The 283,349-nt window shown below is 50.7% G+C and overlaps 5 protein-coding genes, 2 long non-coding RNA genes and 1 other non-coding gene across 15 annotated transcripts in view; 6 read left to right on the top strand and 2 right to left on the bottom strand.

The window, feature by feature from the left end:
* Nucleotides 1–8,665, top strand: part of NME4 (NME/NM23 nucleoside diphosphate kinase 4) — a 10,297-nt gene extending 1,632 nt beyond the window's left edge. The window contains exons 2-5 of the mRNA XM_029049250.2: nt 6,875–7,008; nt 7,747–7,848; nt 8,017–8,129; nt 8,317–8,665. Coding sequence (XP_028905083.1) covers nt 6,875–7,008; nt 7,747–7,848; nt 8,017–8,129; nt 8,317–8,437 — 470 coding nt within the window. The 3' untranslated portion in view covers nt 8,438–8,665. The remainder of the gene's footprint in view (nt 1–6,874; nt 7,009–7,746; nt 7,849–8,016; nt 8,130–8,316) is intronic.
* A 10,502-nt stretch (nt 8,666–19,167) lies between these two features.
* Nucleotides 19,168–31,687, top strand: LOC114806031. 2 transcript variants are annotated; one of them, XR_003754155.2, is made up of 5 exons: nt 19,168–19,514; nt 26,327–26,548; nt 27,206–27,310; nt 27,806–28,004; nt 29,082–31,687. It is a non-coding gene; the product is annotated as an uncharacterized LOC114806031 (long non-coding RNA). The 2 variants fall into 2 exon arrangements; XR_003754156.2 differs by having other exon boundaries at nt 27,762–28,004.
* Nucleotides 31,688–56,355: 24,668 nt separating this feature from the next.
* LOC100078216 (protein mago nashi homolog) lies at nt 56,356–65,585 on the bottom strand. The gene is made up of 5 exons (XM_029049215.2): nt 65,478–65,585; nt 63,533–63,591; nt 62,531–62,641; nt 60,292–60,374; nt 56,356–58,444 (listed from the first exon to the last, which is right to left on the bottom strand). The coding sequence occupies exons 1-5, from the start codon at nt 65,563–65,565 to the stop codon at nt 58,345–58,347; spliced, it is 441 nt and encodes a 146-aa protein (XP_028905048.1). The 5' UTR covers nt 65,566–65,585; the 3' UTR covers nt 56,356–58,344.
* Nucleotides 65,586–65,747: 162 nt separating this feature from the next.
* Nucleotides 65,748–68,926, top strand: LOC114806024. The gene is made up of 3 exons (XR_003754151.2): nt 65,748–65,869; nt 66,770–66,821; nt 68,432–68,926. It is a non-coding gene; the product is annotated as an uncharacterized LOC114806024 (long non-coding RNA).
* A 3,228-nt stretch (nt 68,927–72,154) lies between these two features.
* On the top strand, nt 72,155–79,594 carry DECR2 (2,4-dienoyl-CoA reductase 2). The gene is made up of 8 exons (XM_007663658.3): nt 72,155–72,365; nt 74,505–74,573; nt 74,746–74,797; nt 76,061–76,196; nt 78,067–78,191; nt 78,281–78,374; nt 78,715–78,819; nt 79,110–79,594. The coding sequence occupies exons 1-8, from the start codon at nt 72,277–72,279 to the stop codon at nt 79,325–79,327; spliced, it is 888 nt and encodes a 295-aa protein (XP_007661848.1). The 5' UTR covers nt 72,155–72,276; the 3' UTR covers nt 79,328–79,594.
* A 20,390-nt stretch (nt 79,595–99,984) lies between these two features.
* RAB11FIP3 (RAB11 family interacting protein 3) lies at nt 99,985–219,384 on the top strand. 5 transcript variants are annotated; one of them, XM_029048936.2, is made up of 15 exons: nt 99,985–100,126; nt 142,022–142,115; nt 159,432–159,523; nt 182,411–182,622; nt 189,901–190,077; nt 197,499–197,633; nt 203,388–203,423; nt 206,139–206,232; nt 210,286–210,389; nt 212,187–212,327; nt 213,573–213,654; nt 214,898–215,035; nt 215,255–215,410; nt 216,268–216,408; nt 216,754–219,384. In XM_029048936.2, the coding sequence occupies exons 1-15, from the start codon at nt 100,082–100,084 to the stop codon at nt 216,865–216,867; spliced, it is 1,761 nt and encodes a 586-aa protein (XP_028904769.2). In that variant the 5' UTR covers nt 99,985–100,081; the 3' UTR covers nt 216,868–219,384. The 5 variants fall into 5 exon arrangements, with proteins under 5 accessions (XP_028904769.2, XP_028904768.2, XP_028904771.2 ...); XM_029048935.2 differs by having other exon boundaries at nt 159,429–159,523; XM_029048938.2 differs by lacking the exon at nt 197,499–197,633 and having other exon boundaries at nt 99,988–100,126.
* Nucleotides 219,385–225,769: 6,385 nt separating this feature from the next.
* CAPN15 (calpain 15) lies at nt 225,770–270,158 on the top strand. Of its 3 annotated transcripts, none has more exons than XM_029049301.1 (12): nt 225,770–225,844; nt 256,604–258,098; nt 260,101–260,309; nt 260,974–261,157; nt 261,255–261,478; nt 263,527–263,652; nt 263,777–263,929; nt 264,641–264,802; nt 265,267–265,496; nt 265,691–265,857; nt 266,255–266,433; nt 268,139–270,158. In XM_029049301.1, the coding sequence occupies exons 2-12, from the start codon at nt 256,626–256,628 to the stop codon at nt 268,314–268,316; spliced, it is 3,285 nt and encodes a 1,094-aa protein (XP_028905134.1). In that variant the 5' UTR covers nt 225,770–225,844; nt 256,604–256,625; the 3' UTR covers nt 268,317–270,158. The 3 variants fall into 3 exon arrangements, with proteins under 3 accessions (XP_028905134.1, XP_028905132.2, XP_028905131.2); XM_029049299.2 differs by lacking the exon at nt 225,770–225,844 and adding an exon at nt 239,550–239,747 and having other exon boundaries at nt 266,354–266,433; XM_029049298.2 differs by lacking the exon at nt 225,770–225,844 and adding an exon at nt 239,552–239,747.
* A 10,277-nt stretch (nt 270,159–280,435) lies between these two features.
* TRNAV-AAC lies at nt 280,436–280,508 on the bottom strand. The gene has a single exon. It is a non-coding gene; the product is annotated as a tRNA-Val (tRNA).
* Nucleotides 280,509–283,349: the final 2,841 nt, after the last annotated feature.

Here is a 283,349-nt window from a genome sequence, read left to right as displayed (position 1 = left end):
ATGTAATCAGATCTGATACAGCCCCTGGGGGCTCACAGTCTAAGTAGGAGGGAGAACAGATGAGGAAACTGAAGCCCAGAGAAATTAAGTAACTTGTCCAAAGTCAAACAGCAGGTCTGTGGTGGAGCTGAGATTAGAACCCAGGTCTTCTGACTCCCAGACCTGTGTTCTTTCCAATAGGACACACCACTCAGAAGCAGCGTGGAAAATAATAAGCTCATGGAAGAGTAATGATAGAAATTTCGGATCCCTGTCCTGAAGGTGCTAGCAATCTAGTGGGAGAGTCAGACAGATGCTAATTATTTACAAGTAATGATATAGGGGGAAAAAGAAGGGCATGACAGATGGAAGGAGGAATATGGAAGTTATAATAGTAAGTGCTTAACCAACCGCACAATTATTCTTATTTTGGTCTCCACATCCATTTGGTGTTCAGTGAATTATTTGGAAGACAGTGATGAGGGGGCTGGGAGCAGACTTATAGGGAAAAGAGGATGGGAGCTAAAGGCTGGGGTTGGTAGGCAGGGAGACAGGGGGGCTGGAAATTAGGGGTGGGAGCAGGGGGCTGAGGGCAGCCACCTTCTAAAAGCTCAGTAACGTGTTTATAATGCTTGATGGGTACACTTGCTTCTGTAACGCAGAGTTACATGATTGAAGAAACCACATGTGAAGGAGAACTTAGGGTATAGGCACCTCCTCACCACTGTCCTTTCCTACCCCCACCTCGTATCCCGGGGCAGATATGCGTTTCCAGAAGAGCGTGTCCTCTCTCTCCAAACAGCATTTTCTATCCAGATAGGGATGGGGGCTGCGTATACCTAAGTGCTAAGGGTGACTGTTGATCTGTCAATCAGTGGTATTTTTGAGCACCTACTGTGTGCAGAACACTATCCTAAGCACTTGATATAATAATCATAATAATGATGGAATTTGTTAAGCGCTTACTATATGCCAAGTAATAATGTTGGCATTTGTTAAGCACTTACTATGTGCAGAGCACTGTTCTAAGCGCTAGGGTAGATACAAGGTTATCAGGTTGTCCCACGTGGAACTCACCATCTTAATCCCTACTTTACAGATGAGGTAACTGAAGCACCGAGAAGTTAGAGTCACACAGTTAAGTGGCGGAGCCGAGATTAGAACGCACGACTTCTGACTCCGCATGACTTCTGACTCCGCACGACTTCTGACTCCCAAGCCCAGACTCTTGCCTCTAAGCTACAGTTCTTTGTGTGCTTCTTCAATAATGTGACTAGGGGTGTTGGGGCTTAATCAGGGAAGGCTTTGTGGAGGAACTGGGATTTTAGGCCACCCTCCCCGCTCAATAAAAATAACAATGGTATTTATTGTGTGCTCAGGGCAGGGGTAGGTACAAAATGACCAGGTCAGACACAGTCCCTCTGTCCCATATGGGGTTTGCAGCCTAAGAGGGAGGAAGAGCTGGGAGCCCTTTCAGGGCTCTCCTGGGTGACCCCTTGGTCTCGGACTTGTATATCAGAGGGGCCCTCAGCTCCCAGGCAGAACTGGACATGACTGCTCAGAGATGAGTGGGCAGGTGGTCCCAGGCTCTTCTGCGTTATCTCCCTGGCCGCCTGCCGCGGGGGCCTAGGGGTCCGGGCCTGCCTGGTTGAGATCGGGCCTTCCCAGTCCCTGTTTAGCTTATCTCTAGGGCCAGGACGGGGGGCTAGAGTAAGGGGACCAACACCTGTGCCTCCTCGCCTGAGAGGAGGGATGACACAGAAGGGCATCCCAATCCCACCCTCCCAGTACGTCCAGTCCATCCCAGGGCTCCGTGGCAGCAGATGCCCAGGGCGCCATGTTCAACTCGTTGCTGCCTCGCGGACCACAATACCCACCCCTCCCACCCAGTGCCAGCTGCTCAACAGAGCTAATCCCCAGCCACCCCGGAATCGAGTGCCATCCCAGCCCGTGCTTCTGAGAGCTGGCTTGGGGTAGGGCACAACTCCTTTGGCAGTGCCCCCTGGTCTTCCCCCAGTGCCCGGGGCCTTGTTTCTGCGGGCTGGGTCAGAGAAGGGCAAGGAGGGGTCTCGACTACCACGCAGTCTCTCCGGGACGTGGTGGGGCTGCGGGATTCCCACTGACCCTCAGTTCCCACTGGAAATTGCTCCTCAAAACCCCCTGTCCCCTGTGGCCCCCCACCCTGGGCCTGAGCGTCATCTCCTGAGCCTCCTGGCTGCTCATTCATTCATTCATTCATTCATTCATATTTATTGAGATCTTACTGTGTGCAGAGCACTGTTCTAAGCACTTGAAAAGTTCAATTTGGCAACAAATAAAGACAATTCCTACCCAACGGGCCCACAGTCTAGAATGGGGGAGACAGCTCAGCTGCCTCCTCTCAGACATGGAGCTGTCCGTTTCTCCAGATGCAAACCATTGGTCTCACACACTTACAACATCTACATAGTAATAATAATTCTGGTGTTTGTTAAACATTTACTATGTGCCAAGCACTGTAATAAGCGCTGGGTGGATACAAACAAATTGGGTTGGACACAGTCCTTGTCCCACGTGGAATTCAGTCTTGATCCCCATTTTACAGATGAGGTACCTGAGGCCTAGAGAAGTGATTTGCCCAAGGTCCCATAGCAGAGAAGTGGCGGAGCCGGAACTAGAACCCATGACCTTCTGACTCCCTGGCCCATGCTCTATCCACTAGGCCATGTTACTTCTCTGCACATACGACCATTCCCATACATAGTAATAATAATGATGGTATTTGTTAAGTGCTTACTAGGTGCAAAACACTGTTCTAAGCACTACATCCACATACATTCTCATGCATGCACCCACCCACCTTCACACACACTCCCAATCCAGACTGCCCATCTACTCTTGTACATGTGTACACTTACATGCACACCCATCCCATCAATCAGTGGTATTTATTGAGCGCTTAACTTGTGCAGAGTACTGTACAATAGCCATGATCCCTCAAGGAGCTGGCAATCTAGTGGGAGAGACAGACACTAAAATAAAATTACAGTTTGGAGAAAGCGGTAGAGTACGAGAACATGGATATCAGAGCTACCAGGGGCTGTGAGTATATTTATGTTGTATAGAAATGCTGAAGTGGAGGCTGTGGGAGATATGAGCAGGAGAAATATTAGAAATATGGCCTAGTGGAAAGAGCCCAGGCCTGGAAGTCAGAAAGTCTGGGTTCTAGTCCTGCCTCTGCCAATTGCTTGCTGCGTGAACTCGAGCAAGGTACTTAACTTCTATGTGCCTCAGTTACGTCATGTATAAAATGGGAATTAAATCCTCCTCCCTCCAATTTAGACTTTGAGCCCCATGTGGGACAGGGACTGTGTCCAACCTGTATCTAATCCCAGCAGTTAGAACATTGATTGACACACAGTAAGCACTTAACAAATATCATAAAACATTTAACAGTTCCGGCAGGAGGGAGAGAAGGAACAGTGAGGAATGAAGAGTTTGAGCTGAGGCTACGTGGGAGAAGAGAGTGGATAAGTAGTAGGGAGAGGATTGAGTGTCTTAAAGCCAGTAATCAGGAGGTTTTGTGTGAGTTGGAGAGGGAACCACTAGACGTTTTTGAAGGCCAGAGAGACATGGGCAAAACGACATTTTAAAGAAGTAGCGTAGCCAGTGGATCGAGCGCGAGCCTGGGAGTCAGAAGGACCTGGGTTTTAATCCCAGCTCTGCCACTTGTCTGCTGGGTGACCTTGGGCAAGTCACTTCACTTCTCTGTGCCTCAATTACCTCATCTGTAAAATGGAGATTGACTGAACTATATCCAACCTAACATCTTGTATTTACCCCAGTGCCTAGTACAGTGCCTGGCACATAGTAAATACTTAACATATACCACATTAAAAAAATAAAGGGTTAGGGCCAGAGGTGCAGGTGGAGGAGGAAGATTTTGAAAGTAGGCAGGAAATTCCTTGAGAGACACAGGAAAGATGAGTGTTCGTTATGAGTGGGGAATATGCCTACCAACTGTTATATTATGCTCTCCTAAGTGCTTAGTACAGTGCTCTGCACACAGTAAGTGCTCAGTAAATACAATTGGCTGACCATTGATTGGTTGATTGATTGAGAGCGTGAATGTACGTGTGGGAAGGAGCAAGGGAGGTGTGGCGACCATGCTGGGAAGTTCAAGCCTCATGATTTTAACTGAGACAAGTGCTCCGCATCCAGTAAGCACTCAGTAAATATGATGGATTGATATGATTGATTTATAATTGAGGGAGGGTATGGATCTGGGCAGTTAATCAGTGGTGTTTATTGAGTGTTTACTGTGTGCAGAGCACTAATAAGCACTTGGGAGAGTGCAGTAGAGTTAGAAGACATGTTCCCTGCACATAAGGAGGTCGTACATACGCACGCACGCACGCGCGCACACACACACACACACACACACACACTTCTTAAGTCTGAGACCCAGCCTCATCCCCCATCCCAGCCCCATCCTGTTTCCACCCACTTCCCTGGACACTGCAGGCACACCATCTCCTCCCCAGGGACTGGGTTAGGGCTTAGTTGAGCCATCGCCTCCATTCCGGGGATCCCCTGCCCATCCTATGGCAGCAGCCGTCGCTCAGCCCTGCCCACCCCCCAGCCCAGATCTGTGCCGGGCTCGTTTGGCCCCTTGGGAGAGAGAGTGCGGCCCTGCACCGGAAGTCCATCTGCGGGGCTGAGGGGCTCCAGCTGGCCTCCCCGCCCCCAGTGCCCCCACACTCTTCCCTGTGCTCGGAGGACCATCTCCCTGCTGAACCCCCTGCCCTGCCCGACCCCTTCGAGCAATTAGACTGGGGTGGGGAGTGGGTGGGGGGCATCCTCCAGCCCCCCACTTTCTCAGACTGGCTCCTCAGGGATGTGAGGGTCTAGGCTCCTTCCCCCCCTTCCTCCCTTGTCCCTGCGGACATGCTCCCAGGGAACCTTCCTCCTTCCCGGCAGGCCGGTCCCCGAGCTGGGCTGCCCGCGTCATCGGCGGATATTTTTAGGACTGGTGGTGGCAGCGTCTGTTAACGTAGCTCTGCACAACCGGGAGGGGTCTGCGGGAGACAGACAGCCCCCTCCCATAAATGGGGGAGCTGCAGGTGAAGTTGGGGGGTTGGGGGTGGGATGGGGAGGGTGGGGGTCTCTCTCCCTGATCCCAGGCCCCTGCAGCAGAGAAATTGGGGATCTCCAGCCTAGGGCAGTGTGAGAGTAGCAGTGTTCCTCAGGGATAGTGTGTAGGGAAGAAGTGTGGCCTAATGGTTACAGCCCGGGCCTGGGAGTCAGAAGGACCTGGCTTCTAATCCTGGCTCCACCACTTGTCCACTGCTGGGTGACCTTGAGCAAGATACTTTACTTCTCTGTGCTTCAGTTCCCTCATTTAAAGTGGGGATTACGACTGTGAGGCCCCTGTGGGACATGGACTGTGTCCAACCTGATTAGTCAGTAATAATAATAATAATAATTGTGGTATCTGTTAAGCACTTACTATGTGACGGGCAATGTTCTAAGTGCTGCAGTAGATACAAGGTAATCAGGTTGTCCCATGTGGGGTCCACAGCCTCCATCCCCATTTTAAAGATGAGGTAACTGAGGCCCAGAGAAAGTAAGTGACTTGCCCAAGGTCACACAGCAGGCAAGTAGCAGATCCAGGATTATAACCCATGTTCACTGATTCCCAAGCCCTTGCTCTTTCCACTAGGTCACGCTGCTTCCCTACCCCAGGGTATCTACCCCCATGCTTAGTACGGTGCCTGGCACATAGTAGGTGCTTACAAATACCTTTTTTTTTTAAGAGGCCTGGAATGACTGACCATTCTTCCCCCAGGCTCATCACAGGATTGATTGAGTGTCCACTCTAGGCAGAGCACTGTGCTGGGTGCCTATTGTGTAGTGCCTATTGTGTGAAGAGCACTGTGCTGGGTGCCTACTGAATGCAGAACACTGTACTAGGTACCCAGTGTTTGTGGGGCACTGTACTGGGTCCCCAATATGTGCAGGATGCTGTACTGGACCCATACTGTACTGACGACTGTGTTGAATGCCCACTATGTGCAAAGCACTGTACTAAGTGCTCAGTGTTTGCAGGGCGCTGTACTGGCTGTCCAGTATGTGCAGGAAACTGTACCGGGCATGCACTGTGCTGAGCACTGCGTTGAGTGCCTTCAGTGTGGGGGATGTTTAACAGAACACCCACTGTGTCCTGAGCAGTTTTGGACACCCACTTTGTACAGAGCATGTATTGGGTGCTCAGGGAACATATATGCACAAAACCAAACTCCTGCCCAGTCCAATGAGGAAGACAGTGACACAAACTGTGGTGGGTTTTTTTTGTTTTAAGTGGTATTGATTAAGCACTTACTCTATGTTGAACACTGTTCTAAGCGCTGGGGTAAGTGCTCGTTGTGGGCAGAGAACGTGGCTGCCAACTCTGCTAAGTTGGACTCTCCCAAGTGCTTAGTACAGTTCTCTGAACATATTTAGCGCTTAATAAATACCACTGATGATGATGTCTACCAGCTGTTATATTGTAGTCTCCCAAGTGGTTAGTACAGTGCTCTGCACAGTAAGACCTCAATAAATACCATCAATGATGATGATGATGAGCAATCCTCGAAGTGATATTGGTTATGAATTGGACAAATCCCTGGGGGACTCCTGGCCCCCAAAGCCCCTGTGGCCTCCTTCCAGACTCTTCCCCCTCAGCAGGAGACTGGATCTCTGCACTGGGCTCTGCTCAGCCCCTTCTCATCTACCAGGGAGCAGTGTGGCTCAGACTACAGCCCTCAGCTCCCTGTAGCCCTGGGCACCCCCAAACCCTGGCTCCCCTCCCCTTGGCCATTGCGAGCTGGTTTGTCAGGGCCCTAGGTGAGGTCAACAGTTTCTTGTCTGGCAGGGGGGGCGCTGAGGGCCCAGGAGCGGACACTGGTGGCCGTGAAACCAGACGGGGTGCAGCGGAGGCTGGTGGGGGACGTCATTAGACGCTTTGAGAAACGGGGCTTCAAGCTGGTGGGAATGAAGCTGCTGCAGGTACTCAATGCCCTGTCACCCTCCCCCCTCCCCGGGGTCAGTGGGGGGCCGAGGGTCATCCCAGGGGCTGAGGGGGAGCCTTGCCCCAGTCCAGAATGCCAAGTGCCCTAGGGCACCTGTGCCAAAGCCCTGTCTAGTCCCGAAGTCCCTAGGGGCATCCAGTCCCTCCCTGCTATATTTTTGTTACTGTCCACCCTTCCTCAAACTCTCCTAGCCTGACCTGGCCGTCCTCAGAATCTCCGAGCCTGGCCCAGTCTCCCCTGACCCTCAGGCTCCCCGAGACTGGCCCATTCCACCTCTCCCTAAGGCTCCCCCAGCCTGTTTTAGCCCTCCCCATCAGCAAGCTCTCCCAGTTCGGTCCACGCCCCTCCTCAGGCTCCCCCAGCCTGACCTGGATCTCCGCCTCAGAACCTCCCAGCCTGGCCCAGTCGCCTTCCACCCTCAGGCTCCCCCATCCTGGCCTACTCCATCCCCACCTTCAGGCTCCCCCAGACCGGCCCAGTCCACTCCCATCCTCAGGCTCCCCGAGCCTGACCCGGCCCTCCTCCTCACAACGTCCCCCAGCCTGGTCCAGAGTTTCTGCAGGAGATGCCCCTCCCCTGAGGCTGGGGGCTACAGGGTCCTGCCCCCCCACCTGCCAACCCCTCACAGTCCTGCCCCGCATAATCAGAAGGTTCCCTGGGAATGGCCATGACCTCCTATCCCTGTGGCATGCCCCTCTTAATGATGTATTTTCAGGCCCCAGAGAGAATCCTGGCAGAGCATTACCACGACCTGCGGAGGAAACCCTTCTACCCGGCCCTGATCAACTACATGAGCTCCGGGCCTGTGGTGGCCATGGTCAGGAGGGGGGCTGGCCTGGGAGGAGGCCGCGGGGAAAGGACAGTGGGGAAGGGGGCGAGATCTTCCAGAGGATTGGTGGGGGATGGTGGTGAGGGGGTGGAGCGGACCCCCGGCTCAGGCCCGTTGGTCAGACTCGATGGGACCGGGTGGGGCATCCGTCCACAGGTCTGGGAAGGCTACAACGTTGTCCGGACGTCCAGGGCTATGGTGGGGGACACCGACTCAGCTGAGGCCGCACCTGGGACCATCCGCGGGGACTTCAGCCTCCACATCAGCAGGTGCGGGGAGCGGGGCCGTCAGGGGGCTGGAGGGGTCCCGAGGGAGTTGGCCGATGACCGCCGTGGGGCCTGGCCCAGCTCCGAGGGGCCGGGAGTCCCGGGCAACCTTGGGTGGAGGGGAGGGACCGGGTTCCCTGTCCCCCATAGGGGACACGTGTCCACCATGTCCTCTCTCTCCTGGTCCCAGGAATGTGATCCATGCCAGCGACTCCGTGGAAGGTGCCAAACGAGAGATAGGCTTGTGGTTCCACAGCAGCGAGCTGGTAGATTGGCGCTGCTGCCAGCAGGGTCATACCTACCAGGGCTGAGGGCCTCATGCTGGCCAGCGCCAGCCACGGTCAGCATGTCCCCCACGCCCTACCCCTCCCCGACTTGTGGGCCCCTTCCCCTTCCCACCCACCAATGTGCCTTCCTGCCCACCGCCCCCACAAAGCGAGGATTGGGTAGAACTCTCTCCTTGCCGTGTCATCCGCCTTTGGGGGTGCCACCTAATGAAGAAGGGGGTGGGCACATTAAAGGTCAGTTTTTTAATGCAATTTGGGGGCTTCTTCTGTGCTTCTCTGATTTAGAGAGAAAGAGTGTGGGGGTGGGCAGAGGAGGCAGATTCAGCCTGAGGGGAAGGTGGTTGTGGTGAAAAATCAGTCAATCCTTCAGGCAGTATATACTGAGCACCTACAGTGTGCACGGCACTTTACCAAGCCTGTGGGAGAGTATAACGGAGTTTGTAGACATGTTTCCCCCCTTTTTTTAAAAAAAAATGGTACTTGTTAAGCACTTACTACATGTTAGGCACTGTAGTAAGCACTGGGGTAGATACAAGATAACAGGTTTGGACACAGTCCCTGTCTCACATGGGGCTCACAGTCTTAATCCCCATTTGCCAGTTGAGGTAACTGAGGCACAGAGGAGAGAAGTGACTTGCCCAAGGTTGCACAGCAAACAAGTGGTAGAACTGGGATTAGAACCCAGATCCTTCTGACTCCCAGGCTCGGGCTTTTTCCTTTAGGCCACGCTGCTTCCCACAGTTCCCTGTCCATAAAGAGATTGTAGTAATAGTAGTACTGTTTATTAGTGCTTACTGTGTGCAGAGCACTGTACTAAGCACTGAGAAAGAGTATACAGGTGGGAATTAGACGTGACAGTCTAGCAACAGTAATAATTTTGGGATTTGTTAAGTGTTTACTCTGTGCCAAGCATTCGATTCGATAGAAGATAATCAGGTTGGACATAATCTATGATGGAGGGAGAACAGATGTCCTCTATAGAGGCGGAAACAGGTCCAGAGCTGTGACTTATCCAAGGATACAGAGGCCAGTGGCAGAGCCGGGATTAGAATCCAGGTCTCCTGACTCCTAGATCCGGACTCTTTCCCCTTGTCTATTCCCTTATCTTGTCTGCTGTGTGACCTTGGGCAAGTTGCTTTGCTTCTTTGGGCCTCATTTACCTCATCTGGAAAATGGGGATTAAGACTGTGAGCCCCAGTTGGGACATGGACAGTGTTCAACCCTAATTATCTTGTATCTTCCCCAGGGCTTAGTATAGTGCCTGCCACATAGTAAGTACTTACCAAATACCATAAAAAAGTAAATCAATGAATGGTATTTATTGAGCACTTATTGTGTGCAGAGTACTTGGGAGAGTACAGCATAACAGAGTTGGTAGACATGTTCCTAGTAGATAGAGCATGGGCTTGGGAGTCAGAAGGTCCTGGGTTCTAATCCCAATTTTGCCACTTGTCTGCGGTGTGACCTTGGGCAAGTCACTTAACTTCTCTGGGCCTCAGTTACCTCATCCTTAAAATGAGGATGAAGACTGTGAGTCCCATGGACAGAGATTGTGTCCAACCCAATTACCTCCTACCTACCCCAGTGCTTAGCACAGTGCCTGGCACATAGTAAGTGCTTTACAAATACCACAATTACTATTATTTTTATTCGTTCATTCATTCAGTCGTATTTATTGAGCGCTTACAGTGTGCAAAGCACTGTACTTAGTGCTTGGAAGAGTACAATATAACAACAAACGGACACATTCCTGCCTATAGTGAGCTCATATCCTTGAGGGGGAGGCAGACATAGATAAAGAAATAAATAGATAAATTACAGATATATACATATGAGCTGTGGGGATAGGAGGGAGGATGAATGAAGGAGCAAGTAAGAGCGGTACAGAAGGGAGTGGGAGAAGAGGAGAGGGGGCTTAGTCAGAGAAGTCTTAGTCTAGAAGTGGAGACAGACATTAATAAAAATAAATAAATTACAGATACGTACTTAGTGCTGTGGGGCTGGTAGCAGGGGTGGTGAATAAAGGGAGTAAGTCATGGTGACGCCGAAGGGAGTAGGAAAAGAGGAAACGAGGGCTTAGTCAAGACCTCTTGGAGATGTGCCTTCAGTAAGGCCTTGAAGTGGGGAGAAACCATGTCTTGTATCGACTCCAGTGTTTAGCACAGTGCTTGCCCCCTAGCAAGCACTGAACAAATACCTCTATTATTATAACTGAAGAAAGTCCTCAGCCCACCTCCAGCCCCTAAAGCATTTTGGGTATCTGTCCAGTTCCAATGTGCCTTGTGGTCAGCTACTGGAATCAATCAATCAATCAAGTGGTATTTATTGAGCACATACTGTGTTTTCCGGAGGGAACAACCTTGACTTTATGTTCTTTCCGATGTCCATTCCGGCAATCCCGGAAATTAGCCGACTCCCTGGAGACACACTTTAGCCTAGTGGAAAGACCACGGTGCTGGGAATTTGGTGACTCAGTTCCTCAGCCCAGCTCTACTATTAGCCTGCTGGGTGACCTTGGCCAAGTCACTTAACCTCTCGAGGGCCTCAGTTTCCTCCTCTAGAAAATAGTGATGACTCCCACTCTCTCTATAATTCTCAGACGATGCAACATGATCATTAACAATATTATTATATTTGTTAAGTGCTTACTATGTGTCCAGCACTGTTCTGGACAAGTGTATCAGGTTAGACTCAGTCCCTGCCCCACATGGGGCTCATAGTTCAGTAGGTGGGAGAACAGGCATCTCCAATTCACAGATGAGGAAACTGAGGCTCAGAGAAGTGAAGTTACTTCCCCCAGGTCACACCCTTCAGGCAAGAGGCAGAACTGGGATTAGGACCCACATCTTCTGACTCTCAGGTCTCAGCTCTTTCCAGTGTAGGGCAGGGACTATTCTGAATATCTTATATCGACTCCAACACTTAAATAACAATAATAATAATGATGATGATTATTATGGTATTTGTTAAGCACTTACTATGTGCTGAGCACTGTTCTAAGTGCTGGGGTAGATACAGGGTAATCAGGTTGTCTCACATGGGGCTCACAGATTTAATCCCCATTTTCCAGTAAGCACTTTATTGTTATTATTAACAATATCAATCAATCAATCGGTAGTATTTATTGAGCACTCTACTAATTGCTTGGTAGAGTATAGTACAACAGAATTAGTGGAAAAAAGTAAACACTTAACAAATGCCATTTCTAATATTATAATTATTATAATAAGCCCATAACGAGGGGGAGACAGACATTATGACAAATAAATAATTAATTTATAATATATAATTTAAGGATATGTACCTAAGTGCTGTGGGGTTGGGATGGGGAGAATATCAAATGTATAAAGGCCACAGATCCAAGGGCATAGGTGACACAGAAGGGAGAGGGGGCAGGGGGGGAAAGAAGGCTCAATTGGAGAAGGCCTCTTGGAGTAAATGTGACTTTAATGATGCTGTGAAGGTGGAGAGCATGGTGGTCTGGAGGATGCGGATGGGGAGAGAGTTAAAGGTTGGGGGAGGGCACGGGAAAGGTGTCGGCAGCAAGATAGATGAAATTGGGGCACAGTGAGTAAGCTGGTGCTGGAGGAGTGAAGTATATTCATTCATTCATTCAGTCGTATTTATTAAGCACTTACTAAGCGCTTGGGAAAGTACAATACAACAAAAAACACTGACATTCCCTGCCCACAACGAGCTCAAGGTCTAGAGGGGGAAGGAAGATATCAATACAAATAAATAAAATTACAGATACTTACATAAGAGCTGTAGGGCTGGGAGGTGGCGGAAGAGCAAAGGGAACAAGTCAGGGCTACACTGAAGGGAGTGGGAGATGAGGAAAAGTGGAGCTTAGTCAGGGAGGGCATTTTCGAGGAGATATGCCTTCAATAAGGCTTTGAAGGGGCAGGGGAGTAAATGTATGTGTATGTAAGTGGGCTGTAGAAGGAGATCACTGAGGTGAGGTAGATGGGGTGAGTTCATTGAGGGCTTTAAAGTAATGGAAAAGTAATGGTAAGGACTTTATATTCGATGCAGAATTGCCCCATCCCTGTCAAACTGTCCCAGTGCTATCCCTCGTCCCCCTCCCCCATGTGGGCCCCCGTCAACTCACTCCCATCCAACCCGTCCCCACCCCTCGTGCCATCCCCTCCCCCAGAATACCCCGACAGCTTCAGCCAAGTGCAGCCTGTGGAACCAAGGGGAAGCTTTTCTTCATCCTTGACCTGCTCCTGCCCTGCTCTTGACCCAGTCACTGCTCCTCCTCAACATCAGTGAGGCTCTCCTCAGACAACAAGTCCACCGAACTCCTGCCCCGCCTCACCTCACCTGCTCACCAACTGGGACACACACTCGTTCTCATCATCTCTAGCCACTGTACAATCTCTACCTTCACCAACTCTGAAATCTCTCTATCAGACCACAACTTCCTCAACTGCCTTCTCTCCCACACACCTCCTCCCTGCAAATCTGTGCTGTTCCCCTACAGAAACTTCCAATCTCTTGACCCCATCTGATTTTCTGAAGGCATCAGGCCCCACTTAGCCTTCATACCGAAACCACCTTCCCTTGATTACCAAATTGATGCTCTCAACACCTCTCCACTAAACTCAACTCACTTCCCTATCCTTTCGTCGATCTCGTACCAGTAACCCACAGCCCTGGATCACTTCCACAGTCTGCCTCCATCACTCTTGTCCACAAGCCACAGAGCACTGCTGGCGGAAATCTAAATGTCAGGCCGACCACATCCACTTCAAGTTTATCCTTGTGTACTTTAACTCGGCTTGGCAAAATGATTTCTCCATCCTTGACACTCCTGCCCACTGCCCTCCCAATTTGTTCCAGACATTTAACTCTCTCCTCAAAGTCCTTATCTCCCTGCCCCCCCATCCCTTGTCCCTATTGACTTGGTCACCTACTTTATTGAGAGAATTGAAACTATCAGGTAAGCTCTCCCTAAAATCTCCCCTGCCTCTCCCCAGTCCCTCCCCGCTCCTACCCCTTCTTCAACTTTCCCATCTTTCCCAGCAGTATCTGTAGATGACATCTCCTGACTTCTCTCAAAATCCACCCCCTCCATTTGTGCCTCTGATCTCATTTCTTCTCACCCTAGCCAAACACTTGCTTCTTCCCTTCTTCCCTCCCTAGTGACCATCTTCAACTGTTCCCTCTCAAATAGCTTCTTCCCCACTGCTTTCAAACATACCCATGTCTCCCCATTCTAAAAAAACCCTCCCTTGACTCCACAGCCCCAACACCCCCCACCATTCCTCTCCAATTCCTTGAGCAAGTTGTCTACACCCACTCTCTCAAGTTCCGCTCCTCCAATTCTCTCCTTGACCCCCTCCAATCTGGCTTCCATCCCCTTTACTCCACAGAAACTGCCCTCTCTAAGGTCAACAATGATCTCCCTCTTGCCAAATCCAATGGCCTCTTCTCCAACCTAATTCTCCTTGACATCTTAGCTGCCTTTGACATGTTGACCATCCGCTTCTCCTGGAAACATCATCCAACGTGGGCTTCATGGAACTGTCTTCTCCTAGTTCTCCTCAACTCTCTGGCCATTCATTCATTCTCAGTCTCTTTCGTGGGCTCCTCCTCTGCCTCCCACCCCCTAACTCTGGGTGCCCCTCAAGGTTCAGTTCTGGGCCCCCTTCTATTCTCAATCTACATCTACTCTCTTGCAGAACTCTATGGATACCGCACCAGAACGACTGCAGAAGGAGGTGGGGCGTTCCGGGATAGATGTGTCCATGGCGTTGCTATGGGGCGGAGATGACTCGATGGCATAATACAAAGTTTAGAGAGATGTCTTGATTTCCTCTAACAGTGTCTGGCAGCTTTGGACACAGGAGAGGAGGAAGCGAACTGTGGAGGTGATCCAGGGTTGCTACAAATTAGTGGTACAAGACTGGCAGAGGGAAAGGAAAGGAAGGGAGATGAGTTCAGTGGAGAGAGTGGTGTCAAGTGCATCTGGATGGGATAATTTGGCTATGGAGACCAACTGGGGTAAAATGGCTGAAGAATGTTGGAAGGGATCAAAAGAACGGAGTTCTCTGTGGGGGAAATGGCCAGAATTGTGGGGCTTCTATGTATGGGAAACAGAGGAGGTGAGGAAGTTATGATTTGGTAGAGGATTTTCAGAACTGGTGAGGGTTAGAGATTGTACTCCCCTCCCAGGGTTGCACCTGAAGAGTTTCCAGGACTCTACCAGAGAAGCAGTGTGGTTTAGAGGAAAGAGGATGGACTTGGGAGTTAGAGGATGTGGGTTCTAATCCCGGCTCCACCACTTGTCTGCTGCGACCTCGGGCAAGTCACTTAACTTCTCTGAGTCTCAGTTACCTCATCTGTAAAATGGGGATTAAGAGTGAGAGCCCCATGTGCAACTTGATTACCTTGTATCTACCCTAGCACTTAAAACAGTGCTTGGCACACAGTAAGTGCTTAACAAATACCATAATTATTATTATTACCAGTCTCAACTATGGGAGGGAGAGTCAAGCAGAGGCATACCCCTTCCATTCTTAGCTTGGGCAGTGGCTAGCAAGTAGAAGGCAATCCACTACAAGTCAAAACTCACCTGTCCTGGGCAGCAGTGGCATGAGACAGAGTCGAGGGTGGAGAGTCAAGTTTACTGCACACAAGGAGGTAACGGTGAACCACTTTTGTATTCTGACGGAAGGTCAAGGGCTCCAATCCTGGCTCCGTTGCTTGTCTCCTGTGTGACCTTGGGCCACTTCATTTCACTTGGGCACTTCACTTTTCTGAGCCTCAGTTACCTCATCTGTAAAATGGGGATTGAGACTATGAGCCCCACATGGGTCAGGGACTATGTCCAACCCGATTTACTTGTACCCATCCCAGTGCTTAGTACAGTGCCTGGCACACAGTAAGTGCTTAATAAATACCATTCTTATATTAAGATAAGAGATTGTACAGATTTTATAATCTGAAATTATAAAGATCAAGTGTGGACTCAACTTGGTGAGTGTGTGAGGTGGAGTGGAGCAGGAGGTACTTGGAGTAGAGTGAGAGGGATTTCTCCCACCTTCAAAACTTATAGTGGATAAAGCACGAGCCTGGGAGTCGGAAGGCCATGGGTTCTAATTTGGCTCCACCATTTATCTGCTATGTGATCTTGGGCAAGTCACTTAACTTCTCTGTGCTTCAATTACCTCATCTGTAAAAAATGGGGAATAAGAGTGTGAGCCCAATCTGGGACAGGGACTGTGTCCAATCTGATTAACTTGTATCTATCTTAGTGCTTAGAGCAGTGCTTGGCACATAGTAAGTGCTTAACAAGTACCATAATTATTATTCTCTACTAGATGTCCTGCCATCACCTCACTCAACGTGTCCCAATCTGAATTTCCTTCCTTCCCAAACTCTCTTCTCCTGATTTTCACATCCCCGTAGATACCACCACCATCCTTCCTGTCTCACAAACCAACAACACTGGCATTATTCTTGATTCATTTCTCTTCTTCTACCCCCATATTTAGTTGCTCACCAAATCCCATCAGTTCTATCTCCACAATGTCTCTAGATGGAGCTCCTCCCTCCATCTAAAATGGCTACCACACTAGTCCAAGCGCTTGTCAAACCCTGTGGTGACTACAGTCCACGTCCTTTGCTCTTGTGCTCGAGCCACAGAGCACTGCTGGCAGAAATCTAAATATCAGGCTGACTTTGTCCACTTCAGGTTTATCCTTGCATGCTTTAACTCTGTCCAGAAAAACTTTCTCTACTCTTATTGACCCCCATGCCCATCACCCTTTCCAGTTGTTCCAGACATTTAACTCCCTTCTCAGGCCTCCTGTCTCCCCGCCTCCCCTCTCAATTGCCCCAGTGACCTGGTCACCTACTTTAGAAAATGACAGCATCCGGAAAATGACACCATGAGGTGCGAGCTTCCTAAATCACCCCTACCCCTCCTCAGTCCATCCTCCTTCCGGCCCCCTCTTTAACTCTCCCATCCTTCCAGCAGTCTCTCAAGAGATCGCCTGCCGCCTCTCAAAATTCACCCCCTCCACATGCACATCAGACTCCATTCCCTCGCATCTTATCAAAACTCTTGTCCCCTCCCTTCTTTCTTTCCCAACAGCCATCTTTAACCATTTGCTCTCTAAAGGCTTCTTCCCCACTGCTTTCAAACATGCCCATGTCTCCCCTATCATAAAAAAACCCTCCATTGAGCCCTGGGGTCATCTCTCTCCTACCCCATTCCTCTCCAAACTCCTAGAGCGAGTTGTCTACACCCACTGTCTTAAATTCTGCTCCTCCAATTCTCTCCTTGACCCACTCCAATCTGGCTTCTGTCCTCTTCACTCCACAGAAACCGCCCTCTCCAAGGTCACCAATAGTCTCCTTTTTGCCAAATCCAACGGCCTCTACTCCATTCTAATTCTCCTCAATGTCTCACCTGCCTTTGACACTGTGGACCACCCCCTGCTCCTGGAAACGTTATCCAACCTTGGCTTCACTAACTCTGTCCTCTCCTGGTTCCCCTCATCTCTCTGACTGTTCATCCCTAGTCTCTTTCTTAGGCTCCTCCTCTGCCTCCCAACCCCTAACTGTGGGAGTCCCTCCATGTTCAGTTCTGGGTCCCCTTCTAGTCTCCATTTATACCTACTCCTTTGGAGAACTCATTCACTCTATGGTTTCAACTACCACTTCTATGCAGATGACACCTGAATCTACATGTCCAACCCTGATCTCTCTCCCTCTCTCCAGTCTCTCATTTCTTCCTGCCTTCAAGACATCTCTACTTGGGTTTCTTCCCCTCTCCTCAAGCTTAACATGTCCAAAACAGAATCCCTTATCTCCAGTCTTGCAAGTCCTTCTGCCTTCAAGACATCTCTACTTGGATATTCTCCTGTCACCTTAAACTTAACATGTCCAAAACTGAATTCCTTGTCTTCCCACCCAAACCTTGTCCTCTCCCTGATTTTCCCATCACCGTAGTCGGTACCACCATCCTTCCTGAGAAGCAGCGTGGCTCAGTGGAAAGAACATGGGCTTTGGAGTCAGGGCTCATGAGTTCGAATCCCAGCTCTGCCACTTGTCGGCTGTGTGACTGTGGGCAAGTCACTTAACTTCTCTGTGCCTCAGTTCCCTCATCTGTAAAATGGGGATTAAGACTGTGAGCCCCACGTGGGACAACCTGATTCCCCTATGTCTACCCCAGCGCTTAGAACAGTGCTCGGCACATAGTAAGCGCTTAACAAATACCAACATTATTATTATTATTATTATTCCTGTCCCACAAGCCCGTAACCCTGGTGCTTCCTTGACTCCTCTCTCTCATTCAACCCACATATTCAATCCATCACCAAATCCTATCAGACCCACCTTCAATCATGGCTAAAATCCACTCTTTCCTCTCCATCCATATTGCTACCATGATAATAAAATCACCCATCCTATCCTGCCTGGATTACTGAATCAGCCTCCTTGATGACCTCCCACTCTTCTGTCTCTCTACGCTCCAGTCCATACTTCACTCTGCTGCCTGGATCATTTTTCTTCAGAAACGTTCTGGATATGTCACTCCTCAAAAAACTGCAGTGGTTTCCCATTCACCTCCATATCAAAAAAATACTCCTCTCCATTGGAATTAAAGCTCTCCATCACCTCACCTCACTTCTCTCCTTCTACAACCCAGCCCACACACTCTGCTCCTCTAGGGCCAGCCTTTTCACTGTGCTTTGATCTGTTTTGCCTCCCACCCCCCAGCGCAAGTCCTGCCTCTGGCCCGTAACACCCTCCCTCCTCAAATCCGATGGCCAACCACTCTCCCCTCCTTCAAAGCTTTACGGAAGGCCCATCTCCTTCAAGAGGCCTTCCCAGAGTAAGCCCTGCTTTTCCTCCTCTCCCACTCCCTTCTGCATTGTCTTCACTTGTTCCCTTTGCTCTTCTTGCCCCCAGCCCCAAGGCACTTATGTACAGCAGCTTGGCTTAGTGGAAAGAGCCTGGGCTTGGGAGTCATGGTCATGGGTTCTAATTCCGGCTCTGCCACTTGTCAGCTGTGTGCCTTTGGGCAAGTCCCTAAACTTCTCTGTGCCTGTTACCTCATCTGTAAAATGGGAATTAAGACTGTGAGCCTGTGGGACAACCTCCTCCCTTTGCATCTACCCCAGTGCTTAGAACAGTGTTTGCCACATAGTGTGCACTTAAGAAATACCATTATTATTATTCTATCTGTAATTGTATTTATTTGCATTGACGTCTGCCTCCCCCACTCGAGCCTGTGAGCTCGTTGTGGGCAGGGAATATCACTGTTGATTGTTGTACTTTCCCAAGGGCTTAGTTCGGTGCTCTGCACATAGTAAGCACTCAATAAATACGAATGAATGAACAGAGAAGTGATTAACACGCTATATCATTGATTGGAACGAGGAGGGGGGACGTCAGCTCCTCGCATTCCCACATCAGCAGGGGAGTGTCCAATTCCAACGCCCGCATCAAAGCGAGGCTCGTGCTACCCTGTGGAGGCGCAGGGCCGCGCGCCTTTTTTCCTCACGAGGAACCGCCCGTTGGGCCTGGAAGAGTCGCGCGCCAAACGGTCCCCGGGTTCGGCTCTGCCCCGCGCCTGCGCGCTTCAACGCGGCGCCTCCCTGCGCCTGCGCCCTTCAACGCGGCGCCCGCTTCCCAGCCAGGGCCCCGCCCCCCCCGGGGACTACAATGCCCGTCAGCCCCCGCGCCGAGCGGCGCGCGCTTCCTTCTGGGAGCGGTTTTACTTCAGGTTCAGTGCGCCTGGAGGCTTCGAGGGAGGTGGACGGTATGGCGGTCTCCGGCGGCGTCCCGTCTCCCTCTAGCCCAGGAGCCTCGGGGTGTCAGAGGCCGACTCCCCCCGAGCCCCCGGGGGTCGCTAGTCTTGCCCTGGCCGCAAAGATGGAGGTTTCGCCCCCCTCAGCCCCGCCGCCGACGGTCGGGCAGGGGGGAGGCCGGGCCGGGCCGGGCCTTCCCAGAGGCCTTTGCTTCCTCCGCCCGCCCAGAAGAGGTGGCCATTCAGTCATTCATTCATCCATCCATTCATTCAGTCAATCGTACTGGCCCAACCGTCGCCCCCTGACACGGCCCCCGACGACCGTCCCCACAGGTGAGTCCTCCACGTTCCTTTCTCGCGTTTTGTTGCTTTTTGAGTCTTAAACAGTAATAATAATATTCGTAGTTGTGAAGCAGCGTGGCTCAGTGGAAAGAGCTTGGGAGTCAGAGGTCCTGGGTTCGACTCCCGGCTCTACCCTTTGTCAGCCGTGTGACTGTGGGCAAGTCACTTCACTTCTCTGGGCCTCAGTTCCCTCATCTGTCAAATGGGGATGAAGACTGAGCCTCACGTGGGACAACCTGATTGCCCTGTATCTCCCCCAGCGCTTAGAACACTGCTCGGCACGTAGTAAGCGCTTAACAAATACCAACATTATTATTATTAAGCGCTTACTATGTGCAGAGCACTGTCCTAAGCGCTGGGGGAGATACAGAGTCAGGAGGTCGTCCCACGTGAGGCTCCCAGTTCATCCCCATTTTACAGAGGAGGGAACTGAGGCCCAGAGCAGTGAAGGGACTTGCCCACAGTACCGGTGAAGGGCTTACCCTGTGCCCCACACTGTCCCAAGCGCTGGGCTGGGTCTCTGTGGGGAGGGGCTGCTGCATTGGACCCCTCCCAGGCGCGTGGTACAGTCCCCCGCACGGGGGAGGCGGCCGTTAAACACCGTTGACGCTCCCTACCACCGCCCTGCCCGGCGCCCAGCGCTCGTTAAATACCGTTGAGGCCTAATGGCAGCGCTTACTCCAGTGCCTGACACATAGTAAGCGCTAAGCAAACACCGTCATTTTTACTAATGGTACAGTGGTGTGCGCACAGCGCTCGTTAAATACCGTTGAGGCCTAATGGCAGCGCCTACTCCAGTGCCTGCCATATAGTAAGCGCTTTGCAGACACCGTCATTTTTTACTAATGGTAGAGTGGTCTGCACACAGCGCTCGTTAAATACCGTTGAGGCCTAATGGCAGCGCCTACTCCAGTGCCTGCCATATAGTAAGCGCTTTGCAGACACCGTCATTTTTTACTAATGGTAGAGTGGTCTGCACACAGCGCTCGTTAAATACCGTTGAGGCCTAATGGCAGCGCTTAGTACAGTGCCTGCCACATAGTAAGCGCTTCACAGACACCGGCATTTTTACTGATGGTAGAGTGGTCTGCACACAGCGCTCGTTAAATACTGTTGAGGCCTAATGGCAGCGCCTACTACAGTGCCTGCCACATAGTAAGCGCTTTGCAGACACCGTCATTTTTTACTAATGGTAGAGTGGTCTGCACACAGCGCTCGTTAAATACCGTTGAGGCCTAATGGCAGCGCTTAGTACAGTGCCTGCCACATAGTAAGCGCTTCACAGACACCGGCATTTTTACTGATGGTAGAGTGGTCTGCACACAGCGCTCGTTAAATACTGTTGAGGCCTAATGGCAGCGCCTACTACAGTGCCTGCCACATAGTAAGCGCTTCACAGACACCGTCATTTTTACTAATGGTGCAGTGGTCTGCGCACAGCGCTCGTTAAATACCGTTGAGGTCTAATGGCAGCGCTTAGTACAGTGCTTGGCACATGGTAAGGCCTTCACAGACAACGTCATTATTATTATTAATGGTACAGTGGTTTGCACACAGTGCTCGTTAAATACTGTTATCTAATGTCAGCGCTTAGTACAGTGCCTGGCACGTAGTAAGCGCCTCACAGACACGGTCATTATTATTAATAGTAGAGAGGTCTGTGCACAGTGCTCTGCATATAGTAAGCGCTCAATAAATACTATTGAGTGAATGGTGTGCACACAGCAGTCCTTAAATATCTTTGTCAAATGTCAGCGCTTAGTACAGTGCCTGGCACATAGTAAGCGTTTCACAGACACCATCATTATTATTATTAATAGTACAGTGGTCTGCACAGTGCTCCTTAAATACCGTTGTTTTCTAATGTCAGTGCGTAGTACAGTGCCTGGCATATAATAAATGCTTCACAGACCATCATTATTATTAATAGTATAGTGGTCTGTGCACAGCACCCATTAAATACCGTTGTTGTCTAATGTGAGCGCTTGGTACAGTGCCTGGCACATAGTAAGCACTTCACAGACACTGTCATTATTAATAGTAGAGCAGTCTGCGCACGGTGCTCTGCACATAGTAAAGCTCAATAAATACTATTGAATGGTCTGCGCACGGTGCTCCTAAAATACCATTGTTGTCTAATGTCAGCGCGTAGTACAGTGCCTGGCACATAGTAAGTTCTTCACAGACACCGTCATTATTATTATTAATAATACAGTGGTTTGCACTCAGCGCTTAGTACAGTGCCTGGCACGTAATAAACGCTTACCAGACACCATCCTTGTTATTAATAGTACAGTGGTCTGCGCACGGCACCCGTTAAATACTGTTGTTGCCTAATGTCAGCGCTTAGTACAGGGCCTGGCACGTAGTAAACGCTTACCAAACACCATCGATGTTATTAATAGTTCAGTGGTCTGCGCATAGCGCCTGTTAAATACTGTTGTTGCCTAATATCAACGCTTAGTACAGTGCCTGCCACATAGCGCTTCACAGACACCGTCATTTTTATTAATAGTACAGTGGTCTGCGCACAGCGCTCGTTAAATACTGTTGTTGTCTAATGTCAGCACTTAAAAGAGTGCTTGGCATGTAGTAAACGCTTACCAGACACATGGTTGTTATTAATAGCATAGTGGTCTGCGCGCAGTGCCCGTTAAATACCGTTGTTGCCTAATGTCAGCACTTAGTACAGGGCCTGGCACGTAGTAAGCGCTTACCAGACACCACCATCATTATTATTAATAGTACAGTGGTCTGCGCACAGTAATCTGCACATAGTAAGTGCTCAATAAATACTACTGAATGAATGGTCTGCGCACAGCACTCCTTAAATACCGTTGTTGTCTAATGTCAGCGCTTAGTACGGTGCCTGGCACATAGTAAGCGCTTCACAGATCCTCATTATTATTATCAATCGTAAAATAGTTTGCACAGCGCTCCTTAAATGCCATTGTTGCTTAATGTCAGCACTTAGTACAGTCTTGGCACATAGTAAACACTTCCCAGACACCATCATTGTTATTAATAATACAGTGGTCTGCGCACAGCACCCGTTAAATACCGTTGTTGCCTAATGTCAGCGCTTAGTACAGGGCCTGGCACATAGTAAGTGCTTACCAGACACCATTATTGTTAGAGTACAGTGATCTACGCACAGCGCTCATTAAATACAATTGGTGCCTAATAGTGCTTAGTACAGTGCCTGGAATGTAGTAAGTGCTTACCAGAAACCATCATTACTATTAATAGTACAGTGGTCTGCACACAGTGGTCGTCAGATACCACTGATGATTGGTAATGATAATGGTATTTGTTAAGCGCCTGTTACGTGCCAGGCACTGTACTAAATGCTGGTCAGGACACAAGCAAATTGGGTCGGAAACTGTCCCTGTCCCTCTGGGGGCTCACAGTCTTCATCCCCATTTTACAGATGAGGGAACTGAGGCAGAGAGAAGTAAAGTGACTTGCCCAAGGTCGTAGCAGGCAAGTGGTGGAGTCGGGATTAGAACCCATGACCTTCCGACTCCCAGGCCCGTGCCCCGTTCTGCCTACCAGATGATACGTTGTAGTCTTCCAAGCGCTTAGTACACTGTTCTGCATGCAGTAAGCGCTCTTTTAATACCAGTGATGATGATGTTTACCGGCTGTTGTATTTATAGTTTCCTGAGCGCTTAGTACTGTGGTCTGCACAAAGCGTCCATTAAATACGACTGATTGAGCCCATGAAATGGCGCTTACAGTATCACCCAACCCGGGGTTCGGGAGAGGCTGCAAAATTTAAATTACTAAGTCGTCGGAGTTCGTTGTGAGCAGGGATCGGGTCTACCTCCTCTGTTGCGTGGTACTCTCAAACCCTTAGTACAGTGCCCTGCATACAATAAACGCTCAGGAAATACCATTGATCAATTTCCGAGCAGGGGGAGGCGGGATTTTGAGCTGAAAGACCCGTGATGCGGCCCAGACCGTCCCAGTTCCCGGGCACACTGTCTCCACTCTGCCTTAGCACTATTGGAGGCCAGGCGGGGCTTGCAAGGGAGAGTTTGCAGGGCAGGGTTTGCAAGGCAGGGCTTGCAGGGGAGAGTTTGCAGGGGAGACTTGGGTGGGTTTGCCGGGCGGGGCTTGCAAGGCAGGGCTTGCAGGATTCTGGTGTTAATGAGGCGGCCGGAATCTTGGAGGAAGGATTTCACTCTGGAGACAAAATGGAGGTGGAGAAATGGAAAGAGGGGACAGGCTGGCCGAGGAGAGGAGTTTCAAATGGTCTTAAATGATGCTCTTCCATTGTAAAGTTAAGTGCAGTCGAGTCATTTCCTATTCATAGCGACTCTATGGATGTATTTTCTCCAGAATGTCCTGTTTTATGCTGTAATCCATAATCTTCAGATAAAAGTTCTTCCGTTATCGTTTTTATGGTTTTTATCCGTATAGTTGCTGGCCTGCCTCTTCCACGTTTTCCCAGGACTTTTTCTAGCAATAATGTCTTCTCCTGAGAATTAGTCGTCCTATTGTGTGTCCAAATACATGCTAATCTTCGAGTCTTTTAGCCTTCCAAAGACCCCTTTGGCTTAATTTTTTTCAAAATCCATTTTTCTTTCGGGCACTCCATGTTACTTGCAAAAGCCTTCTCCAACACCACATTTCAAAAGAATTGTTGCTCTTTCTATCCTGCATCGTTGTCCAGCTTTCTCATCCATACGTTGTCACTGGAAACACCAAAGAATTAACCTGTATTTTTGTGACAATTGTTCCATTCATGGCTTTCCAGGCATTTCATAGCAAATCTGCCTAACATTAATCTTGGACATATTTCTTGACTACTAGTTCTTTTATTATTAATTACTGATCCCAAAGGGGGAAAAAATTGTCAACTTTTTCCAATCTTGGAAATTAATATGAAGCCACCTGGTTTGGAATATCTCGTCTCTTTCTGAAGCATGAGTCGGTCATCAATTTGTGCTGAATAATGTCCTGGGCACTGGAGAAATTGGCTACAAATTGTAATATGCTACTTAATAAGAATTTAAATAGTTGATTTTCAGATCTGTTAATTATTCTGACCATCCATTAATGCATCAGATCTCGATTTGTATTTTAAGCCCACTCTGGCTTCTACAAATAGAATTGTTCCCTTTAAGCACTCCCCTCCCAATGCACACACACCCCTCTCTTGGAATTGCGTATGCCAGCCCTTCTCCCAGGGGCAAAAGAGCACCAGGAGAGGGAGAAGATGCAGGTAGAAACAAAGCTCTCCTTGTATAAGGAACAGAGTGTAGTAATAATAGTAATAACAGTATTTGTTAAGCAGTAAATAGAACACAGGCGTAGCAGTCAGAAGATGATGGGCTATAATCCCCGCTCTGCCACTTGTCTGCTGTGTGACCTTGGGCAAGTCACTTGACTTCTCTGGGCCTCAGTTCCCTCATTTGTAAAATTAAAAATGGTATTAAGCGCTGGGGGATACAAGGTGATCAGGTTGTCCTACATGGGGCTCATAGTTTTAATCCTCATTTTATAGATGAGGTAACTGAGGCCCAAAGAAGTTAAGTGACTTGCCCAAAGTAATACAGCTGACAAGTGGCAGAGCTGGGGTTTGAACTCATGACCTCTGACTCCCAAGCCCATGCTCTTTCCACTGACCCACGCTGCTTCTCTAAAATAGGGATTAAGACTGTGAGCCCCATGTGCGACAGGGCCTGTGTCCGACCTGATTAACTTGTATCTACCCCAGTGCTTAGAACAGTGTTTGTCACGTAGTAAGTGCTTAACATATGCCACAGTTGTTACTGTACAAGAAATGTAGATAAAGTAATTTACACTTTGAAGAGATTATCAGGTGGGTGGGGTCTTTGATTTTACAGGGTGCTCAGTGAGCCAGAAGAAAGGGGTGCTGCCTTGGATAAACCTTCATGAACCACCCTGGTAAGGGCCCGGCCCGATCCTGGGTGGAGGGCCGTGAGAGGTTTGAAGATGGCCTCACTCATCCATTCATTTATATTTATTGAGTGCTTACTGTGTGCCAAGCACTGAACTAAGTGCTTGGAAAGTACAATTCGGCACTCCCAACCCCCACTGAACATCTGTACCACCCTTAATAATGGTATTTGTCAGCTCTTTACTATATACCAGGCACTGCACCAGGCGTTAGGTTATTTACGAGATAATCGAATTAGACACAGACCCTATCTCCATTTTACAAAATGAGGGAACCGAGGCACAGAGAAGTGAGGTGACTTGCCCAAAGTCACCCAGCAGACAGGTGGAGGAGTCTGGACTAAAACGCACGTTCTCTGACTCCCAAGCCTTTGCTCTTACCACTAGGCCATGCTGCTTCTCATGGTCTTCCGGAGTTCACTGGCAACAGCCAGAGGGGTGGAAGAATCATTTAGAGCACTGTACTAATCAGTCAGTGGTATTTATTGAGCGCTATCTATGCTTTGTATAGCACTATAGATAGGGTTTCCAGGAGAAAGGGGTGGTCTACGGTGTCTTCCAACTCTCCCAGTGCCTAGTACAATACCCTGCATAAAGTGGTCTGGCGTACTTGAAAGAACACGGGCTTGGGAGTCAGAGGACCTGGATTCTAATCCCTACATTGTCACCTGTCTGCTGTGTGACCCTGGGCAAGTCATTTAACTTCTCCTTGCCTCAGAATGGGGAGCCCTGTAGTTGTCAGGGACTGTGTCCAACCCGATTATCTTGTATCTACCTCAGCGCTTAGAACAGTGCCTGCACATAGTAAGCACTTAACAAATACCAGGTAAAAGGAATCACTCCATAAATTCCATTGATTGATGGATTGTCCACAGGAGCAAGATGGCCTTCGTCACTGGAGATGGCCTGAGGATCGGCTTCCGCATTGCTGAGATTTTTCAAGAGGTCTCGGGAGCCTGCTTTGTTCTCCACTTGGTCTCGCCCCGCCCCCAGAGGTGGGGCTGGATGTCTGGCGGTTAGCATCCTTGCTCCTTGGGCCCCCCAGACATGGCTGTCACGCCGCCATCTCCAGCAGGAGCCTGCTGGGAGTGTTTGAGGTGAGTGGGGTCCCCTGGGCAGACTGGTGTGGCCGGGGGATGGAGGGGTGGGTGGGGGCGGGTTCAGTTCTGATCTCCCAGTTTTTGTGGGCATGGCTCCAAGGGGAGCGACAAGGTACGTGGTGTTGCCCACGTTCACACTGCCCCCGGGGGAATCGCGGGCTGGCGCACCGTGACCCGGCCTGCAGTGGTGTTGGGAGCCTCCTGAGTCAGTCGGCTCTTTACCGGACACCCATTGGGCCAGACCTCCTATGGGAAATCTCCACCATCCCTAGGGCGGCCCCAGCAGACGGAGCTGTGTGCATGGGCACCCAGCAATCTGCTGACAGGCTTGGGACTAGGACTGAGACTATGACTATGTTGCCGAATTGTACATTCCATGCACTTAGTACGGTGCTCTGCACACAGTAAGCGTTCAATAAATACGATTGAGTAAATGAATAAATGAAGTGTTCCTGGTCAGTGGGGTGGTCCCACCTCCCTCACCAGTTCCAATGAGCCGAGAGTTGCATTGGCACCGCCTGCCTGGATTCCTTGTATCTCCTGTTACGGCTCCCTGCCTGGCGCTCTCTCATCTCTGCCCCGGCTGCCCTCTAGAGCCTCCCTGAGTGACTCTCTGAGACCGATTGTTTTCCTTTCTTTTCCTCCTTGTTGCAGACGCCATGACCTGACACCTGGCTGTGGAGTGGAGCCCCTAAAACATCCGGGTCAACAGCCTGGCCCCCCGGCCCATCAGTGGAACCGAGGGCATGTGGCATCTTGGTAAGGCATCCCCAGGGGAGGGCCAACCGGAATCAAGGTGGGGAGGCAACTCGGGGCCTGGCCTTCTCCTGGGTGTCCCCCCTGCACCCCTCAGGCTTGTTAGGTCGATGCTTAGCCTTTCCGTTGGGTGAGGGGCCTGGGTGCCCACTCCATGGGCTGTTGCGGGCTCCTTCTGCTAGGCTACACTGCCCCCTCCCCTCTTTCTTCCCCCTGAAGCTGTTCACCTCCCCTGATGGGGAGCGGTGCTGAGCATCACACTGCAGAAGCCTGGGTGACATCATGGGACCAGCCATGCCCCATGGCCACTTTGAGCTGGTTCTGTATGGTCCCATCTACCTCACCTGGTGTCCCCAGCGATTTCCTCTCCCTGATGCCCTTGTTGCCAGGTGGCGGGGGGGAGACTCCTTGAGAGAGGGAATGGCTCCATCTGACAGCATCTCACTTGGTCCAGACTCTGCCTCCAGCAGCCGCTCAGTCTGGGCTGTTTGGTTCCAGGAAGTTTCCAGAGCTGTCCTGGAGATTACCCCTCCAAGGCTGTGGAGCAAGACGAAGATCGCCCATGACGCCCTGCATCTGGCCAGCCCCCGGCATCCTATGTCAGTGGGTGCCACCCTGATGGTGGACGGCGGCAGCTGGCTGACGTCCCCAGTGGCTCCTTGGCTCGGCAGCTGCGGGATTCTCGGCTAAACTCTAGGTGAGGAGGTCATGGTCTCTTCGGGGGCCCTGCCGGCTATCCTGGGTCTCCTGGGGATGGGCATGCCTCGGACGTGCGTGTCCACTTACTTCCATCCATCTTCAGCATCTCTGTGTCTCCCTCTATCTATTCAGTGTATTTCTCTGCCTACCTCACCTGTCAGTTTGGAAATTCCTTGTGGGCAGGAAACGTCATGCTTCTGCTGACCCTTCCAAGTGCTTAGAACAGCGCATGTCACTCGATATAGGCTCAATAAATATGGTTACCCCTCTTCTCCCTCCTCCCACATCTTACCCTTTGGAGGGCCTCGGGAAATGCCACAGTAAGTCTTGGGAACAGCCGGGGGACTTATGGTGCGGATCACAAATTGTAGGTTGCCACTCGGAGTGATATCAGTAGTTCATTGAGTGCTAAGCATTGTATTGAAAGCTTGGGAGAGTACACCAGTAGCTCAGTGCACATTGCCTGCTCTCTGTCAGCTGGTAGATGGGGGATATTGGAATGCTCTTCAGTGTTCGGAACCCTCTACTAAATGTTTGGCAGAGTAGAATGAGTAGGCATGAATGTTACTCTTCAAGAGCTTACACTCTAATCAGTTGTGCTTACTATGTGCCAGGCACTGTACCAAGTGCTGGGGAATATACAAGATAATCAGGTTGGGGACAGTCTCTCCCATGTGGGGCTCACAGTCTTAATCCCCATGAGGGAACTGAGGTATGGAGAAGTTGTGAAGTGACAAAGGTCAAAGAGCAGACGTGTAGTGGAATCAGGATTAGAACGCAGGTCCGCATAACTCCCAGGCTCCATTTTCTGTCCACTAGGCCACTTGGGAAAGTACAACAGTAGCAGCACACGCAGTTCCCCCTGTCCAGGAATTTATGCTCAAGTGGGTACACTTCCCCCGAGACTTATTCCAGTCATGCTGTTTCCCTTCTCGCCACACTGCTTCGGAAGTAAAGCACCTAAAAAGTGCCATATTCCCTGCCCACAGGGGGCTGCCACTCCCCTCTATGTCCCATCCCCATCCCCTATTGCTGAACTCTGCCTGACGTCAGGATCCGTGGCTGTTTTGCACAGGCAGTTGGACGGCCAATGGGAAAGAATGGTGATGCTGGGAGCCCCCCAGTTCTCTGACTCTCGACCTCTCGACCTCTCATCCTGAGCCAACGCTGCCCCTGCTCCATCCAGTTCTCCGTCCAGGGGGCCGACGGGTGTGATCTTCCAGCGCCGAGGAGAAAACCAAATCTCTGCTCTTCTCTGGCCGTGAGCCGAATACCTTTTCTCCCCGGCTGCTGGTTGCGAGGTCCCTCCTGGCTGTTTGGGGGAGGTGGGGATCAGGGGCGTGGGACAAGCAGCCTTGCAGTTAAGCACCGGCTTGGGCTAATCTCAGGAACAAAGTTTTGGGGATGGGAGGGCTTTGACATTCCAGGAAGTGGGGGCTGTTGATGGGATGGGGAAGTTTGGATGTATTTTCAGAAAGGGGACCGGATGGCGCCGCTAGCCCCGGTCTCTGGCTCTGTGTGCCAGGGTGTCAGACCCAGTCTTCAGTCTGTCAGTCAATCAGTGGCATTTATTAAGGAGCCAACAGAGTGCCAAGCCTGGAACTAGGTGCTGCTGTCTGGTTCTTAAAAAGCATCGAGTTGTAGCAGCACAGCACAAGGGGTTTGTTTTTGCAGTAGTGATATGGTTTTGTATAAGTGAGGACAGAGTCTCTTGCCCTAAAAGTGAGCTGAGCCTCATCACCAAAAGTTGGGAGAGGTAGTTATGGTCTGCGGTGGGTGTGTTCTTCCCTCACTCTATCAACAGGGTCCAGTCAACTGTTGGTGCTTTTAATTGTATGGTCCATGGGTCCAATCAATTGTGGCTGTGGTTCTCCTTAACTGGAGATGGGGTTGGGACCTGATGCGAGACTTGGGAAAAGACAAGCTAGATTAAGTACAAAATAGAGTCTGAAAACAAAATGAGGTTGGACTGGTTAAGAGTGGGTTTCCACATTCCCCCTTTTGATGCCTCACTGGCATCACAACAGAGAGTCCTGTTCACAATTCCTTTCCAGCCATAAGGTGCCTTGGCTTACACAGCTTTTACCTCTTCATCATCTCAACCTTACCCTATGCTTACAGCCACAGAGTATCTAAGTGGAAAGGTCCTTTGGTTTGATCATGATGCAGGCTTGAGGGCTGTATTTGCATGAGTCTTAGGATCTCTTTCTCCTCTGGCTGTTTCCTTTTTTTTCTTGAGGGCTGTAGAAACGATCCCTTCCAGTCCACTCGAGTTAGCTATATCTCGCAAACAATTAAAGCGGTTTTACAGGACAGAACTGATGTGATCGGGATTACAAATGTTCCAAGCATTGTAAGATGTACTATACCCTTAAACCATCTGCCTACTTTGGGAAACCAAGAGGTGACTAAAGACCACAGATTCAACTCTGTCATTATTTGCCTCATGGGACAAATGTTCCTGCTTTAATCTTTCTGCCTTTTGGGATAATTTATATGGTATTGCAGTGAGTTTTTTGGTTTTTTTTAATTGTCGGGTTGTATTGGAATAATTCAGTAAGGACTATGTTCCATCTTTCCCAGTTCACAGGAGGGGACATAGTGGCACAAGGGTCTTCTCTTCAGAATTTCATATGGGCTTAAACTCATCTTTCAGCTTTCAGTGTGTTCTGTGAGCCGAAGAGAGCCAAGGGAAGGGCATTCTGGCCGTTTCATCCTGTTTCAGAGCATAGTTTTGCTAATTAGTTTTTTAAATGTTCCTTTGCTTTAACCCATCAGGTCTCAGACTGCGGGTGATAGGGGCGAAGGGAATTTTATTACCTAGTCTTTTTGCAGATATCTCTATTTGGTAAAATGAGTTCCTTGGTCACCAAAAATAGTGAGTTCTCCTGAGAGTAATTTTGCTGTCTCCTTGCCTATAAGGAAAGCTTTCCACCCATTTTGAGGTGGTCAACCAGTACTAATACGTGAGAGAAAACCATTGTGTGCAGCATCTATATAAAGTCAATCTGTTTATTAACAAGCAGTCTGCAGGATGCGTTCCCCAGGGTACTCTAGTACTAGTTAGTACTCTAACTCCACTGTTAGTTTGCTGGCACACTCAGCATCTTTCAACTTATTGACTTACCAATTATCCAATTTTGGGGTGCAAACCAGAGATTCGAGGTAGAGGCGACTGCCCCCTTTTTGTCCACACGTGTATGGCAATGCACCAGCCAGCCAAGAAACAGAAATACAGTGAGGAGAGCAACTGGGAGGTCATTAGGGACAACTCAGAGTCCAAATGGGGTTTGGTGGCATTTTAAAGTTAGCCAAGATTTTATGTCTTCCAGAGGGGGGAAAAGGTGGTAACTGGGCTGGGAACTACTGGAAATGGCTCCGAGGTCCTGTACAAATCTGTTTTGTCAAAGTCAGCAGTTGTTTTTTTCCCTCCTTCCCCTCCTGACAGGGAGAATAGGGGTATTACATGGACTTCCTAGTAGGAATGATTACACCCTGCTGTAAGAGAGGTTCTACAACTGGGCCAATGCCCAGTTCTTGCTTGGGCAAAAGAGGGTACTGGGACTTTAGAGGAGGGGGTTTGTTGGGGTCTAAAGTTGTCTGCACAGTGGGGCCTGGTGAGGGCAGAGCCTAGAGAAGCAGCGTGGCTCAGTGGAAAGAGCACGGGCTTGGGAGTCAGAGTTCATGGGTTCGAATCCCGGCTCTGCCATTTGTCAGCTGTGTTACTGTGGGCAAGTCACTTAACATCTCTGTGCCTCAGTTACCTCATCTGTAAAATGGGGATTAAGACTGTGAGCCTCATGTGGGACAACCTCATTACCCTGTATCTACCCCAGCGTTTAGAACAGTGCTCTGCACATAGTAAGCACTTAACAAATACCAACATTACTATTACTTCACTAGTATGGCTTGACTGCGCTGTTGAGCTGACGGGATATAGTGATGGATTAAATGTATGGGTTGAATGAAAGAGTGGTCAAGGAAAATGCCATAATTACAGGCTCATGAGACAGGAAGGATGGTGGTGCCATCTAGAGTGATGGGAAAGTGAGGAAGGACAGGGTTTGGGTGGGAAGGTAAGGAGGTCATGTTAAGCTAGAGGTGACAGGACGCAATTAATAATCATGGTATTTGTTAAGCACTTAGTATGTACCTTGCCCTCATGCCCCTTTGTAGGGAAAAGGAAAGGGTGGATTTTAGTAATGGTGTGAAGATGGGACAGACAGAATTTAGTGATTGGATTGAATATATGGGTTGAACAAGAGAGCGGAGTCAAGGGTAATGCCAAGGTTATGGGGTTGTGAGGCAGAAAGGATGGTGGTGTCATCAGCAGTGAGTGGGAGTACAGGGTTAGGTGGAAAGATAAGGAGTTCTGTTGTGGACATGTGAAGCTTGAGGTGAGGGGAGGACATCCAAGTAGAGATGTCATGTAGGCACAATGACATGCGAAATTGCCAAGTTGGGGAGAGATTGGGGTTGGAGATGTAGATTTGGGTATCATCCACCTAGAAGTGGTAGTTGAAGTCATGGGAGCGAATGAGTTCTCCAAGGGAGCGAGTGCAGATGGAGAATAGAAGGGGACTCAGAACTGAACCTTGAGGGACACCCACAGTTAGGAAGTGGCAGGAAGAGGAGGAGCCTGCGAAAGGGACTGAGGATGAGTGGCCAGAGAGAAGAGGAGAAGCAGGAGACGACAGTTAGTGAAGCCAAGGTTGGATGACATTTCCGGGAGAAGGGGTTGGTTGACAGTGCTGAAGGCAGCTGCGAGATGGAAGAGGATTAGGATGAAGTAGAGGCCATTGGATTTAGCAAGAAGGCAATCATTGGTGACCTTTGAGAGGGTGGTTTTTGTGGCATTGAGGGGATGGAAGCCAGATTGTAGAGGGTCAAGGAGAGACTTGGAGGAGAGGAATTTGAGGCAGCAGGTTTGGACAACTTGCTCAAAGAGTTTGTGGAGGAATGGTTCAACAGAGTGATGGGGGCAAGGGAAGGTTTTTGGGTTTTTTGTTTTTTGTTTTTTTAAGAGTAGGTAGGATGAATGGAGAGGGACAAGAGGAGAGGAGGGCTTCTTAGAGAATATCTGAGGAGGGGGGAAGCAGGTTTATAACACTTTTGAAGGAAAATGATCCAGGCAAAAGAATGGAGTGTGGACTGGAGTGGGGAGAGACAGGAGGCAGGGAGTTCAGCTAGGAGGCTGTTAAAATAAGATGAGGATAGGATAAGCTCTTGCATTAATGTGGCAGCAATTTGGATGGAGAGGACAGGGCAGCTTTTGGCAGTGTTGTTAGGTAGAACTGTCAGGATTTAGTGATGGTTTGAATGTTTGGGTTGAATGGGAGAGGGGAGTCAAGGTTAATGCCAACTTACGGGCTTGAGGAAGGAAGAATAATCGTGCCTTCAACACTTATGTTCCCCCTGTGGGAGAACAGGATTAGGGTGGAAAGATAAGAAGTTTTAGCCATATTAATTTTATTAACTTAACCATATTAAGTTTAAGGTGACAGGAGAATATCCAAGTAGAAATCCAAGTAGAGCTATCTTGAAGGCAGGAGATAATGCGAGTTGCATTACATGTTACGAAGGTCTCCCCCGCTGATCAAGATATCATCAATATAATGATAGCTTTTGCCTGGGAGTTCCCCTAACCAAAGGACCTCTTTAATTTTCTCTGCCATAATACTGTGACAGAACATAGGGCTATTCACATATCCCTGTGGCAGCTGAGTGAAAGTGTTACTGGGTACCTGGCCAGGTGAAGGCAAACTGTTGCTGGGAGATGGGATAAATCTGAATGCTAAAGAGGGCATTGGCAATATCCATGACTCCCATGTATGGGTGTCCTGCCAGTTCTACTTGAGAGGTCAGGTCACCCAATAAGGGAACTGATCCCGTTACCTTTGGGGCCACAGTGTTTAGGATCTGGCAATTGATGGTGAGCCTCCATTTTCCATCGCGTTTCCTTACCGGCCATACAAGACTGTTGAATGGGGAGGTGGTGCTGTATTCATTCATTCATTCATTCAATAGAATTTATTGAGCGCTTACTATGTGCAGAGCACTGTACTAAGCGCTTGGAATGAACAAGTCGGCAACAGACAGAGACAGTCCCTGCCGTTTGACGGGCTTACGGTCGTCAGGATAGGATGAGTGATTGTATTAAAGTGGTAGCTGTCTGGATGGAGAGGAAAGGATGGATTTTAGCAGTTATGAAGTTGGAACCCACAGGATTTAGTGATGGATTGAATATGTGGGTTGAAGGAGAGAGAGGAGTCAAGGATAACGCCAAGTTGGCCTGTGAAAGAGGAAGTATGGTGGTGCCATCTTTAGTGAAGGTAAAGTCAGTGGGAAGACAAGGTTTGGGTAGGAAGATAAGGAGTTCTGTTTTGGACATGGTAAGCTCCAGATGGTGGGAGGACATCCAAGTAGAGATGTCATGAAGGCAGGAGGAAATGTTAGACTACAGAGGGGGAAAGAGATTAGGACTGGAAATGTAAATTTGGGAATCATCCACATAGTGGTGGTCATTGAAGTCATGGGACCGATTGAGTCCTTCAAGGGAGCGGGTACAGATGGAGAATAGAAGGGGATGCAGAACTGAACCTTGAGGGACCCCCACAGTTAGGGGGTGGGAGGCTGAGGAGGACCCTGCGAAAGAAACTGAGGATGAGCGGCCAGAGATGAAGAGAACCAGGAGAGGACAGTATCGAGGTGGGATAAAGTTTCTGGGAGAAGGGGATGGTCGACAGCATTGAAGGCAGCTGAGCAGTCGAGGAGAATTAGGATGCAGTAGAGGCCATTGGATTTGGTGTGAAGGAGATTCAGTCAGTTGTATGTATTAATGCTTATCATGCGCAGAACACTGTACTAAACCTTTAGGAGAGTACAGTACAGCAGTAAACACACATTCCCTGCCCACAAAAAACTTGCAATCTAGAGCTCAGTTGTTGGCCTTTGATAGGGCAGTTTCTGTGGAGTGAAGGGGGATTGAAGCCAGGTTGGAGAGGGTCAAGGAGAGAATTGGAGGAGAGGAACTTGGGACAGCAGCTGTAGACAAGTCACTCAAGGAATTTGGAGAGGAATGGTAGGAAGGAGATGAGGTGGTAACTGGAGGGAACTTTGCGGTCAAGGTAGAGTTTTGGTGGTTTTTTTTTAGGCTAGGGGAGGCAGACATGAGAATGTTTGAAAGCAATGGGAAAGAAGCCATTGGAGAGCAAACATTTGAAGATGGCAGTTTGGGAAGGAAAAAGAGAGTGCACAAGTGTTTTGATAAGGTGTGAAGGAATGAGTTTGGATGCGCAGACCTTACAGACTAGAGGAGAAGACAGACCTTCATATAAGTAAATAAAATTACAGATATTTATATAGGTGCTCGGTGACAGGGAAGTGGGTAAAGGGAGCAAGTCAGGAGCAATTGTGGGATTACTCGGGGATCAGCCTGGGTCTCACCCCAGAATAATACTACCTTGAGATTCTATGGATCTCTACCGGAGAAGGTCATTTGTGGACCTCTTTCCATGGAGGGGTCAGCCAGGGACTCTCCAGGCTGATACTGTCTTAAGAGTCTATGGCTCTTTACCAGAGAAATTAATCTGTCATATTAAGTGTTCATTGTGTACAGTGGACCGGACCAAGCCCCTTGGTAGAGAACAGTGTCACAGACACAGTCCTTGCCCACAAGGAGCTTACAGTCTAGAAGAGAAGACTGAAGCTGTGGGGCTGGGAGGGGGAATGAATAAAAGGGGGCTAGGTGGGGTAATGCAGAAGGGAGTTGAAAGGGAAAAGGGGTCGGGGTCTGGGAAGGCCTCCTGTAGGAGACTTGGTTTTGATAAGACTTTCAATAGCGGGAGAGATTGTTACATATGAAGAGAGAGAATGCTTCAAGCCAGAGGCAAGATGTGGATAAAAAGTCAGCAGTGAGATAGACGAGATTGAGGTACAGTGAGTGGTACTACCACTTCTGGTGAGGGGTAGGGTAGAGAACCCAGAGACCAGAGCTCACTCCAAGTCAGGACCTTTAATTTCACCCCTTCCCAGGAGGGCTTAGCATGTGTACGCATATCCAGGCAGGGTGAGTAGTGCGCGGACTGAGTATGGGGCTGGTTAGATGGGCGGGGCTGTAACAAATCCTTTCATGTGCATAAGGCCCTCCCACCCCCCACCCCTCTGAAACAGTGCTCCTTGGCCCACCTGAAGATGCTTTCATTCATTGTCATATTTATAGAGCACTTACTGTGTGCCGAGCACTGTACTAAGCACTTGGGGGGAGTACAGTACAACAGCAGACACATTCTTTGCCCACAAATGAGCTCACAGTCACAGTACAAGTAAATTACAGATATGTACATATGTGCTGTGGCGATGGGAGGGAGAATGAATGAAGGGAGCAAGCCAGGGTGACACATAAGAGATTGGGAGAAGAGGAGAGGAGGGTTTAGGGAAGGATTCTTGGAGGAGTTGTGACTTGAATAAGGCTTTGAAGTCTGGAAGAGCAATTATCTGTCTGATATGAGGAGGGAGGGCATTCCAGGTCAGAGGTAGGATGTGGGCCAGAGGTCGGTGGTGAGATAAAGAAGGTCAGCATTAGAGGAATGAAGTTTGCAGCCTGGGTGATAGAGAGTAGCAAAGTGAAGTAGAAGGGGTCAAGGTGATTGAGTGCTTTAAAGCCAATGGTGAGGAGTTTCTGTTTGATATATGGGTGCCCCACCAATTCCACTTGAGCGGTCAGGTCACCCAGTAAGGGAATTGACCCTGTTACCTTTGAGGCTACAGTGTTTTATTATTATTATTGTGCTGTCGAGTCGTCTCTGATTCAGAGCGACTCCATGGATGTACTTTCTCCAGATAGTCCTGTCCTCTGCCATAATCCACAACCTTTCTAATGGTTCTTCCGTTATCGTTGTTATGGTCTCTATCCATCTAGCTGCTGGTCTGCCTCTTCCACGTTTTCCTTACACATTTCCTATCATTAGTGTCTTCTCCAGAGGAATGATTCCTCCTGATTATGTGTCCAAAATGTGCTAATTTGTCGAGTCATTTGGCCTTCCAAAGACCTCTTTAGTTTAATCTGCTCCAAAATCCATATGTTTGTTTTTTGGGCAGTCCATGGTATATGGAAAAGCCTTCTCCAGCACCACGTTTCAAAAGAATTGATGTTCTTTCTGTCCTGTTTTTTCAATGCCCAGCTTTCGGATCCATATACTCTCACTGGAAACACCATAGAGTTGATAATTTGTGTTTTTGTGGCAGATGGTTACATCTACACATTTTGTGACTTTCTCCAGGCTCTTCATAGCAAGTCTTCCTAATATTAATCTTTGGCGTGTTTCTTGGCTACTAGTTCTTTTATTATTGATTAACGATCCCAGGAGAGAGAAATTTTCAACTATTTCAGTCTTCTCTCTGTCCACTACAAATGTGTTTAAAACTTCCAATCATCATAATCTTAATTTCTTTACATTCAAATATATGCCCGTCTTTTAGCTGTGTTCCATAACTTTTAGTAATAAACCCTTCAAGTCATCTTCACTTTCTGCTAGTAGGGTTGTATCTTCAGCATAACAAAGTTTGTTCACATTCCTTCCTCCAGTCTTTACTCTCCAGTCGTCTTCATCCAATCTGGCTTCTCTCAGTCTGTTTCTCCATATTCCGTTCTTATTGTAGCCTCTTGTTTGTCATACAAGTTTCATATTAATGCAGTTCAATGGCCCGGTATGCCCATTTTCTTAATGTGCTCCAGCGTTTCTTGTGATCCACGCAGTCAAAGGCCTTACTATAATCAATAAAGTGCATGCTGGCTTCCTTTTGATAGTGTCTTGTCCTTTTCGCTATCTAGCGGACATCAGAAATAGTATCTCGTGTCCTTCTTCCTTTCCAGAATCCTTCTTGAACATCAGGCAATTTGCGTTCCATGTACGCTTCCATTCGAAGCTGTATAACTTTTAGCAGTACCTTGCTGGCATGTGAGATCAAGGAAACCGTTCAGTGTTTTGGTTCTGGTAATCGATGTTGACCCTCCATTTGCAATCGGGTTTCTTTACCAGCCATACAAGGCTATTGAACAGGGAGGGTGTGCCAATCCCAGACAGGATAGGATGAGTGACTGTATTAATGTGGTAGCCATCTGGATGGAGAGGAAAGGGCAGATTTTAGCGATGTTGTGAAGGTGGGACCGACAGGATTTAGTGATGGATTGAATATGTGGGTTAAACAAGAGAGAGCAGTCAAGGATTGTGAGACAGGAAGGATGGTGATGCCATCTATAGTGAAGTGGGAATATAGGGTTTGGGTGGGAAGATAAGGAGTTCTGTTTTGGACATGTTTGGACCTGTTCGGGTGATGGGAGGACATCCAAGTAGAGATGTCTTGAAGGCAGGAAGAAATGAGAGACTGGAGAGAGGGAGGGGAGATAAGGGTTGGAGATGAAGATTTGGGTATCATCCACCTAGTAATGGTGGTGGTTGAAGCCATGGGAGCGAATGAGTTCTCTAAGGGAGCGGGTACAAATGGAGAATAGAAGGGAACTCAGAACTGAACCTTGAGGGACACCCACAGTTAGGGTGTGGGAGGCTGAGGAGGACCCTGCGAAAGAGACTGAGGATGAGCGGCCAGAGAAGAAGAGAACCAGGAGAGGGCGGTTTCGAGATTGGATAAAGTTTCTGGGAGAAGTGGATGATTGACAGCCTTGAAGGCAGCTGAGAGGTTGAGGAGAATTAGGATGCAATAGAGGCCATTGGATTTGGTGACAAGGAAATTCAGTCATTCGTATATATTAAGTGCTCATCATGTGCAGACTACTATACTGACCCTTTGAGAAAATACAATACAGCAGGAAACACACACTTCCTGCCCACAACAAGCTTACAGTGTAGAGGCCTCATTGGTGACTGTTGAGAGAGTGGTTTCTTTAGAATGAAGGGGATAGAAGCCAGATTGGAGAGGGTCAAGGAGAGAATTGGAGGAAAGGAACTTGAGACAGCAGCTGTAGACAAGTCACTCAAGGAATTTGGAGAGAAATGGTAGGAGGGAGATGAGGCGGTAACTGGAGGGAACCTTGCAGTCAAGGTAGAGTTTTGATGGTTTTTTTTTAGGCTAGGGGAGGCAGACATGAGAATGTTTGAAAGCAATGGGGAAGAAGCCATTGGAGAGCAAACATTTGAAGATGGCAGTTTGGGAAGGAAAAAGAGTGCACAAATGTTTTGATAAGGTGTGAAGGAATGGGGTTGGATGCGCAGACCTTACAGACTAGTGGGAAAGACAGACCTTTATATAGGTAAATAAAATTACAGATATTTATTTAACTGCTCGGTGACGGGAGTGAGTAAAGGGAGCAAGTCAGGAGCAATTGTGGGATTACTCGGGGATCAGCCTGGATCTCGCCCCAGGATAATACTATCTTGAGATTCTATGGATCTCTACCGGAGAAGGTCATTTATGGACCTCTTTCCATGGAGGGGTCAGCCAGGGACTCTCCAAGCTGATGTCATCTAAAGAGTCTATGGCTCTTTACCGGCGAAATTAATCTGTCATATTAAGTGCTCATTGTGTACAGTGGACCGTACTAAGGCCCCTTGGTAGAGAACAGTGTCACGGACACAGTCCTTGCCCACAAGGAGCTTACAGTCTAGAAGAGAAGACAGACATTAATATAAGCAAGTAAAATTCAAATATGCATATAAGTGCTGTGGGGCTGGGAGGGGGAATGAATAAAAGGGGGCTAGTTGGGATAATGCAGCAGGGAGTTGAAAGGGAAAAGAGATTGGGGACAGGGAAGGCCTCCTGCATGAGACTTGGTTATGAGAAGACTTTCAATAGCGGGAGATAGAAATTGTCAAGTTAGAGATTTTTATTTTTTTTTAGGATGGGGCAGACAAGACATGAGAATGTTTGAAAGCAATGAGGGAAGAAGGCATTGGAGAGCAAACATTTGAAGATGGCAGTTTGGGAAGGAAAAAGAGGGGACAAATGTTTTGATAAGGTGTGAAGGCTTGGGGTTGGATGCGAAGACCTTACAGACTAGAGGGGAAGACAGACCTTTATATAAGTAAATAAAATTACAGATATTTATATAGGTGCTCGGTGACAGGGAAGTGGGTAAAGGGAGCAAGTCAGGAGCAATTGTGGGATTACTCGGGGATCAGCCTGGGTCTCGCCCCAGAATAATACTACCTTGAGATTTTATGGATCTCTACCGGAGAAGGTCATTTGTGGACCTCTTTCCATGGAGGGGTCAGCCAGGAAATCTCCAGGCTGATACTGTCTTAAGAGTCTATGGCTCTTTACCAGAGAAATTAATCTGTCATATTAAGTGCTCATTGTGTACAGTGGACTGTACAAAGCCCTTTGGTAGAGAACAGTGTCACGGACGTGTTCCTTGCCCACAACAAGCTTATAGTCTAGAAGAGAAGACAGACATTAAGCAAGTAAAATTCAAATATGCACATAAGTGCTGTGGGGCTGGGAGGGGGAATGAATAAAAGGGGGCTAGTTGGGATAATGCAGCAGGGAGTTGAAAGGGAAAAGAGATTGGGGTCAGGGAAGGCCTCCTGCATGAGACTTGGTTATGAGGAGACTTTCAATAGCGGGAGATAGAAATTGTCAAGTTAGAGATTTTTATTTTTTTTTTAGGATGGGGCAGACAAGACATGAGAATGTTTGAAAGCAATGGGGGAAGAAGGCATTGGAGAGCAAACATTTGAAGACGGCAGTTTGGGAAGGAAAAAGAGGGGACAAATGTTTTGATAAGGTGTGAAGGATTGGGGTTGGATGCGCAGACCTTACAGACTAGAGGGGAAGACAGACCTTTATATAAGTAAATAAAATTACAGATATTTATATAGGTGCTCGGTGACAGGGAAGTGGGTAAAGGGAGCAAGTCAGGAGCAATTGTGGGATTACTCGGGGATCAGCCTGGGTCTCACCCCAGAATAATACTACCTTGAGATTTTATGGATCTCTACCGGAGAAGGTCATTTGTGGACCTCTTTCCATGGAGGGGTCAGCCAGGAAATCTCCAGGCTGATACTGTCTTAAGAGTCTATGGCTCTTTACCAGAGAAATTAATCTGTCATATTAAGTGCTCATTGTGTACAGTGGACTGTACAAAGCCCTTTGGTAGAGAACAGTGTCACGGACGTGTTCCTTGCCCACAACAAGCTTATAGTCTAGAAGAGAAGACAGACATTAAGCAAGTAAAATTCAAATATGCACATAAGTGCTGTGGGGCTGGGAGGGGGAATGAATAAAAGGGGGCTAGTTGGGATAATGCAGCAGGGAGTTGAAAGGGAAAAGAGATTGGGGACAGGGAAGGCCTCCTGCATGAGACTTGGTTATGAGGAGACTTTCAATAGCGGGAGATAGAAATTGTCAAGTTAGAGATTTTTATTTTTTTTTAGGATATGGCAGACAAGACATGAGAATGTTTGAAAGCAATGGGGGAAGAAGGCATTGGAGAGCAAACATTTGAAGACGGCAGTTTGGGAAGGAAAAAGAGGGGACAAATGTTTTGATAAGGTGTGAAGGATTGGGGTTGGATGCGCAGACCTTACAGACTAGAGGGGAAGACAGACCTTTATATAAGTAAATAAAATTACAGATATTTATATAGGTGCTCGGTGACAGGGAAGTGGGTAAAGGGAGCAAGTCAGGAGCAATTGTGGGATTACTCGGGGATCAGCCTGGGTCTCACCCCAGAATAATACTACCTTGAGATTTTATGGATCTCTACCGGAGAAGGTCATTTGTGGACCTCTTTCCATGGAGGGGTCAGCCAGGAAATCTCCAGGCTGATACTGTCTTAAGAGTCTATGGCTCTTTACCAGAGAAATTAATCTGTCATATTAAGTGCTCATTGTGTACAGTGGACTGTACAAAGCCCTTTGGTAGAGAACAGTGTCACGGACGTGTTCCTTGCCCACAACAAGCTTATAGTCTAGAAGAGAAGACAGACATTAAGCAAGTAAAATTCAAATATGCACATAAGTGCTGTGGGGCTGGGAGGGGGAATGAATAAAAGGGGGCTAGTTGGGATAATGCAGCAGGGAGTTGAAAGGGAAAAGAGATTGGGGACAGGGAAGGCCTCCTGCATGAGACTTGGTTATGAGGAGACTTTCAATAGCGGGAGATAGAAATTGTCAAGTTAGAGATTTTTATTTTTTTTTTAGGATATGGCAGACAAGACATGAGAATGTTTGAAAGCAATGGGGGAAGAAGGCATTGGAGAGCAAACATTTGAAGACGGCAGTTTGGGAAGGAAAAAGAGGGGACAAATGTTTTGATAAGGTGTGAAGGATTGGGGTTGGATGCGCAGACCTTACAGACTAGAGGGGAAGACAGACCTTTATATAAGTAAATAAAATTACAGATATTTATATAGGTGCTCGGTGACAGGGAAGTGGGTAAAGGGAGCAAGTCAGGAGCAATTGTGGGATTACTCGGGGATCAGCCTGGGTCTCACCCCAGAATAATACTACCTTGAGATTTTATGGATCTCTACCGGAGAAGGTCATTTGTGGACCTCTTTCCATGGAGGGGTCAGCCAGGAAATCTCCAGGCTGATACTGTCTTAAGAGTCTATGGCTCTTTACCAGAGAAATTAATCTGTCATATTAAGTGCTCATTGTGTACAGTGGACTGTACAAAGCCCTTTGGTAGAGAACAGTGTCACGGACGTGTTCCTTGCCCACAACAAGCTTATAGTCTAGAAGAGAAGACAGACATTAAGCAAGTAAAATTCAAATATGCACATAAGTGCTGTGGGGCTGGGAGGGGGAATGAATAAAAGGGGGCTAGTTGGGATAATGCAGCAGGGAGTTGAAAGGGAAAAGAGATTGGGGACAGGGAAGGCCTCCTGCATGAGACTTGGTTATGAGGAGACTTTCAATAGCGGGAGATAGAAATTGTCAAGTTAGAGATTTTTATTTTTTTTTAGGATGGGGCAGACAAGACATGAGAATGTTTGAAAGCAATGGGGGAAGAAGGCATTGGAGAGCAAACATTTGAAGACGGCAGTTTGGGAAGGAAAAAGAGGGGACAAATGTTTTGATAAGGTGTGAAGGCTTGGGGTTGGATGCGCAGACCTTACAGACTAGAGGGGAAGACAGACCTTTATATAAGTAAATAAAATTACAGATATTTGTATAACTGCTCAGTGACGGGGGAATGAGTAAAGGGAGCAGGTCAGGAGCAATTGTGGGATTACTTGGGGATCAGCCTGGGTTTCGCCCCAGAATAATACTACCTTGAGATTTTATGGATATCTACCGGAGAAGGTCATTTGTAGATGTGTCTCCCTGGTGAGGTCAGCAAGGAACTCTCCAGGATGATAGCGTTCTGAGATTCTATGGCCCTTTACCGGGGAAGTTAATCTGTCATATTAAGTGCTTAGGTATCCTGAGGACTGTACTAAACCCTTGGTGTAGAGTATAATGTAACGGATACATGCCTTGTCCACAGAGAGCTTATAATCTGGAGGGGAAGAGAGATATTAATATAAGCAAGTAAAATTGCAGATTTGTGTTCACAGATTTGTGCACAGATTGCAGTGCTGTGGGGCTGGGATGGGGAGAAACGGGAGCTAGTTTGGGTGACGCAGAAGGGAGTTGAATAGGAAAAGGGGTCTTTAGTCAGGGAAGGCCTCTCAGAGGAGGCGTGGTTTCAATTAGACTTTCAGTGGCGGGAGAGAAATTGTCTATTACATATAAAGAAGAGGTTCCAGGCCAGAGGCAAAATGTGGGTGAAAGGTCAGCAGTGAGATAGACGAGATTGAGGTACAGTTAGTTGGATGGTGTTGCCACTCCTGGTGAGGTGTAGCGTGGGGAACACAGAGACCAGAGCTCACTCCAAGCCGGGACCTTTAATCCCACTCCCGGAGGGCTCAGAACATGACCGCTGATCCGTACCGAAGAGTCCATGGACTGAGCCTGGGCCACTTAAACACAGGCGGGGCTTTAACTCATCCCCTCCCCCAGCTGACACAGCTCTCCTTGGCCCAACCGAAGATGCCTTCATTCATTGTCTTATTTACTAAGCACAATACTAAGCTCTTGGCAGAGGACAGTACAATAACAGACACATTCTCTGCCCACAGTGAGCTCACAGTCTGGAGGGGGAGACAAACATTAATATACCTAAATAAATAAATTACTGATATATACTTAAGTGCTGTGAGGATGGGAAGGAGGATGAATGAAGGGAGCAAGTCAGGGCAGCGCAGAAGGGAGTGGGAGAAGAGGAGAAGAGTGCTTAGTCAAGGAAAGCTTCTTGGAGATGTGCCTTCAGTTAGGCTTTGAAGTGGGGGAGAGCAATTATGTGTCTGATAGGAGGGAGGGCATTCCACACCAGTGGTAGGATGTGGGCCAGAGGTCGGTGGTGAGATGGAAGAAAAAGATTAGCATTAGAAGAATGAACTGTGCGGGCTGGGTGATGGGAGAGTAGTGAAGTCAGGTAGGAGGGGGTCAAGGTGATCAGAAGCCAATGGCGGGAAGAGTTGTCCTGAATAACTGGCAGGGATGCTGGGTATGGGTGTCAGAGTCTCTTGGTTGATGTGGGGGCTGAGGGCACATCCCCGGGACCATCTTTGGGGTTTATTCAGGATATGGCCCTCTCTTGATGGGGCTTGGATCGGTAGAGTCAGAAGTTTTGTTCCTAACTGTTCCTCCTTTTGTTCCTGGTTGGTGGTGCAGGGTTCGACCACCTCCTCTTGAGGGATCAGGTCACCCAGTAAGGGAACTGACCCATTACCTTTGGGGCTACAGTGTTTAGGCTCTGTTAATCGATGGTGAGCTTCCATTTGCCATCGGGTTTCTTTACTGGCCATACAAGGCTGTTGAATGGGAAGTGAGTGCTTTATACCACCCCTTGTTTTACCAGGTCATTAATGACGTCTTGGATCCCTATAGCGGCCTCCGGCGATGTTCTTCTATATTGCTGGGTGAGGTCAGGCTGCTGGGCCGGGGGCGGGGGGGTGGTGGTGGTGGCAGGGGCCAGCAAATACAGTGGGTTATATTTAAGAAGGAAAGGGATTAGGATAAGAAATCCATTCATTCAATAGTATTTATTGAGTGCTTACTGTGTGCAGAGCACTGTACTAAGCACTTGGAATGTACAAATTGGTAACAGATAGAGACAGTCCCTGCCCTTTGACGGGCTTACAGTCGAATCGGGGGAGACGGACAGACAAGAACAATAGCCATAAATAGAATCAAGGGGATGAACATCTCATTAAAACAATAGCAAATAAATAGAATCAAGGGGATGTACATCTCATTAGCGAAATAAATAGGGTAAAGAAAATATATACAGTTGAGTGGACGAGTACAGTGCTGAGGAGAGGGGAAGGGAGAGGGGGAGGAGCGGAGGGAAAGGGGAAAAGAGGGCTTAGCTGAGGAGAGGTGAAGGGAGAGGATAGAGGGGGAGCAGAGGGAAAAGGGGAGCTCAGTCTGGGAAGGCCTCTTGGAGGAGGTGAGCTCTATGTAGGGTTTTGAAGAGGGGAAGAGAATGAGTTTGGCGGAGGTGAGGAGGGAGGGCATTCCAGGACCGCGGGAGGACGTGGCCAGGGGTCGACGGCGGGATAGGCGAGAACGGGGGATGGTGAGGAGGTGGGCAGCAGAGGAGCGGAGCGTGCGGGGTGGGCAGTGGATAGAAGGGAGCAGAGGTAGGAGGGGGCAAGGTGATGGAGAGCCTTGAAGCCTAGAGTGAGAAGTATTTGTTCTGTGCGGAGGTTGATAGGCAACTACTGGAGGTTTTTAAGAAGGGGAGTGACATGCCTAGAGTGTTCCTGCAGGAAGATGAGCCGGGCAGCGGAGTGAAGAATAGACTGGAGCGGGGAGAGAGAGGAGGAAGGGAGATGAGAGAGAAGGCTGACACAGTAATCTACCGGGATATTACGAGAGCCTGTACCAGTAAGTTAGCCATTTGGGTGGAGAGGAAAGGACGGATCTTGGCGATATTATAAAGGTGAGACTGGCAGGTTTTGGTGACGGATTGGATGTGTGGGGTGAACGAGAGAGCCGAGTCAAAGATGACACTGAGGTTGCGGGCCCGAGAGACGGGAAGGTTGGTTGTACCATCCACAGTGCTAGGGAAGTCAGGAAGAGGACAGGGCTTGGGAGGGAAGATGAGGAGCTCAGTTTTGGTCATGTTGAGTTTTAGGTGGCGGGCACACAGACAGGTAGAGACGTCTTGGAGGCGGGAGGAGATACGAGCCTGAAGGGAGGGGGAGAGGACAGGGGCAGAGATGTAGATCTGTGTGTCATCTGCATAGAGATGATAGATGAAGCCGTGAGAAATATAGATATGGGTATCATCCACCTAGAGGTGGTGGTTGAAGCTGTGGGAGCAAATTTCTCAAGTGAGCTGGTGTAGATGGAGAAGAGAAGGGGACTCAGAACTGAACCTTGAGGGACCCCTACACTTAGGGGCTGGGTGACTGAGGAGGACCCTGTGACAGAGACTCAGGATGAACGGCCAGAGAAGAAGAGAACCAGGAGAGGACAGTGTCAAAGTTGGATAAAGTTTCCAATAGAAGGGGATGGTCATCAGTGTTGAAGACAGCTGAGAGGTCGAGGAGAATTAGGATGGAGTAAAGGCCATTGGATTTGGCAAGGAGATTCATTCAGTTGAATGTATGAAGTGCTTACCTTGTGCAGAACACTGTACTAACCCTTTGGGAGAGAACATTATAGTAATAAACACCCACACCCTGCCCACAACAAATTTACAGTCTAGAGGCTCATTGGTGATTGTTGAGAGGGCGGTTTCTCTGGAGTAAAGGGGGAGGGAAGCCAGATTGGAGAGGGTCAAGGAGAGAATCGGAGGAAAGGAACTTGAGACAGCAGCCGCAGACAACTCACTCAAGGTATTTGGGGAGGAATGAAAGGAGGGAGATGAGGCAACAACTGGAAGTAACTGCAGTTAAGGGTGACTTTTTTTTAGGATGGGGAGACAGACATGGGCATGTTTGAAAGCAATGGGGGAAGAAGCCAATTGGAGGCAAACATTTGAAGATGGCAGTTTGGGAAGGAAACAGAGAGTGGGCGAGTGTTTTGATAAAGTGTGAAGGAATGGGATCAGATGTGCAGAGCTTACAGTCTGGAGGGAAAGGCCTTTATATAAGTAAATAAAATTACAGATATTTACATAAGTGATCGGTGACGGGGGAGTGAAGTAAAGGGAGCCGGTCAGGAGCAATTGTGGAATTACTTGGGGATCAGCCTGGGTCTCGCCCCAGAATAATACTACCTTGAGATTTTATGGATCTTTACCGGAGAAGGTCACTCGTGGATGTCTCCCCATGTTGGGGTCAGCCAGGGACTCTCCAGGATGAGAGCGTTCTGAGAGTCTGTGGCCCTTTACCAGGGAAATCAGTCCGTCATATTAAGTACTTAAGGTATGCAGAGATCTGTACTAAGACCTCGGTAGAGTACAATATAACGGACACATTCCTTGACCACAAGGAGCGTAGAGTCTAGAGGACAAGGCAGACATTAATGTAATCATATAAAATTACAGATATGTACATAAGTTCTGTGGGGCTGGAAGTGGGGAATGAAGAAAGGGAACTAGTTGGCTTTACCACATCCTTTCTTTTGTGTAAGCCCCTCTTCCCCGCCAGCTGACACAGTACCCCTTGACCCACCTGAAGATGCTTTCATCCATATGAAAGCACTTGATGTGTGAAAAGCTTTGTACTAAGCTCTTGGGAGAGAAGAATACAACCTCAGACACATTCTCTGCCCACAATGAGCTCACAGTCTAGAGGGGGAGACATACATTATTGTACCTAAATTACAGATATAGACATACGTGCTTTGGAGATGGGAGAGAGAATGAATGAAGGTAGCAAGTCGGTGACATATAAGGGAGTGGGAGAAGAGAAGAGGAGGGCTTTCGGAAGGCTTCATGGAGGAGATGTGCCTTCAATAAGGTTTTGAAGTGGGAGAGAGCAATTATTTGATAGGAGGAGGGAGGGCATTCCATGCCAGAGGTAGGATGTGGACGAGAGGTCGGCGGCGAGGTGGGTCAAGAAGATTAGCATTAGAGGAATGAAGTATGTGGGATGGGTTATAGTAGGAGAGTAGAGAGGTAAAAGAGGAGGGGGCAAGGTGATCAGGTGCTCTAAAGCCAATGGTGAGGAGTTTGTGTTTGATGTATGGATGTCCCGCCAATTCCATTTGAGAGCTCAGGTTACCCAGTAAGGGAACTGATCCTGTTACCTTTGGGGCTACAGTATTTAGGCTCCGGTAATCTATGGTTTGCCTCCATTTGCCTTTGGGTTTCTTTTCTGGCCATACAGGGCTGTTGAAAGGGGAGTGGGTGCTATGTCCCAGGCAGGATAGGATGAGTGATTGTATTAACGTGGTAACCGTCTGGATGGAGAGGAAAGAGCGGATTTTAGCGATGTCGTGAAGGTGAGAACGACAGGATTAGTGATGGATTGAATATGTAGGATGAACGAGAGAAAAGAGTCAAAGTATAGTGCCAAGGTGATGGGCCTGTGAGAGAGGAAGGATGGTGGTGCTGTCTATACCACACATAGCTGTCCTTTAGACACAAATATGCTACTGATGACAACTTTGTCATTATTATTATATTTCCTATGGGCTTACTATGTGTCTAGCATTGTTCATTCAATTGTATTAATTTATGTGCACAGCACTTGTACTAAGTGCTTGAGAAGTACAATTCAGCAACAAAGGCAATTCCTGCCCACAATGGGCTCACAGTCTAGAAGGTGGGAGACAGACATCAAAAGAAGTAAACGGGCATCAGTAGCATCATTATAAATAAATAGAATTATAGATATATATTAACAAAAATAAGTAGAACTATACTTATAAATATGTACATATATCCACAAGCGCTGTGGAGAGGGGAGTAGAGCAAAGGGAGTGAGTCAAGTCGATGCGGAGGTGAGGGGGAGCTGAGGAAAAGCGTGGCTTATTCTGGAAAGGCCTCCTGGAGGAGGTGCGCCTTCAGTAGGGGTTTGAAGAGGGGAAATGTGTTAGTTTGGTAGATTTGAAGAGGGAGGGCATTCTAGGCCAGAGGTAGGATGTTGCCAGGGTTCGATGGGACAGGCGAGAAGGAGGCCCAGTGAGAAGGCTAGTGGCACCAGAGGAGCCGAGTGTGTGGGCTGGGATGGGGAAGGAGAGAAGGGAGGTGAGGTAAGAAGGAGCAAGGGGATGGACAGCTTTGAAGCCAATAGCAAGGAGTTTTTGCTTGATATGGAGGTTGATAGGCAACCACTGGAGATTTTTGAGGACGGGAGTGACATGCCCAGAACGTTTCTGAAGAAAGATAATCTGGGCAGCAGAGTGAAGTATAGACTGTAATGGGGAGGGACAGGAGGTTGGGAGATCAGAAAGGAGTCTGGTGCAGTTAACCAGCCGGGATAGGGTGAGTGACTGTCTTAATGTGATAGTTTGAATGGAGAAGAAAGGGCAGATTTTAGTGAAGTTGTGAAGGGGGGCCCACAGGATTTGATGACGGATTAAATATGTGGGTTGAAATAGAGGAGGAGTCAAGGATAATGCAAAGGTTACGAGCCTGTGAGAGAGGAAGGATGGTAGTGCTGTCTACAGTGAAAGGAAAGTCAAGGAGAGGACAGGGTTTAGGAGGAAAGATAAGGTGTTCAGTCTTGGACATGTTGAGCTTTAGGTGGTGGGCGGACAGCCAGGTGGAGATGTCTTGAAGGCAGGGGGACATGCAAGCCTGGAGGGTAGGGGAGAGAGCAGGGGAGGAGTTGTAGCTTTGGATGTCATGTGCATAGAGATAAGTTGAAGCAGTGGGAGCGAATGAGTTCACCAAGGGAGTGAGAATAGATAGAGAACAGAAGGGGACCAAGAACTGACCACTGAGGAACCTGACGGTTTAGAGGATGGGACGGGGAGGAGGAACCCACAAAGGAGACTGAGAATGAATGGCCAGAGGGATAAGTTGAGAACCAGGAGAGAACGGAGTCAGTGAAGCCACGGTTGGATAATGTGTTGAGGAGAAGGGGATGGTCCACAGTGTCAAACGACGGAAGCCAGATTGGAGGGGGTCCTGGAGAGAATTGGAAGAGAGGAATTTGAGGCAGTTTAGATGACTCGTTCTGGGAGTTTGGAAAGGACAGGTAGGAGGGAGATGGGGGATGGGGTGAAACTGGAGGGGGCTGTGGGGTCAAGGGAGGGTTTTTTAGGATGGGGGAGAAGTAGGCATGTTTGAAGGCAGAGGGGAAGAAGCCACTGGAGAATGAGTGGTTGAAGATGGAAGTTGAGGGCAAGAGGGAGGGAGTGAGAGTTATTATAAGATGGGAGGGAATGGGCTCTGGAGGGGGTGCCACTTGAGAGGAGGGAGGCGATCTCTTCTAAAGATACTGCTGGGAAGGGTGGGAAGGTAGAAAAGGGGGTTGAGAAGAGAGGGGATTTGGGGGAGCTCAGACCTGATGGTGTTAATTTTCCTAATGAAATAGGTGGCCAGATCGCTGAGGGTGAGGGATGGGGGAGCGGGAGGCACAGGGGGCCTGAGGAGGGAATTAAATGTTCAGAATAACTGAGGAGGGTGATGGACATGGGTGCCAGTAAGGGGAAAAAAAGTTTTGCCTGGCAGAGAGGGCAGAGTTAAGGCAAGTAAAGATAAACTTCAAGTGGACAAGTCTGGGACTAGGTAGATACGAGTTTATTAGACTGGGCACAGTCTATGTCCCTCATGGGGCTCACAGTCCCATTAGGGAGAATGGGTATTTTATCCCCATTTTCCAGGTGAGGAAGCTGAAATCCAGGGGAAACGAAGTGACTTGACTAAGGTCACACAGCAGGGAAGTGGCAGAGTCAGAACTCAAATCCAGGTCCTCTGACTCTCAGACCCGAGCTCTTTCCAGTAGGCCGCGCTGCTCCTCATCATCTCCTCCTAGGGGGCGGCCCCTAAATAACCATCTCCTGTCCCACTCTTTCACCTGCCTCTCAATCTCATCCTTCCTCTTGCGCCACCCGCCCCTCGGCCGCACTCCATCTTATTCCCTTGGTCTCTCCCAATCTCATCTTGTCGCTGGTCCTCATTCTTGTTTCTCCCATCTCCATCTCCTGGTGAGAAACTTTCCCCCTGCTAGAGCTCCCTCCCACATCAAATCACCAAACTTCAGTTCTCCCCTCCTCCACCACCCTTCTGCAATCCAACTTCTTCCAAGAAGGTCTTCCCAAATTCATTTTTCTCCTCCCTTGGTCACACACCCTCTCAACTCAACTCTTATCTAAGCCCTTCAGAAGCACCACTAAAATAACAATAGTAATAATATTAATTGGTATTTTGTTAAATGCTTACTATGTGACAACCACTGCACTAAACACTGGGGTAGATACGAGATCATCAGGTCCATACGGGGCTCGCATTCTTAATCCCCATTTTGCAGATGAGGAAACCGAGACACAGAGAAGTTAATTGGTGGACCAGGAATGTGTCTACCAACTCTGTTATACTATACTCTCCCACAGGCTTAGTAGGGCTCTGCACGCAGTAAGCCATCAATACATACAGATGTTTAAGCAACTTGCCCAAAGTCACACAGCAGACTAGTGGCAGAGCTTGGATTAGATACCAGGTCCTTCTGACTTCCAGGCTCCGTGCTTTATTCATTAGGCCACACTCTTCCTCCCTCAAGAGCATTTATTAAAGTAGTCAACTGATAAGAGATGACTAATCCTTTCTCTTTGTAGTTGACCAATTCCCCAACAGTATTTATGAGCACTTAACTGTGAGCAGAGCACTGTCCTAAGTGCTTGGAAAAGTACAATACAACAAACAGTGACATTCCCTGCCCTCAATGAGATCACAGTCTAGAGGAGACAGACATAAATACAAACAGATAAAATTACAGATGTATTACATAAGTGCTGTGGGGCTGGGAGAGGGGGAAGAGCAAAGGGAACAAGTCAGGGCGATGCAGAAGGGAGTGGGCAATGAGGAAAAGTGGGGCTTAGTCAGGTAAGGCCTCTTGGAGGAGATGGGCCTTCAATAAGGCTTTGAAGAGGAGGAGAGTAATTATGTGTGGGATTTGAGGAGGGAGAGTGTTCCAGGCCAGAGGCAGGGCGTGGGGCAGGGTTCGGCGGCGAGACAGGCAAGATCCAGGCACAGTGAGAAGGTTAATGCTAGAGGAGCAAAGTATGTGGGCTGGGTTGTAGAATTTGAGGTAGGAGGGGGCAAGGCAATGAAGTGCTTTAAAGCTAAAAGTGAGGAGTTTTATTTGGATAGGGAGGTGGATGGACAACCACTAGAGATTTTTGAGGATGGGGATGACGTCCTGAACGTTTTTGTACAAGGATGAATCTTGCAACAGAGTGAGGTATAGACTGGAGTGGGGAGAAGTAGGATGTTGGGAGGTCAGCAAGGAGGCCGATGTAGTAATCCTGGAGGGATAGGATGAGTGATTGTATTAATATGGTAGCAGTTTGAATGGAACGGAAAGGGCAGATTTTAGTGACGATATGGAGACGGGACCCACAGGATTTGGTGGTGGATTGAATATGTGGGGTGAATGAGAAGAGGAGTCAAGGATAATGCCAACGTTACAGGCTTGTGAGACGGGAAGGATGGTAGTGCCATCCACAGTGAAAGGAAAGTCAAGGAGAGTACAGGGCTTGGGAGGGAAGATAAGGAGCTCAGTCTTGGACATGTTGAGTTTTAGGTGGTGGGCGGACATCTGGGTGGAAATGTCCTGAAGGCAGGAGGAGATGCAAGCCTGGAGGGAGGGGGAGAGAGCAGGGGAGGAGATTCAGATTTGGGTGTCACGTGCGTATAGATGATAGTTGAAGCGGTGGGAGCGAATGAGTTCACCAAGGGAGTGAGTGTAGATGGAGAACAGAAGGGGACCAAGAAATGACCCCTGGGGAACCCCGACAGTTTAGGGGATGGGAGGGGGAGGAGGAGCCCGCGAAGGAGACTGAGCATGAAAGGCCAGAGAGATAAGAGGAGAACCGGGAGAGGACAGAGTCAGTGAAGCCAAGGTTGGATAATGTGTTGAGGAGAAGGGGATGGTCCACAGAGCTGAGGAAGATTAGGATGGAGTAGGAGCTGTTGGATATGGCGAGAAGGACGTCTTTGGTGACCATGGAGAGGGTGGTTTCAGAGGAGTGGAGGGGGCAGAAGCCTGATTGGAGGGGGTCCTGGAGAGAGTTGGAGAAGAGGAATTGGAGGTAGCGAATGTAGACAGGCAGCAAGTGTAGACGACTCGCTCCAGGAGTTTGGGAAGGGTAGGAGGGAGATGAGGTGATAACTGGAGGGGGCAGTGGGTTCAAGGGAGGGTTTTTTCAGGATGGGGGAGACGTGGGCATGTTTGAAGGGGGAGAGGGGAGAGCAGAGGGGAAGAAGCTGTTGGAGAGTGAGGGGTTGAAGATGGAAGTTGAGGAGGGAAGAGGGGGAGAGTTTTTAAAAGATGAGCCGGAATGGGGTTCGAAGCCCAGGTGGAGGGCGTGGCACTTGAGGGAGGAGAATCTCCTTTCATTCATTCATTCAATAGTATTTATTGAGTGCTATGTGCAGAGCACTGTACTAAGCGCTTGGGATGAACAAGTTGGCAACAGAGACAGTCCCTGCCGTTTGACGGGCTTAAAGTCTAATCGGGGGAGATGGACAGACAAGAACAATGGCAATAAATAGTGTCAAGGGGAAGAACATCTCGTAAAAACAGTGGCAACTAAATAGAATCAAGGCGATGTACAATTCATTAACAAAATAAATAGAGCAATGGAAATATATACAGTTCAGAGCAGTATCTCCTCTGAAGATACTGCTGGGAAGGATGGGAAGGTAGAGGGGGCTGAGAGGAGGGGGGATTTGGGGGACCTCAGACCTGATGGTGTTAATTTTGCCATACAAAGTAGGTAGCCAGATCGTTGGGGTTGAGGGATGGGGGAGGAGGAGGAACGGGGGCCTTGAAGAGGGAGTTAAACGTTCAGAATAATAATAATAACAATGTTGGTATTTAAGCACTTACTATGTGCAGAGCACTGTTCTAAGCGCTGGGGTAGATACAGGGTAATCAGATTGTCCCACATGAGGCTCACAGTCTTCATCCCCATATTACAGATGAGGTAACTGAGGCACAGAGAAGTTAAGGGACTTGCCCACAGTCATAGAGCTGACAAGTGGCAGAGCCGGGATTTGAACCCATGACCTCTGACTCCCAAGCCCGTGCTCTTTCCACTGAGCCACACTGAATAACTGAGGAGGGTGATGGGCATGGGTGTCAATAAGGGAAGAGAAATCATTTTACCGGGCAGAGTTAAGGCAAGAAGGGACAAGATTAAAGTGGGCAAGGGTCATCCTGGTGTTCAAGTTTCCACCAGCAGTGTTCAGCGCCTCAAGTATAAAAGCGATGGAGATGGACAGTGGAGGTGATCCAAAGCTGTGGGTTATTGGAACGAGAGTGACGAAGGGAAAAGGGAACAAATGAGTTCAGTCGAGTAGAGAGAGTGGAGTTGAGAGCATCTATTTGGTCATCAAGAGTGGGTAGAATGGGTAGGGAGGCTAGTTGTGGGGTATGATGATCTGAGACAGATGGATGTGGTCGAGAGAGGTCTCTGAGGGGGAATAGTAGATTTATGGGGAGGGGGAGTGCGAGAAGGTTTGGTCAGAGAGAGGGATTTCAGAGTTGCTTAGGATGGAGATTGTGCAGCAGTAAGAGATGATGAGATCGAGGGGGTGACCAAGTTGTTGAGTGGGCGAGGTGGGGTGGAGCAGGAGGTTGGCACAGTTGAGTGATAGAAGGCGGGCAGCAGAGGAATCACATCTTATGTGAATGTTGAAGTCTCCAAGGATCAAAGTGGGCATGGAAAAAGGAAGGTGAGAAAGGGGTCAAAATGGTTAAAGTTGGAGGTGGGGCCAGGGGGGTGGTAGATGATGGCTACAAGAATCTGGAGGGGGTGGTAGAGGGCTTCAAAGGAGGGGAAAGAAAGGGAAGGGGGAGGAGGGATGGTAGTTAAGTGACCGGCCTCCATCCCAGTTCGCTGAACTGCCAGTTGCCCGGGCGTTTAGCCGCCCTGGTTGGGAAAGGCTCGGGGTCCCGGAGGACAACTTGGAGCGCTGCTAGGAAGGACACCCACCAAGGCTTGTGGGAAGGGAGAGTGATCTCGGGATGAGTGGCCATGTGGCAGAAACTAAAGGAGCTGGGTTTTCCTACGGAGGAGCTGGATGTAATGCCCACCCATATCCTGAGGGTGCTGACCCCTGGGGCCAGATCAAAAGCTCTGCCCTCCACAGAGTAGGGAGGCTAGAAGGGGGATCTGGTGGGCCTCACCAACGGACACATGGCCACAGCCCTCTCACAGTCTTGGTGCTCCCCGCATATGGCCTAGTGAATGAACCTCAGGAAATCTTCAGGAAATCTTTCCTCTGGAAATGAGGAAAGGTTATAAAGATGGAAAAGAGTGAAAGGCTCAAAAGAAGCTGAGTGGAAGTCCCCAAGGGTTATCTCTAAAGTGGTAATGGGGGAGTGAATGTAAAGGAGAAGGAATCCCTGTCTTTAGGTGTTTGTCTTGGGGGTTGGAAATTGACGTCTCATTTGATGGGGGGATTGGCTGTACCCCTGTGTCTGTGTGACTGTGAGGGATGTTAGGGTTGAGCGAATTGGCTAGTGTTGTGGAAATGCGTGTTATACAATGTGATGAGAAAACTGAATTTGTGTAGCTCCACAGGTTGTCATTTTATTGGTCTCATGTTTTTTTATCCTATACCCGTCGCTCATCTATTCTCGGAAGTCACCCAGTCAGTTGCAGAAAACTGCATCTGAGGCATTAGGGTAGGAAATCTAGCCAACTTTCCTCAGGCCCTTATTGGAATAAGAACATCCTAAGGGGCCGGAGCTGTCAGTTTAGACTAGACGATTCAAAAGGAATTTGAGGAAAGGCCTCCAGCAAAGGGTTGCTCAAGGAAATGGTTGCCTTCTTCAAACAAAAGGCGCCTCCCTCAATCAAATAGTTGTATGAAATTGCAAAGGAGGCTGTTGGGTGAGAATTTGAAATTGCTTTCCTGGCTAGAAATGCCTTTAGGGTTGGTGACAATCACTTTTTCTGAAATTCTACTGCATGAGATTTTGCTAAATTGGTAAAAGAGGTAGATACATGTCGAGTGAAAACTGTTATCTTGATATATCTAGCTGGTATAAACATGATAGCTTGAAGGAAACCTGTCTTGATATGTTCATTAGGGAATTAACCACGTATGTGGTAAAAATGTATGGAAGATGTGTTCACTTGTGTAATTTTTGATAAACTGGAATGTTAAAATGTAGTATAAAGGAATATTGTTGGGATAAAGGTTGGATTGGATGGCGTTTGAGGGGACAGTTGCACACGAAGTAGGTTTAATTGTTGAGTATGACAAACTTTTAAAAAAGGGGTTTATTTGTTCATCCTTGCTTGTTACATTGGTCTTTTGTTCTGCATGTTGTCTCTACTAAAGCTTGGCTAAAGGGACTAGAAACATGAATGTTTCTATGTATCATACATATATAAAAGGAAAGGGCCTGGATGACTACTTTGTCTTTGCAGTTGTTTCCTTTTAAGGGACTGAGAAGCTTTAGGTATCAGAACCCAAGGATTTGGAAAGCAACAGAAGGATGATAATGGGAAATAATTGTTAAATTGTTATAATTTCTAAGAATAAAAAATTCTTAATTATTGGGAAAAGGGTGTTATATCAAACTTCATCATTTGTGTTGATGCTGCTGATCACTTCCTCACAATTCTGGGGTTAGGATTGTATGTTCCTAGGTTCTCGTCCATTTGGGACACATTGATTTCCAGAAGGGTCCAGCAAAAGGGATCATGGCTGAACTGCCTCCTGGAGAGCCTGTCTTCAGTCTTAACCAAGATGTGACATCAGGGAGGGGGACCTCTTTCCACAGGACCACTTGGTTCACCGTGACCGGTGCCTCTTGCCACCCTTTGGCACCTTCATCCGGGCAATTCTGGAGACGTGGACATGACCGCTTCTGACAACGTACCATGCGGTTTAGATGAGAAGCCCACGCTGCAGGAGGAGCTTGGGACTGGTTTTGAGGCCTTTGAGAACTGGGGAAGCTCCCCATTCTGCGGGTTGCAAAGACTTTTGCTTTTAGCCCGAGGGAGGGGGTGGGGGGGATTTGGTCTGTGTACAGATGTTGCACAGCTCCGTCTGCAAGCAGCAGGCACTTCAGCTACCCCCGCCCTATACCTCAGTGCACAGTGCCTCAAAACCATAGTGGTCCATCGACCACTCTCCCCTGCCTCGATACCTCATGCTCGCACGATTTAAGAGTGCCTCCTCCTGTTGCCCCTGGCCATGGGCTAGGGCCCATCCTCTGCCCCGACCCATGGACCTGCTTTCCTGGTTCCTTGGCGCCTGGGAAGAACATAGGACCGTGTGGTCAGGGGAGGGACAGCACCACAAGGCCGGGCTTCCGGTGCGGCTCTGCCACCATGGAACTTGTGTGTGTGGGCGGAGGGTTGTCAGGAGGGCCCGGATGGCATGTCCCAAGGTGAATGGGGTACTCACCATCTCAGAGTCAAATGTTATCTCGTGACTGCCCGAGCCAGCGAGGCGAAATGGGGAAGGTGGGGGTGGGAGACTGCCCCCCGGCCCTTTACCAAAACTGCTAGATTGACAGCCCAAGCCAGGAATACAGAGAACACTGAAGGGGTCCCTCGCCCTTGGGCCAATTAAATTAGGTATGAGGCGTTTGGACTGGGGGAGGTGCACAGGGTGGAGATTGGATAAACTGAGGTTGGAAGGGCCTAAGAGGACAGGTAACAAATACCTGTGGCCTCTGACCTTCTGCGTAGCAGATGGAGACTTGGAGCAGCTGGCCTCATGTCACCTCTTGCCCAGAGCGTGGGGTGCCTGCTCTGCCTACACAGAGGGAAGAGGCGTGGGATGGGTGAGTGTCCTGCTTGAACCCTCGTGGGGCTGGAAGGGCACTGGATTCTTCCCAGGTGGGAAGTGCTTATGTATGATATCTATATCTGCCTTGCCACAGGCGAGAAACACATAAGTATATTCCTCCCAAAAGGGAAGTTCAATTCACTGCATTGCAAATAATTAAATAATTCAGTTTACCTCGAGGAATAAAATTTGTATGAAAACTCAGACTTTCTGTCCCCATTCTCTCTCTCGCTGCACCAATTCCCAAAAGAACCCACCCCCAGATGACAGGTGGCAGATGCAAGCTTGGAGAGAAGTCGGAGGAGGAGATGTAGATATGGGTATCATCTGCAGAGAGATGGTAGTTGACGCCATGGGAGCAAATGAGTTCAAGTACAGAGTGTTAAAAAAAAAAAAAAAGTTCTTGATAAACATAAAAGCCTCCCACACCCAGCTTCGAAGCCAACAATCTAAATGGGCTTGATCTTGAAGTGTAATCCAATGAGACTGAACACCAAACACTTGAGGTCCTGAACCAGGTAGTAGAATACCCGTAAGCCTTCGGGATCCCTAGAGCAGGAGAGCACAACAATTAATGTTCGGTTCCTGTAACAAAAAGGGATCAAAACAATTCCACAAGAAGAAAAAACTCAAGCTTCCCTAAGCTTACAAAACAGAAATAAAAGCTGAGTTTTACAACAGGAACACACACCATTTCTCCTCCCACCACCCCAAAATGAAAACATTCTCAGACTTCTGCAGGAATAAAGGTTGAATGATTCTTCAAAATCTGGACAAATCTCACCTCTAACTCATTTCTGCCTTAAAATGTCTAATTTTTCTCCATCATAATTGATCTCACTACAGTATGAATTATGCACAGCACAATGGTTTACCTCTGAGTTTTACTAAATTTTTTTCACTGTGTGGTAAGGTGTTCAGAAGCAATGTTTTTAATCCCTATTTGACTTTTATGAATAAGAGCTTCCAAAATAATCAGTAATATTCTCCAACTAGACCCTTGTCATTTTCTTTGGATTCAGAAGTGTGCCAAATCTTTCACATTTCCAGCACCCAGCGTGGCTCAGTGGAAAGAGCTCAGGCTTGGGAGTCAGAGGTCATGGGTTTGAATCCCGGCTCTGCCATTTGTCAACTGTGTGACTGTGGGCAAGTCACTTGACTTCTCTGTGCCTCAGTTCCCTCATCTGTAAAATGAGGATTAAAACTATGAGTCCCACGTGGGACAATCTGATTACCCTGTATCTATCCCAGTGCTTAGAACAGTGCTCTGCACATAGTAAGCGCTTAAATACCAACATCATTATTATTATTATTGTTATATATATTCCTGGGGACACCTCTATTAAAATTTGCCTCACAAAATCTCCTCTATAAACCCCAGACTTCATAGAGATAATAATGATAATAATGTGGGTATTTGTTAAGCACGTACTATGTGCAGGGCATTGTTTTAAGCGCTGGGGGAGATACAGGGTAATCAGGTTGTCCCATGCGAGGCTCACAGTTAATCTCCATTTTACAGATGAGGTAACTGAGACGCAGAGAAGTTAAGTGACTTGCCCAGAGTCACACAGCTGACAAGTGGCAGAGTCAGAATTCAAACCCATGACCTCTGACTCCCAAACCCCCACTCTTCCCAATGAGCCACGCTGATCTAACTGGCAGGTGAGTACCTGGGCAAAAATGAGGATTTTAAAAATTCCACTCTAAGATTCCTGGCATACATTTGCAGATGAGCTATATTTTTTTAGCTGAATAGAATAGAGAAGCAGTGTGGGTCGGTGGAAAGAGCACAGGCTTGGGAGTCAGAGGTCATGGGTTCGAATCCCTGCTCTGCCACTTGTCAGCTGTGTGACTGTGGGCAAGTCCCTTAACTTCTCTCTGCCTCAGTTACCTCATTTGTAAAATGGGGATTAAGACTGTGAGCCTCACGAGGGACAACCTGATTAGCCTGTATCTCCCCCAGCGCTTAGAACAGTGCTCTGCACATAGTAAGTGCTTAACAAATACCAACCTTAGTCCTGAAAGCTGGGGAAAGGGACTTGTTGCTGGCCTGGCACCCCGCTGGCTTGTGACTGTCACCGCCTCTTGACTTCTTTCCCAAAGCAACAGCAAGGTCTCCTTGAGGTAATGGGATCCATCAGCCATTTGTCTCCCTAGTTAAGCATTTCCCCCTGACCTCCCCTTTGTCCCACTAACCCCCTCTCTCTTCCCCGAAATTGGTGGGGCTCCCGCTGAGTCTATCCCCTCACCTGGTGATCTACCTGGAGATGTCAATGCCCTTCCTCTAAATGCAAAGTACATGCCCTGTGTGGCCTGGGCAGACTGTCCCTGAGTCATCCCGCAAACGCCTCACACAAAACAATACCCACGTGAGCAAGGCTCCAAATACTCACTTGGACTGATTCACGTCAATAAGGGAGCCGATTTTAGACGTGGTGAAGGAAATGTGTTCGTCGCCAATGACGATCTCCAGTTCCTAGGAATGTTTTAGAAATGATCGAAAGAAAACATGAATTAGTCTAATGGGTCGACTTGCTGACCCCGCCTCATTTCCTTCCCTGAGGGCATCGGAACCAGAGACCCTCTCTTGCTTCTTCCCATGGGCGCCACTCAACCCTACCCAGCTGCTGGTGGCCTACGGCGCAGATAGACAAAAAGAACGACTCAAACGACTACCTAATAGTCTATTCCAAACTGCTTTCAAAAATACATTTTACCATTATGATGGTAAGAAAAAAACCTGCTTACATAATCAGTGACTTGTCTCCAAGTGGGAATAGAAGCCTGCAGTGGCAAGGAGCAGCTCAGCCACGTTGCGGGAAAGTTTTACAATTTAGAGAAAGTCCCTGGGAGTAGCTGGCATAAAATGAGAAGCAGCATGGCCTACTGGAAAGAGCCCGGGTCTGGGAACCAGGGGACCTGGGTTCTAATCCCAGCTCTGCCAATTGCTTGTTGAGTGACCCTGGGCAAATCAGTTAACTTCTCTGTGCCTCAGTTCTCCCTCCTACTTAAACTGTGAGCCTCCATGTGGGACAGGGACTATGTCCAACTTAACTAACTTGTATCTAACCTCAGTGCTTAATAGAGTGTTTGACACACAGTAAGTGCTTAACAAATACCATAAAAAATTTTTCTACAAAAATGGAAACCTCAGGGAGCCTGCCGACTGTTGCGCTGTACTCTCGCAACACCTTGGTACAGTGCTCTGCACGCAGTAAGCGCCCAATAAATACCACTGAATAGTTTGATTGGGAAGACTGCAGGGGTACAGATTCTGGAGTTCTCCCTCAGGGTTTGAGGGGGAGGCCGGGGAGAAAAATCCAGAAAGAAGGAAGTGGAGTCCAAGGCCTCTTGCCCCCGTTGTTCCTGGAGTGAGAGCAGATGCTAATGAGTTTGGGACAGTGGGGGAAACTGCAGGGCCAAGCCCCATCTGGCCCGAGCATCCCATAGAGCCAGCCTGCCAATTCAGTCAACCCTGGTTTCACACCCTGTCCTACAAAAACGAAACACGAAATAATCTCATCACTCTGTGTGAAGACGCTCACGTCAAGTTTATCACTGTATCAGTATGGAATATCTGTAGGGGAACCAAGCCCTCTTTACACAACAAATGCCTAACACTTTTACCGGTCGGTATTATGGCCACCAAATCTTCACATGTGGCGGCCTGGCGGCCCTTCCTCAAACTTGTCCGGCGACCCTCCAGTCTAAAGAATGTCCCATTCCTGCCTTCGGACAAATTCCGTCGCTAAATGCTATCGGTTCCAACTTCAAACCATCCCTTAAAATCTGCCCCTTCCTCAGCTACGGCGTTAATCCTATCACTTATCCTACCCCACCTGGATTATTCAGGCAGCCTCCTGTCTCTTCCCCACTTCTGTCCACACTCCACTCTGTTGCCCGGATCATTTTTCTACAAAAACATTCAGACCCATGTTTTCCCCCTCCTCAAGAAACTCCAGTAGTTGCCCATCCACTTCCGCATTAAACAAAAACTCACCATCAAAGCAAAGCTCTCCATCACATTCCCCCACTCCTCCCCTCACTACTCTCTTGCAACCCAGCCCCCACATTTTGCTCCTCTAATGCTCACTTTCCTGCTGTTCCTCGATCTCTCTGTCTCACCGCCGACCCCTCAGACAGTGACTCTCCCGCTGCTTCAAAGCCTTACTCAAGGCCCATCTCCTCCAAGAGGCCTTCCCTGTCTAAGCCCTTCTATCTTCTTCTCCCACTCCCTTCCGCGTCACCCTGACTTGCTCCCTTTATACATCCCCCCTCCCAGGTCCACAGCACTTATGTACTTACCTGTCATTTATTTTTATTAATGTCTGTCTTCCCCTCCAGACTGTAAGCTTGTTGTGGGCAAGGAATGTGTTGTGTACAACACAACAATAAACAGACACCTTCCCTACTGCTGCACTGTACTCTCCCCAGCGTTTAATAAGTGCTCAATAAATATGAATGAATGTTGGGGGCAGGGCTGAATGCCACAGTACCAATGGAGAAGGAAAAACAAGGAAGGGTCAAGACTTTAGTTACTTTACATTTTAGATTAAAGCAAAGCCAAGACATATTTCAGGATCGCCTGACTCGTCAGATGCCTCTCGCTTAGAAAAGTTACTTGATACAAACCTGCCGGCCGACTCTGTCTGGGGGAGGCCACAGGGCATCGTCTTCTTTTGTGATCTCACTGTCATCAATTATTCTTTTCAGTTCCTCCATCACACTCTTGTGTACATAAGCCTGCAAGCCAATGAAAATTACAGATTTCCGGTAGACATTTCAGAGGCAAACACTAAGTACTAAGCGCTTGGGAAAGTACAATACTACAATAAGCAATGACATTCCCTGTCCAGAACGAGCTCACAGTCTAGAGTGAGGGGAGACAGATATCAATGCAAATAGATAAAATGACAAATATGTACATAAGTGCTGTGGGGCTGGTTGGGGGGGGGGGGGGGCAGCGGTCGGTCAGGGGTAGACGCTCCCTGGCTGCTGAAGTCACCCACTCCAATTCATTCATTAATTCAATCATAGTTATTGAGCGCTTACTGAGTGCAGAGCACTGTACTAAGCGGTTGGAAAGTACCATACAGCAATGAAGAGAAATAATCCCCGCCCCAAATGGGCTTACAGTCTAGGGTGTGTGTGGCAGGGGTCGTCTTCCACCCCAAATGCTGTACCAGGTTGGGAGCCGAGAGGGGTGGGATCCACAGATTCTCCATTCTGATGTCCCAAAGGCTAGGTGACGGGCAGGGGCTGCAGTCTTTCTGAACCTGACTTCAAAGTCAGCCATCCAATACCAAGACGATGCGCTCTCCCAGCCTAAAGATGCTAACGCGTACTCACTGGAGACGGGGCCCTCGAATACTGCACCTCAACAAGGAGCGTTTCGACACATTTTAACGCCACCCAAAATGAGAATCTGTTTTCTGAGAAGCCATCTTCATTCCGCCAACCACCGTCACTTGTTTCTCCAAGTGATGTTAACAACGGAACTCTGAGCACAACGGACTGATCCAGTGGTAGCATCGTTACGGCCTCGTGTCCTTGTAAATTACTTCGCTAGGTGATAATGATGGAAACAGGCTAAATGCCAGAATACGAAAAGCCGGATTCTCTAAAATGTCATACCTCTTTTCTGATCATGACATCGTTTTTGTAATTACTGTTGTTGGCGTATCTCAACTTCCCTGTTGGAGGAAAAATAAAACATTTTACAATGGTTAAAATTATGATTCTGGTATTTTTTCAGAGCATACTATGTGCCAAGCACTGTACTAAGTGCTGGGGGAAGCATAAGGTAGTTTGTAAAGCGTGAGCACTTATTCAGCCCTCACCTTGCCTCACAACATTTCCATACATTTCCATCTGTAATTTTATTTTAATGTCAATCTTCCCCTCCAGTGTGTAGGCTCTTTGTGGGCAGGGGATGTCTATTTACTCTTTTGTCTGGTACTCTCCCAAGAGCTCAGTCCAGGGCTCTGCACAGTGAAACATTTAATAAATACCATTGCTGCGATTGACTGGATGGACTTAGCCTATGTGGAAGACTGGAGTCTCCAGAAGTCTCCTAGCTAGGCATCTTTATTGAGCTTGGGAGAGTCCCCAAGAGCCCTTAGAGGGGACAACTGACCTTAGGCACCTGCAAAAAGAAATACTCCCACACTGAGCTGGTCTGACTCGGGCAACTATAAAATGTTCGTGTTGCATCGGTGCTGACTAGTGATTGATGGACTGCTTGCTGACAATCAATCAATGGTATTATTACTCTAATCATCCCCTCTGCATCGTCTCTCCGTTGGATCTCTGATCTTCAGATATTCTACAACGAAGCACTCATTCATTCAATCGTATTTATTAAGTGTTTACTGTGTGCAGAGCACTGTACTAGGTGCTTAGGAGGGTACCGTATAACTATAATCAGATACATTCCCTGCCCACAAAGAGTCATTCATTCATCAATCGTATTTACTGCATGCTTACTGTGTGCAAAGCGCTGCACTAAGCGCTTGAGAGAGTACGGTATAACAATAAGAAGACGCTTTCCCTGCCTACAACGAATCATTCAATCGTATTTATTGAGTGCTTACTGTGTGCAAAACACTGTGCTAAGCGCTTGAAAGAATACGTGATTAGAATTGGAAACACATTAGAGATATAGAGTTTAGAGACATTAAAATCAGAGACACATAGACACGTTCTCTGCACACGTCATTCATTCATTCAATCGTACTTATTGGGCGCTTACTGTGCGCAAAGCACTGTACTAAGCGCTTGAGTACGGTATAACAATAAGCACTTTCCCTACGCACGAGTCATTCATTCATTGAATCGTATTTACTGGGCGCAAAGCACTGTACTAAGCGCTGGAGAAAGTATGGTAATAAAAATAAACAGACACATTCCCTGCGCACGAGTCGTTCATTCAATTGTATTTACTGGGCGCAAAGCACTGTAGTAAGCGCTTGAGCGAGTACGGTATAACAACACGCAGACACCTTCCCTGCGCACAACGCGTCATTTATTCATTCGATCGTACTTACTGGGCGCTTAGTGTGTGCAGAGAACTGTACTAAGCGCTTGGGAGAGGGCAGTATACCAATAAGCACCTTCCCTGCGCACAACGAGTCGTCCATTCAATTGTATTTACTGGGCGCTTACTGGGTGCAGAGCACTGTACTAAGCGCTTGGGCGAGTATGGTATAACAACACGCACTTTGCCGGCGCACGAGTCATTCATTCATTCATTCATTCAATCGTATTTACTGGGCGCTTAGCGTGTGCAGAGGACTGTACTAAGCGCTTGGGAGAGAGAGGTATAACAATAAGCACTTTCCCTGCGCACCACGAGTCGTTCATCCAACTGTATTTACTGGGCGCTTAGTGGGCGCAGAGCACTGTACTAAGCGCTTGAGCGAGTGCGGCCTAAGACTAAGCAGACGCTTTCCCCGCGCAACACGCGTCATTCATTCATGCGATCGCCCTGCGTGGGCGCTTAGGGTGCGCAGAGCACTGCCCTAAGCGCTTGGGACAGTCCCCGGGGGACGAGCCCCCGGCCCCCTGCGGCCCCGCTCACCGTCCGGCCGGAACTCGAACTCCAGGAACTCGTGGCCAAACTTGCCCTTGTGGCCCACGTAGTAGCGCAGGTAGAAGTCGCTGGCCATGCCGCCTCCCTCCCCCGCCCGCCCGCCTGCCTCGCTCGCCCGCCCGCCGCACGTCACGGGCCCCGCGACGGCGCCCGCCGTGACGTCACATGCGCGACGGCCTCCTCCCCCCTCGGCCGCGGGGGAGAAGGGAGGAAGGCGGCGCGCGCCTCTTCTCTCCTCTGCCCGCGCGCGCGCGCGCGCGCCGGCGGCGGGAGGCCGTAGTGCGCAGGCGCCGGCGCCTGTAGGCCTCGCTCCTTGAGCGCGGGTCGGGCGTCGCCCAGCCGGGGCGTCGACCCCGATGCGGCCCAACATGCTGCACACGGTAAGCGCTCCAGCAATGACATGAACCATAAACCGCCTCCTCACCGTCCCTCGGTCTCGCCTATCCCGCCGTCGACCCCTGGCCACGTCCTCCCGCGGTCCTGGAACGCCCTCCCTCCTCACCTCCGCCGAGCTCATTCTCTTCCCCTCTTCAAAACCCTACTTAGCGCTCACCTCCTCCAAGAGGCCTTCCCAGACTGAGCCCCCCCTTCACCCTCTGCTCCCCCTCTATCCTCCCCCTTCACCTCTCCTCAGCTAAACCCTCTTTTCCCCCCTTTCCCTCTGCTCCTCCCCCTCTCCCTTCCCCTCTCCCCCCCCCCAGCACTGTACTCGTCCACTCAACTGTATATATTTTCTTTACCCTATTTATTTTGCTAATGAGATGTCCATCCCCTTGATTCTATTTATTTTGCTATTGTTTTCATGAGATGTTCGTCCCCTTGATCCTATTTATTGCTATTGTTCTTGTCCGTCCGTCTCCCCCGATTCGACTGTAAGCCCGTCAAAAGGCAGGGACCGTCTCTATCTGTTACCGATTTGTCCATTCCAAGCGCTTAGTACAGTGCTCTGCACATAGAAGCAGCGTGGCTCAGTGGAAAGAGCCCGGGCTTGGGAGTCAGAGGTCATGAGTTCGAATTCCGCTCTGCCACTTGTCAGCTGTGTGACTGTGGGCAAGTCGCTTCACTTCTCTGTGCCTCAGTTACCTCATCTGTAAAATGGGGATTAACTGTGAGCCTCACGAGGGACAACCTGATGACCTGTATCTCCCCCAGCGCTTAGAACAGTGCTCGGCACATAGTAAGCGCTTAACAAATACCAACATTATTATTATTATCATTAAATACTATTGAATGAATGAATAAATACCGGGATAAAAACGTGCTTTTTTTATCCCTAAAAGGCCAAGTTATTAAACAGCGTCATCTCTGTTGCCGAATTGTACTTCCCAAGCGGTGAGTACAGTGCTCTGCACTCTGTAAGCGCTCTATAAATACGACTGAATGAACGCATGAAGGTTTAAAATGATTATCGTTGCCGCTTTGTTAGCGTTAAGGATTTGGGGATTTTTTTTTTCCAGGCGCAGAGCGCCGGGTCGGAGAGACAGGGTGTCGTGATGGCCCAGGGGGCAAGAATAATAATAATAATAGTGTTGGTATTTGTTAAGCACTTACTATGTGCCCAGCACTGTTCTAAGCTATGGGGTAGATACAGGGGAATGAGGTTGTCCCACGTGAGGCTCACAGTCTTCATCCCCATTTTACAGATGAGGGAACTGAGGCACAGAGAAGTTAAGTGACTTGCCCACAGTCACACAGCTGACAAGTGGCAGAGCTGGGATTTGAACTCATGACCTCTGACTCCAAAGCCCGGGCTCTTTCCTTAGTCCTCAGGAAAATGGAAAGGGGACGATGTCTCGCCGTACGGGACTCCGGCTTGTTTGATGTCAATTCATAACAGACCCAAAATGCCCAAGTTCTTAGATAAATGGAATTTTAATACGCAGGATAACCCTCCTAAACAGTTACCCAGAAGGAACCTTTGATTTAGATAGATGTTGGTTTACTCTTGCGAAAATTAGAGTCTAAAGAAATAAAGATTGATCAGGGTTGGTGGGATTTAGAAAACTGTTCTGGTCATATTTGTACTTTCCTTCTTGTGTCCTTCTGATTAGAAAGTCACCTCGGGCACCCTAGCATCCGTTTTGGATGGCTATTTGCAGGACCCTACTGCAAACTGAAAAACAAAATCGAGCGGTGCGTTCTGTTCGCACATCTGACTCTGCCATCTGTCTCTGTCTTCAACTCCCTCGTTCCTACTATAAGTCTTCCTAAAAGAAACTCAGAAAGAAAGGAACTCAGTGAAACTCTCAGCAAATAACAACCAAACTCACTGGAGAACCTTCTTTTGTATTTATTCTGCCTGGACGCCTGTCCTCCCAGAGTCGAAGTAGTGGAAGCTGTAAAATGGGATTCCAACCGCGACTCTCCTGGGATTGAAGTACATGTTTAAACAGCACTAACCAAGTTACCCAGTTTAAACTGCAGGCACCAAAACCAGCCTCAAGAGAAAAATTAGTGCCTGAGAAAGACCAAACATGCTGTATTTCCAATACTTGTGTCCCTAAAAGAGTGCTAAAGGCTTTTTAATAATAATAATAATAATATTGGCATTTATTAAGCACTTACTATATGCCAGGCACTGTACTAAGCGCTGGGGTGGATACAAGCAAATTGGGTTGGGCGCAGATCCCGTTCCAATCCCCATTTAGGACATGAGGTAACTGAGGCCCAGGGAACTGAAGTGACTTGCCCAAGGCCTCAAAGCAGACAAGTGGCGGAGCTGGGATTAGAACCCGTGACCTTCCGACTTGTAGGCCCATGCTCTACAATTCCATGCTGCTTCCTCCCATGATCTATCCGCTGTTTCTTTAGCCTCAGCTAGAAGAAGGAAAGTTCTTGATGATGATCTGAGAACTTTTTTATTCTTATTTTATATTTTTAGAAATTATAACAATTTAACAATTATTTCCCATTATTATCCTTCTGTTTTTGTGACAATTCAGATCTCAGTCTCTTTGTAGATGGGTCTTGCCTCAAGGATAGCAAAGCATCCCTCGTTGCAGGATATGCCATCTGCTCTTTACACAAAGTTCTTGAAAGTAGATCTTTTATTGCATAGAAGGAGGCAATGGTAAACCACTTCCAGATTTTTACCAAGAAAACTCTCTGGATCCACTACCAGAATGATTGCAGATGGAAAACATGGAGTCCTGGGAGAGATGTGTCCATGGCATCGCTATGGGTCAGAGACGACTCAACAGCAAAAAAGAAGACAATTCACACTGAGCAGGCTGTGGACGTTGAGGAGAAGATATCAAATTGTCCTGGAGAGCAGGGGCCACATTCCCATCAGGGATGGGCGGGGGGAAGGCGGGTGGCCAGGGAACAGCAGGGTGTTGTACACAGTTCCTGATCTGGGAATGGAGGAAGTGCAGAGAACACTGCTTGCAGAATAAAGTCTTATTCCTGTGGCTGCTTAATAAACATTTTACTCCTACCCTCTCATTTGTGGTTTTTGTTCATCCCGCTCCCTCTTTCCCTCTTCTCTTATTTTCTCACACGTTATCCCCATTTTTCAGAAGAGGAAACTGAGACCCCAAGAAGTGAAGTGACCTCCCTGGGTCACACCGGCCAGGGGCAGGGCCGGGTTTGGAACCCGGGCCATTTCCGGGCTCCTGGTCATGTGCACTTTCCATGAGGCGAGCAGTACCTGCCCTGGGAATTAGAAGGTCACTAATATTATTATTAAGCCACACATGTTGATTGCCTGGGCTAAGAATGAGCTGTCTTACTCCCGACGCCTTCATTTCCTCTCCTCTAACTCACTTCTAGACCTCTGCACTTTGGCTTCTATTCCCTCCATGGTAACTGCTCTCTCCCCAAAATCACCAATGACCTCCTCCTTACCAAATCCACTGGACTTGACTAATAATAATTATGGTATTTGTTAAGCACTTATTGTGCCAGGCACCATACTAAACGCTGGGGTAGATGCAGGCAAATCCCGTGGGGCACTGGTACCTGTCCCACCTGGGGCTCTCAGTCTCTATCCCCATTTGACAGATAAGGTAACAGGCAAAGAGAAGTGAAGTGACTCCTTGTGGTGGAGCTGGGATTAGAAGCCATGACCTTCTGACTCCCAGGCCCATTGTTTTGCTGTCTGTCTCCTCCTTTTAAGACTATAAACCTTTTGTTGGGCAGGGATTATCTCTTTCTGTTGCCGAACTCTGTATTCCAAGCACTTAGTACGGTGCTCTGCACACAGTACACAGTACGGGCTCAATAGGTACAATCGAATGAATATCCACTAAGCCATGCTGCTTCTCAGCTTCTCTATCCTAATTCTCCTTGACCTCTCATCTGTCTTTGCCACTGTGGACCTTCTCCTTCTCCTGCATACACTATCAAACTTTGGTGTGACAAATACCGACCTCTCCTGGACCTGCAACCCTTCTGGCTGCTCCTCAGTCCCTTTCTCCGGTTTCTATTCTCCATCTACATCCACTCCTTTGGGGAGCTCATACGCTCCCGGGCTGCCAACTCTACCTGGAAGATTCCCGTATCTACCTCTCCAGCCTGCAATCTTGCATTTCCTCCTGCCTTTAGGACTTCCCAATCAGGCAAATGGCATCAATCAGTGATATCTGTCAAGCACTTGTTGTGTGCAAAGCACTGTAATAAGAGCTTTGGAGACTACAGTACAACAGAGGTGGCAGTTGTGATCTCTGGCCACAAGGAGACTACAGACTACAGGGGGGCAGAGACATTAAGAGAGATAAGGGGGAGAGTAAGGATATGATGTGTGGTATTTACGCACCTACTATGTGGTTGAGGACCCACTATGTAATAGGTATCCATGTATCCACCGAGTCGCCATGAATCAGAAATGGTTCCACGGCATTTGATGATCATACTATATGTTAAAGCCCCGTACTAAGTGACATCACAACCCACGTGAGGCTCACGGTCTTAAGTAGAAGAGAGGACAAGCACCGAATCCCCATTTTACAGACGAGGGAAGTGAGGAACAGAAAGGTGAAGTGACTTCCCCAAGGTCACATAGGAAAAAGTGGTAGAAGTAGAACCTTAGGTGATCGGATTCCCAGGCCTGGGCTGCTGCTTCATGTGTACGTGAATGCTGTGGGGAGGGGCTGAGTATCAAAGTAGTTACGGGATGCGCAGCCAGGCACAGGGGAGTGTGGGTGGGGGGAATTACGGTTTAGCAAAGCCTCTTGGAGGTGTGGTTTCGGGAGGGTTTTGAAAGTGGTGGTCTGTCGCATATGAAGGGAGAACTAAAGTCAGGGAGAGGGCAGGGTTTGAGTGGAAAGGTAAGGTGTTGTGTTTGGGATATGTTACGTTTGAAATGTTGGCAGAACATACAAGTAGAGATGTCCTGAAGGCAGAAGGAAATATGAGACTGCAGGGGGAGAGAGGTCAGAACTGTAGAGCTAGATTTGGGAGTTATCCCCGAAGTTGTATGAACTCCCCATTTTACAGATGAGGCCACAAGAGAAAAGTTCAGTGATTTACTCATCACTCAGCAGGTCAGACTTCACTGGTACAAGGACTTCTCATATCCTGTATTGACTCCCTGCATCAGCCTCCTCAGTGACCTTTTTCAGTTTCACACCAATCCAGACCTCACTTTGTTGCCAGATCAATCTTACAAGAACGTTCAGTACAGTCTATCAAAAAATTACATGGTACTTATTGAGCACTTACCGTGCACAGAGCACTGTCCTAAACACGAGCGTCAGTATAACATAGTTGATAGTCATGTTCCTCAAGGGGCTTGGAGTCTAGGGGGGAGACAGACCTTAAATTACGATGTGCACTTAAGTGCCAAGGGTGAAGTGAATATCAAGGTATTAAAGTGCTTGAAAAACTCACAATGGCTGCCCATCCAACTCTCCATCAAAAGGAAACTTTAAGGCAGCGTTGTGTAGTCATCATCATTGTGAATGGTATGTGCCGAGCACTTCCTATGTGCAGAGCACTGCTCTAAGCTCTTGGGAGAGTAATAATAATAATAATGTTGGTATTTGTTAAGTGCTTACTATTTGCAGAGCACTGTTCTAAGCGCTGGGGTAGATACAGGGTAATCAGGTCGTCCCACGTGAAGCTCACAGTTAATCCCCATTTTACAGATGAGGGAGCTGAGGCCCAGATTAGTGAAGTGACTTGCCCACAGTCACACAGCTGATAAGTGGCAGAGCAGGGATTCGAACCCATGACCACTGACTCCAAAGCCCAGGCTCTTTCCATTGAGCCATGCTGAGTATAATACAATAGATTGGCAGAAACGTTCCCTGACCACAAGGAACTTACAGCCTAGTTGAAAGAGCAGGAGGCTAGTGGAAAGAACATGGCCCTGGCTTCTAATTCTATCTCTGACACTTGTCTACTGTGTGACCTTTGGCAAGTCACTTGACTCTCTCTGCCTCAGTTTCCTAAAACGCAAAACGGAGATTCTGTTCTCCCTCCTGGACTGGAAGGATTATCTCTGTTGCCGAATTGTCCATTCCAAGCGCTTAGGACAGTGCTCTGCACACAGTAAACGCTCACTAAATACGATCGAATGAATGAATGAATGAATGAACGAATGAATGAATGAATGAAGAGTTGCGCGCCAAGCGGTCTTCGGGTTGGGCGCCGCATCGCGCCTGCGCCCCTGGCGATGGTGTCAGTCGAGACTACAATTCCCGTCAGGCCCCGCGGCCGGCCCGAGCCGAGCCGAGCTGAGCCGAATCGAGCCGAGCCGAATCGAACCGAGTCGAGCCGAGGACAGGACCGGCCGAGGTTTCGCTGCCCCGTCAGTGCCCAAGGGAGGCTGGCCGGATCACTCACGATGGCTGGCTCCTCTCCGCCGCCGCCGGACGTGGCCACCGATGACTGCCTGCAGGAATATTCGTGCCTCTTCAGCCCGGACATCCTCCGGTGAGACCGGAACGGGTCCCCCCCTCCCTCCCCTGCCCTCCGACCCACTTAATACTAATCATGCTACTTGTTAGGCGCTTCCTAGGCGCCGGGCACTGTACCAGGCGCTGGGGTGGGTATAAGAGAAGCAGCCTGGCTCAGTGAAAAGAGCCCGGGCCTGGGGGTCAGAGGTCGTGGGTGCTAATCCCCGCCCCGCCACTTGTCTGCTGTGAGACTTTGGGAAAGCCAGTTCACTTCTTTGGGCCTCAGTTCCCTCACCTGTAAAATGGGGATTAAGACTGTGAGCCCCACGGGGGACAGCCTGATCACCTTGTATCCCCCCCAGTGCTTAGAACAGTGTTTGGCACATAGTAAACGAGATTAGCAAATACCGGCATTATTACTATTACCTCATCTGTAAAATGGGGATTAAGACCCTGAGCCCCACGTGGGACAACCTGATTAGCCTGTATTTACGTCAGCGCTTAGAATAGTGCTTGGCACATAGCGCTTAACAAATATTATTATTACAAACACATCGGGTTGGACACAGGCTCGGTGCCGCATAGGACTCATGGCCTTAATCCCCATTTTACAGACGAGGTAACAGAGGCACAGAGAAGTTAAGTGACTTCCCCAAGGCTCCGGCCCTTCCTGGCCCAACCTCGCCCTTGATTCCCCCTCCCGGAATGGGACTTCGGGTGTTCAATAAATCAATCGTATCGGTTGAGCGTTTACTGTGTAAAGAGTGCTGTGCGAAGCGTTAGGGAGAGTACAACAGAGTTAGTAGACGTCTCCTGCTCACAACCAGCCGCCCGGTATAACGCTTTGCACACAGAAGGCGCTCAGAAGTACTCAGCACTTAACCATGTGCTAAGTCCTGGGGTAGATATAAGATCAAGATCATCAGACAGGACCCAGACCTTGCTGCCCATGGGACTTACAATCTGCTTATCTCCATTTTTCAAATGAAGAACCTGAAATGCAGAGAGGTGAGGTGACATAATAATAATTGCACTGGAATCCCTTCAACCCTTACTAGGTGTAAGCACTCTACTAAGCGCTGGGATTAATACAAGATAATCAGGTGGGACACACACGGGGCTCCCAATCCAAATGAGGAAACTGAGGCATGGAGAAATACAGTGACTAGCTCAAGGTCAGGGGAGGGATTGTGTCTACCAACTGTCTTGTTTTGTACTTTCTCAAGCGTTTAGTGCAGTCCTCTGAACACCGGAACCGCTCAATAAATACAACTGATGAAGTGCTTGACCCTGAAAAACCTTCTCTGGACTCCACGGCACGCTCCACCTATCAGCCCTTCATCTTCCTATCATTCCTGTCCAGCTCCTCAAACCATTCATTCAGTCGTATTTCTTGAGCACTTACTGGGTGCAGAGCACTGTACTGAATGCTTGGAAAGTACAATTCTGCAACAGAGACAATCCTTGCCCACAATGGGCTCACAGTCTAGAAGGGGGGAGACAGGCATCAAAACAAGTAAACAGGCATCAGTAGCATCAATATAAATAAATAGGATTATAGACCAGTTTTTTGCACCCGCTGCCTCCATTTCCTCTCCTTTAAGTCCTTCCTTTACCTGCTACCATCCAACTTCTGCCCCCTGAACTTCACAAAAACTGCCCTCTTGTCCTCACCAAGTCTCAGCTCTGTCACAATCCTGTTTGACCTATCAGCTGCTTTCGACACTGTGAACCGCCCTCTTTTCCTGGAAACGCTCTCTCACCTTGGTTTTGCTGACAGTCCTTTTTTTGTTTTTTTGTGGGGGGAGGTTTATTGGTATTTGTTAAAATGCTCTCCCCTCCTTTAAAACCTTATTAAAAGCACATCTCTTCCAAGAGGCCTTTCCAACTAAACCTTCATCTCCTGTACCCGCACTTGGATCTGGCCCATTTAACTCTTGGTAGCCACTCCTCCCTCAGCTTCCCAGCACTTATGTTCATGTCCGTAATTTATTTTCAGGTCTGTCTCCCCGTCTAGGCCGTAAGCTCCTTGTGAGTAGGGAAGGGGTCTACAAACTCTGTAGTATCGGACTCTCCCAAGCACTTAGTGCAATTATCTGCATACGGTATGCGCTCAGTAAATATCACTGGTTGTTTGATGGATTGATTGATTGACTGACTGATTGTCTGTCCACAGGGGCAAGGTGGCCTTCATCACCGGAGGAGGCTCAGGAATCGGCTTTCGCATTGCTGAGATTTTCATGAGGTAACGGGTCAGCCCAGGGGAGCCTGTCGTTTTCCACTTTTGCCCTCCCCTGCCCGATCTTGGGGATGCGGGCCCGAGGGTAGCCCTGCCCGGGCGGCGGGGAAGGTGGCTGTCTGGTCTGCGTCCTTGCTCCGCAGTGCCCTGAAATGTGGCATTGGGCCCCCTCCCCCAGACATGGCTGCCGCACCGTCATCGCCAGCAGGAGCCTGCAGAGAGTCTCTGAGGTGAGCGGGGTCCCCTGGGCAAACCACTGTGGCTAGGGGACTCTGATCTTGTCGTCGTGGTGACCTCCACCTTTCTGGACTGGCAGATCCCGTGGCCCAGCTGGGCGTTCTGAGCCACAGAGACTTGCTCGGGTGCGTGCTGCCCCCAGGGGAATCCTGGGCCGAAGCACAGTGACCCGGCCGGCGGTGTTGTCGGGAGTCACCCGGGTCAGCTGGCTCTTTTCCGGATTCCCGCTGGGCTTGACCTCCTCAAGGGAAACCTCCACTTCCCCCAGGGGCGGCCCCAGCGGGCAGAGCCGAGGATACACCCAGGGTCTCCTGGGCCCTGGAACCAGGCTCCTGGAACTCAGATCTTAGCCTGGCCGAGAGCACGATGGTTGCTCCGGGGTCCCTCTAACCTTGATTGTGTGGGGTTCCTGGAACCTGGCTGTGGGTCATGGTATCCGCCGCTGTGATCTACCACATGTGCCCGCAGCATTGCTTTCTCCACCTTCCTTCCCCTGGTTCCTCTCCCTCCTCCCCGGCCCCCATTCCTCTTCACCCTCCTCCTTGGCTGGTGCAGAGCTGACCAGGAAGTACACAGAGTCCTGCTGTACCGGGGCCTGAACTCGACCCAGGCCCCGGGTTGTGGTGGAAGAGCCGGGGTTCAGTACTGGCTGGTCCAGGGTCTGGGGCTTACTCAGTTTGCTGTAGGGTGGCGCTGAACTTGCCTTGAACTTTGCACTTCTACACCTGTAATTTTTGCTCGCTTCCCCCTTTGGAATGTAAATTCCCTGAGGGCAGGGAACTGGGTGAGGGTTGGGCAGCCGCTCTAAGTCTCTTGGAGCTGGGGCTCCACCAGCCAGGGGACTAGGGGGCCTCACAGCCCCAGGTAGGAGCAAGCTCACCCATCCAGGATGGGAGTGGCACCCGTCTGTCCCGAGGAGTTCTTGGCCAGACTCCCCGTTTGGGATCCCTGGGTGGTGCGCTAAGGGTTTCTCCCCAGAAGGCAGGAGGAGGACTGGAGGAGGAAGGCTGAATCTAATCTCTCTTCTCCTTTCGCGGCTTTCCCCCCATTCTTCCCTCTGCTCTTTCCCTGAGTCTTCATTTGTTCACTTCAATGGTCTTCTCTCCACTTCTGCCTCTCATCTCCCCCTGCCTTTCATCTCATCTCTCGCTGCTCCTCTCTTCCCGCCTGCCCATTCTCATCTCTCCTTGCTTTTTGTCTCTCTCTGCCTCTGCTCGCTCTCTCTCTCTCTCCACCACTCCTTCCTCCCGTTCCAGGCTGCTGAGAAACTGAGTGTGGCCACAGGCCAGCGTTGCCTGCCTTTGTCTCTGGACGTGCGGCAGCCCCAGACGATCGCCGTGGCAGTCGACACAGCCCTGAAGGAGTTGGGCCGGGTGGACATTCTCATCAATGGTGAGGTCCCTCGGCGGGACCTGGCATCAGGCCAGTCGCCCCGAGTCCCACAATCAGGGGCCTTCTATGGCCACGTGGAGGCTGCCAGTGGCCAGCCCGAACCACACAAGGGCAGGTCTGCCTTTGGCCCAATTCCCATCCTCCCAACCCACCTCTCCAACTTCCTCCTCCGTAGCCAAAGCAACCCAGCCCTGTCAGACACACTGGGCCTCAGCTCTGGCGAGTTCTCAATTTTCCAGTGTCTTACCAGTTCCTCCTCTCCTAAACTTGGCTGGGGGGTGGAGTCTTTCCCACCTAATAATTACCCCATTTATTCAGCACCTACTATGTGTTGAGTGCTGGGGTAGATAGAAGACAATCAGATCTCGTGGTGGGCAGGGAACATGTCTACCAACTCTGTTACGTTGCACTCTCCCAAGCACTTAGTGCGATGCTATCCACACAACAAACTCTCAGTAAATACTTTTGATGATCGGGCATAGCTCCTGTCCTACAAGGGGCTCACTGCCTAAGAAGGAGGGCGAGTGGGGAGTTTCTCTCCATTTTACCAAGGAAGAAACTGAGGTCCAGGGAGGGGTTGAGTGATTAGCACATGGTCACACAGCAGGCTGGTGGCAGGGACTCAGTCTCCTGGCCCTTAGATCCAGGCTCTTTCCCCTAAACCAGGCCACCTCCCTCCTTGTCTCCTGAGGAGGCCTCGCCCGGCCCGGGGTGAAAGACAGGACCACCCCAAGTCACAGCAACACTGACTCCGGCCTGTGGCCTCTAGCGAGAGTTGTTGGCTGGGGACTCAGTGAGTCAGCTTGGTCATAGGCCCCAGGGGCCGGGCTCCTGGGCCTGTGTCCTTTGGTGTGGGAGGGAGAGGGACTGTTTGAAACCCAAAATGTGCCCCCTTCCCCAAAGCTGCCCATGGCACTGTATTCTGGGATGCCCCCATCCAACTGGGGAGGATCCATAGAGGCAAGGTGGGCCTACTTTTTCCTGTGTCCAGCTGCCCGGTGCCCCTCAGAGGGGGAGTATGGATGCCGGGACACCAGTCACACCCACATGGCGAATGCTCCCGGGGCCTGCAGCAGCAGAATACCGAGACTGGCACATTGAGGTCCCGGTAGCCTGAGGGTTCACCCTGGGCGGCCCGAGGGAGCCTGGGAAATGGAAATCTGGTCTGCCTGCGTGGAGTCTGGGAAACAGGAACCCCGTCTGGCCCATTCTCAGGGTATCTGGGAAATAATAATGTTGGTATTTGCTAAGTGCTTACTATGTGCAGAGCACTGTTCTAAGCGCTGGGGTAGATACAGGGTAATCAGGTTGTCCCATGCGAGGCTCACTCCCCATTTTACAGATGAGATAACTGAGGCACAGAGAAGTGAAGTGACTTGCCCACAGTCAGCTGACAAGTGGCAGAGTTGGGATTCGAACCCATGACCTCCGACTCCCAAGCCCGGGCTCTTTCCACTGAGCCACGCTGCTTAAACGGAACCCTGTCAGGTCCAGCTCATCCCCCAGCCATTGCTGGCCCTGAGGATCTTGGGAAAATCAGCCTTTAGGATTTGGGTCTGGGTCCTATCCAAGCAGATCCTGGTCAGCTCCCGACTGAGTCGGCCTAGTGTCAAAAGCTAGGGCTGGCAGTGGCCAGGGGTTATGGGTGGGTTGCCCTCAGTCATGGGCCACGTCAGAGGGGGAAGCAGTAGAAACGGTGGGATACTGGCTGATCCTTGCCCTGCCACTCGCCTGCCTTGGCTTTCAGGCAGAACGGGGCTATGGCTCCCGATCCCGCCCGGGGGGCAGATGGGTCCATGCCCGCTCTGTGGACGGCTCCGCCCCCGCAGAGCCTCCCATCCCTTCACTCTCTGTCCTCTCTCCCCCTCAGGTGCGGCAGGTAACTTCCTGTGCCCAGCCAAGGCTCTGTCTTTCAACGCCTACAAGACGGTGATTGACATAGACACCATCGGCACCTTCAACGCCTCCAAAGTGCTCTTTGAGAAATGGTTCCAGGTAGGCGGGGCTGGAGCCGGCCTCCTGCACTCCACCACTCCCCCGATCCTCCCGCCTGACCCCATCCCCGCTCTTTTTGTCTGCTCCAGGACCACGGAGGAGTGATCATTAACATCACGGCCACGCTGAGTTTCAAAGGGCAGGCTTTGCAGGTGCATGCCGGCACGGCCAAGGCTGCAGTAGGTAGGTTCCCGGTTTCCGGCTCCCGGCTCACAGGGGCCTTATTTCTGCTTTCTTGGGTTGGACTCTCTTCATGGTCCCTGGTCCCAGTTTGGATGAACCCAGTGCCCGGATGTGCCTGGTCAGTGGGATGGTCCCATCTCCTCGAGGTCAGCAGAGCCTCCCTCTCCCGCTCTAATGAACCGTGGAGCTGCTTTGGCACCGCCTGCCCAGATTCCTCGCTTTTGCTGTCATGGTTCTCTTCCCGATTCTCCCTCATCTCTGCCCCTGGTTGTCCCCCTCCGCCCACCCCCAGTGACTCTCTGACACCAGTTATTTTCCTTTCTTTTGCTTCCCGGTGCAGATGCCATGACCCGGCACCTGGCCGTGGAGTGGGGCCCCTATAATGTCCGGGTCAACAGCCTGGCCCCCGGGCCCATCAGCGGCACTGAGGGCATGCGGCGTCTCGGTAAGGCATATACGGGGCGGGTCCGGCTGGGGCCACGGAGAGAGGCATCTGGGTCGACTCTCGTCCTTTCTCTCGGGGAAGATGGGGGTGGGTGGTGCTTTCAGCTGGTTTTGTCCAGCCTTAGGTGACCCCACCTCATGCCCCCAATGGTTTCCTCTCCCTGGTACCCTTCTCACTGGGTGGCGGGAGCAGATTCCTGGAGGGTGGGGATGGCTCCATCGGACTGCGTCGCGCTCGGTCCAGGCTCCGCCCCCAATGGCCGCTCATTCGGGGCTGTTGATTGGTTCCAGGGGGTTCCCAGACCCACTTGAGCAGAGCTATCCTGGGGATCCCCCTCCAGAGGCTGGGGAACAAGACAGAGATCGCCCACAGCGCCCTGTACCTGGCCAGTCCCTTGGCATCCTATGTCACGGGGGCCTCCCTGGTGGTGGATGGCGGCAGCTGGCTGACATCCCCCAACGGCTCCTTGGGTCGGTCGGCGTCCGCGTCCTTCTCTGCTAAACTCTAAGTGATGAGCTCTCCTCCTCAGGGGCCTTTGCGGGCTTCCAGGGTCTCCTAGGATGGGTGCCCCTTGGCCTTAGACTTCTCTTCACTTGCTTCTATCCATCTTCAGCACCTGTATGTTTCCCTCTCTCTGTTCAATGTATTTCTCTGCCTACTTCACCTGTTAGACTGGATGTTCCTTGTGGGCAGGGAACATCTCAGACTTCTGCTCTCCCTTCCAAGTGCTTAGAACAGCACTCAGTATACACTCAATAAATACTGTTACCCCTCCTCCCCCTCTTCCCACATCTCATCTGTTGGAGGGGCCTGGAGCACCCCGCAGAAAGCCTGAGAGCAGCCAATGGGTTATGGGACATATGAATTATTATTAGTTGAGTGCTAGGCACTTTACTGAGCACTTGGGAGAATACAACAGTACCCTGACCTCGATCAATCAGTCCATCGGTGCTATTTAGCACTTTCTTTGCAGAGAACACTTTATTACGCGCTTGGGTGAGTATAATAGAAGCAGTAGATAGGAACCCTGACCTCAAGACAATTACACTCTAATGTTGCAGTGCAGTGTATTAAATGCTTGGGAGAGTATAATAGAATGAGTAGATAAGAACCCTGCCTCCAAGTAGCTTATGCTCTTAACAGGTGTAGTGCAGTGGACTAAATGCCTGGGACTGTATAACAGAATTGGTAGATGTGAGCCCTTCCCTCAAGGAATTTTTGGTCTAATGGTGCTATGCAGTGTGCTAAACACTTGGGAGAGAATAAACAAACATGAACTGTGGCCTCAAGGAGCTCTATACTCCAGTGGGTGCGATGCAGCGTACTAAGCCTTTAAGCTTGTTGTGGGCAGGAATATGTTGTTAGATTATACTCTCCCCAATGCTTAGTACAGTGCTTTGCACACAGTAAGCGCTCAATAAATACGATTGAATAAATGAATAAGTCCTTGGGAGAGAGTAAGTACACTGAAACGGTTGTGGGCGGGGATGTGTCCATTGTTTGTTATATTGTACTCTCCTAAGTGCTTAGGACAGTGCTCTGCACATAGTAAACACTCAATAAATAGGATTGATGAACCCTGCCCTCAAGGAGCTTACCCTCCAATGGGTGCAGCGTGGTGTAGCAAATGCTTGCGAGAGAATAAGTAGATATGAACTCTGCCTTCAAGGAACTTTTATGCTCATGGATGCGATGTATCGTTAAGCACTGGGGAAAGCACAAGAGAAGCAGAACACATGGTCTCTGCCATTCAGGAATTTACACTCAAGTGGGTGTGCTCCCCAGACCCCCGCGATCAAAGCCCTGCAGAGCTGTGGACCCACCCCCCTGGTGGTTCTGGTTGCTGAAGTAGTAGAGTATATACGTCGATATGTTGGAAAAATAGTCTTTGGAAGTACAGCACACAGAAAGGGCCACAGTCCCTGCCCACTGGGGCTGCCACTCCCCTCTGGGTCTTGGCCCCATTCTCGGTCACTGAGCCTCACGTCAGGATCTGTGGCTGTTTGGCACAGGCAGCTGGATGGCCGATGGGAAGGAAGTGGGATGCCGGGAGAGCCCCAGGTCTCTAACGAATGTGCTTGTTATGTTGTACTCTCCCAAGCGCTTAGTACGGTGCTCTGATCACAGTAAGCACTCAATAAATACGACCGGCTGACTCTGACCCTTGATCTCTCATCCCGAGCTAAAGCTCCCTCCGGAGACTCCTCCCTGCCTCCTTTCCTTTGCCCCGGCTCCGGACGGTTCTCCGTCCAGGGAGCTGAGGGGCGTGATCTTTCAACGCCGAGGTGGGAACCAACCTCTGCTCCTCTCTGGCTGTGAGCCGGATGCCTACCAGGGTCCCGGGTCCTGTTTGGGTCGAAAAAGGAGTGTTTGGGATCTAATAATAGTAATAATTATGGTATTTGATAAGTGCTTACTATATGCCAGGCAGTGTACTAAGCGCTGGGGTGGATAGAAGCAAATTGGGTTGGACACAGGCCCTTGTCCTACATGGGGCTAAATCCTCATTTTACAGATGAGGTAACTGAGGCACAGAGAAGTGAAGTGATTTGCCCAAGGTCAAACAGCAGACAAGTGGCAGAGCTAGGAATTAGAACCCATGACCTTCTGACTCCCAGGCCTGTGCTCTATCCACTATGTCAAGGGGTCTTTATGTTCTTGCCACCAATTTTTATCTAACAAAAAATGTCTGCCTTCCCCAAACCTGTACTCGACGGCCCCTTAAAAGAGCGTGGCTGGGGGCTCTCTCTGCCACTTTCCTCTCACCTCAGTGAGCTGATAATTATTATTATTATTATGCTATTTATTCAGGGCTTACTGTGTGCAAAGCACACATTTCAATAGAGTTGGTAGATGTGATCCCTGCCCACAGTGAGTTTACAGTTTTGGGGGGGGATGTTCCCTGGGTGGCTGTTTGGGTCTCACTGCTTCACAGAATGTACAAAGACCTGATATTAATTCTGTGACAAGCAAGATGTGTGGGTTGAATGAAGTCCTTCCCACATTTATCTTGCCTTGCTGTCTGTCTCCCCCGTTTAGACTGTGAGCCCGTCATTGGGCAGGGATTGTCTCTATCTGTTGCCGAATTGTACATTCCAAGGCTTAGAACAGTGTTCTGCAAATAGTAAGTGCTCAATAAATATGATTGAATGAATGAATTCATTACATTTCCCAGATTTTTTTCCCCAAGGTAATACTGCTTGAAGTTCTATGGGTCTTTATCAGAGAATAATAATAATGATGGTATTTGTTAAGCGTTTACTATGTGCCTAGCACTGTTCTAAGCGGTGGGGTAGATGCAAGGTAATGAGGTTGTCCCATGTGGGGCTCACAGTCTTAATCCCCATTTTACAGATGAGATAACTGAGGCACAGAAAAGTTATGTGATTTGCCCGAAGTCACACAGCTGATAAGTGGCAGAGCCGGGATTAGAATCCACGACCTCTGACTCCAAGCCTGTGCTCTTTCTGCTAAACCACTCTGCTTCTCTAAAGGTCAAGTGTGGACTTCCTCTCCATGTAGGTGTCAGCCAGGGACTGACTCTCTCCAGGATAATACCATCTTGAGGTTCTGTGGGTCTTTCCCAGAGAAGGTCAATGGTGGATGTACTCTCCACGCAGAGTTCAGCCGGGATCACTCCATTCTCATCTTCCTGAAGAGCCAAGCCCCATGGGTCTTTTCCTTCCACTGGCAGATTGTCTCAGGTTTCATATTTGGAAATCCTGCCGCCGAGGTCAGTTATTTGTAATTTTTCAACATCCTGACCTGGACATGCCGGGCTGAGCAGTGTCCAGGTGGTCCCACCATTTCCGGGAAAGGTCACAGCCTCATTCTTCATGGCCCCAGTCCCTCAGTACAGGCTTGCTGACGTTGAGATGCCATGGCTCTCCCCTTCAGGACAGGTGGGGTCTTGTAGAGCGGGTGTAGCTTTGGGGAAGGGAATGACAGGAGGAGGAACAAGTGAATCCTGTGCTGCTCTCAGGGATACTGACTCCTTCACGAGCACTTGCCTTCAGGGGGTCACAACCATGATCCGTTGTCCTAGTGCAGTCCTCTCGGGAAATCTTTCACCAGGCTCACTGCGTCCTCTCCGCTCTAGTCGACATAGCCGCATCCAAGACCCACTGATTCGGGTGGAGATTGTGCCAGCAGCTCTGGATTCTCCTTCCTCTTCTTCTCCAGATTCAAGCAATAACGGCTGAGCTCCCAGCGTTGGTTCAAGAGCCTCAGGGGGTACAAGGTAGCAAAATGATCCGGAGAGAGGTCGGAAGATCTCCCCATGTGCTTGGTGGCTGGATCTAATCTCCCAGGACCATTCCTAGGTGGTTTCTAATGAATGCCACCCCCCACTCCTGCTTCTTGAGTTCTTGGACTTTGGGATCCAGAGCTGCTTTATTCTAATAATAATGTCTACATTCCCACTCCCATTCTCACTCCTTTCTGTGCCAGACTTAATAATAATAATGGCATTTGATAAGTACTTACTATGTGCCAGGCATTGAACCAAGCACTTGGGTGGATAAAAGCAAATCGGGTTGGACACACTTCCTGTCCCCTAAGGGGCTCACAATCTCAATTCCCATTTTACAGATCAGGTAACTGAGGCCCAGAGACGTGAAATGACTTTTCCAAGGTCACACAGCAGACAAGGGGCAGAGCTGGGATTAGAACTCACAACCTTTTGACTTCCTGTGCTCTAGCTACTACACCCTGCTGCTTGTCCCCTTGATTCCCCCACCCTCAGTCCCACAGCACTTATGTTGAAACCTGTCATCTATTTTACCGTCTTTCACTTTTTCAATAGTATTTATTGAGCGCTTACTATGTGCAGAGCACTGTACTAAGCGCTTGGGATGAACAAGTCGGCAACAGATAGAGACAGTCCCTGCCGTTTGACGGGCTTACAGTCTAATCGGGGGAGACGGACAGACGAGAACAATGGCACTAAACAGCGTCAAGGGGAAGAACATCTCGTAAAAACAATGGCAACTAAATAGAATCGAGGCGATGTACAATTCATTAACAAAATAAATAGGGTAACGAAAATATATACAGTTGAGCGGACGGGTACAGTGCTGTGGGGATGGGAAGGGAGAGGTGGAGGAGCAGAGGGAAAAGGGGAAAATGAGGCTTTAGCTGCGGAGAGGTAAAGGGGGGATGGCAGAGGGAGTAGAGGGGGAAGAGGAGCTCAGTCTGGGAAGGCCTCATGGAGGAGGTGATTTTTAAGTAAGGTTTTGAAGAGGGAAAGAGAATCAGTTTGGCGGAGGTGAGGAGGGAGGGCGTTCCAGGACCAAGGGGGGACGTGACCCAGGGGTCGACGGCGGGATAGGCGAGACCGAGGGACGGCGAGGAGGTGGGCGGCAGAGGAGCGGAGCGTGCGGGGTGGGCGGTAGAAAGAGAGAAGGGAGGAGAGGTAGGAAGGGGCAAGGTGATGGAGAGCCTCGAAGCCTAGAGTGAGGAGTTTTTGTTTGGAGCGGAGGTCGATAGGCAACCACTGGAGTTGTTTAAGAAGGGGAGTGACATGCCCAGATCGTTTCTGCAGGAAGATGAGCCGGGCAGCGGAGTGAAGAATAGACCGGAGCGGGGCGAGAGAGGAGGAAGGGAGGTCAGAGAGAAGGCTGACACAGTAGTCTAGCCGGGATATAACGAGAGCCCGTAATAGTAAGGTAGCCGTTTGGGTGGAGAGGAAAGGGCGGATCTTGGCGATATTGTAGAGGTGAAACCGGCAGGTCTTGGTAACGGATAGGATGTGTGGGGTGAACGAGAGGGACGAGTCAAGGATGACACCGAGATTGCGGGCCTGCGGGACGGGAAGGATGGTCGTGCCATCCACGGTGACGGAGAAGTCTGGGAGCGGACCGGGCTTGGGAGGGAAGATGAGGAGCTCAGTCTCGCTCATGTTGAGTTTTAGGTGGCGGGCCGACATCCAGGTGGAGACGTCCCGGAGGCAGGAGGAGACGCGAGCCTGAAGGGAGGGGGAGAGGACAGGGGCGGAGATGTAGATCTGCGTGTCATCTGCGTAGAGATGGTCTGTCTCCCTCTCTAGACTGTAAGCTCCTTGTGGGCAAGGAACATGTCTATTCTGTTATACTGTACTTTCTCAAGCGCTTAGTACAGTGGTCGGCACACAATAAGCGCTCAATAAATACGATGAATTATTAATTCCATCCTACCTGCTTCCTACTGAACGGGTGTAACGCATATCTCCGACTCTAGGTGGCAGCACAGACCAGGGCGAAACAAATTTCTGCCAGCGGCTGCAATTACGCTGTTTCGTTAGTCCATTAACACAGATATTTCCTCTGCTTTTTTGCTGGAATAGAAATAAGCAGTGATGCTTTGTGGAAAGAGTATAAGCCTGGGAGTCAGTCTGCCGTGTGACCTTAAGCAAATCACTTCACTTTTTCTGTGCCTCAGTTCCCTTACCTGTAAAACGGGGATTGAGAGTGGGAGCCCCACGTGGAACATCAATTGGGTCCAACCTGATTGTCTTGTATCTACTCCAGCGCTTAGTTCGCTGCCTGACACATAGTAATTGCTTAGTAAATATTTTTTAAAAAGTAGAATATGACTTAGCAAATACTATTTGTATATAGTCATTGTTTGTTGTTGTTGTCTTACGCTGTCGAGTCTTGTCGGTTCCATAGAGACGCCACAGACGCATCCCTTCTAGAAAGCCCCGCTTCCATCTGCAGTCGTTCTGGTAGCGTAGCCATAGTTTTCTTGGTAAAAACCACTGCCTCCTTCTGTGCAGTAAAAGAGTCTCTGCCCTCAACTCTCTCCTATGCCACTGCTGCCCAGCACAAGTGAGTTTGGACTTGTAGCCAATTGCCTTCCACTCGCTAGCCACTGCCCGAGCTAGGAATGGAATGGGTAGGCCTCTGCTTGACTCTCCCTACTGGAAACTCTCCAGGTGTGACCTTGAGAGGATATAGTCATTGTACCTAGGTCTCAATACCTCTTGTCAGCATCCTCTCTCTGGCCTGGAACACCGTCCCCTTTATATTTGACAGACCACCACTCTCCTTACCTTCAAAACCATCCTAAAATCACATCTCCTCCAGGAAGCCTTCCTCGACTAAGCCATCATGTCCCCTATCTGCCCTCCCTCCCTTCTGTGTTGTCTATGCTCTTGTCTGGCTGCATCCCTTAAAGCCCTCTGATACTCAACCTCAACCCCACAGCACTTAGGTACAAATCCTTATACTCTACAATTCCCCTATCTGTAATTCCTTTTAATGTGTGTCCCTCATCTCTCCAAATAGGGATTAAGACTGGGAGTCCCATGTGGAACATGGACTGTATGCAACCTGATTAGTGTGAATCCACTCCAGTGCTTAACAGTGCCTGGCGCATGGTAAGTGCTTAACAAATACCATGAAAAAAAACCCAAAATCCAACAATCCAGCAGTTCTTCATGCTTTCAACTAACGTCATTCTCATCGTAATGGCCTGGGAATCAGTCGATTATTCAATCAATCGTATTTATTCAGCACTTACTGTACACAGAACACTGGCCCAAGTGTTCGGGAGAGTACAATATAATAGAGTTGGTAGACACATTCCCTGCCCGCAGTGAGTTTACAGTTTAGAGGGGAAGATGGACATTAGTGTAATTAAATACATTTTGTATATTTCAGTAAGTGTTATGGGACTGAAGGAGAGGTGGATAAAGGGTGCAAATTCTACTGCAAGGGTGACTCAGAAGGGAGTAAGAGAGAGGAAATCAGGGATTAGTTAGGGAAGGCCTCTTGGAGGAGATGTGCTTTTAATAAGGTTTTGAAAGTTGGGAGAGTGAATGTCTGTCAGATTCGAAGAGGGAGGGAGGTCCAGGCCCGAGGCAGGACGTGGGCAAAGGGTCCGTGGCGAGATAGACAAAATTGAGGGACAGTGAGAAGGTTGTCATTAGAGGAGTGAAGTGTGAGGCCCGGGATGTAGGAGAGTAGCGAGGTGAGGAAAGAGAGGCAAGGTGATTAAGAACTTTAAAGCCTACGGTGACAAGTTTCTGTTTGATGAGGAGGTGGATGGATGACCACCGGAGGTTCTTGAGGAGTGGGGTGACATGTCATGAAGGTTTTTTATAGAAAAATGATTCAGGTAGCAGAGTGAAGTATGGACTGGAGTGGGGAGAGGCAGGAGCCAGGGAGGTCAGCCAGGAGGCTGATGCAGTAGTCAAGGTGGGAAAAGATAAGTGGTTGGATCAGCATGGTAGCAGTTTGGATGGAGAGGAAGGACTGGATTTCAGCAATGCTGTTGAGTTTGAAATGACAGCGTCTGGTGACAGATTGAATCATCCACGTGAAGATGGTAGTCGAAGCCAAGAGAGCAAATTAGCCAAGAGACCGTTTAGACTGTGAACCTGGCACTGGGCAGGGATTGTCTCTATCTGTTGCCGAATTGTACATTCCAAGTGCTTAGTTCAGTGCTCTGCACATAGTAAACGCTCAATAAATATTATTGAATGAATGAATGAATGAATGAATGAGTTCTTCAAGGGAGCGGATAATGTAGACAGAGAATAGAAGGGACACCCAGAAATGAGCCTGGAGGGTCTCCCAGTGTTTGAGGGAGTCAATAGTGTTTATTGAGCACTTACTCTGTGCAGAGCACTGCACTAAGTGCTTGGGAGAGTACAATATAACAGAGTTGGCAGATATATTCCCTGTTCACAACAAGCTTACAGTCTAGAGGGGGAGACAGATATTAATATAAACACTGGGAAGATCTGGGAGGTTGGTACTTCCTGCCGGCATAATCTGGAATGATCCACTGCATAACAGCTCAGATCTGGGAACTGATTTGAGGTTGAGTAATAATGGTATTTGCTAAGCACTTATTATGAGCCTAGTGCTGTACTAAGCAAAGAGCACTGTCCTAAGTGCTGAATTTAAATTAAATGCAGAGACAATGTTTGATTCCCTTTTTTTAAATGTATCTGTTAAATGCTTTGTGCCAGGCACTGTACTAAGTGCTGGGGTAAAAATAAGCTAATCAGGTGGACACAGTCCCTGTCCCATAGGGGGCTCACAGTCTTAAACCCCATTTTACAAATGAAGTAACCGAGTCCCAGAGAAATGATGTGACTTGACCAAGGTCACTCAACAGGAAAATGCTGGACTGGGGTTAGAACCCAGGTCCTTTCACTCCCAAGCTTGTACTCTTTCCACTAGAACATGCTATTCCCTGACCCTAGAGAGCTTATCCTTTAATGAGGGAGGACAGCCATAAGAATATTCACCAAGAGAATAATCAGAATAAATAACTGACTGTACAATTGAATTTTATTTCCATTTTGAAGAATCTATTCAAGGTGGGGATAAATCACTAAGTAGGAAAATGCTCGAGATGGTTTTACTGGCAGCAGAATAGGGTGGGCCAATTCTCGGAGACTCTGAACAACCTCTCAGATGTCTGGAGATTTCTCTCCATCAAGGCTTTGAGTGACTGTCAGGGAAGAGAGAGATGGATGGATGGGTAGGTGGGGAAAAGAAAGCTGCGGTCTCAGACTCTTCCTCCCCCATGCCTTGAGTCTGCAGTTCCATCCAGATGTCTCCTTTGGGCCCCCCAGTCCCACTCACAGAGCTCAAGGGAGTCAGAAACATTAAGCCTCAGCCGTCTGGCAGCCGCCTCTCCTCCTCTTCCTCCTCCTCTTTCTCTTCCTCCTCTACCCCATCCCCCACCCCACTCACTGATATCTGTTTCCAAAAGGAGTGTGGGAGCAGCAGGCCTTGAGCAGGAGAGTGCAGTCTGTTGGGTGAGTGGATTTTTTTACTTAGGCCTGAAGCCAAAATCACCTCTATTTATCTCTCTGAGCATTTTTTCCCTGGGTTTGGCCAACAGGATCCAATATGTTGGATTTACCCAGGACTCGCTGTCAGTTTTCTCTTTTTGGGTCTAGATAAAACACTCTGATGTTAGTGCGGTCACTGGAACCAAGAGCCAGATACATGCTGGGAAGGCTGAGCTGACTAAAGAGCATCCTGGGTCACTGACCTTGGTGAACAGGAAAGGCCCTAACCCAGGAGCAGGGCATGAAGCCCAGGGAAAGCTTTGGGTTGTTGCCTACTATCAGCCAAGAGGGTGTTCCTCTGCCCAGGGTTACAGTGGACAGTTTGGTTTTCAGCTGACCTGCCCACTGTCCGGGACATGGTCATTGAGAAGCAGCCTGGCCATCCCTGCCCACAAGGAGTGGGACAGTCTACAGAGGGAGATAGGCATTAAACTAGATTAGGAAGCATTATAGCCTAGTGGAAAGAGCATGGACCTGGAAGTCAGAGGAACTGGGTTCTAAGCCCAGCTCTCTGCCACTTAGCCTTTTCTTTTTTTAAGGTATTTGTTAAGCTCATACTATGTACCAGGCACTGTACTAAGCACTGGGGTAGATACAAGATAATCAGGTTGGACACAGTCCATGTCCCACAAGGCACTCATAGTCTTAATCCCCATTTTACAGATGAGGGAACTGAGGCACAGAGAAGTGAAGTGACATCACCAAGGTCACACAGCAGACAAGTGGCAGAGCTAGACAAAAGAAAAATGTGGCGAGATAGACAAAATTGAGGGACAGTGAGAAGGTTGTCATTAGAGAAGTGAAGTGTGAGGCCCGGGATGTAGGAGAGCAGCAAGGTGAGGAAAGAGAGGCAAGGTGATTAAGAACTTTAAAGCTTCTGACTCCCAGGCCCAGGCTCTTCCCACTAGGCCCCACTGATCCTCTGTGCCATTTTCCCTGCTTGGAATCTGCACCCCCCCCCCCCAACTCAGAAAGACTCACTGCTATTTTAAGGAGCGCGTTGTTGTCATGGAGACCAGCATGTGGGCGCATGGAGGATGTACGCAGGGCTGGGAAACCGTGCTCTTGTGACTGTGACGTCGTCGCTGGGAGAAGATGGCTCGAGGAGAGCATCACCTCCTCATGCAAGGGGCGGAGGGAAGGGTGGCAAGGGAGCCGCGAAGAGGTCACCAGAACAGTGGAAAAATCCTCCCTCCCTCCCCATAAAATGGGGATTAAATCCAATTCCCTCTTACTTAGACTGTGAGCCCCTTGTGGGACATGGACTGTGTCTAACATGCTTATCTTGTTCTCCCCCAGTGCTTAGAATGGTGCTCAGAACACACATAGTAAGGGCTTAGCACGTAACGTAAAAAAAAGAGAGCCAACTGGCCTAGGTGTTTTTGGCATTAATGATACCTTAGATTGGCCAGTTGCTTAACAGTGTATGCCAATGGTATCACCCCAAAGAGCCATGGAGCAATCGATAATAATAATAATGATAATGGGATTTGTTAGGCGCTTACTATGTGCCAAGTACTGTTCTAAGAGCTGGGGTAGATACAAGGAGGTAATCAGGTTGTCCCACATGGGGCTCACAGTCTTCATCCCCATTTTACAAATGAGGTGACTGAGGCCCAGAGAAGTTAAGTGTCTTGTCCAAGGTCACACAGCAGCCAAGTGGAAAAGCCGGAATTAGAATCCATGACTTTCTGACTCCCAGGCCCATCCTCTATCCACTAGGCCACGCTGCTTCTTTCTCAGCACGGGGGAGGGAGCTGCCAGCACACCCGAAAGCCCCAGAAGAAGAGGGTGACATACAGACTGGGGCCTCGCGGGGGGACTCAAACGGGAGAGAGGCGAGCCGCGAACACCAGGGCCATGCCGAGCCCGACCGCCAGCTGTGCCTCACCCACGGCCTCTGTCACCCCGTCCCGCCTCGTTTGGGACTCTCTCTCCTTCTGGAGCCGGCTCCAGCCCGCTACCACGGCTGACTGGACTCACGCCCCCTCATAGCAATCTACCCTTGCGGCCTACCCGAAACGGGAAGTGAAAAGACGCATTCTAGGGAAATGACGGGGTATTTTTTAAATGAAGGCAAACTCGATACACGAAGCTGATAAAAATAATGATGATGATGGTGTCCGTTAAGCACTTACTATGTGTCAAGCACTGTTCTAAGCGCTGAGGTAGATTTAAGCTAATCAGGTTGGACACAGTCCCTGTCCAGTTGGGGCCCACAGTCTTCATCCCCATTTTATAGGTGAGGTAACTGAGGTACAGAGGAGGTACAAAGAAGTGAAATGACTGGCCCGAAGTCACCCAGAAGACAAGTAGCAGAGCTGGGATTAGCAGCCAGGTCCTTCTGACTCCCAAGCCCATATTCTATCCACTATGCCACGCTGCTTCTCTATAGATAGGTGATACCCCCTTGAGGGACACGGTCTGTGTCTAATTCCCATTGGTGCACCCTTTCCTACTGCTTAGTGCAGTGCTCTGCACACAGTAAGTGGTTTCGGTTAGGCTCTACGTGCCAAGGACTGTACTAAGTGCTGAGGTAGATACAGGATAATCTAGACTGTAAACTCGGTGTGGGCAGGAAATGTCTGCCAACTCTGTTGTGCTGTACTCTCCCAAGCGCTCAGTAGGCTGTTTGGCACACAGTATGGGCTCAATAACTACTACTGACAATAACGTCACTGCTGATGAATCAGGTCCCACCTGGGGCTCACAGTCTAAGTAAGAAGGAGAACAGTCTTGAATCCTCATTTTGCAGATGAGGGAACCGAGGCATAGAGAAGTGAAGTGATTTGCCCAAGGTCACACCGCACACCTGCGATTAGAACCCAGGTTCTCTGACTCCCGGGCCCATGTTCTTTCCACTAGGCCATGCTGCTTTGTTCACTGTATTGTACTTTCCAAGCGCTTAGGACAGTGTTCTGTCAATACAATTGCTCAATAAATACGATTACAGTCTGGAGGGGATTGTACAGGAGACTATTATGCTCCAGCCATAGGATTCGTGCCTTGTTGACGGCAAGTGAGTAGTAAAACTGTAAGCTTCTTGCAAGTAGGGATAATTTCTCCTACCTCTAGTATACTCTCCCAAGCACCAAGATGTAGTGTTCTGCACACAACTACGATCTCTACATGGATGATTCCCAAATCTACCTCTCCAGTCCTGCCCTCTCTCCTTCTCTGCAGTCACGTTTCTCTCCTCTTGCCTTCAGGACATCTCTATTTGGATGCCCTGCCAACAGCTCAAACTTAACACATCCAAAACAGAACTCCTCCTCTTCCCACACAAACCCTGTCCTCTCCCTGATTTTCCCATCACTGTAGACAGCACCACTATCCTTCCTATTTCACAAACCCGTTACCTTGGCATTATCCTGGACTCATCTCTCTCATTCAACCCACACAGTCTATCTGTCACCAAATCCTGTTGGTTCAACCTTCAAGGCATCACTAAAATCTGCCCTTTCCTTCCAAACTGCTTCCATGGTAATCAACCAATTATTCACTCAATCCATCAGCTGTATTTATTGAGTGCTTACTGTGTGCAGGGCACTGTTCTGTGCTTGGAGAGTACAACACAATATGTGAGACACATTCCCTACCCACAGTGAGCTTACAGTCTGGAGTGGGAGACAGACAATATACAGCAATAAATTGTGGAAAAGTACATACGTCCTGTAGGGCTGGGGGCCGGGGTGATAAATAAAACCAACAAGTCAGGGCAATGTGGAAGGGAGTGGGAAAAGAGGAAATGAGGGCTTAGAGAAGGCCTCTTGGAAGCGATGTGCCTTCAATAAAACTTTTAAAATGAGAAGAATAGTCTGTCAGATGTAAAAAGGGAGGGCATCCCAGGCCAAAGGCAGGATGTGGGCAAGAGGTCGGTGGTGAGATACACGAGGTCAAGGTACAGTGAGTAGGTTGGCATTAGAGGAATGAAGTGTGTGGGCTGGGTTGGAGTAAGAGAGCAGCGAAGTGAGATAGGAAAGGGAGCCAATGGAGAGGAGTTTCTGTTTGATGCAGAGGTGGATGGGTAATCACTGGTGGACTGAACATTGTGGTAAAAAATGACCTGGGCAGCAGAGTAACATATGGATTGGAGAGGGAAGGGACAGGAGGCAGGAAGGTCAGCAAGGAGGCTGATACAGTAATCAAAATGGGATAGGATAAGTGCTTGGATTAACTTGGTAGCAGTTTGGATGGACAGGAAAGGATGGATTTTAGCAATCTCGTGCAGGTTGAATCGATAGGATTTAGTGTAGATTGAATATGTGGGATGAATGAGAGAGATGAATCGAGGATAACACCAAGGTTACATGCTTGTGACAAAGGAAGGATGGTGGTGCTAACTACAGTTGTGGGAAAGTCATGAGGAGGGAGCGATTACTGTGTGCAGAGCACTGTACTAAGCACTTGGGAGTACAGTATAACAATGTAACAGACACATTCCCTGCCTTCAACAGACTTAGAGTCTAGAGGGAGAGACAGACATTAATATAAATAAATTACAAATATGGACATAAGTGCTGTGGGGCTGGGAGGGAGGATGAATAAAGGGAGCAAGTTAGGGCGATGCGGAAGGGAGTGGAAGAAAAAGGAAAGAGGGTTTAGTCAGGGAAAGCCTCTTGGAGGAGATGTGACTTCAATAAGGCTTTGAAGTGGGGGAGAGTCATTGTCTGTTGGATATGATGAGAAAGGGTGTCCTGGGTCAGAGGCAGGACGAGGGCGAGAGGTCGCCGGCATTATAGATGAGAACAAGGTACAGTGAGTAGGTTGGCATTAGAGGAGCTAAGTGTGCGAGTTGGGTTGTAATAGGAGAGTAGTGAGGTGAGGTAGGGGGGAGCAAGGCGATTGACTGCTTTCAAGCCAATGGTGAAGAGTTTTTGTTTAATGCAGAGATGGATGGGCAGCCACTGGAGATTCTTGAAGAGTGGGGAAACATGGATTGAACGTTTTTCTAGGAAAATCATCCAGGCAACAGAGTGACAAATGGACTGGAGTGGGGAGGCAAGGAGGTCAGTAAGGAGGTGACGGCAGGACAGCCAAGTGGAGATGTCTTGAAGGCAGGAAGAAATACGAGACTGCAGAGGAGGAGAGAGATCAGGACTGGTGATGAAGATTTGGGAATCATCCACATAGAGGTTGTAGTTGAAGCCATAGGAGTGAATGAGTTTTCCAAGGGAGTGGGTGTAGATGGAGAATAGAAAGGGACCCAGAATTGAATCCTGAGCGACCCCCACAGTTAGAGGGTGAGAGGCAAAGGAGGAGCTCGTGAAAGAGACTTAGAATGAGTATCTAGGCCACGCTTCCTCTCAGAACTTCTCCCTTCCTCCTAGATTGGGAGTCCTCGTGTGGGATAGGAACAGTGTCCAATCTCAGAAACTTGCATCTACCCCAGTGCTTAGTACACAGTAAGCGCTTCATAAATTAAGTAACTGTTATATAAACTTGACGTGGTTACAGCCTGCAACCTAACTTATTAACTTTTCAGCTTGGCATTCCACCATTTTTTCTGTATTTCCCATAACCTGATTTGCCAGCTCTGGAATCCATAGGTTCCTGGAATCCCGCGTTTTCCCTCTTATAATGGTCATAAGGTGGTACAAGGTACTCTCGACGACACTCCTCCGACCCATTGCGACTCCATGGACACAGCCTTTTCAGAACACCCATCTTCTATCACAGAGTCACTCTGGTATGTGCATCCATGGAGTTTTCTTGGTAAAGATAAAGATGTGGTTTACCACTGCCTTTTTCCACGCAGTAAAAACTTGAGTATCCAAAGTTGTCTTTGATCAACGTTTTGATCACTTGACCCTCTGACTCTTCCCCACGCCTCTGTTGCCCGGCATAGGTGATACGAGGCATTCTCTATGCCTTATTTAGCTTGCTGCAAGCTGTCTTTTCATCTCTGAGTCATCTCATTGTCCAGTAGCTTGGTGGCTCCATGGCATACAGTAACATGGAGTAACTAACAAATATTTATAATGTATTTGGAATGTTCATATGGTCACACCACATAAAGATCAGTAGTATCCATTCCCACAACTCTGTCCTATCTGTCAAACTCAACTCCCTCACCCACCTGTCTCACTCTGTCCACCCCACCCTCCCCCACCCCCCAAATTTCCCCCTCACCTTCCCAGCTCCCTTTCCTCTCCAACCAAACCACCTCCATGTTGGTCTCAGCACTTGTCCTATCCTGACTTTTCTGAATCAGCCTCTTGTCTGACCTCCCTACCTCGAGTCTCTTCCCTCTCTAGTCCAAGCTTCAGTTTATTTATTTTGACCACACTAGGAGAAGCAGCGTGGCTTAGTGGAAAGAGCCCGGGCTTGGGAGTCAGAGGTTGTGGGTTCTAATTCTGACTCTGCCACTTGTCAGCTGTGTGACTTTGGGCTAGTCACTTCACTTTTCTGCCTCAGTTACCTCATCTGTAAAATGGGGATTAAAACTGTGAGTCCCATGTGGGACAACCTGATTACCCTTTATCTACCCCAGCACTTAGAACAGTGCTTGATGGCAGGGAATCATGTCTACTAACTCGATTGTGCCTTCCCAAGTGCTTAGTAAAGTGCACTGCGCAGAGTAAATGATTAAAAAATACTATCAGTTGACTGATTAATATCCATAAAATGGGGATTATAGGACTTGCCAAAATAGGAACGGAAACTTACAGCATCTCTCTTCCGATGATGAAGCGGTGTGATTTGGTAGAAAAGGCACGGGCCTGGGAGTCAGGGAAGCTGGTTTCTAATCCCGGCTTTGCCCCTTGTCTGCTGTGTGACCTTGGACAAGTCACTTTGCTGCTCTGGGCCTCAGTTACCTCATCTGTAAAATAGAGATTAAGACTGTGATTTAATATGGGGCAGGGACTGTGTCCAATCCAATTAGTTTTTATCTACCCCAGTGTTCAGAACAGTGCTTGACACATAGTAAGTGCTTAACAAATACTATTATTATTATTAGTTGTATCGTGAGCAACTCTCTTTTCTCTGCCTCAGTTATCTCATCTGGAAAATGGGGATTAAGACTGTAAACCCCATGTGGGACATGGACTGTGTCCAGCTTGATTACTTTGTATCCATTCCAGTGCTTACTACAGTGCCTGGCACATAGTAAGTGCTTTGCAGATATCACTAACAACCACCACCTTGGGCAAGTCACTTAATCTCTCTGGGCTTCAATTACCTCATCTGTAAAACAGGAATTAAGTCTGTGAGCTCCCTGTGAGACCCAGACTGTTTCCAACCTGATTAGCTTTCATCTCACCCAGCACTGAGTACAGTCCCTGGCACATCGTAAGCACTTAACATCTACCCTAAAAAAAAAGATGTTCTAGTATAAGGTCAGTTGTAAATTTATCATTGATTTTCAAAAGGACTCAATATGCCCCCAGTTCTGGAACACAGAGGTACATTCTTGTAAAACCTCTTGTTAAGGAAAATTCACATCATATTACACACCAGTACTGAGGCTGTAGACATGAATACAAGCAGTGTGTTCCTGACCACAAGGCTTATCAAGCCCCATCAGGCTGTGGTGGTCAGAAAACCATGGCCTAACAGCACCCTAACCAAAGCGTGGGGCGAGAGTTTGTGATATGGCAGAACTGAGTGTACATTGCTTGGGACTCTAATCATCGTTTTTATTTTCTATCAGGGATGATGATGATGATAATAATAATAACAGTAGTATTTCTTAAGCACTTACTATGTGCCATGCACTGTACTAAAAGTTGGGGTAGATGCCAAACTAGCACACTTGCCCCCTTCAAAGCCCTTCTGAAAGCTCACCTCCTCCAGAAGGCCTTCCCAGACTAAGCCCCCCTTTTCTTCTGCTCCCCCTTCCCTCCCCATCACCCCGACTCGCTCCCTTTGCTCTACCCCCTCCCTGCCTCACAGCACTTGTGTATATATATGTACATATTTATCATTATCATTATATTTATTTTTATCAATGATGTGTACATATCTATAATTGTTTATTATTTATTTATTTATTTATTTATTATGATGCTACTGATGCCTTGTTTTGATGTCTGTCTCCCCCCTTCAAGACTGTGAGCCCACTGTGGGCAGGGATTGTCTCTATTTGTTGCTGAATTGTACTTTCCAAGCACTTAGTACAGTGCTCTGCCCACAGTAAGCGCTCAATAAATACGACTGAATGATTGGAAGGACATCACGTCCCAGCTGGACCTCTCAGTTTAAATAGGAGGGAGAACAGGTGTTCAATCCCCATTCTCCAGATGAGGGAACCGAGCACAAAAAAGTTAAGTGACTTGCTGGAGGTCACACAGCAGACAAGTGGAAAAGCCCAGATTAGAACTCAGATCCCCTGAGTCCCAGGCCTGGATTCTCTCCACGAGGCCACACTGCTTCTCAAGCGTTGCCAAAAGAGGAACTGAAACTTACAGCATCTCTCTTAGCGTGGCTCAGCAGAAAGAGCACGGATTGGGAGTCAGAGCTCATGGGTTGGAATCCTGGCTCTGCCACTTAGCTGTGTGACTGTGGGCAAGTCACTTAACTTCTCTGTGCCTCAGTTAACTCATCTGCAAAATGGGGATTAAATTTGCGAGCCTCATGTGGGACAACCTAATTACCTTGTATACCCCAGCGCTTAGAACAGTGCTCTGAACATAGTAAGGGCTTAATAAACACCAACATTTTTATTATTATTCAGGTGATGAAGCGGCGTAGTTTGGTGGAAAGGGCACGGGCCTGGGAGTCAGGGAATCTGGTTTCTAATCCCAGCTCTGCCCCTTGTCTGCTATGTGACCCTGGACAAGTCACTTCGCTGCTCTGGGCCTCAGTTACCTCATGTGTAAAAGAGAGATTAAGACTGTGATTTAATGTGGGACAGGGACTGTGTCCAATCCGATTAGTTTTGTGTTTTTTTTCACCTCACCTGATTAGGAGAATGCATGTTTACTTGCCAGACCAACTTGCTCGTCTCTGAAGGACCGGATTGATGTGCCAGAAGGGAGGGGAGGTCTAAATGGGGGCGAGGTGGTAGAAAGAGACAGGGTTCCCATCTCTCCACCATTCTTCAGTTATCCTGACGGTTAAGTTATATCTGTTCTCTGCAGCCTCTCAAAGTTGAGCGAGCTGGTTTGGGGGCCTCCTTCCAAACCCTCGCAAGGTGGAAATTCCAGGCCAGTCATTTTTTGAGCCTCATTATCCATTTAGGCTGTGTAGTCTGGTGGAAAGAGCAGAGGCGTCGGGGGAATCTGGGTTTTAGTCTCACTTTTTCCACTGTACTGCTGGGTGACCTCGAGCAAGTGAGTAAACCTCTCGGGCCCTCAGTTACCTCATCAGCAAAATGGGAATGATTTGCTCTCCCTCTTAGACTGTGGTTTACACTGTGAGCCCATCACTGGGCAGGGATCGTCTCTATCTGTTGCCCAATTGTACATTCCAAGCACTTGTGCTCTGCACATAGTAAGCACTCAATAAATACCTCCGAATGAATGAACGAATGGTTGATTCTTTGGCTCAATGGAGTCAGAAGTCGTGGGTTCTAATCCCGCCTCCGCCACTTGTCAGCTGGGCGACTTGGGGCGAGTCAGTGCACTTCTCTGGGCCTCAGTGACCTCATCTGGAAAATGGGGGGGTGAAGATGGTGAGCTCCACGTGGGACGACCTGAAGACCCCGTATCTCCCCCAGCGCTTAGAACAGTGCTTGGCACATGATAAGCGCTGAACAAAGACCAGAATAATCATGAGAAGCAGTGTGGCTCAGTGGAAAGGGCACGGGCTTGGAAGTCAGAGGTCATGGGTTCGACTCCCGGCTCTGCCACTTGTCAGCTGTGTGATGTGGGCAAGTCACTTCACCTCTCTGTGCCTCAGTTACCTCATCTGTAAAAAAAAAAAAAGGGGATTAAGACTGTGAGCCTCACGCGGGACAACCTGATGACCCTGTATCTACTCCAGTGCTTAGAACAGTGCTCTGCACGTAGTAAGCGCTTAACAAATAACATTATGAGAGGACATGGGTTCGGCTCCCGGCTCTGCCACTTGTTTGCTCTTTGACCGTGGGCCAGTCACTTCACTTCTCTGGGCCTCAGTGACCTCATCTGTCAAATGGGGATGAAGACGGTGAGCCTCACGTGGGACAGCCTGATGACCCTGTATCCACTCCAGCGCTTAGAGCGGTGCTCTGCACATAGTAAGCGCTTAACAAATACCAACATTATTATTATTAAGTCACTTGACTTCTCTGGGCCTCAGTGACCTCATCTGTCAAATGGGGATGAAGACGGTGAGCCTCACGTGGGACAGCCTGATGACCCTGTATCCACTCCAGCGCTTAGAGCGGTGCTCTGCACATAGTAAGCGCTTAACAAATACCAACATTATTATTATTAAGTCACTTGACTTCTCTGGGCCTCAGCGACCTCATCTGTCAAATGGGGATGAAGACGGTGGGCCTCACGTGGGACGACCCGATGACCTTGTATCCACCCCCCCCCCCCCAGCGCTTCGAACGGTGCTGCGCACGTAGTAAGCGCTTAACAAATACCACCCTCACTTAGGAGGCGCGAAGAGGGCGGCCCGGCCCGGGCCTGAGGAGAGGGGCCCGGGGTGGGGTGGGGGGCATGACGTCATCGCGCCGGCGCTGACGTCGCGCGCGCCGGGGCGGGGCCGCCTGCCTTCAGGTCGACGCGCGTGCCCGCCGGCTCGTCCTCTCTCTCTCTCTCTCTCTCTCGCGCGCGCGCCCCCCCCCCCCCGACCGCGCGCCTCCTCACCTTGGCGGTCGGCGGCCATGGCGGCCCCGAGCCCCCCGCCGACGGCCGCGGAGAGATGAGGGAGCGGGCGGGGACGAAGATGGACGCGGGAGCGGCCCCAGCATCTCCGGCGCGCGGGGAGCCCGGCCAACGGCCCCGGGCCCGAGGCGGCCGCCCCGCCCTCGCCCTGGCCCTGGCCCTGGCCCTCGCCCTGGCCCTCGTCCTGCCGCCTCGGCCTCATCCCTGCCCGCCTCGGCCCCGGCCCGCCGGCCTTTGTCCGCCTGGGAAGTAAGCGGGGGGCGGCGTGGTCTCCCTCCCGCACCTGGCCGCCGCCTCATCCCCCCGCCGCGGGGGAGGGGGCTCCCCCTCGCCCATGAAAATGGAGGCGGCCCTCCTGCTGCCCGGCCCGGCGCAGCCCGCCCCCTGCCCTCAGCCCGGCGAGGACTTCTTCGTGGTGGAGCTGGGGCCCGGCGACCCCCGGGAGGACCGGCAGCCCCACCCCGACCCCTCCCAGGACTGGCCGGGGCCTCCCCGCCCCGGGGACCTGTCGCCCTCCGCCTTCCCGCCGCCGCCGGCCGCCTTCGGCGACCTGACCCTGCACCTCGGGGCGGCTCGGGCGGGCCCGGAGCCCCAGGAGCCCCAGGAGCCCCCGGCCCGGGAGCGGGAGCGGGAGCGGGAGCGGGAGCAGGACGGGCCGAGGCTCCGGGCCGTGTTCGATGCCCTGGACGGGGACGGGGACGGCTTTGTCCGGATGGAAGAATTCCTTCAGTTCGCCACCGTCTATGGGGCCGAGCAGGTAACGATCCCTCTCCCTGCCCACGTCTCCAAATTATAGCTCGATTCCCCGCGGTTCCTCGATTGGGGTTTTTTTTCCCCCCCCACATGCCTCGCCGCACAAGCGCTTAGGACAGTGCTCCGCGCCCCCCCCGTGTCACAGAAGAGGAAACTGAGGCCCAGAGATGGAAAGCGACTCGCCCAAGGCCACCCAGCCGGCAGATCGGAGGGACTGGGATTAGAACTCAGGGTCGCCGACTGCTTGGCTCTTTGCAGTAGGCCAGGCTGCTGCTGCTGCTTTCTGCCGTAGCGTTTTTCAGTGTGTGCTCCGCACACAGTCAGCGCTCAGTACCTACGATGGGATGAATTTAAAGCGCTTACGGTGTGTCAGACACTGTCCTCGGCGCCCTTAGGGTGGACACGGTCCCCGTCCCGCACGGAGGCTCGCAGTCTAAACCAGGAGGGAGAACGGGGAAACTGAGGCACGGGAAAGCGAAGTGACCTGCCTAAGGGTCACGCGGCAAGCCTTTGGCGGAGCCGGGATTAGTAGCCAGGGCCTCCGACGCCCGGGCACTTGCCGCCAGGCCACGTCGCCTCTCACACTTAACGAACGCCCACCTGCCAAACCTGTGTGTCCCATGGCCATCCTTCTGATAATAGAAGACTTCAACTGCTTGTGCCACCAGAGTGGTTTCACGGGCCTTCAATAGAGGAGCCCTCAGTAGTAATAATAATAATTGAGATATCTGTTAAGGATGATACTAGGTGACCAGCACCGTACGAAGCACCGGGGGTAGGTACCTGATAATCGGTTCGGACATAGGCCCCGACCTGCCTAGGGTTCAGGGTCTAGCAGGGGGGAGGGAGAACATTTCATCCCCCAATTTTACAGAAGAGGACACTGAGGCCCAGAGAAGGAAAGCAACACCCCCAAGGTCACACAGCAGGCAGATCGGAGGAACTGGGATTAGAACTCAGTTTCTCTGACTCCCAGGCTCTTTCCACTAGGCTGCTGCTTTCTGGCCTAGTGTTCTTGAATGCCTGTACTTGAGGCCAGCGTGATCGGGGAGATCCAGGGAGCCCCCGTATAGTCTAGGGGATCCCCTGCATAATCCTAAGTGTCCTGGGACGCTTTCCCACCAAATACCAACCTAGAATGACATCTTTCTGTGGTGTTCTCCCAAGATGCCTTTGTCTCGGGTGGGAGATTTTAAGTGTCTAAGCAAATCTGGATGGGTATGAGATAGCCATCTTTGATTTTAATGTAACTCCCCTAAGTTTGCTCAGGTGCAGCCAGAACACCGCCATGTAAAAAATGGACTGTCCATCAGCTTTTAATTCTGTTTTAAGAAATAAGAGTTGGACGTTAGAAATAAGCAACTGTTTAATACCAGCCCCCTCCCTCCCCATTGAATCGAAAACCTCTTTAACTGTCTTTCCCTGAGCCATTATCCTTGTGCTGCTTAAGGTGACCTAGTTACCGCTCCTGAAAGGAATAATTGATACGTGGCTTTCTTCCTGATAAAACTAACACGGGACAGTTTATTCTGGTGATGGCTATTGGGTTACAGGTTGGTGAGTAAGGCTGTTTCTTCTTCTTCTTCTACACTCTACTGTAAAATGTGCAAATATTTTGATGCCCAAACAGTGGTAGCTATGGGGAGGGACTGTATCTACCACCTCTGTTATAGTGTAGTCTCCCAAATGCTCAGTACAGTGCTCTGCACACAGTAAATTCCGCGGTTGATGATGATGATGTATCCTTAGTTCACACACCAATTTTAAAAAGGTGTGACCAAAAAGATGCATGTAGACCTTTGGACATGTCAGGGTAGACGGGGGTTTTCTTAAAATTTTATCGTAGGACCACTTGGTTCATGAAAGCAACCAACGGTATCGAGCGCTTACTATGCGTAGAGCCCTGGACTGAGTGCTTGAGAGAGTACCATACAGCATTCATTCATTCAGTCGTATTTATTAAGCGCTTACTGTGTGCAGAGCCCTGTACTAAGCGCTTGGGAAACTACAATACAACAATAAACAGTGACAGTCCCTGCCCGTAACGAGCTCACAGTCTCGAGGGAGAGTTGTTCGACACGCTCCCTGCCCACAACCAGGTTCCAGTCTCAATCCTTTTGCCCATCTGGAGGATTCTAGCCTTCTACAGAACAGTTCATTAAATATTGATGGTACTCGCTTAACAGTGTTGGCGAGAGTCCTGGAAGACTGATGCAAGCTCTTAAACGCTGGTTTTTAGTGAACGCTTACTGTGAGCGGAGCACTGTAAAACCCTTGGAAGAGTACAGTGCAACCGAGTTGGTAGAGTCGATCCCTATCAATAAGGAGTTTACAGTCTCCGTGGGACTTGTGATGAGGTGTGATGACTCGGGCTTTAAATTCTCACCCCTTTGGATAGCTCAGGTGCTTATTATTATGTTCAAGTGTGGCTAGTTTTCTTGGCTGTAAAATGGGAATTAAATACCTGTTTTCCCTCCCCCTCAGACGGGGAGCGCTGCAGGGACTATGTCTGACCTGATGATCCTGTATTTACCCCCAGTGTAAACACTTCACAAAGACCACAATTATTGTGTAAGAGAGAGCAATAAGAAAAGAAGTACCAAGGATTGCTTTATGAGTCTATGGTGCTAGTTTTAGGGGACTGTGAAGTTGGCCTAATGACAGGAGGTGGAAATTACCTGAGGAAGCTTTATCAGGCAATCAATCAATGGTATTTATGGTGTGTGTCCTGTTCGCAGAGCACCAGACTAAGCACTTGGGTGCGAATCCAGGAAAGCAGAATTGGTAGACCTCTAGGCTGTAAGCTCTCTGGGGCAGGGAATGTGTTTGGGTATTGTTCTCTCCCAACCCCTTAGTGTACAGTGCTTTCCACACAGTAAGCGTTCAATAAATGCGATCAAATGAACACACCTGTTCCCTGCCCCAAAGGGGCTTATAGACTAGAGGGGGAGACGAGCTCAACGAAATGGGTAGGTGAAATGGATATGTTCAAAAGGGCTGGAGTGAATGTCAAATGCGTAAGGGGAATAGGTCCAAGTTCAGAGGTGAACGGGGGAATGAGGGCTCGGGAAAGGCCCTTTGGAGTAGATGTGATTTTTAGTAGGGGCTCTGAAGGTGGGGAGAATGGTGGTCTATCAGATATAATGGGGGCGGGAATTCCAATCGCAGATCGGCAATGAGTCTGGAGGCTTCCTGGAGAGAAGTGGATTTTCAAAGTATCCTAAAGTTTCATTCTGTTAAAATCCGGATTTCTGGCCTTTCCAGAACACATCAGAATCAGAAATGTGAGGAGCAATGCTGCCAACACCTGTGAGAATTGCATAGACACAGCCCTTGGACTTAACCACCCCTTCATTCATTCACTCAGTCGTATTTATCAAGTGCTTACTGTGTGCGGAGCACTGTATTAAGCTCTTGGAAAAGTACGGTACAGCAATAAAGAAGAGGGACCAGATTTCCTTTTTTTGCAGTTAGTACATGTACAAGTATAAGCTGGTGGAGGGCAGGGAACGCTTCTGCCAACTATGCTGTATCGTACTCTCCCTAACGCTTGTACAGTGCTCTGTACGTAGCACTCAAATGCCATGGATGATGGTGATAGGAGGAGTATAGTGAGAAGCGGTTCAACTGTAGCAGGATGAAGTAACAAAATAAGGAATCGAATATATGAATGAGAGGCCAAATGAAAATCTACGTATGTAAGTGCTGGGGATAGGATCGCCGTCTCCTGCTGCTCTTCGCCTGCAGTCAGTGGCTCTGGTCCAGTAGTTTGTGATGGGATTGAGCATGTCCTTATAAAGAAGTCATAAATTTTGGTGTGCAGTGAAACTGTCAGCCTACTGCACATCAAGCTTGCCTTCATCTGGCATTTCTTCCTGGTGTTTTTTTTCTTCTTTTTTAATGGTATTTGTTAAGCGCTTACTATGTTCCAGGCACTGTCCCAAGCACTGGGATAGATGCAAGCTAGCCAGCTTGGACACAGTCCATGTCTCACACTCACAGTCTTAATCCCGGCTTTACAGATGAGGTAACTGAGGCCCAGGGAAATGAAGTGACTTGCCCAGAGTCACACAGCAGACAAGTGGCAGAGCTGGGATTAGAACCCAGGCCCTTCTGACTCCCAGACTTGTGGTCTAGCCACTCTAATAATAAGCATAGAGAAGGGTAGGGACTTGCCTAAGGTCACACAGCAGGCATGTGGTGGAGCCAGGATTAGAACCCAAGTCCTATAACTCCCAGGCCCAGGCTCTTTCCTATAGGTCATGCTGCTTATCAACTTAATGCCCCAAGTATGCTTATGCGCAGATCCTTTTTAGATGAGAGGCCTCTTTGGAAGTTAGGAAAACCCACCAGCTGAGTTGTGTCCTACTCTTTCCTTGGTCCAAAAAATGACTTCCTCCTGAAGAAGCCCTCCTCCCCCTCCTTCCTACTCCTGCCCACCTTTGACCGGACTTCCAGTCCCAGTTTCCCAAATGGGAAGATTTAGGCCTAGCTAAAAGAATTGTGGCCACTGCCACTTGACCTTCAGTTCACCCAGATGACTCATTATGGGAAGAGAATGTGCGCTGATTCAGTTGTATCAGACTCTGCCGAGTGCTTAGCAGAGTGTTCTGCACATAGTAAGCGCTCAATAAATATGATTGATTATTTGTTAAGCTCTTACTATGTCAAAATATGAGATAAACAGGTCAGACATAGGCCTCCAGAGGGCACATAATCTAAGTGGGAAGGAGAATGGGGATTCAATAATTGAGGCACAGTGAAGTTAAGGGACTTGCCCACAGTCACACAGCAGGTGCATGGCGAAGCTGGGTTTAGAGCTCGGGTCCTCTGTATCGGTAGACATGATCCATGCTTCCCCACTCTTCAAAAACGTCTAGGGCTTCCTTCCCTTTTCCTTCTACATCCAGCAGAAACTCCTAACTGTTGGCTTAAAGGCACTCCCTCATTTACCTCCTCTCCTTTATGGTATTTATTAAGCGCTTACTTTACGCCAGGCTCCGTAATGTAATGCTGGGTTAGATACACGATAGGTTGGATACAGTCCCTGTCCCATGTGGGGCTCATAGTCTTCTACAGGTGAGATAGCCGACACGAAGAAGAGTAAAGTGTCTCACCCAGGGTTACATGGCAGACAGCTGGCGGGGACAGGATTAGAACCCGGGTCACCTGTCTCCCAGGCCTGTGCACTTTCCAGTAGGCCATGCTGCTTCCTACTTATCCTCTGTCTTCTCCCAGAATAGCCCAGCTCGGATTCCTCATTCCCGTCTGGCTCTCCGACTCACTGTGTTTTGTTCAGTCAATCAATCAGATGGTATTTACCGCACAATTACTGCATGCAGAGCATTGTACTAAACTCTTGGGAGAGTACAGTTCAACAGTTGGTAGACACGTTCCCTGCCCACAGTGTGCTGACAGTCTAGTTGGGGAAAAAGACAACATAAACGAAAGAATTACGGATGTGGACACGTGTTGTGGGGCTGAGGGAATACCAAATGCCCAAAGGCTATGGATCCAAGCACAGAGTTGCAGAAAGAAGAGGGAGTCCCGGAAAAGAGGGCTTAATCTCGCAGGAGATGTGACAGTGTCCTTTTCTCTTCCCCCTGCCCACAGTTTGCTCACACAGCATGGCTTCGAGGCAGTGGACGTGGAGCAAAGGACGTGGGTTCCAACCTCGGCTCCCCCTTGGGCAAGGCACTTCACTTCCCTGAGCTTCGGTTCCCTCCTCTGGAAAATGGGAATTAAGAGTGTGAGCCCCATGCGGGCCTGGGACTGGATCCAACCTGATTACCTTGTATCTACTCCAGCGCTTAGAACAGCATGATGCAGTGGCTCTAGCCAGGGAGTCAGAGGGTCGTGGGTTCTAATCCCAGCTCTGTCACTTGTCTGCTGCGTGACCTCTGGCAAGTCACTTCACCTCCCTGGGCCTCGGTTACCTCATCTATAAAATGGGGATTGAGATTGGGAGCCCCATGTGGGAAGGGACTATGCCCTACCCGATTTGCTTGTATCTACCCCAGTGCTTAGTACAGTGCCTGGCACACAGTAAACACTTAACAAATACCACAATTATTATTAGAACGGTGCGTGGCATAGAGTAAGTGCTTAACAAATACCATAATTATTTTTATTACCTGGAATGCCTTCCTTATTCCAATTAGATAAAACATAGCTCTTCCCATCTTCAAAGGTCTTCTGAGAAAGAGCCCGGGCTTGGGAGTCAGAGGATGTGGGTTCTAATCCCGGCTCCACCACTTGTCAGTTGTGCAACTTTGGGCAAGTCTCTTCACTTCTGTGCCTCAGTTCCCTCATCTGTAAAACGAGGATTAAGGCTGTGAGGCCAGTGTGGGGCAACCTGATTACCTTGTATCCCCCCAGCACTTAGAACAGTACTTGGCACATAATAAATGCTTAACAAGTGCCATTATTATTATTATTATTATTGTTATTATTATTCTTATTGTCTACCCCAGGAGAGCCTCCCTGTTTACTGCCTGTTCAGCCCTTTTGTGCTTCCTCGGCATTTAAGTACTAACAACCACCTGTTGCCCTTTTACCATCTTATACTTTACCAAAGATATCTTGTTCCTTAAGCACCAACTCATGGATGTGTAGTCTAATAAACCAGAGCCAGGATATGTACAGAAGTGCTGGGGACTGAGGGAAGGAGGAATATGGGGTGCAAATCCAAGTGCGAGGACAATGCAGAAGAGAGAGGGAGGAGAGATGAGGGCTTAGTTGGGGAAGGCCTCTTGGCGTAGAGGTGCCTTCAGTAAAGCTTAGGAGTGGGGGGATTTCGGCGTAATGGTGGTAGGGTGGGGTGATGAATCAATTGTATTTATTGAAGCCTTACTGTACTAAGGACTTGGGTGAGCACAGCATTACAGACATATTCCCTGCCCACATTGATCTTACAGTCTAATAGATGACGGATATGTACGTATCCTGGCTCTGCCACTTGTCAGCTGTGTGACTCTGGGCAAGTCACTTAATTTCTCTGTGCCTGCTACCTCATCTGTAAAATGGGCATTAAGATTGTGAGCCTCACGTGGGACAACCTGATGACACTGTATCTACCCCAGCTCTTAGAACAGTGCTCTGCACATAGTAAGGCTTAACAAATGCCAATATTATTATTACGTATGTGCATTGGGACGGGGGGGGGCGGGGACGAATAAAGTGATCAGATGCAGAAAGGGGTGGAAGAAGAGGAAAAGAGGGTTTAGTCAGGGAAGCCCTCTTGGAGGAAATGTGCCTTTCATAAGGCTTGGAAAGGGGGAGAGAAAAATTGTTGAATATGAAGAGGGAGGGCGTTCCAGGCAAATGGTTGGTGAGAGAGATGAGATTGAGGTACAGTGAGTAGGTTGGCATTAGAGGAGCAAAGTGTGCAGACTGGGTTGAATTGGAGAGCAGCGAGGTGAGGTAGGAGGGGGCAAGGTGATTGACTGTTTTAAAGCCCATGGTAAGTAGTTTCTGTTTGATGCAAATGTGGATGGGCGACCACTGGAGGTTCTTGAGGAAAGGGAAAACATGGACTGAATGTTTTTGTAGAAGAACGATTGAGCAGCACAGTGAAGTATGGACTAGGGTGGGGAGAGGCAGGAGGCAGGGAGGTCAGCAAGAAGGCTGATGCGGTAATCAAGGCAGGATAAAATAAGTGCTTGGACTAAAATGGTAGCAGTTGGGATGGAGAGGAAAGGGGTAATTTTAGTGGTGGTGTGAAAGTTGACCCAGTAGGGTGGAGTGATGGATTGAATATGTGGGTTGAATGAGAGAGGAGTCAAGGATAATGCCAAGATTAAAGGCTTGTGAGACAGGAAGGGTGGTGGTGACATCTACAGTGATGGGAAAGTCGGGAAGGGCAGGGTTCAGATGGGAAAATAAGGAGTTCGGTTGTGAACATGTTAAGTGTGAGGTGACGGGAGGACGTCCAAGTAGAGATGTCTTGAAGGCAGGAGGAGATGCGAGACTGGAGAGAGGGAGAGCGATCAGGGCTGGAGATATAGATTTGGGAATTATTTGCATAGAGGTGGAGGTTGAAGACATGGGAGCGAAGGAGTTCTTCAAGGAAGTGGGTGTAGTTGGAGACTAGAAGGGGACCCAGAACTGAACCTAGAGGGGGTAGGAGGCAGAGGAGGAGCCTGCAAAAGAGACCGATAACAAGCGGCCAGAAAGGTAGGAGGAGAACCCGAAGAAGACAGGGTCAGTGAAGCCAAGTTTGGATAATGTTTCCAGGAGAAAGGGGTGATAAATGGTGTGGAAGGCAGCTGAGAGGTCGAGGAGGATTAGGAGAGAGTAGAGGCTGTTAGATTTTGCAAGAAGGAGATCATGAGTGACCTTTGAGAGGGTGGTTTCTGTGGAATGAAGGGGACAGAAGCCAGATTGGAGGGGATCAAGGAGAGAATCGGAGAGGAACTTGAGACAGCGGGTGTAGACAACTCACTCAAGGAGTTTGGAGAAGAAAGGTAGGAGGGAGATGGGGCGGTAGCTGGAGGGAGCTGTGAGGTCAAGGAAGGGTTTTTTATGGATGGGGAGATGTGGGTGTGTGTGAAAGCAGCAGGGAAGAAGCCACTGGCGAGCGACCAGTTGAAGTATCAAAAATGAGTATCAAGGTCCACTGGGGAATGTGGATGCTTCTACTCAAAAAAAAAAAAAAAAAAAAAATTCAGAGAAGTTGGTGAAGTGAGCCCGTAGAGTTATTGGTACCAATTTTGCTGATATTTTTAAAGGCAAGCAAGCCAGAAGATGCAGTTTTTGAGGAAACTCTATTTTGTATTTTCGTCTTGTTATTTAAGTGGAATATATTCATGGAGATGTCTCAGGGGTTGTATGCGTTCAGAGTTCAGCCTTGCTACTTTCAACTCTTATTTTCAGCCAAGTGGATTCAGCATAAAAGCTCAGGGAAATTCCTACTGGGAGAGACCATTTTTGTTTTCTCTAGAGGAGCGTCTCTTAGCCGAAGGAAATTCTTTGAGTAGGCGCAGCTCTCTCAGTTTTCCTCCAAATATTTTACATCCACTTAAGTCGTGTTCCTGTTAATCTCATTGAAGAGGTTATAAATGAGCGTCCTTATTCCTCACTGGGTCTCACATTTTTGTAGGCCGCCTTTTACCTCTCATAAAAGCTCATTGTGGCCAGAGAACTCGGTTGTAGCATACCTTCCCAAGTGTTCAGCACAGTTCTGTACTCATAGTAAGCGCTCAACAAATACCTTAAAGATTACTAATAAGAATTCATAATGAATGACTGCTGTTTAGAAAAACTGAATTGAGCTCACCTGTCCCGTTTTCTGACTCGCTGTTTTTACTCCTGGAAGATCCGTTCCAGCTTCTGGCATTTTGTTGGCCCCTCAGGGTTGAACGCTGGCTCCTGGATTCCTCTGAGTAGACAGAATCCAAGTCAACGGGGCAAGGATAGGCCAGCTGGAAACTGAGTCAGGACGTCTGGGATGCTCTCGGGGAGGGGCAAGGTCAGAGTTCGATGACCCTGACCCATGAGCCCTGGGTGGGTCAGGGACTTGTGTCCGTCTGTTATCTTCCAACTAATCCCGACCCTGCCGCTTGCCTCATGGGTGACGTTGAGCAAGTCACTTCACCTCTCAGGGCCTCCGTTTCCTCCTCTATCAAATGGGGATTCAATACCTGTTTCCCCTCCCCTTTAGACTGTAAGTCCCATGTGGGATGAGGACTGATGATCTTGTATCTAACCTCAGTGCTTACTACAATGCTTGGCATGTCGTAAGCGTTAAACAAATATGATGATTATTATTGTTAATGATAATAATGATATTTAAGTGCTTGCTATGTGTCAAGCACTGTTCTAAGCGCTAGTGTAGATGCAAGCTAATCAGGTTGGTCACAGTCCCTGTCCCACATGGGGGTCCCAGTCATAATCCCCACGTTGCATATGAAGTGTCTGAGGCTCAGAGAAGTTAAGTTACTTTCCCGAAGTCACTCAGCAGACAAGTGGTAGAACCGGGATTGGAACCCAGGTCCTTCTAACTCCTTCTCCTCCTTAGGGAAGCAGCATTATTGCTATTATCATTTGTTTCTGCCCCAGTGCCTATGCAGTGCTTGGCAGATAGCATGCGCTTTTATAAATACTGTAAGTCAGAGGGAATCAAGCTTCATGCCTAACTGCAGCTCTAAGCCCTAGGCATTGAGATCCTTGGGAGCAGGGAAAGTATCTGCTAATCCTGTGGTGTCGTACTCTCCCGAGCGCTTAGTACCGTGCTCTGCACACTGTAGGTGCTCAGTAAATGCCGATGGCCGATTGATCGAGTGAGGTGAGGTTTTCGAGCCTCGAGTGGAGCAGGGGCACCCGCGGCTTCCATGGGGAGCTTTTGGCCCGTGGGCTGTTTCATCTGGCTCCTTGACCTGTTCGGAGGTATCATTCAGTCATTCATCTGTCATATTTCTCCAACGCGTACCGTGTGCAGAGCACTGTACGAAGTGCTTGGGAGAGTACAGTACAACAATAGACACATTCCTAGCCCACAGTGAACTTAATGTCTGGGGGGGAAACAGACATTAATATAAATACATAAATGACAGATATAATGATAATTTTGGTGTTAGGCACTTATTAAGCACTGGAATATATACAAGCAAATTGGAATGGACACAGTCCCCGTCCCACTTGGGGCTCCCAGTCTCGAGCCCCATTTTACAGATGAGGTGACTGAGGCACAAAGTAGTGAAGCGGCTTACCCAACGTCACGCAACAGACAAGTGGTGGAGTCCTCCTGACTCCCAGTCCCGTGCTCTATCGGCTGTGCCATCCTGCTTCCCACTACGCCATACTGCTAGTACTGTGGGGCTGGGATGGGGGGAGGTACAAAGGGAGCATTCAGGATGACGCGGAAGGGAGCAAGAGAAGAGCAGAGCGGGGGCTTAGTCAGGGAAGGCCTCCTGGAGGAGATGTGCCTTCAATAAGTCTTCACCAGATGGCGAAATGGGAATACCAACAGTTATTCAATCGTATTTATTGAGCGCTTACTATGTGCAGTGCACTGTACTAAGCGCTTGGAATGCCCCTGGTTCCCCCAGTAAGGTGACCAGGCTCATTCCTCAAACCTTAAGTATCTACACCCATTCTCCTTCCCTCTTAACTTGTGAGCCCTAGGTGGGCCAGGGACCCTGTCGGACCCGATGATCTTGTGTCAGCCCCGACGCTTAGTACAGTGCTTGGCGCTGTAAGCGTAAGGGCTTAACAGATAGCGCAATAATGGCTTCTGTTAATGTCTGCCTCCCCCTCTAGCCTGAAAGCTTTTTTGTGGGCAGGGAATGTGTCTATCAACTCCGTGGCATCTATCAATCAATCAGTGGTATTTATTGAGCACTTATCAGGTGCAGAGCACTGTACTAAGCGCTCGGGAGAGTACAGCACAGCCAATCGGTAGATACATTCCTTGCCGACAATGAGCTTATAGTCTAGGGGAGGAAGCAGATGTTAATATCAATAAATTACATAAGTCCCGTGGGACTTAGGGAGAGGTGAATAAAGGGTACAAGCCCAATCCCTATCCTCAAGGCATTGGCAGTCACATAATAAAAATAATGATAATTGTGGTATTAAGCGTTTACTGTAGTAAGTGCTGGGGTGGATACAAGTAGATTGGGTTGGATATATTCCCTGTCCCACCGTGGGACTCAGTCTTAATCCCCATTTTACAATGAGGGAACTGAAGCACAGTGAAGTGACTTGCCCAAGGCCACACAGCAGATGACTGGTCGAGTCGGGATTAGAACCCATGACCTTCTGACTCCCCGGCCCATGCTCTATCCACTACACCTTGCTGCTTCCCATCTAGAGTCTCAGGTTGGTGCAGTGGTCGATGGGTGGCTGGCAACTCAGGTATTGGAATTAATTTGGGCCCTTTATCGGTCTTTTCTGTTGCTTCCATTATTATTCTTATTTTTAAAGCAGTGACTTTGTATCAAATCCTGTTTTAAGAGTTGATGTTAGGTGCAAGATAATCAGGTCAGACACAGTCCCTGCCCTACATGGGGCTCTCAGTCATAAGCTGAGGGACACAGGTCTTGAATCCTCATTTTACAGTTCAGAAATCCGAGGCACAGAGAAGTGAAGTGACTTGACCAAGGTCACACAGTAAGGAAGTGGCGCAGCCCCCACTTAGCAGTGCTTCTGCTTTGGAGGAAACAAAGGCACTATAGACTGTAAACTCACTGTGGGCAGGGAACCTGTCTGCTAATTGCTGAGAGAAGCAGACTGACATAGTAGATAGAGCGTGGGCCTGGGAGTCAGGAGGTAATGGGTTCTAATCCCGTATTCATCACCTGTCTGCTGTGTGACCTTGAGCAAGTCGCTTCACCTCTCTGTGCCTCAGTTCCCTCATCTGTAAAATGGGGATCGAGACTGTGAGCCCCATATGGGACAGGGACTGTGTCCAACCCTGGGACATCCTGATTCCCCTGTGTCTACCCCAGCGCTTAGAACAGTGCTCTGCACATAGTAAGCGCTTAACAAATACCAACAAATACCAACATTATTATTAACCCGATTTGCTTTTATCCACGCCAGTGCTTAGTTCAGTGTCTGGAACATAATTATGATAATAATAATGGTACTTGTTAAGCGTTTACTATGTGCCAAGCACTATTCTAAGCACTGGGTAGATTCAAGTTAATCAGGTTGGAAACAGTCCCTGTCCCACATAGGGCTCACACTCTTAATCTTGAGAAGCAGCGTGGCTCAGTGGAAAGAGCCCGAGTCAGGTCATGGGTTTGAATCCCGGCTCTGCCACTTGTCAGCTGTGTGACTGTGGGCAAGTCACTTAACTTCTCTGTGCCTCAGTTCCCTCATCTGTCAAATGGGGATTAAGACTGTGAGCCTCACGTGGGACAACCTGATTCCCCTGTATCTACCCCAGCGCTTAGAACAGTGCTCTGCACATAGTAAGCGCTTAACAAATACCAACATTATTATTATTAATTCCCATTTTGCAGATGAGGAAACTGAGACCCAGAGAAGTGAAGTGACTTTCCAAGGTCACACAGCAGACGTGGCGGAGGCGGGATTAGAACCCAACTGACTCCCGGGCCCCGGGCTCTATCCACTACGCCATGCTGCTTATTATTACTATTATTATTATACTCTACCCAGATCTTTGTACAGTTCTCTGCATATAGCAAGTGCTCCATAAATACTATTGATTGGCTGACTGATTGACTGGGAAGTACAGAGCCCTAAGGCGGCCAGGCCCATGCTGTAGGGAAATGTAAATTTGGGAATTTTGCTGGACTCTTGCCCTTTCCTTTCCTTGATTATCATCTTTCCCCCAGTGATGGTGCCTTTCCAGGGAGAATTTTCTTGAGACTTCTTTAACTCAAGGCTCCAGTTGTACATTGGACCTTTGTGTGCAGGGCAGCCTATTTGGGGTTTTTACGACTAACTGTGTCATTTCATTTTCATCATCATTGCACTGTCTTGTTTAATAATGTGTATTTGGTTTAGTTAAAATAGAAGCCAGAGCTTAGCTTCTGGGTAATGAATCACCTAATTGGTTAAGTTGTTTGTCTCTGTCCAGAAGATGGGTAAACCATTTTCAGAGTTGGACAAGTTTTTTTTTTCCCCCCAAAGCATTTGAAAATAATTGGATCAAAGAGAAAATAACAATGTGTTTTCAGAGGTTTGAAAGAACGTCTACCCTTATTTTTCTGTGAATTTGATTTAAAAGCTCTTCTGAATTGATATGACTATTTCATTTGGTTGCAATTGGATTTTGGTAAATTAAGATTTATTAAAAAAAAAATACAAGATCACTGCTTTATAATGGAAAAAGTTCTTTTCAAGCCATTAGGCAGTCCTTCAGTGGCCAAAATTCTTCCTTTAGGGTTAGGCTGCCAGTTTTTTCCTTGAACAGAAGGCTTTAAGTGATAAGATCCGAAGCCATAACTTCTGGGGGATTCCGTGAAAACCTGAATTAATTTCTGATTGTTCTTCACCTTGAAGAACTATTTCACTTGAGAAGGGCATGGAGAATGAAGGGCGTTTATAGACTGTCTTTGAAATCACGAAGACCTTTGAAGAGGTTGAAGTTTCTCAGCAAAGGGCAGCATTTCAAGAGAAAATTATTAATTTTCTTTATTATTATTATTAAGGAAAGGAAAGGGCAAGAGTCCAGCAAAATTCCCAAATTTACATTTCCCTACAGCATGGGCCTGGCCGCCTTAGGGCTCTGTACTTTCCAATCAATCAATCAGTCAGCCAATCAATAGTATTTATGGAGCACTTGCTATATGCAGAGAACTGTACGAAGATCTGGGTAGAGTATAATAATAATAGTAATAATAAGCAGCATGGCGTAGTGGATAGAGCCCGGGGCCCGGGAGTCAGAAGGTCATGGGTTCTAATCCCGCCTCCGCCACGTCTGCTGTGTGACCTTGGAAAAGTCACTTCACTTCTCTGTGCCTCAGTTGCCTCGTCTGTCAAATGGAGATTAAGACAGCGAGCCCCATATGGGACAGGGGCTGCATCCAACCGGATCACCTTGTATCTACCCCAGCACTTAGAACAGTGCTTGGCACATAGTAAGCACTGAACAAATACCGTCTTTTTTTAAAAAAAAAAAAAATTGGTTAGTCCGGGTTAGAGTCAGATTCCATAATCAATCAATCGCTGTTATTTATCGAGCCTAATCTATTTCTCTTAACCTTTGCTTCCCTTTCCAGACTGTAAATTCCTTGTTTGCAGGGAATGTGTCTACCCACTCTGTTACATTGTGCTCTCTCAAGCCCTTAGCACAGTGCTCTGCATACAGTAAGCGCTCAATAAATACCTTGAGCGCTTTACTGTGGGCAGAGCTCTGCACACAACACTTGGGAGAGTATGCTACAATGGAGCAGGTAGATCTGATTCTGGCCCACAAGGAGCTCACAGACTAGAGGATGAGACAGATGTTAAAATAAATTACAGATGGATTTGTAAATAAGTATTATGCGGGGGTGAGTTGCAAATCAAAGTGCTTAAGGGTTGCAGACCCAAATGCATAGGCAACCCAGAAGGGAGTGCGAAGAGGGCAAGTGAGAGCTTACTCAGCTAGGCCTCTTGGAGGAGATGTGGTTTTAGGAAGTCTTTGAAGATGGGGAGAGTTGTCGGATACGAAGGGGGAGGGAGTTCTGGGCCAGAGGCAGGATGTGGGCAAGGTGTTGGAGGTGAGATAGACGAGATTGAGCTGGTAATAATAATAACTCTGATGTTTGTAAAGTGCTTACAGTGTGCCAGGCACTGTCCTAAGCGCTGGGATGGATACAAGGAAATCAGTCTGGACGCAGTCCCTATCCTGCATGGGGCTCGCAGTCTTATTCCCCATTTTGCAGATGAGGTAACTGAGGCCCAGAGAAGCAAAGTGACTTACCCAAGGACACATGGCATTTTCGGCTCCCAGCCTTCTTTCACCAGGGCTCCAGACCCATTCCCAAGCATGCCCCAGGCAGGGAACAAAACCCGAAACTTTGAGCCTACTGTATGTATTGGTCCCCGGTGGGCTTGAATAGTTCGTCGCTCCTCATATGCGTGCCTCCAATCCCCTCTCCCCACTTCAGCTCTGCTGTGGGGGACAGGGACCGTTTCCAAGTCCCCCCTCTATAAGCACTTAATAAGTATTATGGCTATCATCACTACTACAACTCTGGCCGCTGAGTCTCGCGGCCCAGAAGTGATGCTCGAATTCAGAAGGACTCGGGGAGGGGCATGTAATCTGTCCCTCTTTGAGGGACTTGTGGGTATTAGGGGCGCCCCCGGAGCAACCGTGAAGATTGGGGAGAATTTTCCATGCCACATGGGACCCCATGACATTTACGCTGTTTACCTGGGCTGGGTCTTGTCACTGGGGCGTTTCTGTGTCCGACGACTTAGAGTGCCATCACTGGCAACCTGAAGAAGGGAGGAAGAAGAGGTTTTTGGGTTTTTTTGGGGGGAGGTTATTTGTTAAGCTTCTAGTACATGCCAGGCAGTGTACTGAGCGCTGGGGTAGAATCAGGTTGGACACAGTCTCCCTCCCACATGGGGCTCATAATCTCAATCCCCATTTTACAGGTGAGGGAACTGACACAGAGAAGTAAAGTGATTTGCCCAGGGTCACGGAGTAGGTTGGTGGCGGAGCCAGTATTAGAACCCAGGTCCTCTGACTCCCAGGCCAGGGCTCGCTCCACTTGGCCACGCTACTTCTGTCTTGAAATGTGTGTTAGGAAACTGCTTGAGTCTCTTTTCCACAGGCAAGCTTGGTGGCTCAGTGTTGCAACTTAACCGCTATTTCTTCATCGCCAGCAACCTAGCCGCAAGATTCGAGTGTGTGGCTTTTTTAGTTTTCTGGCAGCTTTGGGACAAGTACTTGACAACCAATAGAGTCGAACAGCTTCCGTAGCAGTAGTAATTGTGATGGTCGTAAGAGTAGAAGTAGTTGTAAGTAGTAAGAGAGGTAGGATGTATTGAGCGTCCACTGTGGGGGAAGAGAGAAGGCTACGGATGTCTTCGGAAGGGATGGTGGTCTGGTGCTGTCAAGTCATCGCCCAGTTCTTGCCTCAAACCTCTCTCTCCATTAGAGAAGCAGCATAGCGTAGTGGATAGAGCAGGGGCCTTGGAGTCTGAGGGACATGGGTTCTAATTCCGGCTCTTCTACTTGTCTGCTTGTGGGGCCTTCGGAAAGTCATTTCACTTCTCTGTGCCTCCGTGACCTCATCCGTAAAGTGGGGATTAAGTCTGTCAGCCCCACACGGGACAGGGACGGCATCCAACTCGATTTACTCATTTCCGCCCCTTCGCTCAGTACAGTGCCTAGCACATAGTAGGCTCTTAACAAATACCACAGTTATTATAATCCTGTTCTCATTGTAATTTTTAATGAATCATTTAAAGATATGCACGTTAAGTGTTGTGAGATTGAGGGTGGGGCACATATCAAATGCTCAGAGGTCACAGACTCAAGCACATGGACGCCAAAGAAAAGAGAGGGAGCTGGGAAGAGAGGGTTCATCGGGGAAGGCCCCTTGGAGGATGTGTGCTCTTAATAAGGTTTTGAAGGTGGGGAGGGCCATAGTCTGTCATAACTGGAGGGGGAGTTCCAGGCTGTGCTCCTTCCCGAGCACCACGCTGCCCATCCCCGACACCGATCGTTGCCATTTTGAACCCTGAAGACGCAGCAGACCTTTCTTTCCCATTTCGATGGTGCCCTATGGGGCCTGATTTAACTACAGGCCCATAGGCCTTTGCTGAGATGACCGTGAGCTTGTTGTGGGCAGGGAATGTGTCTTTATTCTTCTTAGTACAGCGCTCTGCACACACTAAGTGCTCCATGAAAACCACAGATTGATTGACCTACCCCAGGGCTTGGGACATAATAAGCACTTAACAAAACCAGCTATTAGTATTACTGTTATTATTATTCAGTTCTGAAGTTCCCAGTCTAAAAACTTCATGATTTGACAGCATGCTGCTACAGTCAAAAGAATTCGGTGATTTTAGACTCGTCGACAGCAGAATTTTTCCGCTCATTTCAGATTTTTCTCAGCCTGCTTTCATAAATAATTTAATTTGTCTCCAGACTGTCAGGGAAATGTTCGCTCACTTCTGGGTAAGTGACTCCTCCTTCCTGTCAGAAGTGCAGGGTTATAACTTCAGGACAGGTGGGCGAAGTCGTATTAAAATCCATCTTCAAAATCTACAGCAAGTGCCCTCACCAAAGCATTCTGCTCGAGCTATGTATTCAGAGGGCCGGCGAACCATGGGCCTTGGCCGGAGCTAGTGGCTAACGCAAAAAGTTGCGAGAGCTTTTTAAACAGACTTATTTTGAATGTTTCAGCAAGTCTTGCCATTCAAGTTAAATAACTGAGCCTAAACTAAAATCACCAAGGTGTAGAATTTGGATTTCAAGGTATGTCTTTCTGTGAGTTTGTTCAGTTTCTCGCCCCACCCCCCGCCCAAATTTTTCCAGATTTTTCTAAACCACTGAAAATGATCCCTAAAAGTTGTAAATTTTTCTCTTGGTTTAAATTCTGGGAGCAGTGTCCCACTATTTTGGTGGCAGTTTAAATTGAAGTTTGTTTTAGGTTTTATGTAGAGGAAGAGTCCCTTTATGGGCCGTGGGACTGAAGGTATGTTTATATTCTGCGACAGAATTCTTAGGACTGTAAGCCCCGGTGCTTGGCAGGCAGTGTGTGCTTAACAAATAACACAACCCTTATTACTAACCAGAGGATAAAAGAGAGAGAATGAGACTTCTTCCAGAAGACTTTGGTTCTGGATGTTCAAAGGATCCTTGCCCTCCTCCCCCTCCTTTCATTTTCTCTCTGAGCACAAGGTTTCATACCATTCCAGCATTGGATGGGTTTCAATTTCTAGAGGTGCCCAAGAAAAACAAGCTTTCCTCTTTTCTGAGGTGGGCGGGAAAAGACATTGAGAAGCAGCATGGCCTAGTGGAAAGAGCTCGAGCCTGGGAATTAGGGGCCCTGAGTTCTAATCCCAGCCTTGCCACTTGGCTGCTGTGTTACCCTGAATGAGTCATTTAAAAAAAAAACGTTTTTGTTAAGCTCTTACTATGTGTTCTAAGTGCTGCAGAAGATATAAGGTTATCAGTTTGGACACAGTACCTGTCTCGCATGGGGCTTATTTAGTTTAATATCTGCCTCCCCCTCTAGACTGTAAACTCGTGGTGGGCAGGGAATGTGTCTGTTACATTGTACTCGCCAAAGCACTTAGGACCTGGCTCTGCACCCAGTAAGCCCTCAGTAAATATGATGGATTGACTGACCAACTGATAGGACAGGGATGGTATCCAGCCTGATTAACTTGGATTTCCCCTCTAGACTAAGCTCATTGTTGGCAGGAAATGTGTTTACCAACTCTGTTATTTTGTACTTTCCCAAGTGCTCTGCACAAAGTGAGTGCTCAGTAAGTGCTTGACACATAGTAAGCGCTTAACAAATACCACAATAATAATGTTAGAGTAACCTGGGGATGCCCCAAGGCAGCAGAGACTCTAGGCATGGGGTTCTGGGTCAGAGACCATGCCTGGATCACAAGCCTGAGGAGGGCAGGAGTATCGGTCTTAGCTCCCCTCTCCATATGGGCCTCTTGGTTCTGGAAAATTTCATCATCCCTATTTACTTCTTGGAAGGCTTATCTTATCAGATGCTGGGTAGTTCACAGGGTTGAAGCCAGGTATGGATGTCTGACCTGAAGCAATCCACATTTTTGTTCTGTGTTGACGTGAACCTACCATAAACCCAGGATTTAAGCTACTTTGTTGCTGGAGGACATTCCTTAACGGGCAGTGGTCAGCGTGAAGGTACTTGTAAAAATCATACCAAATTCATTCATTCATTCAATCATATTTATTGAGCACTTTACTGTGTGAGGAGCACTGTACTAAGCACTTGGAAAGTACAATTTGGCAACAGATAGAGACAATCCCTACCCAACAATGGGCTCACAGATGCATAGGCAGCGCAAGAGGGAGAATGTGTGGGGAAAAGAGCATTTATTTGAGGAAGGTCTCTTGGAGGAGTTGTGCTTGAAGGTGGAGAGAGTGGAGATTGAGTATATATAATAATAAAAATAATTATGGTACTTGTTAAGTGCTATGTGCCAAGCACTGTTCTAAGCACTGGATAGATAGAAGGTTATCAGGTTGTCCCACTTGGGGCTCACAGTTGTAATCCCCATTTTGCAGATGTCACTGAGGTCCAGAGAAGTGAAGTGACTTGCCCACAGTCACATAGCTGACAGGTGGCGGAGCCCGGATTAGAACCCACGACCTCTAACTCCCAAGCCCCTGCTCTTTCCACTAAGCCTTGCTGCAGTCCCTGTCCCACATAGGGCTCACACTCTTAATCCCCATTTAACAGATGAGGTAACTGAGGTCCAGTGAAATGACTTGCCCAAGATCACACAGCAGACATGGAGCAGATCCAGGATTAGAACCCTTGATCTCTGACACCCGGGCTCTATCCACTAAGCCACACTGCTTCTCCAGGGAGAGGGAGGGAGTTCCACGCTTGGGGTTGGACTTGGAAAAGGGGTCGGCAGCGAGATAATTGAGCTCAGGGTGCTAGAGGAGCGGGGTTTGTGGGCTGGACGGTAGTATGAGGTCAGTAAGGCTTGTCTCAGATATCTCATATGTAAAATGGGGATTAATACTGTGAGGTCTATGTAGGGCATGGACTGCGGCCAACCTGATTAGCTTGTGCCCACCCCAGCGCTTAGTACAGTGCCTGGCACATGGTAAGTGCTTGACAAATCCCATTAACAAAAACATACAAACAAAAAAGCCGGGTGCCCACAGAGACATGCATGAATGTGCATGAAAAGCAGCATGACCCAGTGGAAAGAGCCTGTGCCTGGGAGTCAGAGGACCTGGGAGCCTAATCCCGGCTCCGCCGCTTTTCTGTTGTGTGACCTTTAGTGTAAGTCACTTTAATTCTTTGGGCCTCTCTTTTCTCATCTGTCTGCTGTGTGGCCTTGGGCAAGTCACTTCACTTCTCTGTGCCTCAGTTCCGTCATCGGTAAATTGGGGATTAAGACTGTGAGCCCCATATGGGATGGGGACTGTGTCCAACCCAGTTCCCTTGTATCTACCCCAGTGCTTAGAACAGTGCCTGGCACATAGTAAGCACTTAACAAATACCATAATTATTATTATCTCTCTCATTTTATTCTTTGGAAAATGCCTCCCAGCCTGGCCCAGGAAGTTTCTTCTTCTGATCCTCCCTCTTCTGTCATGGAGTGAAAACCCGTGAATTTGGCCAGATGGCCTTTTGTTCTTCAAACACAAGAGGCCCTCTTCCTCCCCACTGAATGGGTCTTTCTTTTGTCTGATCCTCTTATGACTGGGCCATCCTACATTTTGCATGGAAATAGTATTGATTGGAAACCATGTTCAGGAGTCTGGAACTAATTTCCTCCAGTAATTTGCTTCATTTATTCATTCATTCATTCACTCAGTAACTCATTCATTCAACTACCATGCATTCATGGTTTCAACTACCACCCCTTTGGGAAGATACCCAAATCTACGTGCCTAGCCCTGATCTCTCTCTTTCTGCGGTCTCCCAATCCCTCCTGCCTTCAAGTCTTCTCTACTTGATATCCTCCTGTCACCTCAAGCTTAACATGTCCAAAACAGAGCTCCATGTCTTCCCACCCAAACCCTGGGCTCCCCCTGACTTTCCCATTGACGTTACTGCCTCAGCTTCCATGCTGACCTCTCTGCCTCCTTCGTCTCCCCACTCCAGTCCATACTTCACTTGCTGCCTGGATCATTTTTCTACAAAAACTTTCAAGACATGTTTTATCACTCCTCGAAAAACTCCAGTGGTTGCCCATCCACCTCCACATCAAACAAAAACTCCTCACCATTGGCTTTAAAGCTGTCAATCTCCATGCCCCCTTCTACCTCTCCTCGCTACTCTCCTACTACAACCCAGCCCATATACCTCGTTCCTTTAATGCTAACCTTCTCACTCTTCCTCAATCTTGTCTGTATTGCCACCGACCCCTCGCCCACATCCTGCCTGTGTCCTGGAAAGCCCTCCTTCCTCAAATCCTACAGGCAATTAACTGTGCCCTCCTTCAAAACTTTATTGAAGGCACATCTCCTCCAAGAGGTCTTCCCTGATTAAGCCCCCATTTTCCTCCTCTTCTGCGTCACCCTGACTTTCTCCCTTTGTTCTTCCCCCTTTCAGCCCCACACCACTTATGTACATATCTGTAATTTTATTTATTCATATTAATGTCTGTCTCCCCATCTCTAGACTGTAAGCTCATTGTGGGCAGGGAATGTGTCTGTTTTTGTATTGTACTGTCCCCAGTGCTTAGTACATTGCGTTGCACACAGTAAGCGCTCAATAAATGCGATTTAATTAATTCATTCATAGGAGTGTCTTTGGTGTACAAAGCACTATACTAAGTCCTGGGAGAGACTGCAATAGAGAATCAATAAGAGGGAGACCTAAAAGGGGCTCAGAATCTAGAAGAAGGATCGCAGTAGAAACATTGGGAAAGACTGAATAGGTAGGACAGAATAACTTAAGAACCCACAGACAACACTGATCAGTCAATGGAATTTATTAAATTTTTTACTTTTAATTGTACTAATTCATTCAGTAGTATTTATTGAGCGCTTACTATGTGCAGAGCACTGTTCTAAGCGCTTGGAATGTACAAATCGGTAACAGATAGAGACAGTCCCTGCCCTTTGACGGGCTTACAGTCTAATCGGGGGAGACAGACAAAAACAATAGCAATAAACACTGCACTACATAAACAAAACACTACTCTCCCTTGGGTTTTCACCCTGGTCACCTCCCCCACTAGCAACTTCCTAGGTAAAGACCTGAGCTGACACCACTGGAGAGAAAAGTACTAGGACTAGGAATTGGAATTTTAGCCAAAAGCTTGCCAGGCAATGAAAAACAGCATTATCTTCCAAGAGAGACTAGAGCTGGTGGAGAAAACTACCAGGATATCACACTGATGCACACTGCCAGAATCATTCTGGTCTGGCTTCTAAATGACAGTGTTAACGGTGCTCCATCCTTAAGGCCGGAGTGGCTCCAAACCAAAGCGCCGTTTGGTAGATATGATTTTTGAAGTACAACAGATAAAAGTGAAGTACAAAGAACAGAAAGAAAGAACAGACGCACCTATGGACACAAGAGTGACTGAAACTGAGCATTGGGTACACACAAGATCTTCAGGTGGGACATAGTCCCCGTCCCACTCAGGGATCACAATCTAAGGGGAAGGGAGAACAGGTAATGAATCCCCATTTTACAGATGAAGAAACTGAGACAAGGAGAAGGTCAGTGCTAAAGGTTACACAGCAGACAAGTGGCAGAGCCAAAATTAGAACCCAAGGCTTCTGTCTCCCAGGCTCGGGTTCGGAAGCTTTCCCTGCCGTGCTGCTTCCCCATTGAGAGTTTTTTGTGAGCAGAGTGTGCTAACGAGCCTTGGGGGTACACAGTAAAATAGCAGTTGCTAGAGAAGATCCCTGTCCCTAAATAGCTGACAGACCAGTGGAGAAGCTTAGGAACCAGACAGGACTCCACTTTATTCGGTACTCTTACAGATTCTCTGGTGTACTGTGGCATCGATGAACAAATGTAAGTGATCATTGGGCTTAAAATGAGAATTTTAAAAACCTTTCTCAGGGAGGTGGGGCGGGGAGGGGGAGAGCCTGAGAGAAAGAGAGAGTTGGGAGGGGGAGGAGGAAAGGAGAGTGGTCTAGTGGAAAGAGGACCCTGGGCTTGGAATCAGTGCACCTAGGTTCTAATCCTGTCTCGATCACTTGTATGCTGTGTGACCTTGGGCAAGTTACTTCACTTCTTTGGGCCTCAATTCCGTCATCTGTAAAATGGGGATTCAATCCCCCTTCTTCCTTCTACTTAGACTGTGAGCCCCATGTTGGACCTGATTAGCTTGTATCCCCGCACTTAGTACGGTGTTGGGCACATAGTAAGGGCTTGCCAAATAACTCAGTTATTACAAGTGATCTTTCTGGTCCCAACCAATCAATAAATGGTATTGATTGGGCACTTAGTGTGTGCAGAGCACTGTATTAAACACTGAGTTTGTTGTGGTAAGCAGACTTGATCCCTGCCCTGAAGGGGCTTATAATCTAGTTGTCTTGTACTTTCCCAAGTGTTTAGTATAGTGCTCTGCACGCAGTAAATGCTCAGTAAATGCGATTGAATGAGTCTAGCAGGTGAGGCAGATGTTAAAATAAATTTCAGGTAGGGGAAGCATATGCCAAACCTCCCCAAATCCTTCATGAGGTGTCAAAGTGCTTAGGGGCACCATTTTTCAGTATCCCCTACCCGCCCTCATCCCCTGCCCCAGGGTCAGACCTGGGACCCAGTAGTCTCCCGCAGTTGATGTGGTTCACTCTGAGCTGTTTAGTGATGTTGTCAGTGACAGTTGAAAATGGCTGTTAACCTCAAAGCTAGAAGCTGCTTAGAATGCCAGTGCCAGCAGCCACACAGTTGTCTTATAGCAAAGAGGACTTGTACAAACAATTCTACCTCAACTACCCTCTTCAAGTTTACTCTAGCCTTTTAAAAATACATTCAGCCCACATATTCCCCAGGCCTCAAGAACCTCCAGTGGTTGCCCATCCACCTCCATATCAAACAGAAACTACTTTCTGTGGGCTTTAAAACACTCAATCAGCTCCCCCCACCTCCTAATCTACGCACTATCTCACTAATCTACAACCCAGACTGCATACTTCGCTCCTCTAATGCCAACCACCTCACTGTGCCTCGATCTCGTCTATCTCGCCGCCTACCCCTCGCCCACATTCTGCTTCTGGCCAGGAACTCCCTCTCTCTTCATATCCGGCAGACAGTCACTCTCTCACTTCAGAGCCTTATTAAAATCCCATCGCTCTTAAAAGGCCTTCCCTGACTATGCCTTAATTTTCCCTCCTCCCTCTCTCCCTTCTGCATCCCCCTTTCGCTTGGATCTGTACCCTTTATTCACCCCACCCTCAGTCCCTTAACACTCAAGTCCACGTCTATAATACATTCATATACATTAATGTCTGTCTCCGAGCTCTAGACTGTAATCTGCTTGTGGACAGGGAGCCTATCCACCAGCTCTGTTGTGCTGGACTCTCCGGAGAGCCTAGCCTGGTAAATTCAATCGAATTATTCTGAGGTTCTCTGAAAAGGGGCATCAAACCTTTCCAAAGGAAGCAAGAATTCCCGCAACATCCAAGGTCCAACACCCAAGCACCTGACTCTCCCTTGAGTAATGAGTCCCCTTAATCAGTAACTTTTAATGACCTCAATCACTTGTTCTGGAAGGGCCATCTCTTCCTTAGCTCGCTGTGGTCTCACATACTCCCGCTTGCAAAATAGCCATCAAGTAATGTCACCTGAGGGGTTTGATCACAAGATCTCCGGCATCCTGGAAGTGGACATTACCATTCTCGTGCTCTTCTGGTCATATGAACGTTTGTCATGCCACAGTCCGGGTTTTCATGACCAGCGACGCATCCTAAGGGCCAACTTGTGTCTTCCTCCCACTGGACCCTGGCATCAGCACTCAGCTGCGGTCAACCGATTCATTCATTCAGTCGTATTTATCGAGCGCTTACTATGTGCAGAACACTGTACTGAGTGCTTGGGAGAGTTCAATACAATAATAAGCAGACATATTTCCTGCCCACAACAAGCTTCAGTCTAGAGGGGGAGACAGAATCACATCAGTCGAACTAGCGTTCTAACACTGGTATTTATTGAGGTCGCTCCGGCCGTCGATGGGACCTGCACAGAAAACACCTCGACGAAGCATTCGTAATGTCTGGCTTTTTGTTGTTGTTCTTGTCAGTGGTTTTCGTTAAGGGCTTACTATATGCCAGGCACTGTACTAAGTGGTGGGGTAGATAGAAGATTAGCAGGTGGGACACAGTCCCTGTCCATCATTGGGTTCACAATCTCAATCTCCGTTTTTACAGATGAGGGACGGAGGCCCAGAGAACTGAAGTGACTTGCCCAAGGTCATACAGTGGACATGTGGTGGAGCTGGGATGAGAACCCAGGTCCTCTGATTCCCAGACCAGGGCTCGTTACACTAGGCCACGCTGCTTCTCATAGTGTTTAGTTCATTGTGGGCAGAAAATGTCGGTTACCAACTCTGATTTTTGGACTCTCCCATGTGTTTAGTACAATACTCTGCACACAGTAAGTGCTCAATAAATACCATTGATGCATTGATTATGTGTAGTGAGTGCTCCATAAGTACCATTACTACTTTGACTTCTAGAGAACCTGTATTTTTTAAAGCTATAATTTCTGTGAATTGGGCCTTTCATTCAGCACCATAAAAAGTAGGTCGTCTCCACCCAACTGATGCAATCTGTATTATAGATGGAAACACAAATAGAGTAGAGATGCTGAGAAGTGTGTGATTTTTTTTTAAATGGTATTTAAGTGCTATCTATGTGTCAGGCACTGTTCTAAGCACTGGGGAAGATACAAGATAATCAGGTTGGACATGATCCTTGTCCCACACTGGGGTTCAGAGTCATAAACCGCCTTTTGCAGATGAGGGAACTGAAGTCCAGAAAAGCGAAGTGCCTTGCCCAAGGTCACACAATGGACAAGTGACAGAGCCAGGATGAGAACCAAGATCCTGTGACTCTCAGACCCTGGGCTCCGTCCACTAAGCTACGCTGCATCTCTACACCACTTGCTGCTAAAGCTGAAGTGAACTTGGTCATGAATCCAGTCCTTTCCTGAACCACTTTCAAATTGGTAAAATTCCTGGAAAATATGAAAGCCGAGACTCTCCGTTCATTTTCCCTTCCCGGGTTCATTGTTTTTCTGGCCATGGAAAAGGCTTTTATGGACCTTTCTCCAGAGAGGAACATTTTTTTGAGGTTATGTGTTTTTGACCGCGTCGGAGAAGCCAGTGTGTTCAGGAGCGTCGTATTTCCGGCAGGCAGGTTTTCTAGCTCCGGAGAGGACTGTGGACACTGCAGTCCTGCAGGACTCATAGGAGGTGGTTTTTGAATTCTCAGAGTCAAATCTAGGCTCCAGATACTGTTGGTGATGTAGGTAATTTACCACACTCCTCAGAGGTCCTCAGAAGTTTTATAGGCTCTCTGAAGCCTTATTAAACAGCGCTTAAATCTAACAGATGCTTTCGAGTCTCCATTTTAAACAGACCAGTTCCAAATTCTACTCTCTCCCATAAAAGTTGAAGGTGTAGAAAGGAAATGATTCCCGCAGTTTTAATTTCAGCTGGCGGGATAATGGTTTTGGCCACTACTGCCAAGGGCACCACTTCCAACTTGGGCATAGGGAAGCGGGGTATTTTCACACTTGCAGTTGTTGCAGCCCCCACAAACAGGTAGCCCCGAGGCAGCCGCTTCACTTACCTGCCTCCCGAGACTGGGCCAGTGGACTCGATCAGCTCCCTGACATTGTCCCCAGGCAATTCAGTTGTGGGGGGTTGGCTTTAGTGGGGGAGGGAAGGGAAGCTGGGGAAGGGAAGAGCCTCCTCCATTTTCTGCCCAGACCGTCCAAAACCAAGGAGAAGATCGAACCTCTCGCATCCACCTGCCCCTCCAGTGTCCGTGGAAACCCATTGGTCCATCTCATGTGGGCAGGGAATGTGTCTGTTTATTGTTAGATTGGAGTTTCCCAAGCGCTTAGTACAGTGCTCTGCATACAGTAAGTGCTCAATAAATACGATTGAATGAATGAATTTGTTCCTTTGCCATTAAATTGAGCATTCCCCAGACTACCACCGGTCAAAGATTTTTCCAGCAGCAGGAAGGGTGCTAGGAGAAGCAGTATAGCCTAATGGAAAAAGCCCGAGGCTGGGAGTCAGAGGTCCTGGGTTCTAATCCCAGCTCTGCACTTGCCTACTGGATGACCATGGGTGAGTCTCTTCACTTCTCTGTGCCTCAGTTTCCTCATCTGGAAAATTGGGACTGAATACTTGTCCTTTGTTCTGTGAGTCCCTTGGGGGTCAGGGGTTATTATTATATGCAACAAATAAAGATTATATTATAATTAGCATATATTTATTAATACTACTAATAATAATGGTATTTGTTAAGCACTTGCTAAGTGCCAGGCACGAAGTGCTGAGGTGGGTATAAGCAAATCACTTTGGACACTGTCCCTATCCCATGTGAGGCTCACAGTTTCAATTCCCATTTTCCAGATGAGGTAACTGAGGCACAGAGAAGTGAAGCGACTTGCCCAAGGTCACAGAGCAGACAAGTGGCAGAGCCGGGATTAGAACCCATGACTTTCTGACTCCCAAGCCCAGTCTCTGTTGAGTACACCATGCTGTTCTTATGCCTGATTGTGTCCGACCTAATGTGCATCTACCTCAAGGTGCTTGATACATACTAAGTGTTTAACAATTCTGATAATTATATAATTATTCATGTGATTAGGAGGGGGCAGTCTGCTGATGTCCCATGGCTCAAGGTGAGACTTTTTAAGGCAGAAATAATATTATTTTTACTCTTGTTGTTGCTAGGTCCTTTCCACTGCCAGGCTGCTTCCCTGCCTCCTGTAACTTTGCAAATGGTGAGGTCTTGGGGTGGCTTGGCAGAAGTAGCCTTAGCAGAATTCTGTTCTGACCTCCTTTCCTTACCTCTCCCCCTCCCCTCCTCTTCCTCCTTCTCACCCTCCCTCCTTCTCGTCCTCTCTTGAAACCCAGTTTGGGTGACAGTTATAAGATGCTCACAGGAAATGTGGGCCCTTGGTCATTTCTGCAACCTGACATTCAAATTGAATTTTTATAGCAAGTCATCTTGCCCTTCTTTCTCTCCTCCTGTCTGTAATTATTTTGAATCTTGTCCCCCACTAGATTGTAAGCTGCATGAGGGTAAGGGTTGTGCCTATAAAAGGAGTGTGGCCTAGCAGAAAGAACAGGGCCTGGAAGTCAGGGGAGAAGGGGCAGAAGGGCTGGTGTGTGGTTGTGTGTGTGCGCACACACACGAATGTGGTTGTTTGGCAAAGGGACAGTAAGGGTTCGATGTATGTGTTTTTGTGTGGAGAAGGGGCAGTAAGGGGTGGGGTGGGGTGTGTATGTAGAGGGGTCAGTAATAATAATAATAATAATTATTATTATTATGATATTTAATTGCTTACTATGTGCCAAGCACTGTTCTAAGCACTGGGGTAGATACAAGATAATCAGGTTGTCCCACGTGGGGCTCACAGTCTTAATCCCCATTTTCCAGATGAGGTAACTGAAGCACAGAAAAGTTAAGTGACACTTGCCCAAGGTCATACAGAAGACAAGTGGGGTCCTCTTACTCACTGGGGTGTGTATTTGTGGAGGGAGGGGGGCAGTAGGGAGAGATGTTTGTGTGGAGGGGGGTTGATTGATTGGCCACTGGCAGGAGGATCAATATCCTCATCAAGTCATTTTCTCAAAATGAGCTTATTTATTGAGCATTTACTGGAGAGCAGCATGGCCTAGTGGAAAGAGTCTAGGCCTCGGAGTCAGGGGCCCTGGCTTCCAGTTTCAGCTCCGCCCCTTGTCTGCTGTGTGATCTTGGGCAAGTCGCTTCACTTCTCTGGGCTTCAGTTATCCCATCTGCAAAATGGAGGTTCACTCCCTCTTCTCACTCTGACTTCGACTGTTAGCCCCGTGTGGGACAAGGACTGTGTCTCACCTGATGATTCACATCTACCCCAGTGCTTACTAAAGTGCTTAGCGTGTAATAGGTGCTAATAAGTACTATTGATTTGCCTTATGTTGTCGAGTCATTTCCGACCCATAGCGACTCCATGAACACATCTCTCCCAGAACGCCCCACCTCCATCTGCAGTCCTTCTGGGACTGGATCCATAGAGTTTTCTTGGGAAAAATCTGGAAGTGGTTTTCCATCGCCGCCTTCTGTCCCATGTCTCCACTGCCCAGCACAGGGGAGTTTGAACTTGTAGCAGATTGCCTTCCACTCGCTAGCCACCAAGCTGGGAATGGAATGGACAAGCCTCTGCATAACTCTCCCTCCTGTAGCCGAGACTAGTAGAGGACTGGAAACTCTCCAGGTGAGAACCTGAGAGGGGGAATAAATAATAATAATAAATTCTGGGGTAGTATGTTCTTCCTAACTAAAGTGTGAAACTCCCTCTGGGCAGGGCGGTGAGATGGATTTCCCCATTCTGGCCATATATATTAATGTCAGTCTCCCCCTCTAGACTGTAGGCTTGTTATGGGCAGGGATTCTAATTCTGTCGGATTGTACTCTCCCAAATGCTTGGTACAGTGTTCTGCACACAGGAAGCACTCAATTAACGCTTGATTGACTGATGAAGACAACCAGTCCCACACATCCACCCCACGGCCCCCGCCCCTTCGTCCTCGTTGGACTTGAAACGCAGAATGCAGAACCTGGATCTCTGTTGTTTGGGCCTCTGGTCCTCACTCGTGTAATTAAGGATTCGCTCTCAGCGTTTCAAAAAGAAAGGGCCTGGCAAGAGGCAGTCAGGCTTTGATTATTTTCCCTGCCCCTGTTGTCAGCCGGGCCCCCTCGGGCATTTTCTGCAGGAGGTAGTTGGCATTCAACCCTTTGAAGTCGAAACACCGAGCTATTTTTATTAGGTGTTAAAGAGACCTCACATCCTGTTTGCCTCCCAGGACCTAGAAGTGATAAAAAATCCTCCTCCTCAGATTGCACATAAAGTGTGCCCGCAGAAACTGTGGTCACCCCAGAGGTGGGCACAGCCTGCCACCAATTGGCTGGACGGGTGGATGGGTGGATGTGCCCGTTCTCTTTTTTGGTTTTTTTCAAATGGTATTTAAGTTCTTACTGTGAGCCAAAAACCCTGTACTAAGCACTGAGCTTACAGTCTAGAGGGGGAAATGGACACTAAAAGAAATTATGGATGTGGACATCAGAGTTGAGGGGCTCCGGTGGGCTGAATATTAAGTGTTTGGGCTAGATCCAAGCAGAGTGACTTAATGGTAAGAGGCCGGCCTTGGGAGTCAGAGGTCATGGGTTCTAATCCCAGCTCCTTCACATGTCACCTGTGTGGCTTTGGGCAAGTCACTTAACTTCTCTGTGCCTCAGTTCTCTCATCTGTAAAAATGGGATTAAGACTTTGAGCCCCGTGTGGGACAGCCTGATGACCTTGTATGTACCCCAGTGTGTAGAACATAGCGCTTAACAAATACCAACGTTATTGTTATTATAATAGGTGACACAGAAGGGAAGAGGAGGAGAAATGAGGGCTTAGTCAGGGAAGACCCCTTGGACGGGATGGCATTTTAATAAGGCTCTGAAGGTGGGGAGAGTGATCATCTGTCACACATGGAGAGGGAGGGAAGGAGACCGTGGGCTAGAGTTGGTGGTGAGATAGACAAGAGCATGGTTCCAGGAGTAGTTGCCATTAGAAGAAATGAGTGGGCTGGGTTGCACGAAATTAGCAAGGTAAAGTAGGAGGGAGCGAACTGATTGAGCTCTTTAAAGTCAATAGTAAGGAATTTCCGTTGTGGTGGTGGATGGGCAACCGCTCGAGTGGGGAAACGTGGGCTAAACTTTTTCTAGAAAAACGATCTGGGCAGCGGAGTAAAGTATGGACCAGAGTGGGGAGAGACGGGAGGCAGGGAGGTCCGCCAAGAGGTTGATGCAGTAATGAAGGTGGAGTGGATAAGTTCTTCGATCAGCCTAGTACAAGTTTGCAATGGAGAGAAAAGGGTGGATTTTAGCTATGTTGTGAAGGTAGAGTAATAATTATAATTGTGATATGTATTCAGCACATACCATGTGCCAAGCACTGTACTAAGCACTGGGGTAGATACAAGGTTATCAAGCCCCTCATGGGACTCAGTAGACTCTTCTCAGTCTGAGTAATAATCGTGGCTCAGTGGAAAGAGCACGGGCTTTGGAGTCAGGGCTCATGAGTTCGAATCCCAGCTCTGCCACTTGTCGGCTGTGTGACTGTGGGCGAGTCACTTAACTTCTCTGTGCCTCAGTTCCCTCATCTGTAAAATGGGGATTAAGACTGTGAGCCCCACGTGGGACAACCTGATTCCCCTATGTCTACCCCAGCGCTTAGAACAGTGCTCGGCACATAGTAAGCGCTTAACAAATACCAACATTATTATTATTATTAAGCGCTCACTGTGTGCTAAGCACTGTGATAAGCATTCAGGGAGATACAAATTTATCAGCTCGTCCCATGTGGGGCTCACAATGTTAATCCCCATTTTACAGATGAGGGAACTGAGGCACAGAGAAGTTAAGTGACTTGCCCAAAGTCACACAGCTGACATGTGAGGGAGCTGGGTTTAGAACCTCTGACCCCCAAGCCCGGGCTCTTAGCGCTAAGCCACACTCCTTCTCATTGGTGATGTTGGAGAAGGCGGTTTCTGCTAAGTGGAGGTGGAAACCAGATTGGAAGGGCGCAAGGAGAGAGGTGGAGAAGAGAATGCGGAGGCATTGGAAGTAGACACTCAGAGAGTTTGGCAAGGAATGGTAGAAGGGAGATTGGGGCCTTAACCAGAGGGAGCCATGAGGTTGAGGGAGGGTTTTTTTAGGATGCCATGTGGAACTTTTTTGGGATGCCACAGGTGGGATAGATAGTTCTAAGTTTCCACATCTCTGTCCTGTCTGGAAAGAGGTCCAGAAAACGCTCAGCCCAGTACGTTTTGTCCCAGGGCCCTGTCTTTTGAATGCATAATTTGAGATTTCTCCGTCCCATAGAAACTGCGTCAGACGCCATTACTCTTACTATCCACTTTTTATAGATTCCATTTGATCTGCACTTTGTGAAATAATTCGGGTGACCCCCAAGTGAAATAATGTAAAAACTGCAACAGATTTGAGGTGGGTGGCAATATTTTGGTTTTTAAAGACTGTAGACTTTCATTACCATAATATAGGGGGAAAAGTTGGATTTGCATTAGGTATCCAGGGAATGGAGAAAGCCTCTGAAATAGCTCATCGTGGGCAGGGAACGTGTCTCCCAACTCTATTATATTGTACCCTCCTGGGCACTTAGTACAGTGCAATGCACATTGTAAGCACTCATTGAGTATGATTGATTGAAATCTTTTTTTCATTAATAAATGACTGGTGGGCTTTCGGCTCAAGCCTAGCAGTAGGTGCAAACCATGAAGGCACTTCTGATGATGAAATGCAATTTAGAAAAGCCTTGTGATGGTTTTTTTTACAATGAAATAATCACTGATTTTATTGTCATTATTATTGAATTATTAGTTATTTAAAATCTCAGTCCCGTGGAGAAGCACGATTGATTTGTGGTTGTTTTAAGGTGCTTTATGTATTGATATTGTTATTATGTCATTTAAGTACTTACTATGTGTCCACCACTGTGGTAAGCACTGGGGTAGATGCAAAGTTAATGAGGTTAGACAGAGTCCCTGCCCTACATGGGGATCACAGTTTAAGTGGGAGGGAGAACAGGCATTCAGCACGTGGGACATGGGACTCTGTCCAACCTGGAAGGCTTATATCTACTCCAGCACTTACTACAGTGCTTAGCACAGAGTAACTGCTAAGAGCACGAGCCTGAGAGTCAGAAGGTCATGGGTTTGAATCCCAACTCTGGCAATTGTCTGCTTTGTGACCTTGGGCAAGCCACTTAACTTCTCAGTACTTAGTTCCCTCATCTGTAAAATGGGGATTAAGACTGTGAGCCCCATATGGGGCAACCGGATAACCCTGTATCTCCCCCAGTGCTTAGAACAGTACTTGGCACATAGTAAGTGCTTAACAAATACCACCATTATTATTATTATTACTACCTCATCTGTAAAACAGAGATTAAGACAGTGAGCCCCATGTGGGACAACCTGTGTCTACCATAGTGCTTAGAACAGTGCTTGGCACGTAATAAGTGCTTAAAAATACCATTATTATTGTTGTTGTTATTAAGTGCTGGGATCCAGTTATCTCCCCATCTCTCTCCTACCATTCCTCTTTAAACTCCTTGAGCGAGTTGTCTACCCTTACTGTCTCAAGTTCTTCTCCATTTCTCTCCTTGACCCCTCAATCTGGCTTCCATCCCCTTCACTCCACAGAAACTGCCCTCTTCAAAGGTCACCATTGATCTCTTCTTGCCAGATCCAGTGACCTCTATTTCATCCTAATCCTCCTCAACCTCTGAGCTGCCTCGATCTTATCTATCTTGCCGCTGACCCCTTGTCCACGTCCTGCCTCTGGCCTGGACCACCCTCCCTCCTCAAATCCGACTGACGGATACTCTCCCCTACTTCAAAGGCTTTTTGAAGGCCCATCTCCTCCCAGAGGCCTTCCCTAAGCCCTCCTTTCCACTTCTCCCACTCCCTTCTGAGTCTCCCTGACTTGCCCCCTTTATTCGTCGTCCTCTCAGCTGCACGGCACTTTCGTACATATATGTAATTTATTTATTCATATTAATGCTTGTCTCCCCCTCTAGACTATCAGCTTGTTTTGGCTAGGAAATGTGTCTGTTTATCATTATAGTGTACTCTCCCAGGCACTTAAAACAGTGAGCACACAGTAAAACGCTCAGTAAATACCATCAAATGATTAATGTGGTAGCAGTTTGGTTGGAGAGGAAAAGGCAGATTTTAGCCAAGTTGTGAAGGTTGAACCTACAGGATTTGGTGCCAGATTGAATATACGATGTGATGTCAGGTTTAATGAGAGCGATGAGTTGAGGATAATGCCAAGGCTTGTGAGACAGGGAGGATGGTGGTGCTGTCTACAGTGGTGGGAAAGTCAGGTGGAAGACAGAGTTTGGGAGGGAAGATGAGTTCTGTTTTGAATCTGTTAAGTAGAGATATCCTGAAGGCAGGAGGAAATGTGAGTGTAGAAAAGGAGAGAGATCAGGGCTGGAGATGTAGATTGGAAATCATCTGCATTGAGATGGTTGTTGAAGCCATGGAAGAGTGTGAATTCTCCAAGGGAGTGTGTGTAGATGAAGACTAGAAGGGGCCCTTGAGCCTTGAGGGGCCCCCCCCTTTTAAAGGGTGGGAGGCAGATGAGGAGCCTGCCAAAGAGACTGAAAATGGTTATTGATCGCATAAAGTAGTCAAAAGATGCTCCTGTTGGTGACAGTTACCTATTCTAATAACAATAATAGTATTTAAGTGCCTACTGGGGGCAAAGCTCAGTACTAATCACTGAGAATAAATACACAATAGAGAGAGTTAATCTCGATCCCCGGTCCTACAGGGCTCACAATCTAAGAATAAGGGGACAGGAAGAAAGCGAGTGACAGACACGGAAAGAAAAATGAAACAACACAAAAACGAAATAAAAGACAAGGACAACAACAACTCAATCCCTCAACCACAGCCTGTTAGTGAAGCAGCACCACAGGGAGTCAGAGGACCTGTGTTCTAATCCTAGCTCTGCCGCTTGTCTGCTCTATGACCTAGGGCAACTGACTTCACTTCTCTGGGCCACAATCTCCTCATCCTTACAAAATGGGGATTTGGTATCTGTTTGCTCTCCCTTTTAGACCGGGAGCCCCGTGTGGGATAGGGACTGTGTCCCAGCTGATTATCCCATCCTGCCCCAGACTTCCTCTAGTGCTTGGCCCATAGTAAGTGCTTAAAAAATACCATAGTGACTATTATTTGTCTATGGGTGTGGTGAATCCTGGAAAGAGAAGTGCTGAATCCGAGGTCCTGGCACACTGTGTACACAAAAAGGCAGTGTTTAATGTTTGCTCTGCCTGGCACAGTTTCCGCTATTGTCTCTTGTCCTTTTGAAGCTTCTGTGAAGCCATTTAGGAAGCGGCTCTCCATTGCTCGACAATATGCAGCAAGTCACTGGCGGTTTTCTAGGATGCAGCGTTGTCTAAAACTTTGTAACTATACCTAATATATAGTTTATATACTTTGTGTACATATATTTACAAAGTTTTAGGCAATATTTGTTTTCTGTTGGGAAGCAGGATAGCCCAGGGGACCCAGCCCGGGCCTGGGAGTCAGAGGACCTGGGTTCGCCCCGGCCCTGCCCCTTGCCTGCTTCATGACCCTGGACAAGTCACTTCACTTCTCTGTGCCTCACTTGCCTCATCAGTCAAATGGGGATTAAGACTGTGAGCCCCATGTGGCACGGGAACTGTGTCCAACACGATTGGCTTGTGTCGAGCCCAGTGCTTAGTACAGTGCCTGGGATGTAGTAAGCGCTTAGCAAACACCGTTAAAAAAAAAAAAGAGCCAGAAACCACGGGGCAGAGAGAGTCGAAAGATCATTTCACCGAAGGGCTGCAGAAAGGTTTCCCGGCTTTTCACCACTTGCAGTGCCTTGCAGCCGGCCAGCTGGCGGGCTCTTGCCCGGTCCAGTGGACCTGGCCTTTCCCCACATTCCATGGTCTCTCCAGGGGCTCCATCTGCCTGCCAGCTTCCCTGGAGGTTGGGGCTCTGCCCTACTCATGGCGGGCACCGGGGAGAGAGGTGCCACCCTGTGGATCGCCCAACGGCGAAGAGGAAAACCCTTTCCACATGGCTGCTTCTGCTTCTGTTTCCCACCCTCCGTAGTCTCTCCCCCTCACCTCCATCACCTCGCTTCCACACTTCACCTCCCCGTCACCTCGTCACCCTGCGTCACCTCTCCCCTTACTTCCCTCCCTGTCACCTCACTTTTCCCACGTGGCCACCTCCCCCAGCACCTCCTGCCCTGCCATCTCCCATTCTGTCACATCACCTTCTCTTGTAGCTTCCCATGTCACATCTCCCACCCTGTCACCTCATGCCCTGATACCCCACCTTCCCTAGTTACCTACCCCCGACACCTCCCACCCCAGTTGCCTCCCACGCTGCCGCTTTGCCTCCCCATAGAATGGAAAGAACACAGGCTTAGGAGTTGGAGGATGTGGGTTCTAATCCCAGCTCCGCCACTTGTCTGCTGTGTGACCTTGGGCAAGCCACTTAACTTCTCTGGGCCTCAGTTACCTCATCTGTAAAATGGGGATGAAGACTGAGAGTCTCACGTGGGACAACCTGATTACCTTGTATCTACCCTAGCGCTTAGAACAGTGCTTGGCACATAGTAAGCACTTAACAAATACCATAATTATTAATCATTATTATTGCATTCCCCTTTCCCTGCCAGCCTGGGTACCTCCCTCCCTGTTACCTCTTGCCCTGTCACTCCTCTTCCCCCCCTCAGGTCACCCAGGATCACCTTGCCTCCCCACATCACCTCCTTCCCTGCCGCTTCCTGCTCCGTCTCCTCCTGCCCTGTTACCTCACCTTCCCACATCACCTTTCCCCGTCACCTCCTGTTCCGTCACCTCACCTCCCCACATCACCTCCCTCCCTCACCTCCTGCGGTCACCTCACCTCCCCACATCGTTTTCTCCTGTTGTCTCCTGCTCCCATCTGCTCTGATACCATCTGCCCCATTACCTTTTGCCCTGTTGCCTCCTGCCCTGTTGCAGTCCTCCATCTCACTTTCCACCCTCCCTCCTCCCCTGATCACACCCCCTCCATCATCACTCGTGCATCACTTCCCTGTCCCCTTTCCCCATCCCACCTCTCTCCCGCTTATTTCTCCCTCCCAATTATTCCACCCTGAGTTCTCTCCCTAACCATCCATTCCCCACCACTTACCGCCCCCTTCTCCCCAAAATTCTGTAAATTTTCACCCTCACACTTCAAGCAGCGTCATTCAGATGCCTGACCCATAAGTGGACTGCAGCCTGTACCTTCTGAGCTTCACTTGCTGCTTCTCTCTCCAGAATTTGGTGAAAAGCGGCCCAGGCTGGGAATACCAGACTTTATGCTGCTGGGCCATTAGATGAATTGGTATCTCTGGCGGAGAAGGAATCTCATACCACCTCCCTGGAGTTTTACCAAATTGTTCCCCACTTACTCAGAGTTTTACTTGGTTTGGGGAATTTTTTTTTAAAGGATGCCCTTTTGGACTCATAACAATGGAAGGGCGATTACAGTGAGAAACAGAATGGCCTAGTGGGTAGCATATGAGCCTTGGAGTCAGAAGGACCTGGGTTTTAATCCTTGCTCTGCCACTTGTTTGTTGTGTGACCTCAGGCAAGTCACTTCACTTTTCTGGGCCTCAGTTCCCTCATCTGATTCAAAACCTGTTCTCCCTTCTACTTAGACTGGGAGTTCCATGTGGAACAGGGCCTGTGTTCAACTTGATTAGCTTGGATCTACCCCAGCGCTTAGTATGGTGCCTGGCACATAGTAAGTGCTTAACAAATAATATTAAAAGAAAAAGAGGGCATTCTTCTCAAGTCCAGAGGCTAGCCTGCTGAATTCACCTGTGAGGATCCAGTGAGAACATCCCTTATTTTTTGAAGGGGTGGGGAGGGAGTTGGCAGTCACCAGACTGTATCCCCAGAAAACACTGCGGGCCTTTCAAAGCAGTTCTGGTTTAAGCTTTCTTCCCTTCCCATTTAATTTCCTGCATGGAAGAAAGCCCATTCTCGGGGATTCCTTGCTGCTTTCTACACACAGGCTCTCTGTTCCCGGCTCCAGGGTGGGATCAGGAAGAGCACAGACGTAGGCAGCCAGGCTGGCATTGGACACGTGGCCGCATCTCTAGCCTGGAAGCTTGTTGTGGGCAGGGAACGGTTGATGTGATGATGATATTTGTTAAGCACTTACTATGTGCCAAGCACTCTTCTAAGCGCTGGGGTAGATACAAGGTAATCACAGTGTCCCACATGGGGCTCACAGTCTTAATCCTCATTTTCCACATGAGGTATCTGAGGCATAGACAGGTTAAGTGGCTTGCTCAAAGTCACACAGCAGACGAGTGGCGGAGCCGGGATTAGAACCCACGTCCTCTGACTCTCAAGCCTGTGCTCTTTCCACTAAACCACGCTGCTTCTCTGTCTACCCACTCTGTTGTACTGGATTCTCCCAAGCACGCAGTACACTGCACTGCACACAGTAAGCACCCAATAAATACTCTCGAGTCCTTCTTGAAGCCTTCCCTGATTAATATCTCATCCCTGCCTGCCCTTAACCCTGTTTTTCCTCCCTGCTGCCTCTCCCATTCACTTAGTCCCACCTGCTATGCCCTTAGGTACATATCTGTAATTTTATTTATTTATATTGATGACTGTCTCCCCACCTCTAGACTGTAAGCTTGTTGTGGGCAGGGAATGTCACTACTTATTGTTATACTCTCCCAAGTGCTTAGTACAGTGCTCTGCGCACAGTAAGCGCTCAGTAAAAACGAATGTGTGAATGAATGAACTCCCTAAGGCCTTAGCAACTGCCCCAACCCCCTCCTCCCACACAGCACTTATGTCCTCATCCTTCACTTCTCTATGCCTCAGTTACCTCATCTGTAAAATGGGGATTGAGCCTGTGAGCCCCACGTGGGACAGGGACTGTCTCCAAACCGATTTGCTTGCGTCCACCCCAGCGCTTAGTATGGTGCTTGGCACATAGTAAGTGCTTAACAAATACCTCAATTATTATTATTATACTCAGTCGCTTCCCTCTGCCGTAATTTATTTTGACGTCTTGTGTTCCCCTCCAGACTGGAATCCCTTTGAGGTCAGGGATCATGTTCAAATCTGGCATTCCGTAAATGCCACTGATTGTATGAGTGATTGATTGGTACAAACTTAGGTGCCCTCTCATCTGTCTTTTCTTTTCTTTTTTTTAAAGTGGTACTTAAGTGCTTATTAGGTGTCAAACAGTGTTCTAAGTGCAGGTTAATTGGGTTCTAGTCCCTGTCTCTCAGTAGGGAGAGCAGGGATTTAACCCCCACTTTACATTTGGGGAAAGCCAGGCACAGAGCAGTGAAGTGACTTGCCCAAGGTCCCATAGCAGGTAATCGGTGGAGCCGGGAAGAGAACCCAGGTACTCTGAGGCCCCGGCTCTCTTTCCACTAAGCCACGCTCGCTGCTGCTCGCTCATCCCAGCCCCCCCAGAGAGACCCGAATCCTTCCACTTAGGGCTGAAAAGACCCAAGATAGCACCTTCTGGCTTGTTTCCTCATTGAAGCCCACTCCCTTTAGTCCCTGTCCCCTTTCCACCTCTGCACTCTTAGGGAAATCCAGGCCCCTCTTTTTTTTTCAAGGTTATTTGTTAAGTGCTCACTCTGTGCCAGGCGCTGTACTGAGCACTGGGATAGAGCCAACCTAAGCAGGTTGGACACAGTCCAGGTCCCATGTGGGGCTCACAGCCTTAATCTCCATTTTACAGATGAAGTAACTGAAACATGGGGAAGTTAAGTGACTTGCCCAAGATCCTACAGCAGACAAGTGGCAGATCCGGGATGAGAACCCAGGTCCATTGACCTCCCCATCAGGGGTTGTGGCTGCTAGGTCCCATTGCCCTGGTTCCAAGACTGGGGGTTAGGGATGGGTTGAGGGCGAAATATTCCTTTCCTGGAATATTCCTAAAAGCGGATGTCATTTCAGGTGACTATTAATGGGGTGACCTCTGAGATCAGCCTTTAGGTTGGATGTTCCCGGGCCCCTCCTTCACCCCACCTTCCTCCGGGCAACATGTCGGAACGTTGCATCCGTAGCTTTGGAATTTCCAAAAACTCCCTCCAGCTGGTCTCAACCTGGGTTCAGTGAGCCCCTCTGCAGCACCCAGAGGCGCACACAGATTGGAAATTTTTCCGGGTCTGCCTCTGCTGCTGCTGGTCGGAAGCATCCTTAACCTGTTCTCCAAGCCCAGCGGGCCCGTCCTTGGCTCAACGGGTTCTAACCCCAGTTCCGCCACTTACCTGCTCTGTGACCTTGGGTAAGTCTCTTCACTTCTCTGGACCTCAGTTACCTTATCTAGAAAAGGGGGATTGAGACTGTGAGCCCCATGTGAGACAGGGACTGGATCCAACTGTATTTGCTTGTATCCGCCCCAGGGCTTAGTACAGTGCCTGGCACATAGTAAGTGCTTTACAAATACCATAATTCTTCTTCTCTGGGCCTCAGTTTCCTCATCTGCAAAATGGGGAGTCAGTCCCTGTTCTCCCTCCTACTTGAACTGTGGGAACTGATGATGCTGTATCTGCCCAGTGCTTAATATGGTTGGTATGGTGTAAGTGCTTAACAAATATCACAGTTATTGTTGCTATTATCATTGCAATTATTATATTCTGGAATAAAGGTCAGAAAGAGAATGGTTTATTCGAAGTACCTAGTAAGCTCTTTGAGGGTTAGGGATCGTGTCTCTGTTACATTCTATTCTCCCAGGCTTAGTTCAATGCTCTGCACACGGTAAGTGCTCAATAAATCTCATTGAGGATGGTGGTGCTTGCAGTGGGGTCAGCTTTTCCCAGTGACCATTAAAAGTACCACTGAAATTTGATGCTTGGCCGGGAACTTCACAGAAACATTAGCCCTTTCCCACTACTCCATTTGTTTGACATTCAGTAGAGTCCCTTGTCAGAGTCAGGGGCAAAGCTCCTGCTGGTTGGAAATTTTTGGTTTTTTTAATGGTATTTGTTAAGCTCTTATTATGTGCCAGGTACTAAGCCTGGGGTAGAGCCAAGATCCTCAGGTCCTGAAAATGTCTCACAGCATTAAGTAAGAGGAAGGCATTGAATCCCCATTTTCCAGATGAGGGATCTGAGGCCCAGAGAGGTGAAATGACCTGCCCAAGATCACACAGCAGACAAGTTGGAGAGCTGGGATAATAGTAATAATAGTAATGATGGTATTTGTTAAGCAATTACTATGTGCCAAACACTGTTCTGAGCGCTGGGGTAGATATAAGGTTATCAGGTCTCCCACGTGGGCCTCACTGTCTTAATCTCCATTTTACAGAAGGGGTAACTGAGGCACTGCGAAGTCCCGCTGACTTCTGTTAAGTGACTTGCCCGAAGTCACACAGCTGACAAGTGGCGGGGCCGGGATTAGATCCCACGACCTCTGACTCCCAAGTCCGTGCTGTTTCCACTAAGCCATACTGCTCACTCTTTTACCCCTTCCCCCGCCACCTGGCCCAGAGGTACCCCGCATTTCTTTTGCAGACCCATGCACTCCAGTTTCTGGGCGTGCGCCCACGTGGGGACGATGGCCATCTGGGACAAACCAGGCCGCTCCTGGAGCGGCCCATGCACGGTCATCCTGCTGCAGACCTTGGTTAGGTTCTGGGAGGACAGGTTCGTCACCTCCACGATAACAATGGGAGGTCGGCCGTGCCCAGAAAGACTGGGCTGAAGCCAAGGAGGAAGGAGCACTCACTTTAGATCCCAGGTCTTCTGACTCCCAGGCACGAGTTCCTTCTACTAGGCCACTCTGCTTCCCCAATTTTTCAGTCTTCCCCCGCCCTCCCTGCTGCTAGTCTGGCTGCCTCTTGCCCCAGGTTCCACCGGCCAGCATGTTGACGCACAGATGAGCCCCGGAGTTTTCCCTTTGTCCAGTGAATTCCCAATAGGCGGTCCTCCTCTTTCGCCTCGTCGGGAAGTTTGGACAAGGCTCTAATTCCGATTTTGTATTTGCAGGTAAAGGACTTAACGAAATACCTGGACCCCAGCGGGCTCGGCATCATCAGTTTCGCAGACTTCTACCGAGGGATCACAGCCATCAAAAACGGAGGTCAGTTGGCCGACGGTTAAACCGACCAATCCCCCGATCCCTCAAAGCCTCTTCCTTTGGTCCTGTCCAAGCCTTTCCAAACATTGAGATGCAGGCTGGCATAACGGAAATAGCGTGGGATTGGGAGTCAGGAGACCCGGGTTCTAACCAATCGATCGGAGGTATTTATTGAGCGCTTACTGTGTGCAGAGCCCCGTGCTAAGTACTTGGGAGAGTACCGTACAACCGAGTATATGAAGGGGGAGGGAGTTCCAGGCCAGAGAAAGGATGTGGGAATGGGGTCGGTCCTGAGATAAACAAGATCAAGACACAGTGAGCAAGTTGGCACTAGAGGAGTGAGCTCAGTGGGGTGAGGTGGAAGGGAGAGCGATGATTGAGAACTTTAAAGCCGATGGTGGGGAGTTTCTATTTGATGTCGAGTTGGATGGGCAACCGCTGGAAGTTCTTGAAGAATGGGAAGAAGCGGACTGAATGTTTTTTTAGAAAGACAATCCAGTCAATGATCCAGACAGCAGAGTGAAGTATGGACAGGAGTGGAGAGATCCGGGAGGCAGGTAGGTCAGTGAGGAGGCTGAAGTAGTAATTATGGTGGGATAGGGTAAGTTGTTGGGTCAGCATGGTAGCAGTTTGGATGGAGATGAAAGGGCGGATTTTAGCGATGTTGTGATAGAGCCAACAGGATTTGGTGACAGATCCAATTGGGTTGAACGTGAGAGAGGAGAGAGATAAGTAGAGGATAATGCCAAGTTTACGGGCTTACGAGATATCGTCTGCGGTGCTAGGATCGTCGAGAGGAGGTCGGCTGAGGTTAGGTGGAAAGATGAGGAGGTCTGTTTTGGACATGTAACGATTGTGGTGTGAGGGGGACATCCAATTAGAGATGTCATGAAGGCAAGAGAAAATATGAGGCTGCACAGAAGGACAGAGATCAGGATTGGGAGATGTAGATTTGGGGTTCATCCACATAGAAATGGTAGTTGAAGCCATGGGAGCTGATGAGTTCTCTACAGTAGTGGGTATAGATAGAGAATTAGAAGGGTACCCAGAACCGAACCTTGAGGGACCCCACATTTAGGAGGTGGGAGGCAGAGGAGCAGAGGAGGAGCCTGCGAAAGAGACTGAGAATGAGCGGCCAGAGAGATAGGAGGAGAGCAGGAGAGAACAGTGCTGGTGAAGCCCAGCTCTGCCACTTGTCTGCTGTGTGACCTTGGGCAAGTCACTTAACTTCTCTTTGCCGCATTTCCTTCATCTGTAAAATGGGGATCAAGACTGGCAGCCCCATGTGGCACACAGACTCTGTCCAACCTGATTGCGTTGTGCATAACCCAGTGCTTAGAACAGTGCCTGGTACATCATAAGTCCTTAATCAGTGCCATAAAAAAAAGCCAAAATCGGGTAACATTTCCAGGAGCAGGGGTGGAGGACAGGGTTGAAGGCACCCGAAGAGTCGAGGAAAATTAGGAAGAAGTAGAGGGCAATAGATTTAGCAAGAAGGGGATCATTGGTGACCTTTGAGAAGGCTGTTCTGGTGGAGTGGAAGGGGCAGGAGCTGGATTGGAGGAGCTCAAGGGGAGAATTGGAGGAGAGGAAGTGGAGACAGCGGGTAGGCAACTTGTTCGAGGAGATTGGAGAGGAACGGTGGGAGGGAGATAGGGCGAAAACAGGAGGGAGCCATGGGGTCAAGGAGTGTTTTTTTTACATAGGGGAGATACGAGAATGGTTGAAAGCGGTGGAGAACAAACCACTGGAACGTGAACAGTTGAAGATGGCGGTCAGGGAGGGGACAGATGTTTTAATAAAATAGGAGGGGATGGGGTCAGAGGCGCAGGTGGAGAGGGTGGATTTTGAGAGGAGGTGTGAGATCTCCTATTTCCTTGTTGCCTTCCTTGCCCCAGTGGGAAGAAAACCATCGAGAGAAGAGAAAGCCAGTGGTCCTCCCGAGACCCCTCACCCAGTCATCAATTCCTGTGTGTGGGTCATAGTAGTAATTGTATTTATTAAGCACTTACCGTGTGTGGAGCACTCTAAAAAGTGCTGGGAAAGAATCCAATCAATCAGTCTATGTATTGATCAATCTGTTGTATTTATTAAGTTCTTACTGTGTGCAGAGCCCTGTACTAAATTCTTGGGAGAGTACAGCATAACAGTTGGTGGATACATTCCCTGTCCACAAGAAACTAGCAGTCTGAAGGGAGAGACAGACGTTAAAAGGAATAAATAAATTACTTATTAATTAGTAAATTACGGATTTACTAATTTACTAATTTATTTACTAATAATTTTTTTACGGATGTGGATATAAGTGCTTGTGAGACTGAGGGTGGGGCAGATATCAGATACCCTTAGGTCACAGATTCAAATGCGTAGATGAAACATGATAATGGTGTTTAAGTGCTTACTATATACAAAGCACTGTTCTAAGGCCTGGGGTAGATACAAGGTAATCAGGTTGTCCCTCATGGGGCTCAGAGTCTTAACCCCCATTTAAAGATCTGGTAACTGAGTCCCAGAGAAGTTATGACTTGCCCAAAGTCTCCCAGCTGACAAGTGGCGGAGCCAGGTTTAGAGCCCACAACCTCTGACTGCCAAACCCGGGCTCTTTCCGCTAAGCCACACTGCTTCTCAAGGGAGAGGGATTTGGAGAAAAGAGAGCTTAGTCAGGGAAGGCCTCTTGGAGGAGATGTGACCTTAATAAGGCTTTGAAGCAGGGCAGTATTGGTGGTGGTCTGGCACATGTGGAGAGGGAGGGAGTTCCTGGCCAGAAGGAGGACTTGGGAAAAGGGCAAGGGAATTAGATACAGTCCCTGCCCCTCAGGGGCTCCCAATCTGAGTTTACAAGCAGGAGGCGGGGACTAGTGACTGACCCCTCAGGAGCAATAATAAAAATAATGATGATGGTATTTGTTAAGCGCTTACTATGTACCAAGCACTGTTCTGTGCACTGGGGTAGATAAAGGGTAATAATGTGGGGCTCACAGTTTTAATCCCCATTTTACAAATGAAACAAGAAAACACCAGACCATCATAAGAGGCGAAGACTATTATGTAAAAGAGACCTGCATTCTCAGGCAGAGACTTATTGGTTGTTCCTGATTGGTGATTCCACATCTGTGTGCTCCAGTTTCCGCTGCTGTTCGCCAAACAGACAGATCAGCTTCCTCCCTCCAGACTGTAAATGCCTTGTGGCCAGGGCGACGTGTCTTCTAATTCTATTATATTGTTATATTGTACTCTCCCTAGCACTTATATAGTACTATGCACATGGTAAGCGCTTAACCTAGTAGAAGGAGCCTGGGTTTAGGACTCGGAGGACCTGGGGTCTAATCCCGGTTCTATAACGTATCTTTTTTTTAAAATGGTATTTAAGTGCTTACTATATGCCAGGCACCGTTCTAAGTGCTGGGGTAGATACAAAGTAATTGGGTTGGATACAGTCTCTGCCTCACATGGGGCTCACAGTCTTAATCCCCATTTTACAGATGAGGAAACTGAGGCACAGAGAAGTGAAGTGACTTGCCCAAGGTCACAGAGCAAACAAGTATTGAAGCCGGGATTAGAACCCATGACCTTCTGACTCCCAGGCACGTGCTCTATCCATGAGGCCATCCTGTTTCTTATGCTTCTCATGCTGCCACCTGCCCTCTGACCTTGCGCAAGTGACTTGTTAACAGTGCCTAGCACATGGTAAGTGCTTAATAAATACTATTAAAAAAAACCCCACTAACTCTTCAGTCCCAAACATAAGGTCTCTGCACCAACAACAGTGGACCTAAGAATCATTGTTTTGTCATCTTATTTGTCATCATCATCATCAATGATATTTATTGTGTTTTATTGGGTGCAGAGCACTGTACTAAGTGCTTGGGAGAGGACAGTAATACAGTTGGTAGATATGATCCCTGCCCACAGTGAGCTCCCACTCTAAAGGGCAAGAGAGACGTTAATGTAAATAAAAATGTATATGATATAATTTTTATATATAGACATAAGGGCTGTAGGCTGAGCATGGGGCAAATATCAAGTGCCCAAAGTTCACAGTTCCAAGTGCAGAGACAATGGAGAAGGGAGAGGGAGCTGGGGAAAAGAGGGCTTAGTCAGGGAAGGCCTCTTGGAGGAGTCGTGATCATAATAAGACTTTGACGGTGTGGATGATGGTGGTCCGACGTGTATGGAGGGGGTGGATGTTCCAGGCTAGAGGGAGGATGATGGAAAGGAATCGGTCGTGAGATAGACAAGATAGGGGCACAGTGAGTAAGCTGGCGCTAGAGGAGCGAAGTGTGCGGACTGGGCAGGAGTAGGAAATCAGTGAGGTCAGGTAGGAGGGGGAAAGCTGATTGAGTGCTTTAAAGCCAATGGTGAAAAGTCTATGTTTGATGAAGAGGTGGATGGGCAACCGATGGTGGTTCTTGAGGTGAGAAGAGATGTGGACACTGGGGTTTTTTGGTTTTTTTGGAAAAACGATCTGTGCAGCAGAGCAAAGTATTCTTAGAAAAACCCCCTAAAGTCAGCAGGTGGAGAGCCAGAGGAAACATATGCTTCGCTGCAGGTCAGCCACTGTCCCCCAGTGTCTCTTTCGTCGAAGTCGCTTTCAGCCGTAGCTACCCGACTTCACGCGCCAGCGATTCAGTGGGATCCTGAAACCGAGCCAAAGAAGATTTTCCACCTAATGACCACCGGGCCAAGGCCGCTGGGAAAAAGAAATTAGAGCAGAAGCAGCAAGGGATCTCGCAGTTAGCCACGATGACAAGCCCGAGGTCTGCTCGGGTTATAATTCTAATCAATCGATGGTATCTATTGAGCGTTTTCTGCATGTGCAGGGCACCGTACTAAGTGCCTGGGAGAGGTCACTACAACAGAGTTTGCTGACGCATTGCCTACCAATGATCAGTTTACAGTCTAGAGGGGTGGATTGGATAATAATAATAATAGTGATGAATAATTATGGCATCTGTTAAGCACTTACTATGTGGCGGGCACTGTTTTAAGTGCTGAAAACAGCGCTGAGCGATGTAAACAGAAGCATCGTCTGCAGTCACGGATTAACATCAGCCCCCTACTTATTTCCCAGCAGCCCGCTTTTCATCACGTGTCTCTCCTTCGGGGAAGCTTCAGAAGCGGAGAGCTCTGTCCCGCGTCATCTTTTCCAGTAGTTTTGCCTCCCAGCGGCCTTTGTGATAGGAAAGCGAAAATCAACAAGGGGAGTTTCCCTAAGATTGTCTGCTCCCTGAGGGCAGGGAAGGAATGGCTCCTACCCACCCCAAGCACTGAATACAGTGCTTCGCTCACCGGGCTCCCACCAAATGTCACCGATCGATCATTGGTATTTACTGTGCGTCTGCTGTGTGGCAAGTACTGTTTTAATTGCTCGGGAGAGAACTCTGCCCACAAGGAGTTTACAGTCGTCATTCAGTTAATCAACAGGGACCACCAAGAATCACATGGCCCCAGATGACCTTCATACTGAGCCCAAGCCTGCTACTCCCTCCCTCAAAATCTGGCAGATCACAGCTCTCCCCACATGAGGAGCCGTGTGAGAAGCAGTGTGGTCTAGTGGAATGAGCCTGGGCCTGGGAATCAGAGGACCTAATCCCTAATCCTGCCATCGTGTTCTGGAAAGAATGCTGATTGAAAATCATCATTGTGGAAGAGCCTGTTGTACCTCTACAGATTGTGGCCTAGTGGAAAGAGCCCGGGCCTGGGAGTCAGAGGACCTGGGTACTCATTCTAGCTCTGCCCACTTGTCTGCTGTACTACTTTGGGCAAGTCACTTTGCTTCTCCGGGCTTCAGTTTCCTCACCTCTGAGCCCCAAGTGGGACCTGGTGATCTTGAATCTACTCCAGCGCTTAGCAATAATAACTGTGGTATTTGTTAAGCGCTTACCTTATGTCAGGCACTGTTCTAAGTGCTGGAGTGAATACAAGCAGATTGGGTGGACACAGTCCCTGTCCCACATGGTGCTCACAATCTTAATCCCTATTTTACGGAAGGGGTAACTGAGGCCTAGAGAAGTGAATGACTTACCCATGGGCACATAGCAAACAAGCAGTAGAGCTGGAATTGAAACCCAGGTCTTTCTGACTCCCAGGTCTGTGCTCTATCCACTAGGTCTCGCTGCTTCAGTGCTTGACGCGTAGCTTAACAAATATCACCATTATTATGGCTCCCGAAAGGCAGGTGATGCCTCTGTGGAGAGCGATGGGAGAAAGGCTTTCGCTGAATATTGGCCGGGTATAATATATTATATAATTAAATAATAGTACCCTGAGGTAATAGCTGTAGTAGCGTTTATTAACCGCCTATAGTGTGCAGAGCACTTTGCTAAGTGCTGTGAAAAAGTACCCAGGTGGAAATTAGGGTCAGACCCTGTCTTTCAAGGGGCTTCCAAACTATGTAGGTGGCGGAGAGGCAGAGGACAGGAGCAGTGAAGGACTAATACACTGAAATGGCCTAAGGGACGAGGAGAAATACTCAATACTCAAAATCGAAGTCAGTAGGGAGCCATGGTTGGAGGAGCGGACTTTCTTCTTGTGATTCAGAGTCCACAGCCATGGCCCCGCGGCCACCAGCTCCTAAGCTACACAAGGACCAGATCAGACGCAGGCCCTGTCCCACCCGGGGCTTCCAATCTGTCTCATCCCCATTTTACAGAAGAGGAAACAGGTTTAGAGAGGAAAAACGACTGGCTTCAGGTCCCACAGCAGGTGGGGCAGAGCTGGAATTAGAATGTAGACCTCGTGACCCAGAGGCCCGTACACTTTCCAGCAGGCCACAGTGCTTATTATGGTCTTAAATCTGTACTCTGCCACGCTGATTGAAGCACTTATATCCCATCTTGACTACTGCATCAGCCTCCTCACTGACCTCCTGACCTCCTGTCTCTCCCTACTCCAGTCCATACTTAACTCTGCTGCCCAGATCATGTTTCCAAGAAAACATTCAGTCCATGTTTCCCCACTCCTCAAGAACCCCCAGTGTTTGCCCATCCATCTCCACGTCAAACTCTTAACCCTGGGTTTTAAAGCCCTGAGGGAGCTCACCCCCTCCTCCTTTACATGGCTGATTTCCTGCTACAAGCCCAGCCCACACACTCCTCCTCTAACCCCACCTTAATCACTGTGCTTGTATTTCATCTGTCTCATCGGCAGTCCCTTGCCCAAGTCTCGCCAGGAACTGCCTCCCTCTTCATATCCGACAGAGGACCAGTCTCCCCACCTTAAAGCCTTATTAAAAGCTCATCTCCTCCAAGAGGCCTTCCCTGACTAAGCCCTCATTTCCCCCTCTCCCTTCTGCATCCCCCTTGCACTTGGATCTGTCCTCTTTAAGTGCTTGATATTTACCCCACTCTCAGCCCCACAGCACCTAAGTACATACCCGTCATTTATTTTAATGCCCATCTCCCCCTCTAGACTGTAAGCTCCTTGTGAGCAGGGAACCTATCCGCCAAGTCTGTGGAATTGCACTCCCTCAGTGCTTAGTACAGTGCTCTGCACACAGCAAGCACTCAATAAATGCCATCAATTGAGTGACTAAGAGACGCAGCGTGGCCTGATGGATAGAGCAGAGGCCTGGATGTCAGAAGTCAGTACTTAGAACAGTACTCGACACATAGTAAGCATTTAACAGATGCCATTATTATATGTTAACTATATTGGATGTAGTTCCTGTTCCACCTGGGGTCCCCAGTCTAATAATTATATTTGTGGTATTTGCCCTTTTTATAATTAAATGGTATTTGTTAAGTACTTCTTGTGTGCCAGACACTGCACTAAGACTGGGGTAGATACAAACTAATCAGGTTGGATATAGTCCATGGCCCACATGGAGCTCATGGTCTTAATCCCCATTTTACAGATAAGGTAACTGAGGCCCAGAGAAGTGAAGTGACTTGCCCAGGTTCACACAGCATACAAGAGGAGGAGCTGGGATTGGAACCCATGTCCACTGACTCCACGGCCTGTCCTCCTTCCACTAGGCCACACTGTGTCCCTTAAAGTGCTTACTATATACTAAGCGCCAGAGTAGATACCAGACACTCGGGTGGGACACATTCCTGGGGCCCCGGCGTAAGAGAAAAGGAGTTCTTCAAGGAAATTGGCCCTGAGGTTTTCATTTTCCCGCTAACGCTTAGGAGGTCAGTCGCCAGGGGGGAACTGGCGGATTCTGTGGAGATGCTTCTAACTTGGAAAGACTCCAGGCCTGATTAAAAATGAACCAGCTTGGTATGGAAAATAAGTTTGATGCAAGCTCAAGTGTTGAAATATATGGGCCTCATGTAGGGCAACAAGAAATCTAAAACAGAGGTCCTCTCAATCTTTCACGCTCTGCTCTGCCGCTGCAAAGAGCCGATTTTCTTGAACGTCCGTGATGTTCAGCTTGGGGTAAATGGAAGACTGTTAGGTTCCGGTTAAATTGGGAGTCAGGGGCTTGGGGAGAGGAACGGGAAGTAATGGGGCTAATTAAAGAGAGTAATGGTAGTAGAGGGGTTACCATAGAAGGACTGCAGAGGGTTTTGGGAACCGGAAATCAGAGCTTTACAAGGGACAGATGGTGTTTACAGTGAGCTGAAAATCACCACCACAAACAGAAAAACGGGACACATTTCACGTGGACCTTTAAATTTATGCGACGGCATCAGTGTCTGAGAGAATGTTTAGCTGCCTATAAAAAGCAGAAAAGTGACAGTCGCACAAAGATAACCGGGCTTGGAGGGGGTTGAAAAGGCAAGCGAAGTCCACGATGTTTCTATTGGGAATGAATTTCCCGAGTTGCCAATGTTCCTAACATTGCTGCGGGAAATAGAGAAAGGCCGGTGTGCTAAGAGCAGAGGATTGGGCCCAGCTGCAGAAGCGGTGTGGTTTAGTGGAAAGAACACAGGACTGGAAGTCAGCACGCAGGGTTCGAATCCTGGTTCTGCCACTTGCCTGCTGTGTGAATTTGGGTAGGTCACTTCTCTGGGCCTCAGTTTTGGCATCTGTAAAATGGGAATTAAATCCCCGTTGTCCATCCCCTTTAGGCTGTGAGCCCCATGAGGGACAGGATTAATGTCTGACCTGATTAACTTGCATCTACCCCAGTGCTCAGAACAGTACTTGACATGAAGTAAGCACTTAACAAATACCATTAGAAAAGGAAATGTGAAACTGCAGCAAAGGAGAGAGATCAAGGCTGGAGAGGTAGATTTAGGAATCACCTGTATAGAGTTGGTTGTTGAAGTAACTGGAGTGAATGAGTTCTCTAAGGGAGTGTGTATAGATGCAGAATCGAAGGGGACCTAGAAGTGAGCCTTGAGGGTATATCGTACTTTCCCAAGAGCTTAGTTCAGTGCTTTGCATGGTGAGCACTCAGTAAATACAATTGAATGAATGAAAGAAGACTCCCACGTTTAGTGTGTGGGAGGCAGAAGAGGAGTCCACAAAAGACTGAGAATGAGCAGCCAGAGAGATAGAAGAACCAGGAGAGGATAGTGTCAGAGAAGCCGAAGGTGGATAAAGTTTCCAGCGTTCCACTGTCGTAGTGGGAGAGAAGCAAGGATGAGGTTGTAGACTGTGAATTCGTTGTGGGCAGGGAATGTCACCGTTTGTTGTCGTATTGTACTTTCCCAAGCGCATAGTGCAGTGCTCTGCACATAGTAAGCGCTTAATAAATACGATTGAACGAATGAGGCTAGGTGAGAAAGTTGATTCCAGTCAGTGCTGTTGTTTGATTGGGCAGTGTTGCTAAGGAGATGGCGGGAGGAGGTGTGTGAACTAGTCAATCAGCAATCCATGGTATTTACTGAGCACTTACTCCGTGCAGAGCACTGTACTAAGCACTTGGGAGAATCCAGGACAACAGAGTGGGAAGACCCCTTCCCGGCCCGCATCGAGCTTCCAGTGTTGAGTACTGAGGTGCAACCACATTTCCAGTGCCGGCCTGAATGCCTGGGTCTGTGGTCGTCCTCATCCTGCCGTGGAGCCGGGAACAGAAAGGGAAGAGGGCAGAGAGAATTCTACCCGAGAAGGCATTTTTTTTTCTTTCATTATTTGAGTTTTTATAGGAAACTAAAATCTTGAGCTGACTAAAGCCCAAAGGCCTCAGAGAAACCCGGGAGGTTTTTCCGTATAAATGGGAGAAGCCCGTTGGACCCGGTGACTATTTTAAAATGTTGAAATAACTGCTTGGGAGAGACCTATCCAAATCAAATGCCAAGCTGATCCTCCCCAAAACAATCTCAACTCAAAAGATTTCATTACCGGTTTGGAGACTGATGAATCAGAGGAGCTACAGAACGCTAATTGGTACCAATTGTGGAAACGGGGCAAGACTCTCAAACCCGGGCCAGAAATAGAGTGTGATTCACACCGGAACCGTCTGCAAGTTCTCGGAGCCGTAGGGCTTTGTTTTTAGGGCACCTCTTGAACCCCGACTGGATGTTGGCACCCTCTCTAGACAGCATGCTCCTCGTGGGCAAGGAATGTGTTTACAACTTAACAAATGCCACCATCATCATCATCAACTGTGTTGCAAGGTTCTCTCCTAAGCACTTAGTACAGTGTTCTGCAGACAGTAAGCACTCAATACCTACGATTGATTGATTAAAGTCAGCCTACCCTCCATTTATATTTATTAAGCGCTGAGCACTGTACTAAGTGCTTGGGAAAGTACAATACAACAATAAACAGTGACAGTCCCTGCCCACAACGAGAGCTCACAGTCTGGAGGGCGGGGAAGCAGACATGGTTACAAATAAAGACAGCAATACAAATAAATAAAATGACAGATATATACGACTGCTGTGGGGCAGGGGGAAGAGCAAAGGGAGCTAGTCAGGGTGACGCAGAGGTGAGCGGGAGATGCAGTCAGCCTATATTTTCACAACTGCTCCAGCCCAGAGCAGAGAAGATATTCTGAGGCTTCAGGCCTCGTCATCAGCCTCCTCAGTGATATTTATTGAGCGCTTACTGTGTGGAGAGCACTGGACTAAGCGGCCGGGAAAGCACAATACAACAGAGTTGGTAGACGTGTTCCCTGCCCACAATGAGCTTAACAGTCTAGAGGGGGAGACAGATGTTAATATAAATATGTAACATAGATACTGTAAGTATATCTACGGATGTAAGATACATTCAAATGGGTGATCTATCTCAGGTAGATTAGATGTGGTCGTGTCATACGCGGGGTGTATTTTAATTAGTCATATTTTTTGATTCCTTACTGTGCAGAGCACTGTACTAAATGCTTGGGAGAGTACAGTGTAAAAGAGTTGGTAGGTACGTCCCTGACCACATCGAATTTGTAGTCATATGCACTTGAACTCATTGGGTAGTGAATTTATTTTATGCAAGAAGCTTAATGAGGGCTAATGTAGATTTTCATTGGCTTCTCACTTTATGACCAACTTGGCTAGTTTTCGCAGCACAGTTTAGTGGATAGAACAAGAGCCTGGGAGTCAGAAGGACCTGGGTTTTAATGTCGGCTCCGCCACTAGTCTGCCTTGTGACCTTGGGCAAGTCCCTTCACTTCTTGGTGCCTCAGTTACCTCATCTATAAAATGGCGATTAATACTGTGAGCCCAGTGTGGGACAGGGACTGTGTCCAACCTGCTTAGCTTGTGTCTGTCCCAGAACTTAGAACAGTGTCTGGCACATAGTAAGCACTTAGCAAATACCATCATCATCATCATCACCATTTTCCTTCTCCACCAGAAACCCACCAGAAGTTAGGTTTTCTTGTGAAAACCAATTCCATTAACCCCAGACCAGTGCCATTAAACCAATGCCGTGGTTTAATTAATCTGTCAGATTGGTTTAATCTGAATGATGATCAGATGGGAAAGGTCCCGATCTCACGGGGGACTCGCGAGCTTAAGAGAGAGGAGAGTAGTTGGTATTTTATTCCCCCTTTTACAGATGAGGAAACTAAGGCTCAGAGGGTAAAGTGACTGGCCCGGGACCACCCAGCAGGCCAGGAGAGGAACTGGGACTAAAAACCAGCCTCTCTGACCGCCCTCTTCCTGCCCCCCACCGGCCCGGCCTGTGCTATTCCCACTACAATTGATGGGAAGCAGCCTGGCCTAGTGGGAAAAGCCCGGGTCTAGGAGTCAGATTCTAATCCGGGTTCCACCACTTGCCTGCCGTGTGACCTTGAGCAAGTCACTTCACTTTTCTGTGCCTAACTTTCCTCAACTGTAAAACTAGGGATTCAATACCAGTTCTCCCTCCTACTTAGACTGTGAGGTCTGTGAGGGACAGAGACCGGCTTGATTAACAGGTATCTACCCCAGCACTTGGGAATAGTACTGGACACATAGTGCATAACAAATCTAATAAAAATGATGATGATGATAATAATACTAAAATAAGCCTTAGTGCCTCTCTTCATTACCAAGATTGGAACTGGAGGTTGTCTGGATTCATTCATTCAGTTGTATTTATTGAATGCTTACTGTGTGCAGAGCACCGTACTAAGCTCTTGGGAGAGTACAATCAACGATAAGCAGACACGTTCCCTGCCCACAACAGATTTTGGTCTTGCTTTTAGTTCTTCAGAAACAAGTGCAGACCCATCTACTTTTGCCTTGAATAACATGGCAGATGATATAGCCCGTTGACCCAGATTCAAGAGAAATGGTGAGGGTATGATACTGGTGATATCCACAGGCCTCATTTCAGGACGAAACAGGCAGGGAATTGCTCAAAATGGGTCATTTCTGGGATTTATCTCATTCCGTCGGAGCCAAAGGGTTGCTCAGCCTGCCTGGGAATTTTCCACTCCAGAAACTTGGCTTTTTCTTCCTGGTTTGAAAGTTGAAAGAGTGTGGTGTGAAAGATTCATCAGGGCTGGGAGCACAAGAGCTGGGATTTAAAGTTGATTATGTCATATCCCAAATCCAGACAAGTCGACGTGTCCTCATTAATTTGTCTTTTGCAGCCGGACCCGAGCTGGGCTCTGTCTGCCCTGAGCTACCCCATGGCAAGAGTTGGGAACCTGAGATGGCTCTTACTAGTAGTAATAAGAGTAGACTGTAGACTGTAAGCTCCTTGTCTTCAGGGATCACATCTACCAGCTCCGTGTTTTCCCAGGACTAAGGACAGTGTAACAAATACCATTAAAAAAACCCCAAGCTTTCAGCCTAGAGGGGGAGACAGGCATTAGTATGAATAATTCAGTAATTTATAATATATAATTTATAGATACGTACGTAAGTGCTGTGGGGTTGAGGGTGGAGCAAGTATCAGATGCCCAGAGGTCAGAGATCCAAATGCAAAGACACCAAAGAAGGGAGAGGGGACTGGGGAAAAGAGGACATAGTCAGGAAAAGCTTCTTGGAGGAGATGTGAAGGTGGGGAGAGTGGTGGTCTGATGTATGTGGAGGGGGAAGAAGTTCCAGGATAGGACAATAATGATAATAATAATAATTGTGGTATTTGTTAAGCTCTTACTATGTACCAGGCACTGTACTAAGCGCTGGGGTGGATACAAGCAAATCGGGTTGGACACAGTCCCCATCCCACATGGGGCTCACAGTCTCCATCCCCATTTTCCAGATGGGGGAACTGAGGCATAAAGAAATGAAATGACTTGCCCAGGGTCACAAAGCAGACATGTGGCGGAGCTGGGATTAGAACCAAGGACCTCCTGACGCCCAGGCCCGGGCTCCATCCACTCAGCCACGCTGCTTCTCAATATGTCTACCTTGAGATTCCTTGAATCCTCTGGTACTGAATTCTCCCAGGCATTATTTGGCACAGTACTCTGCACAACAGTAAGCACTCAGTAAACACCATCGAATGTGATGATTCTTTTTGATTTTCCGAGACCCAGAGAGAGGCAGTGGTCTCCAGCAGTACATGTCCGTGCTTTTATTCTCTGTGACATCCAATTGAGAGAATAGAGAATACCCTTTGGTTCTCTGAGGACTATGAAGTAACTGTGGAGCGGAGAAACTTAGGGGACCAAATAACCGAACCCCACGTTACAGTACGTAGAGTAACTTCCACCCACCTATCCTGGAGCCTTCCTCTCTAGACTGTGAGCTCCTTGCAGGTTGGGGATGGGTCTACCCACTCTATTGTGTTGGACTCTCCCTTAATACCTTGCTCTGCCCGCAGTAAACGCTCAGTAAGTACCATTGTTGATGATGATGGTGGTGGTATCTGTAATTTATTTTAATGTCTATCTCCCCCTCTAGACTGAAAGCTCCTTGTAGGCAGGGATCGTGTCTATTAACTCTGTTGTATTGTCCTCTCCCAAGCGCTTAGTACAGTGCTCTACCCATTATAAATGCTCAAGAAGTATCATTGACGACGATGGTAGTGGTGGTATCTGTAATTTATTTTTATGTCTGTCCACACCTCTAAACTGAAAGCTTCTTGTAGGCAGGGATCATGTCTGTTAACTTTGTTGTATTGCCCTCCCCCAAGTGCTTAGTACAGCGTCTACACACAGTGAGCAGTCAGTAAGTACCGTTGGTGGTTTGATCGTTGATTGGAATAGAGATTCGGTGGGGAGGAGTTTGGGCAGTTAAGCTCACAACCCATGCAGAATTAATGAGTTTTTCAAAGGCCGGTGAGGGGATTAACTTGCTTTGCTGTCGGCCTCCTTGATATTCCGAGTCCACCCTCCATTGCCGATGGCTCGAAATGACACCGATTACTGAGATTTATTGATTTTCCACTCCCACCGGATTCGATCCAGATGGCTTGAGAGTTTCTAAGTCCTAGCAGGCCTCCCTGGGTGGGTAGACCGAGTTTCTTCTGACAGAGACCTCCTTTTAGGTTTGCCCTCATCCTCCCGAGAGAGCTGGGAGAAGAGTGGTGTCCTCACCATGTAGACAACAAGCCCGTGGGACAGGGAGTGAGGTCTTGAGGGCGCCGTGTCCAGCCGACAATCCCCGGCAAAGTCCAGTCCTTGCTTTTAGAAAGTACTGCCTCTTCTCAGCATAATCTGCCAGGATGAAGACTAGTTTTAATAATAATATACTAATAATAATTACAAAATAATAATTATGGTATTTTAGTGCTTACTATTTGCCAGGCACTGTACTAAGTGCTGGGGTGGAAACAAGCAAATTGGTTTAGACAGACTCCCTGTCCAACGTGGAGCTCACAGTCTCAATCCCCATTTTTCAGCTGAGGTTAACTGAGAGGAAGGGAAGTGACTTGCTCAAGGTCACACAGCAGACAAGTGGCCCAGACGGGACCCATGACCGTCTGACTCCCAGGCCTGGGCTCTACCCACTACACCATGCTCTGCTCCACATCACACTCCATCATCTCGTCCCCACCTGTTTCACCTCACTGATTTTCTGTTACAACCCAGCAAGGTCACTTGGCTCCTGTAACACCAACATGCTCCCTTTGGCCTGAAACTCCGTCTCCCTTCATATCCGACAGACCACCACTCTCCCCACCTTCAAAGCCCTCCGAAAATCACATCTTCTCCAAGAGGCCTTCCCTGACTACGTGCTCTTCCTCCCTACTCCTTCTCCCTTCGGCATCACCCTTGCACTTCATTCAATATTCAATAGTATTTATTCAGCGCTCACTATGTGCAGAGCACTGTACTAAGTGCTTGGAATGTACAGTTTGGCAACAGATAGAGACAATCCCTGCCCAGTGACGGGCTTACAGTCTAAACGGAGGAGACAGACAGCAAAGCAAAACAGAACAAAACAAAAACAAGACATCATCAAGATAAATAGAATCAGGAGGATGTGCACCTCATTAAGAAAATAAATAGGGTAATAATAATATATACAAATGAGCACATTGCTGAGGGGAGGGGAAGGGGGAGGAGCAGAGGGTGAGGGGGGAGGGGAGAGGGTTGGATTTGCACCCGTTATTCCCTCCACCCACAGGCCCACAGCACTTATGCCCATATCCAAAATTTATTCTCACATCTGCCTCCCCCTCTAGTTGGTAAGCTCCTTGTCTACCAAGTTTGTTTATTGTGTGCTCCCAAGTGCTCAGTATAGAGGTCTCCACACAATAAATACCATCGTTTGATTGTAGTAGTATATTTATTTATAGGGCTTCTGTCGAAAGCATCATCATCATCGATGGTATTTGTTGAACGCTTACTGCGTGCAGAGCACTGTACTAAAAGCTGCTTTGTCGAGTGCTGTCGAGTCATTTCTGACCCGTGGCGCTTGCATGAACACACCATCTTTAGAACATCCCATCTTCTGTCATAAGATCGTTCCAATATGTGTATCCTTAAAGTTTTCTTGGTAAAGATACCCAAGTGGCTTACCATCGCTGCCTTCCGCGCGGTCAAAACTCGAGTCTTTGCCGTTGTCTCTGATCAATGTTTTGATCCCTTGTTCATTCGCCTATTGACTCTTTGCCATTGCTGCTGCTGCCCAGCACAACTGAATCCAACTAAAAGCTTGAGGGAATCCAATACAGAAGCGTTGGTAGAAACGTGCTCTGTCCACCACGGGATGCAATACACTGACTGTGCTAATTATTCTCTGCCCATGTGGAGATCACACACTAATAAGGGAGACAAATGGAAGTTCTCTGTGGGCAGGAATTCTGTTTGCCAACTTTATTGCATTGGACTCTCCTAGATGCTTAGTACTGTGCTTGCCCACAGTGAGGACTCAATAAATCCCACTGATTGATGTTAAAAAAAACAAAACAAACGAAAACCACCAAGATTTTGTTTCAGTGATATATTACCTATCTGCACATCCATTGGAGAAGTAATAGAGTCGCCAAATTAAAACTGCTTCCTTCTTTCTCGCCAAACTTCCTAAAATGCAACTAAGTCTATGAGAGAAACCTTCACGAAATAATTTGTCAAGGGAGTTGCTTTTTGTCTTTCATTTGAAACTATTCCATTCCTCTCCCATCTTCCCATCTGTCCCAATCTCACCTCCTCTGAACACCTGTTGAAGCCCCCTTCCGTGTGGGGCAGGGCCTGGGTCCAACCTGATTAGCTTGTGTCGACCCCAGCGCTTAGTACAGGGGCGGGCACATAGGAAGTGCTTTACAAGTGCCACAGTTGCCCTTATCGTCCTCATCATCTTTATTATTACATTATAGTAATAACCCTCATGGTAGGGAACGAGTCTACCAACATACACTTAGTACAGTGCTCTGTACACAGTAAGCGCTCAAGAAATAGTTGATTGACTGCATGATTGATAATAAGAGCCCCGATGAGGCCTAGCACGTTTGTGGTGACGTCTAGCTCCCCAGCCCCTTCACCTCCTGTCCTTTTACCAAGCGCCCGTCACTTAGTGACACTGTTAAAGGCTGAGTGTTTTCTCTCTCTGTCTCTCTCCGTGTCTCTGTATCTCTGTCGGTCTGCCCCCCGGCCCCAAGCAGACCCCGAGAGCCAGCTGTACGACATCGGATACACCCAGGACGAAGACCCCCCGGCCTGCCCCGATGAATTTGATGACTTCGTTACCTATGAGGCAAGTGCCAGAAGGGTAACTGGAAACGGGAGAGCATGTCTGTTTGCGTGCGTATGTGTGGTTCGCATCTGCACGTGTGTGCCTGAGAGTGCCCGTGAGCCCGTGTTACTTGGGACTTGGCACCCCTAGGATTTGACGGGCTATAGCCGTACCGTTGCAGCGTGGCCTAATGCAGAGGGCCTGGGCCTGGGAGAAAGAGCACCTGGGTTCTAATCCCAGCTCTGCCCCTCGCCTGCTGTGTGACCCTGGGCAAGTCACTTCACTTCTCTGTGCCTCAGTTCCCTCATCTGCAGAATGGGGATTCAATACCTGTTCTTCCTCCTACTTAGGCTGTGAGCCCCAGGTGAGACCGGATTATTCTGTATCTACTCCACCACTTAGTACGGTGCTTGACCCATAGTTAACATTTATCAAAGATCCCAGTTATTATCATTAGTATTAGGAAACGGAGGCCCCGTGGAGATCCAACGGGTGGTCTGATGGGCTTCAGGAGGGTATTAAACAGCAAGTTTCCAGACTTCCGAATTTGTTCGTGGGTCGTGTTGTCCTTTGTGACAGACACATCTGGCCTCGGTCCGACTTCAGAACCTCCGACTTCAGAACCCCCGTCTTCTGGAGCGGTGCTAAATTACCTTCATCCTGAGCTTTGCAGTTGGGAGGAAGCTGGATGATCCACCCCGAACAGAGCAGGAATAATAATAATAACGGTATTTGTGAAGGGCTTACTATGTGCCAAACACTGTTCTAAGTGCTGGGGTAGATACAGGCTAATCAGGTTGTTCCACATGGGGCTCACAGTCTTAATCCCCATTTTACAGATGAGGGAACTGAGGCCCAGAGAAGTGAAGCGACTTGCCTAAGGTCACACAGCAGACAAGTGGCAGAGCCGGAATTAGAACCTAAGACCTCTGACTCCCAAGCCCGGACTCTTTCCAACCTTCCAAGTTTCAACGGCCTCATCTGCAGGCTTCTAATCCCTTAGAGTGTCCCGAGGTGTGCTGGCATAACGATAATGGGAATAATAACGAGAAGAGTGGTGGTACTTGCTGAGTGCTGCACTAAGCTCTGGGGTAAACGCAAGATCATCAGGTTGGACACAGGCCCTGTACCTCATTAGAGAAGCAGCGTGGTTCAGTGGAAAGAGCACGGGCTTGGGAGTCAGAGCTCATGAGTTCGAATCCCGGCTCTGCCACTTGGCAGCTGTGAGACTGTGGGCAAGTCACTTAACTTCTCTGTGCCTCAGTTACCTCATCTGTAAAATGGGGATTAAGACTGTGAGCCTCATGTAGGACAACCTGATTACCTTGTATACCCCAGCGCTTAGAACAGTGCTCTGCACAGAGTAAGCGCTTAAAAACTACCAACATTATTATTATTATTATGAGGCTAACAGTCTAAGTAGGAGGGGAACCAGGTATTTAATTCCCATTTTACAGAAGAGGAAGCGGAGGTCCAGAGAAGTGAAGTGGGGAGCAGTGTGGCCTAGTGGAAAGAGCACAGGCTTGAGAGTCAGAGGACCTGGGTTTTCATCACGACTCTGCCATTTATCTGCTGCAGGGCCCTGGGCAAGTGGCTTTGAATTTCTCTGTGCCTCCGCTACCTCATCTAAAAGGAGGATTAAATAGTAATAATAATACTTTTGGTATTTAAGTGCTTACTATGTATCAGGTACTGTACTAAACTCTGAGCCCCATGTGGGACATGAGCTGTCTCCAACCTATCTGGTACCTACCCCAGAGCTTACTACAGTGCCTGGCATACAGAATATGAACAACAAATACCATTAAAAAAGAAGAAAAAGTAACTTGTCCCAGGTTGAAAACCCAGGTCCTCCATCTCCCCGGCCCGGGCTCTTTCCACAAGTCCACGCTGTGATATTTGCAAGCCTGGGGGGCTAATGGGCCGCTCCCCGACCCGTGAGACCGAAGGGCAGCCCAGAATGGTCCAGCAGGCCCATGATGTCACAGTCCCCGCCGAGAGCCGGGCTGTCGGAAAGGGCAGAGCCGAGGACACTGTGAGGTTTTGTGTTTTTTTTTTAATTTTTAAAATTTTGTTTTCATTTCACCTACAGCCAAGTTCCATAAAAAGCTCCTCCTTTCTCTAAAGGCAATTGACTCATTGTGCCCTTTGGCTCTATATGCCCTCCCTAACATATCCAGAGCTGTTGTCACAGTGTCAGCATCTGTCGTCTGTAATTGTGGCCTTCTGGCTCGCCACACATCTTGGGGTGTGCAATCTAGGAGGCCCAGTGGCAGAAGGTGGGTTGCTGCAATTATCCTCTCAGCAAACCATTTCCTGGCACCATCGAGTCAGACCGGGTGCACGGAGAAGGGCTTTTGGAGCGCATTTAGATTTCTGTCCCGGTTTGCTCATCCCACTGACCGTAGACTCTAAGCCTTGGTCCCTCTGACAGTGACTCGAGTGGCCACCCGGCCGCCTGAGGGGTCCCAGAAGCCAAATGAGTGGCCGAGTTGAAGAGACCCCCTGCTCGGTCGGCTAAAATAGATCTTCTGAATCTGAAAAACGGGGTCCGCGTTCCCGCTGCATCCCACCCCTGGGGCTCTGTTCCATCCTGCCTCAAGACTGTGATGGTGAAGAAGGGAGGGGTGGACTGTTGAGTGCGGGGCGTCGTGCTGGGAAACGGTTGGAGGGGAATCCGTCCCTTCCTCAGGCTCTCGAACAGGAAGTAGGGAATGCCTGATTCTGGCCGCGTGCTCGAGCTGGTGAGGTGGGAGGGCAGGGGGAGAGGGGCAAAAAGATCCAGAGTCAACAGAGCCCAGGGCTGACTGGCTATAGACTGGGATGGCTGTGAGCCCTCTCATTCATTCATTCAGTCATATTTATTTAGTGCTTACTGTGTGCAGAGCACTGTACTAAGTGCTTGGGAGAGGACAATACAAGTAAACGGTGACATTCCCTGCCCACAGTGAGCTTACAGTCTGGGGGGAGACGGATATCAATCCAAATAAACTGACAGCTATGTACATAAGTGCTGTGGGGCTGGAAGTGGGGAAAGAGCAAAGGGAGCAAGCCAGAGTGATGCTGAAGGGAGTGGGAGATGAGGAAAAGTGGGACTTAGTCTGGGAAGGCCTCTTGGAGGAGATGGGCCTTCAATAAAACTTTGACGAGGGGGAGTCATTGTCTGTCTGATTTGAGGAGGGAGGACATTCCAGGCCAGAGGCAAGATGTGGGCCGGGGGTCCCGAGGCACTTCATTGCTTCTCCGATCCCGCCTCTACCAGTAGCCTGCTGGGTGGCCTTGGGCAAGTCACTTCACTTCTCTGGGCCTCAGTTTTCTCATCAGTGAAATGAGGATTTGATACCCGTTCTCCCTCCTACTTAAAATGTGAGCCCATAAAAAAATAACCCAAACCTCCCCGCTGAAAAACCCCCCAAAAGAGTCCTTCCCCAGTCAAGCCCTCTTTTCCCCAGCTCCCTCTCCCTTCTGCATCATCTCTATACTTGGTTCTGTGGCCTTTAGGCATTTGGTATCATCCCCACCCTCAGCCCCACAGCCCTTGTGTACATGTCTGTAAATTATTTTTTATAATGGCTGTCCCCCCTCCTTGACTGAAAGCTCGGAACATGCCTACCATCTCTGTTGTATTGTTTTCTCCCAAGTGGCTTAGTTCAGTGCTCTGCACACAGTGAGCACTCAATAAAAGATTGACTGATTAGGCATTCAGGATCCCAGGCAGCACTGGCCAGGGGAAAGAGGGGGAGAGGTGTGTGTGTGTGTTTGTGTGTGTGTATTCTGTGCTGCACAAGGCCGACAGGAGGGGTGTATTGAGTGCTTTAAGCATTAGTTGGGAAATAAGACTCTCCAAGTTCTCATTCTGACTCTTTGACACACCAGCTGATTAGATGGCCTTGGACAAGTCATTTTTGTGGTTCTTTTTGTAACCTCTGAGCTGTATTCTTGAGAATCAGGTATTCAAATGAGAATGCAGGGTCAACTCCTTGGGAAAAAAGCAGAGATTGATTAGTTTACCTAACTTGGTTTCCAGAAATGTAAATAGATTTGTCAAGCCAGATACTTTCCACCGTCTTTTCCCTTCGTTTCCATCGGTCACAGTCTCAGTCTAGCTGATGTCAGGGGTAGTAAGAGATCTTAAATAGTAATCAATGGTATGTATTGAGCGCTTACTGTGGGCAGAGCACTGTACTAAGAGTTTGGGAGAGTACAGTACAACAGAGTAGCAGCGTGGCTCAGTGGAAAAAGCACGGGCTTTGGAGTCAGAGGTCATGAGTTCGAATCCCAGCTCTGCCACTTGTCAGCTGTGTGACTGTGGGCAAGTCACTTAACTTCTCTGTGCCTCAGTTACCTCATCTGTAAAATGGGGATTAAAACTGTGAGCCCCACGTGGGACAACCCGATTCCCCTGTGTCTACCCCAGCGCTTAGAACAGTGCTCTGCACATAGTAAGCGCTTAACAAATACCAACATTATTATTATTATTAGAGTTGATAGGCATGAGCCTTGCCCTGAAGTAATTTGCAATCTTCTTTTTTTTTTTTAATGGTATGTGTTAAGCGCTTACCACGTGCCAAGCACCGTACTAAGCACTGGGGTAGATACAGGCTAATCAGATTGGAAACAGTCCATGACCCACATAGGGCTCACGGTATTAATCCCCATTTTAAAGATGAGGTTCAGAGAAATGAAGTGACTTACCCAAGGTCACCCAGCAGGCAAGTGGCAGAGTCAGGAATAGGATGCCGGTCCTCAGTATCCCAGACCTGGGCTCTTTTCACTAGGTCACATTGTAATAATAATAATACTTGTTAAGCACTTACTATGCACTGTTCTAAGTGCTGGGATAGATACAAGGTAATCAGATTGTCCCACGTGGGGCTCACAGTCTTAATCCCCTTTTTCCAGATGAGGGAACTGAGGCCCAGAGAAGCGAAGGGATTTGCCCATAGTCACACTGCTGACAAGTTGCGGAGCCGGGCTTAGAACCCACGACCTCTGACTCCCAAGCCCGGGCTCTTTCCGCTAAGTCACATTGCTTTCCAGTCTAGTAGAGGAGTTTATAATCTAGTGGACCAAGGATGAAGTGTGTTTTATTTTCTTGTTTTGATGGAAATTCCTGGATTAGCTTTATCTAATTGCTTTACAGAGCCTTAGGCCTCTGAGTTTTTGTTTGCGCAGCCGCTTTCAGCAATAAAGAGCATTTCAGTACAACACTGCCCCCCTACGCACTAAAGCCTGCGAGGGAAACTGTTCGTGGGAGGGCTAAACTCAGATTCAAATGACTAGCCATTCAATCAGTCAGTCCATCAATCTATGGTATTTACTTAGTGCTGATTTTTTAATTGTATTTCATTCATTCAATCAATCATTTATTGAGTGCTTACTGTGTGCAGAGCACTGTGCTAAGCACTTGGAAAGTACAGTCCGGCATTTGTTAAGCACTTACTATATGTCAAACACTGTGCTAAGTTTTGGGGGTGGATACAAGCTAATCGGGTTGGATGCAGTCCCTGTCCCACATGGGACTCACAGTCTCAATCCCCTTTTTCCAGATGAGGGAACTGAGGCCCATGGAAGTGAAGTGACTCGCCCAAGGTCACACAGCGGACCGGTGACGGAGTCGGGATTAGAACCCATGACCAAAGAGTACAGATCCAAGCACGTTCATTAGGGAATGCTCTTCAGACTCTGAAAGGCAGTGATGTAACCTGTGGCTTCTAGAAAGCTTGGAAATTGATTTCGGTAGCTTCAGAGAAATGTTTTTCCTCCAAGTTGCTCTACTTTCCCCGTAACTCCCAGTTCCGTGTTCTAAAGTGACAGGCCCGAACTGCTGCAGGTCAGAGTAGGAAAGTAGGTTTTTCATTCATTCAGTTGTATTTATTGAGCGCCTACTGTGTGCAGAGCACTGTAGTAAGTGCTTGGAAAGTACAGTTCGGCAACAGATAAGAGACAATCCTTGCCCAGTGATGGGCTCGGCAGAGCTAGGATTAGAACCTAGGTCCTCTGACTTCCAAGCTCATGCTTTTCCCACTAAGCCATGTTGCTTCCCCCAAGATTTATAATAAACCTGAAGGGTAACGTGGCAGAAACCCAAGTAAAGACAGCTTTAAAGAAAAGAGAGACTTAAACAAAGAAAAATGCATTTCTAATACAAGTTGGTGAGAATCAGAAGTTTGTCATTAAACCCTGAATTTGGAAAAATGATGTTTCTAGGGTTTTTTGCACACCTCAGTGGAGTTAAACTGCACTGACCAATTCAGGCAGATTTCTTCACTGTTTTTGATGATTGCATCTTCTCCTGGTTACCTGGTAATAATGGCTCATGATCTGTGCTGAATGAAGACCGTGAAAAGCATTATTATGCTATTTATTAAGCACGTCCATGTCAGACACTGGGGTGATTGCAGGATCATCAGATTGAACCCAGTCCCCCACTCACAATCTGCGAAGGAGGAGCAGTTTATCATTATGGTATTTAAGTGCTTACTAAGTGACCTGCACTGTTCTAAGTGCCGGGGTAGATCCAAGTTAATCAGTTCAGACACGGTCCCTGTCCCGCATGGGACTCGCAGTCTGAGTTTGAATCCCCATTTTACAGATGGGAAAACTGAGTTCAGGCAAATAAAGTACTTGCCTAAGGTCTCACAGCAGGCAACTGACAGGATTAGAACCCACGTCCTCTGCCTCCCAAGCCCAGGCATTTTCCACCAGCAGATATTTTACCCCTATTTTTAGATGAGAAAACTTGGCCCGGTGAGGTTGATTGCCCATTGATTGATTAAAACTGCAAAGTGGAGAGAGCCCACAGGGCAGAAATGAAGAGGGTACTGTTTATTGTTGTATTGTACTCTCCCAAGCTCTTAGCACAGTGTCCTGCATACAGTAAGAGCTCAATAAATACGACTGAATGAATGCATGAAAGCTATGGGAAGCAGGATTCTCAGGGACAGTTGGAGGGGGTAGGTGAGAAGAGGAGGAGAAGGCAAGCGGTGAAGAAAGATACAATCATTCATTCCCTTGAATTGATTGATCTGAATGCCTACTGCGGACAGAACGCTGTACTAGACACTTGGGGCGGCGCACCTGATCCCCACCCCCAAGGAGCTGCGAAGCGGGTTATATTGACGGCCCCGATGACTTGTTTTCGCCTTCCATTTCCTGGTCACCCGCCCTCTCCTGTCCCTGCCCCCTCCAACTGCCCTCCCCATTCCCCGTGGGAGAGAAGAGCCGCCCTAAGGGACGATGGCCGAGAGATGGGCGTTCTCTCCCCCTCGTCCTTATCGGGAAGGCCAGAAGGGAAAGAACAACAGCTGCTCTGTTGCGAGACTTGGGGATCGCTGGTAGAATCCCGGCATGGAACACTTCCTGAACTTTGCTTCCCCCCTCCTCCTCCTCCTCGTCCCTGGGTCGGCGGGATGGAGCTGGAAGGCTAACAGAGCGTGTCTGGGAGAGGATTAGAAAGAGGTCTTTGGAAGGGCCGGATGTGCCTTCAGGTGAACACTCCCGTTTTGTGCGGAGGAGCCACGGACGAGGCGAGATCCAAGCCGGCCCCCGGCATGCCGAACCCAAATCCCACAGACAGTTCCCTCCGGTTCCAGGTAAGAACTCACAAGAACCCGGACTGGAAATCGCACCTGTTGCTTTGAGACAGGTGTTCCGCTCCACTCCTCAATTTCCTGAAAGGGCTCACTTTGACTCCGAAGGATCTTTTTGCCCATTTTTACAGTGCTGCTAGGCTCTGGTGTTCCTGTTTACTTTGGAAGGGAGGAGTGGTGGGAGGGTCGAATCGGCATTGCCTCAGTGACGTTTAGTTGCAATAAAGTCAGAAAGGACAGCCTAACTCAATTCTTCTAAATTAAATATCCTGGTTCCGCTACTTGCCTGCTGCTGGGTGACCTAGTGGATAGAGCACAGACCTGGGAGTCAGAAGGATCTGGGTTCTAATCCCGACCCCGCCACTTGTCTGCTTGTGTGACCTTGAGGAAGTCACCTTGCTTCTTTGGGCCCCAGTTACCTCATCTGTAAAATGGGGATTAAGACTGTGAGTCCATATGGGAGATGGACTTTGTCTAACCTGATTAGCTTGTACTTACCCCAGGGTTTAGAACAGTGCCCGGCACCTAGCAATCGTATAGCGAATACCGTAAGAAATAAATGAAAAATCAGTCTCCTGGCCTCAATTCCTTCATCTGTCACATGGGGTTCCAATCCCTGTTCTCCCTTCTACATAGACTGCGAACTCCACATGGGGCCTGATGTTCTCGAATGTGCATTTGAATGTGCACCTAGTAGGCACTTAACAAATACCACAGTTATGATTATTGTTATGATGATCAGCCCAGAGCGAGGCGAATTTGGTAACCACAAGCAAAAGAGACGGGGAGCATCCCAAACCGGATCTTGCGGAAGGCCGGCGATGTGTAGAATCCGTGTTCCGGGCTTTGGGTGGGGTGCTGCAGCAGTGGGCTGAGCGACAGGCATGCTAACCCCTGGCTCAGAGCCAGACTGGAGGGGTGGGTTCCCCCCGCCCCCGTGTCAGAGGGGGCTCACCTGGCCCCTTGGTGTTTCCCAGAGCCAGAAGGGCCGGATTGGGAATACCAGGCCCAGCATGCCAAATGGCAGCTGTCTCACTTCCTGGGGGCATCACCTTACCTGCCAAATTTATCAGTAAAAGACTAAATTCGACCCTCAAAATACTACAGTAATGTAAGTAGGCTGAAGAAACCCTTTCAGGAAATGGAGAGCATAAATAGTACCAAAAAACCATCTTCCCTAGATTTTTTGAACTTTGAAAACTTTCATTTGGCCTATTAAAAGCACATCCTCTCCAAGAGGCCTTCCTCGTCTAAGCCCTCATTTCCCCTCCACCCTCTCCCTTCTGCTTCACCCTTGCACTTGGATTTGCACCCTTTATTTACGCCTCCCTCAGCCACATGGCACTTAGGTGCATAACCGTCATTTATTTGTAGTAACGTCTAGCTCCCCCCTAGACTATAAGCTCATTAGGGACAGGGAACGTATCTGCCGATTGTGTTGTGTTGTATTCTCCCAAGCGTTTAGTCCAGTGCTCTGCACATAGTAAGATCTCAATAAATACGATTGGTTGACTGATTTGGCTCGTAGCTCTTCAGGGCTGGCAGGGCCCCGGCTTTATGCTGGGAAGCAGCGGGGCTTAGTGGGAAGAGCACAGGTCTGGGTCTCTGGAGTCTCAGATTCTCGTTCCAACTTTGCCACCGGCCTGCTGGGTGACTTTGGGCAGGCTGCATAGCCTCTCTGGGCCTCAGTTTCCTCTTCTGTAAAATGGGGGATCTCTACTTGAGAAGCAGCGTGGCTCAGTGGAAAGAGCACGGGCTTTGGAGTCAGGGCTCATGAGTTCGAATCCCAGCTCTGCCACTTGTCGGCTGTGTGACTGTGGGCAAGTCACTTAACTTCTCTGTGCCTCAGTTCCCTCATCTGTAAAATGGGGATTAAGACTGTGAGCCCCACGTGGGACAACCTGATTCCCCTATGTCTACCCCAGCGCTTAGAACAGTGCTCGGCACATAGTAAGCGCTTAACAAATACCAATATTATTATTATTATTATTATTATTACTTTCCCTGCTGCTTAGATTGTGAGCCTTGAGGGGAGCAGGGCCAGTGTCTGGTCTGATTAGCTCCTTATGTAACACACAACTTAGCACAGCACAGAATAAGCCGCCAATACTGTGTGCAGGGAACTATGCTGAGTGTTTAGAGGTGGTAGACCTGGTCCCTGCCCACAGTGAGCTTTCAATCTACATGGGGAGACAAACATTTCAGTAGATGAGGAGTAGAGATTAGTAGAGTGTTGAGCTGGGGTGAGTATCGAGTTGCTTAAGGGGTACACAGCCAAATTCATAGTCACTGTGAGGTTGGGGGGGGATAGGGGAACCGAAGAGTGTAATCTGGGAAAGGATCTTGGAGGAGATGGGATTTTTCAAAGGGTTTTGAAGGCAGAGAGGTATGAAGAGGTAGGAAATTCCAGGCCCGAGGGAAAACGTGGGCATGGGGTTGATGGCGGGATAGACAAGATTGAGGTTCACTGAGTGGGTTGGCTTCAGAGGAGCAAAGTGTGCGGGCCGCACTGTGGTAGGAAATCAGTAAGGTAAGGGAGGGAGGGGGACAGGTGATCAACTGCATGAACGTCCAATGATGAGGGGTGTCCGAGGAGGAGGAGAGCAACCATTGGAGATTTTTCAGAAAAATGACCCAGGCAGCAGAGTGAAGTATGCGTGCCATAAAGGATAGAGCCCGGGCCTGGGAGTCGGAAGGTCATGGGTTCTAATCCTGGCTCCGCCACTTGCCTGCTCTGTGACCTTGGGCAAGTCACTTCACTTCTCTGGGCCTCAGTTACTTCATCTCTAAAATGGGGATTGAGACTGCAAACCCCACGTAGGACAAGGACTGTGCCCAAACCGGTTTGCGCGTATCCACCACAAGCCTTAGTATAATACCTGGCACACAGTAAATGCTTAACAAATACCAAAATTATTATTAAGTATGGACTGGAGTGGAGGAGAGTCAGGGAGCAGAGAGGCCAGCGAGGAGGCCGATGCAGTAATCAAGTGGGATATGCATTCATTCAGTTATATTTATTGAGCACTTACCGTGTGCAGAGCGTTCTACTAAGTGCTTGAGAAAGTACAGGAGAACGATAAATAGAGATATTCCCTACCCACAACAAGCTTGCAGTCTCGAGGGGAAGCAGTGTGGTTCAGTGGAAGGAGCACGGGCTTTGGAGTCAGAGGTCATGGGTTTGTATCCCAGCTCAGCCACTTGTCAGCTGTGTGACTTTGGGCAAGTCACTTAACTTCTCGGTGCCTCAGTTACCTCATCTGTAAAATGGGGATTAAGACTGTGAGCCCCACGTGGGACAACCTGATTCCCTTGTGTCTACTCCAGCGCTTAGAACAGTGCTCTGCACATAGTAAGTGCTTAACAAATACCAACATTATTAAGTTAGACCTTAATATAAATAAACAAATGACAGATATGTACGTAAGGGCTGTGGTGCCGGGAGGGGGGATGAATAAAGGGAGCAGATTGGATAAGTGGTAGAATTAAAGTGGTGACAGTTTGGACGGAGAGGAAAGGGCCGATTTTAGTGACGTTGTGATGGTTGAACCGACAGGATCTGGTGACAGATCGGACGTTTGGGCTGAGTGAGAGAGATATGTCAAGGCTATCGCCAAGGTTACAGGCGTCTGAATCAGGGCGGACAGTACTCGCTACTGTCATTGCTGTTAAGCCTTATAATGTCTTTTCTCGTAGCCTTCTAAGTGATTCCCAGCTCCTAACACATTGATGATCAATAAATGTCTATCTACCCCTAGTCATCCTGCACCGCATGGAAAACATTGCAATTTGGTCACCTCTATTCAATATGAGCCACCTCGAAATGGAAGAAGAGGTCAACTTTTACCCTGAGGAATCTTAGCCGGCAGGCTATGATGCCCAGATCCTGTAATTGTGGTATCTGTTAAGTGCTCACTATGTGCCAGGCCCTGCACTTACGGTACTGGGGTAGATACAAGCTAATCGGGTCCTACATGGAGCTCAGAGTCTAAGTAGGAAGGAGAGCAGGGATTGAATCACCATTTTGCAGATGAGGGAACAGTGAAGTGACTTGACCAGTCACACAGCAGGCAAGTGGCAGAGCCGGGAGTAGAACCAAGGACCTCCGGCTCCCAGGCCCATGCTCTTTCCACTAGGCCCCCCTGTTTCCCATCTTTCCCTTCTGTTTTGTACACTGGTGTTGCTAAGTGTCTCAGGAAATAAGTGGAGAATACTGGAGTCACCTTTAATATAGCATTGGGCGATCTGGCCTGACCCGTTTGATTTCTTCACCTCTGTGGTAGACCAGAATGATTTACTTTTGCCAGAAGCCATTTTTTGGGACGCTCCAGGCAGGTTAAAAGCAAAGCAGCATGTTCTAGTGGAAAGAGCCCAGAACTGGGAGCCTGAGGACCTGGGTTCTAATACCAACTCCTCCACTTCTCTGCTGTGTGACTGTGGGCAAGTCACTTCATTTTTCTCTACCTCAGTTCCCTCGTCTGCAAAATGGGGATTTCATTACCCGTCCTCCCTCCAAATTAGACCGTGAGCCCCATGTGGGACCCGACAATCTTGTATTTATCCCAGCCCTTTGGACAGTGCTCGGCCCACAAAGAGCACTTTATAAATAGCACGACTATTGTTATTATAAAATGTAACTCGGACTAAACGCTTTCAGACCTAGGAAGCGCAGCATCGTGACCCTGCGGCAGGAGCAAGTGGGCTTACGGGGATCCCGGACCACCCGGGGGGAAGGGGAAGGCAGTGGCTGCTGCTATCTGGGGCAAGTGGATTGGGGCTTGATTTTCTCTTCCTCAGGAATCCGTTCCGCCCCAGCGTACCTGGGGCCGGGTGAATTCCTGGAAGCAGCCATGCGTCCCGTAGACCAAAAGGAATGGTTGTTGCCCTGGGCATCCTCACAATAGCACCGTGGAGTTGGACTCTGTCATGGGGATCTCAGAACTATTCTGTTCGACGAACACAAGCCACCCTCGTGTGCCTTTTTTTTTTTTTTAAGAAAAAAACAAACGGTATGTGTTAAGCGCTTATTTTCTGCCAGGCACTGTAGTAAGCACTGGGGTCGATTGTTGTATGGTACTTTCCCAAGTGCTTAGTACAGTGCTCTGCACACAGTAAGTGCTCAATAAATACGTCAATGAGTGAATACAAGATTATCAGGTTGGTTAATGTCCAGGGGCTCACAGTTTTAATCCCCATTTTTCAGATGAGGGAACTGAGGACAGAGAAGTGAAGTGACTTGCTCAAGGTCACACAGCAAGTAAGTGGCAGAGTTACGATTAGAACCCAGGTCCTTTGATTCTCAGGCTTGGGGTCTTTTCACTAGACAACACTGATTCAGTAATTCTGGGCAGGAGAGATGTCACAATCTTTCTTGGGCCTGGTTTCTGTAAGGCAAGAATGGGGGTCCATGCCCCAGGAAGCCTCCTTAAAACCTTTTTCGACATGGACTGATCCATCTGTACAGTTAAAGAGGAAGTCAGCAGTCCCAGCCAGGGGACAACTCTCCCTGAATCCCAAGAACCATTACTGAAGGCGGGCCCTGGCTAGAAAAGAGAGTCTCCGACCAGTGGTTTTGTGGCGATGCTTTCTCGATCAAAGCCAAGTCCCCCAAAGACCATGGCCGGGGAGACCCGGGGTCTCATTTCCGAGGGGGAAAAGTGGCTCCTTAACCTCCAGATTCTCTCTTGGCAGCTCTTCTGGGGATTTCCAGTTCCACTTCCAATTACTAGAAGCCAGGGCTTCCCCTTCCTTTCAGGGTCACACCTGGAGCATTTCCAGTCCTCTACCAGTCTCGACTATGGGAGGGAAAGTCAAGCAGAGACATACCCATTCCATTCCTAACTTGGGCAGTGGCTAGCGAGTGGAAGGCAATCTGCTACAAGTCCAAACTCCCCCGTGCTGGCGGCAGCGACACGGGAGAAAGTCGAGGGTGGAGACTCAGGTTTACTGGGCAGAAGGAGGCGACGGTAAACCGCTTCCAGATTTTGACCAAGAAAATTCTACAGATCCGCTATCAGAACGTTTGCGGACGGAGGTGGGACGTTCTGGGAGAGATGTGTCCGTGGCGTCGCTCTGGGTCGGACACGACAGCCAGTAGTGAACCTTCCCTCTGTCAGCCGGGACTTACCTCGTTATTATCAACGAGCGATCAGTCTATCAATGGTCTTTATTGAGCACTTACTCTGCGGAGTGCTGGATTAAGCGCTTGGAAAGGACAATACAGCTGAGTCGGGAGACACATCCTCCGTCTGTAACTCTGTCGTGGGCAGGGAATGTTTTTTGCTGTATTGTACTCTCCCAAACGCTTAGCACAGTAAGCGCTCAAGAAATACGATTGAATGAATGAATTCTCTGCCCACTTTGAGCATATAGTCTAGATGAAAAAATAATACATTATATATAATATTATTGTACACTAGAGCTTAATAATGAGAAAAATAGTTGGCTTTTATGGTATTTAAGAGCTTTGTGGGTCAAACAGTGCTCTAAGCACTGAGATAGATACAAGTTAATCAGGTTGGACACAGTCCTGACCCAGGTAAGGCTCCCAGTCTTAAGTAGAAGAGAGTCCAGAGTTTGAATCCCCATTTTACAGCTGGGGAAACAGAGGCCCAGTGAAGTGACTTGCCCGAGGTCCCACAGCAGGTAAGTGCAGAGCCCTGACAAGAACCCAAGTCCTTGGACTCCCTGGCACAGGGGCCGCTGCTTCTCATCCGGTCCACAGGGTTTCTGCCTCACTCCTTTGGCCAAATTATTATTATTGTTATTGTTATTATATTTAAGTTCTTACAAGTGCTTTAGGGGGGGTAGAACAAAGGGAGTGAGTCAAGGTGATGTGGAGGAAAAGAGTGGCTTAGTCTGGGAAGGCCTCTTGGAGGAGGTGAGCTTTCAGTAGGGATTTGAAAGGGGGAAGTGTGATTGTTTGGCAGATTTGAGTAGGGAGGCCATCCCAGGCCAGAGGTAGGACGTGGGCCGGGAGTCAGCGGCAGAGAGGGCGAGAACGAGGGCCCGTGAGAATGTTGGTGTCATGAGCTCCTCTTCTCCCTCTACTCCCTCTACCACCCCCCTCCACCTCTCCGCAGCTAAACCCTCTTTTCCCCCTTTCCCTCTGCTCCTCCCCCTCTCCCTTCCCATCCCCTCAGCACTGTACTCGTCCGCTCAACTGTATATATTTCCATTACCCTATTTATTTTGTTAATGAAATGTACATCGCCTTGATTCTATTTAGTTGCCATTGTTTTTACGAGATGTTCTTCCCCTTGACTCTATTTATCGCCATTGTTCTCGTCTGTCCGTCTCCCCCGATTAGACCGTAAGCCCGTCAAACGGCAGGGACTGTCTGTATCTGTTGCCGACTTGTTCATTCCAAGCGCTTAGTACAGTGCTCTGCACATAGTAAGCGCTCAATAAATACTATTGAATGAATGAATGAATAGTGCCAGAGGAACAGAGTGTGTGGGCTGGGCTGTAGAAGAAGAGAAGGGAGGTGAGGTAAAAGGCAAGGTGATGGGGCTGCCCACAAGCCCCTCACAGCCTAGAGAGGGAGAGAGACATTAAAATAAATTTCAGATAGGGGAAATGGCAGAGATTTGGTGACTGTAAGCTCTTTGTGGGTGGTAGAAGATCAGAGAGGTAAGGTAGGTGGTGAGGAGCTCGTGGAATGTTTAAAGTCAATGGTAAATTCACTTCTGTTTGATACGGAGGTGGAAGGGCAATTGCTGGAGGTTCTTGAGGAATGGAGAGGCATAGTCTGAGCAGGTTTTTTTTGTTCAGTAAAATAATCCAGGCAGCAGGGTGAAGTAAGCCCTGAAGAGGTGAGAGATAGGAAGCAGGGAGGTCAGTAGGGAAACTGATGCTGTAGTCAAGGCAGGATATGATCAGTGTGATAGCAGTTTGGACAGAGAGGAAGGGGCGGATGGTAGATGTGTCGTGAAGACAGAACTGACAGGATTTGGTAGCAGGCTGAATTATGAGGGCTTTTGATGAGAGAAATGAGTCCAGAATAACTCCAAGATGATGAACCTGTGAGACAGGGAGGATGGCGTTGCTGTCTACAGTGTTAGGCAAGTCAGTGGAAGGGCCAGATTTGGATGGGAAAATGAGAAGTTCTGTTTTGGATGTATTAAATTTGGGCTGTCCAGGGGAAATCCAAGAAGAGAGGAAAGGAGACAGGATAAAAGGTGAGACTGCAGAGGAGAGAGGTAATAATAAGCATAATAATTGTGATATTTGTTAAGCGCTTACCTTGTGTCATACACTGTACTAAGCACTGGTGTGGATAATAATGATAATGTTGGTATTTGTTAAATGCTTACTGTGTACCAAGCACTCTTCTAAGCGCTGGGGTAGACACAAGGTAATCAGGTTGTCCCACATGGGGCTCACAGTTTAATCCCCATTTTACAGATGAGGTAACTGAGGCACAGAGAAGTGAAGTGACTTCCCCAAAGACTCACAGCTGACAAGTGGCGGAGCCAGGATTAGAATCCATGACCTCTAACTCCCAAGCCCCTGCTCTTTTCACTATGCCATGCTGTTGATACAAGTGACTTGCCCAAGGTCACACACAAGATGAGCGGCAGACGGGGTTTAGAACCCACAACCTTCTAACTCCCAAGCCCAGGCTCTTGCCACTAGGCCATGCTGCTTCCCGAATGTCACCGACTGGACCCAGTTTGGGTGTGGAGGAGGGACTGACTCCATTTCCAGCAGCCCACAGGGACCACTGGGTTTTTCCAGATGTACCCCGACTATGTGGCATCCCCTCCCTGGCCCACAGGAGGGTTGGGGGGCCAGCTACCCCTCCCAGATTAAGCTCATTCCACCCCATAATTGCCCTAAAAGTCTCCTGCCAATCAGAGCAGTAGTTGACAATAGATTGTAAGTTATCTAGGCTGTAAGCTCACCATGGGCAGGGAACGTGTCTACAAATTCCATCTACTCGTACATTCCCAAGCGCTTAATTCAGTTCTCTGCACAAAATAAAGGCTCAATAAATATCAATGATTGATTGGTAAGGAGAAATGAAGAAATGAGATTTTCAGACCCAGCACTTTTGGGAAGCCACATCGCTCCTTATCACATTTCCTTCTTCCTGTGCGGCAGTGGAAGTGACTTTATCTCTGGAACACCAGACAAGTCTTAAAAACGGGGCCGAAATGCTGACAGCACAGGTCAGTAGGTCGGCTTTTTTTGGGCAGAACACCAGAAACATCATCCATGGTAATTATTGAGTGCTTACTTTTTTTTAATGGTGTTCATTAAGCGCCTATTTTGTGCCAGCCACTGAACTAAGTGCTGGGGTATGTCCGAGCTAATCAGGTTGGACATAATCCCTTCCCACGGGGGCTCACAGTCTTAATCCCCAGTTTACAGAGGAGGGAACTGAGTCCCAGAGAGGTGAACTGACTTGCCCAAAGTCACACAGCAGATGAGTGGTGGTCAGCACTAGAACCCAGGTCCTCTGGTTTCTCCGCTGTACCGCTTGCAGAGCACTGTACTGAGCACTTGGGAGAAGACAATATAGAAGAGTTGGTAGATACATTCCCTGTCCACAGTGAGCTTAGAGGGGGAAACAGATATTAAAATAAGCCCCCAGGACTTCATCAAGTGGAAGGCAATTATTCCTAACGTACTCAGTTGTCTCACTAGAGGATCAGTTTATCAAGTAGGGCTTTTGATTTACTGATAGTTCTTGTAACGATGCCGGAAAGACCCTCACCATTACAAGCGGCCAACCGGCCCCCTCCTGCCCATGAGGGAGGGGCATTTTCATCCAGCTTGGCCCAGCCGGACTGCATCTTGTTGAATCCAACAAAAAAATTAAGTCTCAGCAACACGGCATAAATGATTTCTATTGCCATGTTAATACATATCCGTTTGGTTGAGGGCAGACCTAGTCTGTGGCCCTAAAAGCGGGCTCACCCTCATCCCCAAAAGGTGGGAGAGGGGGCTAGTTATAGTCTGGGGTGGGTGTCGTGTTTCTTCACCCCAAAAACAGGCTCCAATTAAGTGCGGCCCCAGTTTTTATAAGGTGTGACCGAATTGGCAACGGGGGAAGAGTGTGGCCGAAGCTCGATTTAGGAAACAAGGATAGATTGATACAAAATGGAGAATGAAAACAAGATGGAGTAAGGCCGGTTAAGAGTTGGTTTCCATGGAGTGTGCAGGACCCAACCACGCTTACTGGAAAGTACAACATATTCGGCAACAGAGACGATCCCAACAACGGGCTCACAGTCTAGAATAGGGGAGATATACAATGAAATAAAAAATAAGTAGACAGGCATCCATGGTGTCAATATAAATAGAATTATAGATATATACACATCATTAATAAAATAGAATAATAAAATAACTGTGTGACTTCCCCAAGGTCACACAACAGATAGTGGTGGAGTCGGAATTAGAGCTCTGGTCTTTCTTACTTCCAGGATCGTGCTCTATCCACTGGGTCGTGCTGCTGCACTGTACTAAGGGGAGAAGTACAGTACAACAGAGTTGGAAGGCATGTTCTTTGCCCACAGGAAGCTTACAGTTTAGAGACTATTACCATTATTATATTTGATAAACGTTCACTGTCGAGCAGTGTTTTAAGCAGTGGAGTTAATCAGATTGGAAACCGTCCCTTTTCCACAGGGAGCTCGCAGTCTTAGTAGGAGTAACGAATCCCCGTTTTACAGATGAGGAAACCAAGTCCCAGAAAAGTGAAGCGACTCATCTGGAGTCACACAGCAGACAAGTGGTAGAACCAGGATTATAACGCAGGTCCTCGGGCTCCCGGGCCCGGCCCCTTTCCGCTTAGGTCACGCAGTTCCTCGGAGACTTCAGAAGACCAAAGGTAATTGGAACACTCCATCTGGTCTCATGGATTCGGTGGTGTTCAGATCTGAGACCTGGGTCTCTGTGGCCCCTGAAAACATTTAAAAGTCTCCTCTCCAGCCTGTTGAGATTAAAGTTTAGCTTTTGGCTGGCTGTTAATGACTTACTTAGGATTTTCCATTTCCACGTCTTCTGACCTTGATCTGACCGCAGTGGTGTAACTAAGGCTTTTTTGTGCCCGGGGCAAATTTTCATGCACTGAGAGCTGGTGGGGCCTGGGGTGTTGGAGATAGAGAGAATGGGGGGGATTTGGGGGGTGGGGGAGTGGAGGGAGGGGTTGGGAGTGGTAATGGGAGGAAGGTGTGGGAAATGGCCAGGGAAGTGAACTTTCTATCCACCTTGGCTGCCTCACCTCTATCCTGCCCCATCCATTTTTTTTTCTTCGTTTTTATGGTATTTAAGTGCTCACTATGTGCCAGACATTGTACTGAGCGCTGGGGTAGATACAATACAGTGTTCTGCACACAGTAAGAGCTCAATAAATATGATTGAATGAGTGAGGGAATGAAATACCTTCATCAGTACAATATAATAGAGTTTGGTAGACATGATCCCTGCCCATAAAGAGCTGATAATCTAGAGGGGGAGGCAGAGGAAATAAATTAGAGATAGGGGAAATGGCAGATTGTAAGGCTACAGACCTAAGAACTGTGAGGCTGAGGGTAGGGTGAATATCAAGTGCTTAACAGGTTCCAATCTGAGGAAATAATGCCAAATGATGCCAGGGAGGGCAGGTAGGGGAAATGCGATATCTAATAAAAGACAAAGAGGCAGCCCGGCCTGGTGGAAAGAGCCCAGGATGCAGAGTCAGGAGACCCCAGTTCCAACCCCAGCTAGGCCACAGGTCTGCTGTCTAACCTTGGGCAGGTCACTTAACTTCTCTGTACCTCAATTTCCTCATCTGTGAAAGGGAATGAGACACCCGTCGTCCCCCCCCCGCCCCACCCACCCTCTTAGACCGGAAGCCTCGGGTGGGACGGGGACCGTATCCGACCTGATTCTTGATTTAGTTACTTAGGGTATTTGTTAAATGCTTACTCTGTGTCGAGCACTGTTCTAAGCACTGGGGCAAATGCAAGATAATCAGGTCGAACACAGTCCCTGCCCCACGTGGGACTCACAGTCTGAGTAGGAGGGAGAACAGGTTTTGAATCTCCAATTTATTGATGAGTTTCATAGTTTCCTCATCTGTGAAAGTGACTTCTCTGAGAGTAACAAATAAATGGTTACTCACTGCACCTAGGTCTCCGTCTGTCTCGCCACCAACCCCTCTCCTACTCCCTCCCTCTGACCCCAAACTCCCTATCCCTACTTGAGCGGCCACCACAATCCCCACCTTATTAAAATCTCCTCTCCTCCAAGAGGCCTTCCCAGATTTAGCCCTCATTTCTCTGACTCCCCTTCCCTTCGGCGTCACCTATTCATTTGAACTTGTAATCCGTCGGTTAGTCAGTTGTACTTATTGAGCGCTTACTGGCTGCAGAGCTTGGGAGAGGACGATATAACAATAAACAGCCACATTCTGTGCCCACAGCGAGCTTATAGTCTAGTGGACTGTACCCTTTAAGCACTTGATAATGCTAAATCCCACTATTCTGCATTTCCTAAACTCTGCCTTTAAGCAGTGGAAGTCAGCTGGGCTGGGTGGCCCAGGTCTGTATCCTGCCGAAGAACCTTCGCCTGAGGCCTGTGGGTGAGGAGCGTCATTGGCAGGGTGGGCTCAGTGAATACAGCAGGGGCCTTGGAGTCAGAGGACCTGCGTTCTAATTTCGGCTCCATCACTCATCTCCTGTGGGACCTGGGGCAAGTAATTATAATTACAATAACAATTATGGTTCTTGTTAAGTGCTTACTATGTGCCAAGCACTGTTCTACGCACTGAGGTAGAAACAAGTTAATTAGGTTGGGTACAGTCCCTGTTCCACAAAGAACTCAAACTCTCAATCCCCATTTTACAGATGAGGGAACTGAGGCCTAGAGAAGTGAAGTGACTTGCCCAAGGTCACAGCAGACATGTGGCAGAGCCTGGATTAGGACCCATGACCTCGTGACTCCCAGGCCTGTGCTCTATCCACTAAGCCACTTTACTTCTCTGGACCTTAGTTTCCCTCATTTGGAGATTGAACATGAGTTCCATATGGGACATGGACCGGATCTAGACTGATTAGCTTTTTGAACCCTGATTAGCTAACCCCAGCTCTTAGAACAGTGCCTGGCACAAAGTAAGTACTTAACAAATACCATTTTTAAAAAAAAGAAGCAACAGCACAGTGAGTGGTAGAATCGGGCGGGAGGATGGGAGTGGCAGGGAATGGGCCAGAACAGAAAGAGACCCTGATGGGGAAGAGAACTCTATGGGGAGGCGGTGAAGAAAGGAGAGGAGAAAAAGAGAAAGAAACAGAAAAGGGCTGATAAAGGGGAATAATAATAATAATAATGTGTGGTATTGGTTAAGCACTTACTATGTGCCTGGCACTGAACTAAGCACTGATCCAGAAGCTCAAGAACCCGGGGCTTTTTCGACAGATCAAAGTCGAAGAACCTCGAGAATAAAATTAGATGGCCTGCTAGCCTGGAATTTCCCAGGTTGCCTCCTGCAGAGGAAGTCCCCGTTAACAGTGGTCTTCTTGTCTAGCCCTTTGGAGGGCCAATGATAATAATAATTATAATTACGACATTCGTTAAGCACCTACTATTTGCCAGGCACTGTACTTAGTGCTGAGGTGGACCCAAGCAAATCAGGTTGGGCAGAGTCCCCGCCAGTCAAGGAGCAGCGTGGCTCACTGGAAAGAGCACGGGCTTTGGAGTCAGAGGTCATGGGTTCAAACCCCGGCTCTGCCACTTGCCAGCTGTGTGACTTTGGGCAAGTCACTTAACTTCTCGGTGCCTCAGTTCCCTCATCTGTAAAATGGGGATTAAGACTGTGAGCCCCACGTGGGACAACCTGATTCCCCTGTGTCTACCCCAGCGCTTAGAACAGTGCTTGGCACATAGTAAGCGCTTAACAAATACCAACATTATTATTATTATTACTTCTCTATCTTCTGGTTGAATTGTCTTCCTGTCACTCCCTGCAGCCTTTTTCTCTCTGTCTCTCTGTCTCCCATTCACACCCCTTCCCCAGCATCCACCTTTTCCTTCCCAGTAGCTCCCAGTGAGCAACTGCTCGGTTGCCCTTCTCCCTGATAACTCCGTGGTGCATTTATCCGCGACGAGCAGCGGCCTCGGCCCCAGCCGCCCCCAGGTCTGGGCGGAAAGTCGGGAGCCGAGGCCGACTGACCCTTAGAGCGTGGGCAAAGCAGAGGCGGTGGCGGCGGTGGCCCCCCATCCCACCCTGCGAGTAAGCTTCCTGTTGTCCCAAAGCTGGAAAGATCCACAGGGAGAATGCCGGATTCAGTGGACGGTGCGGAGCTACGATCTCGCCCGATCTCGCCCTCGGGAGGGGAAAGGCCAAGCTGCATCAGTAAATCAGTCAGTCCCGGGGTAGCGGCTAGAGCACCGGTCTGGGTGTCGAAAGGTCATGGATTCTAATGCCGGCTCAACCACTTAACTGCTCTCTGGCCTGGGGCAAGTCACTTCACTTCTCTAGGCCTCAGTTACCTCATCTTTACAATAGGAATTGAGACTGTGAGCCCCATGTGGGCAGGGACCGTGCCCAACCCGTTATGCTTGGATCCACCCCAGCGCTTAGTATAGTGTCTGGCACATAGTAAAGTCTTAAAAGATACTGCATTTCTTATTAGAGTGCTTCCTGTGTGCCAAACACCAGACTAAGCGCTGGGGAGAGTAGAACACATTCCCTGCCCACAACGAACGTACAGTCTAGAGGGGGAGACAAACTTTATTAATCATTCAACTAGTGGTATTTATTGAGCACTTACTCTGTGCAGAGCACTGTTCTAAGCACTTGGGAGAGTACAAGCGCTCTTGTCCCAAGCTCTTGGGAGAGAGAAGCAGCATGACTTAGTGGCAAGAGCCCGGGCTTGGGAGTCAGAGGACATGGGTTCTAATCCCGGATCCGCCACTTATCTGCTGCGTGGCCTTGGGCCACTTCACTTCTCTGTGCCTCAGTTACTTCATCTTTAAAATGGGGATTAAGATTGTGAATCCCAAGTGGGACAACCTGATTACCTTGTGTCTACCTCAGTGCTTAGAACAGTGCTTGGCACCTAGTAAGCTCTTAACAAATACCGTAATTATTATTATTACAATACAACAGAATTAGCTGACACCTTCCTTGCTCTTAATGAGCTTACATCTAGAGGGGGAGTTAGGCATTTATATGAATAAATAAGTAATTTATAATAAATAATTTCAAGATAATTGAGTAGAGGTGAATAATCTTTCATTGTTCCCTCATCCCACCTCTTTCTCTCTCTCTCTCTCTCTCTCTCTCTCTCTCTCTCTGTGTCTCTGCCTCCTCCTCCACCCGCAGGCGAATGAGGTGACGGACAGCGCTTACATGGGATCTGAGAGCACCTACAGCGAATGTGAAACCTTCACCGACGAGGATACGGGCACCCTAGTGCATCCTGAGATGCACAACGAGGTGGAAACGGACAGCGCCATCGACTCGGCTGTGCACTCTGAGATCGCCGACGCGGCCGAGGAGCCAGAGAATGGATCGTCGCCACTCACCCCTGGAACGTACGTACCACCGGACGGCCTTCGCCGGCTCCCCCAGACGATCGCCCGTCGACGCCACAGACGTCCACTTCTCTGGGGCGAGGAGTTCGGTCCCTTTATCGGTAGGCCGAGCGCTGAGCGCTGTATCAAGTGCCTGAGGGAGGATGCCAGGGCAGGTTGCGAGTAGGAACCCTCTGGGTGCTTAACGGTCAAATCGGGGAGACGGACAGAACTTCTTTACAGACAGAGAAAGACGAAGAAAGGCCTGGACTGAGCAGGAGGCGGTCCGAACGCATCAGAATGAAACAGAGTGAAAAATCGAAAACGGGCTGGATTGGGTGCTGGCCAGGACTGCACAGGGCAAAGGGAACAGCCGCTTGGAAAATTCAGTCAATCAATCAGGGACATTTATTGAGCACCTCTTAGCTCCTTGGCACTGGGCTAAGCGCTTGGGAAAGCACAGTAATGGCGAGACCAACATTCCCTGCATTCAAGCTGCTTACAGTCAAATGGGAGCCACAGACAAAAGCAAAGTGAGAATCGGGGTGGCCTACTGGATAGAGCACAGGCCGGGGAGTCACAAGTACCAGGGTTTTAATCCCAGCTCCACCACTTGTCCGCTCTGAGACCTCGGGCAAATCACTTCACTTCTCTGGGCTTCGGTTCCCTCATGGGAATCTTAATGGGGATTAAGACTGTGATCCCCATGTGAGACAAGGTCCAAACTGATTACTTTGTATCCACCCCAGTCCTTAGCACAGTCCCTGGCACAAAGTAAGCCTATAATAAATGCCATAAAAAAAAAACTTACAGAGAAAGAGTAGATATGTAACAGGAAGCTGTGAAGACACATCAAACACAGACTCTCTCTATGGTCTTTATGGATAGGGAATGTGTCTACCAACTCTTGTTTTGAACTCTCAAGTGCTTAGTCCAGTGCTGTGCACACAGTAAGTGCTCAGTAAATACCATTGGTGGATTGAATGCCTTTTCCCCTAACCTGGCAAACAGTGCCCGACATTCTAAGTTGAGGGAATTTGCTGGAAGTTGGATTCCTTCTTTCGGCTTGATAGAATGGAAGAATCATCAGGTTGAGTTCCTGAAGGCCGAGAGCTTGTGCCTTCCTCCTCATTGGCCTGGGAGTTTCCCTGATTGACAGCTGCTGCCTAGTGGGGGAGGTGGTCCTGGGGTCCGTGCTGTCTCCTCTCCCCGCTCACACCCTCCGGCCGACCCGCCACCCAGTGTGAGAGGAAGTAAGCCATTATAATAAGAAGAATTGTGGTGTTTGTCAAAGCTTAACTATGCATCGAGCACTGTACTAAGCCCTGGGATAGATACAAGTTCATCAGGTCCCACCTGGGGTATACAGTCCAAATAGGAGGGAGAACCGGTTTTGGATGCTCATTCTGCAGATGAGGGAACTGAGGCCCAGAGAAGTGAAGTGACTTGCTCAAGGTCACACAGCAAAGTGGCGGAGCCAAAATTAATTCGTATTTATTGAGCTCCTACCTTGTGCAAAGCACTGCCTTAAGTGCTTGGGAGAGTACAGTATCTACTCCAGCGCTTAGAATAGTGCTCTGCACATAGTAAGCGCTTAACAATTACCAGCATTATTACAGTATAACAACAAATAGGCACATTCCTGCCCAAAGTGAGCTCACAGTCTAGAGGGGGAGGCATGTTAATATAATTAAACAGATAAATAAATTACAAATACTGACATGCTATGGGGATAGAAGGGAGGATGAATGAAGGAGCAAGTAAGCGGCGCAGAAGGGAGTGGGCGAAGAGGAAAGGAGGGCTTAGTCAGGGAAGGCTCTTTGGAGGAGATATGCCTTCATTAAGGCTTTGAAGTCAGGGAAAGCAATTATAATAATAATAATGATGGTGTTTGTTAAATGCTTACTATGTGCCAGGCATTGTACTAAGCGCTGGGGTGAATACAAGCAAATTGAGTTGGACACTTATGTGGGGCTTACAGTCTCAACCCCCATTTTATAGGTGAGTTAACTGAGGCACAGAGAAGTAAAGCAACTTGCCCAAGGTCACATAGCAGACAAATAGAGGAGCCAGGAGTAGAACCCATGACCTTCTGACTCCCAAGCCTGTGTTCTAACCACTGCGCCATGCTGCTTCTGTCTATCTGATAAGATCATATCTGTCTGATATGAGGTGGGAGGCTGGAGGTAAGATATGGGTGAGAGGGTGGCGATGAGAGAGATGAGATCGAGGTACAGTGAGAAGGTAAGCATTAGAGGAGAGTAGTGAGGTGAGGTAGGAGGGGACAAGGTGATGGAGTGCTTTAAAGCCAGTGGTGAGGAGTTTTTGTTTGATGTGGAAGTGGATGGGCAACCTTTGGAGGTCCTTGAGGAGTGGGGAAACATGGTCTGAATGTTTTTGAGGGAAAATGATTCAGGCAGCAGAATGGAGTATGGATTGGAGTGGGGAGAGACAGGAGGCAGGGAGGTCAACAAGTAGGCTGATACAATAATGAAGGTGGGTTAGGAGAAGCACTTGCATTAATGTGGTACAGTTTGGACGGAGAGGAAAGGGCAGATTTTGGTGATGTTGTGAAGGTGGTACTGACAGGATTTAGTGATGGCTTGACTATGTGGGTGGAGTGAGAGGGAGGAGAGTCAAGGGTAATGCCAAGCTTATGGGCTTGAGAGACAGGAAGGATGGTGGTGCCATCCACAGTGAAGGTAAAGTGAGCGGGAGGACAGGGTTTGGGTGGGAAGATAAGAAGTTCAGCTTTAGCCATATTAAGTTTGAGGTGACGGGTGGACCTCCAGGTCTTGAAGGCAAGAGGAAACGTGAGAGTGCAGAGAGGGAGAAAGATCAGCGCTGGAGATGCAGATTTGGCATATTTATTGAGTGCTTACTGTGTGCCAGGACTGTACTAAGTACTGTGTACAGGGCCCTACTTGGGAAAGTACAGTGTAACAATGAACAGACACATTCCCTGCCCACAATGAGCTTAAAGTCTAGAGGTCGAGTAAAAAATCTGCATAGTGTAGTGGATAGAGCGCAGGCCTGGGAGTCAAAAGGTCATGGGTTCTAATCCCGGCTCCGCCACTTGTCTTCTGTATGACCTTAGGCAAGTCACTTCACTTCTCTTTGCCTTAGTTCCCTTATCTGTAAAACAGGGATTGAGATTGTGTGTGTCCAACCCGATTTGCTTGTATCCACCCCACTGCTTAGTACAGTGACTAGTAAGCATTTAACAAATACCATAATTATTGTTATTATTAGAGGTTGTACCGATAAGCACATAAGTGCTGTGAGGCTGGGGAAGAAGGGGGCACATTGAATAAAGGGAGCAAGTCAGAGCATTGCAGAAGGGAGTGGGGGAAGAGGAAAGGGGGGGCTTAGGGAATTAGAACCCAGGTCCTTCTGAATCCCAGGCCCAAGCGCCATCCACTATACCAGACTGCTTCTCTAAAATGCCCTTATTAAGGGCTTACCGTGTGGATTAATGCACAGCTCTCTACTAAGCTGCCGTGTCCAGTTCATTTCTCAGTCTGTGCAGAACAGAGAAACCAACTCTTGGTTTTAGCCTCAGGGCCGGAAAGGGGACACCTGTGACCTCCTTCTTGCCAAATTCATCTCTTCTCCTGGAAACGTAATCCAACCTTGGCCTCACTGACACTGGGTAATGTTTTCAGGAGAAGGGGGTGGCTGACAGTGTCAAAGGCAGCCGAGAGGGCAAGGAAGTTTAGGATGGAGTAGAAGCCATTCTATTTGGCAAAAAGCAGATCACTGGTGACCTTTGAGAGGCTGGTTTCTGTGGAGTAAAGGGAACGGAAGCCAGATTGGAGGGGGTCAAGGAGAGAATCGGAGGAAAGGAGTTTGAGACAGTGGGTGTAGACAACTTGCTCAAGGAGTTTGCAGAGGAATGGTAGGAGGAAGCTGTGGGGTCAAGGGAGGGGTTTTTTATTTAGGATAAGGGGAGTCAGGAACATGTTTGAAAGCACTGGAGAAGAAGCCATTGGAGAGCAAACAGTTGAAGATGGTGGTTAGGGAGGGAAGAAGAGAGGGGGAAAGTGTTTTGATAAGGGGAGAAGGGATGGGGTCGGATGGGCAGGAGGAGGGGGTGGATTTTGAGAGAAGGCAAGAGGTCTCCTCTAGAGAAACTGCTGGAAAATATGGGAGAGTTAAAGAAGGGGCAGGAGGAGGGAGGGACTGTAGAGGAACAGTACTATTCCAAGTGCTCAGCACAGTGCTCAGTGCATGGTGAGCACTTAATAAATACAGTTCTAGATTGATACTCTCCCAAGTGTTCAGTACAGTGCTCTGCACATGGTGACTGCTAAATAAATGCCATTGATTGATTGGTACTCTCCCAAGCACTCAGCACAGTGGTCTGCACATAGTGAATGCTCTGTAAATACCATTGTAAATATCAGAGAAGCAGCATGTGTGTAATGGACAGAGTATGGACCTAGGAGTCAGAAGGTCATGGGTTCTAATCCTATCTTGTTTGCTTTGTGACCTTGGGCAAGTCACTTCATTTCTCTGTGCCTCAGTTCCCTCATCTGTAAAAGGGGGATTGAGACTATGAGCCCCACATGGGACAGGGACTTTGTCCAACCCAATTTGCTTGTATCCACCCCAGCACTTAGGACGGTGACTGGCACATAGTAAGCGCTTAACAAATACCATCATTATTATTAGTAGTAGTAGGATTGATTGATTATGTCGCTTACGAAATTGTCCCTTGCCAGGATGATACTCAGGGCCTCCAAGCCGAACCAGGAATTGACTTGGAGCCTTTATAACAGTAACTGTTAAGCATTTGCCGTCTACAGAGAAACGAGCAAAGTATTGGGGAAGATGCAGTTCAGCAAATTGGTCTTCGTTTGGCCAAGGGGGAAGGAAAAAGGGAAGCAGTTGTTTACCGGCAGGCAGGGAAAGGGCCAAGGGGAAACATCCTTCATCCTCGGTCCGGGCACTGCAGGAATGCTGACACGGGGAGGCCCCCGGGTGATTGCGGAAATAAGATTAGCCGTGCTTTCTTTCCTGGACGTGCTTGCAGCTTGGCCGTTATTAGATGTCTGCGCTAGAATTCTTCTGTGAGCAAGAATAGGCCACAAGAAGGTTCTGCTTAGCCTGTGAGCCCGATGTACTGAGTGCTGGGTTGGACACAGTCTCTTTCCCATGTGGGGCTCACAGTTCTCAATCCCCATTTTACAGATGAGGTGACTGTGGCACAGAGAAGTGAAGTGACTTGCCCAAGGTCACACAGCAGTAAAGTGCCAGAGCTGGGATCAGAACCTATGACTTTCCAGCTAGGCCCGTGCTCGGTCCACTACGCCCAAACGATCTTGTTCTCATCCCCACCATAGACTCTGCCGTCTCCAATTCACCTACCCCCCAAGAGCTTCCCCAGGCAGTGGAAGGGTTAGTCAGGGCAACCGGTGTCATGAAATGGAAAAATCAACAGCAGATGAGGAATCTGGAGCCCACCATCCCATCTCTTTTGGGCCTCGGTTTCCCCCACTAATGGTTGTATTTGTTAAGGGCTTCCTGGGTGCCAAGCAATGTCCTAAGTGCCGGGGTAGATGCAAGATCATCAAGGTCGTGTATAGTCCCTGTCTGCGTGGGGTTCACATTCTAAGTAGGGAACAGGACTTAATCCCTATTTTGCTGCTGAGGGAACTGAGGGCCAGAGAAGGGAAGTGATTTGCCCAAGGTTCCACAGCAGGCAGGGGATTAGAGCCCAAGTCCTGTGATTCCTAGGCCCGGCCTCTTTCCCCTGGGCCATGCTGCTTCTCGAACTACATCTGCCTCCCCGCTGCCCTCTCAGGACAGCACGGAAAAGGGTCGTGATTATTCACAAATATCTGAAGGCGGGAAATTCCTCCGACTAAATCACTGTGCATTCCACATATTGTTTTCCTTGTTCAGTTTCCATGGAGCCCGGCTTGGCACTCTAAGTCCCCAAAGTCCTTTGTCTAAAGCAGCCCAGAAACTCGCCACAGGTGGATAGAAATCGTGGTTGAAAACTGTCGGGCACAGCGAATGAAGCCCCCAGACCAATTGTTTCTTGTTAGGGGTGATTCAGTTGTCAATTATTTGGAATTCTGAATAACCCCTGGGGTTGGTTGTCCAGCTGGCTACCATTTTCAACCTCAAGACCCCATCGGGCTCAGCTGGAGAAGTAGCAAGGTCCAGTGGTTAGAGCCTGGACTTGGAAGACCTTGGGCAAGTCACTTCATTTCCCTGGGTTTGGGTTTCCCTTATCTGTATTGTGGAGATGAAGATAGTGAGCCCCAAGTGAGACATGGACTGTGCCCAACCTGATTATCTTTTATGTATCCCAGTGCTTAGAACAGTGCCTGGCACACAAGAAATGCTTACCAAATACCGTGAAAAAAAAAAAATTTGAGTGTGTACTTCTAAATGGAAGTGTATTAAGGGAGGGTGGCTGACTTGAAACAAGAATAATAAACTGGCTCACCTGAAAGTGGGCAGTGGTTGTGTTCTTTAGGTTGTGAAGGGGCTGGGCGGGGGGATGGTGAATGCACCAAAACTGCTTGCCTCCTCGAACATGATCCCCCTGTCCCACGCAAACCCGCGGATGGGCAATCGGAACCCGGGAGAAGCGAGCTTTAGTGTTTGATGAGGGAATGGGATCTTGGATCTAGTCTTGGAACCCACCATAGGCTGTCTGATGGGAATTGTTCCTCAGAACCCCGGTCTTCTTGGGAAAACTAGAGAAGCAACGTGGCCTAGTGGAAAGAGCCTAGACCCGGGAGTCAGAGGACCCAGATTCTAATCTAACCTGGTTGAGGTGGGGACTGTGACTGACCTGAATACCTTGAATCTGCCCCAGGGTTTAGTTCATTCATTCAATAGTATTTATTGAGCGCTTACTATGTGCAGAGCACTGTACTAAGCACTTGGAATGTTCAAATTGGTTACAGAGACAGTCCCTGCCCTTTGACGGGCTTACAGTCTAATCGGTCAGTGGTTGGCACGTAGTCAGAGCTTGACACATGCCACAGTTAATTGATTAAGGGAAGGATTTAGGTGATTGGCTGTCAATAGACAAGTATGTCTGTGTGTTTCAGTCTGTGTGTCTGTGTGTGCACATGAGCTCAAACACTCATAAAATAGGAGACAGGTATCTTCTTTAAAACCAAGCATGCTTTCTGTGGCTACAACATCCTGAATTTTACCCATTTCCTCTTGGATTTTAAAGATAGAAGGCACTCAAGTTAAATCAGGGGTGGTTTGTCAGCATTTCAGTACTTTTTTTTTTTGGTGTGTGTGTGTATGTGCCCTTTGCTCCCACAGATCCCACCCACACGGCCTGCCTCTGAGCTCCGCCCTCCACAATCACTCCATCGTGACGGTGATTAGCGGGGAAGAGCACTTTGAGGACTACGGAGAAGGGAATGAAGCCGAACTCTTCTCAGAGAACCTGTGTGACGGAGGGACTGGCTTTAACAGCTCCTCTTTCCTGTCTCCCAGGTAAAGCCCAGGCTGGGGGCGGCAGCGGGAGGGGGCGGCTGCCCAAATGGCCTCGCTCGGCCCCAAGTCCTACCTGGTTCTTAAGGAGGAACAATCTTAGTGAAGCAGCGCAGGGCGACCTTATCCGTCACCTCCGGTCTGGCACTTTGTCAACCGAGTGTTGACCGAAGTACCATCTCCCGGCCCGTCGCTCCGAGTCCCACAATGCACTTCTGTCCCCGGTGCCCCCGAGCTGTTCATTCTCCGGCTTGTGCTCAACCATATCAGTTATATGAGTCCTCTGAGAGGAAAATGAAATACGTTGCAATATATTTTTTAATCTCTGGAAGGGAAACGGCATTTACATTCAGAATCTTTCTCGTTGGCAATTTACTCAGCAATCTGCCCCTTTCTTCTCTCCCGTAGCGTGGTTCTGTGCTCAGTGTCCAAACCTTTCAGAGGCATCCCGTCCTCACCCAGTCAGTTGATCATGTTTGTTGAGCGCTTAGTCTGGGCAGCGCACTGTACCTAGCTTTTAGGAGAATACGGTAGGGGCAGTAGGCGTGACCCCTGGCCTCAGGGGTCTCACGATCCAGCGGGGGAGACGGACTTTAAATATATACAGGAGAAGCGACAGAGTATGAAGATCCAGACAGAAATGCTGTCAGAGATCAGAGCTGGAATGAATATGTAAGTGCTTAGTGGTTGAGGACTCGAGGGCAGAGGGGATGCGATCCTCAAGACCCCAAGCTGTATCAACTCTGTTGTATTGACCTCTCCCAAGTGCTCAATACAGTGCTCTGCATGCAGAAAGGGCTCGATAAATACCCTCGATGGATCGCATTATGTGGGGAAATAGGGTGGAGAGATGAGAGGTTAGTTAAGGAAGTCCTCCTGGAACAGATGCAATTTTAGAAGGGCTTTGAATCAATCAATCAGACAATCAGTGGTATTTATAGAGCGCTCTTTGAAGATGGGGAGAGCTCTGGTCTGTTAGATAAGCATGGAAAGGGAGTCCCAGACAGGAGGGAGGACGTGAACAAGAGGTCGAAGGAGAGAGAGATGAGAGGGAGGCCCAGTGAGTCGGTTGGCATTTAGAGGAGCGACATGTGGAACTGGGTTGAAGCTGAAGAGGAGCGAGCTAAGTAGGAGGGAGAGAGCAGATTGAATGTTCTCTTTCTTTCTGGCCCCAACTCCTTATACCGGCCACCTCCCCGGTGGCAGGAAGGCTGGCCTGGAGAACCAGTCAGACACTCAGAAGTATTTATTGAGTGCTTACTGTGTCCAGAGCACTGTTTCAAGAGCTTGGTTGAGTCCAAAATAAGAGTCGATAGACAACATTCCCTTGCCCAAGATGAGCTTGCAGTCTAGAGTTTGAAGAACTGCCCTATATATCTGTGTATATATTACATGTGTGAATATATCTAAAATATATTTATTTCTATTAATGTCCATCTCCCCCTCTAGCCTGTGAGCTCTCTGTGGGCAGGAATGTGTCTGTTGTTATATCGTACTCCCCCAAGCGCTTAGTACAGTGCTTTGCACACAGTAAGCACCTAGTAAATACTGTTGAATGAATGAATATTGGCCCCACGCACTGCGTGGGACCCTCCCACGACCCCAAGCTTAAACTTAGCAAAGACCCAGACTGAAAATGTTTAATTGATTATGGTATTTATTAAGCACTTGCTAGGTGCCAAGCACTGTTCTAAGCACCAGACTAGATAACTGGTCATCAGGTTGGGCATAGTACCTCTCCCACATTGGGCTCCCATTCTAAGTAGAAGGGAAGAGGATTTAATCCCCATTTTACAAATGAGGAAACTGAGGCACAGAGAAGTGAAGTGACTTATCTAAGATCACACAGCAGACAAGTGGCGGAGCCGGGGTTTAGAATAATAATAATAATAATAATGTTGGTATTTGTTAAGCGCTTACTATGTGCCGAGCACTGTTCTAAGCGCTGGGGTAGACACAGGGGAATCAGGTTGTCCCACGTGGGGCTCACAGTCTTAATCCCCATTTTACAGATGAGGGAACTGAGGCACAGAGAAGTTAAGTGACTTGCCCATAGTCACACAGCTGACAAGTGGCAGAGCTGGGATTCGAACTCATGAGCCCTGACTCCAAAGCCCATGCTCTTTCCACTGAGCCACGCTGCTTCTCAAGATCACACAGCAGACAAGTGGCGGAGCCGGGGTTTAGAACCCAGGTCCTTGTCACTCCCAGGTCCATGCTCTATCCACTAGGCTACACGGCTTCTCAAAACAGTAGTCGGTGGTAATGGTAGGAGTAGCTAAGCACTAGGAAAGAATGCACAGGTGGGAATTAGAGATAATAATAATAATGGCATTTTTTAAGCTCTTACTCTGTGCCAGGCCCTGTACTAAGCGCCGGGATAGAACTGAACAAATCGGGTTGGACACAGTCCCTGTCCCGCATGGCGCTAACATTCTTCATCCCCACTTTACAGGTGAGGGAACTGAGGCCCAGAGAAGTGAAGTGACTTGCCCAAGGCCACACAGCAGACAAGTGATAGAGCTGGGATTAGAACCCATGACCTTCTGACTCTTCCCAGGCTCGTGTTTCATCCGCTAGGCCATGCTGCTTCTGGCCCTTCTCCTTCAGAGGGTAGAGTTCACAGTCTTTCTGTTGGCTTGAGTCTCACTTTTCTGTGGGGAACTAGTGTCTGAGGATGTTGATCGATCACGTTCTCTTGTCCTGGTGCAAGAGGGTCATGAAGGAATGCTTGAAATTGCTAGAGCAAGCAGGATGGTGAATGGTATATAGGATTTTACACCACTGGGAATCAGTCAGTAGGTATTGATTGTGCATCTGCCATGTGCAGAGCGCTGTACTATGTGCATGGAGAACAGAAACCTAATAATAATTGTAATTATGGTATTTTTAAGCACTTATTTTGTACCAAACATCCTACTAAGCACTGAGGTAGATACAGAGCAGTCAAATGTGGCTTAGTAGAGAAGCAGCGGGCCTTAGTGGAGTCAGAAGCTGTGGGTTCTAATCCCTCCTCTGTCACTTGTCTGCTGTGTGACATTGGGTAAGTCACTTACCTTCTCTGTGCCTGTTACCTCACCTGGAAAATGGGGATTAAAAGTGTGAGCCCCATGTGGGACAACCTGATTACTCTGTATCTACCCCAGCACTTAGAACAGTGCTTAGCACATAGTAAACACTTGAGAAATATCATAATTATTATTATTATTAAGTCAGAGACAGTCCCTGTCTCTCACGGGGCTCACAGTCTATCAGTCAATCAGCTGTATTTATGGAGCACTTATTGTGTACTAAGCACTTGGGGAGCATAGTATAACAGAGTTGGTAGATACATTCCCTGTCTTCCGGTCTTAAGTAGGAGGGAAAACAGTTATTGAATCCCCATTTTACAAAGTGACTTGACCAGGGTCACATAGGAAGCAAGTGGCAGAGTTGGGATTAGAACCCAGGTCTTCTGTCTTCCAGGTCCAGGCCTTTCCATTAGACCTCGCTGCTTCTCCAATAGAATGAGTATTCATTCAATTCAATCATATTTATGGAGTGCTTTCTGTGTGCAAAGCACTGTACTAAGCACTTGGATGGACATGATCCTTGCCTTGAGTGAGGTTTACAGTCGAGCAGAAAGGTGGCTTTTACCCAGCCAGGAGCAAAACATGGGCGTTTTAGCCCCTCCCCGGGCAAGCTGATCTCTTTGACACGTGCTGAGCGAAAGTGAGAAAATGATCCACCTCTCTGAGATTCTTCTCCTTCTTCTCCTTCTCCTTCTCTCTGGGAGAAGCAGCATGGCCTGGTAGATAGAGCCCGGGTCTGGGAATCAGAAGCACCTGGACTCGACTCTAATCCCAGCTCAACCGCTGGCCAGTGAGGTGACCTTGGGCAAGTCACTCCATTTCCCCAGGCCTTCATTTCCTCATCTGTAAAGTGGCAGGGGCAGGTGTGGGGGGCGTTCAGTATGTAATAATAATAATGATATCTGTTAAGCGCTTACTGTGCCAAGCACTGTTCTAAGCCCTGAATTAGGTTCAAGCTAATCAGGTTGGTCACAGTCCCTGTCCCCTTTTCTCCCCATTTTCCCTCCTACTTAGACTGGGCGCCCCATGAAAGATGGAACTCGTATTTGATCAGATTACCTTGTATCTACCCCAGCACTTAGAATAGTGCTTACCACATAGTAAGCACATAACAGATATCACTACTGTTATTATTCTTACTTTATTAGAGATTGTGGGGAGTGTAAAAGGGAGAGGCCAAGCTTTGTGGAAACCCAGGTGTCTTCTTGCAGTCAATCGGTGGTACGTTGAGGACTTACAGAGCACTGAATTAAGTGCTTGGTAAGTACGATACCACAGTTAGAAGACGCAGTTCCTGGCCACAAGGAGTGTAAGAATGGGAGCTTTATTCCCCCTCTTCCTCTCCCCGCCCCCGAGTAAGTAAAGTTTCTGATAGTTGAACGAGAGCTGATGATCAATGCGTGTATCCCTTCAGCCTGCCCGATGTGGGTGTTTCTCAGAATGGGCCAACGATCTGTCCTCATGCTGAGCGGATATTTGTCCTCCGAATGGAAACCTTCCCCTGGAGATAGGCCTCATGGTCTATTCCCAGCATGCCAATCGATCAGTCAGTGGTATTTACTGAGCACTTGCTACGTGCAGAGCACTGGATTGAGTGCTCTTTCCAGGACCAGGCAAATGGCCACCTCGCTTCTTCTCCGATGAAAAGTTTCAACTGAGAATCAGATTGGGTTTCTAAAGGAAAAAGTAGTGGGGTTTTGGACCGAACCGGAACTGGCGAGGTACAGAAAGCAGGGAGATGAGGAGTGGGCTCCTAGCAAACGGTAGCCGTCACCCGGGACCACGGACGTGTCCAGGCTGGGTGTGGGTAAGGCCGGGGAGAAGATCCAAACGACACCGAGCTAGCACCGTCTTCTCCCTGGAAAGCCAAGATTCACACGGGGCCATTCTGGAGAGGTGCCTAGAGGACATGGCGATTTACAACTGTTGGATATCCCCCAGGAGAGGGAATGGGGTGTGTTTAGGCTGCGTCTGACCCCACCAGCGGGTAGGATGAAGGTGCTGCTGTGCCTCGGGTCACCAGGCCCCCATTCCGTGCTCACCCCCCTCTCGGTTGGCAATCCCTTGTGGGCGCAAACACTAAAGAGAAAGTCAGTCCCCCCAAGGGCTTCTGGGGGACCTGTCCCTGGGCCTTTGTCTTGGGGTCCCCTGCCCAATTTGGAGAGGAAAGATGGCTCCGCAGCTCACAGGGAACGCCTTTCTCTTTGCGACCTTTGCCCGGGAAGGTGCAGCTGCAAAACGGCCACCTTTTGGCTCAGGCCACCTTAGGCTACATGAGATCTAATTGGCTGATATAGCAAAAGGAATCTTTCAATCCAGGGACAGAACGTCTGGGGATTTTGTCTAATAGAGAGAGAGAGAGAGAGAGAGTTATGTCGGTGAGTTAAAAGTCTTTTGCAAAATGGGACATCTCTTCCCTGTTCATTATGTGCAATAAAGTCCAGGTCATCGCAGGACTTCTGGGGAAGTAAAAAGATAGGGTGGGGCTCAAAATATCTGGCAGGGTCCAGAGCAAGAACCCCCTTCCCGTCAGGGAGATTGCCATATGAAACCCAGGGTCATCGTGGAGATCAGTGAACTTCTGGGAACCGCTGTGACCGAGATTTCACCTCTACCAGCAATTGCAGTCGAGGGCGGTGGGTTAGTGACTTTGATTTCATTAGATCGGTTCTTGAAAAGAGAAACTCAGATGCCTTTTTCCCCTTTCAGTTATAATCATTCAGTCAATCGATGGCATTTATTGAGCGCTTACTGTGTGCAGAGCAGTGTATGAAGCGCTTGGGAAAGTGCAGTATAAGCGAGTTGGTAGACAGGTTCCCTGCCAATAATGCGCTTCCGGTCTAGGGACAAGCTTTCATAACTGCCCTGTTTAAAAGCTAGACCTTCTCACCTTTTCTCTTTTTGCTTCTGTCCTCCCCAACTCTGCACTATAAGATCTGCTTCATGGACTGAATATAGCTTACCCAAGCAAGAATTATTCATCTGAGCTCTTTTTAAGTCTCCTTCGCTTCTACGGGTCGAATTTCTGTTTCTGCTTACCTGTCCTCCTGGTATTCTTGTCTGATGTTTTTTATGTTTGCTTTCCAGGTGCAATTTTCTATCCAATGCTATTCCTCGCTATTAACTTTTCCTGTAGCGTAAAAACACGGCTTCCACAAGTTTCGCATTGACGATGTCAACTGCCCTCCCCCAACCACTCCCTGGGGGAATTGCCTGATAAAAAAACGGGCCTCGACCTGCACCCCAGAATAAAGCCTGGCTCATCAGCTACCCATTCCCGGGCCCCCCCTGGGTGGGCGGCATCACACCCGATCCGAGGAGCCACTGTGCTCTGGGTGGATCGATCGGTCGATCGGTCCGTAGTGTTTGTCGAGCGCCTGCTGAGTGCCCAGCACGGTGCTAAGTGCCTGGGAGAGTGAGGTAGAAGTAAGTAGGCCTGATACCTGCCCTCCAGGAGCTGACGATCTAGTGATTGTAAGCTGCCCGGAGCCCTCCACTGCCGTCCCCCCGTGGTACAGCGTTTCCAGATGGAGGGGTGTGGCACTATAGTGGGGGTAGCAAACCCTTCCAATGTCCCCTGCAGCCTCACCCCCCACCCTCCCTCCCTGAAGCTGGGCTCGGCCAGCTCCCACTTAAAACGGACCCACCATGCTAGCCCGGGTTGCCCATTGTTCTGGCAGAGGGCTCCGAGACCCCATAAAAGTTGATCACAGACAATGAAGCCAAAGTTTTAAAATTGAATAAAAACAGGGAAGCAGCGGGGTCTAATGGAAAGGGCCTGAGCCGGGGAGTCAGAAGACCTGGGTTCTAATTCTGACTCCGCCACTTGTTTGCTTTGTGACCTTGGGGAAGTCTCTTCTCTGTGCCTCAGTTCCTTTATATGTAAAATGAAGGTTGTTAATAATGGTATTTGTTAAACACTTACTGTATGCCAAGCACTGTTCTAAGCACTGGGGTAGATACACAGTAATCAGGTTGTCCCACCTGGGGCTCACAGTCTTAATCCCCATTTTCCAGATGAGGGAACTGAAGCACAGAGAAGGTAACGTGACTTGCTCAAGGTCACACAGCAGACAAGTGGCGGAGCCGGGCTTAGAACCCACGTCCTCTGACTCCCTAGCCCGGGCTCCTTCCACTAAGCCAAGCTGCTTCTAAGACTGTGAGCCCCATGAGGGACAGGGACTGCTTCCAACCTGATTAATTGTATCCACCCCAGCACTTAGTACGATGTCTGGCACATAGTAAGTGCTTAACAAATACCCTGAAACATAAACCCAAAAGCTTGCGGAAGCCGCCGGTGGAAAGGTGGCAGCGCGCGGCCTCCAGCTAACCGGACCCTTCTGGTTTCTCTAGCGCCAACCCATTTGCAGCAAAGCTTCACAGCCTCCTCACTGACGAGGCTTTTGAGTTTTACTGTAGTCAGTGCCACAAACAAATCGACCGCCTCGAAGATCTTTCCGCTCGCCTGAATGATCTCGAAATGAATAGGTAATGGCACCAACAGCCGGGGGCATCTCATCGGGGTCCAGCGCCCGGAAGAAGAAAGGGAGGCTCTCATTGTCGCCAGCCTGCCGCGCCCATTCTGAGTCCTGACCCATGATGACTCAGGGTCGATCGGCCAAGGGTGCTAAGGGGCGACCGGGTAGCCCCCCCGTGCCCACTTCCCCGGGGGGAGGCCCCGGGACTCTCAGAGTCGAAGGCATTGGCACAGATGACAATGGGAATCTTCTTTTCAACCCCTTAGCGTGTCTGTTGCATGGGGTTGGTTTGGCGTGTCGGGCCATCAGTGCTTCCTCCATCACCCTGCATGGGGGCAGGTCCACGGGTCCACTGGTTTCACTCTACCCCACTTATCTGGAAGCATTCCATTCATTCATTCATTGTCGTGTTTATCAAACGCTTACTGTGTGCAGAGCATTAAAATAAAATGTCTGGGAGAGTACAAAATAATATATCAGGTTTGGTGGACATGTTGCCTGCCCACAGGGAATTTATCATGTCAGTTGTCTTTATTAAGTGCTTATTGTACACAGAACATTGTACTGAGTCCTTGGGGAGAGTAAAATATAATGGAGTCGTTGGACACATTTTCTGCCCACGATGAGCTTACAGTCTAGAGGGTGAGACAGACATTAGCATAAATAAATGAATTATGGATTTGTATGTAAGTGCTGTGGGATGAGGGAGCGGAGAATAAATGGAGCAAATCCAAGGTTGAGGGCGAAAAGGGAATGAGGGTTTACGGCTCTTGAAGGAGAGGTGACTTCAATAAGGCTTTGAAGGTGTGGAGAGTGATTGTCATTCCTGTCCAGAGGCAGAACGTGGCCTAAAGGTCAGCAGCGAGATAGACGAGATTGGAAGGTTCATTCATTTGTTCATTTGGTTGTATTTATTGAGCCCTGACTATGTGCAGAGCACTGTACTAAGCGCATGGGAAAGTACATTAGAGCAATTAAGAGTGCCCACAATGAGCTCACAGTTCAGAGGTGGGGAGACAGGCATCAGTACAAATAAACAGACGTTAATATAAATAAATAAAATTACAGATGTCTACATAAATGCTGTGGGGTGGGGAGAGGGGGAAGATCAAAGGGAACAAGTCAGGGTGATGCGGAAGGGAGTGGGAATTGAGGAAAAGTGGAGCTTAGTCTGGGAAGGCCTCTTGGAGGAGATGGGCCTTCTGTAAGGCTTTGAAGTGGGGGAGAGTAAATGTCAGATTTGAGGAGGGAGGACGTTCCAGGGCAGAGATAGAAGGGGGGCCAGAGGTCGGCGACGAGGCAGGTGAGATTGAGGCCCAGGGAGAAGGTTAGCACCAGCAGAGCAAAGCGTGCAGCTGGGTTGTAGGAGAGAAATGAGGTGAGGTAGGAGGGGGCAAGGTAATGGAGAGCTTTAAAGGCATTGGTGAGGTGTTTTTGATTGATACAGAGGTGGATAGGCAACCGCTGGAGACTTTTGAGGAGTGGGGGGTGACATGTCCTGAACGTTTCTGTAGAAAGATAATCCGGGCAGCGAAGTGAACTATGGACTGGAGTGGGGAGAGGCAGGAGGTTGGGAGGTCAGCAAGGAAGCTGATGCAGTAACCCTGGCGGGATAGGATGAATGATTGTATTAATGTGGTAGCAGTTTGGACAGAGAGGAAAGGGCGGATTTTAGCGCTGTTGTGAAGGTGGGACTGACGGGATTCAGTGACGGATTGAATATGTGGGTGGAATGAGAGGGAGGAGTCAAGGATAATGCCAAATTTGTGGGCTCGTGAGACGGGAAGGATGGTTATGCCATCTCCAGTGACAAATTTGCGGGGCCGCCCTCAGGGCGTCGCCCCGCCCTCCTGGTGTCATCAAGACTCCTCCCAAACCGCCTGACCCACTAGCAGCCAGTTACCAGTGAGGCTTGAAATCCCGGCCTTTGAGGGGTGATGGGGAATGGTTGGGTGGGAGGCCAGAGGAGTGCTGAGGAGTTCGAGTTTTAAAAAAGATTGAGAAGTACCGTGGCCTATCGGGAAGAGCCTGGGAGTCAGAGGATCTGCGTTCTAATTTCGGCTCCGCCACTTGCCTGCTGTGTGACCTTGGGTAAGTCACTCTACTTCTCTATGTCCCAGTTACCTCATCTTTAAAATGGGGATTAAAATGGTGAGCTCCAAATGGGGCATGGACTGTGTCCGACCTGATTGTCTCAAATCTTCCCCGGTGCTTAGTACAGTGCCTGGCACATAGTAAGCCTTTAGCAAATACCATAAGAAATAAAAAATAAAGATTTTTTCCCTTCAAGTAGAGTTGAAGGGCAGGCTGTTCATCACTTAAAAGCAGTACTGGGAAATCATCAAATTTGCGGAATAATCTCAGCATTGTGAGGATGGAATGCGGTTCCCTCCACACTGATTTATTAGGAGAGAATTGCTGGATATAATTAAATTCATCCCAGATCCGACATGGTATAATTCTTCTCTGCTGGGAAAACCTCTAAATAAGAAACTCTTCATCGGGTGCAAATGGAATCTCCCAACAGGAGTGGCAGAGAGTCTTAGCCCCGAGCGTGCACTGCAGATATTGCTCATAAGAGGCAAATGGAGCACCCACTGGGTGGAGTGAATTGCAGAAGGTATCGTATGTACTAAGCACTTACTGTGGACAGAGCACTGTACTGAGCGCTGGGAAAAAATGTGCGTGTGAGACTCCTCGGCCCTGTCCTGCCTCCGGCCTGAAATTCCCTACCCCTTCATATTCAACCGACCATCACTCTCCCTGCCTTCAAAGCCTTATTAAATTCACATCTCCTCCCGGAGGCCTGTCCCAACTAAGCCTGCATTTCCCACCCCCCATCACCTTCGCACTTGGATCTGTACCCTTTACTCATCCCTCCATCAGCCGCAAAGTACTTATGCCCAGATCCGTAATTTATTTTGATGTCTCTCTCCCCCTCTAGATTGTAAGCTCCTTGTGGCCTGGGAATGTGTCCACCACCTCTATTATATTGTACTCTCCCAGGTGCTTAGTACAGTGCTCTGCAGGCAATAGATATGATTTAATTAGACACATCTCTGCTTTCAACGGGCTCATGGCTTGTGATAGGGGATCAAAATCTACCATCCTAGGTACTTGGGAAATACAGAATAAGGAAGTGACCCGATCCCTGCCTACAAGGAGTTTGCACTATACTGGGGGAGGCAGGCATAAAAATCTGTACTGGAGTAGTCAAAATAAATAACTAAACAAGTGAATATATATTCAGAATGCTGAGGATGAGTATAAATGAATTCCCAAGTGCTAAGGTTGGCTCATGGGTTACTGTGAGAATCCACAATGATTGTTGCCCAGTTTGGATTAAAAATAAAGCCGGGGGTCCCTGCCCTTGGTGACAGCTGAGAGGGTGACTTCATTTAGCTTGGCTCCTCCAAAGCCCCCACCCTCAGAATGTATGACATGAAAGACAAAGGGGTCCCCCAATGCCACTCTGAAGACCTGAACCCCCAAAGCTGCTCTGGGACAGGTCCACATTTTCAGGGACTTGGAGAATAATAATGATGGTATTTAAGTGCTTACTATGTGCCAAGCACTGTTCTAAGCGATAGGACTCTCCAATCAGTCCATCAATATTAATCGATTATATTTATCAAGCATTTACTGTGTGCAGAGCGCTATGCTAAGCATTTGGGAGAGGACAGTCCAAGAGAGTTGGTTCCATGTTCCCTGCCCACAACGAACTTAGAGTCTGGAGGAGGAGGAAACAGAACAGCGTCAGCCTTGAAAATCAACACTATCAGAATAGGAGCCGGGATGGAGGGGATAATAGTAATAACAATAATGATAACTGGTATTTGTTAAGCACATACTGTGTGCCCAGCCCTGGGATACATACAAGGTAATTGGGTCAGATTCAGTCCCTGTCTCACAGGAAGCTCTCCATCTGAGTGCATGGGAGAACAGACCTTGAATCCCCATTTTACAGAAGAGGATGACCAGAGATGTGAAGTGACCTGCCCAGGGTCAAACAGCAGTCAGGTGGCAAAGCCGGGACTTGAGCCCAAGTCCTCTGACTCTCAGACCCGAGCTCTTGCCATTAGGCTACCCTGAGTCTAACAGTAAAGCCATCCTGTCCGTCCCTTAACTGCCAGTCCACTTTGTGAAATGCTAGTTGGGGAATCGTTAAAAATCACCTGGAGATCCACAGACTTGATTTCAGGCTCCCCTGGCTGGTGGCTTAGAGTTCTGGATGTGGCCCCTGCAGCCAGTACGGCCCCACCAGAGGGGCCAGCGGTGGGACTTGTCAAAGTCGATCCGTCGGACGGTGGGCCGCCTGGGTCCAGCTGTTGCATTCAGAGAATACTGATTCCCCGAGGAATCAATAGAAAAAATTTTCTTCTCTCTGGTCCCTAGAAATGTTTTCCAAAATGAGACATTTCTCACGTGACTATGATTCAACCTACCTCTTTCCCTGCGAGGGTGCCTAAAGGCAGGGATAAAATGGGCTTTTGCAGTTCTTTCAAAAAGCCAAAGGAGGAGAACCCCAAGAAAGTGGTCCGGGCGTGACCGGGTCAGGTGAGGAAAGAAAACTCGCTCTCTCTGGATGGGCAAAAGGATTTGGGCAGACCACCAAAGTGAGGGAGAGCACATTTGGCTCCAATATAAACTTGAATTTCTTCCGGGGGGAAAGCAAAAAGGAAGAGCTTTCCAACTGCCTTCGAGGAGGGGTTTTAGACAACCTGAATTATTGTGAATAAAACCAGGGAATCCGCAAGCCAGCGGGAGCCCACTAATGAATTTTGTGGGCCGCGCCGGGATTGTGAAAAATATGTGTCTTAAACTGGAATCACCAGGGCCCTCTGGGGTCGGGGTGGGGCTGGAGGAGCACTGACTGGCATGGAATTCGGGGCAGGAGGTGTCTTCCGGAACAGGTGCCCACGGTCCGTCCAGAGAATAAACCCCAGCCCCAAGTTCAGGCCTCCCTCAAGTGACACCTTCCTCTGTATGTCAGCCTCCTCGGGCCTGCCATACCATCGGCCCGGTCCGGTGAGAAACTGGCAGGGAAGAGGGGCGGCCCGCATCGCCGGCGTGGGCTGACGGCGGGAGAGGCCGAGGTCCTGGAGCCCAGGCTGGACAGGCAGAGCAGGACGGTGATGGGGCCACGCGGGGTAGAGGACGCAGCCGCCGCGCCAAGCCCCGAGACGCCGATGTTGGCACCCCGGGGTGGAGGAGTGTCGCTCCCCAGGCCTGGCGCAGGCGTCTCCACGGGCCACGAGAAGCGGAGGCCTCCAGGCCAGAGGAAGAGCCGTCCAGCCGGAGCCCGGCCCACCCCTGCGGGTGACTCAGCCGTGACCCTCAGCGCCCTCACTCCCTTCAGCTCCGGTTCCGGTTGGGGCGGTGTTCGGGGCTGGTGTCGGGGGTCTCTGGTGAGCATGTGGGGGCCGACTGCTCAAGTCAGGGGTGAGTGAGCTCAGTTGGGGAAGTGCAGGGACGAGGGGAGCGCCACTGGCCAGGTCTCTGGCATTTTGCATGGAGGTTGCATCGAAGCTGAGCACTGCATGATCGTGTGTGTGTGATTTTGTGTGTGTTTTCATGTGTGTTTTGCATGGAGGTTGCCTCAAAGCTTAGCACTGCATGACTGTATATATGTATGTGTGCGCGCGCAGTCGGGAAAGGATATGTCCCATCCCTGTATCTTTCGTTCGAATTTCCTGTTTCCCCTTGCCCTTCTCTCTCTGTTTTCCTGACTCTGTTTTCCTGTTATTTTGTCCCCCCGACACAGTCCGAATAAGAGGCTCTCCAGCAAGAAGGTAGCAAGGTAGGTATTTCTTCTTCCTTTCCCGTGCCCGAGGAGTCGTGGGTCGGAAACGTGGCGGAGGGCAAGGAGACAGGCAGGCAGGCAAGTGGACTCTTTGCGGAGAACTGCCCCCGGTCTCTGGCAGCCGAAGGGGTCACCGTTTTGCATCTTCTGACCCCGGGGGCGTTGGGGCGGAGGCGGTGGTGGTGGAGTTTAGAAGAAGGTTTTGTTCTGGCTGCTGCTCCTGAGTCTCATCTTCAGCCCTTTATAAGGTGGCGTTGGTAGTTGCAGTAGTAATATTAGTAGGGAGTAGTATTAATAACAGTATTTACTGAACACGCACTGGGTTGAGGATAGTAAGCGGTTTGGGGCGTTACAGAAGGCAAGAGACACGCCCCCGTCCACAAGGAATCTGGGCACATGCTGGCTTCCATCCAAGGATGGTCAGTCAGGCGGGGGTTGGGGGAAATAATAATAATTATGGTATTCGTTAAGCACTTACTATGTGCCAGGCACTGTTCTGAGCCCTGGGTTTGATCCCAGGTTGGACACAGTTCAGGTCCCGCATGGGGCTCACATCTTGAATCCCCACGCTCACATCTTGAATCCCCACTTCATACAGAGAAGTAGAGTGACGTATCCAAGGTTACCCAGTGGACAAGTGGTGGGGCCAGGTTTAGAACCCAGGTCCTCTGGTTCCCCGCCCCAGGCTCTTCCCACTAGGCCACGCTGCCTCTCAGTTGTATCCGAAAATCTCAGGTTGGTGCTGTTTTCTTCCGTCAGCGGCCCCCTCCTAAGGAGCAGATCGACTGGCAGAAGCTGTAACCGTAGTAGCAGCATTAATAGTATCAATCAGTCCTGTTTATTGAGTGCCGTGTGCGGAGCATTGTAATAAGCACTTTGGAAAGGGCAGTCAGTGGAGTTGGCAGACATATCCCCTCCCCATAAGAAGCCTACAGTCTAGATGCGGAGACGGACATTAAAATAAATTAGATACGTCCAAAAGTGCAATGGGGCTGAAGGGAGGGTGAACAGAGGGTAACGAATCCAAGTGGAAGAGTGACGCAGAATGGAGAGAGAAGAGGGGAGATGAGAGCTTAGCCAGGGAAGGCCTCTTGGAGGAGGTGTGCCTTCAGTAAGGTTTTGAAGATGGTGAGAGTGATCGCCTGTCAGATATAATAATAATAATAATTATGGGATTTGTTAAGCGCTAACTGTGTGCCAGGCACTCAACAGAGCGCTGGGGTGGATACAAGCAAATGGGGTTGGATACATTGCCTACCCCACGTGGGGCTCACAGTCTCAGCCCCCATTTTACAGATACGAAGTGTCTGGGCCGGGGGAACCTCCAGGCAAGAGGCAGGAGACAGTCAAGGGATCAGCAGCGCGATAGATGAGATCGACCTGTAGTGAGTATGTTGGTGTTAGAGGAGTGAAGGGAACATGCGTAATTTAGGAGTGGGTGAGCTAGCCGAGTCCTTTAAAGCCAATGGGAAGGAGTTTCTGTTTGGTGACCAGATGGATAGGCAAACCCTGGAGGTTCTTGAGGAGTGGGTTAACATGGACTGAACTCTTGTTTTGAAAAATGATTTCGGCAGCAGTGTGAAATACAGACTGGAGTGGGGGAGAGTCAGAAGGCAGGGAGGTCAGCAAGGAGACTGATACAGTAGTCAAGGAGAGATAGAATAAGCACTTGGATCATCATGGTAGTAGTTAAGCGCTTAGTACAGTATAATCCTCACTAGGGTGATTATAATTGACCCATCAATCAGTGTTGTTTATCATGCACTTACTGCAGAACACTAGACCAAGATCTTGGGAGGGTACAGTAAATTTGGTAGAAATGATCCCTGCCCTCAAGGGGCTTATAGTTAACAGGGGAGAAAGACACTAAGATTTTTTTACCCAATAGAAAGGTATTTTTTGAGCACCTCCTATGCGCCAGAGCTTTTTGCTGAACACAGATTCATTCATTCAGTCGTATGTATTGAGCGCTTACTGTGTGTAGAACACTGTACCAAGCGCAGATGCCGTTCACCCAGTCAGCTCAGACACTAGCCGGTCCAGGGGTCCTCGAGGGAGGTTGTGGAAAGCCCATCCCTTTAGATCTCCAAGCAGTATGGATCTCAGCACCCCTCCTGGATTGCAAAGTCAGTCACCTGCAGGGGACCGAACCACATGCCCCCCGGGGATTTTGGCATTCTGGATTGTAGAAAAAAGCCCTCTTTCCCCAACGTGCCAGATGAATTCAGAAATCCTATAGAGGTGAGTGCAGATGATGAAGCTTGGCTACCGGCCGTAGTGAGTCAGAATTAATAATTTACTAGCTTTGAGAAGATTAGAATCCATCCAAAAGGCATCCCCTCCCTTTTTTCCCTTTTAATTGCCCCAGAGAACAAAGTGCTGTCCTCCCACATGCCCGGCTTGAGGAGTTGGAGACCTATTCCAAAGAGCACAAGAAGGAGAACGTGGCAAATAGAGTTGTTCTCTCCCCCTGCCAGGGCCATGCCACCTCCACCCAGATCAGGAAGGCCAGGGCCCGGGCCGCACCGGGGACCTGAGCCCAGTGGCTCCTCGAGGCCAGGGAGCGTGTGCCATGGTGTTGGCCGCCCAGGCTCTGGCCAGCTGGGGCCTCTCGGTGCTCATTGGAGTCCTGCTCAAGTCCCTCTACGTCATTTCTGTCTCCCTCCAAACGTGGAACCTGCTTGGCATCGGGTCGTTTCTGCTTCGCCGTAGGCACTTGCATCAGACGGGCCAGCTGTCTGGGGACATGATGGAGGAGGCTTACCAAGACCCCGTGGGCGGCACGGAGGAGGACATTACCGACAAGGTACCCGGGGAATTGGTTGACCGGCTGTAAGCATGTCATAGGCAGGGAGTGTGTCTGTTATATCCTGTCCTCTCCCAAGCGCTTAGTACAGTGCTGTGCCCACAGGAACTGCTCGATAAATACAGTTGACTGACTGACAGGCCTCACTGAGTGCTTGCTGGGAGAGGCGCTCGGGAGAGCGCGAAACACATAGCCGAGACCATCCCTGCTCAAAAGGGGCTTGCAGCCCAGTAGTGGGGAGGAATGGAAAATAATTTTCAGGAAGGCAGAAGAGGTGCTCAAATACGAGAGCGGATAAAATGGTCCCACCAAGAGGGGCAGGAGGAGAAAGTGCAAAAGCACTGCGGGGGTAACTGGGAGGGTGCAATCCAGGGAGGAGAAAAGCATTTTGGAAGAGGTGGGATTTCAGAAGGGCTTTGAAGATAGGAAGAACCGTTGTGTGCTGGCTCCAAAAGGGGAGGGAGGGCCGGGGTTCGAGGCGGGAGAGTCTAGTTGGAAGCTGGGCCCGGGAGGAATGGAGAGGGTGATCTGGGATAGAGGAGGAGAGGGGAGTGGATCGACAAGAATGGGGGAGCTGAGGGAGTGCCTTAAAGCCAATGATCAGGAGTCTCCTTTCGATGCAGAGCAAAGGAGTCAGGAGGCAGGTGCAGAACAGCTTTTTAGGAAGAGGATATGAGGCGGAGAGGCAAATGTGTCCTGGAGAGGGGAGATGCTGGAGGCAGGGAGACCAGTTAGGAGGATACCGTAATCTGACTAGGCTACCATGAGCTCCTGGAAAGATCTAGCACGCTGTCCTGTGTCCAGTGGCCTCCTTTCTTTTGCTGATAATAAGCAGTAATCTCTTCCCAGGCAGTCTTCTTCTCAAAGGAACTTATCCGGATGATAACAGTACCAATCCTTCCCCGTTTGCTGATAGTATTCATTCATTCAGTCACTCAGTCGTATTTATTGAGGGCTTACCATGTACAGAGCTGTATGTGGGAACACTTTCCTTGAGAGATCTTTGTTTTGAGGGTACTGTGCGTGAACCTTCTCATTGAGCAATTTCAGAGATGATGATGGTAATTTAAGCGCAGTGTCAAGCACTATTCTAAGCGCTGGGATAGATATAACCCACTCAGGAAGGGCACAGTCCCTGTCCCACATGGGGCTCACAATCTTAAGCCCCATTTTACAGATGCGATAACTGAGGCCCAGAGAATTTAAGGTGTCCGCCCAAGGTCACACAGCAGACAAGGACAGTTCTGGGATTAGAACCCATGACCTTCCGACTCCCAGGCCCGTGCTCTATCCACTAGGTCACAATGCTTCTTTACTGATGATTTCTAATATTATTATTATGGTATTTGTTAAGCTCTATGTGTCAAATTGGGGTAGAGACAAGATAATCAGGTTGGACACAGTCCTCGTCCCCTGTGGGGCTCACAGGCTCACAGAGATGACCAGATTCTTATATTGTACTTTGTTTTATTGTACTTATTGTTATAGTGTACTCTCCCAAGCACTTAGTACAGTGCTCTGCACAAAGTAAGCGCTCAGTAAATACAGTTGACTAACTGACTGCCTGTTCAGTGTGGGTATCTTTTTTATGGTATTTAAGTGCTTACTTTGTGCCAGGCTCTGTACTAAGTGCTATACTATATTGCTACTGTTATTCTGGAGCTGGCACGCCTTGTGCCCAGCGGCCCCCTGGTAACGGGGCCCACGGTCTAGGAGGAGGGAAGAGCGAGCCTGTAACCTTAACATTATCCTTGACCGCTCTCTCATTCAACCCACATACTCAATCCTTGAGTAAATCCTGTCAGTTCCACCTTCACAACATTGCTAAAATCCGCCAAGTCTCCATCCAAACTACTACCCCATCAGTCCAGTCTTTTGTCCTGTCCCTCCTGGATTATTGTATCAGCTTCCTTGCTGACCTCCCCGCCTCCTCTCTCTCCCCACTCCAGTCCATACTTCACTCCGCTGCCCAGATCATTTTCGTACAAAAACATTCAGACCACATTCCCCCACTCCTCAGGAAACTCCATTGGTTGCCCGTGCACCTCTGCATCAGACAAAAACCGCTGGCTTTAAAGCATGCAAGCACTTTGATCCCTCCTACCTCACCTTGCTATCTCCTACTACAACCAGCCCACACACTTAATTCCTCTAATGTCAACCTTCTCACTGAACCTCCAGTGTACCTCCAGAGGAGGTGTCGGGGGGGGGGGGGACCGGCGGAAAATCACGTGGTCAATGTCAGGGTGTCGGATGGCCCAGAAGGAAGCCTGGGGGCTTTCATTTCTCCAAGGGACTTCTGGTCCAAAGTGGGAGAGACTGGGCGCTGGACGGATGAGTCTGTATGAAGAGGGAAAGAGGATAGAGTGACAGAGTTGGTAGGCAGAGAGGTCAATAGGTACGGCACTAGGGTGGCTTTAGGCTGCCAGTCCAAATGCCATTGCAAAAGCCCCAGAGGCTGTAGGGTCGTGAAGAGAGGATTTCAGTCAATCAGTCAGTCGATCTTATTTATTAAGAGTTAGTCGATCGTATTTATTAAGATGTGTGCAGAGCACTGTACTAAGCACTTGGGAGAATGCAATATAACAGAGTTGGTAGATATATTCCCTACCCACAAGGAGCTTCCGGTCTGGAGAGGGAGACAGACTTGAAAATAATTGACACATATGGACATAAGTGTTGTGAGGGTGGGATTAATAAAGGGTGCAAATTCAAGTGCAAGGCTGATGCAGAAAGGAGAGGGAGTAGCGAGGACGAGAGTATAATCAGGGCAGGCCTCTTGGAAGAGACATGATTTTAATAAGGATTTCCCACCGGGATTCATTGTCGTCCCTCAGCTACTCTAAATTCAGCTCTACGGATACATCCGATGCTCGGCAGATGCCGTTTTGAAAGCTCAGTTTCAAGGAGGAGTAGGAGGATTTTTCAGAGCTCTGGGACCTTTCCTTCCCTGAATTTTCCAAGTGGATCTTGTTGGATTTTCCTATTTGTAGAATTTTTCTTTTTTAAGCATTCTCATTCACCGTTACCGTGCTGTGCTCATAATGGTGCTGCCCCACCCTTTAGCAGCAGATTGTGGGCTTGGCACAGACTACTTAAGAAGCGCATCTCTGTCAGTAGTGAAGACCAGAGCTGGTCTACCCTGAGGCCAGAGAGAAGAGACCCGATTTAAGCGTCCTCCGTCCAAACGGCTGTCAGGCAGACTGCCCTGCTCGGGTCTCTTCACCTTAAGGAGCGACTATTTTGTGGCAGTAATCTCACCAAAATCTTGAGTCCGGCGTTTTGCACGGTGAATGTTTCGGAGACTTTGGAACAAGGTTTTGGGCCTTCGGACAGGTTGTTTTCTGTCATAGCAGCTTCATGGTCGGGGCGAGCGCCGGCAGACCTGGAAAGGATTAAGCTTCAGCCAAGCCTGCTCACTGTAACTTAGATATTAGGCAAAGGAAGCATCCCTCAGAGGTGGCGGGGGAGCATAAAAGCTGTGAGCAGAGAGAGCACTACTTGTGGAGAAGGAAATAAATGAATCCACTGGGGAAGAGGAGTCATTCATTCATTCACTCACATTCACTTAATCATTCACTCATTCACTCACTCATTCCATCACACATTCACTTACACAGTCATTCACTAACTCGCTCATTCGGTCATTCAGTTCAGTCATGGAGAAGAGCAGTATACACTCAGTCCTGCCAGAACACACTTTTCCCTGCAAGCCTGGGCTGCCGTGAGGGAGTTTGGGCACTTCTGTCGATCCGCCCGTCTGTCCCTCCATTCACATGAGCCTCTTTAGATACGACTCACCGCGGTGTCCGAAGGAGACACCGCTGTACTACATGCATAGAGTGTGGGAACAGCCCAGCTCCTTGGCATGTGTTTTCTTGAGCCCGAGAACGCTCCCTCCTCCCACCCCCCGACTGAGGGGAGCCAGGGCAGCACAGTGGAGATTGGATCTCGGGCCCCCCACCCCCCAACCATGTTGTCAGTAACTGGGTGGGGAGAGGCATCATGTTTCCTCGGGACCTGGAGTAAGGCTCCCCTGTTTGGATCACCCAGGTGGTCTTCCTGGAGAAGAGGGTGACGGAGCTGGAGAAGGACACAGCTGCCAACGGAGAACAGCAGAGCCGGTTGAGGCAGGAAAACCTGCAGCTGGTGCACAGGTGAGCCCCATCGGATATTTCTCTGGGGGGGATATATGGGGCCATTTTGCGGGGGGTGGGCGGTCTGGGCGGCATCCTGGCGTAACGGATAGAGCACGTGCCTGGGAGCCAGAAGGTCATAGGTTCTAATTCTGGCTCTGCTACTTGTCTGCTGTGTGGCTGGGCCTCAGTTACCTCATCTTTAAAATGGGGATAGACACCCACATAAGCCCCTAAGCCCCACATAAGACAGGGACTGTGTCCAACTCAATTTGCTTGTATCCACCCCGGGGCTTAGTACAGTGCCTAGCACATATTATTATTATTATCACTGTCCCAAAACAGTCTGAGGCCCCTCTCGAATGAAGCAGAAGAGTGGTGGCAGGTGGTTGGGAGGGGGTTTTTTTGTTTTGCTTTTTATGGTATTAAGCGCTTACTGTGAGTCAGGTACTGTACTAATTGCTGGAGTAGATAGAAGCTAATCAGGTTGGACGCAGTCCGTGTTCCACATGGGCCTCATAGTAAAATACCCATTTTACAGCTGTGGGAGCTGAGGCCCAGGGAAGTGAAGTGACTTGGCCAAGGTCTCAGAGCAGACAAGTGGTGGAGCCGGGATGAGAACCCAGATCCTTCTGACATCCAGACCCAGACTGTGCCAACTAGGCAGTGCCACTGATAGCAGCTGGGTCACTTTAATACTCTCCTCTTCAACCACCCCCAAACCCTGCTCCACGGGACAATGTGAAACACAAAGAGCGCATGCTGCAGCAGGCCAGACCCGCTACTCTCGAACCACTGAATTTCCCCTTTTAGAGGAATCGAATTAACTTTGCGAGAACTGATTCAGGTCCCAGGGCTCTCTCCAATCCCTTGTGGGATCTGGGCGAAAACCAGATCGCTTTTCCCCAAGGGGATGGCGGAGCCCAGGGTGCAACCATTCCTGACAGGGACCATCCCGCCCTCTGGGAAGATTCGTGATTTTCGAGTCGTCGAGATCGTGGCACCTTTCCCTTCAGTTTGCCCCTAGGGAAATGGGAGAAAGCAGCGTGGCAGGGAGGGAAGCTGGTGCAAGTATTGGTAGGGCAATGGGAACAGACATTGGCATAGGAGATGCCCTCTGATGGACCCCTGTAATTGTGTGGCACTTATCCGTGCTGACCCGCTCTCCCTCAGACCAAAAAGTTAGAAACTTGATGTGAAGGAACATTCCAGTCTTTCGATCGATAAATCACCATGGTCACTACAGCCCTTCAGAGCCTCCTGGAACCTCATTCTCCGCTAAGGAATAGCTGCTGCTACTGCTGATGATGATGGTATTTGTTAAGCGCTTACTATGTGCCAAGCACTGTTCTAAGCGCAGGGGTAGATACAAGGTTATCAGGTTGTCCCACATGGGGCTCACAGTCTTAATCTCCATTTTCCAGATGAGAGAACTGAGGCATAGAGCAGTTTAGCGAGTTGCCCAAAGTCACACAGCTTATGCCTGGGGGAGGATGAGACTGAGGTACATGAGGATTCAGAGCAGACGGAAGCTGTGGAGAGAGGAAGAAATTCTTCCAGCATGCATTTAGAGTTTCCCCTCCCTCCCCCTGCCCATGGCTTCAATACTCAGAGGCTGCCTTGGGTTCTGGGAGGAAGCATTTGGTTGCTTTCAGGTAACTCCAGGGGACCACTGTAGGTGATGAGCTCCCTCTTGTATTCATCAGAAACCCCTCCCTTCTTTGTTAGAAGATGTAGGGAAAAAAAGGGTCAGGCAGTGGGGCACCCAGAGCAAGCTCCGGGGGTCCCCTTCATTTCCCACCTCTTTCCTTTCCAAAGAGCCAACGCCCTCGAGGAGCAGCTGAAAGAGCAGGAGTTGCAAGCAGACGAGATGATCCTCGAAGAAATTCGGAGGCAGAAAGACCTCCTGTGCAAGATGGAGCGAGAGAAGAGCATCGAGATTGAGAATCTCCAGGCCAGGTAAGGGAGATTGGGAGGAGTCCTGAGAGGCTGTGGTGACCCCTACTACCCTATTTGCCTGCCCTTGGGACCCCGCAGTCAGGATTGGAGGGGAAAAGAACTCCCTCGCTTGTGGTTTGGAGCAGGAGCTTGGGAGTCAGAGGTCATGGGTTTGAATCCCAGCTCTGTCACTTGTCAGCTGTGTGACTGTGGGCAATTCACTTCACTTCTCTGTGCCTCAGTGACCTCATCTGTCAAATGGGGATGAAGACTGTGAGCCCCATGTGGGACAACCTGATGACCCTGTATCTACCCCAGCGCTTAGAACAGTGCTCTGCACATAGTAAGCTCTTAACAAATAACAAGTACCAACATTAATTCTCCACTTAGCAAAGGAGACAGAGCCCAGGATCCTGCGAGCTCGCTGTAGGCAGGGAAAGTCACTGTTCTTTTGTACTGTACTTTCCCAAGTAAGTGCTCAATAAATACGATTGAATGGATGAATGAACAAACGAATGAGGTGTATGGCCTGACACAGCTGTCCCTTCAGAGAATAGGATTGCAACCTGAGGATTTTATTTTTTATGGTCTTTGTTAAGCACATATTATGTGTCAGGCACTGTACTAAGCTCTGGGATAGATGCAAGATGATTGAGTTGGACACTGTTCCTGTCCCTCGTGGGGCTCACAGTCTTAATCCCTATTTTACAAATGAAGAGAAGTGAAGTGACTTGTCCAAAGTCACACAGCAGACAAGTGGCAGAGCCGGCATTAGGAACAGGTCTTCTGATCCCAGGTCTATGCTCTTTCCACTGGGCCACGCTGCTTCTCAACTCAATAAGTGCTTTTTTTAAGGGTATTTGTTAGGCACTTACTATGCGCCAGGCACTGTACTATACGGAACGGAAAATGCCCAATGTTCCACGGGGTCTTCAGGCCCCACCCTCAATTCCAACGGCGGGATGGGGGGATGGGAGAGACCCGTGGCTCCTGAGTCCAGGCCGCCTCACAAGACGAGCACACGGGTGAGGCGTCTTCGACAGCTGAGTGCAGAGCAAGTGGTTCGACTCCCTTCCCTCTCTTCCCTCCTTCAGCCGCCCAAAGCCCCTCAGCTCTCCCCCACACCTTGGTGTCCTGGCCCAGTCCCGCAGTTCCGGGCTGCGACTCGGGCGCGTGGTTTTCCGGGGGGCACTCGCCTTGGTCCCGATCACCCCTGCCCCGCAGAGAGGACAAAGAAGAATGGGAATTTGTGTTGGTTTACCATAGGTTGCAACAGCTGGATGATGAAAACAGCGAGCTCCGATCGTGCACCCCCTGCTTGAAGGCCAATATCGAGCGGCTAGAGGAGGTGAGGGAGCCCACCAGAGCCCTGGGGGTAGGTGGGCGGGGTGGGGTGTTCCTCCCCAGGGCCTGTTGCCAGACATTCCCAGTCGGGGAACTTGAATCTCCTCTGAGCCCCGGAGGCTCTCTCCCTGTGGTCCCACCCCCCATGTCCCTCCAGTATTCAGACAGCATTCAGGGGCAGGAGAGGCCCCCGGCCATAGGGTCCCAGAGATTCCTTTATGGATAGAGCAGCCAGCAAGATCTCTCACCCACAGCCGAGCTTCCCCGAGCATCAGGGGCTCGTCCACATGGGCTCCCTTGGAGTGCCCAGCGCTCAGTCCCTCTCGCCTCACGTCCCCACCCCGGCCCAGCCCACACCACTGCCCAGAGAGGTGCTGTCAGAACTCCAGAGACCGCAGCATCTCCTATGTTCCTGCCCCATCCCATCGCCGGCTTCTCCTTTCTGAGTGCCTCTGCCCAGATCTGATTCAGCTGCCTCCCTTTTCACCATACTGCCACATCAGTCCCCTCGCTGCCACCCCCTTCTCCCCGCCAACCCCCTCCGTGGGCGAGGGAGGAGGCAGAGCACCTCCAAGCAGGGATGCAGCCCCCTGCCTCCCCGCCCTGGCCACCAAGATGGACACCCCCACTCCACACCTGCAGGGGAAATGGCTTCGACGTCTTCCGTGGGCACCAGAGTCGGGGGGTTTGCACCAGGGGAAGTGGAAATCAATCACAGTGATATTATCGAGCACTTACTATGTGCAGAGCACTGTACTAAGTGGTTGGGAGAGTATAACCCAAGGGAGACCTGAGAAATGGGTGAGTCATACGCTTTTCCTCTTGACACGCCTTCCCTCCCCCATGGAAGTCCTCACCCTGTGCTCCGGCCCCTCTGAGCCCCTTTTCCCCATGTCATTTTGGCCTTTCTCGGTTGTGGTGCTATTGCATTCTTTACAGAATGGCCCTTACAAGGGAAATCGTGGGCACTCAGGTGGACACACATATGCACACACAATCCTACATACACACACTCCCACTCCCCCACAGCTGTCCTATGAGGTGGAGGGGCGGTGAAACCTAGTCCCGGGCCAGTCGCCCGAGCCTAATTCCCAGTCACCAAGGGATGGAGAAAGCTAGGCCAAGGAGCCACTCCAGGTCCACTCCCAGGACGGCCCGGCCTAGCCGAGACAGGAGCTGGGGGTTGCTTTGGGGCGGCCTGGTTCGGGGGTCGAGATTCCGTGCCCAACCACCTCGGTTTTCGGCAGGAGAAGCGGAAGCTTTTGGACAAGATCGAAGACCTTGCCGTCCAGCTCAGCGAGGAGCAGGAGACCAAGAGGAAGATGGGCGACAGACTGAGCCACGAACGTCACCAGTTTCAGAAGGACAAGGAGTCGACCCAGGAGGTGAGGCGGGGGTCAGAGCTGGCCTGCCCGGAGGTCGATTCTCCGTCCCAAACCCCCCGAGGTGCCCTCCCACCGCCCCCCGCCCCCATGCACATCCTTGCACCCAGGACAAGGGAACTGGGGATCCAGCTGGCTGGGTGGCCCAGGCTCGTTCTATCCCAGCGTGGGGGCCGGTCCTCCCCTGCCAACGCTTCTCCTCTCCTCCCCATGCGCCGGCAGCTGATCGAGGACCTCCGCAAGCAGCTGGAGCAGCTGCAGTTGTTCAAACTGGAAGCGGAGCAGCGGCGGGGCCGGAGCAGCAGTGTGGGACTCCAGGAGTACCACAGCCGGACCCGGGAGAACGAGCTGGAGCAGGAGATCCGCAGGCTGAAGCAGGTGTTTGGGCCGCGGGCCCCCGGGAGGCCGACTCACCAGGCAGGGCGGGCGCGGAGGGACTACCCAAAAGCCTCGAGAAGCAGCGGGGCCTAGTGGCTAGGGCCCGGGTCCGGGAGTCAGAAGGACCTGGGTTCTAATCCCAGCTCTGCCACTTGTCTCCTATGTGGCCTGGGGCAAGTCACTTGACTCCTCTGGTCCTCCATTACCTCATTTGTAAAATGGGGATAAAGTCTGTGAGCCCCACGTAGGACAGGGACTGTGTCCAACCTGATTAGCTTGGATCTATCCTAACACTTAGTACGGTGCCTGACACATACTAAACACTTAACAAGCATCCCCTGCCAAAAACCAGGACCAGTGAGGAGTTACCGGCAGTAAACTCCTCCCCCCAGCCTCATTCAGTAGTCTTGAATGAGCCTTTACAGTGTGCAGAACACTGTGCTAACAGCTGAAAACAGTCCCTGTCCTCAGGGAGTTTACAGTCCAACAGCCCACTTGCCCCATTGAGATGCACCTCAGCACATGGCCGGTTGTCAGAGGTGCCCTGGATGCCCCCGCTGGGGTCCGGGAAGGTGGGCCCTAGTGGTACCAGGAAGCGAAGGCCTGGCCCTCAGCGTCAGGTCAGGAGAGCGAAGCCGGAGGAAGCCGCCGGCACCGTCCGAGCCCCAGGCATCGTGGCCGGGAGATCGGCCCGGGGTCACCCCAGATGGGGGTCCGGGCTGCCTGAGGGGCCCACCCAACTTGTTACCTGTGCAGGCGGAGGGCAGAAGTGCAGCCTGGGTCCACCTGGGGTGAGCGGGCGAGGCACATGGCCTGCCTGGAGGATTGACGGCCCTCCGCCCATTTGCGTCACCCAGGATAACCGGAATCTGAAGGAGCAAAACGATGAGCTCAACGGGCAGATCATCAACCTCAGTATCCAGGGGGCCAAGAATCTCTTCTCGGCTTCTTTCTCCGAGTCGCTGGCTGCAGAGATCAGCTCCGTCTCCCGTGACGAGGTAGGGCCGAGCCCTGCCTTCCTAGCCGAGTCCGGGCCCCGCCGGCCTTGGGAAGCTTGGGCCAGGGCCGCCACCCCAAGGGCGGACCTGTTTGCGGGGAGTGAGGGGGTGCCTCAGCACCCCTTCCACTACCTCTGAGGGGTGTATTTGGAGTGTGTCTTTCCCTACTCTGGCCCTCCCCCTACCCAGTATGAGTATGTGTGTGTGAGCTCATGCACGTATGCCCATGCGAAAATGGTCGGGGCAGGACGGAGGTGGGGATCAGGTGGCCAGGGCTGGGAGAGGCCCCCCGAGGCCCCGGGTAACGCCCCCCTGCCCCCCCGCTCTGCCCCTGTTCCGGCACAGCTGATGGAGGCCATTCAGAAGCAGGAGGAGATCAACTTCCGCCTGCAGGACTACATTGACAGGATCATTGTGGCCATCATGGAAACCAACCCGTCGATCCTGGAAGTGAAGTAAGCGGCAGCAGCCCAGAGTGGCCTGGCGGCCCCCAGGGAGTGGGGAGGCGGGCTCTCCCTGGACTCCCAGGCAGGAGGAGGGGCCCCCCAGGGTGTGGACTCACCCGGAGCAATAGAAGGACTGTCCCCTCCCGCCATGCCTGGTCTTTTGCTGCCGTCATCTTCTGGCCCCGAGGGCTGAACCGGAGACCCTCCCGGGAAGGAGAGAAGACTGAGGCCCCCCTCGCTCCCCAAATCTGAGGGGGGTGGGGGACCCCAGGGGTGGCGATGGGCGGGGGTCCTCCGGGGAGCCCCCGGCCCGGGGGGAGGGCAGTGGGCGGACTTGAATTTGACCCGGCCGAAGCCGGCCCAGCCCCGCCCAGCCCTGCGGAATTCCCCCGGCGAAGGCAGGGAAGAGGGGGCCGGCTACCCCTCGACTTAATGAGATGTCCCTCAACGGCCACCCCTTGCCTCCACCCTCTCCCCCCGAGTATGCCAAAGGAGGGTCTGGCGGGGGTCTCTTCAGGGTGGGGCAGCGTCCCTCCCGGCATCCCAGGGCTCGTCCCCCCATCGCTAGGGGCGTTCAGCGGGAGGAACGGCAGGGAAACGAGACGCGCTCCTGTCCGGGCTGTGCTCCGAAGTCGCCCTCCTGCCCAGACCCTACGCACACAGAGGGCTGGTGGGGCGCTCCGCTGGCGGAGGCCCTGCTGCCATGGCACTCCTCCTTTCTTTCTCCCACTCTCCCCCCGGACTTGGGGCCGAGGCACCGCTCCCTGGAGGGAAGGGGAAACGGAGAGAGCTGTAACCCTTCTGTGCTGTGGCCGGAGGGGCAGCCCCCTCCTCATGCCCATCCCAACCCGAACTAGCCGCCACGGTCCACAGAGCCTCCTCCCGCAACCTGGGGGGAATGATGGTCAGGCCGCTCGGCCCGCCCTTTCCCAGGCGTTTGGGCTTGTGAGGATCCCAGGCTGGCCTGAGGGCAGAGCCCCGGTGCTGAGGGAGGAATCCTCCCCAGGGCGGTTACCCCCGAACGGTCCTGTGCTCACCCACAGTCCTCTGCTGGGGTGGGGCACAAGCAGCCTTTGCCTTTCATTTGGTTTTCGGGTCGTCAAATGGGAAGGCTTTGTCCCCGACGGAATTCCCAGCCGAGGCAAGTAGAGCAGGAGTCGGATTCCCGTTCCCGGTCGAGGGAAGAGCATCCATTAGACAGGGAAGCCTTCGCTTCTCCGAGAAGCTTACGCTTTTCCTAAGACTTGACCCTCCGACACCACCAACCCGAGCGTTTTCCGGTAAAGAACGGTCAGAGGGGGAAGAGTCCAGTTGGAAACTGTTTGGAGAAGAGGTTTTTTTTGACCTCTACCCTGCCAGGCCAGCGCAGACCCCCACTGTGAGCCTCACCCAAGGCTGCCCCTCCCATGACCCCCACCCCCTCCTCCCAGACCGGCATTTTGGACCAGACCACCCCACCCCCTTAACCCCAGAGGGTTCCAAGGGAGTGGGGTACCCCGGCTTAGTCTTAGTTTTGACCCCAGCTTCTGTCACCGAGTGGATTCCACTCAGAGACGCCAACGGGGTCCCGTCTTTGAGGATGCGGTCGGGCAGAGGCCGCCAGGGGCGAGCCAGGGTCCCAGAGGGGCAGAGGAAGGAGGGAGGAACAATGCCGTCTTACAGAGAGAATGGAAAAGACGGAAAAAATAATCCAAAAGAGAAACTCGGCCGGCCGGGAAAGGGCAGAGCCCGTTGGCGGATCCCCATCCAACTCTGTCAGGTTCTTCCAGCGACGTGGACCGGTCAGTAGCGATCCGTCCCAAACTGCCCCGTCCCTCACCCGTGCCGCCCCCATCCCCCCGGACCTCTCAGTGAGCTCAGAAGTCCCGGAGGCCCGCAGGGCCCGGGGACCTGAGGGTCAAGATGGAACTGCTTCTTTCTTAAGGGCCCAGGGACCCTTCAGAGGGTGACCTGGTAACCCTGGCCCTCCCCACCCCGCCCCCGTATTTCAGGAAGCTGTCTCGTGTTGTACATTTTGGGCAAAGCTTTGAGTGTAAATCAGTGTATACTTGGAGGAGAAATTTTTCTATCTGTAGAGTAGGTATTTTTTATAGACTGGAGGGCGGTCAATTTTTTTATTACTTTCTGGAGAGAAAACTATCTGTGTACACACCTGAACTATATAAATATATAAATATATATATATATGTACAAAATCTATAAATATCAGAGCGCTGCCTTCTCAACCTGGGGCCCGTATCCCCAGTGATGCCCACTCCCTCTGTCCCTGCCGGTCACTAAGAGGTACTGTAACTGTAAATAGGAGTCGCCGGGAAAGGTTTCCGCACCGCGAACGGAGCACTGACTTGCACACTGGCCACGCTTTCACCCCTGCGGAGAGCGCACTCCCCTCCACACCCCCCACCGGTGCTGGGAGGCCGGCCCCGGGAAAGGGAAAGGGCAGGGAGGGGACGGGGGCGTCCAGCCCAAGGGAAGAGAACCCGTGTTGTCTTAATGATGGACCGATTCTTTGATTAAAAGCTGTTCCCGACACGGCCTGGAGGGCTGCTTCTTTGGGGACACGGGGAGTGTGGGGAGGAAGGGCGGCAGGAGAGGCTGTCGGACGGACAGGGACTCAGTTCGGAGAGCCTGGGAATCCTCGCCAAGTCGTGGCTTGCATCCGGCCTCGGAGCCATCGGAGCCCCGCTCGGAATGATCGTTCCCATGGATGATCCCTGCGAACGAACGGGACTGCTTCCAGGTTGAGTGGGCGGCCCAGCCCGGGGCCTCCAGCAGGCTGAGAGGACCACTGTGCTGAGTGCTGGGGTAGGTACAAGCTTCAAAGTGATTGAAATCGGATCCACCTCCTGTCCAACGTGGGGCTCACAAGGGGAAGGGAGAGCAGGGATTTCTTCCCCCTCTCAAATGAAGAAACTGAAGCCCATAGATGTTAAGTAACTTGCCCGAGGGCACACAGCTGCTGGCCTGGGACCCTCTGTTCTGCTCTCAGCAGTGCCTCTGGCCTGAGACCACCCCCTGACACCCCCAACCCCTATCCACATAGTGCACCGGCTGCAGCGAGTCCAAGGTCTGCCAAAGCTGCCAGCTGCGTCGGGCACCAGCCCACCCCCAGCACCCCCTTAACCGGAATCGGTTCCTGTCATCCCGGCCAGAAAAGGAACCTCCCCCAGCCTCCCAGCATGGGCTTGGGAGTCAGAGGACATGGGTTCTAATCCCGACTCCGCCTCTTGTCTATTGTGTGACCTTGGGAAAGTCACTTAACTTTTCTGTGCCTCAGTTACCTCATCTGTAAAATGGGGATTAAAAGTGTGAGCCCCGCGTGGGACACCCTGATCACCTTGTATCTACCCTAGCTCTTAGAACAGTGCTTGGCACAGAGGAAGCGCTTAACAAATACCATAATTATTATTATTCTCCAGTTCTCATTCCAGGTAGATGGGAGAACTGCTACTACCTGAGCACAGGGTAAATTAGTTTGATAGCATCAGCAACGACCCCGGGAACGAACAGCAGAAGTCCAAGGTGAAGGCGCTGCCCTCGAGCTCAGGGTCGGGTGGGAGACCGCCAGCCCATTCGGAACAAGATGCACTAGTGATAAATACAGAAGCAGCCAACGAAGTAAGCAGGAACACACACAAGTGTTTAAGGAACTGAAGGGAGAGGGGGTCAGCAGGGGCAGAGAGGACCCAAAGCCAAATCTGTGGGCCCAGCCAAACTCGGAGTGGTCTGGGAGGATGGGGGGCACCAGCAGGTAAGACTGTTTCACCCAGCCCATCGTAGGCCCCCAGTGTCCGAGGCCCTTCCCACAGGAGTGACAGGAAGTGGCCAGGGTGGGGCAGGAGCGGCGGGGTTGGGAGTTAGAGAGAAGGCCAGGGAATTCCCTCCATGGCTTGGCACTGAGGACCGGCTGGGTCTAACTGGGAGCTCGGAGGACAAACGGGGCAAACCGGACTTGCCAGAGGCCACACTGATGGAGGCGAGGAGCGGACGGGGCCCCGATCATGGAGGCCGCTGGAAAGAGGGGAGAAATGCCAAGGCCGCCCTCCCCAGCGGGTGAATGCAGCTCCCCAATAACCAACAGCCTTTTTAAACACAGTGAGCGGGGTGTGTGTGTGTGTGTGTGTGCACGCTCCTGCACATATAGACCTGTGGGAGTGTGTACACGTGCAAGCCCATAGCTATAGATGTGTGCCCACGGATCTGTGGGGGTGTGCTTGTGTACCTGTGCTTGCAGGTGGAGAATTGGGATGGGGCGGTGGGGGGGGGGGCGTGCTCATGGGGAGCGCTTAATACAGTGCTCTGCACACAAGCGCTCAATAAATACGATTGAATGAATCTGGGGGGGCTGGACTCTCCCACAGACGCCTTTACTGGCACTAGGTGGAACCAAAGAGCCCTGAAGGACGGGGCTGCTACTGCGGAGACCAGAGCGAGAATAATGAGAATATTGAGAATGATGGCGATGATGATCATAGATGCCTCTGTCCCTGCCTCCCGACCTGGACCCCACCCCAACCCGCCCCAGGCTACCGAGGGGCCGAGTACCCCGGGGGAGCCCCATCTCCGGCCCCTCCGGCTCCAATCCCCTCACTTCCAGAGAAGGGCAGGCGAATCGATCCATCAGTAGTATTTATTGAACGCTTACTACGTGCAGAGCACCGTATTAAGCACGTGGGTACAACGCAACGGAATTAGCAGACACGTTCCCTGCCCACAATGAGCTTACTAGTCCAGAGGGGGAGACGGTCAATAATATAAATAGGTAATTTATTGTATAATTTAAAGATCTATACAAAAGTGCTGTGGGTTGGGGGGTGGGGTGGATATCAAATGTCCAAAGGTCACAGATCCAGGTGAATAGACGCAGACTGGAAGAACTTGGCAGGGAAGGGGAGGAAGGGCTGCAGCAGGGGAAGGATGGAAGAGGAGGTTCAGTTTGCGCCCCCCCCCCGAGAAGCCTGGGGGTGGGGGGGCAGTCCCCGACTCCAAGGGGTCGGCCGGGATGAGCTCCGACCCCTTTTGGAGAAGGGAGTTGGACGAGGGCTCTGATCTCAAGACCCAGTTCAATTTCTTTTCCGACCCATGGGCCTCCTTGGCCCTGCCCCCGCCTCCGGGACCGACTGTCCATCCGCCCGGAAGTCGTTTGCTCCCCAGGAAGTCGGCGACGGTTGCTGCAGGAGCCCTGCCCAGTTCACACAGAGCTGGGGGAAGGTGAGTGAGAAGGTAACGGTGGCAGGGCCTAATGGAAAGAGTCCAGGCTTGGGAGTCAGAAGACCTGGGTTCTGTTCTCCACCATTCATCTGCTGTGTGACCTAGGGCGAGTCACTTCATTTCTCTGGGCCTCAGTTCCCTCATCTGTAAAACGGGGATCGAAACTGTGAGCTCCATGTGGGACAGGGACTGTTGTCCAACCTGGTTTGCTTGTCCAAACCCCAGCGCTTAGTATAGCGCCTGGCACAAAGCAAGAGCTTAACAAATACCATAAAAAAAACCATGGCAGCTGAGCCCATCTCTCACCTGAGGGCGGGAGAGGGCCAACCCAGGGTCTCACTGCACCGCATTGTTTCCCACGGAGTGTGCAGTGTGGATTAGCTAGTCTCACTGCCCGGCACTGTAGACTGCACTGAGTTCTCCCCCAGGATCCAACAGGGCGTTGGGGAGGGGTTGGCCTGCAACCCCCAGATTGGCAAAGATGGGTGGGTCACCCCATCCTCAAGTCCCTACCCCATGGCCCTAGCAGGGCTGAGAAGCAGAGGGGTCTGCAGACACATGTCCCTGCCAGTGCTCTGACCCTAATAACAATAGGGATCATCACTGTGGCATTTGTTAAGCTCTTCCTATGTGCCAAACTGCTGCACTGGGTCCTGGGTTAACTAGAAGAGAATCAAGTAAGACACAGTCCCTGTCCCACACGGGGATCACGGTCTAAGGGGGAGAGATACCAGGTAGTTCAACTCCATTTTACAGATGAGGAAACTGAGACAAGTGAAGTGATTTGCCCAAGGTCACAGAGCAGTTGTGGCCTTGTGAATAAAGCTGGGAACCAGAGGACCTGGATTCTAATCCTAGATCTGCCACTTGTCAGTTCTGTGGCCTTGGACAAGTCACTTCGCTTCTCTATGACTCAGTTTCTTCAACTGCAACATGGGGATTCAGTACCTATTCTCCTTCCCATTTAGGCTGGGAGCCCCATGTGGAGAAAGGGACTATATCCAGCCTAATTAGTTGTAGCTAACCCAGCGCTTAGAACAGTGCTTGACACATAATAAGCGCTTAAAAATACCATTAAAAAAAAGTAGTGGAGTTGAGATTAGAATCTGGGTCCTCAGAACTCCCAGGTCTGGGCCCTTTCCATAGGGCCACACTGCCTCCTGGATCACACTGTCATGGGTGTTCACTTCTCCCTCCACTCAGTCATTCTTTGGGAAACAAAACTGAGACTCCTCAGTTGAAAGTTGACCTTGAAGAGGTCCCTATATCCCCCTCCCCCATCCAGTGTTGTCCTCACAGCATCCCATTGTCCCCCCGGACCCCCACCCCACCAGCCTCGGAACTAGAACCCAGTTGGCATACTCACGGTCTCCAGATCCTGCCGATTGGAAAAATTCTGGTATTGTCAAAGTGAAATCTCTCCCGAACACCAGCGCCTTCTGGGTCAGCCTTTCAGTCTGTTCGGGTCAGGACGCAGCCTCCTACGGCAACAGGGGGCACCTGTTGGAATGGTGACCTGGTGAGGGTTGAATCATATCCTACCCCTGATTCTCTAGTGACCCAGCACAGACCATCCTCCACCCCTGACTCCATCCTTGACCCTGCTTGGACCCTCCGACACCCATGACTCTCCCCAAGTGACCCAGCACAGACCATACAACAGTCCCGACCTTTCCCCAGTGACCCAGCTCGAACTATCCACCACCCTTCACTCTCCCCTCTCAATCCTTGACTCTCCCCCAGTGACCCAACAAAGATCATCCACCACTCCTGACTCCCCCCTCTCCATCCCTGTCTCTCCATCCAGTGACCTAGCAAGGACCAATCCGCAAACCAGTGGGATAATGATAATTATTATGGTATTGGTTAAGCACTTACTATGTACCGGGAACTATATTAAGAACTGAGGAGGATACATGCAAACCGGGTTAGACGTAGTCCCTGCACTGGGTGGGGTTCACAGTCTCAATCCCCATTTTACAGGTAAGGTAACTGAGGCCCAGAGAAGTAAAGTGACTTACCCAAGGTCACACTGCAGACACGTGGAGCCAGGATTAGAACCCATGACCTTCTGACTCATGGCTGTGCTCTGTGCACACTGCCTTACTGCTTCTCATGACCTGGAGGGTGATAGCAGGGGTGGAGGGTGGAACACAAGTTATTCCACAGCAGTAAAGATGATGCGGTCGGGGTCTTGGGCTCCACGACGTCTTGGGTTATTCCCCCGCAACCAGTGGGGCTACGGTTCAGAAGATAGAAGGGCAGGGCAATGGGGGTGACCGGAAGGGAAGCCCACAGCTCCTGCTCTGAGGTCCCGGGGCCCAGCTGTGCATCGGGACACCCGGGCACATCTCCACGCCCGGCGAGGGGATCGGGGTTAGGTTCGGCACCCCGGAGCGGGGTTGCGGGACGAGAGAAGCGGGAACCAACCCGAACTTGATTCATTCCCCCACCTCTTTGCTGGAGCCGCTGGGTAAGGTGAAGTCATTGGGAATTCCCCAACCTATAGGTGCACGTGTATGCGCGGGTGCTCGCCAAAGCCCCCTTGAAGCCAGGACGCAGGCCGGGGAGGGATTGGGGAAGGCTCTGGAAGCAGGGGGATGGACGGGTTGACCTCTCGGAGGCCGAGGCCGCTCCCACCGGGCCCAGCAGAACCAGGTGTGGGGAGTGGAGGGTGTGGAGCTGAGGCAGGGCCATCGCTTCCTTTCTTGAGTCACCCTTGCACGGGGGAAGCTGGGGGGCAAACTCATCAACCTTGCCCTCCGCCTCCGCCACAGGGCCCGGACCCCGCCTGGGTGGGGTGGGGGGGGGTCTCTGCTGACATGGAGGAGGTGGAGGTGGGGGGCTGGAGGCACCGGCCGACGGGGGAGACGGGGTGTCAGTGTTTGGGGGTCTGGGGGTGGCTCCCCGGGTGTCCGTGAGGCCTGGTCTGTGGGATTTGGGGTGACAGTCTCCGGGGCCCAGGTGGGAGGGTGGTCAGCACAAGCTAGGGGAGCGATGCCGGTCACGGGCTGACCCCGAGGGGCTTCTCTGAGCCCGGGATGGGGCGGCGAGGGGGACGGGGAAGGCCGGGGGGGGGGGGCAGTGCCCTCCCTAAGGATGCAGGGAAAAGAGCAGCAGTTTCGTTTTGGAGTGAATACGATTGAATGAATACTGAATGACTGCTCAGGACCGGTCAAGGGGACGCGGCGGAGGGGGCTGACGAGACAAGGGCGGGGGGGCCCCCAACTCCCGCCTCCCGCCACGGCCCGAGGCGGCTGTGGGAGCCTCGTCGCCTCCCGCCCCCTCCACCTGGGGAGGCCCGCTCGCCCGCCGGGCATTCTGGGAGTTGTAGTTTGCACCCCCCCGCCCCCGCCGCCCAGACCTCCACGTTCCGCGCCGCCTCTCTCCCAGATCCCCGGCCCCGCCAGCCCCCCCCAGTCCCGGGAAGTCATCCGGGGGCTCCGTGCCCCGTCCACGCCACCTGTCAGGGCCCCGGGCCGGGGCTCCCCAAGGACGTGGGGCCCCGAGGACTACAACTCCCAGCGGGCCCGGGGGCGGGGGGGCGGCTCCCGTCCGAGCTTCCGCTCTGGCTCCCCGCGGCCTGCTGGGACGTGTAGTCTCCGCGGGCGATTCTCGGAGGCCCTTACGCTGCCCGCTCAACGTAGCCGCCGGGGCCGCCTATGGAGGGCTACGCTACGGAGGCGGCGTAAGCCCGGGCTTCTGGACTCCCGGGCCGGGCCGGGCCGGGCCGGGCCGGGCAAGGCCCTGCACTGCACTGAAGGCGCCGGCCGGAGGAGGTGAGTCCGTCCGTCCGTCCGTCCGTCCGTCTGACTGTCCGTCTGACTGTCTGTCTGTACGTGCGTGTGTGTGTCCATGTGTCTGGGGGAGGGGGAGGGCTCGTCGTCCTCCCCCCCCACCCCCATCCTGCAGGACCGCCGACCCCAGCCCGGCCGAGAAGGATGACAATTAATAATAATCGCAAGAATGGGGGCATTTCTTAAGCGCCCAACGTGTCGCCGGCCACCGTGCCGAGCGCTGGGGCCGATCCGAGCCAGGGGGGTTGGACCCAGTCCCCTGTCCCATGCGGGGCCCCGTTTCCACCGAGGAGGCGCCACGGACAAGTTAAGTGACCTGCCCAAGGCCCCACAGCGGGCAGGTGGTCGAGGTCCCCGCCCTTTCGCGGGGAGGGTCAAGTGGACGGGCACCCCCCCCCACCCCCGAAGGACCGGGCCAGTAATAATTCATAATAATTAGGGTACTCCGAAAGCGTTTACGGGGTGCCGGGCACTGTTCTAAGCGCTGGGGGAGCCGCAAGTTAGGTTGGAGACCTTCCCTGTCCCGCACGGGGTTGACCCTCTTAATCCCCCTTTTACCGATGAGGGAACTGAGGCCCCGAGGAAATGAAGTGACTTACCCAAGGTCACCCAGCAGGCGGGTGGGTTGTGGGTTCTAATCCCTGCACCGCCACCCGTCGGCTGGGTGACCTTGGGCAAGTCACTGAACTTCCCCGGGCCTCAGTCCCCTCATCTGTAAAGTGGGGATTAAGACTTTGAAACCCATGTGGGACAGACCGATGACCTTATATCTACCCCAGCAGTTAGAACAGTGCTTGGCATGTAGCGAGCGCATAACGAACACCGTCATTGTTATTACTATTAGGTGGTTCAGTGGGGATTAGAACCCATGACCTTCCGACCGCCAGGCCAGGGCAGCAGGGAAGACCCGTGTCTGCTGGCATCGCCCTCTTCCCCCTCCTTGGGCCGATCTTAGTTTCCCCTTCCGCCCTCGGGACAGCTCAGAGAGGGAGCGGGTGGGGACGAGAGCCCCCAGAGAAGCCCCCTGGGTGGGGGTGGCGGGGATGCCAAGGTCCCCCGCGGAACCCCCGGGACTCTGTCGTTTCCCAGCCCCGAACTCTGCCAGCCGTGATCTCGGGCCAGCCTCGTGCTGGGCCTGGCTGGTGTCCAGCATGAACCCTGAGGTGCCCGGGTGAGCCTCCAAGTCAGGGAGATGGGACACAAAGTCAGGGGCACAGTCGGGTTGACCAGACTGGCAGAGCCCTGTGATCCTAGAGAGGGGTCACTCTCGTCAGCCTCCAGAAGAACTTTAATTCCCGCTCTCAGCTCCGGTCCGGGCCCGGCGTGGCTGACACAGGGGTGCTCAACTCCACCTCCAGTGTCCCGGAAATGGGGAGATTTGGGGGTCGTTCCTGGAAGTCTGGGTAGGTCTGCTCGGTGGAGGGGCTTCGACTGGTCCGCGAGGGAAAGAGTGCGATATAGGTTTGGATCGGCGACCTGGTTTCCGGCTGGGTAGAGGAACCCCATTATCTCAACCCCCGGGCCTCCGAAATTACTTGTCATAATAATAATAATGATGATGATTATGATGATGGTATTTGTTAAGCGCTTACTATGTGCCAGGCAGTGTACTAAGTGCAGGGCTGGATACAGGCAGATTGAGTTGGACACAATCTCTATCCCCTGTGGGGCTCGCAGTCTCAATCCCCATTTTACAGATGAGGCAACGGAAGCCCAGAGAAGTGAAGTGACTTGCCCAAGGTCACAGCAGACGAGTGGCGGGGCCGGGATTAGAACCCACGACCTTCTGATTCCCAGGGCCTTGCTCTGTCCACTAAACCGTGCCACTTCTAGCAGATTTTGGGGGGTCGGAGGGCGGCCTGGATCCCCCGCACTTGCAAACTGTTGTCCAGTGGAAGGAGAGTCCGTCCTCTGGAGGCCAATCCTATTGGACACCAGCATCTGCTGGGCTGTGTGGATTGGGAGGCAGGCTCCCTCCGGATTGGATGCGGGGGGAGTCTCCCCCTGGATTGGGAGGCAGGCTCCCCCGTATCAGGTATTGCCCTGTTTTTTTAATTAGTGAGGTGTACATCCCCTTGATGCTATTTATCGTGATTAAGTTGTCTTGTTTTTGTCTGTCTGTCTCCCCCAATTAGACTGTGAGGCCGTCAGTGGACAGGGATTGTCTCTGTCTGTTGCCGAATTGTACATTCCAAGCGCTTAGTACAGTGCTCTGCACATAGTAAGCGCTCAATAAATACTATTGAATGAGACAATCTCCCCTGGAAGAGGGAGAGGGTCTCCCTCCATACTGGGAGGGGGGCTCCCCCAGATCGGAGTCAGGCGGGCTCCCAGGCCTCCCAGATCTAGTTTGGAGGAAGACTTAGATTCCCTCATCTCTCTTCCTGTCTGGGTTCCCTCAAGCTTCTTATCGTTCCTGTCCACCTTATCTTTTAGCCCGGGCCTGCCCCTGGTGGGGGCTGGGGGCTCTGGGCCTTATCTCCCCGAGAGTGAGGGTCTCTGTTGCTATTCCTGGACCCATGACTTAAAGGGGAAGTACTTAACCTCTGGCCTCAGCTTCCTTATCTGTAAAAAGGGGTTAAAACCCCCCCTCTTCCTCCCCATAGTGTGGGAACCGGCGGCTTGGGTGGGTGTGGAGCTGATTTGGGCCAGATTTAGATCTGTGTGAGCAACACCACCGGCCTCTGTGGAGTATATGTGCTCTTGGAAAAGTCATTTAAAGAAAGGTCTTGCAGTACACTAAGATGTTCTCAGTCGGCACTGGGAGGGGGCTTAAGCCCGATTCAGCGGCGGAGACCCCACTGAAAGGCAGGGTGGCCTCCGGAAGAGTCGGAGGGTCTGGAGGGCACCGGTTGAAGATGACGCTGCTTGATCTTCCCACCCCCAGCCTGGGCACATACCCCGTCCTCAAGGACGAGGACGAGGCTGCATCCGTCTCTCGACACCTGCAAGGGAGGGACCAGAAGCCTCAGTCGCCCTTCCGGGATCAGCGGGCCAGAAATATTCTCCCCTGCCTGCGGTGGGATGAGACACGGGCCGGAACGGGGACTGGGCCGGGCCCGGGTGCCTCTGCCAGCCTCCTGGCCCCCTCTCAGCTTGGGGTCCTGATCTCTCGTCCCCCCCCTCAGTGGGCCAGGAAGCCCAGGGACACGCCCTGGGATCGGAGGGGAAAGATCAGCGTGTGCCCCAGGGGAGGTGACTGGTGGAATCTGGTCGATCGATGGGAGAGAGGATCTGGGAGAGGCCAGACTCCCCGCGGGGTGGAAGGGGGGAGGGCTGGAGAGAGATTGTGTGTGTGTTTGTGTGACCTCTGCTCCACTCCCTTCCTGCATTGTTATCTTGGACTGCTGCAGTGGCAGAACTGGGAGCCCGTTGGACACGGCGGGGTCCGGTGGGACAGACAGGCCGGCCGGAGACTTCCAGCTGCCCTTCTTGAGGGAGCTCAGGGAACCTTGGCACCACCTGGGCCTCTTCCCCTTTTCCCTCTGACTAGCCGTCCCAGAGCAGGAGCGAGGGCTGAGCCCGTCCCCGGCACCCCTCTGGCCGTGCCCAGGTTGGAGCTCGCCGGGGATACTGGGAGGGAGCGTCCCTCTCCCAGGCGGGTCTCCCTTGCCAGTGGGGTGCCCCCCTCCCCTGACTCCTCTGCACAATCTCCCCTCAACCCCACACCTCGAGCCTCTCACTGGAGATCCAACCCCCATCAGCCAGCCCGACGGCCAGACCCCTTCCTCCCTGGGCACCGAGTCGGGGGGCCAGTGAGCCGGAATCCTCGGGGAGCCTGCTGAGACTGCAGTCCCGCCAGCCCTCCGGAACAACCACTGCTTCATTCACCTGCTAAGGGATGGGATCTGTGGGATCGATCCGACGCTTAGTATACACTAAGCACCGGGGCCTATCCAAGAGGATCAGATCGGACCCCGTCCCTCTCCTAGCCAGGGGCTCATCCTCTTAGAGGGAGCAAGAGCAGAGATCTTTTCTCCCCATTTTACAGATGGAGAGACCGAGGCTCAGCGAGGTAAAGCGATTTGCCCCAAGTCACCCAGTGGGCCGAGGGCGGGTTCTTCTGATTCCTTTCGTTGGGTCGCACTGCCTCGTACCCGTGTTTCCAAAGCCATTTCTGCTTCTTCCTCTGCCCACTGTAATACAACCCAACAGGACTGATGATGATGATGATGGTATTTGTTAAGTGCTTACTGTGTGCCAAGCACTGTTCTAAGAACGGATAGTAATAATAATAACGCTAGTAATTGTAATAGTTGTTAAGCTCCCTGTAGACTATAAGCTCCTTGTGAGCAGCAAATGTGTCTGCTATCTCGGTTGTATTCTCCTAAACTCTTAAGACACAGTAAGCACTCAGTAAATACCATTGACTGATTGATTAAGCACTTACAGTCTGTCAGCCACCAAGCTAAGGGCTGGGCTAGATTCAAGGCCATCAGGTCAGACGCAGCTCCCCTCCCAGATGGGGGTCACGGAGTGAGAACGGTCCATAGTTTACAGGGGAGGAAACTGAAATGCGTAGGAGTGAAGTGACTCATCCAAGGGCACCCGGCGGATTGTGGCGGAACAAGAATTAGGACCCAGGTGCTCCGACTCCCAGGCCGGGGCTCTTCCAAACAGGCCTCCCCGCTTCTTCGTGAGCTTCGGCAAGGACAGCTGGGAGGGAACTTCTGAAGGGGACACCCCCGGTCAGCCCCCAGGCTCAGGAAGTGCGGCCTTCTCTCCAAAAGTGGGTTCGAGGTTGGGGTCTCCGTGCCCACCCTGGCGTGGCCGTCAGGCATTCCCTGGTTCCTCTGATGCCCCGGGGGCTGTGGGGTGGGGCCGCTTTGCTCCGCCGTGGGCTAACTGGGTCTGCCCACCACTCTGTCTCCCTGCCCAGTACCAAGTAGGGGAGCCAGCTGGGCAGGAGGCTTTCACCCGACCCCGTCGGAGAGTTTGCCCCGAGAGGGCTTGGCGTTCGAGGCTTCGTTCCAGATGGTGGGTCTGGTGGGGACCCCTCGCCGGTGGGAGCCTGGCTCCCACACCTTCCCCCATCCCTGGCTGTACCTCCCACCTACAGGGGCTCCGGCAACCGCCCCCTCCCCAGCCCTGGCCCTCGACCCGTTGTCCCCCAGCGGGGGCTCTCGCCACCAGTGGCCCGACCTCCAAGAAAATCCCCGGGGAACATCCGGGAGCGGAAACCGTTTCTGGAAATCCAGTCGGCAGGATCACGGCGGGGAGCAGCCCAGCTCCCGGCCGGGCGCTCAGCCCAGACACGGCAGCAGCCGAAGGACGGCTCAGCCGAGCACGCGGGCACCGTACTGAGCGCTTGCGGGAGTTGGTAGCCAGGATCTATGCCTTCCTCCTCCTCCTCATTATCATCAATGGTTTTATTGAGCACTTACTGTGTGTTGAGCAGCTACCGGGCTTCCCAGGGTGTGGAGGAGACCTCGCTCTGTGGCCGCTTTCCTCGGTCCCACCGGGGCAGTGGAAGGCAGGGTGGGATGGAAGCTACCCCAGAGTGCGGGGGAGGAGAGCTGGGGCGGCTTCTGAGGGGGCGGGGGGATGCCGGCATTGGCTTTTATCCTTGGCCTGGTACACAGGGAGCAATACATGGGAATAGACCTCGGCGTCAGTCGGGAAGGTGGTGGTTTCACTGTATGCTTCTGTACCTGCCGGCCGGCCTCTGTGGAGGGGTATCCGAGAGCCTGAGGGGGCAGCTTTTATCCTCGGTCCAAGTAATCTCTCTCATCTTTCCAGATCACGTCCCCCCTACTGTCCTTTCCACACTCCTGGGCTTATTAGTCACTTCTGTCTATAGCGACCCACATTCCCTACTATTTAAGCATTTACTGGTCTACATAACCATTTTTTCTTGCTCTTTCTGAAAGCAGTTTTGGGGCTGTCTCCCCCCGTCTCCCTGTGAGCTCCTTGAGTGCAAGGATCATGCCTTCTGACTCTACTTTACTCTTCTAATCGCTTAACATCGTGCTCTGCGCAGAGGAAGCGCTCAGTAAATACCATGGATCGAGGGGAAGGAGGGAGAATACTGGTGATAGACTGGTCAATGCAAAATCCTTCTTGCTTCTTAAGGCCAAGGGCCGTGCCTACTTACTTGAGAAGCAGCGTGGTTTAGTGGAAAGAGCCCAGGCTTGGGAGTCAGAGGTGGTGGGTTCTAATCCCAGCTCCGCCACTTATCAGCTGTGTGATTTTGGGTGAGTCACTTCATTTCTCTGTGCCTCAGTTACCTCATCTGTAAAATGGAGATTAATACCCTAAGCCATATGCGGGACAACTTGATGACCTTGTATCGCCCCAGCACTTAGAACAGTGCTTGACACACAATAAGCGCTTAACAAATACCTTCATTATTTTTGTTCTGTTGAACTCCCCCAAGCACTTATCACAGTACTCTGCATACGATCAACTCTAAGCTCTGGAAGGCAGAGATCATGCCTTCTGACTCCTACTCACCCAAGTGCTTAGTACAGTGCTCTACACAGTAGGCTAAGCTTCCCAAGAGCAAAAATTATGCCTTCTGACTCTATTCGTAGTCTCCGGGTGCTTAGTACACAGTAAGGGCTCAGTACATACTACTGAGAGGAGAGAGTCCTGCAGGGAAAGAACAGGCGTAAATTCAGTTAAATAGTGATAAAAATTATAGTGTTTTCATTCAGTCGTATTTATTGAGTGTTTACTGTGTACAGAGCACTGTACTAAGAGCTTGGAAAGTACAATTGATCAACAGAGACAATCCTTACCCAACAATCGGCTCACAGTCTAGAAGGCTTATTTGTTAAGCGCTTACTGTGTGCCAGGCACTGTTATAAGCACTGAGGTAGATTCAAGATAATCGGATGGGACACAGTCCCTGTCCCATAGGGAGCTCACAGTCTTAATTCCCATTTTACAGATGAGGGAACTGAGGCACAGAGAAGTTATTTGACTTACCTAAAGTCACACAACAGACCAGTGGCGGAGCCGGGATTAGAACCCCTGACCTTCTGACTCCTGGACCCGTGCTCAACAACCGAATGCCAGAAGAGGTTCATTTCTCAGGCTTCTGACCCACTCCAGGATGCAAAAAAAATAATAATTTGCCCCTGCTAGCTGGCATAGTTGTCATGGTGTTGGCAGCTATTGAACGCCTTTTGGGTATGACACACTGTACTGAGCATTTGGGAAAATCCAACAATAGTAGTAGGGATGGTATCTTTTGGGCACCTACTTTGTGTGATGCGCTTTTCTGAAAGACCATGAGAACCCCAAGACATGTGCCCTACCTGCGGAGAGCTTGCATTCTTACACTCTAATGGGAGGGTCTCATGTTTTGGGATTTTTTTCAAGGTATTTGGTAAGCATTTACTCTCTGCCGGGTACTGTTCTAAGCTCTGGGGCAGATACAGGCTAATCAGGTTGGACACAGTCCCTGACCCACTTGGGGCTCACAGTCTTAATCCCCATTTTACAGATGAAATAGCCGAGGCGCCGAGAAGCGAAGCGACTTGCCCAAGGTCAGACAGCAGGCGTGTGGTGGAGCTGGGATGAGAACCCGGGTCCTCTGACTCCCAGGGCCGGGCTCGTGTGAAGGTGGATTTTCCTCGGTGATTCGTCCTCTGCTCGTGGAGGGTCCAGACTTGTGGGGGGCGGACGATGGAGGCAAAGGGTCTGAGGCCAGGAATCGGACCAAAGTTGGGAGGCCTTGGCTGTCCTGGCCCCCGCCTAAAGCATTTGAGATATCTCTGGGCCTCAGTTTCCACACCTTTAAAATGAGGTGTTGCCCCGCCGCCTGTGTCTGCGCTCAGGGGGCGGGTGGAGTGGCTTCCCAGCCCGCCCCTCTGATAACACAAGACCGCAAGCGAGACCCTCCTCAACCTCGGGCCCTCTACGTTCCTGGTCTGTCGGGTCCGAGCCTCAGCAACACCTCGTCGAGGCGCGGAGAGCTCATAGCTGGAGCAAGGCAGCCGGGAGACTGGGAGGAGTGGGCCAGGCTAGCTCCGGGCCACTGGGTCCAGAGGGCGCCGCCTCGGGCACAGTAAAGTCCAGCCCTTCCCGTCCCTTCAGCTCTCCGCCCTGCAGAGTGTCCAGCAGCGGGGCAGGGGCAACAGCGTCAGCCTGCGGGCTCGGCCCCTGGTCCTGCTTCCCAAACGCCGGCCTCTCATTTGCACCCCCGTCCCCGGACCGCTGCGGGCCATGGCCAGCTGGAGGTGGAGTAGGGGTCAGTACGGTGGGGCCGGAGCTGTTGGACGGGTCTGTCCTGGGACACGGGCAGGGGCAGGGTGACCATTCTGGGCCAGTTCAGTGGTGGACAGTGCGGGCAGTAAGCCCTCGTTGTGGGCAGGGAATGTGTCTATTGGTGTATTGAACTCTCAAGCGCTTAGTACAGTGCTCTGCACACAGTAAGGGCGCAATAAATACAGTTGAATGAATGAGTGAGTGAATGAATCAATGCCTTTGATTTACTCAGTTGGTGGCAAAGACTGGTGGGTTCTTTCTGCCTGTCTGTCCTTCTTCCTGTCTCCACTGCAGCTCCCAGGGGTCCTAGAAGACATTTCTTGTTCCTATTGGATTCTCCCAAGAGCTTAGTACAGTCTTAGTACAGAGATTACCCTATTCTTTCTCTCTCACTCACTCTGTCTCCCTCTCATTAATAATAATAATAATGATGATGGTGTTTGTTAAGCGCTTACTGTGTGCCAAGCACTGTTCTAAGCACTGGGGTGGATACAGGGTAATCAGGTTGCCCCACGTGGGGCTCACAGTCTTCACCCCCCTTTTACAGATGAGAGAACTGAGGCACAGAGAAGTTAAGTGACTTGCTCATAAGTGGCGGAGCCAGGATTAGAACCCATGTCCTGTGACTCCCAAGCCCGGGCTCTTTCCACTAAGCCATGCTGATCTTTCTTTATAGGCCTCTCCCATCCGCCTCCAGCACCATGCCCCCTGCCTTTCCTTCTCTAAAATTGGGTTTGATCTCCAAGTAGAACTGTGAAAACTGTGTGTATGAAGAAATGGGGAGCATTGGCAAAGCCAGATGGGTATCAGTGGGCATTGATTATTGTCGAGGTGAATTTGTTTCTCTAATTTGGGTGTTTTGGGAAGTGCTGAGTCTGGGCCAAAGCACTGTGCGAGACAGTGGGAGAGACAGAAGGCGGTCAGCTCAGACACAGCCTCTGCCCCGCATGAGGGACCCAGTCTAAGAGGGAGACAGAGTGCTACTGCATGAAGAGCACTGTACTAAATGCTTAGGAAGGTACAGTTCAACAAGGAGCTTACAGTCTACAGTGTATGCTGCTAAGCCTAGGGGATGGTGCATGGGACTTCCCCACTTTAGACTGTAAACTCGTCTTGGACCGGGAACGTGTCTGCCAACTCTGTTATAGCGTACTCTCCCAAGCACTTAGTGCAGTGCTCTGCAGCAGTAGGTGCTCAGTAAATACTAGTGGACTTCCCAGACTGAGCCCTCCCTTTCCCTCTGCCCCTCCTCCCCTCCCCATTCCCCCTACTCCCTTCCCCTCCCCGCAGCACTTGTGTATATTTGCATATATTATTTATTACTCTATTTTATTAGCGATGAATCTATATCTATGATTCTACTTATCTACTTTTATGGTATTGATGCCTGATTACTTGTTTTGTTTTGCTGTCTGTCTCCTCCTTTTAGACTGTGAGCCGTTTGTTGGGCAGGGATTGTCTGTATCTGTTGCCGAATTGTACATTCCAAGTGCTTAGTACAGTGTTCTGCACACAGTAAGCACTCAATAGATACGATTGATTGAATGAATGAAGGAATGAATGAATATTGATTGATGGGACTGGAAGCCAGAAGACCCAGGTTCTAATTCCGGTCCTGTGACCTTGAGTAAGTCCCCCAAACCTCCCTGGGCTTCAGTTTCCTCATCTGCAAAATGGGGACAAAACCCCTGTTCTCCCTCTTAGAGAATGAGCCCCCTGATAGGGAGGGACTGTGTCTGACCTGATCATCTTGCACCTTCTCCTCCAACGCTTAGCCCAGTGCTTGGCGTAGGGTAGCCACATCATACCCGCTGCCTGCGCCGTTGGTGTTTTCATCATTATAATTAACGCAGGCTGACGAGGAGGAGGGGGAGGAGCTGTGCCCAAGGAGCAGAGGTAGACAGAGCAGAGTGCACTGGGGAGGCATCAATCAAACCATCCATCAATAGTATTGATTGAGTGCTCACTCTATGTAGTACGCTGTACTAAGTGCCTGGGGGAGAGTACAATACAACAGGGTCAGTGGATACCTTCCTGGCCCTTAAGGGGCTTACAGTCAAGAGGAAGAAGCCTGGGCCTGGGCGTCAGAAGGCCTGGGTTCGATTCCGTAGAGCACAGAATCTACCGCTCTGCTGCGTGACCCTGGGCAAGTCACTTCATTTCTCTAGGCCTCTTTTTGGGGATTGAATTCCCGCTCTCACTCCCCGCTGGACTGTGAGCCCCAAGTGGGGCAGGGAAGGTGTCCCTAATTGTCTCATTTCTACCCCAGAGCTTAGTACAGTGCGGGGCATATAGTAAGTGCTTGTCAAACATCATCATCATCATTATTTTTATTATTATATATTACTAATACTACCTGTAGGAGATCAGGGGCATTGCCCGTTTACTTCGTGGAGGGTGAGGGGAGAATAGCTGCCGAAGTGGATAGGGTCAAACTGGCTTTTTCTGTTTAGAAATTGGGTGGGGTGGAGGGGTCTTGAGCTGTCCACTGTGAGTAATCTCCCCCAAGGAAATAGTAAAAATAATAATTGTGGTATTTGTTAAGCGCTCTCTGTGTCTCGCACTGTACTAAGCGCTGGAGTGGATTCAAGCAGATCGGGGTGGACACATTCCTGTTCCACGTGGGGCTTCACTCTCAATCCCCATTTTACAGATGAGGGAACCGAGGCCCCGAGAAGTGAAGTGACTTGCCCATGGTCACACAGCAGACAAGTAGCAGAACCAGAATTAGAACCCATGTCCTTCTGACTCCTAGGCCCATGTCATATTTCCACTACTCCATGAAGGTCCTGAGCCCTCTGCCCCCGTGCTGATCCCGGTTTTCCTCCTGCCTCTCGGGCCCCGCTCTGCTGACCAGCAGCTGACCTTGTGCCCTGAGGGATTGGGGAGAGCTGAGGTGAGGGGGATCCCCTTTGCCCCCTCTCCTCAAGGCCTGGATTCCCCTGGGGGTCCGCCCTCGTGATGTGACCCCTTTCTCTGCCTGCTCTCTAAGCATCCTGCGTTCTCACCCGCCAAAGTAACCGAGGCCCGCTTTCGTCCTCCGGCCCACTCCGCGCTGCATCTCCTCCCGCTCCCGGGTTTGGAATATACCCCCGTCTCCTGGCCTCAGAGTTTCCAAGCGCAGCCTCTTGGGGTAGGGGGGCCGGAGTATGTGCGTGTACCCGTGGCCTGGCACGCTCATCTGGTTGCCCAGGCGACGGGCTCCAGAAGTTGCGCCCAGGAGGCCCTGCCCGTTCTGGTCGCCGGGGGAGGAAGCAATCGGTGCTTCAGATGGAGCTGGTGGGCCCCCTCTTCCAGCCACCCCCGCTTCTTGAACTGGAGGCCGTGGCCCGATTCCCCCATGGGATCGGGGTGTATCCATTGGCTTTTCTCACCCAGATCTTTCACCTCTCTCCTTGTGCTCTCCCCCTCCCTTCTCGCTGTCTCTCTGCCCACCCCCAGGAGCCCTGGGGAGCCCATTGGGTCTTTGCCCCTATTGCCGGTGAGCAAGGGACCGGGGTGGGGGACTTACCTCCCATCCCCTTCCTCTGGGCAGGCTGGGGGTACTCCTTCTCGCCCTCTCCCCTTGAGAAAATATCACAGAATGAATGAAAACTGAAGCCCTTTCTTTTGTAGTCAAAGCCACGTCTCTGTCATATTTATTGAGCAGTTACTGTGTTCAGAACACTGTACTAAGCGCTTGGGAGAGTACAATATAACAATATAGCAGTCACATTCCCTGCCTGCAACGAGTTTCCGGCTCCCTTGTGTGGAGGTATGGGACCCTTCACAGATGGGAAACCGAGGTACCACAGGCGTGACCCGGATGCAACCAGGTTTTCCGGCCCGCCGGGGCGGGTTGCGGACAGCCGAGCCCCCTCACCGGCTGATCCGTAAAGAGCCTCTCCCCTTCTCTCTCTCACCTCCACTGCCCAAAACCTCCCCTGCTTCCTCCTCCCTGAAATTTATTTTACTATCCAACTCCTGTGCTAAATTATAAGCTCCTCGAAGGCAGGGTTCACATCTGCTAACTCCACTGCACTCTCCCATGTGCAGAGTAAGCGCTCGATAAGTGCCACTGATTCATTGAGGGGAGAAAGGGAGAATATTGACGATAGACTGGTCAAGACAAGGTCCTTTTTGTTCCTTAAAGGCAGGGATTGGGTCTGTGTTCTCTATTACACTCTTCCAAGCACTCAGTATAGTGCTCAGAACAGAATAAGCACTCAGTTCATTCATTCAATCGTATTTATTGAGCCCTTACTGTGTGCAATAAATATCATTGATTGGTTGAGGGGTGAGAGGGAGAATACAGGTGGATAAACCGGTCAATGCAAGATCCTTTTTGCCCCTTAAAGGCAGGGGTTATGTCTACTTCTTCCCCAGCGCTTAGAACAGTGCTCTGCACATAGTAAGCGCTTAACAAATACCAATATTATTATTATTATTACTTTATTGTATTCTTCTAAGCATTTAGTACAGTGTTCAGTACAGAATAAATGCTCAATAAATACCACCGATTGATTGAGGGGAGGGAGGGAGGGAGAATACAGGGGAGTAGACTGGTCAACACAAGATCCTTGCTGCTTCTTAAGGGCAGGCATCAGATTGACTAACTCTTACACTCTCCCAATCTTTTAGTACAGTGGTCTGCACCCAATAGGCACTGAATAAATACCAATTATTGGGGAGTGGCAGCTATTTGCGGGGGTTCTGTGGGCAAAGACTTCTGTAGGAAGGGTCCCTTCCCGCCGCCAAACCATTTGTAAAAATGCTAGTAATGATTGTGGTTCTTGTTAAATGTTTAATGGGTGTCAGAGCACTGAGCTGAGGGCTAAATACCCATTCTCGGGATGGGGACTCTGTCTGATGCGATCGTATGGTACCTGTCCCAGTGCTTAGCACAGTGCTTGGCACGTAGCAAGCACGTAACAAATGCCACAGTTATTTCCTAACCATTACACGATGGTCAGATTGGACTCAAGCCCCGTCCGTGTCCGCCCCACCCCAACCGAACTCATAGTCTGAGCGGGAGAGGTGGGTTAGGATCGCACTCCCGTTTTCACACGAAGAAACTGAGGCCTGGAGAGGTCAAGGGACTTGCCCAAGATCCCAAAGCGGCCCAGAGGCTGGGCTTCCATTACTCGCCAAATGGCTCCGTAAACCTGTCTGATCCTTCCAGGATGTGCTGGGAGCCTCCCCTCCCCAAGGAACTTCTCTAGGAGGCATCTGGGAGCTGTATTCCTTTCAGTCATACTCTGTTTCTTTTCTCTTTCTCTCTTGCTTTCTTTTGTTTTTTTTGGTTGTTTGGTTTTTTTTGTTGTTGCCGTCTTTGTTTCTCTCTCTCTCTCTCTGTCTCTCTCTCTCTGTCTCTCTCTGTCTCTCATCTGCACCAGACCTGCCAGCCCTCTCTACGGCGCTGGGAGCTCTCTCCGCCCGTCCATGCCTGCGGTGGCCACCCGCCCGCCCCACCGGTCCACCCGCCCGGCCCCGGCCCCGGGCCGCCCGCGGGGAGCATGGGCAGCTCGGCCTCCTCGCTGGCCGCGGAGCCCGAGTCGGACCACGGCTTCCCCAGCCCGCCGTACCCCGGGCCCCCGGCGGCAGGCTGGTACAGGAGCGGGCACGGGGGGCCCCTGTGGGGGGGCATCCTCGGGACCCGGCAGCACCCGCCCTTCCAGCCCAGGGCACGCAGGTAAGAGCCGGGGGAGCTGCGGGGCTGTCGGGAAGCTTTGGGCTGCCACCCCATCCCTCTATTCTCCCCGTACCCCGGCCCCCCCGTCCTCTGTCTCTCCTGATCTCCTATGTCCACCGTCCCTCCATCCCCCAAACCCTCTGGGCCCCTGACCCCCTGTTCTTCCATCCCTCCACAATCCCCCACCTTCCATTCCCTCAGGTCCCTCCTGTCCCCTCCCCCGGCCTCCCAACTGCTGAATAATAATGATGGTATTTGGTAAGCGCTTACTATGTGCCAAGCATTGTTCTAAGTGCTGGTGTAGCTACTAGGTAATCAGGTTGTCCCACGTGGGGGCTCACAGCCGATTTTCAGTTGAGGGAAATGAGGCACAGAGAATTTAAGAGACTTGCCCACAGTCTTAATCCCCATTTTACAGATGAGGTAGCTGAGGCACAGAAAAATGAAGAGACTTGCCCAAAGTCACACAGCTGACAAGTGGCAGAGCTGGGATTAGAACTCACGACCTCTGACTCCCAAGCCTGTGCTCTTTCCACTAAACCACACCCAGGCCCCTGACCCTCTATTCCTCTGCCCCTCCTCCGCCCCCCATCCTACCGAACCCCCTTCCCTCCGGGTCCCCACCATCTCTCCATTCCTCTTATTCCCCGGTCCTCCCAACCCCGCAACCTTCCATCCCCCCAGATCCCCAACCCCCCGTTCCTCCATTTCTCCATCCCTCCTGTCCCCCCAACCCTCCGTCCCCCATCCCAAGCACGGGACCCCACGAGAAAGTGGTCTCCGCATGACAGATCCCCGACCCACCGGGCTAACGGCCTCTGCCTGATGGTGGGTCTCGGTCCCTAGAGCTCCGGGTCTCCCAGTCGGACACCGGCCCACTCCCTCGGAAACTTCTGCTGAGCGTCAGACTTCGAGCCGGTGGCCCGGGGAGACGTGGGGAACCCGGAACCCAGAGCAAATCTCGTTCTCCTTAGCTGCTCCCCGAGAGGGCCCCTCCTTTCCCACCCCAGCCATCCCAAAGCCACCGGGTTCCCTCCATGCTGTCATGGCCCGGCCCATTCCCGGACCTATTCTGGGACCCTGCTGGACCCGTGCGGGCTCAGCCACTACGCTCTTTGGCCGCTGTGTTGTGTAGTGTGTCGGTGTGGCCCTGGTATGTCGCGTGGCAGAGTGCATAGTAGCTGCTACCTAGCCAGCGTGTCGTGCGGTATATTGGCATGGAGCTGGAACGTCGTATGGCAGAGCGTACAGTAGTCGGTATGTCGGTGTGCTGCTGACCCGTGGTACAGTGCGTCAGTGTGTAAGTGGGCATGTGTTATGGCAGATGGTCTAGTAATCGGTATGTCGTTGTGTTGCTGATCCTTTGTGATACTTTGGTGTTGGGGGGGCACAGTGCATGTGGCATACCTGTTCCGCGGGGGTGGGGGGCAGGGGAGAACTGTTGGAATGTATCATGGGACGTTGAGGGTGCTGGAGCCCCCCACTCCCAGGTCAGGGGGAGGGGAACAGAGAGTCTGTGCCCCCCATGGGGGGCAGGGCCTGGAGCAGCCCCCCTAACGGGCAGCAGGAGACGGTCGAGGACAGCGGCCTCCTCACTCGCCCCGGGCGAAGCCTCAGGTGGGGGCCGGGCTCCCAACCAGGGCCCTCTTCTGGATCCTGAGGTTTTAACGCTCTGCCCCTGGGATGAGCATTTTATGGGAGCCCATCTGAAAATTCTAGTCCCTGCGCCTGGTGCCCCACCGATGGAGAAGAGGCTGGACAAGGATGGCTTGGGCTCTTTCCTGAGTCACTCAATCATTCAACCAGCGGTATTTTTTGAGCGCTTACTGCATGCAGAGGGCCAGACTGGGGAGACCACAGTGTATAATAATAATAAATAATAATCCTAATACTTGTTAAACTCTTCCTTTATGCCAAGCACTATCCTAAACACTCGGGTAGAGACAAGTTAACCAGGTTGGACTTAGTCCCTGTCCCACATGGGGCTCACACTCTTAATCCGCACAGCATGCCTTAGTGGATAGAGCCTGGGCCTGGGAGTCAGAAGGCCATGGGTTCTAATCCCAGCTTCGCCACTTGACTACTGTGTGATGTTGGGCAAATCACTTCACTTCTGTGCCTCAGTGACCTCATCTGTAAGCAGGGGATTGAGACTGTGAGCTCCATGTTGGACAGAGACTATGTCCAACTGGATTTGATTGTATCCACCCCAATGTTCAATACAGTGTCTGACACATAGTAAGTGCTTAACAAATGCCATGATTATTATTAGTATTACAGTTGAGGTAACTGAGGTCCAGAGAAGCAAAGTGACTTGCCCAAGGTCACACGGCAGACAAGTGGCAGAGCTGGGATTATAACCCAGATCCTTCTGACTTCCAGGCCCGGGCTCTAGCCACTAAGCCACACGGCTTCTCTCGCAGCATCACTAAGGTTGTTTGGCACAGTCCATGCCCTCCAACCTGATTATCGCATGTCTACCCCAGTGTTTAGGAAAGTGTTTGACACATAGTAAATCTTTAACAAATCCCATAAAGAATCAAATAAAGAGGTGCTTGCAGTCTGGCACTTGATTGAAGGACTTCAGAGTTGGGCGGGGCTGAAGTGAGAAGATTAGGAACAGTGGGGCATGAGGAAACCCTTCAGACCAGGAGGGTTTTAGAGCGATTTGGACCCAAGTGGACTCCGCCAGGCTCCTGGAGGGCAGGAAGCATGTGTCTGGTGGCTGTCATACTCTCCCTAGCGCTTAGTTTAGTGCCTAGTTGTCAGGAGGCCTTGAGGAAGTACCATTATAATAATATGATTGTGGCGTTCGTTACACGCTTACTAAGCGATAAAACACTGTGTTAAGCACTTAATCATATTTATTGAGTGCTTACTGCACACAGAGGAGGGTACTAAGTGTTTGAGAGAGTACAGTGCGACAGCTTTGGTAAGCACGTTCCCTGACCACATCTAGAAGCAAGAGAGACATTAATATAAATAAATTACGCATATGTACGTTAAGTGCTGTGGGGCCGAGGCAGGGAGGTAAAAAAAGTTCTCTTTTGGACACGTTAAGTTTGAGCCGTCAGCGAGACGTCCTGAAGGCAGGAGGAAAATACAAGACTGTAGAGGAGGAGAGAAGAGAGGTCGGGGCTGGAGATGTAGATTTGGGAATCACCTGAGTAGAGATGGTAGTTGAAGCCATGGGAGCGAATGAGTTCTCCAAGGGAGTGGGTGTAGATGGGGAACAGAAGGGGACCCAGAACTGAACCTGGAGGGACTCCTACAGTTAGGGGGTGGGGGGCAGAAGAGGAATCCGTGAAAGAGACAGAGAATGAGCGACCAGAGAGACAGGAGGACAACCAGGAGAGGACAGTATGAGTAGCCAAGGTTAGATAATGTTTCCAGGAGGAGGGGGTGTTGGAGGCAGCTGAGAAGTTGACAGTTAGGGGATGGGGGACAGAGGAGGAGCCCGCGAAAGAGACTGAGAATGAGTGGCCTGAAAGATAGGAGGAAAGCCAGGAGAGAACAGTATCAGTGAAGCGAGGGCTGCTGGATAATGCTTAGAGAAACAGTATGACTTAGTGGAAAGAACATGGGCTTGGGAGTCAGAGGTCATGGGTTCTAATCCTGCCTTCCCCACTTGTCTGCTGTGTGACCCTGGGCAAGCCACTTAACTTATCTGTGCCTCAGTTACCTCATCTGTAAAATGAGGATTGCGACTGTGAGCCCCCTATGGGACCACCTGATTACCTTGTATCTCCCCCAGCACTTAAAACAGTACTTGGCACATAGTGCTTAACAAATACCAAATTATTATAATGTTTCCAGGAGAAGGGGATGTCACAGGCAGCTGAGTTGTTGAGGAGGATTAGGGTGGAGTCGAGGCTGTTGACTATGACAGGAAGGAGTTGGTTGGTGACCTTAGAGAGGGCAGTTTCGATGGAGTGCAGGGAGTGGAAGCCAGATTAGAGGAAGTCGAAGAGAGGAACTTGAGACAGCGGGTGTAGACAATTCGCTTATGGAGTTTGGAGAGGAATGGTAGGACTGAGACTCTAGACAGTAAGCTCGTTGTTGGCAGGGAACATGTCTGTTATATTGCGGTTTGTACTCCTCCAAGCGTTTCATACAGTGACCTGCACCCAGTAAGAGCTCGATAAATATGATTGACCGAGGGAGATGGGATCATAACTAGAGGGAGCTGTGGGCTCAAGGGAGGCTTATTTTTTTAGGAGAGGGAAACTGTGAGCATGTTTGAAAGCAATGGGGAAGAAGCCATTGGAAAGTGAGCAGTTGAAGATGATGATCAGGGAGGAAGGAAGTGCTTTGAAGTGTGAAGAGATGAGGTCAGAGCGGAGGTCGGAGCCACAGGTGGCAGGGGGGGATTTTGAGGAGAGGTGAGAGATCTCTAGAGATACTGCTGGGAAAGATGGGAGGAGAATCAAAGGGGCAGGATGAGGGAGGGCCTGGAGGGGAGCTGGGGAGATTTTAGGGAGATCAAACCTGATGGTTTCAATTTTCTCAGTAAAGTAAGTGGCCAGGTCATTAGGGGCAAAACATGGGTGGTGGAGGAACTGGGTGTTTGAAACATGTGAAACAACTGGCGAGGGCAATGGGCATGGCAGTAAATAAGGACCAATCAATCAATTTTATTTATTGGGTGCTTACTGTGTGCAGAGCACTGTACTAAGCACTTGGGAGAGTACAATATAACAAAGTTGGTAGACACATTCCCTGCCCACAGCAAGCTTACAGCCTAGAGGGGAAGACAGACATTAATATAAATAAATAAATTGTGGATATAAACATAAGTGCTGTGGGGCTGAGGGAGGGGTGGATAAAGAGTGCAAATCCAAGACCAAGGTCTGCACAGAAGAGGGTGGGAGAAGAGGAAATGAGGGCTCAGTTGGGGAAGGCCTTCTGGAGGAGATGTACCCTCTCTAAAAGCTTTGAAGGTGGGGAGAGTGATCTTCTGTCAGATATTAATTGGGAGGATGTTCCAGGCCAGAGTCAGAATGTGAGCAAGAGGTTGGCGGCGAGATAGACAAGATCGAGGTACAGAGAATCGTTTGGCGTTAGAGGAGTGAAGTGTGTGGGCTGGTTTGCAGTAGGAAATCAGCGAGGGAAGGTAGGAGGGGACAAGGTGATTGACGGCTTTGAAGCCGATGGGGAAATAGACTATAAATTCATTGTGGGTAGGGAATGAATCTGTTATATTGTACTCTCCCAAGTGCTTAGTACCTTGCTCAATACATATGATTGATCAATTGGAAAAAATGTTGCCTGAGGGAAGAGAGGGCAGAGTTAAAGCAGGTTAAGGATGAGGTTTATTCATTCATTCATTCAATAGTATTTATTGAGCGCTTACTATGTGCAGAGCACTGTACTAAGCGCTTGGGATGAACAGGTCGGCAACAGATAGAGACAGTCCCTGCCGTTTGACGGGCTTACAGTCTAATCGGGGGAGACGGACAGACAAGAACAATGGCAATAAACAGAGTCAAGGGGAAGAACATCTCGTAAAAACAATGGCAACTAAATAGAATCAAGGCGATGTACAATTCATTAACAAAATAAATAGGGTAACGAAAATATATACAGTTGAGCGGACGAGTACAGTGCTGTGGGGATGGGAAGGGAGAGGTGGAGGAGCAGAGGGAAAAGGGGAAAAAGAGGGTTAAGCTGCGGAGAGGTAAAGGGGGGATGGCAGAGGGAGTAGAGGGAGAAGAGGAGCTCAGTCTGGGAACGCCTCTTGGAGGAGGTGAGTTTTAAGTAGGGTTTTGAAGAGGGAAAGAGAATCAGTTTGGCGGAGGTGAGGAGGGAGGGCGTTCCAGGACCGCAGGAGGACGTGACCCAGGGGTCGACGGCGGGATAGGCGAGACCGAGGGACGGTGAGGAGGTGGGCGGCAGAGGAGCGGAGCGTGCGGAGTGGGCGGTAGAAAGAGAGAAGGGAGGAGAGGTAGGAAGGGGCAAGGTGATGGAGAGCCTCGAAGCCTAGAGTGAGGAGTTTTTGTTTGGAGCGGAGGTTGATAGGCAACCACTGGAGTTGTTTAAGAAGGGGAGTGACATGCCCAGATCATTTCTGCAGGAAGATGAGCCGGGCAGCGGAGTGAAGAATAGACCGGAGCGGGGCGAGAGAGGAGGAAGGGAGGTCAGAGAGAAGGCTGACACAGTAGTCTAGCCGGGATATAACGAGAGCCCGTAACAGTAAGGTAGCCGTTTGGGTGGAGAGGAAAGGGCGGATCTTGGCGATATTGTAGAGGTGAAACCGGCAGGTCTCGGTAACGGATAGGATGTGTGGGGTGAACGAGAGAGACGAGTCAAGGATGACACCGAGATTGCGGGCATGAGAGACGGGAAGGACGGTCGTGCCATCCACGGTGATAGAGAAGTCTGGGAGAGGACCGGGTTCGGGAGGGAAGATGAGGAGCTCAGTCTTGCTCATGTTGAGTTTTAGGTGGCGGGCCGACATCCAGGTGGAGACGTCCCGGAGGCAGGAGGAGATGCGAGCCTGAAGGGAGGGGGAGAGGACAGGGGCGGAGATGTAGATCTGCGTGTTATCTGCGTAGAGATGGTAGTCAAAGCCGTGAGAGCGAATGAGTTCACCGAGGGAGTGAGTGTAAATGGAGAACAGAAGAGGGCCAAGAACTGACCCTTGAGGAACTCCAACAGTTAAAGGATGGGAGGGGGAGGAGGCTCCAGCGAAGGAGACCGAGAATGACCGGCCAGAGAGGTAAGAGGAGAACCAGGAGAGGACAGAATCCATGAAGCCAAGGTGAGATAAGGTATGGAGGAGGAGGGGATGGTCGACAGTGTCAAAGGCAGCAGAGAGGTCAAGGAGGATTAGAATGGAGCAGGAGCCATCGGATTTGGCAAGAAGGAGGTCACGGGTGACCTTAGAGAGAGCAGTCTCGGTAGAGCGGAGGGGACGGAAGCCAGATTGGAGGGGGTCTAGGAGAGAATGGGAGTTAAGGAATTCTAAGCATCGATTGTAGACGACTCGTTCTAGGATTTTGGAAAGGAAGGGTAGTAGGAAGATAGAACGATAACTGGAGGGGGAAGTGGGGTCAAGAGCGGGTTTTTTTAGGATGGGGGAGACGTGGGCATGTTTGAAGGCAGAGGGGAAGGAGCCCTTGGAGATTGAGTGGTTAAAAATAGAAGTTAAGGAAGGTAGGAGGGCAGGGGCGATGGTTTTAAGAAGGTGAGAGGGAATGGGGTCCGAGGTGCAGGTGGAGGGGGTGGCACTTGCAAGGAGGGAGGAGATCTCCTCTGAGGATACTGCAGGGAAGGATGGGAAAGTAGGGGAGGAGGTTGGTGGGGGGGAGGGGAGAGGCGGAGGGGTGACTTTGGGGAGCTCAGACCTGATCGTGATGATTTTCGTGAGGAAATAGGTGGCCAGATCATTGGGGGTGAGAGATGGGGGAGGGGGAGGAACAGGGGGCCTAAGGAGAGAGTTAAAGGTCCGGAACAATCGGCGGGGGTGACGGGCATGGGTGTCGATGAGGGAGGAGAAGAAGCTTTGCCTGGCGGAGGAGAGGGCAGAGTTAAGGCAGGAAAGGATAAATTTGAAGTGTGTGAGGTCGGCTTGGTGCTTGGACTTTCGCCAGCAGCGCTCATTGATGTGGTTAGCCTGGTATCTGGATTTCCACCAGCACCACTCTGTGGTTCGTTGACAGGGATGAAGGAAGCGGACTGGAGGCCGACAGGGCTGTGGGTTAGTAGTACGTGATCGGTGCAGGGATAGGGCAGCGAGTCAGTTGAGTTCAGTAGAGAGGGTAGTGTTGAGCGCATCAGTTGGGTCGTCAAGGGACAGTATGTTCGGTATGGAGACTAAATGGGGCATGATGACTTGAGAAAATCTGATGGGGTCAAAAGATTGGAGGTTTCTGTGGAGGAATAGGGTGATTGTGTGGGAGAGAAGGCAGGTGAGGTGGTTGTGGTTGAAAAGAGGGATTTCCATCTCTACTTATGTATATATCCTTATATTTTCCCTTTTCCCTTATATGTAATTTATTTAAATATCTATCTCCCCCTTTGGATTGTAAGGTCCACCTACTTACCTGATCCCAAGTGCTTAGTACAATGCATAGAATAAAGCACTAGAGAAATACCACTGATTGGTTGATTTATCAGATCCAGTCCTTGCCCCTCACAAGCCTTGCAGACTAAGAGAGGATTGATAGAATATTCATTCAATCGTATCTATTGAGCGCTTACTGTGTGCAGAGCACACAGTATATTGAATATGTTGAATATGATACAACAGAGTTGGAAGAAGCATCCCCTGCCCAAAACGAGCTTGCAGTCTAGAGGGGAAGATAGACATTCATAGAAATAAATAATGGATGTGTGCTGAGGGGCTGAGGGTGGGGCCCCGTCTGCAAATATAGGCTGGGGAGAGGACAGGAGAGGACAAGCACATCCGGAGCAGTGGAACAATAAATCATTAAAGCAGCGTAAGGGACAAGGACAAAGAATCCAATATCCAGAATAAAAACCAAAGTCAGTAGAAATCTGTAGGCTGGAGGAGCAGAATTTCAGGCTTCTTGTGATTCACTCAATCATATTTATTGAGTGCTTACTGTTTGCAGAGCACCGTACTAAGCGCTTGGGAGAGTACAGTACAACAATAAGCAGACGTGTTCTGTCCATAATAAGCTTACAGTCTAGATGGGGGTGACAATAAAATAAATAAATTACAGCTATATACATAAGTGCTGTGGGGCAGGGAGGGGAAAGGACAAAGGAAGTGAGTCAAGGCGACACAGAAGGGAGCCAGAGAAGAGGAAGGGGAGGATTAGGGAAGACCTCTTGGAGGAGTTGTGCCTTCATTTAGGCTTTGAAGGGGGAGAGAGTAATTGTCAGATTTGAGAAGGGAGGGTGTTCCAGGCCAGGGACGGGATTTGGGCGAGGAGTCAGTGGTGAGATCGAGGCACAGTAAGAAGGTTAGCATCAGAGGAGCGAAGTGTGCGCTCAATAAATACAATAGAATGAATTTTTGTAGAAGGATGATCCAGGCAGCAGCGAGAAGTATGGCCTGGAGTGGGGGGAGACAGGGGGTTCAGAATCCATGGCCCAGCCACAGCCACGGTGAGAGCTCCAGTAGCCACCTGTTGTCCCAGGATTTGTGGAGGCCCCGCTCAGCAGCTGTTTTCCTCATTCCCGCCGGGGCTGTGGAAGGCAGGACGGAATGGAGGTCTTCTCGGAAGCATGGAAGGGGAGAGCGGGTGTCTGCTCCTGTGGCAGCGGTGTGGCCTGCTGTTCATTGGGGGAGGTGGTGGGGAATACCGGGAGCGTGTGGCAGCAGCTTTCATCCCTGCAGCTTGGCGCTCACAGAACGTGCTGGGAGCAGGGCCCTCCTGTGACTGGGAGTTAAGGCCCTTGGCTCGGCCCAGGGAGGGACTGAGCACGGCTTGGCTACAGGAAGAAGGGAGGAGGACTGGATATCTACTTGAGTTAATAATTAAATTGCAGCATTTGTAAGCCTTAATCCTATAGGGAGAGGGAGACGGGTTCAGTGGGGGTAGCACCTTATCCCCTCAACAACCCTATGGGGATCGGGCACTGCCCTGGCTGCTGGGGAAACCGAGGCATCGGGAAGATGCGTACCCAGCCGGTCCAGCCAGGACAGAAGCTCAGTACTGGGCCTTGGTCACTGGCTGCGGCATATCTGGCCAGGGCTTGATGGGAGTGGGCTCAGCCTTTGAGATTGGCAGAGAATAATGCTGTACGTGGGTAGGGAGGCCTGGGAAACAGAGAGGGCTCCCCCCCTTCCCCCACACCTCCTGTCGCTTCCTGTCACGCCCCAGCCAGAGTTCAGCTGGGACTGCCAGAGTTCAGCAGAGACTGTGGATAGGGCCTGGTGTGCACACAAAAGTGTGTGCCTGTCCAGTCCATGTCCCAAACTCTCAATACAATACCTAACACATGGGCCCTCAAATCCCATCGATTGACTGACAGTAGCATCGAGAGCAGTGGGATCTGCCCGGGTCCTCAGAGATACACACCCCTTCCCCAAGCATTTGGGGACTTGGCTTTCAAGGTTCCCGGTGGAGCTGCAGGGCCAGACTGTAAGCTCGATGTAGGCAGGGAATGTGTCTGTTTATTGTCATGTTGTCTTCTCCCAAGCACTTAGTACAGTGCTCTGCAAACAATTAGCACTCAGTAAATGCGATTGAATTATCTGTGGCCTGGGAAACTGGAGTCAGGGAAGAGGGTGCTTCCTTGAGAAGAGAGCTTTACGTGAGCCTGGAGCGAGGGATGAACCAGGGAAAGGTGGTGGGGTGGGAGGAGGAGGACTCCCACAGGGGCTGAAAGCAGATGCCTGCACTATCTCCCCCTCCCCGTCTCCTCCTCCCCATGGCCCGGCTGCCAGTGGTGGTGCTGCTGATCCGGGGTGGCCCCGCCTAGCGATGGTCCTGACCAGCGGGGGCCCCGGTCAGCGATGGGTCCCAGCCGGTGGTGATCCCGGACAGCAGCAGTTCTGGCCGGCAAAGGACCCAACCAGCATCATCATTGTCACTAGGGTATTTGTTGAGCGCTTACTGTGTGCCAGGCACTGTACTAAGCACTGGGATGGATACAAGCTAATCAGATTGGACGTGGGGCTCACAGTCTCGATCCTCATTTTACAAATGAGGTAACTGAGGCCCAGAGAAGTGAAGTGACTTGTCCAGAGTCACACAGCAGACAAGTGGCAGAGCCAGGATTAGAACCCCTGACCTGACTCCCAGACCAGGGCTGTAGCCACTGCACCATGTCAGGAAAGAACAGAGTCAGTAGTGTTGCTACTGCAGCGAGGGTGACCATTTGTCCGGTTGCCAGGAGGTCAGCCTCCATCCGGTATGCCTGAGACAGGCGATGCCTTTCTGTCGGGAGCTTTCATATCCAACGCCGGTCTCCCTCTGCCATGGCTCGGAAGGGGCACCTGAGCTCCCGGGGACCCGGGGGGCACTGCAGCTGTGGAGCTCCAGGTCAGGGGTTCTCCAGAGACCCTCCGTAGGTTTGGGGCAGCCCCCACACTGGGGCACATGGGCACTATCACGATGTGCCGTGGGTCTGGCGACCCGCACAGAGCCATGGGCAGCCTGGGTCTGATACCTGCAAGGGTCATCAGTGCCCGCTATCACTACCCCCCAGGGGAGAGGCTGTGGAGCAGGGGAAGTAAGGGGGGCTGGGGAATTGTAGAGCAGCAACTATGGTCTCGTTGCAAATGCTCCCCCGCCCCCAGTCCCAGCAAGCCCTGGGGTGTTCCCGTTGACGTCAGTGGCTGTTTTCCTCGAGGTTTTGAGGACCGAGGCCAGGCGGCTGGGACGGCATGGCTCCTTTGTTCTTCGTTGATTGACCCTCCCTCCTGTGCCAATGACCTCATGGGGCAGCTGCCCCACCATCTGACCGGGGGGAGGTTTGGGTCAAACAGAGATGAAGGGCTGATTTCTCATGGGGGGGTGGGGAGGGGAGGGACTGTCCATGTGGGATCAACTGATTGAGCCGGGCCCAAGACCAGGCCATTTCTGGGACCCCAGTGACTGGCCTGGAGCTGTGGCTCGGCTGGACCCCAGGAAATTCTTACCGGCTGGAAGCTGCGCTAGAAATGGGGCCCGGGACAGTGCCCAGAATTGGAAGCCGCTCGAGGTTGGGGGCTCTTGTCTTTGACACTCATTGGCTGTTCTTAAGAACCTGGTGCAGTAGATATCCAATGGAAAGAGCATGAACCTGGGAGTCAGAGGACCTGGGTTCTAATCCTGACTCCGCCACTCATCTGCTGTTTGGCTTTGGGCAAGTCACTTCACTTGACTGTGCCTCAGTTACCTCATCTGAGAAATGAGGATTAAGACTCTGAGCCCTATGTGATATAGGGACGGTGTCCAACCTGGTTAATTCGCATCTACCCCAGTGCTTGACACTGTGCCTGGAATAAGGTAAGTGCTTAACAATACCATTTACAAAAAAAAAAAATTAAATGATGAGGCATATACCCAAGCAGGAAGTGGGGCTACTGGTAGCAGCTGCTGGATATCGCTTTCAAGATGCACACTGCCAACTAGCTGAGAAAGAACGCCGAGGTTGACAATTTAGAGGAGGCCAATACACAGTTCTGCTCCCATCAGCAGCTCCCTGCACACACTCTTCAAAAGACAATGTCTGTTTCCTGTATTAGAGTGTCAATCAGTCAAGCAGTGCTATTTATTGAGCACCTACTATTTGCAGACCCCGAACTAAGCGCTTGGGAGAGTACAGTCCAACTGAGTTAGTAGAAGGGTTTGCTGCCCACCACAAGCCTACAGTCTAGAGGGGGAGACAGACATGAAAATAAATGACAGATATGGACATAAGTGCTTATGGGCCTGAGGGTGGGGTGAGTATCAGGTGCTTAAAGGGGACAGGTGCAAGAGTCAGCGGGACTCAGAAAGAGAGGGAGGAGGGAAAATGAGGGCCTGAGAAAGGCCTCTCGGAGAAGTGATTTTAAATAAGGTTTTGAAGGTGGGAGAGTGGTGGTCTGTCGGATTTGAAGAGGGAGGCCAGAGGCAGGATGTGGGCGGAGGGTCAGCGGCAAGATAGACGAGATTGAGGGATGGTGAGTAGGTTGGTGTTACAGGAGTGAAGTGAGTGGGCTAGGTTATAATAGGAACTCAAGCGAGGTAAGATGGGAAGGGGCAAGATGATTGAAAGCTTTACAGCTGATGGTAAGGAGTTTCTGTTTGATGTGGAGGCGGATGGGCAACCACTGGAGGTTATTGAGTGGGGAGAAATGGAGTGAATGTTTCTGTAGAAAAATGATCTGGGCAGCAGAGTGAAGTATGGACTGGAAAGGGGAGAGACGGGATGCAGGGAGGGCAGCGTGGAGGCCAATGCAGTCAGTCATCTTATGGGCAGTGAATAGGTCTCAGGTTTCTGTCATGCTTTCCCAAGTGCTCAGAACAGTGCATTGCACCCAGTAGGCATTCAGTAAGAACCCCTGTTCCTAGTTCTATAATGGCCAGGGGTGGCAGGAGCCACATTCAGGAACCCAGCTCTGGTGTCCAGAACCAACTTGTCTCTGGGCTGAAGGGGTGTGCCCTACAAAGATGGCAAATGCCTGCAGAGTTCCAAGTCACTCATTTCTGACTTTGAGTTCCTTCCAGCATGAACGAAGTTTGGGTATTTCATAGATGAACAGTCTGTGATGGGTCACTGGGGGTGAGTCGGGGAAGGAGAGGGCAGAGTCAGGGGTTGTGGATGGTCCATTCTGGGTTACTGGGGGAAAGTCAGGGGTAGAGAGGGGAGAGTTGGGGAGGCAGGTGGTCCTTGTTGGGTCATTTATTGGGTCATATTTATTGAGCGCTTACTGTGTGCTGAGTACTGTACTTAAGCGTTTGGGCGGGTACCCTACAACAATAAACAGTCACATTCCCTGCCCACACAACTCACAGTCTAGAAGGGAGGAGACAGACATGAATACAAATAAATAAAATTACAGATATGTACGAAAGTGCTGTGGGGCCAAGCGGGGCCAAGAGCAAAGGGAACAAGTCAGGCCAATTCGGAAGGGAATGGGACATGAGGAAAGGTGGGGCTTAATCTGGGAAGGCCTCTTGAAGGAGTTGTGCCTTCAATAAGGCTTTGAAGTGGGGGAGAGTAATTGTTGCATTTGAGGAGGGAGGGTGTTCCAGGCCAGAGGCAGGACATGGGCTAAGAGTTGGCGTTGAGGTAGGCAAGATCGAGGCAAAGTGAGAAGGTTAGCACAAGAGGAGCTAAGTGTGTGGGCTGGGTCATAAAAGGAGAGAAATAAGGTGAGGTAGGAGGGGGCACGGTGGAAGAGTGCTTTAAAGCCAACGGTGAGGAGATTTTGTTTGATGCGGAGGTGGATGGGCAACCATTGGAGTTTTTTGAGGAGCGGGGTGACTTGTCCTGAATGTTTTTGTAGAAAAGTCATCCGGGCAGCAGAGTGAAGTATGGACTGGGAGTGGGGAGAGACAGGAGGTTGGGAGGTCAGCAAGAAGTCTGATGCAGTAATCCAGGCAGGATAAGATGTGATTGTATTAACGTGATAGCAGTTTGGCAGTTTGGATGGAGAGTAAAGGGTGATTTTAGCTATTTTGTGAAGGTAGGACCAAGAGGATTTAGTGATGGATTGAATATGTGGGTTAAATGAGAGAGATGAGTCAAGGATAACCCCAAGGTTATGAGTTTGTGAGACAGGAAGGATGGTGGTGCCATCTACATTGATGGGAAAGTCAGGGTGAGGACAGGGTTTGGGTGGAAAGATTAATGAGCTCTGTTCTGGACATGTTAAGCTTGAGGTGACAGGAGGACATCCAGGTAGAGATGTCTTGAAGACAGGAGGCAATGCGAGGCTGGAGAGAGGGAGAGAGACAGGGCTGGAGATGTAGATTTGGGGGTCACTGCAGGAGATTCAGAGAACACGAGGAGAGAGTCAGGGGTGATGGTTGGTCTGTGCTGGGTCACTGGAAAAGAGGCAGAGGTGTTGGACAGTGCATGCTGGGTCCCTCGGGGAGAGTCAGGGAAGGATAAAATGATGCTAGCGTATCACTCTAGCCAGAGGGCCAGAGCCCTCACCCAGGTCCTCCTTCTGGCTTGGAACTCCGTCCCCCTAAATATCTGCCAGACCACCACTCTCCATCTTCCAAGCACCATTTAGGTCACATCTTCTCCATGAGGCCTTCCCTGATTAAGCCTTCTTTTCTCCACTCACTTTTCCGTCTATACTGTCTATGCACTTGGATCTGTGACTTTGGACAACTGATTTTTGCCCCACCCCTAACCACATCACCTATGTACATATCTTTAAGTTATTTTTTATAAATTATTTATTCATATTATCTGTCTTCCCCTGTAGACTGTAAATTCATTATGGTCAGGGAACATGTCTGCTGATACTCTTGTATTGTTCTCTCCCACACGCTTAGCACAGTCAGGACTTAATAAATACCACTGATTGATCAGTTGATTGTCTCTGCTGGGTCATTGGGGGACAGTTAGGAGTGTTGATTGGTCCAGATTGGGTCATTGTAGAAGAGCAAGCAGTGTTGGATGATCTGCCCCAAATCATGAAGTTAAATGTCCAGGAAGAAAAACTAACCCAGGGCTCTCTCAAGAATCCTGCATCCTTATTGTCCAGGCCCAGGCTAAAAGGACCGCTGGACCATCCAGCCCCATTTTTCCTTTATTATTATTAAAAATAATAATAATTGTGGTATTTGTTAAATGCTATGTGCCAGCCACTGTCCTAAGCGTGGGAGTGGATACAAGCAAATTGGGTTGGACACAGTCCATTTTCCTTTCTCATATCTCCTGGGTCTGTCCTTCCTCTTCATCATTATGGCCACCGTGATCCAAGCCTTTACTACTTCATGGCTCGGTTCTGGGTTGGCCTCCTAACTGGCCTCTCCTCCTCCAACCTCTCCCCGTTGCAGTCTGGCTACATAAAACCCCACCCCTCCTTAGAATCCACCAATGGCTGCCCTCTCATCTTTGAACCCAAGTAAAATTTCCTCTTCATTGACTACAATCCTCTCCACCAGCTGGCTTATTCAGTTCATCTCAATCAGTAGTGTTTACTGAGTGCTTACTGTGTGCTGAGGAGTATTCGGAGCACATGGAAGAGTATAATAGAATTAGTAGACATGTTCCCTCCCTCGGTGCTTGTGTTCTATACGGGGAAACAGGCATTTAAAATAGATTAAAGGGGAAGTAAAGCGTAAGGACGCGGACATTAGTGCCATGGGGCTGGGATGAGGATCAAAGTGCTTAAGGGTTCACAGCCTTCCTCTCTTTAAAAGCCACCACCTCCAGGAGGTCTTCCCTGATTAACCCGTGCCCTCTTGGCTTAGATCGGGTACTAAAATCCCCATTTTACAGATGAGGAAATGGAGGCTCATTGAAGGTAAGTGATATGTCCCAGGTCACACAGCAGGCAGGTGGCAGAGCTGGGTTGAGAACCCAGGTTCGCTGACTCCCAGGGCCGGGCTCTGTTCCCTGGGTTGTGTGGCTTACCTTCTCAGTGCCCATTGTGGGCAGAAGCCCTGAGGGGAGAACAGTAGTGGGGGCCACCCCTTCCCGTCCTCAAGGAGCTGACAGTCCCCTGGCGAGTACCCAGTGAGGGTTTGGCAAGTGGGAGGGACCAGGGATGATGATTATCATTATCATTGTTGTTGTTATTACTATTATTATTACATTTGTTAAGCCGACCTCGCTGTGGGCAGGGATTATCACTATTTATTGTTGTATTGTACTTTCCCAAGCGTTTAATACAGTGCTCTCCACACAGTAAGTGCTTAATAGAGAAGCAGCGAAGCATCGTGGCTCAGTGAAAAGAGCCCGGGCTTTGGAGTCAGAGGTCATGAGTTCAAATCCCGGCTCTGGCACTTGCCAGCTGTGTGACTGGGCAAGTCGCTTCACTTCTCTGTGCCTCACTTACCTCATCTGTAAAATGGGGATGAAGACTGTGAGCCCCACATGGGACAACCTGATTCCCCTGTGTCTACCCCAGCACTTAGAACAGTGCTCTGCACATAGTAAGCGCTTAACAAATACCATCATTATTATTATTATTAATAAGTACGATTGAATGAATGAATGTTAAGCATTGGGGTCGATACAAGTTAATCAGATTGGACACAGTCCCCATCTCACGTGGGGTTCACAGTCTAAGGGAGAGGTAGAACCCCCATTGCAGAGAAGAGGAAACTGAGGCCCAGAGAAGTCAGATGATTTGCCCTTGGTCACACAGCTGGCAACTGCCAGAGCCGGGGTAAGAGCCCAGGTCCTCCACCTCCGAGGCGCAGGCTCCTTCCCGCTTCCCTGTGTGGATTTTTCCCAGAAAGAGAAGGGAGCCCTCCCAGTGACCCCACCTGGCCTCTCTCTTGCAGCCACAGCCACTCGCCGGGTTCTATGGCCGCGGCCCGGGAGTGGTCCTGTGCCCGCTGCACTTTCCTGAACCCGGTGGGCCAGCGCCAGTGCTCCATCTGCGAGGCCCCCCGGCAGAAGCCCGACCTCAACCACATCCTACGGCTCAGCGTGGAGGAGCAGAAATGGCCCTGTGCCCGCTGCACCTTCCGGAACTTCCTGGGCAAGGGGGCCTGTGAGGTGTGCGGCTTCACTCCAGACCCGGCACCCGGGGCCTGCCCGTTGCCGGCCATCAACGGCCTCCTGCCCAAGCCGCCCGCCGTCCTGGCCGAGCCCAAGGCGGGCGGGAGGGAGGCGGGGCCCGGCGGGGAGCCCCCCGGCCAGGGACCCCCGGGGACAGAGGCGGCCGGCGGTTGGACCTGCCCACGCTGCACCCTCCACAACACTCCTGCGGCCAACTCCTGCTCGGCCTGCGGGGGGCCCCGCCGGCTCTCGCTGCCCAAGATCCCCCCGGAGGCCCTGGTGGTCCCCGAGGTCATCGCCCCCGCCGGCTTCCAGGTCGCCCCCAGCCCCCCACCGCCCCCCACCCCCGGCCAGCCCTCCGAGCCCACTGAACCCTCCGAGCCCCCGCCCGGTGGACGGGCCCCGGCCCCTGCCGAGCCCGAGGGACCCAAGACGCCCGGCCCCTTCGGCCCCTTCTCCCCTGCCCCGCAGAACAACCCCATCCCCCGCAGCCGGCGGGAGGTGCCCCCGCAGCTGCAGTCGGCGGTGCCCGAGGCCCCGGCAGCCCCCGGCCCCAAGGGGTCCCCCCAGGGGCAGGGCCGGGCGCCCCCCGCCGCCCGCTTCCAGGAGCTTCTGGGCACCAAGCGGCTGAGCGTGCTGGAGGAGGAGGCGGTGGGGGCAGCAGACCCCGGCCCGGCGGGATCCAAGAAGGGCGGCTCGGGCGCCTGGCCCACGGCCCCAAGTGAGGCCTGCGGCGCCCCGCCGGGTGGCGACATCATCGACCTGACGGGGGACGCAGTCCGCTTCACCCCCGCCAGCCCCTCCAGCCCCGACTTTACCACCTGGCCCTGCGCCAAGTGCACACTCAAGAACCCCACCGCGGCCCAGCGGTGCCAGGCGTGCGGCTCGTCCAAGCTGCACGGCTTCCAGGAGCACTCGGGGACCCCGCCCGCCGAGCCGGCCCCCCGCTGCCCGGACTGCAATGCCGACAAGACCCCCGGGGGCGGGGGCGGCTGCTGCTGCGGGGGGAGGGCTCGGGAGGCCGCCCGCCTCTTCCCCTGCCTGCCTCCGCCCGCCGAGCGGCCCAGCCAGTGGTCCTGCCCGGCCTGCACCCTGCTGAACGAGGCCAAGGCGAAGCACTGTGCGGCCTGCCACACCCCGCAGCTCTACCTGGCTCAACGCAAGGGCGGCAAGCCTCTGAAAAGGCGGGAGAGCATGCACGTGGAGAAGCGGCGCCTGACGGATGAGGGCGAGGCCAAGGCCCTGTGGGAGAACATCGTCCTCTTCTGCCGGGAGGTGAGTGAGCCGCGCCCTCCCCGCCCACCGCTCTGCCACCGTCTGTCTCGGCCCGGGCACTGGCTGAAGTGCTGGGCAGAGAGAGAAGGCATGGTGCTGACCCTCCGGGAGCTCGCTGTCTAGGGGTGGCAAGGAATGAATCTGCCCTGGGGGGGCCGGGGCAGTACCCCTTAGCTACCGGGGGCAGTGGGTCTGTGGCCACTGGGGATGGGGGATGGAGGGGTGGTGGGTGCTACCATCTAGCCCTGCACACAGGGCTGGGGTGGGTCCCAGGTCATCGGAGCAGACACAGTCCTGCCCCTGCCGGGGCTCCCAACCCAAGAGATCAGAAGAATGGGCTTTATTTTTTTTACACATCATAATGAGAATTGCACTAAATGCCGGGACAGATACAAAATGATCAGGTCAAACAAAGCCCCCATCCCTCATCAGATTCTCGGTCTGAGGAGGGGAAGAATGGGGATTTCTCCTCCCTTTCTTCAGATGAGGAGACAGAGGCCCAGAGAAGGCAGGAAACTAGCGCCGGGTCACCCAGCAGGCAAGGAGCAGAGCTAGGATTAGAACCCCTGTCCCCTGATTCCCAGGCCTGCGCTCTTTCCACTTGATCAGGCTGCCTCCCTAAGCGAGGAAACTACGGCCTAGAGAGGTTAGGCGAGTGGCCCTAGGTCACCCAGCAGGCCGGGGACAGAGCTGAGAATAGAACCTGGGCCTCTCACCACCCAACCCCGTGCTCTTTCCACTAGGCCTCACTGCCATACAGAGGCAACTTTGGCCAGTTGGATGGCAGCACAAGGTTCAGACCTTGACATATGAAGCTTAAAAAAGACACGCAGGCAAACCGCAGCAGCAGGTGTGTTCACTAAGGACCCGTGTGAGGCTCCAAAAGGAGGTAGACAGCCCGGGCCCTGTCCCCGGATGGCTTTCCATCGAGTGGGGAAAGCCAACCTGTAGTACATAGGTCAGGACGTTGGTGAATTCACCCACCCACCCAGCTCTGCAGCATGAAGAGCTGCCATTCTGTTTGTTTCGCTGCCTAAAAATAACATCGTCCCATAAAGAACTGGTAATGACCTAGCGACTTTATTAAGTGATGCTGATTTAAGGAGGAAGTGCAGCATTGTGGGTAAACAGTTACGGGGATAATGCCTTCAAGCTTGGGTAGCCCTGACCTCGGGGCCCCTAGTGCTGGAGTTGGAGTCAGATCCCCGGGAAGACCTGGCGGTTCCAGGAGCCAGGGGGAATGGGGTTGGAGGGGAAGGAACTGACCCATCTGGGCTAGCGGGGTGATCTCTCGGAAGGGAGGGAATGTTGATATTTGTTAAGCGCTTACTATGTGCCAAGCACTGTTCTAAGCGCTGGGGTAGACACAGGGGAACCAGGTTGTCCCACATGGGGCTCACAGTCTTAATCCCCATTTTACAGATGAAGGAACTGGGGCACCGAGAAGTTAAGTGACTTGCCCAAAGTCACACAGCTGACAAGTGGCAGAGCCGGGGTTCGAACCCATGACCTCAGACTCCAAAGCCCGGGCTCTTTATACTGAGCCACGCTGCTTCTTAATGGAGGGAACCATTTAGGGAAGCAGGGAGAAACCTCCCAGGGGGGCGAGAACCATTTAGGGCCAGGAGGTGAGGTGAGGAAGCTGCTGAAAGTGAGGAAAGTATTGAGTTGGGGGAATCTCCCAGAGGGGAGGATGCCATTTTCTGCAGGGGGCGAGGTTGCTGGAGGGAGTTTTAGGGCACCACCCTGCCACCCCAGTCAGGGAGCAGGTTGGGAATCAGCCGGCACCCCAGGAAACCCCCTTCCCCATCTCGACCTGAGTCTCTCTCCCCTCTCCTTTGCTCCGGGCCCCTAAGGGAGGTGTCTTTGGAGTCTGGGCGCGGGACCTCCTCCCACGCAGACCTCCTCCCACACGGATGGGTCCGGAGCCCAGAACACTCCCGCCTCGGTGAAGGGATGGCCCTGCAGCCCCTTGAGAGAGCTCCTCGTCCTTTCTTTTAAGAACAAAGTGAATTTCGTGGACGATAGCTTCCCCCCTGGACCCGAGTCCGTGGGCTTTCCGGAAGGGGACAGCGTCCAGCTTAGGGTGCGGCAGTGGCTCCGTCCCCACGAGATCAACTGCGCCATCTTCAAGGACCAGGGGGAGGACTGGTCGGTGTTCCGGACGCTGCGGCCCTCCGACATCCTACAAGGGCTTTTGGGAAACTGCTGGTAAGGAGGCACGCGGGGTCTCCCGCGGGGGCAGCGGAGATCATTCCTGTGCCTTCCCCGACCTCGCCCCCGGTTGGGATCCTCTACTCTCCCTCATGAATCCCCCTAAATTGGGCATCCCCTACCTATCCCTTTCTGGGTGGGTTGGACCACAAAATGCCGTCAGTCCCTTGGTGCCGGGGGCTCGTGAGCCCGGCCTCCTGGTCAGAGGCACCACGAGGCCGATCTGGAGGGGTCTCTGTCGGCAGAGCTGGGCTCTCCCGGGCGGCTTGGTGCTGGGTGGGTGGTGCCCTGCTGACCTGCCGCCAGGAGGGCAGAACACAGTCTGGGACCTTTCGATCCCGTTCCCCTCTCCCCATTTACCTCTGAGATCCACCTGCCGGCAGGGCGCAGGGTTGGGGCAGTCTCATCTCATCCCCAAACCTCGCTCCAGACTCAGAGTCCAGATCCGTGTTGGACGGCTCCTTGGGAGGAGGCAGGGCCGGCCGCAGGGAGGCGGCTCTCCCTGTGCTTAGTACAGTGCCCCAACGTTCAGTACAGTGCCTAGCTCATAGTAAATGCGTAACAAATACCATAATTATTAATATGAATGGATGGTGCCCGTGCCCTGCTACCCCGGACTGGCCAAGGCCGCCCGGGAGTGACCCCCACCCCTTCCCGGCAGGTTCCTGAGCGCCCTAGCCGTGCTGGCGGAGCGGCCCGAGCTGGTGGAGCGGGTGATGGTCACCCGGGGCCTGTGCCCGGAAGGGGCCTACCAGGTGCGGCTGTGCAAAGATGGCACGTGGACCACGGTGCTGGTGGATGACATGCTGCCTTGCGACGACTGCGGCTTCCTCCTCTTCTCCCAGGTGGGTGTCCGGCAGGGACCAGGGGTGGCGGCGGCCGGGCCCGCCTCGGCCCTGACCCTGCTCTGACCAGGCCTCCCCCCCCGGCCTTCGCCCGCAGGCCCAGCGGAAGCAGCTGTGGGTGGCCCTCATCGAGAAGGCCCTGGCCAAGCTGCACGGGTCCTACTTCGCCCTGCAGGCCGGGCGCGCCATTGAGGGCCTGGCCACCCTGACCGGCGCCCCATGCGAGAGCCTGATGCTGCAGGTCAGCTCCACTAACCCCCGCGAGGAGCCAATTGACACTGACCTCATCTGGGCCAAAATGCTGAGTTCTAAGGAGGCTGGGTAAGAGGAGGCGGGAGGGGCCGCGGCTCAGCCGTTAGGAGCGCTGAGCTCAGAAGAAGCCAGGGTGACCCTTGGGGTTCAAAGAGGTGGGCGCGGGGGAGGCTAGAGGGCCCTCGGGAGCTCACGGAGCTGGGAGGGCAGAAGCTAGAGGGCCCTTGTGAGCTTGGAGATGGGAAGGTGGAGGTTAGAGGGCCCCCGGGAGCTCACGGAGATGGGAGGGTGGAAGCTAGAGGGCTCTTGTGAACTCACAGGTGAGTTGAGGGAGGCTAAGGAGCCCTCGGGAACTCACTGAGATGAGAGGGCGAAGGCTGGAGGGCCTTTGTGAGCTCACGGTGGAGGGTGGCAGGTGGCTCGCCAGGCCAGAAGAGACCAGAGGACTCTCATGAACACACAGAGATGGGAGTCTGGAGCCTCGAGGGCCTTCATGATCTTAGGGTGGGCTGGAGGAGGCGAAGCCAGGCCACAGAGGCTAGAGGACCCTCATGATCTCAGGGGAGCTGGACGGAGGGAGGCTTCGCGGGTCCTTGTGAGCTTAGAGGGGGGACAGAGGGAGTCCTGAGGGTCCTTGGGAGCTCACGGAGCTGGGAGTGAGGAGGCTGGAGAACCCTCGTGAGTTCACAGAGGTGGGTGGGGGAAGGTTCTATGTCCCAGTCACGGTTTGCAGGGCACTGAGGGGGCAATCACTAGGCTTGGCTCGCCTGCCCTGGCCATTCTGAGGCCCTTTTTCCCGGCACGGAGGTGTGGGTTGCACGGGAGCAGGAGCGGCCTAGGGGATCCGCTCCCTCCCCGGCCGCCGGCTGAGAAGGGGGTGGGGAGGAAAGTGTGCTGCCGCTTCCTGTGCACAGAGCCCAGCCACTCCCTTTCACAAGCAGAGGTCCCACCCCGCTCCACCGGCAAGGGATCTTGATTCCGGTGGGCCCTTGGCAGTAGCGGCAGTTGTGCTTGTTGCCTTACTGCTAAAGGGCATCCGGCGAGGGTGACCCTGAGTTGGGTGGATGTTTGCAGGGTGGTGGCCAGGGGGGAGCTGCATGGTAGCACCCAGACGGGGCATGACCCGCCCCCAGTAGGTATGGGGGGTAACATGGACCGAGGCTCGGGGCGGTCCTGCCTGGGGGTCGAGCCATGGGCACATCCCAGCAGGTGTTGCTCCAGTCAATCCACCAGCCGGCCCATCTCCAGGGACACGGGGATCCCCATTGGCAAAGCTCAGGCTCCCGGTGTTGGGATGGGGGGTGAGGTGTCCACCTCTCACGGGGTGCATCTTCTCTGAAGAAGAGAGGTAGTGTGGGGTTGATGGTGGACCTCACCCATCACACGGCCTCAGTGACAGAATGAGCCTCAACCCAGGCGTCTGGCAAGGGAACCTTGCTCCTCATTCCCCCTCCAGGAGGTGGAATGTTCTTGCTGTTTTGTGCCTCAGTATCCCCCCACCCGCTGCCTAGTTGAGAGCCGATGGGAAGATAGAGTAGCTTCACTTGTCAGCAGCTCAGAGGCTCCGTTGCAGCTTGGAACTCCGGGGAAGCTGAAGGGGCTCTCTGGCCTGAGAATTCCAAGGAGCCTTGGGGGCAAGCAGGTGCCTGGGGTGGTGCCTGCAGCAGCCTCAGGCCTCCTAGTGGAGACCAGTCCTGGGAGTTGGCTGATGCTGGGCCGTGTCTCTGGCCGGGACAACTGTCAAGGCAGGGATGGAGCGGGTCGGGGAGGTGAGAAGCCAGAGAGAACAGTTGGTGGGGTTCCCCTGGCCAGCTACCACGACTGAATGATGGGAGGCATGGGGTCCTGTTTCTTCACCCGCGAAGCACCGCCAGGCCTCCTGGGCACAGACGTCTGAGGAAGGGACTTTGAATGTGTGGTCTGTGCCCATTGCACAGGGGTCAGGTTGAAGTGGGGTGGAAAGAGGAAGGAGTTGGCCCAGGTTGTCCCTCTAGGCCCGGTGTCCAGCTGTAGGGTGAGTGGTGGTGCATAGGGCAGGCCAGGTGTGTGCCACCCCGGGCGGGGAGCCGGCGGTGCCCGGTCAGTGCCGGCTCCGCTCTCCCCCGCCGCCGCTGCAGGTTTCTCATGGGCGCCTCGTGCGGAGGGGGCAACATGAAGGTGGACGACATGGCCTACGAAGGCATGGGCCTCCGCCCACGCCACGCCTACTCCGTCCTGGACGTGCGAGACGTCCAGGGCTTCAGGTGAGCGCGGGGGGCCAGGCCGGCGGGGCGCAGTGGGCTGGAGCAGGCCGCGGCCCGGGTGTGCGGGGGTGCGGCAGGACACCCATGGCATCGTCTCCCAGCCCCTTTCCCTCCCGCCCCCCAGGCTGCTCCGCCTTCGGAACCCCTGGGGCCGTTTTTCCTGGCATGGCAGCTGGTCGGACGAGTGGCCGCACTGGCCGGGGCACCTGCGGCAGGAGCTGATGCCCCACGGGAGCAGCGAGGGTGTCTTCTGGATGGAGTACAGCGACTTCATTAGGTGACAGAGGCCAGCGGGCAGCCCAGGAGAGGCCGGGCACCGGTGTCTCCTGCCGCTTGAACCGAGGCTCCTTGTGGGCCTGGAATAGGTCTCAGATTATGTTGGACTTTTCGAGAGCTCAGTAGAGTGCTCGGCACCCAGTGGTATTTATCAAGTGCTTACTGCGTGCAGGGCATTGTACTGAGCCCTGGGGAAGAATAACGGAAGCAGCGTGACCTAGAGGAAAGAGCACAGGCTTGGGAGTCAGAGGACCTGGGTTCTAATCCCTATAAGCCATTTACCTGCTGTATGACCTTGGACAAGTTACTTAACTTTTCTGTGCCTCAGTTCCCTCATTTGCAGAGTGGTGATTCAATGCCTGTTCTTCCTCCTACTTAGACCGTGAGCCCCATGTGAGACCTGATGATCTTTTATCTACCCCAGCATTAAGTAAACACTTAACAAATGCCACGATTATTATTAATGAAAATAACAGCAATTGTGGTATTGAGGGAGCATCTCCGTGGAGGGAGCCCTGCGGGGGAAGATCTACGGGATCAGGACCCAGGGATCTGGCCTGGACTGGCCGATCTCCGCTCGGCTGTCTCTGGCTGGGGAGATCCGATCTGGAGGGGGAGATGGACACAAAAATGGATCAGGGCACCGGGGGAAAGGGTGCTGTGGGGGTGAGGGTGGGCTGAATGTCAAGAGCTGCCTCCTCCTCTCCTGCAGGTACTTTGATTCGGTGGACATCTGCAAGATCCACTCAGACTGGCACGAGGTGCGGGTGCAGGGCACCTTCCCCAACAAGGCCAGCGGGCCCGTGGTGGTCACTTCCCTGACGGTGCTGGAGCGTGCCGCCCTTGAGTGTGCCCTCTTCCAGGAGGGCAGCCGGTGGGTGCCGGGCAGGGCTAAGCCAACCTCCCGGGGGGGTGGCGGGACGTGGGGAGGGCGTGTGTGTTGGGGACCCGGAAATACACACACGATTCTCCTTTCTCCACCTTTCTTTCCCTTTCCTTCCCCCTCTCTCCTTTCCACTCTCTCTAACCTTCCTTCCCCTTCCCCCCCTCCTTTCCCTCCTCTTCCTCCTGGCCCAGGCCCCAGCTGTTAGGTGGCTGGTGGCAGGAGGAAGAGAGAGGGCTCCCGGCTGATCCGATTTGGGTTTGGGGCAGTCGGGGCGAACCTCTGGAGAAGATAGGGAGGGCAGCCAGCCAGCAGAGGATGGACAGTGTCCCTTGAGCCTCCGCTGTCCCGAGCGAGCCCCAGGCTGCGCCGTCCCTTGCCTCCCCAGGCCCCTGGCCGGCGCTGACCCCAGCAGCACTGACCCCGGCCGCCCCGCCTCTCCCCTCGCCCGGCAGGCGTTCGGACACGGTGGACAGCCATCTCCTGGACCTGTGTATCATGGTGTTCCGGGCCACTTTCACGAGCGGCAGCCGGCTGTGCCTGGGCCGGCTCCTGGCCCACAGCAAGAGGGCCGTGAAGAAGTTTGTCAACTGTGACGTCATGCTGGAGCCGGGCGAGTACGCAGTGGTCTGCTGCGCCTTCAACCACTGGAGCCCCAGCCCGCCGGGCCCCTCGCCCGCCCAGTGTAAGGGCCTGGGAGGAGGGAGAGAGGGAGGGGAGGAGGCTAGGGCGGGGGCTTGCCGGTCCAGACGGAAAAGGGAAAAAGAGGAAGCAACTCCCTCTGCCCGGACCAGACCCCCGCCAAGCGGGGCCGTGGGGGTGGGGGGAGGCGAATCGGTGCCCTGTCTCTGAACCTCCGGGCCGCCCCGCCCCGCGCAGTGCCCAGCCCCACCGGCGGAGGGAGCCGCAGCGCCCCGGAGCCCCCCGGCTACATCCTGGCCATCTACAGTTCGCGGCTGGTCATGGTGGAGCAGATCGAGGCCCGGCCCACCACTCTGGCTGACGCCATCATCCTCCTGACGGAGAACAAGGGAGAGCGCCACGAGGTGGGTGCCGGCGGCTGGCGGCCTCTGGCCCCGGGCCGGATGGGGCCGGGGACTTGACGGGCCCCCCTGGGAGGGAGGCCCGCGGACCAGCTACCTGGAAGGCTCCTATCTCTGATGCCACCAGAGGGCACCGGTGGCCTAGCTGGTTTCCCAGCCAGGATGATCCCGTCCCCACCTCCTCAACTGCTCACCCTCCCCTTGAAGCCGGGCACTGTCCACCCCCACCCCGTTCCCATGGCGCTCCACGCCCCGGATAGCCCCGGGGAGGGCCGGCCCCAACGCCGGCCCGAGTCCCAGTCCACCCACCCGGGGCCCGTGGGCGGGGGTGGGCCCTCAGCCCCCCGGGTCCGGGGCCCTGCAGGGGCGGACGCCACTGGCCACTGCCCCCTGCCCCCAGGGCCGGGAGGGCATGACGTGCTACTACCTGACCCACGGCTGGGCGGGGCTGATCGTGGTGGTGGAGAACCGGCACCCCAAGTCCTATCTGCACGTGCAGTGCGACTGCACCGACAGCTTTAACGTGGTGTCCACCCGAGGCAGCCTCAAGACCCAGGACAGCGTCCCGCCCTTGCACCGGTAAGGCTTGGCATGGGGCCGGCGGGCACCCCCTCTCCATCCCCCCCCCCCATTCCCTGCAGTGAAGATGATGGTGATTGCAGTGTCTGTTAAGCACTTTAGGATGTGCTAAGTACTGTGGTAGGTACTGGCAGGTCGGATGTGGTCCCTGCCCCAAGTAAGGCTTCTGGTCTAAGTAGTAGGGAGGTGGGGATTGAATCTCCATTTTACGGATGAGAAAGTGGGGCCTAGAGAAGTCAAGTGACTTTCCCGAGGTCACAGAGCAGACAAGTGGCAGAGCTGAGATGAGAACCCAAGTCTTCTCACTCCTAGGCCTGAGCTCTTTCCTCTAGGCCACACTGTCTTCTTCCCTCTCCCTTCCCTCCCTCGCAGTTTCACCCACTTCTCTGCTCCGACACCCTTCCAACTTTCTTACTTGCTCTTTCTCCCCTTCCTTGCCCCCTCCTCTCCATCTCCCCAGTGTCTGTCTTCGCTCTCCGTCTCTGTCTTCCCCCTGGGTATGTGTCTTCCCTACCTCCCTCTTCCCCCTCTGTCCATCTTCCCCCCGTCTTCTCTTTCCCCTCTCTCCTCCCCCAGCTGTCTTCCTTTTCTGTCTCTTCCCTGTCTCTCTCTTCCCCATCTCTCTGTCTTCCCTCTCCATCTCTCTTCCTCCAATCAATTTCTCGTATTTATTGAGCACTTAATGTGTGCAGAGCATTGTTCTAAGTGCTTGGAAGAGTGCAATATAACAGTTGGAAGAACAGTGATGATGCGGAAGGAAGGGGGAGCTGAGGAAAAGGGGGGCTTAGTCTGGGAAGGCCTCTTGGAGGAGGTGAGCCTTCAGTAGGGCTTCGAAGGGGGAAAGTGTGATTGGCAGATTTGAGGAGGAAGGGCATTCCAGGCCAGAGGTAGGACGTGGGCCCAGGGGTCGACGGTGGGACAGCCGAGATGGAGGCGCAGTGAGAAAGTTAGCGCCAGAAGAGCGGAATATGCGGGCTGAGACATAGAAGGTGATAAAGCAAGTGAGGTGGGGGGGGCGGGGCAAGGTGATGGAGGGCTTTGAAGCGGTAGGAGTTTTAGAGAGGGAGACCAACATTAATATAAATAAAATGACAGATATGTACATAAGTGCTCTGAGACTAAGAAATGGGTGACTAAGTGGAGTAAATCCAAGTGCAAGGGTGATGCAGAAGAGAGTGGGAGAAGGGGAAATGAGGGCTAAATCAGGGAAGGACTCCTGGAAGAGATGTGTCTTCAAAAAGGCTTTAGAGGTGGGGAGAGTGATGTTCTGGTGGATAGGAAGAGGTAGGACTTTCCTCATCTCTTCCTCCTCCCATCTCTCTGTCTTTCCCCATCTTTATTTCTTCCACCATCTCTGTCTTATCCTCAGATTCTTTCCCCTCTATTTCTGCCTTCCCCCTTCTTTCCCTGCTGTCCCCCTCCCATCTCCTCTTCCTGGCCCCAAGAGGCGCACACCACAGCTCCCTTCATGCTGGGAAGTAACCGGGTGGTTCCTCAGCCAGCCTGGGGTGAGAGGAGCAGTGCCGCCCCTCTCCCCCCGCTCCCCTCTCTTCCAGAGAGCAGGAAACTACCCAGTGTTAGAGTCTGGGAGGGAGTGGGGGGAGAATTAAAAGCCGAACAGACCTCACCCCTTGGAGCGACAGGACCTGGCCCGGGCCCGGACCCCTCCCAGGATGCCCACGTGACACCCCCATTCCCTCTGCAGGCAGGTGTTGGTGATCCTGTCCCAGTTGGAGGGCAACGCCGGCTTCTCCATCACCCACCGCCTGGCCCACCGCAAAGCCACGCAGCCGTTCCTCAACGACTGGCTGGCCACCAAGGGCACCCACAACCCCCAGCTCACAGTGGAGGTGGCCGGCCTGCACGGCCCTCGGCCTCTATGACCCCCGTCGCCCTCCCACCCTCCCCGCACCGTTTTCGTCGGCTGTGGTTTCGCCCGGGCCTCGTCTGCTCCGTCGGCCCCCGCCACTCTACATTCCCCTCCCAAACCCGGGCACCGCAGGCGAACTTTGGCCTGCACCCCACGGCCCCTCGGCCGCTCCAGATACCAGCCCTTGATGGAGGTGGCGGGGGACCTAGAACGATGCTTGAACTGTGGAAATCTCAGGACCACCGTCCATCCGTCCGTCTGTCCGGCCCGCCGGCCCCCAGCCGCCTCGTCTCTGCTCTTCTGGCTGGGACACCGGCATCCTGCTGCTGCCAACCAAATACCTCGACGCCCGGGATGGCGCTGGCTCCCCAGCTCAGTGGCTTCTCCCTGGCCCCGCCCAGCCCAGCCCCAGGCAAACCCTCGTGGGCCCCGGCACAGTAGCGAGAGGGATGTGGGAGCGGAATTAGCTCCCCCACCCCCGGGGACTCCAGCAAAACCAAAATTCTCTGGGGGTGGGATGGGCCTGGGGACCTGGCAGGGAGCCAGGGAAGGGGAGCCCGACCCCGGGGGCAGCAGAACTATCTGACTATGGGAACGACAGGTTCCCCCACCCCAGCTGGCACCCCCTGGGTGGCGAGTCGGAAACAGCTGTTGCCCCCGCCCACCCTGTTCCCAGCAGGCCCCAGTCCTGACCCTAGGGGTGGCCCTCTGGTCCTGCCCACTGTCCCGGCTCCCGGGAAGGGCTTGCCCAGCTGCCATGGGGCTGGGGCCGGGGTGGCCAGGCTTGCCCCCCTTAGGTGTTTGAACCTCTTGGACCGTTGACAAACCTTCCGGCCAAGTGGAGAAAGATGGTTTCCAAACAAGAGGTGCCCCAGTGGTGGGGGGAAGCACTGTGAAGGCTGAATTGGGCCCCAGTCTGAGGGCACCCCCTCCCACCTTCTCTCTGGCCGCTGGGAGGTTCCAGTCCAGCCCTCGCCCAGCACGAGACCGTGATACTATGCAACTCCCGGAGAGCAGTGCTAGGATAGAAGCCATGAGCTTGGCGGTGGGGGCGGAGGGGAGTGGGAAGGGGGGCGGTCAGCCTGGGGTGGGGTCAGAGGGGCCCACCTCTTCCTGAAAGCTCCCAGGTGCCGCAGAGCACGTCCCCACCCCGGGGCTCGTGCTAACTGCAGCCGCCGCAGAGGGGTGCTGATGTGGAGGGTGAGAAGTGGAGAGGTTAAACCAAGGGTCTGGATTGAAGGTGGTCCGGGCTGACACCCCCCCACCCGCCCCCCCACCATTTACACTTGGTCATCCAGGCCGGAGCTCCAACTTCCGAGTTTCCGGCCTGCGCCACAGGTGCCCAGGGGTGCCAGGACCCTCGTGGCCGGGGGGTGGAGGTGGGGTACCCGGCGAGGGGTGCGGGGCCTGAGTGAGGAGCGTCCACTGACTGTGTGAGCTGGGGGGGAGGGAGCCGGAGCCCCCACTCCTCCCCCACCCCCAGACCCCCCCGCCCTAAGCAGTCCTGAGCCAGGCTCTCGTTGGAACCATTTATTTCCCTTTGTCGTTTCGTGTTCGTGTTTTGGGTTTGGGGTTTTTTTTTCAATTTTTGTTTAAACGTCAAAAAAATCTCCCTCCGTGCGCGCACACACACAAACACACACTCTCCGGTCTTTTTATTTCCCCCTCCCACCCCCCCCTTCCGCTCTCTGAGCTGTGAATATTTTTAACCCTGTAAATACTGTCCAGCTCTTCGGAAACATAGGATATTTTGTCAACTGCAAATCAGAACCACAACCCCTGTACAATAGCAGTCCTCCCCGGCTGGTTTGCAAACTCAGGCTCCGACGGACCAAATAAAAGTTTTGTTTTTTAATCCAGTCTCCCCAGGACCAGCCCGCTTCCCCCATTCCTGCGGGCCCCGACTGTTGATGTCGCCTGGTGCTGGGGTGGAAGGGAGTTGGGGGGGTGGCGGTTCCGTCACTCGGCGGGTGCATGTGGATGCCCGGGGGGCAGGGGCAGCGAGGCAGAGGAGGCCGGGGAGACCAGCAGCTCCTGTGTGGCCTCGGGCGGGAGTCAGAGACCAGCTCGGGAGACAGAAGGAGAGACTTTCTGTCTTTCTTACAGTAACTTGTAATAGATTTTCCCGGGCAAAACATGTTTGCATTCAGGAGGCCCTGTCTGAACTCATCAGAGTCATCCAGGCCCGAACAGATGGAGAGAGGTTTGGGGGGACGGGGAGGGGGAGCGAGGAAGGGAGAGGTTTCCACTTCTCCCCCACCCTGCTGAGCCTCGACTTATCCCGGAAAAATGAGGTGCGGCCAGGGCCCGCGCCCTCCTCCCCCAGTTCTCCGGGCCACCTTCCCCCCTCCTTGCTGCGAGGCCCAACTTGCTCTTGGCAGCGAGGGGGGGCGGTCCCCTGCCCACTGAGCTACAGCCCCCTTCCCCGAGGGGCCAGCAAGTCGTTAGGATGCATGCGTGTGCGCGCGCGCGCGCACACACACATGCAGCAGCCCCCCCCCCCCCCCCGATCCATTCTGCTGCCCTTGCAGACGCACGTTGTGAAAGAGGCCTAGTGGCCTCCCAACCTGAGGGTGGAGGGAGAGGTGATGGGAAGTGGGGAGGCAAGCTGGGTCCTGGGGGAGATGTGCTGCCCCCCGCCCCCATCCTGAGGCCGTGCGGCCTGGGCTGCTCCCCGGCTGCCTGGGCTCCAGCTTCCCACCCTGGGGGGGCCGGGCCCGGCTGTCAGGGCAGCCCCAAAGCCCCCCTCCCCCTGGGGCGGGCAGCACTGGAAGCTAGGCCTGAAACCACTACTGGGAGAGTGAGTTTGTGTGTCTGTGTGTGTATGTGTGTGTTTGGGGGGGGTGGGTTCCGGTGGGGGCTGTGTCGGCGTGCGCGCCGAGAGCTGTCAGGGTCCGGAGCGGGCCGGGACTATCGAGTCTGAAAGCAATTAAAGGCAGCAGCGAGGCTCGCTCCAGGCAGGCTCCGGGCGGCGGGCGAAGCTGCCACAACAGATCACGCCAATTGTCTGCGCAGGCCCGACCCTCCGCTGGCCAGGGTGCAGGGGTGGGGCCAGGAGCCACAGATGGGGCAGGTAATAATAATAATTTTGGTATCTGTTAAGTGCTTACTATGAGCCAAGCACTGTTCTTAGCACTAAGGTAGATACAAGGTCATCAGGTTCTCCCATGTGGGGCTCACAGTCTTAATCCCCATTTTATAGGTGAGGGAACAGACCCAGAATTAATTTGTTTATTATTATTATGATATTTGTTAAGCGCTTACTAGCTGCTAAGCACTAGGGTAGATGCAAGGTTATCGGGTCATCCCACTTAGGGCTCTCAGTCTTAATCCCTATATTATAATAGTAATAATAATGACATTGGTTAAGCGCTTACTCTGTGCCACACACTGTTCCAAGCAATGGGAGGGATATAAGGTATTCAGATTGCCTACATGGGGCTCATAGTCTTAATCCCCATTTTACAGATGAGATAACTGAAGCACAGATAAGTGAAGTGGCTTGCCCAAGGTCACACAGCAGACGAGTGGCAGAGCCGGGTTTAGAACCCACATCCTCTGACTCCTAAGCCCGTGTTCTTTCTGCTAAGCCACACTGCTTCTCTGACAGGAACCATGGTTGCAAGGCCTGAAAAGCAGTGCACCCTTAACCTCTCGGTGCCCACGGTGGACCAGGCTCTTGGTCCTCCAACACCCCACTCCACCAAATAGGGTAACCCTGCTGTTCCCATGGCAACCCAAGGAGGAGGCACGTGGGCCCCTGAACCCCCCAGAGGACCCCAAGTTCTCCCTGTAACAACCACTTCCACTTACTCCCCCAGCCTCCACCCCAGAGTCGGCTGCGAGGTCCCCCCACCCCCCGCCCCGACTCAGAAGAGAGAAGAGCCCGAAGGTGGAGAGCAGGAGAAGTCCACAGAGGCGAGAATCCAGGTATCACGGGGAGGGGATGATAACCCCAAGATGGGATGATAAAACCCGCAGCCAGCCCAGATCGTCCTCTCCCTCGGTTGGGAGGCCCCATATTCCCTGTCCTTTCTCTAGCTCCCCCCGCCCACTCGCTCTGACCTGTCCACCCTTGCTCCACTTCCACCACAGTCCACCTTCCCACGTGGGGCAGCCTGCTGCACACCCGTCTCCCCACCACACACACTTCCCCTTTGTTAAGTTCCAGTTCATGGCCCCTCCTCCAGGAAGCTTTCCCTCCCACCGACACAGCCCAGAACCCCACAGTCTGCCCAAGGAAGCACCTGATGAGGAGCCTATTTCTCCCCAGTGGACCAGGGGGTCTCCTAAAGACGGGTCTGTGTCCACCCCATCTTCCCTGGTGGACTGAGGAGTGGGGCGATTCATTGACGTCAAGGACAGGATGGATTTTGTTTCCCCCCACACCAGGTCTGAGGGAGCTCATATAATTCTCGGGCCAGACTGAGATGTCCATAGGCCTCAGGGACCTGAGCCTGGAAGTCAGGACCAAACAATCTATCAGTTAATCAGTGGACCAGTGGTTCAGCTTCTGTGCTTCAGCAACCCAGCTTCGGGTTGGGTGCAGGCAGCTGTTTGGCCACTGCATTGAGAAGCAGCGCAGCCTAGTGGCAAGAGCCCGGGCTTGGGAATCAGAGGACATGAGTTCTAATCTCCGCTCTGCCACTTGTCTGCTGTGTGACCTTGGGTAAACCGCTTACCTTCTCTGTGCCTTAGTTACCTCATTTGTAAAATGGTGATTAAGACTGTGAGCCCCCATGTGTGGCAACCTGATTACCTTGTATTTACTCCAGCGCTTAGAACAGTATTTGGCACATAGGAACCGCTTAACAAATACCATTATTATTATTATTATTATGGATAGTTAGATGATAGGTGAATGGTGGATGAATAAATGGGTGGGTGGGTGGATGAACGAATGGATGAGTGGAGAGGCGACTGGGAGGAAAGGTGGGTGGATGGATGGATGGACGGAAGATGGGTGGATGGGCGCCTAGGCAGATGGGTGTACAGATGGACAGCAGCCTCCAGTGGTCACTACTTGCTGGACCCTGCTGCTCCATCTCCCGGAGTGGATGCATCCAGCTCAGGGCTCCCGTTCCGGTCCGGTCCGGGGCTCTGCTTCCACAGAGGCCTGCTCCCATCCCTGCCCCCGCACCCCCAGGGGGGACCCAAGCACTCTGACGGCGGCGGTCCATCTGGTCCCTGGGGGAGCCAGGCCCAAGCCTCCCTCATTGTCGGCATTTGGAGGACAGCTGCCTGTCAGAGGCCAGATAATAATTATGGGGTATTTGTTAGGCGCTTAACCAAGTGGCAAGCAATGTTCTAAGCGCCGGGATAGATATAAGGTAAGCAAGTTGGACACAGTCCCTGTCACACACGGGGCTCACAGTCCCATTTTCCAGATGAGGTCAGTGAGGCCCAGAGAAGTGAAGCGGCTTGCCCAAGGTGAAAGAGTGGGGATTAGAACCCACGGCCTCTCACTCCCAAGCCCCGGCTCTTGCCGCTAGGCCATCCGTTCCTACTCCCTCCGTTGCCCATCGGGGGCCCCGGGCCCCATCCCTCCCTCCCCCACCCCAACCCCCAGTGTTCCTCTCCCCCGTGCTGCCCCCCACCCCCGTTCTGTCCCTCCCCTCGAGGGGATGAAGCGGCCGGCCGACGGACTGACCGGCTGGCTGGCTGGCTGAGTGGCTCCCGTGGTGTCTCGCGGACATTTCTGTGTTTTCACTTGTAAAATATTCTGTCAGAACCAGTTAATGTACAAATTAGTGGCGGTGGCCTCGCACGGGCTCCTGCCTGCCTAATTTGACAGGGGCGGTGCGGCCCTGGCTGCAAACTCTTGCTGGGCAAAATAGCAGGTCAGACAGCGGGCGAGGCTCCACCAGCCCCAGCGCACCCGGGCCCAAGGGGTGCACAGCTGCCACACCGAGGAAACTACCCCGGGGCTCCGGGCTCAGGCCTGGCTGCTGGCGGTGGCGCAGACTAGCCTGATGGGCCACTCCAGCTCCAGAGGCTGCAGGTCCCTCCCGGGGCCTTGCTGAATGCCTTTGCCTTTGGGAGAAGACAGAGAGAGAGAGACTAAGAGGAGGCTGCAGGGAGGAGAGAAGAGGAGGATGGGGGGGAAGACAGGAAGGTGGAGGGAGGAGAAGGGGCTGCAGAGAAGAGAGGAAGGAGGATGAGGGGAGAAGAGGCCAGAGGCAGGATGTGGGGCGAGGGATTGGTGGAGAGATAGATGCGATGGAGGTTGTGAGAAGGTTAGCATTGGAGGAGTGAAGTGTGTGGGCTGGGTTGCAGAAGGAGAGTAGCGAGGTTAGGTAGGAGGGACAAGGTGAGTGACTGCTTTAAAGCCAATGGTGAGGCATTTTTATCTGATGCGGAGATGGCTGGGCAACCACTGCAATTTTGGCCAGCTCGCTCTAAGTTCTCCTACTCACGGCTGCTCGGGACCTCCTGCCGTACCTGGCAAGTGAATGTTGTTCTGGCCCTCCTAGCTCCCTGACCCCCAGCCTGGCTCTAGTCGCCCCTCCAGCCCCCTGCAGTTCCCCTCAACTTTTCCCAGGATTTATGGGCCAATAGAAGAGTTTCTTGGGCCAGGAGAGACCTAGGCAAGTACCCTGGAAGTGGAGAGGGGGTGTCAACAGGGAGTCTGTGAAGGTTGGGGCTACTGGCTAGGGGCGGGAGGGTCTGTACATTAAAAGGGACCACTTCTCCAGTTTTATCATCCGACTTTCAGCTGGTCTGTCCCTTGTCCCGCACTACTACGTTACTGGACACTTTAATTAATCGTGGTATTTGAGTGCTTATTATGTGCCAGACACTGTACTGAGCTCTGGGGCGGATACAAGCAAATTGGGTTGGACACAGTGCCGGTCCCGCATGGGGCTCACAGTCTCAAGCCCCATTTTACAGATGAGGGAACCGAGGCACAGAGAAGTAGAGTGACTTGTCCAAAGTCAGAGAACAGACAAGTGGCAGAGCCGTTATTAGAACCCGTGTCCTTCTGACACCCAGGCCCAGACTCTATATCCTCTACCTAGTGCTGCTTCACTTCTTATGTCCAGTTTTTATTTTCCTTCCCCTCAGCCAGGGCCAGACTTCATACTGACCTGGGTGGAGACCAAGGGAGAACAAGTGGAGGGCTCAGGGCTCCTGTAGAGAAACCCTCTTGGATCCCGAGAAAGCAGCAAGATGGTAGCTTTGTCATCATCGCAAGACACAGCATGTCCGGGGCAACCCCTGCAATGTCATGTGCCCGGATTTGTCCGGTACAAGGGAGGATTGTCCACGGTCAACCTTCAGATGGGAGGGCTGGAGAGATTGAGAGGCAGGAAGGGGGGAGTGGGAGGGAACTGTAAGAAGAGGGGTGGGTGAGGAAATGGGGAACTTTGGGTGGGGAGGGTGTGTGTGAGAGGAAGGGGTTTTTATGAAGGAGGGAGGTTGGGGAAGGGAGTTCTGGGAGGAAAGTTATATGTGATGAAGGGGGAATTCTGAGGGGGAGATGAAAGGGACAGGTGTGTGTGAGAAGGGGATCTGGGAGGGAGGGGGGTTGAGGAATAGGGTTCTGGGAGGGAAGGGGGTTTCTGTGAAGGAGGTTGAGGAAGGGGGTTCTGTGATGGAGAGGGAATGAAGGGAAGGGGTGTGATTGAGAAGGGGTTCTTTTGGGTGGATGGAGGAAAGGGGTTCTGTGAGGAAGGGGGAATGAAGGGGAGAGGTGTGTGTGAAAAGGGGTTCTCTGGTGGGGATAGAAGAAGGGGAGGTTCTGTGAGGAGGGTGAAGGGGAGGAAGGTGTGTGAGAAGGGGTTCTGTGGTGATCTGAGGAAGGGCAAGCAGCGAGTCCTAGTGGAAACAGCACGGACCTTGGAGTCAGAGGACCTGGGTTCTATCCTGGCTCTGCCAATTGTTTGCTGTGTGACCTTGAACAAGTCACTTGACTTCTCTGTGCCTCAGTTTCCTCAACTGAAAATGGGGACTCAATACCTGTTTTCCCTCCTACGTAGGCTGTGAGCCTCAGAAGGGACAGGAACCTTGTCAGACCTAATTAGCCCGTACCTTCCCCAGTGCTTAGAACGGTGCTTGAGACATTGTCAGCGCTTAACAAATATCATAAAAGGGTGAGGGGAGAGGGGAGTTCTGCGAGGGAGGAGGGATGAGGAAGGGGGGGGTGGTTCTGTGTGGCTGGGGTGGAGAGAGGAAGGGGGTTCTGTGAAGGAGAGGGGGATTGAGAAAGGGTGTTCTGTGAGGGAGGGGGAATGAATGGGAGTGGTGTGTGTGAAAAGGGGCTCTGTGGGATGATGCAGCAAGGGAAGGTTTCTGAGAGAGGGGGCTGAGGAAGGGGGGTTCTTTGGGGGGAGAAGGGGAAGGGGTTGTGAGAAGGGATTCTGTGGGGAATTTGAGGAAGGGGTTCTGTGAGGGAGGGGGATTGAGGAAGGGGAATCTGTGGAAGAGGGGAGTTAAGGAAGGGAGGTCTGTCAGGTAGGGGAAATGAAGGGGTATGTGTGAAAGGGTTTCTGTGAGGGATTTGAGGAAGAGGGTTTTTGGGAGGGAGGTGGCTGAGGAAGGAGGATTCTGTGAACGGGGATTGAGGAAGGGGGTTCTGAGAGGGAGGATGGATGAAGGGGAGGGGTATGTGTGAGAAGGGATTCTGTGGGGGAATAAGGAAGGGGGCTTCTGTGAAGGAGAGGGTTGAGGAAGCAGGGGGGTTCTGTGAAGGACAGAGAATGAAGGGGAGGAGAGGGGTGGGAGTGAGAAGGGTTTTCTGTTGGAAGATGGAGGAAACAGGGATCTGTGAAGGAGGGGTGGTCTGAGAGGCTGGTGACGGGGTCCTTGGGCTGGGGAGTGGAGAGCCGGGGTCCCTCCCCGGCCCTCCCCGGCTCAATGCGAGCCCGGCTCATCGCGCGGCCCACCACTGAGGTGGGGAAAATCCGCTGTGACAGGCCCGGCCCGACGGGGCCCTGGGGGGCAGGAAACTACAAGTTCGTTTCCTCTGCCGACCATATGGCCCCTTTCAGCTGGGAGCGACGAGGTAATTGCTGCTGCTGCTGAGCTGCTGGTTTGTGTCTGTGCGAGTGAGCGTGTGTGTCTGTGTGTGTGCGGGTGTGTGCATCTGTGCCCGTGAATGTACGTGTGGTGAGCACAGCGAGCTGAGGGTGGGTTGAGTGAATGGGAAGAGACCCAAAAAGGTGGGGAAAAGAGGGTGCTGGCCTGAGAATGGGGCCTAGTGGAAACAACTGCACCTGGGAGTCAGGGGTCCTGGGGTTCTAATTCTGGCTCCACTACCTTCCTGCTGTGCTATAAAAGTAATAATAATAATAATTTGGGTATTTGTTAAACACTTACTATGTGCCTGGAACTGCACTAAGTACAAGCAAATTGGGTTGGACTCATTCCCTGTCCTACATGGGCTCACAGTCTCAATCCCCATTTTATGGATGAGGTAACCGAGGCACAGAGAAGTGAAGTGAACTGCCCAAGGCCACACAGCAGACAGGTGTTGGAGCAGGGATTAGAACCCATGACCTTCTGACTCCCAGGCCCGGGCAAGTTACTTCACTTCTCTGGGCCTCAGTTACTTCATCTGAAAATGGTAATTCAATTCCTGTTCCTACTCCCACGCCTGGCATGTAGTAACCACTTAACAAACACCATTCATTCAATCTTATTTACCGAGCACGTATTGTGTGCCGAGCACGTGTTGTGTGCCGAGCACTGTACTAAGAACTTGGGAGAGTAAAATACAACAATAAACAGACACATTCACCACAATTATCATTATTATTGTCTCCCTGGCTACAGATGGGTAAACTGAGGAGCAGTGGCAAGAACTCATGCTTCTCGATTAGCCAGTGCCCACACACCCAAAGCCAAATTCCCCTACTGCTACCACACTACTACTACTACTACTAATTTCTATGATGGTATTTGTTAAGCACTTACTATGTGCCAAGAATGTTTTAAGCCCTGGGGTAGCTACAAGGTACAGGGTTGTCCCACGTGGGGCTCACAGTCTTAATCCCCATTTTACAGATGAGGTAAGTGAAGCACAAAGAAGTTAAGTGGCTTGCCCAAGGTCACACTGCAGATGGGTGGCGGAGCCTGGATTAGAACCCACATCCTCTGACTCCCAAGCCCGGGCTGTTGCCACTAAGCCACGCTGCTCCTCTGTTCCTGCTGCTCCCAAACCCCTCTGGCTGCTACTTCCCTGTCTCCATGGCAGTTCCGGGGTGGACAGACGTAACCTGGGGGCCGGGCTAGACTCCACAGGGGACCATTTCTCCCCTATCCCTTCCCCCTAATGACCTGGTCATGTACTTTATGGAAAAAATTGAAACCATCAAGCATGATCTCCCTAAAATCTCCCGTTACTCTCCAAACTCTCCCTCCTCCTGCCCTTTTACTCTCCCATCTTTCCCAGCAGTATCTCAAAAGATCTCCCTCCTCCTCTCAAAATCCACCCTTCTCCACTTGTCCCTCTGACTCCATCCCTTAGCATCTTATCAAGACCCTTGTCCCTTGACTGCCACCTTTAACTGTTCACTCTCTAATGGCCTCGCCTCTACTGCTTTCAAACCCGCTCAAGTCTCCCCTATACTAAAAATACCTTCCCTTGACCCCACGGCTCCCTCCAGTTACCACCCCATCTCCTTCCTACCATTCCTTTCCAAACTCCTTGAACGAAATGGCTACACCCACTGCCTCTACTTCCCGCTCCGTTTATCTCCTTGACCCCCCTCCAATCTGGTTTTCATCCCCTTCGCTCCACCCAAACTGCCCTCTCGAAGGTCACCAGTGATCTCCTTTTTGCCAGATCCAATGGCCTCTACTCCATCCTAAACCTCCTCGACCTCTCAGCTGCCTTTGACACTGTTGACCATCCCCTTCTTCTGGAAAGATGATCCAACCTTGGCTTCACTGACCCTGTCCTCTCCCAGTTCTCCTCCTTTCTCTCTGGCCACTCATTCTCAGTCTCTTTCGCAGGCTCCTCCTCTGCCTCCCGACCCCTAACTGTGGGGGTCCCTCAAGGTTCAGTTCTGGCTCTCCTTCTATTCTCCTTCTACACCAGCTCCCTTGGAGAACTCATTCGCTCCTATGCCTTCAACTATCATCTCTACACAGGTGATTCCCAAATCTATATCTCCAGCCTTGATCTCTCTCCTTCTTTGCAGGTATTCGCTCTCCCCACTTCCAAAGACTTATTAAACATCATATCTTCTCCAAGAGGCCTTCCCCGACTAAACCCTCATTTCCTCTTCTTTCACTCCTTTCACTAGGATTTGCACCAATTTTTCAATGCCCCTCAGCCCCACAGCACTCATGTACATATCTGTAATTTAATGTATTTGTTTATATTAATGTTTGTTACCCCTTCTAGATTGGGCAGGGAATGTGGCTACCAATTCTGTTATATTGTATTCTCCTAAGCACTTAGTACAGTGCTCTGCACCCAGTAACTGCTCAGTAAATATCACTGATTGACTGATTAATTGATTGATTGGTACAAGGTGGAGCCACTCTCAGGGGCACCTGGAGAGTTTCCAGTACTCTTCCAGTCTCGACTGAGAGAGGGAGAGTCAAACAGAGGCATATCGATTCCATTCCTAGCTTGGGCAGTGGTGGAAGGCAATTTGCTTCAAGTCAAAACTCACCTATGCTGGGCAGCAGTGGCATGGGCAGAGTAGAAGACAGAGATGCAAGTTTGCTGCACGGAAGGAGGCAAAGGTAAACTGTTTCCTAATTTTTAACAAGAAAACTCTGTATACACTACCAAAACAATTGCAGTTGAAGGTGAGGGGTTCTGGGAAAGATGTGTCCGTGGCGTTGCTATGGGTAGGACATGTCTCGACAGCCTAAGAAAAGACAAGGTGGGGGGATTAGAGATAATAATAACAATAATAATAATGTTGGTATTTGTTAAGTGCTTACTATGTGCAGAGCACTGTTCTAAGTGCTGGGGTAGATACAGGGTAATCAGGTTGTCCCACATGAGGCTCACAGTTAATCCCCATTTTACAGATGAGGTAACTGAGGCACAGAGAAGTTAAATGACTTGCTCATAGTCACCCAGCTGACAAGTGGCAGAGCTGGGATTCGAACCCATGACCTCTGGCTCCCAAGCCCAGGCTCTTTCCACTGAGCCTCGCTGCTTCTCCAAATTATTTCCACCCGGTTTTGAACCAGGGATCTTTCGCATGTTAGGCGAACGTGATAACCATCACACCACGGAAACTTCTAAGGGAATGTCTAGACATCCCCTAGATGTCTAGGAGAAGGCCTCCTGGAGGAGCTGTGAGCTCAGAGGGGCTTTGAAAAAGGGATGACTCTCAAATTTACCTCTCCACCATGACTGCTCCTCTTCCTTTCTACCTTGAATTTCCTCTTGCCTTCAGGTCAATTCCATATGGATGTCCTGCCGACTCCTCAATCTCAATATGCCCATGACTGAGCTCCTCATCTTCCCTCGCACAATTCCTCTCCTCCACCTGACTTTCCCATCAGAGCTGACAACACCCCCCCCACATCCCACCGCTCCTCAAACCCTCAAACTTGGTGGTTTCCTCAACTCCTCTCCTTTTTTCAATCCCTCACATTCAATCTGTAGCCAAATCCTGTTTATTTTTCCTCCACTTCATCTCTAAAACCACCGCTTTCTTTCAATCCAAACCACCTTCACCCCTGTCCAGGTCTTTGTCACAGCCCGGCTGTACTACTGCATCAGCCTCCTCGCTGACCTCCCTGCCTCCACCCCTGCCTCACACTCTTCTTTTTCACTGCACCTCGTTCTGGTCTCTTTCAATCAATCGATCAATCCATCTATCCAGCAGTGGGGTTTATTGAGAGCTAACCATGTGCAGAGCACTGTACAATTCAGTGGAAAAGTACAGTACAACAGAGTTGGTAGATAAAACCCCTGCCCTTGAGAAGCTTTCAGTCTACAGTCTTGCCATGGATCTCATGCTCACTGCCTCCCTCCTGACTGGAACTCCCTCCCGCTTCACATCACAAAGACCACCACTCTCTCCCTCCTCCAAGTCCTACTGAACACTTCCCTGATTAATTTCGAATTTCCTCTCCTTATAGCTCCCCAGCTGCCTCTTGGGCCCTTCCACATTCATAACCACCATAGCACTTAAGTACATATCTGACACAACCTATTACTTTAGCACCAACTCATGCGCATCTCCCCTTATCGTTCCCAATCCGATCTGTAAATTATCTTAGCGTCTGCCTCCCTTACTCCATTATAAACTCTTGCATGGCAGGGATCATATCTTCTCCTTCTACTGGACTCTTCCAAGGGCTTAATTTTATGCTCTGCACACGGTAGGTGCTCAATCCTGGTAATTACTGTGCTATTTGCTAAGCACTGAGATAACTCAACTATAATCAGATCAATCACAGTCGCTGTTCTATGTGGGGCTCACAGTCGAAAGAGGAGAACCAAGTGCCATTTCATAGATTAGGCAACAGAGGCACAGAGAGGGGAAGTGCCTTGCCCAAGGTCACACAGCAGACAAGTGGCAGAGCTGCGAGTAGAACCCTGATCCTCTGACTTCCGTGCCTGGGCTCTTTCCATTTGGTCACCCTGTTCCCCGGTGCCTGGGAATATACAACGAAAATAGAGAACTGTCCATCCTTGCCTTCAAGGAGCGTAGAGTCTTATGGGGAAGATAGCTGGGTACTTTTGGAGTGCCTACTGGATGCAGAACACTGTACTAACTGCTTGAGGTGGTATAAGAGAGCACATGGTCATGAGTTCTAATCCCAGCTCCACCACGTGCTCACTGTGGGACCTCGGGCACGTCACTGCACTTCTGTGGGCCTCAGTTCCCTCATCTGTAAAAGGGGGTTTGAGGCTGTGAGCCCCATTTGGGGCAGAGACTGTGTCCAGCCCGATTTGCTTGTATCTACCCCAGTGCTTAGTACAATGCCTGGCACACAATAAGCGCTTAACAAATACCATCATTATTTTAGACTCAATCCCTGTCCTTCAGGAGCTGATATTCTGGTGTTGAAGTCAGGTTTCTTCACTTTAAATTTTTTTCACACTTCCTGAGTTTTGGGGTTAGCTGTCCATGTCCGATCTGCTTATTTTGTATCTGCCCTAGCAATTAGCACAGTGCGTGGTACCTAATGAGCGTTCGTTATTAAAAACAACAGAAGCCATAGACATGGACATTTTCACATTTGTAATCAGCCTTCCCACAGTCAAACTGAAGGGCTTCCCTCTCAGTGGTGATTAAGTGGGCCATAGTCATGGATGGGTTGCAGTTAGGTTATTATTATTAATAATAATTATATTAATAATAATAGCAATGATAGTACTTGCTAAGGCCTTACTATATGTAAAGCGTTGGGGTAGATACAAGATCATTAGGCCAAACACAGTCCCTGTCTCACATGAGGCTCACAGTCTATGTAGGAGGGAGAACAGGTATCGGATCCCCACTTTACAGATGAGGAAACTGAGGCAGAGAGAAGTGAAGTGACTTCTTGTAATTATTATGGTATTTGTTAAGTGCTTACTATCTGTCAAGCACCATTCTGAGCTCTAGGTTAACTCTAGATAGAGTTAATCATATTGGACACGGTCCCTTTCCTACACGGGACTCACAGTCTAAGTAGGAGGGAGGACAGGTATTGAATCCCCATTTTACAGATGAGGAAACTGAAGCACAGAGAAGTTAAATGACTTGTCCAAGGTCACACAGCAGGAGACAAGTGGTTGAGCCAGGATTAGAACCCAGGTCCTCTGCCTGCATGCTTTCCTCTGGGCCACGCTGCTTCCCATGCCTTCAGGTCATCTCTTCTTGGATGTGCTACTGTTGTTTGGATACGTTCTCCTAGGAGTCAATCCATCTGGTCCGCTCGCTCCTTTCCTAGACACTAGAGAGTTAGGAGGAGAACCAGGAGAGGAAAGTGATAGTAAAGCAGATGTTGGATAAAATTTCCAGGAGAAAGGGGTGATCCACAGTGTCGAAGGAAGCTGAGAGGTCGAGGAGGATTAGGATGAACTAGAGGCCGTTGGATTCATCTTCCCATTTCTCCATGTTAGCCACGGGGAAAAGGG

The sequence above is a fragment of the Ornithorhynchus anatinus genome, chromosome 21, assembly GCF_004115215.2.
Source record: "Ornithorhynchus anatinus isolate Pmale09 chromosome 21, mOrnAna1.pri.v4, whole genome shotgun sequence".
In the NCBI taxonomy this organism is placed as follows: Eukaryota; Metazoa; Chordata; class Mammalia; order Monotremata; family Ornithorhynchidae; genus Ornithorhynchus; species Ornithorhynchus anatinus.
This window is presented reverse-complemented; position numbering and strand designations above follow the sequence as displayed.

What these genes read in the sequence shown, in the direction of transcription:
- LOC100078216 (XM_029049215.2), bottom strand. Translation starts at nt 65,565, where the DNA reads ATGGCCAGCGACTTCTACCTGCGCTACTACGTGGGCCACAAGGGCAAG. An exon ending in CAGACAGAGTCGGCCGGCAG is followed by an intron (nt 60,375 to 62,530) that starts GTTTGTATCAAG and finishes AAACATTCCTAG; the next exon opens with GAACTGGAGATCGTCATTGG. An exon ending in ATTGACGTGAATCAGTCCAA is followed by an intron (nt 58,445 to 60,291) that starts GTGAGTATTTGG and finishes CTCCTGCTCTAG; the next exon opens with GGATCCCGAAGGCTTACGGG.
- RAB11FIP3 (XM_029048935.2), top strand. Translation starts at nt 100,082, where the DNA reads ATGGAAGAATTCCTTCAGTTCGCCACCGTCTATGGGGCCGAGCAG. An exon ending in AACCTGCAGCTGGTGCACAG is followed by an intron (nt 210,390 to 212,186) that starts GTGAGCCCCATC and finishes TCCTTTCCAAAG; the next exon opens with AGCCAACGCCCTCGAGGAGC. An exon ending in AGATCCGCAGGCTGAAGCAG is followed by an intron (nt 215,411 to 216,267) that starts GTGTTTGGGCCG and finishes TGCGTCACCCAG; the next exon opens with GATAACCGGAATCTGAAGGA.
- DECR2 (XM_007663658.3), top strand. Translation starts at nt 72,277, where the DNA reads ATGGCTGGCTCCTCTCCGCCGCCGCCGGACGTGGCCACCGATGACTGC. An exon ending in TCTTTGAGAAATGGTTCCAG is followed by an intron (nt 78,192 to 78,280) that starts GTAGGCGGGGCT and finishes TGTCTGCTCCAG; the next exon opens with GACCACGGAGGAGTGATCAT. An exon ending in TGAGGGCATGCGGCGTCTCG is followed by an intron (nt 78,820 to 79,109) that starts GTAAGGCATATA and finishes GATTGGTTCCAG; the next exon opens with GGGGTTCCCAGACCCACTTG.
- CAPN15 (XM_029049298.2), top strand. Translation starts at nt 239,572, where the DNA reads ATGGGCAGCTCGGCCTCCTCGCTGGCCGCGGAGCCCGAGTCGGACCAC. An exon ending in GAGTACAGCGACTTCATTAG is followed by an intron (nt 263,930 to 264,640) that starts GTGACAGAGGCC and finishes CCTCTCCTGCAG; the next exon opens with GTACTTTGATTCGGTGGACA. An exon ending in ACAAGGGAGAGCGCCACGAG is followed by an intron (nt 265,858 to 266,254) that starts GTGGGTGCCGGC and finishes CCCTGCCCCCAG; the next exon opens with GGCCGGGAGGGCATGACGTG.